The following is a 274,528-nucleotide window of genomic DNA, read 5'->3' on the forward strand; positions in this document are numbered from 1 at the left end:
AGAAGCTTCGTCACAAGGCCTCCTTTCATCCTCCTGCAGGCTGCAGCTCTCATTACAAGTTGCTGTGATTAATCCCCTAGCTCTGAAGTTGGCCACATATACAGAGATGAATTCTGTTGCTGATTGCTTGCAGAGCTGAGCTGATGTTGAGGCCTAATTCTAATTAGCAAGTTAAGTTTGAAGAATTTCTGCTATTGTTTCCTCCAACTTCCTTGGAATAATAATAGCAGCAAGAGAAGACGAATAAGCTCTTTTAGCTCCTTGTTTACGCGGCTTTTTGGTCAAATTAATGTTTCCTTGACCATTTGAAAAGTTGACTTCACTTGGCCATATTTTTCTACACTTCAAATTCGTGGTCGTGACTCGTGGGTGGCAATTGGTGCATATTCATAGTCAACCATTCTTAGATTAGGGTGAGCTCCACTCCGCGCAATTTATTTATTTATTTTTGCAAAAGCGAAAGCTTTGTGCTAATTTTTAAGAGATTCACACCACTCTCCAGCAAAAATTTACCAACTTCACCTGGGCTGATCCAAAGAAAACGGAGTGAGCTCTGCTCGTGTGAAAATTCATGGTTCGGCCTTTTTGCTTCTTTTGGTTGAAAAAACATAAAAAGGCAGGGCTGGGAGTTAATTGTTGATTTGTGAGTCATGTCGGTGTGTGCATTGCATTGCATTGCATGGACTATACATATAAGAGTTTTTCTATTTAACCTCACACACCCACCACACCCATCAGAAAAAGAAAAATAAAGAATTCATCAACTTCACACCCCACCAGTGGCGGATCTAGGATTTGATAGTTGACTTGGCGAAACTTACTTAATAATGCATCTTTATACATAAATAAAAGCTTAACAAAAATAAAAACAAAAACTACAAGTAAATGCAATGCAATACAAAATAACACTATTTAAATATAAAATTTTACCCTACGTGAAGCTTAGAAGTCTTAAATGTTTCAATTATCGCTGCATTATTGTTATTATTAGTAAATTCTCTTTCATATATATTAAGTACATATGTACTTGTTTTTTTTTCTGAAAAATCTCGACAGGACGGCCACCTAGCCGAAAAAGGGCTAGATCCACCCCTGCACCCCACACTCCACACCCAAATGTTTGTCATCTGAATCTACATTAGGCTTCTTAATATAATGCCCAAAGTAACTCTAGCTCTCCTAGTTATATTTTCCCCAGCTCCATCAGACCTCACACCCTACACCATTAATGAATAAAAAACTCATCAACCATATATCCTTCATATCACAAGCAAACGTCAAATAGACTCTGTTCTGTTGTATGATTGCTCTACTAAGCTATATACTCCATTGATTAATATAATTGCTCTACTGAGCTATTTACTCCATTGATTATTCACTCAAATCCAATCAAAACAGATTGTGTTGTGTTTCTCTTTCAGATTGAGTTGCCCTGGTCCTTCAGCACAAGTTTCAGGAAGCTAAATCCAGTTGCTTATGTCTTCGTATTTTTTTATTCTTTTTCTTCTTTTGGTCTCTGAACTGATCATATTCAAAAAGCCCGAAGGGCAAGGAAGATAATTCTTGGAGGAGTCCCAAACCAAGAAATAATCTCACATTACATATCTCAATTGACGACCCACAAACCACGGTTTGGTTTAGGGTTTGTGAAGAGTAAATGAGAGTGTAATAGGTTTCTTGGATTGAAAGAGGAGTAATCTGACAATAGGGTGTAGAGGAGTTTGTGGTTTTCTAAAACTTAATATGAAGAGTTGTGGGGTGTGTGTATAGATATATTAGGGTTAAGTATTAAGTTGGATGACATTTTTTGTCTTTTTACACAATAATAAAGTTTAAGAGCTTATTGATTTAAGTATTAGAGTGAACAAAGAAAAGTTATATATAGAAAAACTCTATATATAATATGATGCATGCACATTGCAGCCTTAAGTTTTTTGAAGGGTTTTTTGTTTTGAGTAAATTCTTTGTTGTAGTTTTTAGTCCCAACGCGTCTGTCAAAGTCAACTTGTCAAATGATACTTCCAGCTTATGAAGAATGCAATACTTCATGGCGCTGACTGAGGAGGCTCCAACCAAGTATTCTTCGTTGCTTTGCACCGACGTTAATTTCTCTCTTTTTTTTTTCTTTCTTTCTTTAATGTGTTTGACGGGAGCATTTTAGCCATCTTTTATTTTTGTTTGACGGGAGCATTTTTGCTCACCACCCTTAATCGATGGTGCACATTACCATCAGCTGAATTTTTTTGAAAATGAAAGGTGGGTGTACTAAGCAAAATGAACACAAAAAGGAAAAAAATAAAATAAAACGACTCTCTCTCTGTTTTTGTTTTCGGGTTTTAGTACAAGGGTTTTATAGCCTTTGAGGCCATAGAAGCTAACTCACAAGGGGAAATATAAGGGCATACAACAATGCTGGCACTTGTATCTCAAGTGACTTATTTTACCATATTTTGTAGAATTATGAGGACACAACGCAATCAATCAAGAAGCAGGAACTAGGCGCCTGTCGCAAATGGTGCAGTAAAACTTCCTCTTCGATTTGTGGGAAATGGAAATGAAACAAAAGAGCAAGTGAGCATCAAAGTCCCATGCCAAAACTGGCCCTCCACAGTAAGGGCATGCTGCTGCTGCCCCTTTCTTCCCTACCACCTTTTCTCGCAGATCAAACACTGATAAAACACTCATTTCTCTCTCTCTCTCTCTCTCTCTATCTCTCTCTTCCCTCTCTTTTACCAATTTGAATTTTCAAAGTATTTAGTTGAACAAGTCTCTGCTTCCCTCTTAATGCTTTGGCGTGCATTCAAATATGATGCGCGAGCAAGCTCCCTATTTATAGCAGCAAACGAATTACAATCTTGAATTGTATGGAAATTGTATGGAAAGAAAACTTCTTTCCTGGAAACTACTAATCCCCTTCTCCGTTTTGAGTTGGTTTGCGTTTGCTTGCTGGATATGGAGACAGCCGTCAAGTATATTGTTTGTTTTCAGTGTACTTTTTCCAAGGAAAGAAGGAAGCAAGTGGCGTGTTTGTCGCGTTTTATCTTTTCAGAAGTCAAACAATGACGAAAAAATTGACTAAAAGCTTTCTCATGGGCTTCACGCGTTATCTACAAACACCCACCCAAAAAAAAAAAAAAACTCAAAAAACTCTTTTTGTTTTTGTTTTTAAATATAGACGATATTGGGGAGGGCTATATTTAATAATTTTTAGTATATTATGTAAATTTATTAGCTAATTTAATTAAACTACTATTTATATCCTATTTAAAATACATTTTAGAAGAGAAAAATATTTTGTGATAGAATTTTTGACATCCATGTGTCGGCACTTGATTAGCCTATAGATTTATGATTAGATTGATTAGAGGAAAGTAGTTGATCTAATATCCATTCTTTTTATCCCGTATTCCTAAGTAAACATAGAAATTGGAGATTGATTAAGACTAGCTAGCAGATGCAGATCGCAAAGGGTATTATTAACAAAATTAGAATCATATGACTTGCCTTATAAGTAAAATAGAAATTGGAGATTTGATTAAAGACTAAGTAGCTAGCAGATGCAGACACCAAAGGGTATTATTAATAAAATTAGAACCATGTGACTTGCCTTAACATCTAAGTAAACTGCATCATCAGCCATTTCCAAGTTTAGGACTACAAAATATGCAGTAGCTTCCTCGAGTGGTTAGACCAACCTCAGCTATCATGATACATCTGAAACGAAGAATTCTTCTCGGTTACAAGAATCTCTTTTGTAACAATTGCACTGAAACAATCAGGAGATTCCTTAGAATAACACAAGGTTTTTTCGGATGAGACACGGTTTCACAAAAGCTACATATATAAGCAGCTCTGTCCACAAAAGCATCTATATATATAGCTATGTTAATTGCCAAGGGACGTGAGCATAGCTTTGCCTCTCCATCCCTGTTCTTCGCTTTCAAAACCAAAACTTCAAAAGCTGTTCATATTTAAAACTTTTCTGTCAATTGCAAAAATGGGGGCTTCCTTTTTGTTATTAAATTTTCTTTTCCTTTTCTTCTGTCAACTTCTAACTTTTTTATTTCCTCTGTGGAGATGTATTGAGACTTGAGAAGCAAGATCTCACAAGGGGTGGGTTTGAAACATCAGTTTTTGTTTTGACGGGTGGCATTTGATTAAAATTTTATACATCAGTTTTGTATTGAAGTTGACTGAATGAGGACAACATGAATACACAATCAGCACAAAACCAGTCTGAGCAGAACCAGCTAAACAGGCATTGCTAGAGCCGACCAAATTTGAACACACCAAAGGCTTGTTGGGCGCTCTTAGGGTTCGTTTGGCACGGCGGACTGTCATGGATTGGACTAAATCCTAGGATTGTCTTGGATTGGTTCAGATTGGGCCTAAGCTGAATTAAGTATTGACCTACGTTTGGTGCTGCGTCGGACTAAAAAGCTAGATTGTAAAAATAATGAAGACCTATGTTTGGTGCTGTGTCGAACTAAAAAATCATTCTTATAATATTTAAATTTAATTGGGGTTTTTGAACTAAAAGATAAATAAATGCTACAAAGAAACCCAATTCAAAGATTTATAACAATATCTGGCCCAAAAAAGAAGATTTAAAACAATAATAAAAAGAAAACAAATAAAATTCCAGGTTTTTTAAAAAATGAAGAATAAAATTATGATATTTGTTTTTTGGCTTCTCAAGATTAATCTTAGTTGGTCAAAACATTGTTAAAGGAGCTCTATATAATTCTAGGTTTTTCAGGGACCAAGTAAAACATTAATTATATATATGATATGTATAATTTTGTATATTTGACTTTTGACTTCAAACTGAAAAATTTAATTTGACAAGGTAAAAATTGCTTGCGATAAAGAAAGCATCACATCATGAATTATGAAACTTGTTTCAATATAAAAAAAATATCAAACATTTGTAAATTACTATAGTTTGATTTTCCAAATGCAATATCAAAATAATTATTGTAATATTTTAAGGATTTTTATCTAAAATAAACAAATGCTACAAAACAAACCCATTCAAAGATCTAAAACAATAATTAAAAGAAAACAAATAAATTTCTGATATTTTTAAAAAAGAGGCGTCAAACTCATGTGTTCTATTTAGTGAGCGTACTAATTAGCGAACCACTTTTCCGGCTCACTGTATTAGACGAGCGAGTGATGCGTTTTTTTTTTCACTATTAAACTATACAGTCTCATTTAAGTTAGTCTTGTCTCTTACCAAACAAGGGTTTCGAGTGCTATTTAACTCAGTCCAATCCAGTGAGGTGTACCAAACATATCCTTAAGGAGCACTAAAAGTTTTAATATTCAGATAAAAATACATAACTTAGCACAATCAACAAATAATGCTCTTAAAGAAAGCTGGTTATCCTTGTTGGGCGGAAGAGAAAAAAGCTGACTATCATGACACTGGAAAAATCTCTTAAACCAAGCATTGACAAATCGCATGCAAGCAAATTTTGACAGATACATTGTTATATATCTGTGGGATCTTTGACTTAACTATTGACAGTTGATATATACGTTTCCATATCCCGCCTAAAGAAGCAAGAAGCCGCTCATGTCATTAATCGAATGATAGCACATGCAGATTTTCTGAAAAGAATGATCAAGCATTACCGCATACATAAAGAAATATGTAAATCATGGGGATAGGTCTATCGGATTGTGTGCCTCGATGTCAACATGCCGTATACCAGGAACAAGCTCTTGGATCTCCTTTTCCAACCTATCAACTTCACTTCCTAAGGCTGTCACTACCTCTTCACCTGCAACAGGAAAGATAAGTCATAATATATTGCAATGCAAGTTCAACTCAATCACCAAAATAATAAAATTTTAAATAAATATAAAAATCATAACACATACCATAATTTGACATGATTTTAAGCAACGTAGTATCATCCTTCTCCTTTGCAGCATCACGAAACTGTAGCAAATCAACATTATTCATATATGACACTTGGCAATCGGCAAGTACACCAAGGAATCACTTACCACAAAGAACTTTTGTAGGTCCAGAAAAAAAAATGACAAAATGAAAAAACAATAGAGATCTATAGAGATAATTAACCTGTTTAGCCCATTCTTCACGCCCAGTCCTGTGGAGATAATTTTGAACTACCACCACTCCATTGAAATCTGTCCCATGCAGAGAGCGAGCATTATATCACATTGATATTCCAATAATGTCAGATGCAAACTAATAGAAAGAACTGACTTCTAAGGAGAAAGACAATAGAGTTTAAATAGTAAACTAAAGTTTTAGTAATAATCAAATTACAAAAGAAAATACTGCTGCAATGTCTGCATGTTAATAGTGGCAATAAGTTGCTAATGATACTGATAATGATTGACTTTTGATTTATGAATATCTGCCAACCTATGAATACTAGAACAGTAGTGAATTGTTAGAACCTATGTTTCCTAACCCAAGAATAATCAAGAAAAGAAAGAATAAGAGATGAAAAGAAAGTCACCTATTTCAGCCTTAAATCGGAAGAACCCAGGACCAATCACCTCGCTTTTGCAATCATATAGAGAATCCACAACCTATAAAAAAATCAGCGATATTTAATAACCTTAAAAACATGAAGGTACATCAATTACCCAAAAAACCATCATTGAACATAATGATACCGGGTCATTTTTCAAGAACTGGAGAACCTTCTCCATATCATGGTCGTCCATTGCCCTACCAATCAAAGCATGCCGATTCCTTTGGATCAGAAAAATAGCCACCTGCATGTTAGATTCAATTCAGTTGTAAAATCATAGTTTTACCAAGTGACGGAGTCACAATCTGTAGTGTATTTGGTTCGTTTATTATTATTATGGGATACCCAGCATTTGGTAATCCACAACTTCAGGATTAGCATTGTATTGCAGATATTCATATCATTTTCCTTAGACAGCAATATGGTATTCTATTCCAGTTCCTGTATAACTTTAGAAGAAGTATTACATACCATTCCAAGTAGGTTGCCAACTACAATTGATCCTATGGGATCGTAAATTGCATTTCCTGTTCTATTCACTGCAACCAATGATGCCGCAGCAATAGCAAGACCAGTTACAGCCGCGCCATCCTGCATATATGAGATCATTTACAAAGGATTATAGCTTGTTATCATACCAGAATAACTTTATTCAATGGCCTACTGAAAAGTAACTTGACAACTACTAACACGTAGAGAATGAACTACACAATACTAAACAAGATGTGTGGCTTCATCTTTTCTCAATTAACTCCAAGTTTAGGCTTCGGTTAGTGAAGGTTTTCAATGAAGTTGCATGTTGGGTTTGGTTGTTTGAGATAGTTTCTTGCTCCAACACCTTAGCATAGAACGCACTAGAAATTTGGATTGGCCACGAACAGATAGGAGGTCCACAAGGTTTAGGTAGATGAGCTCATTTTCAAAGTATAGCAATTAAGCATACTCTAATGTACTCATTGGTACCACTGAAATTATCATTCTTCCCCTTTTTGTCTACTAATCATTTCTTCCTTTCTAACAATTCAATTCTGATCCATTCACCTGCAATCATGTAAACAAACAAGTTCCAACAACCTTAAGGGAATAATGGAACAGCGACTCAATGGATTACCTCCGTCATGACAGCAACAGATGTGGGATCATGGCCACGCCAAATGTAGTCTCTCAATTTCATGCCCTCAGCAGCTGCACCTTTCTTGACAGCTTGTATGGCAACAAGAAGAGAAGCACCTGAGGAATGTATTCAAAGTTTTAACGCAAGAGCATGAGAAAGAAAAAGTAAAAAATAATCCCCCAATCATCCTTAAAAGATAATGCATTGAGTTGTACCTTCAATAATAAATGAGCCACCAATCACAAGAGCTGCATACTGAATATTTGGAGGGGGCTGAGGAAGAGGCAGACAAATTCAATAAAAACCACAACTGAATTTACAAACACAACAGAGAAGAATGAAAAATTAAAAAGAAAAGAGCACACAGAAGTTTGGGTAACAAATTTTCCAAGTAAAAACTCAATTAGTCAATAACCTGTGAAGTCCACAAGTTTTGAAATCCATGAACAATAGTTGCACCAGAACCAAGACAAAAGATACCAACAGCAGATATCAAAGACCAGACAAATCTTTCCTTGGAGTATCCATAACTGCCAGAATCAAAGATATTGCATGATAATTAGAACGAATTCTCTTCATGAACAGAGAATAATATAAATGCAAGTAGTTAGTTTCTAATCACAGCTCTTGATTTCTATGTTATGCACTTTTACCATCGAATTCAACTTGTTTTCTAGAATCATCAAAGTACTTAAACCAATCTAATTAATGGCTAAATTTTATTTTAGATCCTAGATTTCTTCCTTATGAAGCTTTTCTTTAGAAACATCTGGTATCTAAAACTACCAGTTAGAGACAGTTACATAATGTAAAACTTGTCTTGAGAAAAGAAAAAAAGGAAAGAATGAGAGCTAACGAAGGTTTTATCAATGATGCAAAAAGGTGGTCATGATATTGAAAGACTCACGGGTGGAGAGCATCCGGTGCACGCCTTGAGCTACTCAAACCATAAGCAAGAAGTGCCTACAATATCAACATGGATTAGTTCTCTGCATTAAATGTACGATGAATCGAGTTAATCGTAAAATGAGAAACCACAACAACATTGATTTAGAATAGGCATCAGCCAGCATGAACCCAATACCTGATTTGCAAAATCTGCAACTGAATGAACAACTTCAGCAAACATAACATGACTAGCGGTTGATAACCAGACACCAAATTTGAGAGAAAACACAAGGAAGTTGCACCACAATGCAGTTGTGACTGCCCTTTGACTAGTATACAGATTTGGTGCAAAAACAGAGGGGTTTAATGAAATTCCCAGTAATTAAAGAAATTAACAATAAATGTACAACATTGGAAAATTTCAAACATTTTTGTGCTGGGTACCTGTGCTCGTCATTGAATTGAATCTTGACCTGTTTAGCTCTAGTAAAGAAATCTGCAAATCAATGCATACCCAGTTACCCATATACACAAAGCTCTCAGCTAAATTCAGTTACTGACCACTTTCCCAATAAAAATTTACAAATTCTCAAAAAATTCAAAAGGACCTACTGCGATGGAACAAGTGCTGCTGCTGATGTTGATGGTGAACAACACTACCAGAAGAAACCAAGTCGAGCAGAACGAGCCGTTTTGAGCAAGCAGATGACGAAAACAGACCGCGCAGCAGAGTGTGAGCGGAGGAGCTAAACGGAGCGTTCTGGGAGAAGCTGCAGTCGTTATTTTGTGTGAGCTTGGGGTCTGAGTAGTGAAAGAGCAGAAATTGGGATTGGCAGCGCGAATTGAAGCGATGGGTGTGGCGGAGGCGAGAGAGCAGAGTATAAGAGGACGATCTCATCTCATCTCATCACATCAAAACAAAGCAAGTCTTCACCTTTCTCTGCTTCTTCATGCTCTTCTTCTGTGTATATTCATGCATTCTTAGAAAGATGGTGCATTTCGATTGCTTTTGAGCTTTAGAGGTCAAGACTGGTTTAGGGTTTTTCTGGGGCTAAAGAGAAAAGAGTGAATAATCACACACACACACACAGAGATTGAAGAAGGTGAAAGCTACTATGCCCTCTTTCCCTTGTTTTTGCTTGTGAAGGCTAGGCATTAACCCTCACTTCTCTGACTCCCAGAGTCCCAACAAATAAAAACTGTAGAAAATAAAAACTTATTAGAAAATGGTAAAGATATTGGGCCATGAAATGGAAAATTATTGGCTGTCACATCTACACCAATTGTAGCCTAGAAATTGGGCCCCTTAGACATTCTCCAACCCATGAGGGGCTAAACCCAAATTTTCTCACTTCAAAAAGTAATTATTTGGATTTTACCCGGACTCAAATCGTTTTTTCTCCCAACCCTCCGTACTCAAATTTTAAGTCTGCAACTTTATTAAATTGTTTAATAATGGTTTAAGTCTATATTTTTAATTTTTTATAGATAACTTTTCTTCATTCAATCTTTTTAAATAACTTCATAATTAAATTTTTTGAACAATTTGACCTAAAAAAATTAAAATTCCACAAAAATAATTTTGTTCCAAAAGAAAACACACAACATATTATTTTGAGTGAGTATTTGTAGAGTTTGGAGTGAGTTTTGGTGTTGGATCTGATCTAGATTAATTTAAAATATTATTTTGACCGTTGTATCTTTTTTTTTATTATTATATACCTTTAAAATAGCTTAGATTTAATGTAGATCGTTGATTTAAGTTATATGTATATACAAAAAAAAAAGTAGCAGCTTATTCAAATGTTGCCGTTGGATTCCAACGACAACTATACAGGAGAGCGACACGTGGCCTAGTAGAAGAAGACAAAAGCAGCAGCAATTCTGGCGCTAGGGCCCACGTTAGAATATTTTATTATGTGGTTTGTTTCAGATGTAGGTGGGCTCCACAAAAAGTTTTGGGTCCAGGCAATACTTGGACTGGTATTTGGGTCCAAGTTTGAATTTTCCCAACTTTTGGCCTCTTCATTTTCTTGAGTTGGGAGAGGTTTTGGACAATAATTTGGGATATTTTGGGTTTGGCCTCATGGGTTGGAGATGGCTAGAGCATTTCCACTCATGGCCTAAAGGTCATGATAAAAGGCCCTTGGTTTCAAAAAAACTCTCTACCAATGCATTCTAGCCCGAATAGGACGTGGGCTCCACCAAGACTAAGCAGGCCCGAAGGCAAGATCAGCCTGAGCTACTGACTAAGGGCGTTGATGTTAGCGAATAATTTTTTTTTTATTTTAAAAAGAAAAAAATTCTTAAAAATTATGAATTTTTTTATTATATATATTCCTAGCAATTTTTTATTTATTAATCTCATACATATTTTAAAAAATTAATACCATGTGAATAGTAATTGCCATTGGGTTGCCATGGCAATGGGTGGAAAAGCACCAAAAAAAATAAAATTGCTATGGCTGATACGATTCATGTGAACAATAACTGCCCTTACTTGCCCTTGCCATTTGCTATGACAAATGGGTGAAAGTGCCCTTATTATTGTAGGTTGTAAAGTCCACTACTAGATATTGCAGCACTTATGCTCAATGTTTTTGCTATAAACCCTACAAAAGGTGTTTCTCAGTAAATATCCTAGAAATGTTTTTTTTAAACACATACCCCTTCAAATGATATTTTGAAAAAAATTGTGGGCTAGGTGCTTATCATTAGAATTACAACATCTTCGCCTTTCACTACAAGAAAAACGTTTATTAGTGGCCAGCAAATTGGTCACAAAAAGTATCGATTTTGGTAATTGAATACAACTAGTGTCCAAATATTGGTGGTCACTAGAAGCTCGTCACAAATTCTATTTAGTGACCAACTACAAGTATTGGTCACTATAACCCAAAGAATTAGTGATTTCCTCTGTTTGATCGCTAACGAAAAGCTATTAGTGTCTGCAACTTTGATCACTAAAGGGCTTACAATTTGGTCACTAAAACACGTATTTCGGTCACTAAAAGTGGGTCACGTGACTAAATTACTAACCTACTTAGTTGGTCACTAATGTATTTGAAAAATTCGTAACTAATTGGTTTATTTTACTTGTTCTTTGTTGTGTAACAATATATGAAATAACATCTCATTCTTTTTCATACATAGTGCTGTGGAAACAATTTTGATAATAAAAAAATAGTATAAAATAATTCATTGCATTCAAAAAATATCAACATTCTTCCACCAAATTCACAAGCTATCCAAGTTTGAACAAATTCAAATCCAAGTCTAGACATACATCTCTCTCAAAAACAAACCTAGATGACTCTACAACCCAACCTAGATATGTCAATTGATCCAAAAACATAAAAATATGATTCACCACAGTTGACTGACTGCAAGCTTCTGCTCTTCTGGTGGAACCTTCAACAGCAAGCATATTATTCATCTGGTTGCAACTTCAACTCTTTTACCAACTGTTTACCAAACTATGTGATCCATCTGACCTGCACCACCAAGTCATGAATTAAAAAATGAAAATAAATGGCAGCAAAAATGTAAAGCAACTTACAATGAGAAATTGCGGTGCAATTGTTCATAAGATTTCCGTTGTTTCTCATATGAAAAAACATTTTCATAACTGAGCTCTCTTTTAGCATTAAGGAATTTGGCATTTTCATGCTCCATTTCGCAAAGTGACTAAAAGTATCACGAAAATGCATTAATTACAATCAAAACCAGTATTCCACTATTGAAATAAAGAAACAGATATCATTAGCAAGAAAATAAATTAGAAGCTCTGTCCAACATAGATAAAGCATACGTATAAGGTGCAAAATCAACATCTAACCCTCTAGACCCAGAAAGAAAGATAGAAAAGTAAAACTACCTTAAGCTAGGCCACATAACTCTTACAGGATGCTCGGATTGAAGTAGTTCTGCTGCACCACCATAATATGTTTGAAATCATAGGTTGTTCTTGCACAGATGTTATGCAAACTATGATATACTCAAGAAAAAGATATATCAAGTACTAGAGATATATGGAATGTGGTCTAAATTTGATATTGGAATCTACTTGTAAGTTGTAACTCTCTTTTGTGTAGTTCATACCGAGTGTAGGAATTTATTATTATCTTGTCAACTTTAAGATTCCTTATGGAAACTGGTGAGTGAAAAGATGTGCAGTGTTAAAGCACCACTCTAGATTGTTGCAGTTTTTTTTGGGTTGGGTTTATTAACAAATGTGTCTGGGGGTCATCAATTCAGATTGCTACATTTTGTCTAGTTATCGTACTCAAATATATTCTGGGTTCACTTTCTTGGGCAGGTTTTCCATTTCCTTTATACTTGTGCCATTATGGTAGATATAAGCTCCTTCACTATTGATGAGTTTGCCCAAGCATTTCAGGACAAGGTTATATCTTATCTTTGATCCAACATCGGATTTATTGTGTCTTCTACTTGCTCAACATCTTTGTTTCATAAAATGCCTTTTAGGATTCCTTGTTACTTGGAAAAATTCATGTGGCCCTTCTGAAGCTTCTTCTATCTAATGTTGAAGCCGAGCTTGGCTGTGGATCTATATACCTCATTTGAGCAAATCATGCAATTTTCTTGCATTTATTCACTCGGTGAGTTATGAACAAACAACATGTAATTGTGCAGATCACATACATTTACAGTTCATTTAACTTATGATAATGTTGTGTAGTCATATTGACCATTTCATTTGGGTACATATATGTCAGAGCTGTTTTCTAAAGGCTCATATGTTTGGAACTTTGTTGGTACCAAAAAGAGAACGCAATCTATAAGACTGTTGACATTTTTCTTTACAGGGAAGTTAAATACCGCTGAAAGTAGCAATATGATATCAAAAAAATTTAAAGAATATAGGAAAGAGGATATCAGCTAATAATCAAAAGTTTGGTGTCCATTCCAGAATGTCTGATAGATACGCTTAGGCGACAAGAAATTATCTGAAAAAAATCATAATCAGACTATTAGTAGTCCATCCATATGCACTTTTTGTGGTATAGTTGATAAGAGATACAGTATTTTGTTTTTCTTTACAACAATGTACATTTGACAACATTTTATTCCTGCTTTAAAAAACTAGAACAAGCAAGCATACATGAACAAAATCTGAATCCTCCATTGACTGAGACAGTAAAGAGGCTGCCATATTCTTCACAAGAGAATACAGGATAAACGTGAGGATATTTCTCTGGAGCAGGCTTCAGTGATATGAAACTCTTGTATCTATTAAACGTCCAACTTTCCTTCATGCTGTACATCTGACGACTCGATAGCCATATATGGCAACTAAATAGAAAACTTGAAGCATAGCTTCATACAAAGTACCGCGGTTTCAAAGCCTGCAACAGTTCCACTGATCTGGCAGTACAGTGGACATATATTTGCTCCTCAATCTGTCAAAAAAACGTGGGATTGAATTTGGCTAATCTACCGAAAAAAGGCGGTGCTATTGCTTTGGAGCATGCTTCCCTGAAGTAAAAGAAGCTTTTAAGATGGCGAAAATTTGAAAAGCTATGAAAACAATTAAGAAGTCACTCAATTGTCAAGCACCAATCCGCATTATATTCAATCATTACCTCTGACACTAATTTCCAGCCTTTTCTGAGAATGGGCTCTTTCCAAGTATGGAGCAATTAAGGCATCCAATCTCACCAACCAGAGTGCAACTGCAGATGTTGTTTGGGGCATACATGCAAAGGAAGGTCCTAATTCTCCCCTCCGTTTGTATTAAAAAAAAAAAAGAAGAAACAACTTGCCAGAAAATGACTTGCTCACAAACCAGTCATGCAATGAGTAAATTAATGTCTAAATCAGTCAGCCATGATAATTCCCTGATATCTTCCTCTTTCTCGGGCCCCACATAAAGAAACACAAGTAATAATTTTTCATAGAAACAGTCCAGTACGATTGTCTATTTCTCTGCAGTTCTTCAGGACAACAAAATTTTGGGTTTTCCAAGTCTCAAGTCATAGGTGTGTAGCTTACTTTTTGGTTTAAGATCAGCTTATTTGATTACCATGTGAGCTTGAATGCACATATTTTTAGTGGATCAACATGCTTTTTTTTTCCTATAAAAAGAAAAAGAAAAACATGCTTTCTTTCTGATGGTTTTGATTAAAAGCTTTTGAAGCAGTTCTTGGTTGTTTTAGTGCTAATTATGAAGTAAGTTTTTTGGATAGCAAAACACATAATTCAGTAGTTGGTGAATATTTGACAAACACAAATTGTTCGGGATTATAGAGGCCCCATAACTTTTCCCTTTATTTCCTTCTGAAATGTCCCTTATAAAATTGCAATGGATGTTCATCCAGTTCTGTAGATTCTAAGTAAAATATATAGCCCTTTCCTTGTAGTTTCCGATGTTTATGTCATATCATCTAGGATGGATTGTTCGAAACTCGAAAGCTATGATTGATCAATGTGTATGTTCCCAGGATAAATGGCCTCCGAACCTGTCAATGTGAATGAGTTCCGAGAATTGGCTAGGCAAGTTCTTCCAAAAATGTACTATGATTTCTATACTGGGGGAGCTGAGGACCAGCACACGCTAAAGCAGAATGTTGATGCATTTCGCAGAATCATGTAATGTTTAAACCTGCTGACGAATACCGTCAAATACAATATATTTGCTTGAGTGATTCCTATGTATTTCTTTCAGGTTGCGGCCTAGAGTTCTTGTAGATGTTAGCAGAACAGATATGTCAACTACTGTATTGGGTTACAAAATCTCAGCACCTATAATGATTGCTCCTACAGCTAGGCATCAGTTAGCCCACCCCGAAGGTCTAAATCGTATTTGAAGAGTACTCAGTTGAGATTTTCTTTCAGACACTGCTAGTTTTAACCTGCTCTTTATATTTACCACAGGAGAGGTCGCCACTGCTAGAGCAGCAGCAGCATGCAACACCATAATGGTATAATTGTAACATGTATTGAGCTAATACATGTGTAGTTAGGTTTTTGAATTGTTGTATTTTTCATTGTAGGTTTTATATCCCACATGTCTACGTGCACTGTGGAGGACGTTGCTTCCAGCTGCAATGCTGTTCGGTTCTTTCCATTATATGTACTTATTCTCTCTTGAACTCATTTTAATTTCACTACACAAGTTTTTCTTTACAGGAATATTCTTCTTGTTTACAGTTTTTTCAGTTTCTATCCTGCCTACTGGGGCTCAAGCTATCAAATGGTACCTTTCCTGAACAGGTTTACAAGAGACGAGATATATCAGCTCAGGTAGTTCAGAGAGCTGAAAAAAATGGATACAAGGCTATTGTCTTAACTGTTGATGCTCCCAGACTTGGTCGAAGAGAGGCAGACATAAAGAATAGGTTCATGTCATCTCATTTTGCTTGTGTTCTGTTTCTCCATGCCATGGAATTTATTGGTTTTGAAGTGTGATATAACTTGCTTTATGCCATGAAAGAAACTTTTATGTGTAACATCATATCAAATGTTGTTTTGTTAACACTCTCATGTGGTGGATTGGACTATATCTTATGCATCTCATTGGAAACATGACTGTGACAACTTCTGCAGAATGGTTACACCTCAGTTGAAGAACTTTGAAGGCATTTTATCAATTGACGTAAACTCTGTGAGTGTAATTGTTTAGTTATGAATAGGTATTATGTATTATTTTCTCGTAATATCGTGTTCTATTTGTACTTTAAAATGTTTAACTTGTTAAGCCTAGAAAGTGAGATGCTGCGCGTCACTGCCCCTAAGTAAATTAATCAGGTTATTTAGGTTTTCCATAATCCATTCTACTTATTATTCACCCGCTATTAGTGGAAATATGACACTTGTTTCCAAATTATGCACAATCCCATTACAGATTCTTCAGAACGTGGTCGAGACGTGTATTGTTTATTTACTAATTTTTCTTTTCCCTATTTGATAACTTTTTAACAAACTAATCCAAAGAGTAAATCTTGTGCATTGTGATTATTCACAACATGAACGTCTGTGTGCTGATTGAAATAAGTTTTGCTTGTCAGTTGTATGATCCAAGTGAAAGTACATGTTTATCTATATGACACATACTCTGCAGGATGAAGGATCGATAGTGGAAGCTTTTGTCAAAGAGACGTTTGATGTTTCTCTGTGCTGGGAGGTATGAATCAGTTGAGTCTTCTCATTACACAGTCATATGATTCGATGTTCTATGCTACAGATCTTTTTACTCTAAGGCTAATTTTTTTTTTGGTTCTGTTTTTGGGATTACACTATGAAGATGCATGATTTATATAGATTTTACTCAGTTGTAAGTTTGTAACTTTCTGCAGAGATTGAGGCTATAAGACATCCATTAAAGTGCCTAAGTTTTATACTCATTTCTGTGCCTGTGTGCTACGTACCTGGTTTCTTTTCTTCTTAAATCATTAGTTATTGCATCGCATATGCAGGACATAGAGCGGTTGAAATCTATTACAAAGTTGCCAATTCTGATCAAGGGAGTACTCACTCATGAAGTTGGTAAGATGAACTGATCAAGGCTCCAAATAATCGTATCTTTATCTTTACGTCTTGTAAGTATTAACTCATAAAGGGAAAGATCAATTTGCGTAAAAAGGAAAAAGGTCTCGTAAATGTTAACTTCTCCCGGTATTCAAGGCATGATGATCAGTCAAAATAATCGACTCGGTGAAATACATTGGATTGACACTTGAAATCAAATTTGGCATTAGCCCTTCTGAATAGGTGTTCTTCTTTCTACCATTTCAGCAAGAAAGGCTGTGGAAGTAGGTGTTGCTGGGATTGTTGTCTCCAACCAAGGAGGCCGCCAACTAGATTATACTCCTACCACCATTTCTGTCCTGGAAGAGGTAGAACTCTATTTCTAATTCATAGTTTTCTGGTGTAACCTGTAAGCACAAACATGGCATAACTTACGCATGGCTAAGCTTGTATAAAACCTGTTAATTATCGTTAATATATTCGGAATAAGGTACTGCATACCTTGCGGAAGATTCCAAGTGAAAAACCGCTTGCAATTACTAGCCCACTGTGATGCTTCCACGTCACGAACACGCCAACAAGATTCTACACGTTCTTCGTCTCCAAGGTCGTTGGATTGGCTATGAAAGTTACTCCATTGATTCCACGTACCCAAGACCAAGGCTCTTGGTGAATTGCCTAAAGGAGAGTGTTTAGGGAGATATGAGGTTTCTCTCTTTGTGGGTGTAAAACTTACTACAACTCTTTGATATGCACTCACACTTCTTGATCACACACACCAACTTAGAGAGTATGCACTAATGCTTCTCATCCCCTCTTCACTTGCACACACTCCATCTATTTATAGGAGTTGTTTTAGCTCATCTCAAGAGAGCATAAAACATGCACTAGTGCTTAGTTTGGTAGTGCACTAAAACAAGGATTAGTGCCTTAAAACAAGGATTAGTGTAGTGCCATAAAACAAGGCTAAGTGCCTTAATTTGTGTAGTGCCATAAAACAAGGATTAGTGCATAATCATTGTTTTATTACATCTCCCACTCACCCACGTAGGGTGTGATGACCTTGTTTTATTACAAAACCGAAATAGGATCTCAAGAAAAAAGGAGTCTTTAAAAGAAACTCTCCCATTGGAAAAGTTGTAAGAATGTTCAATCATATATATCTATAATGTTCTCAGGTAGTTGATGCTGTTGGAGGAAAAGTTCCTGTTCTGCTTGATGGAGGAGTAAGGCGAGGAACAGATGTGTTCAAGGCATTAGCCTTGGGTGCACAAGCTATCCTTGTAAGATATCTATATCTATACAAGCTGCCCTTCTGATATGAACCCTTAAACTGCTTGCATTGTTTTGGATTTGGGGTTCTTAGATCTAGGTCCAAAACGATTAGCTATCATTGGGTCTAGTCCTCGTGTTTTTGGTTTTAGATGTAGGTTCTTTGACATTTATTACTTTTTTGTTGTGTCGATTTTACCCTTTAAGGTAAATAAGGAAAACACATTGAAAATCTAAATTTAATGCATTATTTTCTTGAAATTGAATTCCAAATTTTGAATTTTGAATTTTTTTTCCTTGATAATATTCCTAATATATAGATAAAATACAATTTAATCAATAAAAAGTAAAGACTCACATATTATACCAATCGATCAGACAAACACCCACATTAAATTATGTACCTGACATACAGGTAAATAATGTTAATACATACAGGTACATATGTACCTACCTTACAGGTAAGTGTTTTTTTCTTGAGTTTTCTTAACCAGTTTTTTCTGGAGGTTCATATTTATATACATACGTACATGTCTTCCATGTAATAGTATTTTTTTTTTCAAAGAAATTTTGTATGGATTTTTATCTCAGTTGAGTTTAAAGATCCATACCAAGATATTATATGAGTTCAATTAGCTGGGCTAGATGGTATAATTACCTAGACTAGAGGTAATTTATGGATTTAATTACCTGGACCATAGGTAATTTATGAGTTTAATTACCTCCATACTGCATACGAGGTGTATGCATAGGTACCTTACCTATTGTTAAGGTATGAAGTTTTTATGAACTTTTATTACAAATTTTGATGTCGGTATACCTTGGGAAAATTTTAGAATTCAATAAATAGATTTGCAATTAAATTCAAATCAAATATGATAATTAATATTCTACAAATCAATAACTTACCAGTTTTAGGAATTCATAATTTACCTTATTTATGTTTTAGGTGCATAACTGGAATAAAAAATAAAAAATAAAAAAAAGTAAATATCAATAAATTGAAATAGGCATGTAATCTTATGTGGCGCAAAAGTCAAAGGACTTGGATCAACAACAATTTTTGCGTGGATTGAACCCAAAATATCTCCTCATAATTGGACTTATGCCAAATTTTCTATTTGGATTTTCTTATTGAAATACAGGCTAATGTTGCTACAGGTTGGAAGGCCTGTAATCTATGGCCTTGCAGCAAATGGAGAACACGGCGTGAGACGGGTTATCGAAATGCTGAAAGATGAGTTTGAGCTCACTATGGCCCTCTGTGGCTGCCCTGGTGTTATGGATATTACCAGGAGCCATGTGAGAACAGAATGTGATAAACTCCACTCCATGCTTTAATTTGTTTTAGAAGCATCAAAATGAAATTATGCAGAGATATGGATGAAATGAGAACGAGGCCATCAATTATTTGGGAAACTGCTTCAATTAGCAGCTATTGGAATTCAACTTGTTTTTTCTTCTCTCTCATATTGTAATTCAACTTCATTAAACGACAGGTTAAATTTATATTTACTATGGAAGTGATAGCATAACATGTGTTTACGTGTCACCGGAGAGAACCATCTTTCGGGAGCCAATTTCCTATGCAAGGTGCATAGCTTTGATCAGCCTTTCACACCGATACATTCAAGGTGCTAGGCGGGAGGACACCTAGCTGCGATTTCATCCTAATTGTAAGGAGTAGCCGCCAGGGAGTTGGGCGCCGCCTAGGCCGCCTAGCGCCCGCCTAGGCTGGTCTGGGCTGGCGTTTTGCCGTTGAGGCGTCGACGCTTAAGGTGGCACTGAGGCACTGCATGAAGAAAGACCGAGAGAAAGAGATGAAGTCGAAACAGCGAGAGGAAGGAGTGTAGGCCGCCTAGCTCCCGCCTAGGCCGCCTGGGCTGGTCTGGGCTGGCGTTTTGCCGTTCAGGCGTCGACGCTTAAGGTGGCACTGAGGCACTGCATGAAGAAAGACCGAGAGAAAGAGATGAAGTCGAAACAGCGAGAGGAAGGAGTGTAGGCCGCCTAGCTCCCGCCTAGGCCGCCTAGCGCCCGCCTAGGCCGCCTGGGCTGGTCTGGGCTGGCGTTTTTCCGATTTTTTTCCAACACTGTTTAAAACTCCCACAAACTATTTCAGCTGTTCTCAAATGATCCATAACTCTAATTAACAAGCACATAATGACATATATATGCATAGTTCGAGTATGAAATTACCAAAATGGAATCGATGTCATCCTCAGGTGAGAGCTTCTGGTCTCTCTGCGAGCTCTCTTTTCCTCAAGCTTTCGCTGCTTTCTCATTGCGTTTTCCTGGCTTCTTCGTCTTCTTCCCCGTGTCTGGAAACACAGCCCAAGAGGCTCAGACTCGACGCGAGGAAGAAGAGAGACACTTATCTGGACAACGCTAGTATTACGATTTTAAAAATAGTATAGCCGCACGGCTATACTATTTGTGACGCGTGGCAAAATGTGCGCTAGCGCCGGGTGCCATTTTTTTAATATATAAATAGTATGGCCGCTCGGCTATACTCGGTTGTTGTTCTTAATTAGAGAGAGCATAGCCGCTCGGTTTTTGTTTTTAATAAAAACAGTATAGACACGCAGCTATACTACGATTTTTTATTATTGCTTCGAAGTAATAATGCTTCTCTTGTTCATCTTCCCAAACAGATTCAATGCCTCATCAAGATTCCCAACTCTCAAATACCCCTTAATCATCCGTTCCACAAAACAACATCCCTTTCCAACATTTCATCAAACAATGTACATGTACTATTCAGAAACCCACATGCAGGGTACATACCAATCAATGAATTTTGAACGAAAACATCATGTCGAGCCCATACTTAACGACTTGTTCACGGAAACTCCGGCATGTGCCACCATCAACCCTACTCGTGCATTATTTTACAAGGAACGGAAAAGTGAGACAATTAGGGGAAATGCCATCGCAGAGCATTTGCTTATACAGCAACAACTACCCAAACAAAGAAAGAGTTTCATCCACAGCACTGATTTTTGTACACGCATATGCTCTGATCATCACGTTATTGACGTAGGTTTTCTTTAAAGTCAGGAAAAAAAATTAAAAGAACTTGGCAGGCGCCTAGCGCCTAGGCTAGTTTAGGGTCCTTTTTTTTTCCTTACCGTTATTTTGTCTTTTGCTGAAGCAGATGCTCTATAAAGATACTTACCGTTAATTGAAGAGTGATTTTTAACTTACATTTAAGCTCCAACAAAAAATAAATAAATAAATAAACTTACATTTAACCGTGTATGCAGCTTTTTATAATATAGGTAGTGACATGCCTTTTATAAGCCAATTAATTATCACATTTAATCCTTAATGTGTAAGGCAAAAAATAAACACTAGAAAGATAACTTATGTCTCTAACAAAGGGACATGTACTATTTTTCACTTCTCATTGATTTTTAAATTGATTTTTAACTAGTAAAATAGGTTCCAACAAAAAAAAAAAGTAAAATACGTGGCCCAAAAAAAGTCACTATACACACAACATATATACTCTCGAAGCCTTCTTCTGGGTTTCGGTAGCAATTCTCAGTGCCTTGAGCAACAAACTTTGTATATATGCCTCAGTCTTTGTGGCCATTTTAACCTTTAAAATTATTAGTTGAAGAGGAAGGAAGAAACTAAGAGGGATGATGCCGAGGAGGAAATAAATATGGAGAGGAAGAAATATCTTTATCTTGCACTGAATAATTATCACCTTGAATAATCTCAAATGAGTTCTCTTCATTGCTAGTTTTTACAACTTGTTTTGAGAGGTTTGTATATTTCGTTTTAAAGTTTAATAAATATATAAAATGTGTGTAACATTTGAGACTTTTTTGCTCATCTCTTAAATAAATTATTATTTCATATTTTTATGAAAAAATTGAATGGAAGTACTCAATAACTAAGCATCTTTATCAAATGATTTGGCAGGTTGAAAATCAAGAACCCACTTTGGAATTCTGGAAGAGATCGCTAAACCCTTTAACATGGACAGAAATACTGCGTCAAGTACTGGTCGCCGCTGGTTTTGGTTCAAAGCAAGGTGCAATGCGAAGGGATGCCCTTAGCAAGGTCTTCTAATTTAACTCCCATAGTTGCAATTGATTTTTCTAAGCTCCATTTCCTCTCTAGTAAATATATTTAATTTTCAACACATATGTGTATTCTGCAAGTTAAGTGCTATAGATGCCCAATAATATGTGTTCATCACCCAAAACCTTGAGCAAATGCGGAGTGTGATGGTTTCTGGGCCCTTTTAATTTTTTAATTTTTTAATTCTTATATGAAATTTAACAAAGGTTAACATGTGTCACCTTTTAAGGGTGGTGGTGAGGAGAAATTATAGAATGGTACGGTATCACCACGTCAGCCAGTGATACTTCCACTCAAATATTGACATGTGTATTTTTTTTAAAGAAAATTTAAATGTTTTTCCAGCTAGACATTAGGTCTCAATTTTACCCTTCATAATAAAAATAAAAGATTTTAAAAAGATTGTGCCACAGCCACCTCTATCCAGTTCACAGTCTCCCTCCGTGCTACCCTCCCACCTCTATCCGCTTCGCAGTCCCACTCCTCCACCTCTTCCTCTCAAAACCTCCATATCCAAGTGCTCTTTATCCAATTTTGAGAAGATCCGAGAAACACATATCCAGAAAGATCTGTATAGAAAACTTAACTAAGAAGCCCTAAGAAATTTTTGATATGCAGAGATAAGGTTGGGCCCCATGGAATGTGATGATAAAAGCAAACTATTAAATAAATTGATTCAGAGAGAGAGAGAGAGAGGGAGAGAAACTTAGATGAAGGAAGAGATGGGAGGGGGCGGCAGAAAAGGGTAGACTTACTGCAAACCTTGGCGGCAGTCGTCGTCTTCTCTTTTTTCTCTTCTTAAAATTTTGTTCTAAAGGGTAAAATTGAGACCCAATGTCCATCTGAAAAAACATTTATATTTTATATTTTAAAAAAATACATGGCAATATTTGAGTGGAAGTATTACTAGCGGATGTGGTGATACCGTATTATTCTATAATTTCTCGGTGGTGAGCATACATAAAAAAAATTTAAAAATGATCCCAGTATATAAAGAGTATAGCCAAGCGGCTATATTATTTTAAACAAATGAAAAATAAGTATAGCCCGATGGCTATACTATTTATATAAAAAATTAATAAGTGCGGCGCGTGTAAAAATAGTATAGCCGCTCGGCTATACTGCTTAATTTTTTTTTTTAAATCATAGTATAGACGAATAGCGCGGCTATACTATTTATTAAAAAAAAGGGACCCTCCTATTTGAATTAGTTTATACTGTATAGATACTAATTTAGTAGTTTCAATATATCCAAAGCATATGTTTAAAAGAGAGAAATTTCATAGTAAATCAATTTGAGAGTTCAAATTTTTTTTTTTTTGGAATGTTTGCCTTTGATCTACCTCGTTCTCTCGAGTGCTACTAAATTTTGTAACTGCACACATTATTGGTTATAGTGAATTGCATGCTGAGTTGGAGTGTTCTTGGTAATTGCTTCACATTTCAAACAACACTTTACATGATGAAGAATATTACTACTATACCCGTAAATCTTTGTTTGAAATTGTTGTTCTGTTTGGCAAAGAGTTTGCAAAATCACCATCTTGCATTTTTGTTACAACAAGTAAGAAATAATCTTAATATTTTGAATGAAATTTGTTATTTATTTATTTCTTGGCAGGCAACGTGTTTCAGGGGGAAACATTCTTGCCGCAATGTAACATACTGCCACTTTGTACGTGAGTATTGTGGTATTGAGGTGGATGTTGATAAGTTAGAGAATGGCTCTACTGGCACTAGTCCGGTTAAGGATTGAAGAAGGTGATGATAATGAATGTGTGTATAATGGTATGCTAAGTTAATACTAGTTTCAGTTTTTTTCTTCATGATCTCAACGGCCCATATTTTTTTCTTTTCTTTTCAGATTAATTTTTTCAAGGCAATCTCAATTTCCTTCTTCTTTTTTTCATTAATGACAACAAAAGAAAAGGCATGGCAGCCCGTTGATTGGAGGGTTAACTCATCTGGTTAGTACTTTTTGGGCTTGTTTTGTGCTTTTCTTTTGACTTTCCATGTTGGATGATATCTGGCTTTCTCATATAGGGTTCAATCAGGATTTCGTTAATATGCAGACACTGAAAGAAGGAATTGCTTTTGGACCTTTTTGTTGTAATCTTTTTCCACACATTTGAGTAAACTGATTCATATCTTAAGAATCTTGTATACAATTTTCTACCTACCATGATTGCTAATATTGTGAAGGCATGCCGATGCTTGACAGGTTTTCATGGCCTTAGAATTTCATCAAAACATTATCCATATCAACACTGTGCTACATAGAGTTGGTACAGGGGATACATATAGGTGGTGCAGGCTAGATGCTATGGGAGCAAATATTTTCGACTCCAATCACAGCACGCCATGTGGAAAAGAAGATTATCCCTTAAATTAATTAATTAAACTAATTTATTTGGTTAATTAATTAATAGGGATAATATCTTAATTATAAGATATTATCTTTATTTAATAAGATAATATTATTAATTGGATATTATACTAATAAGGGGATAATATCTTAATTATAGGGTATTATCTTATAATTAATGAGATAATATCATTAATTCAGATATTATCATAATAAAAGGATGTAATCAAGTCCGACTCAATCTCTACGAAACCCTAGCCCCAAGGCTCCTATAAATAGATGACTTCATTCATCATTCAAGCTACATCTAAACCTACTCCTAATACCTGATAAAAATACCCGAAGCTCTCTCCCTCTCCACTCTCCATTCTCCATATTTTCTCCACACGGCTCCGACCACCACACACGGCTCCGGCCGCCCAGTTGACACCATACATACAACTCCGTACCCTTTGCTTAGCTATTGTTTTCCTACAAACACTCTAACTAACTTAGGCATCGGAGGGCCTTTGGCCAACACCCCCCGGGTGTGGTCTATTTACTCCAGTCTTTTTTATAGGAATCGAGGAAGAGAGAGAAGGAAGATCGAAGGTTGAAGGATCTAGAAGCGAATATTCTCCTGCGAGATTATTTGCACAAACATTTGGTGCTTTCATTGAGAGCACGAATTATACTCAACGTGTGCTCAAGGAATCCGTTCCTCCTATTTTCCAATCTACCGAAGCCTTCCAAACAACCATACTTGGAAGCAAGCGCACAAGGAGCAAGACCGCCGCGATGGCTCAATCCGTGATGGCCCAAAACTACTCCTCCCATGATCCCATGATCGACATGGTGGCACCACCACCTCTCGCCACCATGAACCCTCAGCAAACCCTTGCTGCCGCACCACAGCAGCCACCCCGTGTGACTGGAACGACCGTGCCACCTACTGGACTCGTAGCTGGGACCACCGCATCAGCCTCTGCCGTTGTCGTACCATCTCAAGGACCCGTGGCCGGATCTAGCCACCTTCATAGCGTCGCCGCTGAACATGGTGGAACCTCCCATCATGGTGGGTTCACTACCACCGCCGACTTTGGCCCAATCTTGGGGCACTTCAGTCATTCCCTCCATTGCCTCCGCGCTCGACGTACGCTCCTGCTCACACCTCTAATGAAACCCTAGCCCGTGTACAATTGGGCTCTACACACTTCTCTCCTCCCGATCCACAAAGTCAAGTAGACCTTAATCTGAGAGTTGACCAGCTGACTCAGAGAATGGACGACCAAAACAATTTGATGAGGCAACTCCTCAACCAAATAAACTTGGCTCAAAACCTTGGCCTTGGACAACAGGACGAAGAGAGAAGGCTGGATGAACGCGTCGATATGCAGTTCGATGGGTACCAGGCAGGACAAGCAAGAGTAAGCAGACAAGGAGAGGGACAGCAACGTGATCAGCTTGCCGACATATCACAAGCATTTGCAAGCCACACTCAGAGCAGACGAAGTCTCTCATCCAGATTGAGTTCAAGGACCAATGTTCATGAAAGACTAGGCCCCCAGGGAGGTCAACCTTTCAAGCATGCTTGCCCATCCTTTTTTCCATCCACCTTATACATTCATACACAACACGACGACGTCATATTTGAGCATAAAAGTAGTTTTCACTTTGGTTTTGTTTTTTTAATCTTGGATTGAATTTCTCATTTAAAAGAATCCCTAAAATTTGAACGGACAAACTTGGCACCAAATACAGAGAACAAAGTGAAGGAGGAGAAGATTCAAAGTAAGCAAACAAAATTGGGCACATCTATATATCATGGGAAACCCTAAAAAATTGTAAAGCCACTTTGTTTATATTAGCAACTTTAATAATCTTCATATGAGAGTTTCTTCTCCTTGCACTGATAATACTCTTCGAGAGAGAATAAAAGCCAAGTAGATTATTGCATAGAAAAAACCAAGCACCTATCCTTGCACTTAATCTTTAAAATATTTTAAAAATACACTGTTACTTAAAATTAAATTGAAGTATGTAGAAGAATAAAATCCCAGCACCCACCCATCTACTATCAAATTGAAGTATGTACACGTTCCCGTTCAGGTTCCGAGAGCAAGTAAACTCATAATTTTGTTTTGTTTATTATGCTTATCTGTGCATGCATTGTAATTTCTCCAATCTAATATTTTATAGCACTAGCAATTAGGCAAGGATTATTCTTCCTTTTTATTAGCTGCTCAACTATACTATTTTAAAAAAGAAATTAGAAAATAACCGAGCATAGCCTTTCTTTTAAAAAAAATTGGCAAAAAACCCAACATAGCTATTTCTTAAAAAAAAAAATCCGAGGATATACTTATTTTCGAAAGAAGGGTAATAGCTATTTCTTAAAATAAAAAATAATTTTAAAAAAAGGAGTATAGCCGAGTGGCTATACTATTTCTTTTAAAAAATTTAAAACATCCGTGTATAGCCGCACGGCTATACTATTTCTTTTTAAAAAATTGGAAAAATCCGAGTGTATTCTTTTTAAAAAATTGGAAATAACCCAGTATAGCCGCGCGGCTATACTATTTATTTAAAAAAAAATTGGAGAGAATCCAGAATAGACGTGTGGCGGGGAGATACCTTTCCTGGCGAATTCCTCCTTCGACGTCATAAATATTGATAATCTCATCCGTGAAAATGTCGTTTTTTTTACTAGCGATATTTTGGGCAATATATATGTTTATATTTAAATAAATAAATAAATAAATATATAATTATAATATTTATATTTAATCCTAAGTTAATCTCCCTCTCCTAATTCTTCCTAATTTTCTCTGGATTTTCATATTGATATGATTTTGAATAGTTGAGTTGAACTTTATAGTTAATTTGAATGTGTTGAATGATAATTTAATATGAAACTTAATGTTAAAATGTATGATAAATATTTTTTATGAAAAAAAAATCAGGGATTCGAGGCGGGTTGAGGGATAGTCTCCCGACGAGGACGGGGACAGGGATTCCCCGAAACCTATTAAACGGGGATTGGTTCAGGGATGAGGGTGGGGACGGGGATGGTATTGTCATATCCGGCCCCTACCCGACCCGTTGCCATCCCTAAATATCCCATCTATTTATGGTCAATTTTTTGGGGAAATTTCGCTATCGATATTTTCAGTCAATTAGCCACATCAATTGGTTTATATATCGCAATATTATCGAATTTTTTCGAAAAACTCTTTCTTATTATTATTATTTTTTGTCTGAACCGTGAGGTGGTCCTGAATGGACCCTAACTATGGGTGGCACCTTTAAGCCTTAACCACAACCCAGACTAATCAACTCTTTTTTTTTTTTTTTTTTTTTTTTTGGTGAGAACTACAAACTTATTTTATTTTTGCTCACAACAAAATTGTCTTTTTTCTTTTGCAGACAACAAAATACTTTTCTTAGTCTTCAGTCTTTCTCTTCCACAATCTCTCTCTCTCTCTCTCTCTCTCTCCTCTCTCCTCTCTCTCTCTCTCTCCATATTAAACTTCCACGGATCGACAAAGTTCAAAAGTCATCACAAACCCTCTCCTTCCTCTCTCCACCGTTTCGTCCTGGGTACCGAAACGCGCACCTCATTCAACGGGAGATCACATCCAAAAAGGAAAAACCATCAAACCCCATTACCCGTCTATCATTGCAGCTCGAAACGTTTCTAATTACACACCGTTTTCATTTCCAGCGCTTCGATTCTGCAAAACAATTTGAATGCCGTTTCTTTATTTTCAGATCGAGGAAAGACGTTTCGTTGTGTTTTCCATGTTGTGGCTTTGAATCGTAGGGTTAGTGTTTGTGTGATATGATGGCTAGGACCAGATCATCGTCCAGCAGATTGAGGTACTGTAACCCATCGTATTACTTGAAGAGACCGAAACGCTTGGCTTTGCTTTTCATAGCCTTTGTTTGCGTCACTCTGGTTGTTTGGGACCGTCAAACTCTCCTCAGAGAGCACGAGGTTGGTCTCACTCTCAATCTTTTACTTTTTGTGATTTTGATTTGATAGTTGTATGGTCTGTTTGATTACTCAGAAATCCTGGGAAAATGAGGTTGAAAATTTGAACTGTATACTAGCATCTTTTACCTTGGATGAAAAAAAAATGGTTGATCTCATTGTAGGGGAGTTTGAAGTGTACTAAGTTCTCTCACAAGATATATTTATATGTTTGGTACCTTCGATGTGCGTTTCTTTTAATAGGATTTAAAATTTCAGAGCAAGTGTTTGAGTGGGGATGTAGCAAATGATAGGCTGATTGTTACAATTATGAGAGGAGGAGCACTAAGTTTTGTCTAATGGAAACCATCACAAATGTTATGGATGGCGGAAGCGTTTTAGATTTGAATTATAATCCTGGGCTATTGTGAATTGGAAAAATGGTGAATAAAATTCTCATGGGATGCCATTTAGGAGTAACTAGATTCCCCAGAAGAGATCCTGGTTATCTGTAGTCATCCATCTTTTATTTGACTGTTTTTATCGAACCTTTTGCATTGAAAAGTGAAATCTATTGCATATCTGAGGTGTAAGAGTTGCACCTTTTTTTTATTTCTTATAATTTCATGCATCTAATGATCTTGTTTATGACTTGCAGGAAGAAGTTTCTAAGTTAAATGAACAATTGCACCATTTGAAAAGTTTGGTAAGCATTTAAATACTTATGCCTTGGTTCATCTTTAAGCTTGAGCTACTTCTTGTCTGTGGTCTTTAGTTGCCATCATTTTCATCCTTTTACTTGGGATGGGGTAGTGCCATTGCAGGCATAATTTAACACTTAATAGTTTTTATGCCAGTTCCCACCACCCGACTGTGTAAAGCCACTATAAACATGTTTTCAAATAAAACATTTATAATTTATTAAAGAGCTTTAAGGTCCCCTTAATGAGCTGCAAATATTCCTTGAACTTGAACAGATTATGTTGTATGTAACCTGATTTGATTAGATATTTATGCCTTGAGATGAACATATATATTTTGGAATGCCCTGCAGCATTCTTTTAGTCTATTTTTTAAGAGGTAGATATGTGTCAAGTGTCAACTAATGGTATACTGTACACACAGGTGGAAGACTCGGAAAATGTGCAAGAGGTTGTTCCAGATGACCCGATTGACATTCAAAGACGAGAAAAAGTGAAAGAAGCTATGATTCATGCATGGAGTTCATATGAGAAGTATGCATGGGGCCAAGATGAACTTCAGGTATAATGGACCTTTCAAGATTATCATTATCTATTTCATTTTTAGAAGTTGTATCTCAAAGCATGTACACTGCATTATGGCCTTTTTTTACCCACGTATTCCTTTTGTGCTGTTTGCTGAAATGAGTCCTACAAGGTTTTATTTTCCTTCTGGTGTATCTTAAGTTTTGTTTTTTGGTCAAGCTGGTGTATCTTAAGTTGATCATTGGTAGTTTGCCGAAGTTTTGACTTTGGCAAGGTTTTCAAGCTTTGGTCTAACTTTCAGCCAGTATGTAACTAATTAGAAAAGTTATTACATATTGGGTTTCTGAAATTAGACTGTAATAAGCAAAATTATTAAGTGGATGGCACTGTACATACTCCCTTTAATACTTAAGTTATGGTCTTTTTAAGCAAAAAATATTTGTCTGTACTGATCTATTTATTATCATCTCTTTAAGGAGATTGTGCTAGGATCCTTTTGTATTGGGTCCTATATATTGTATGGTATTCTAACGTTATGTAAGCTCTTAAGCAGCAGTAAAATTTTAGTATTACTCGCCACTTCCAAATTTTTAGACTCATTTGGTGCTGTGAAGAATTATTTGGCCTTAGAAAATCTTTGGCCAAAGGTTGGAGAGTAGTGGCAAAGAACATAAAGTGCAAGAGTCCAGGAGGACGCAGGGATGGATTTTTGTTGGAACGATGTTGAAGTCCACATGTTAGGTTCAATGGACTTTATCGATTGATCTTAATGGTGGAGACTCATTGATCAATATTCTGTTGGGCATAGGAGAGCTGGAGCTCTTATGATGTGTTGTGGTGGATAAATGATGCACTAGTGGAGAATTAGTCAGAGAAATCAACAGTAAAATTTAAATATTTCCTACACATTAAAAAGCAGATGATATGTATACAGACTTTGTATCTGCCTGATTAATCTCAGCATGCGTCTTACATATTGTTCAACAAAATAAATGTAGGTGCTAATGTAACTAATCTGATACGCTACATTCCTTTTCCTGTGCTTGCTAAACAATCTAAGGAGCATTAAAGTTGCCTGGGTGCATGACAGTTCTATTTGTAATGACCACAAACTTAATATCTTTGCCAAGTTTTTTTTTTTTTTTTACTTTCCATATGTTATTGATGATGTTGTTCTGTTTAGTACAAATTTCTAACATAAATTTTTTTTTTCCATGTACCAGCCACAATCAAAGAATGGTGTTAATAGCTTTGGTGGTCTTGGAGCAACACTAGTAGACTCTCTTGATACGTTGTATATAATGGGTCTTCATGAGGAGTTCCAGAAAGCTAGAGAGTGAGTTGAAGTTTCTATTTTTTATTTTCTTTGGTAGCATATTCTGTGGATAGGTATTTGAACCCTTATCGCATTACTCTCTGTCTTTAACCACCAAAGGCTCTAAACGCTTTTTTAATTTTTACTAGAATTTTTCTTGGAAGTTTTCTTTTATTCCTAGTTTGTAATATAAGCTATTCTCCTCGTCTTTTCGTATGGATCACATTTTCTTTGTGGGTTAAACTCACGCGCTTACCTAAAAGCAAGGAAATAAGAGAAAAGAAGTCATGCTACTAATTATACATGGTTATAGTGTGTCCAGTGCCCTCAGTTAATTATGTCAAAGTCCAAACTATTTGGGGATTGATACCTGGGCTATATTGTGTCATTGCTCCTATGTCGGGCCATATTTCTGTTAACTATCAAGTCCTATGTATATATCTATGAATGCTGTTTCAGCTTCTTGTCCTTATCTCCGTCAGCTTGAACCAAAATCAATCTTTGCACAGCGCTTTGACAGATTTTCATTGCACTGTGTAAACCATCTTAGATCACCTTTTCTTTTGCGCCTCCAGCATGCCTGGATAACGCCTAAACGGAATTCCACCCTGCATTGAGCGCTCTGATGTGTTTCCTCAGCGCCTCGTGGCGAGGCGCGCTTTTTAAACCATTGATTCTTACTTATCACTTATTCATTTATTTTTCCCATCTATTTTTTTTTTGTTCTTTTTGCTCACAACCTCATTCTACAACTTTACACATTACATCTTTATAATAAATGTTTTATAACTAATATCTTCTGTGGCAGGTGGGTTGCAAACTCTTTGGATTTTAACAAGGATTATGAGGCTAGTGTTTTTGAGACAACCATAAGGTTGCATTATAAGGTTTAATATATGGTTGATTTTAATTATTTTCTCCCTTTTATAACAGGCTGTTTGGGCTTTCACTTTATTTTTCCTGCTTTTTTGGTTTCTAAAAGCAGCTTTTCTGATGTATCATGTTTATCGTTTTTTCTGAAAACCCAGAGTTGTAGGTGGCCTTCTCAGTGCATATGATCTTTCAGAAGATAAAGTTTTCCTTGATAAGGCTATAGATATTGCAGACAGATTGCTGCCTGCATGGGATACACCTAGTGGAATCCCTTACAACATTATCAACTTGGCACATGGAAGACCGCACAATCCTTCTTGGACTGGAGTAAGTAGTGAAGAAAAAATACAATTTTCAGATTGTCTCTTGTTATGATATCACATTACCCTAAGTTGCGTTTATGCTTATTGATATTGTTGCATGTGCAGATCTCTTTTGTAATTGTTCTGAAACATTTTGAACAATTACAAGTAGTGTTTTGGAATTTGATTAATATTTTTTATATTTGAATTCATCATGCTCTTAGGGTCAAAGTATCTTGGCAGATTCCGGCACAGAGCAGGTGGAGTTTATTGCTCTTTCTCAGAGGACAGGAGACCCAAAATATCAGCAGAAGGTACATTTACTACCATGTGTACTAGTGTTTTCTTTACCCTGGTCAAATAGCGCATTTACAGGAACATTTTGTTTGATTTAACTCATGATGTCTGGTATATTATGACTTGTTGCTCATAGTATTTGCGTAAACTGTATTCAGAACATAACTTGTATATCTATCTAGGTTATATAAGAAAGGCATAGATTGGTGACTTTTCATTTTAGTGATGTTAAACTAATTGCTTGAATGTTGATTTCCAGGCTGAGAATGTTGTAGTGCAGCTTAACAAAACTTTCCCTGATGATGGCTTGCTTCCTATTTATATTGACCCTGAAAGAGGAACGTCAGCGTACTCCGTTATAACCTTTGGCGCTATGGGTGACAGGTAAGCATAAAATTTTGATATGAATTATGTAATTCTCTGAGTTTCAGGTTTCATAAGGTATACTGGTGCGATTGGCTTAAAACAATGGTGTAATCAACTTGAAACAATCCATTGCAGCTTCTATGAATATTTACTCAAAGTTTGGATACAGGGGAATAGAACTACAGCTGTAAAGCCTTATAGGTAAGAAGCTTGTCATTTTCTTTAGATGGTTATAGTCACTTTGCCACAACAAAATTCTGGTTGATTTAAAGAGCTATGAGAAGCATGTATGCTTGAAAGACCAAATTTGTCATAGAACTTAACATTAGAAATCATAAAAGGCATCATGTGACTTTTGCTCTGGTACTAGGAAGAACCTGTATTCTTTAAGGCCACAAAATCTTGTAGTTCTTTAAGGTCAAAAAGTCCTGTAGTCCCTTTTTTTTTTTTTTTTTTGTTAACCTTTTCTTTTTCTGAACTCTATTTTGAAGTGGATATGTGGTCATGGTCTTCTTTAAATTTATCTTGATGTCAAAATTCTTTTGTGGAATTTTGGAAGCAGAGATATGTGGGAGAAATCAATGAAAGGTCTGTTGAGCTTGATCCGGAAAACAACACCATCATCTTTTACATATATATGCGAGAAGAATGGGAGAACTCTGACAAATAAGGTAAATTATCGTTTTGCAGCATCATTAATGCTACGTCAATAAATTACCGTGTTTCATTTTGAGTGGCATTTTCCAATGCAGATGGACGAACTAGCGTGCTTTGCTCCAGGAATGCTGGCTTTAGGATCATCTGGTTATGGTCCTGACGACTCTAAGAAATTCTTGTCACTTGCAGAAGAGGTATTACTTTGAGATATAGGGCCTCTTTTGAACCCATATTTCATGTCAGTTGGACAGGCTCTATTAACTGAGATGCTGTGTGTGTGATTTGGCACACAAATTTTCCTATGTATAGGTTTTGTGGAAGCAACTGTAGTTGTCACAATTCTGTTGCATCCAAACCATGCCCACAATTTTGTGATAGAGAGTACCATGTGTATACTAAAAATGTCAGGACATTGTAGAAACTTGTCATTACTTTTCAGCACTAAATCTGATATAGAACAGTAAGAACTGATTTGTGTTAGGGCCTTTTGGTAGTTTATATGATAGATTAGAGCTTGTAAAAGTTATATTTTTAGGTTTAAATGTGACTCAAACGGCTGATATTGCTCAAGTAGAAGTTGGAAGGCAATTAGGTAGTCTTATATAACTGTTTTAGTGTGAATACTGTTGGGCAGAATAACGGTGAAGAATGAGTTTGGGGGTTGAATCTCTGGTGGGTAGTTTGCCTAGCCAAAAAGAGGAAAAATATCAAAAGAAGCTATATTTCATTGGTTCTTTATGTAGAGAGAATTTTCATGAGTTGTGAATATTGTTGGGCCTATTGTGAATCTGTGTTGTTTTCGATATTGTTGGTTGAGAGCATAAATAGACTTCTTGTCTGACTTTTATTGTAATTCAATTTTCTTTTATTTATTATAAGTTCATGTTTCCTGATAGATAAAAGTACAAATAAAGCTCGTAAATTTTTTAATTATAGTCAGCTTCCAAACAGTGTACCGTTTTAGCGTTTGACTGGATACTGTAAACCTATTTTTCAGCTTGCTTGGACATGCTATAATTTCTACCAGTCTACACCAACAAAATTAGCTGGAGAGAACTATTTCTTTCGTGCTGGCGAGGTTAGTTATCCTGATATTTGTTTATTCGATGCCACGTACTTAATATTTTCTCTCATGGTGTCTATGTTTGATATTTCCAGGACTTGAGTGTGGGTACGTCATGGAATATATTGAGACCAGAGACAATTGAATCACTTTTTTACCTCTGGCGTTTGACTGGCAACAAGACATACCAAGAGTGGGGCTGGAATATATTTCAAGCATTTGAAAAGAACTCCCGCATAGAGTCAGGATATGTTGGACTGAAAGATGTATGCACTTCTCAAACTCATAACTACCAGTGTGCCTCCATTCAAGTTTTCTTATGCATTTAATTTGCATGACCTTTTGTTCATGGTTGAATCTCGTGTTGATGATGCTTTTTCTAGAGGTTGGGTGTTAACTGGAAAACATTTTTCTTTTGACCAATAATCTTTTGGGGCTGCAATATGTTATCGTATCCATTATTGCTTTCATCTCATGAATATTTGAACTAATCAAATATACTTGCTCCTTAGTAGACTGAAGCTTCGAGCTGGTGGAATAATTTTTATGTTTTTTTACTGGTAACATATGGTTTCTCATTTATGCGGGCTGTTGGTGGTTATCAGGTTAACACTGGTGACAAAGACAATATGATGCAAAGCTTCTTTCTTGCGGAGACTCTCAAATATCTCTATCTTCTTTTTTCACCCTCCTCAGTCATCTCACTTGATGAATGGGTTTTCAACACGGAAGCTCACCCACTAAGAATTGTGGCAAGGCATAATGAAGCAAATTCTGGAAGAGCAAATGGGGATGATAGACCAAAGATTAGATTGCGTGGCAGGAAGGAGGGCCGATCATGAGATTAATAGGATTTATTTTCTGTTCGTTATTTTGTAATTCTAGGGTCCAAGTAGATGAAGGGCCAAATAGTAAAATACATTAGTCCTTGAAATTTAATGTCAGCTTTTGTATGAGGAAACTATGCGGCTTTACAAATTTCACCTGTTGGTGGAAGTTGTATTCTATGGTGAGACATGCGTGCTCTTCTTTCACAGTGATGGATTTGTAACATAGCACATACAGATTATTTGTCAGTCGTCACCTCTCTCTCATAGGAAAATGAATATTTCCTCTTAGCCATTTGGGAATGGAAGAACCTTTGTAATTTCATGGAGGAATGTTTTGTTTTTTATTTACCCCCCTCTATTTGACATGTCAATGACACTTATGATTTGTAAGCCCAATTGAATAAATGACTTGATGGGCAGAAATTACTTATTGAATATTTCCAGACCATAAGTGCTCTCTCTCTCTCTCTCTCTCTCTCTCTCTCTCTCTCTCTCTCTCTCTCTCACATTGCATGGGTTCTCTTGCTCCTGAAGTTGCAACTTTTTTTATGGGAGATTCACTATTATATTTAATATAGGAGCCCAAATTATAAATAAAAAAACCCTATATGAAATGGATTTTAGAAACACTCCAAAACCCATTTACAACATAATAAAAAGGCTTTTAACTTCTTTTAAATTACAAAATTGCTATTGATTTTTTAAAACATACCCAACTCCAAAATCTCATTAAAAAAATCCAAAATACTCAATAGGGCATTAAAGTAATTTAATAATCAAAATTAAATTCAATAGGGTTAGCTATCATTTTTTGGGTTTTTTTTTTGGTTTGTTTATAGAAATTAAATGGTGTAGGGTTTATTTATAATTTTAGTTCTAAGAATGGGTATATGATTAAATATCTTTTTTTATTTTTATTGAGGGAGTTGTTATTGACAGTTAAATAAAGTCATCTAGTACTCATAATGCAATTTCTCCGTTGTATTTTTGGAGTGCTAAGAACAACCTCCCTTTTTTATAGTTAACAGGTGAATCGTGTGATAGTCATATTGTTCTTAGGATCATATATCCACCAAATGGGTTTTGCTTCCGTTGTTCTGTTGAGATTTTGGTTGAATTTAGTTTTCCACTTCGGTGATGGGTCATAGGAACAAAGTTCGATTGAATACGACTGGACTCCTTCCATGTTCATGAGGGTGTGACATAGGTGAGGTGAAGATAGAACTTGGTTTTAAATCTCCCTACATGCACGGCTCTAGAAGTTGAACCAGCCTTTGTCTACAATCGTAGTGTTATTAAGACGAGTAAGGTATTTGACACATATACTAACACATCATTTCAAGAACATATTTCAGGGAAATTTTCCAATAAATATTTTACGTTAATGATTGGTTACATATTGCTAATCTTGATCGTTGAATGCATATTAAATTTACCAACATATCTAATGAATGCAATCCAACGACTAAGATTATAAATATGTAACCAATCCTTAACGTCCATTTGACACATTAGCTAACACATCATTTGATGAACATATTGGTTATCCAAGGGTCGAAGACATTTTATAGTTTTATTAAGATAGAGTAAGGTATTTGACACATTAGCTAACACATTATTTGGTAAACAAATTTGGTTATCCAAAGTCTTGCATTCGACCTTGCCATATCCAAAATAGGTCAGTTTATTAAATTCTTACGTTAATGAAAAAATCACAAGTCAGTTTTCTATTATTTTTATTTTTTAAAAGAAAAGCCAGTTTTCTAATGCTATATAAACATGTTATACTCGCATTAAAAAAAAAATTTTAACATGTTATTTCTTTAAGAAACCCTAAATCTAATGAATTGAGGACAAATCTTCAATTCTCGAAATTCCTGACAACAGAAGGCCTCCGCAAGATCCCACCGTTGATCATAAAAGTCTCTCACTTCAATCCGACGGCCACATCTTCGTTCTTCATCTCCACCCGAATTTTCAAGTTTCTCGTGTTCTGTTTTTTCTGCTGCACATCGTTTCGAATCACAAACCGGAATCGGAATTAATTATTCCTTTCTCGGATATCGTTATCCCAGTTCTGAATTATCTTGCCCTCGATTGGTAATTCCGATGATGTAAATTTCCAAATTTTTTTTCTCCATTTCGTATTGAAATTTCTGTTTGCTTGCCCAGAAACCTGAGGAAAATTATGGAAATGTTCAATTACTAACTTCAACTAAGCAAATCACTCTCACTTATACATGCAACTCCATTTCGTAGTTTCGTACAATTCTGTCAAGATTTCTTATTATTTTTTCTTAATTTTCCCGCATTTTCTAGGCAATCAAACACAGTAATACTACCATGAGCTAAATACATCATTTGCGTGTATTAGCACAGTTCTCTGCAATTTTTATTATAATTTTGTTTCCTTGCATTTTCCTGGCAACCAAACAGAGCACTGAGCCATTTGATCTTTGAATTGATAGCTTTGGCATTGACATGAAGGTGAAAAGCAGTAAATTTACACAAGTTTGTACAAAAGAGTAGTGAACTTGGAAGAGTGTGATACAAATTGAGGAGTGAGCAATGGATGACATCTGTGGCAGCGATGAACCCATGCATATGAATGATGATCTGCATTTGCAATACATGCAAGAGCATGAGCATCATCACGGGTTGGACCATATAAGCAATGGAAATGGGGTGGCTGATGATCATGATAATGGAAGTGGTGGAGCTGAACTTGTCCAAGCCGATGTCCCGTCTGACCCCATGAATCTTTCTGATACGCATGATGGGATGATGGACCATGGCCCCGAAAATGGAGACCAGCTCACATTGTCGTTTCAGGGTCAGGTTTTCGTGTTCGACTCTGTGTCACCTGAGAAGGTGATTTGATTGATTATCCTGAAGTTTTATGATGCCAGTTGTTATTGTTTTCTCTACATGGTATATTTGATTTATGCTTGTGTGGCTTGTTACTGGAATTAGCTCTATTGGGGTGCTTTATTAACACATTATGCGCTTGTTGCAGTGTTTGTTTAAGCTTTGATTGATAATGGTTATGCTCGAGATGAATTGCTTCAAGTATTTGGTTTATTGTACATTTTATGAATGTCTTTTGATTGTCTAATAGAATTTTCATGAATATGATGTATCACATGACTGGCGAAAATGTTTGATTTTTACAAGAAAACTGATCTGGGAAGCATAGTTTTTCTAGTTACTCAAGTAATATTGAAAATGTATCTGCATACTGAATTTTTGGCATCGAAGAGTTATACAGACCTTAGAGAATTTGGAATGTAAAATAAAGATAATGGTAAGATGGGAGAACTATTCTTAGACTTGACCGCTTACATAGTAAATGGAGTGTTCCTAGAGTTCTAGATAATATTGTGGACCATGTAGATTTGTAATTATAACTGTAAACACAAATGAGTGAAAAAATGGTAAAATGGGAGTCTATTGGCAGACACGGCCATACATAATAAATGGAGTGTTACTAGCGTTCTATATAAAACTGGGGAGCATGTAGATATGTAAACAATAACATTGGATCCTAAACTTAGATTGAGTTATATCTGTACACATTACAGAAAGTAAAAGTGTGTAAGACTGCCATGCTTGTTACTTTCTGGCACATGTTTCAAAAGTTTGCATATGGAAAACTGTAGTCTTTCGAATGTTCTTTTGGTACTTTGAAATCTATAATTTTTTTACTTGTGGCTACTTTGTCTTCTTAGTAGCTTAATAAAGAGAAAGCCTTCTGATTTATTTGAATTACCTTCCTCAGGTTCAAGCTGTGTTGTTACTATTGGGGGGCCGTGAAGTACCTCCAAGCATGCCTGCTGTCCCAGTAACCACGCAGCATAATAATCGGGTATCTGAACTTGGTCTCAAGTGATTTCTTAACAGTTATTTGTATTCTAGTATCTTGCTAACAAAGAATTCAACCAGGGCCTTACTAGTACTCCACAACGGTTGAGTGTCCCTCAAAGACTGGCTTCACTAATTAGATTCCGTGAAAAACGGAAAGAACGAAATTTTGACAAGAAGATTCGTTATACTGTTCGAAAAGAGGTAGCACTTAGGTATGGCATCTGCATTTGTCATAATAACCAATGAATTATGAGGTAAACTAGTTCAATTTTTGCAGGAATACTTGTTCTTTGTTGTATTTTATGACTTCAATCTAAGATTAGTGATGGAAAACCAATAAATGGTTCCAATGATGTGTAGTTTCAAATAGTCAGTAGTTCATGAACCAGTTCTATGGATGCTTGCTAGGGATGTTGCTTATGTAAACTAATTCCATGGGCTGAATGTGACTTCACTTTAGGCAGAATATAGGTAATTAGGTACTTTTCTCACTGCTAGGGATGTTATTAATTGATTTACTTTACGATTCAATGTTCTAAAGTTAATTCAACATTGATACTTCTGTCAATCAGAATCAACTGAGATTTCCACCAACATCAACATTTTCAACCTTGTGTTAGACATGCTTTTTCCCTTCTGCTGTTGCCTTGTTTTCACTTTGAGGGATTTCCTCATTCTAAATAGCTGTCATTAATAAATGAATTATGATGCCTTATTAGCCTATGGCAAATTTGAGTGATGTTCATGATTACTGCTGTAGGATGCAACGAAAGAAAGGTCAATTCACATCTTCTAAACCCAATAATGATGATTCTGCATCAGCTGTCACAAGTTCGGGCTCAAACGAGAGCTGGAGTCAGGATGGTAATGGATCCCAACATCAAGAGGCTGTGTAAGTTAACATGTTTTATTCAAATTTCTTAATGTCTGCAATCTGTGAATTTTACATAAGAAATTAAAATTTTATAACAAATTATTAAGTAGACCTTCATGGATGTAGGAACAATTTGGACAAGGCAGGCTTGGAAGAAAGATATTTATAGATTTTAAGGAAAGCAAAGAAGTCGATCCAGTAGCTCTTATATATTTTTAGAAATGCATATAGCTTTATTAAAACCCTGAACTATGAGAAACCAAAACGAGTATACAGAACTGTCATGTGGTTAGTAAAGTCTGGTGGTTTTTGATGAAGCACCACTATTGAAGACTTTATCACTTGTACTGTTAAATGTAAAGAATATGCAAATTGAATGGAGTCAATGGACTTCATTCAAATTGAATGGGTCATGAAATAGGACAAGACATTAATGTGGAATAACAAGGTAATTCAGCTGTATAGAAGATATTGTAGAGGAACAAACATATTTTTGTAATTAATGCATTTGAAGGTTGTAATTTTATACTAGGTTTAAATTTGGAAAGGATATAGCTGTAAGAAATTGAGCTTGTGGTGACCTGCTGAAGTACACTGCTCTGCTCATGATATGCTATCTTATCTCTGATGGCCAAGGATATTTTGGGTTTTGGGGCAGAAAAGGCTATTACGCTTTGGCAATGTTTAGCTTTGGCTTTGGCTTTGGACAGGTTGCTTTGAAAGAAATGAAAAGAATTTTGATGATAGGGTGTGGAGGAGGTGGATTCTGTTTGGGATAGAATCAGATATCTAGCCTTGATTATCTAAGCCATTAAAGGCTTTTTCCTTTTAACTCAACTTTCGTTTTCTTCTTTCATTAAATGAAATTTTAAGTTTCCCATAAAATATGACATAATCTTTGAGAGTAGAATAATTGTGGTGCGATACTTGTGCAAGTAGGGTTATATTTTCTCGGCTTCTCTTTGTCAAAATTTACACGTGTGAGCAGCTTGAACTGAGACCATAGTTTTATTGCTTTCCATGAGCATATAGTGAAAAGAGCATTTACCCCTACACCCAAGGTCTCAAGTTCGAATCCCTCATCTCCAAAGATAGTTTGATAAAAAGTTTGATAGCAGTAGGATCTTTCTCTTTGAACTCATTTTTGTAATCTTATTATTGCTATGTACTGTGGATTTATTGCCAGCTGTCGACACTGTGGCATCAATGAGAAGTGTACACCAATGATGCGACGTGGACCTGATGGACCAAGAACCCTTTGCAACGCATGTGGACTTATGTGGGCAAACAAGGTAAATACAAGTGGCTTGTTACCTTGTTTCTTCACTATTTATTTCCGGTGGTTTGTATAATGATTGTGCTTGGTACCATTTTGCATATTGTACAGTTCTATCATGGTAAATGGAAGTCTGTCTTAAATACCATTGTGAATATGATTATTAAGATGCAATTGCATTCACCGCATTTGCCGTTTCATTTAGGGTCAATACTCAGTTTTCGTTTGGATTAATCCCTAAGGTGGTCTTACAAGGAAATATCTGTCACGAAAAGAGTGTATTTTCTGTTCAGTAATTTCATTGAAATTTCCACTGCTTTATTTATTTATTTATTTTTTCTTTGCACTCTGTGAACCGTAGGGTAGTCTGAGGGACCTCTCCAAGGCAGTAGCAGCAGCAGCAGCAGCACCCCAAGCAGGACAAAACCCTTCCATTTCCATAAGCAAGAACGAAGATATGAAATCTGATTTATAAAGTATGCTTCGTTCTTAAGAAGATATTGAAGTATAGGATTGTATTCTATTCCACTATTTCTTGATTTCTTTTCCTCTCTTCTACTTTGGCTTGTTTTACAGAACGGAAATTTGGCGGCCGACCAGGTCTTTAGAATTACAGGAAGCGGTAGTGAGTCTTCGTTATAGCCTTTTTGCTCAGGCTAGCCATTGTATGGAGGAGCTTTAGATGATTAGAAGTAATTTTGAAATGCTCCTTTTATCTCTTTTAGATGAGTTGAGTTTGGTCTCACCGCACTGCATAATATGCCAATAGGATTTTCCTGCACTTGAATTAACTAAACATTTCGGCATCGGGTTCCATCTTCTTTCTCCTTGGCATTTTACTTAAAAAAAGTTGTTATGTCTGTAAAACTGAGCTTGAGCTTTCTATCTGACGGTGAAACAGCTGTTGTGAAAGGGTTGTGTTGGGAGGATTTACTTTTACACTTTCTAGCTCCAATCAACAGAATATACACAAAGCCTCGTCTTTTTGGCTCCTCAACTCCAAGAGCAATATTATTCCTCAACTATGAAGCATCGAGGTTTCTCTAAAACTGTTGTGTTTCTGTCGCTAACACTACCTGGCGCCATTTCCACACATAATGATGACATTTTTATCAGAGACAAAAAATCAGTTACATTCGACCTTTGCTTGCCGATGTGGCATGTGCGGGTCCACGTGGCGCTCAGACGTAAGCAAAAACAGTGGACCCCACACATCTCTTTCTCCTCTTTCTTTTCCCCAACTTTCTTATTAAAAAGGGAATATCCAACCTCCAGATTCTAAAATTAAACCTTTCTCCCTCACTATCACTCACTCACTCACTCACTCACTACAACTCACTGCTTTCTGTATGATTTTTGCCTTCCCTTCTTAGACGTCGCTCCGCCACATCAACAGAAACCCAATTTCATTTCCCCAACCTTAAATTCCAGAGCAAGCACTCCTCCCTACCCCAAGTTTCAGCGCAAATGACCACCACCACCACCACCCTCACCAAACCCAAGATGTTCCATCGAAACCAAAACCCACCACCAAACCCCACCCGGCTCCCACCAAAGCAGCTTGTTCGGATCATTCTCGCAGACGCCGACGCCACCGACTCCTCCAGCGACGAAGACAGCGTCGTACCCGGTGTCAAACGGCATGTCAGAAAGATCAGCCGTGAGCTCTCCTCATCTTCGAATTGTTCCTGTCATTCTAAGCTGTCCAAGCGAGGCAACCCGCCTGAACCCGACCCGACCCGCCGGGAAAAGTTCATAGGCGTCCGGAAGCGGCCTTGGGGCCGATATGCCGCAGAGATTCGGGACCCGACTCAGAGAAAACGGGTCTGGTTGGGAACCTACGACACTGCCGAGGAAGCTGCCGCTGTCTACGACAGAGCAGCGCTGAAGCTGAGGGGTCCTCACGCCGTCACTAACTTTACCATCCCCGTTATAGCGGTGGAGACGGTTGCTGATGAGGTGGCCCCCGCTGCGGGTTTGAGCCATGTGAATGAGGTTGGGGTAGAGGGAGGAGCTGCTGGTTGTGTTTCGCTTTGAATTTAAATTTGTGTATCTTCAGTCCTAGGAAATAAAAACAAAAAAAGCTCTTTTGTTCTTTTAACTTGAATGTTAGGCCTTAATTAGTTTTTTTATTATTATTATTATTTTGTGTCACATGTAAAAAAAAGGTTCAAACATACCATGCCATGTCAACAAACTTAACAATTTTTTTGACAGAGAGATGATGGAAATGGAAATGTATGGAGTAATCCATGTCAACAAACTTAACGAATTTATAACAAATTTTTTGACAGAGAGATGATGGAAATGGAAATGTATGGAGTAATCCGTGTGTCATGTCATGTCAACAAACTTAACGAATTTAACGAATTTAAAGGGACGATGGAGATGGAAATTTAGGAAGTGAGACACCAAGATGAAAATTTTAAGAGCTAAATAAGAAAAAATAAAAATAATTTTCCAGATATAAAGCAAAATCCAAATCATAAATTGGATGGCAAAACAATAATTAAGCTTTAAGATTGTGCCAAAAACTATGTATACAAAATGGGTTTAGAAATGCGCGGGGGCACTGTTTGACTCAACAGAAACCAAGAATGATGGAAAATTGAACTAAATTAAGTATTGGAATTTGGATTTACAATGGAATTGCATGTAGAATTTACGCTTTGATGTGATGAATTCATTTACACTCTCTAGAGGGACAAAATTCATATCCACACACTCCCATTCTTCATTCAAATGGGTGCCACTAGAACAGATTTAACAGATTGTCAAAGTTGTGTCTGCCCACAAAGGATGAAAGCTTGAATGAGGCTCTGTGCAGTACGCATTTTATCCGGGGTTCCGGACACTACAACTTGGGTTTCCAAAGATCCAGACTTTGAATCATGAACAACCAAATTTGCGCCTGAGATCTGCGGATGAAATATCCATGAAAAAAGATCCCCAACAACACATTGCCAATTTTGAATGCAATACCATTGAACTAATAACAGGACAGATAAACCCACCTGCCGGATCTGATTCAGATTACTGTTGTTCTCTCCATAAACGTGACAAATCAATGTCTGAGGAATCATGATCTCAACGGTTGTGCTGCTTAAGTAAGGCGGTTGACTTCCGCTGCTCAAATAAAATTTGCAGAAAAAGGTTAGAATGGCAGCAACAGCATTGAAGTTGTTTGCATGGATTAAAAATTAGGGAACTGTTATTGACAATCCAAAATACTCATCCTGCACTTGTCTAAGTGCATTTTCTCTTATGTTTATACAATGCACGGTTAAAGGATGAGTTTTTTTGGAGTGTAAATAACAACTCCCTAAAATTATAGAGAGAAACAAGGATATATTCAAGTTCACTAAATACTTTACTCAGATTATGTGCCCATTCAGGTTTATCCAAACAGTATTACTTATCACAATCATGTTTGAATTTAGCAAATTACCACAACCATAATAGGTGAATTCACGAGATAAATAACATGGCCAGAAGTGTCAACATGTGGTGCTACTTTAATAAGTAACAAAAAATTTACCTCTATCTAATCATAAATACTTGGGAGTTCAATAGCATATAACAAATGTCCTTTCCAGAGGCTATGAAATATTACCTTCGTAGAGACCCATTTCTTGTAGCCATGCCCAAACCAACATCAGCAGTTCCCCTAGGAGTCCCACAGCTTACTCCCTAGAAGCATCCAACAGACCGGAAAAAGAGGTTTAACATAAATATTAGAAATTGACGGTGATAGGTTATTCTCCCCATGATAGATCAAAATATAAAAGTCTAAGGTTTTTTAAAAGTATAAGGCACCAACCTGGGGAGTCCATGCTCTTGGAGAAGGACTCTCATATGTTGGACCATGTCCTGGTCGCTCATTGCCAAAAGAATAGGGAACTCGGTCCATGTGAGATGGGCCATTGTGATCCATACTATGTGAAAATGAAGGCTGATGATCGGGAGGTTGGGATGGAAAAGCAGAATGATCAATTCCATGATGGAATCTACCAGGTGAAGGATAGGGACCGGGGGAGGCTGGGTTATGCCTTGGTCTAAAGGAGGGTGGAGGCATCTCGGGAAATGGAGACATGTAGGGCGGGCCACTGAAATTAGCATAAGGTGGTTTCATTGGGAATATGCTCTCCCGAATCCTACTTGTTATATGAAAGAGCGCATCCTGTACAGACTGCAAGCTACCAATAACCTGCCATAAAGCACCAAGTGAATATCCTGATACTGTATTTAGCAAGAGTAGGGTACTCAAGTCCAGAAAAAGAACCCGTGGACCAACAGAAAAATAGAGAGAAGAATGATATTTATATATTTTAGATCAAACAAATAACTGTGTTACTAGTTATATTTAGGAACCAAAAACATGCATCCAATCCCATAAATCAACCCAATGTCCATGTAAGGCTAACAGCAACTTTCTTTATCCAGTAAGGCCACATCATACTTAATTAGATAATTGAAGATTAAGCAACATGACATACAGCAGGCATGTGCAGTATTATAATATCACCTGTACAACTTCGTCATTGTGGTAGCCACCCTTCTGTACTTGTTCCTTTGGAAAAATCCGTATACTAGCACCAGTAGCTCTTCTCATTTCAGTAATAATGAAACCTCCTTTACCCAATAAACAACCTATATGCTGTGGATGTACAAGAAGCCTAGCCACTACTGCAGCTCCAGGTTCAAATCCAATCTCCGCAATTCGATGATGTACACGAATAACGGCTTCCTGTGCTGGGGAATATTTTTGCTCTGGATTCTGCAATGAACTTCCGACATCAAGCTTGAACATCCTTTTGTTTTGTTTTGTTTTGTTTTATTTTAACTTTATAGCGTGAGTAACCAAACATGTATAAAGACTAATATAAAGAAAATTAATGTTTCCAGTAAGTACTAATAAAATGTAAAGGCACACACAGTTGAGCTCTAGTACCTCTTGTGCAGATATGATAACAACCCGCTCATCTGAATCAGGTGCACAATCAGCTATCTTGATTGATGCACCAGTTTCACTTTGCAAAATCCGGATAATGGAGCCACCCTTCCCTATCAGACTACCAACCTTATCAACTTGGCATAACAACTTGAATACCACCTCTTCTTCCATAAGCATCCTGTGACCGCTTCCAACATTTTCAGGCCCAGGAGTAGAAGAGTAATTCCTCGAGTGATAATCTGCAGCATTAAAGCCAGACACAAAACCCCGATGAGGAATAGGGTCAACTTGTGCAGGCATACCAGTTCCATGAATCAATCCCCCTGAAATTTTGGTAGCACCAGAGTTAGCTGCATCTACCTTAGGGTTATCCTGAAGACACCCTGAAACAGACAGTAGTGCTTTCTTCACAGCTTGAAAGTCTCCCGTTATCTGCATATCAAACCCACACAAATATAGCCCTAAGAAATACATTAGCACAACAAAAACAAAACATGTTATTTGCATCCCATGGTAGGTGCAGCATGCTTTCCCTTTTTGTGTTAGCAAGCATCGTCCTGTTTTTGTCTTTATTTACCCTTTTTATCTACTGTTGAATCTTTTTCTCTTGGGTCCCTACCATCTTTCACTTGAACAAAACAGAAAAAGAGAAGGTAATTGAAATTCATGTCTGCCTAGTTTTACCAAAAAAATCATCATGTGGTCTTCTTCATTTGCCTGTGTGCAAATGTTTTAGCAAGCAGTGAAGTGCACTCACTGACATTTATGAAACATATACTTAGCAAGAGAAAGAAAATCAATCAATCAATCAAATTTTACAAACTTAGCATATAAATAATGAAATACAGAACTCACTGCACTTGCTTGTTGCACAAAGCAATTCAGGAAACAACATGTCACACCAACACAAAATATGCGTGGTCACTTGGTTTAGGTAACCCACAAATATCTAGCACTTTATTTTGTTGAGAAAAATTCAGTGGGACTATCATGGCACGTCATTATGCTAATTATTGAAAGAAAGTCATTTCTTCTTATAAGATCATAAACTAATAAGATTTGATATTTTGTTCCTAAGTTATGCATTCTTTTCAGTTTTAACACACGACGTTGTTTGAGTGGTTTGTCATACCACATTAGCACTACATAAGTTTTTCCAGTGTTAATGCAGTTCCTCATAACTGTTATACCATTTAAGAAATCACAAAAAATTATCATTTACATCATTCAATAGAATCGTAGTAAAAGCAACAAATAAATAACCATAAACATCTCGACAATTGGACATTGATCAACAAAACAAAGCAGTCAGAACATACAAAAAAGGGAACAAGCTTACATAAACAGTAGAACAATTACAAAGTATCCACATTTTACAATTTCAATGCAAGCCAACAAGAAATAAAAAGAAAAAATAATTCATTACCTGGATCAACTCATCTCCAGGAGATGCACATGGCGGAATCTGGTCTCTGGGCAAAACCCTAACGTGAGCCCCACTCTCATGCCTAATCTTCTCCACAATCTTGCCCCCTCTCCCAAGCACACACCCAACTTGACTAGTCGCCGCCAACAGCCTACAACACACCAAACCTCCGCCATTATTGCCCTTCTCTGCTTCACCGGCCTCGTCCACCACAGCTCTCTTGAAAACCCTAACCAGTGCCTGCTGGGCGGGGGACCCTTCAGGCTTGTCTAGGGTTTGGGTTGTGTTATTAGGGGATTGGGCATTTGGGTCGGCGAAGATGAAGACGACGCACTCGTCGCTGCCATGGGTCGGGTGTTCGATGCGGACCTTGGCGCCGGGGGTGGGGCCCAGTTTGGGGATGAGGGCGGTGGTTTTGGAGGATGGCAGGAGCAGGCGGAAGAGGGCGCCTTCCATCGATTATCGAAGCTACTGTCTCTATTCTCTAGTGAGCACAGAGTGGGATGGATACAAGTGTCTCTTTCTAAAAAGAAATGGGGTGTTCCGAGTAAATCTTTGGGTTTGGATAGAATCATCCCAGAAGCAAATATCATATGTGGGCTTGGTTCTTCAAACCCAATCTCTCTCTTTTGGACCAAAACAAAATTTCTTTCTAAGTCCACCAATTCCCCAAATGTCATCTCAGTTTCTTGATATTGAGATAGGTTATGAGTTTGTTTCTTTTTGTGATATTTGTGCGTTTACAACCAATTTCGATGGCTTAGATATCATAATAAATTTTGAAAAGCAGATCGAAGATGAAATTCTTTTCAAAAAACATTTGGGTGAAAGGGAAAAATAGGGCTACTAGAAAATGTCAAATTCAAAGCAAGAAATACACACGTTTGGTACGGTCTAATACCTTATTTGAAAGTAGCACGTTTTATATTTAGATATTGTCAATCTAGCTAAATTATTGGTTGCAACACATGAAAACGTTACTTAATATGTTGGGGACAATTTATATGCATAACCATGACATTGTCACGAAGAGTTATTAATTCATGTATTGTAATATGAATGGAGGACAAGTTTATACTTTAGATGATAGTATTAATAAATAAAACACGTGCTATAATATTTGCAAATTATAACACATGTGTTGGTATTAGGATCACACCCAAACTCTCTCGTGTGTTAAATGTATGGAGAAACTTGCATCATGTGCATGTGAGAAAAGAGAATAGAGATGTCTGTATTTGGCATGGGCGATCAAATGGAGCAGTGTCATCATGGTGATGTTTCAACTCCTAGACCTTAAACCCAACCACATGGTCATGTTGTCTCAAGACATCGCGATTGTATTACTTTGCATTCCTATATTGCACATTGTTCACGTGCAAAAATAAAAAATAAAAAATAGCTATTAGGGTTCTAATTGTGGTTGTTAAGCAACTTCTTCCACATCCCAAAGCCTAACACAATTGAAATAGCCATCTCTTGAATGAAGGGAAACTTGAGGGGATAAAATTTAAGAAGACTAAGCTTTTTTCTCTTTAATTAGGCTTTATTTTGGTCACAACATGTGGGTATAGCTCTTTTGCAAGAGAATTGTGCATGTGTCTTAATTTCATGGTTGATGTTGGGGCTAGGTTGTTATGAGGGAATCATGGTATATTCGATGGACTTCTGTTAGATTTGCATTTGAGAGATAGTGATAGGCGGATAAGTTTTGAATTAATCATATTACAGTGGTGGATAATAAGTATGATTTCTCTTGTTATATTTATCGACGAAGAATGTTAATGATAATCGTCTGTCAGTTGTTGATACATACATTGTAAGACCCACTTTAATAAACAACTCACAACAACTCATATGCACACGAACATCTACTCTAAGCACATCTCAATTCCCAATATATATGACATGACATTCAAGTCACGCGTTTTGAGTAATTTCTTTTTTAAGAAACAGACACCCAATTTAATTCAGAATTCACCAACAAATATACATCTTGTGGCTCTCGTTGCTCCATTCTCTTCAACCAACACACAACCATTCTTGACCTAGTATTAGATTTCACAAACAAGAATGATTCTTTTCTCTCAAAGAAAGCTTTCCCGCATTGCTTTTTGCACCATTTGATTTTGTGCACACAAAGACTTGAATGATTTATGGCCCGAATTCAAAAGAAGAAAGAAAGCTCCAATTCAGGGACAATGTGCCTGGCCCACCCATAAGTAAATCATTCTAATCACGCCAAAGTTGTGCTCAACCACCGCTTCTACTGCGTGGTTTTGTATCAACCGCCAGCTATAACTCACACGCGTCACTCATCCGCTGGGCCGCTGCCTCATTCAAATTATTATTATTATTTTTGTTTTTTTACTGAAAATTTTCATGTGGTGGATCTATTGTGGTTGATTCATTTGTGTGGCTGAAATTACAATGGTAAAGTAACTGTCCGCTCAGATTTTGCCACGTTGTCAGTTACCGTATGGTGGGGTTGAGGAGCTTTCTTTACGCAACGAAGGCCATGAAGCCGCTCTTAATACGTCTTCATCACTCTATTTTTTTTTTTTATCTTTTCCAATTTTATTATCTTTTTTTATTTATTTTGTAATAATTCTTTTAATAAATTTATGCGTCCTTTGTACCTAGAAAATTAATCTCGATCAAATCATGCTATAATGGGAATACAAGACAAATTATAGCTCCTCGACAAATAAAAAGAGACAAAATATAGTGCATGATATTCAACTATATCTCTAAATATGTCGTTGTGGTTTGATTTGATGTTTGTAACTCCACCGGCATTGAGTATTTACATTTTTATTCAAGGCGAAACTTTGAATATTTTAACTCTTTCAGTCCAAAAAGTCAAGATTTACTTACTCAAAGTCAAAGATGCTTAAAAATAACAAATCCATCGTATAAGTAAATTGGGGAAAAAGAAACCATCAAATATATATGTTTTAATGTGGTAGACAAGGCACAATATATTTTATTTTTAAAGTAGAAGACTTCAATTAGTAATTTTAACATTTTTAAACCATGTAAAATTTTAAATATTTCTGAATAATAAAATAAAGTTCTACTTTAAAATTGGGAACAACGCAGAAGAAGCCGAGGGGTATATTTGGAAACTCAAGAACTTCCAAAATTTTGCAAGGGGTTTTGGAGGTTGGGATTTGAATGATGGTGACGTAGTCAAGTAGTGCCACGTGGTTCGACCAAAAAAAAAGAAAGTAGTGCCAGGTGTTGATTCTCTGAAATGCCGCCCCAACTTCTGGTAGAGAATTTGGTAGCAACCAGATATTTTCCAGACGAACCTCACATTTATTATTTAATATTACTCGTCCAAGTACCCTTCTTCAATAAATAAAAAATTCTTCAACACTATTTTCATTTTTTGCCCATTTTGTTCATCATTTTACTGGATTCACCCTAAAACATCAAATAATTGCCACAACATTTTTTTTTTATTTAAAAAGGAGAATTATTTGGAGAACTACAAAGTCATAGTTATGATATACATAAATATTATTATTGAAATTATACCTTCAATGGTACAATTAGTCGTCCCCATTTTCATGATTGTATCTATTGAAAAAATGAATACAAGTGATCATTTTAAATCCACAATTAAAATTTGAAGTTAGGCTTAAGGCTTGTAGTTATATATAAAGAGCATTTACCTACATACTAAGTTATAGTTTAAAAATTCTCTTTTATCATACTCTTGACCTTCTCTCTGGAAATGACCGTGAAAGTGCCACAAAAAAATTTCATTCATCCAAAATATGGATGCGTTGTTAATTTCTCACAATTGATGTATCGTGTACAATGACATTCTCCAAATTAGTGCCTCATTTGAATCCATTAATTTTCTTATCTATATCCTTAAATTTAAAAAAGGTAACAGAACATAGAGGGGAGGGAAAAAGCAAAAACTTTCAAGTCGCATGAATAATTTGTGGTGATTGCATGTATCAATAATTTACTTTGTAAGAGACTTGTAGTTCAAGTGGTTTAGAGCATTTATCATTGTACTCGAAATGCAGGGTTCAATTTTCCTCTCCCCCAATATCGGTTGAATTAAAATAAAATAAAATAAAATAAAAAATTTACATTGAAAGCTTTCCTAATCACTAAAAAATGAAAAATAAATTTGAAGTTAGTTGAGATGTAAGATAAAAAGAAAAGAAAAGGCTAGTTGGGACTTAGATGCAATAACCAAAAGTAGGAGAAGTGAAGGTTGCCAAAAAACCAAAAAGTAGGGTGAGTTTATGAGTAGTTTCGAGGGGAACGAGGTTTATGTGGACAGAGACTGAGAGAGTCCAAGGCAAAGCCAAATACAGACACATGAACACACACCCTTATTTTTCTTCTTCTCTCCTCTCTCTCTCTCTCTCTCATTTGTTTTGTTCTCCTCCATAATTTTATTTCTTTTTATTTTTATTTTTATTATAAATTCAAACAGCCCTCCACAGCCTCCTCCACTCAAACACACACAAAAACACAAGGCTCCTTCTCCTCCTCATTATCAACCATAAAAAAAAAAAAAAAACTCAAACTCTCTCTACCTCTCTCTACCTCTCTGTCACTACCCACACCATTTCATTCCCCACCGTCTTTCTCTCCATTTAATCCCCCCACACCCTCAAATCACCTCACCACCTTTCAAACCCACAACCCAAATCCTCCAGCTCTCTAGCCTTCTCCACCATGAAAGCCAGGGTTTGCGAGCTCTGCGACCAAGAAGCTTCGCTCTACTGCCCCTCCGATTCCGCCTTCCTCTGCTCCCGCTGCGACGCTAAGGTCCACTCGGCCAACTTCCTCGTCGCTCGCCACATCCGCCAATCTATCTGCTACAATTGTAAAGGTCTTGCCGGAAGTCGGAATCTACAGTCACTCTGCTCGTCATGCTCGCCGGATAATTTTTCTGGTCATGGCAACGGCGACGGGGACACCCAGTCCTCATCCTCGGCCTGTTCCGCCTGCGTCTCCAGCACTGATTCCTTTGGCGGAACTGCGGCGACGAAGGCTGGGTTCGATAACCGGAAATCTGAGAGCTCCGTAACTCAGGTTTCCGGCAAGTTGTCGAATATTCCGGCGAGATTCTCCGGCGCAAAGAGGAAGTACGTACAGAGGGCGCGAGCGCGAACTTCGACGAGCGTGGATGCAAAAGCGAAGGGTAGTTTCGTAAATTGGTGCAGTAAGCTGGGGCTGAATGGTAATTATTCCGCGGCGTTGGTGTCGACGGCGTCGAATGCGTTGGGATTTTGCTTGGGGCGGTTGGCGGGCGTGCCCCTGAGAGTGTGCCTGGCGGCGTCGTTTTGGTTCGGATTGAGATTCTGTGGGGACAGGTCAGTTTACACGCGTCAGAATCTGAGACGGATTGAGGAGTTGTCGGGAGTGCCGGCTAAGCTGATCCTGGCCGTTGAAGCGAAGCTCGGGCGGGAGCTGAGAATTAGGCGCGCACGGCGTGATGATCTAGAGGAGGGGTGGGCCGAGTGTTGAGGGTCAGTGTGCAATGAATCTCGCACGTGCGCGTGCAATGTAGGAGTGTGAACTGAAGTGATTTTAGTGATTAATTAGTCAACAACAGAAGATTAGGGTTCAACTGAGAGAAAAAAAACTTAATTTAACTTTGTAAGTTTTCGGTTTTTAGTTTTTGTTTTCGGGTATTATTTTTTTAATTTTTATTTCGCAAAGTTATGGTCCATGGATGGTTCTTTTTCTGGTTGTTGTTTAGGATCATTGAAAGAGTACAAAACTAGAAATTATTGAAAATGGATCAATCTTGGCCACATTTTCATGATTTCTGGTTCTTAAGGTGTTTAGACCAGTATTAGGTCTTGACCATTTCATGGTTACTAATGCTCTAAAATATTGTGTGGGCATAAATTCTCATGACAGATCATTTTACTTTACATTCCTGACCAGAGTTTGACTCTCATATTCTCATTTAATTTGACTAAAAAATTAAAATTCTAAATTGATCTTCCCTACTGCCGGAATAAAGCGTTATATTAGACTTCACATTCACGACAAGAGTTTAACTCTCATATGCATCTTTTGAATACGAAAAGAAAAATAAACGTGGTTAATCGTCTATCATGTTATTCTCAACATTTCTTGGTATAAAAGAAATAGATTCCTCATTCTTCTTATCATATGTGGTATACGATATTAAGATGTGTTACCACAGAATAAGATGGGTGTGTGTGTGTTGAGTGCAATTTGGTTGACATTTCTGAAAATACCTCTTGAAAGTTATCATTCATCGGGTTATCTTGCTCAACTAAACAAGCAAACTTTCAAATCATGTCTAGAAAAAAAATCTTTTCTAGACAGTGTGGTAGTGGTAGTAAATTTGCCAGGTCTCATCATATAAAGCAACCAAAAGACAGCAGCGGATACTAAAAGGGCAAGTTGGGATGACATAATGGAATTAATAAAAGAGGTTGATACTTTGAGTACAAAGAAAGGTCATAATAAGTAAGGCAGATATTTTTTTAAAATTATAAATGTGAGGACTGAAATGTGATTCTGATTGAGGCATTTCAGACAAAAAAGGTTTGGTGGTGGAAAATTAAGAACAATAATAAGTTCTGGTTGTGGCTGCAGTTTGAAAGTTGTTGCAAAGAATCCAATGAACAGATAGAGTAGTGGGAAATTTGTTGCATCATCTAAACCAACATTAGTCACTCATTTTCTTAATAAGTGGTAAGGAAATAGAGACCAACTTGTGTACGATCTCTCTAATAGAGGTGGGATCCATTATATTGGTGGGCTCCATTTTATTAGAGAGATGATACACGAGTTGATTTCCAAAGATGGTCTCCCTACCATGACCCAAGTGATAATGATTTAAGCTTTTATGTTTCAATCTTTGTTCTTCTAACCCCTCATCTATAATTATCTGTCCAAACTAATTGCTTATGTGTAAAGATGTTGATCCTGAATCACATCTTTGGTTGGTTGGTTGGTTAGTTGGTTGGATATTAATTTACTTCTACATCCAAGACCAATGAAATTTGCAGGTTTTCTTTTTTCTTTGGCCAGTTGATAAAGAGAAGAAATATATGACCACATGTTGGGAATCCAAAAAGCTAAGCAACCTTTGGAGACATCAGAAGAATGTGTAAGTATCACTTCTATAAGACCTTCACTTAATACTTATACAAATACCCACATCCCAAGAAATTAGATGAAGATTTTGGTTGAAATGCATGGGAAGAAAATTTGTCTAAATCCATTATAGTATTATTGACATTTAAAAAAAAAAAAACACTTAACAGATGTGTACTATTTGGGTTTTGCCCTTTTGTAAGTGCTATTAGGAATCAGATTCACAATATTAATGTCCATGTTTTAATTAGAGGGGTATTTGGATTTTACTAAAATGGCCTCTCAGGCTTGGCAGTTTGAGGTCTTTGAGGTGTGTGACTAAAATCCCAAACTGTCAACAAGAATGTGAAACTCAGGCTCACAATAGATTACTTTTTCAGTTTTTCTCACTTATAAGATTTTGAATAATGAAAGATGATCATCAGCTTGCAACATTGACAGCTCTTTCAAATTCAGGCTCAAAGGCAATTAAAAATGTGGTGAAAACCCAGTACCAGAATATATCTCTCATCAAATGCATTCAAAAACAGTGCAGATCTAATCTTCCTATTTTACTAACCATACAATGCTTTGTTCAATCAAGATGGGGCAAGCAGAAAGCCAAGCATTCTTGTCAAATGTGGTTGGAAGTGTTATTTTGGAAAGAGAAAAAATAAAATTTAAAAGATTTCATCACCATTTGGTATCTAGAAAAGTTACTAATGTATGTATCAGCGTTCTTGGCAGTGACTGGTTGTAAATCTCCCTTCTACAGCAAGCTTAGGCAATAGTTCTCTAAGACTAATGCCACGAGGACCCGGCTTGACACTGTTAATGTTGTCCCAAGCTGGACACAACTCCTCCTGAGCTGTTGAATTCTCTAGGCTCTTACTTCTTCCTAGGTCAGGGCACCATTCTCCGGGAACCAACCCTTTGGAACTTCGGTTTAAAACATTCTCATCGATCTTGTTTAGTATCGGATCATCTGCTTGAAATGGTCTTGCAAAAGCTGCTCCACTTGCTAGCATTTGATCGTAGTGTGACATGCTTAGGACTTGAGATTCCCCGAGCGCATTCGAGTCCCATACAATGTACCTCAGATCATTGTTCACTACAGAGTTTTGGAACCCAGTGGAGCTGCAGATGATTGTGTGGAAGTAAGACTCAAGAGGGTAAGGCACATTGCTGATGTACATCAGTAACTTTCTAGGAAAGTTGTCCCATCCTTTGACACAATACTCCATGAAATCTCTGGTTAAAATCATCCAAGGTGAACCTATATGACAAGATTATAATAAAACTGAGAATTTTGCCAACTTACAGAAATCATAATCTTGTAACTTGTTGAATGCACATTTAGTGGCATTCTGTAAGAGCAACTGACCTCCAAATATTTTGAAAGCATCTGGCATGGATCTGTTCTCTACAGCATACATAAGTGGAGTGCTCTCCTGAAGATATAAACTAGGATCTACAACGATTCGATCCATATTTTTCTGCCTGCACCCAATCAACTTCCATTTAGAAAATTCAGGACAAGGCAAATTTTGACTTAAAACTTATGGCCTAAATGCAATTCAAGAGGCATATATGCAGGCTAGTTGGGTTGATCATTTATGTGCCTAAAACCTGCCTCATCAGTTAATAATTCTCATATGTGAAAGTTCATGACCAGGAGAATTTAAGTTCAGTCCTATAACTTTGCCTGCATCCATGTCACATTGTAATAAAAGAAAAAAGGAAAAATTCTGTGAAAAAATTCTGTAAGAGAAACAAAGTATTGGGAACATCAAAAGGCTATTGCTTACTCTTTCCAGCCAGTCTTGTTTGTAAAATGTATAAAATTGGTATTCCTTGGCAATAAAGTGAAAGCATGGAGCAGATCTGAACAAAAAAATTTAAATATATTCCTAGTCAGCACAAGCAAAGTCATAAAAGTTCCTAAGTATACATAATTCTATAAAATTTTGTAATTGGAAGTAGTTTAAGGTAATGAAATCCAATAATTTTTAGCATTAAGTGACAGTGACAATAATTTTTAGTTCCCAAACAATTTCAAGGACAATTATTTTGATTTGATATCACTTACCGTCCTGAGGGATGAGTGGATAGTCAGAAGCACTTAAAGTGATGAACCAGTCCCAATCTGCACTGAGCTTTAGAAGCAATGCTGCAGCATGAAGTGTGGCAGCAAGAGCAGAAGACCCCATCTGGTTGAGGGCATAACTTTTTCCAACAACATTAACATTTCCAAAGGCCTGAAACACCTTCTCAGATTGAACATAGAGAGCTAGCTGTCCTCTATCATAATCTGAAGAACCAGCATCAAGTTGCAGCAGATACTGGTTTCTTGGATGATATATTGCCTTCAACAGCCTCAATATTTTCTCACTTTCTCCATTAGTACCACATATCCAATAAGCAAACACAGGGGGGTAGCCACTCCCTTTTAATGGGGTTATTGAAAGGTGGTACTTGCTGCCCTCCATAGAAAACACTTTTTGAGATGATCTTGATAAAGCTCCCAACAACACTAAACAAGCTGCAAATGCTAGAAGCCATAGACTACAACCCGAGAACCATCCAAAAGTGTTTGATACTCTCATTGGGGAAAGCTTAATGTCAATTAGCTTGAAATGTTTCTGATAAATAAACTGTCAGCCACCAATGCCAAGCATTAAAATCATTCAAATCCAAGAAACCAAACTTTTCCTAACCAGTATGAGATGCGTTTGTGTAAATGAAGCTAACCACAGTTGCAGCATTACAATACCCTTGAAAGGAGAAAAAATGCATCCATGAACTTGAAACAAAACCTTACATTTGGTAAGGAGTTCATGTGAATAAGGTAAAGCATCTGTGTTGGGCCAACAAAAAAAAAGAAAAAAAAAAGAAAAGGGCATCTGTGAAACCAAGGTGAGGTTGGGAGCTTGGTATTGAAGAAAACAAGGAGGAGAAATTTGTCAAAGTTAGAATACGTTCAACACAAGGAACCGGGTTGTCCATGATGGCAGGCCTTTTGAAAAGGACTTGGAGAAAAAAAAAGAGAGAGAGAGTTGAGAGGTGGCTGTTTTATGCTGGTTAAGATGTTAGTTTAATTATAGAGGTGGGGTTGCAAGGTCGGTTGAAAGCTGTGAAACGCAAGTTTTTTCTTCTTTTTTATTTTATTCTTTTTTGTATGTGACGGTGAGAGGAAGATGTAATTTTCTAACCCATGCAGCAGGTTTATGCAAGTTAATATTTAATTCTTTGGCACTTGGCACCTTGGAAAGTTTAGAAAAAACCAAATCAGTATATTCTTTCTGTGGGGGTTTTCTAGTTCCATTGATATGTTGGGGTTTTCCTTCTCCCAAAAAATTGAATAAAAAGTATATTTTTGACCAATTTGTAGTTATGTTAGGAAATAAAATATAAGAAATTTGTGAAGCTGGGTTACCACAGTAGTTGTGGCCCTCCCTTTTCCCTGCCTGCTTGGCACCGAGGATCGAAAACCTAGGATTTCTTTCCTCCTAATGTAACCGGAAAAAAAAAAAAAAAAAAAAAAAAGAAATTTGAAAATTTTCATACCACAGAGAACGGGTTTGGGCCAATTGGGCCAGTGAATGGATCCAAGAACTGCAGTAAAGTGTCCATGGTTTAAGTTTGGATCCAAATCCTAGCCCACTTATATGGTTGTGATGGTGCTTCGTCGTGGGCGGGTCAAACTGCATCCGACCCGTTTGCAGCTTCTCCGAACAAGCAGCAAATGCTTAGTGAAAAGATTGCCAGGAGGATATTCATTTTTAGATCCTAAGCTCACATGGAACAACCAACAACAGCCTATCATTATCACGTAAGCTTCGAGACCACTTTCAACTTCACACTAAACTCATTAGGACGACTTAAACAATCACGAGTTTGAACTCAAGTTCAATTCATTATGCTTTTCGATCGTTCGAAAAAGAGACGATGGACGAGAAAACATCTTGACATTCGAATATAAGATAGAAAAGTACCGGAATGTTACATTTCAGATTCAAGTATTTAAAAAATAACCACAACAGACCAACATGCACTTCCACAACTCATATATAATATATATATATATATATATATATATAGAAATTCTCTTATGCGGACATCCGGACGTTATTATCGTGCGGACGTAGTGTATTTTGTACTACCCCTCTCTGTTTTCCTGCCTGTTTACAATATGATCCGCACGATAATAACGTGCGGACATCCGGATAAGAGAATAACTGTATATATATATATATATATATACATGAACAAATAGAGAAATAACAGATACAAAACAAATTCATAGTCATATGTTATTGCTATTGAATGTTTACTCATGATGGAGCTTCATCTGCTTGCCCACTTTGAGCATTTCTCACCAGGTGGAGCTTCATTTTCGCCTCCACAGATCATTATCACTGATCTGTTATCCATTTTAACACCTTGCCCCGTTGGAGCAGAGTAAACACTGTAATTGGTTAAAGAAAAGAAAATGTGGAAGGGAGTCATTTTTTAGACCGTGGACTGAAATTGAAACAAATAATCAAATTTTTGTGAACTATCTCTTTCTTACAGCTAACTTTCTATTCAAATTTATTTAAGTTTAAAAGAAAATTCAGCCTTTTAATAACATCTCTCACCCATGTTTAGAACGATGTATTGCTTCTCCCTCTTTGGTTATTTCCAAGAACTTGGAGTGAATGTATAGATAAGAAATTCTGAGTGCAATTTGACATATTGTTGTAACAAATTGCTTTCTTTATTCTACATTTGTAAATAAAAACACTTTCTTTCCTCTGCTTACTTACAAGCCAAATGAATGTAGTTTTACCTCATGAAGCATGTTTATTACTCATTGAATTTATTGATGAAATTGCAGTGTACTCCTGTGTAATTTGATGAGGAAAAAAGCCTAAGGGTTTTTCCCAAAAGAGAAGGTTCTGATGTCATTTTGTCGAGAAATAGGCGCTCAGATGACTCTTCTTTTTCTCCGTTTGATAGTTTCCATTCTGAATCAGGTACAATTCCACTGATTCTTTATTTCAATCAAGCTGTTGAAGGTGTAAATTCATGTGCAGCTTTAATGTCTGAAATAGGCGCTCAGAGACTATTGCTAATGAAATAGCTCTCTTCCGAGAATTGTCAGAACTAAACTGGTTGGCTGGTTACATTTCATGTGCAGCTTTAATGTCTGAAGTTCCCATTTTGTTATTATTTCTTATCTCTATACGTAAAACAATTTTATTTTGCAGTAAAATTGGAAAGCTTACACACTAGCAAGATTATTAACAGCGCATGATGTTATATTGTCTCCACGTACAAGCAAAATGTCCCATTTTGAAGAAGTTCTTGAACTCTATACTGACTTTATAAAGTTCTTGAGCACAGCTTAGTTTTGCTGCAGAAGGTAATTATCACTTCTCCTCATGTAGTAAGTCATGGTCCATTCTTATTTGTTCATAATGCTGCTACGTGTGCATCTGGATTTATATTCACATTCTGTAACTGTGTCAGTGGCTGAAGGTCCTGAACTATTTGTTGGATTACACTGACTCATAATTTGTAATTAAATAATCTATAATTTCTGCAAAGGAAAAGTGTATATATATGTTATGTGTTTATATGTATGTAGTTTATATGGTGATGCTGCATGCGTCTGGATTCCCATCATTGCTGGCTTACATGTTGCAGGTAACTTCCAATAGGGAGTCTCTGTTAAACCACTGCTTTAGCTATAAAAACTTGGCTTCTTCAAGCAGCTTATACTTGAGCCTTTGGACAGGATTGGAGGCCATGCAGCTTCTGTCTTGCTTAAATCTGAGTAACAACGAGCTCGGTAGTTTAACTTCTCTGGGGCCGTTGAGACTGTTGAAGTCACTAGAAGTGTTGGATATCTCATACAATAAGATTGGCTCACACACTACTGACACGACAAGGTATTTCTGTTTCTTCTGTTGGTTTACATTAATAAATGTTTTCTTCATACCGTCAAGGTACGTATTTCAGCCAACAAAAGGTATGAGATAGATTTTGAACTCACCAAAACTCTGTGTAAGTAAGAGGGGCTCTATTAAGTTGCTCCTCCAAATTCATTTGAGACCCATGCAAGCAAGAGCTGAAAGTAACACCTGCAAACAGTCCTAGTAGGGCATAGAGACAAATATGCTTGTTCATTTTGTTTGATTTTGACACCATTGACGCCATTCTCTCTCTCTCTCTCTCTCTCTCTCTCTCTCTCAACTGAAATGCAATGAGAAGTGCCTGCTTTTCAATGAGCTCAGAGGCACTCCTTTACTAGAAGATACTTGAAGCTCTGGCTTCCAACGGACTTCTTTTTTATTTATTAAAGATTAGAAGCTTCATTGGTCAAAGCCACTTGGTCCATCCTTGATTAGGGATTGCAAATTATGTACATATATAAATATCTAATATAAATATTCCCTAACTACTTGCTATTAAAATAAATCAATTAACAATGCTAAATAGCCTTGCACATCAATATTAAGCGGTAATTTAAAGAAAATTAATAATAAGCAAATTGTTCTTGAGGAGCACGGTGTCGACCCCATAATTTAATACTAGCCTCTTTGCACGCACTTCCGTGCTTGTGAGAGGCTTTTTTTTTAAAAGTTTAAATTTATTTTAGAATTAAAAAAGATAATGGGTAGTTGTGTTCCATAAAAATAGGATTCATTATCTGATTTTTCTTGTAATTTTAATTTTTTTAAATATGAAAAAGTGTGAATTTACCATATTATCCTCATTTAATTAATAATTTCAATTCTTAATGTTTGCATTAACCAAGGGCATTTTCTGGTATTTTGAATGTTTCACCATTCTCTGCCTTTTGCTTTATATATACTAGCCTCTCTACATGCGCTTCCGCGCTTGCAAGAGGCTTTTTAAAAGAAAAAATTAAATTTATTTTAGAATTAAAACAAATAATGGGTAGTTGTGTTCTATAAAAAGAGGATTCATTATCTGATTTTTCTTTTAATTTTAAAATTTTTTAATATGAAAAAGTGTAAATTTACCATATTATCCTCACTTAATTAATAATTTCAATTCTTAATGTTTGCATTAACCAAGGGCATTTTTTGGTATTTTGAATGTTTCACCATTCTCTGGCTTTTGTTTTATATATATAGATATACTAGCCTCTCTGCATGCGCTTCCGCGCTTGCAAGAGGCTTTTTAAAAGAAAAAATTAAATTTATTTTAGAATTAAAACAGATAATGGGTAGTTGTGTTCCATAAAAAGAGGATCCATTATCTGATTTTTCTTTTAATTTTAAATTTTTTTAATATGAAAAAGTGTAAATTTACCATATTATCCTCATTTAATTAATAATTTCAATTCTTAATGTTTGCATTAACCAATGGCATTTTTTGGTATTTTGAATGTTTCACCATTCTCTGCCTTTTGCTTTATATATATAGATAAAACAAGGTCTTGGAGAGGATGGATGACAAGGTCAATTCCCACATTTTTGTAATCTTTGCGACTCAAAGTAGGAGGCCTCAACCCATATTTCCTTTGTTGGGCCTACGATTAGGTCGGGCCTTTACATTTGTTTCTAATTTATTTAATAATTTTAATCTATTTAAAAACAAAATAAATTCTAGTTCATGACATTCCCTAATGAAGTGGAAGATAATTTGTCATCTGTTAAGTGTTTTCTGTTTTAGATTTATTAACAGAAATGAAAAAGTATATTGAAAAAATGGGAAAATGGGTGAAGGGGTGAGGATGTGGAGAGTATTGTCCAACTTTGAATTGTTAAAGGACCTAGTATGAGATTATATGGAGTTGAGCTACTTTTCCTATTTGTAATTAATTTTGGGATGGAATCTCAACTTTCCTCATAGTATTCACTTGTTGGACCCAAGAACCACATGTACTCCCATGTCTTAAGCTTGAAAGTTATTCACACGTGTGGGGGCATGTTGACAATATGGGCTCAACTTCCTTCGGAGGGTAACTACCCAAATTTAGAATGTGGGTTTCGTTTAATGTTTTTATTTGTTTAATACTAAGTTTCATACCCTTTTACCCTCATAATATTAAATAGTGGTGCCAAGGTTTGGAAGGTAGGTACCAAGGGGGTTCAAACCTAGACTATTGGTCTACAAGCCAATGCAATTTTCCACTGGGACCTTTTAAAATTTTAATCAATCAAATTTATTTTTTAGGTTTTTCAATGTTTCACCATTTGAGGTATATCTTGTGCGCTTGTTGTTGCTGGTGAACTCCTCTATATTTGGATTAACCTCTTGTGGTTACCGCGCTTCCATATTTGTATTAACCTTATATAATTATTTGTATTTATATTGGTCCTTGTGATTGACGACCTTTCGGCCTAAATTATGAATTCAAAATTATCAAAGAAATCACTTTACACTTTTGGCCAGTACAAAGAGACTACTTAGAAACAAATACTAAATAGTTCAAGGGAAAAAGGCATTATTAGACCAAATAGCATTAATGTGATTTTGACCCCAAAATGGTATAATCATCTCATCTCCACCACCAACCCCCACCCCCATATGCTGATCTTGTGGGTTCTTCATGCCCATGAACCATGGATGCCTATGCATCGTCTCTATATTGTTAGTTTCGAAAGCCTACCTCTCTATTCAATGATCTGTTGTTGCAGGCACTAGCAATCCTGTTGATTCTACTTGGACTTGTTTGTTCTCCTCCTCCTCATTCAGAATCTTAATTTTGATGCGAATGTCCTTCAAGCTTTGGTCAATCAGCCAACCCAGATCATTCAAAGAAACCATGTTCAAACTGTGGAGGGACTTACCAGTCAACCTCTAGAATAGCACCCTTGTCATCTCCTTCTTCCTATTCTCCTTCCTTTGTTTCTTTGGTTGTTCATTGGCTTTCTCAATCCTCTGCCTTAGAAAACTTTCTTGGTTCACCATCTTTTTGCTTTGTTCCATCTCCGGCATGGTCTTAAATTTTTTAAGAATGCGTTGCACTTGGAGAGAGGATGGCCAAATCTCATGTTGAGTATCATATAGGCTCTAAATTATGGCACATGCTGGAACATCACATATGTTGTTGAGTTCACTCACTTTCTTCATCAGATCCTACTTCATTTTCTTGAATGTTGTTTCTCTAGTCGAGTAATTACTGATGTAGGTTAGTTTCACCTTCTTTCCAGACATGGCTCTTAGAGAAAACGTAATGAAAAATGCAAACTAGTAAGAAGATGATGCATTTGCGAGTTTTCTTAAGTGGAGAGTCTATGCTTTATATAGGGTAGCAATAGGGCAACCTAATGAATTCGTAGAGATTACGTTTTGAATGAGAATTAAATGCGGGGATATGTTTTTCTTTTTTCTTTTTTCTTTTTTAATACAAACGGATATTACGGGAAGGGGGAATGAACATTCCACTCCAAATCGGGGAGATTTGGTATTTTATCATAATGGGAATGGGGAAAAAAGCTAAACGGGAATGGGGATGAGAATGGCATACACACCTCTGATTCGACCCATTACATACCTTTTCTAAAGACAAATGAACTTATAAATGTACAGATGCATCTGCTATTGAATTGATTAATTTTGGGCATGTTTGGATAAGGGATGATTTGGGGTGTGGATTTGGAATTCAGTCCCTAAATCAAAATTCAATTGTTTGGGTCTGCATATTGGTTTTGGATTTGGGCCAAATCTGTGTTGTTTTATTTCATTGCATCATCTTCTTTTAATCCCAACAATATGTTAGATAAGGGTAAAGCAGCAAAGGACCCATTCATGTTGTGGTTTGGAGTATTTATTCCCTTAGCCAAGGTTCTAGGTTCAAGTCCTAGCATCCGTGTAGTGTGTGTGAGTTTAGTATACTATCACCCCTCTCATACCTGTGTCGACGAAATTTCGTCGGGAGAGGTCATTTAAAAAATATATATAAACTTAGGATGTTTAGGTTAATTAATTTTTTTAAATTTTATTGTTAGTAATTAAATAATATATTTGCCTCATTTAATTAGTTAAATTAGTAATTATATTTTAATTATTATTTATTTAGTGAATAAGTAATAATTTTTTTAATTAACTTCATGAATTATATTACTTAATAAATAATAATTCATTTTTTCCTTTAATATTCACCAAGTAAAACATGACTACTAATCCAAGTGATTAAAAAAGAGAGATACATATTAAAGGGTATAGCCGCCCGGCTGGACTTTTAAAATATTCTATTTTCGGAGTATAGCCGCGCGGCTATACTTTGAAGATATTCTATTTATAGGGTATAGCCGCGCGGCTACACTCTTTAAATATATATATATATATATATACACCAACAATAAAAATATAAATATGGATTTCTCTGTATGCTTAGCTTTTAAGGTGCCCTTTTTTAACACCCCACATCAAAAATCCACTCCTATAAAGGTCTTTATAAACAATGCACTATGATAGTTCGGTAAGTGTGGTTAACATTGGAGAGTTGGGCTAATGTAGAACAAATATATTTCCACAATGCGCCAACAATAAAAATATGGATTTTTCTGTAGGCTTATCCTTTCAGGTGCCCTTTGTGAAAATTTCACATCGATAATCCGCACTCTTATAAAGGTGTTTATAAACAAAGCACTATGATGCTTTGGTAAGTGTGGTTAACATTGGAGAGTTGGGCTGATGGGCTGATAGGGTTGGCTTTGGATTTGGCTTCGATTGATAATAATTATATTAATCAAGACTTGAGCCTTGGGCCTTGGGCCTTGGGGCTCTTGGGCTTTGGAGAAATTTAATTAAGACACTCAAACGAAAATAAGTAATTTATTTTTTCATTTAACTTACAAGATTTCCAACGTACATAAATAAGACGTATTTTTTACTTTGCATTTTGGAGAAGAAGCACATTCAAGTTCGCCACGTTCGCCACAGATCAATGATTAAATCCTAGGAGATAGACGTCCATTGAACTTCAAGCACCGAGAAGGGGCAAACTGCAAGTACTAAATCAAGGAGATTTAGGTCCAGTTTGGGATTGCTGTCACTTTAAAAAAAAGTTGCTTATGCTGTGCTTTGAAAATAATTAGCTGTAAAGTAAAGTAGCTCCATGTTTGGTAAACAATATTTTTAAAGTGCTGTTAGTATAAAAAGCAGTGTCAAAACCATTTGATAAATTTTAATATAAAATTGTTGTAACTGTAAATAATGACTAAAATAGACATGATGTTGAAGTGTTATGTACTAATCATGTGGTGGTAGTGGTGGTGATGGAGTGGAGGTGGTGGTGGTGATGAAGGTGGAGTTAATTATTAGGTGATTTACTTCCTTGTTTCATATAGTTGACACATCCTTGTATCTCCTAATTAATTATTGTATCTATTTTCTTGTAAAGCACCCTTATAAACTCCTATATATCTCTTTATGGAGAAGAATACAATTAACATAAATTATTCAAACCCTATTCATATTTTAGCACAGTTCTCTCCAGGTTGAGCTTCCTTCTTGCCTTTACAGACCATTATCACTGATCTATTATCCATTTTAACCCTTCGCTTCTACAAACATAAAATGAAAATAGTTATCCAAATGCTTCTACAAACAAAAATGAAAATAATTATCCTTTGAATATATAATTAAAAAGAACCAAGCAATTTATAGGGGTATATATCTATATACAAGAAGTACTTACAATGGGTTGAACAACCTCATATGAATGCTGAGTTTTTTGACTTGCATCTGCAAGTAGTAATGGGAACAAAATTACTAGACAAAGGAAGTAATTGTGAGTTATTTTTTGCCCTTTGTTCTCTAATTCTTGCTTAAATAAGAATGACAATTAGAGGGTATATTATATATATAAGTACAAATTATACTTTTATATATATATTTTTAGTACAAGCGATTGGAGAAGGACGGGGTTTGCACAAATACGCATTGGATGCATGAGGTTTCAAACCTCTGCCCACATAAATAGAAGTGAAAGAGCTCAACCAACTAAACTATACCCAACTTTGACCATCAAATGGTTACCAACACAAAAACTAGAATACCACACACAACAAAGCTGAAAAGATAAAACTCCTTTAAAAGTCTAAATTATGCCAAGTGTGCATGCATTAATACTTGAGAGAATAATAGCAACAGGATATGGAAGAAAAAAAAAAGTTAAATATACCATAATTTAATTAAAATACTTAGAGTCTAAACCCTAAACCCTCTTTTGTAACAACAAAGAAAAAAAAATAAAACTCTTATCCAACTTCAGGGTTGTTTATTAATGGTGTGTTAATTGGATTGACTTTAGTTTTTAGTGCGCTCCTAAGTGGTCCTCGGTACAAGCCCCCATGGTTCCCTTGTGTGTAAGTTTCTTCTAACTTGGACAACCGAAAAAAAAAAACTTTGTTCTAAAAAATTATAACACAACTCCAATACCAACTCAAATAAATTGGTGCAATACAAACCTAATTAATTGGGTGTTTGATAGAATCACTCAAAATAACAAAGTGAGGATAAAAAACCTTTCTCAAGTGTAATTAATTGGTGCATTACAACTCCAATACAAGTTACAACTCTTAGGACCAGTTTGGCATTGCTGTGCTGTGAAAATAATCACTGTTAGATTTGCTGTGAAAGAAATCAGCTGTGAGGAAAATCAGTTTGGCGTTTGGTAAACTTTTTGTTAAAAGTATTGTTGGCATTGATTTCTTCATAATCAGAAAATGAATGTGTCATAATCATTAAACCCAGCGCCTCTTCAAAACTGATTCATGCATAATCAGAAAATGAAAGCACCTCATTAGCTGCTTTCCCTTATAGCTTTCTCTCACATCAATTTTTAACAATAAGTGATTTTCTCACAGTTTACCAAACGGACTGGACTTTCCAAATTTTTTAAAAAATCACTTATCATCCCAAATAAGCAATGCCAAACGGCCACTTAATCTCTTTATCATAAAATTGAATTACTATTTTTTATTTCTAGATAATTATAAAATTATTCATGGTTGAGCTTTATTTGTTATTAGGTCTAGTTTTAGGATCCAAATTATCACCTTGGGTTGGCGCTGCCCAAACTTACCTGAATTGCATGCCACTACCAAAAACGCACAAAATTACAGCTTTTGGGGGCAGACAACGTAAGAGAACCTAAACAATCGCCATCTCTAAACCCAAAATCACGCACTCAGTTTTGCCTCTGTAGACTGCAGTACACCCAGCCAAACGCTAAATTCACTCTCTTTCTCTTTACTTTGAGTCTTCCATGGAAGCCCTTGCCAGCTCTGCGTTCGTCCCGGAGACGCACCCAGTTCTTCATAACCCCACTTCAGTCAGAACACCAAATAAGCGAAGTGGATTTCTCAAAATCAGTCAAAGTTCTCATTTTGTTGGGCTGCGGGTTCAAGCTCTCTCAGGGGAGGCTTCTGGGTCCGGTGACAGTGAAAAGGTCAGGCCCTCGAATAATGGGTTTGGTTTAGTTTCTGAAGAGATTCTCTCTTTGTCTCAGGTATGTGTTTCTCAACTGTCTACATATGCTTGTTTGTATAATTATCTACAATTGTGTGTGCGTTTTTTTTTTATAGTTTTAATAAATCCTGTTTGGTTGCTATGCAGTTGTGGAAACTGAAAATGGGTGGAAATTGAATGTTAGTTGTTGATGTTCGTTTAGTTTTTTATGTGTAAAACTTTTAAACATTTGTGATCAAAGGAAAAGTAAGACATTTGTGATCAAAGGAAAAGTGAGGAATTTGACATGTATTGGAACCGTTTTATTGGTTTTGCTGAAAAATCAGCAATCTTTATGAAGAAAGAAACCTGTCAAGTATACTTCAATTTTGAGATAAATCCTTGATATTCCGAGAATTAGATCCAGCAATTTATATCAGCAAGGAGGTGTAACTGGAAAGAAAAAAACATCAGCAAGGACTAGTTAAAGTGCTGCAAGTGCAACAATATCCGAACACTCTCAGGTTCCTCCCAACCATAGGTGATACCGCAGATTGGCCCAAAACAGAAAGACAACCTAGTGGAGTGATAACTTTGACAAAGTGCATTTAGCCAATTCACAATCCATGATTGAGACTGAGAATTCAACTTAAAACCTTCAATTGCATTCCTCCAAAACCTACTATCAAAACTACATTCAGAAAGTAGGTGAGCTCGGAGACCATAGAACATTGCCTCGCCAGCCCTAACTTGCCATCCTTTGTCTTGTAGTTAAATGATTTTTAACATCTAACTAAGCTTCAAACGATGCTTGTAAATAGAATCTTGATCAGAAGGTAGTCTTTAGCAGGTCTATTATTTATTGCTTTGGTGTGGTATTATAAACATATGTAAATTTTAAGAATGGAGAATTAGGTCACTCCAAATTCGTTTTGCAGTATTAATGTGTCTTCTGTCTTATGTTTGTTTGCACTCATTTTTCTAATTGCATCTGATCATATTCTGTCTTCTGTTTACTTGTTGTTAAGGGTAATTTAAATCAGTCTGATAGTAGTGAGAAGAATGTGAGTGAGGCAGTAAATTTAGACATGTCTCTTTCACCCCTGCCTGCAAATGGAGCAGCAGGGGGAACAAGAGCTGGGCTCTTTAGAACTCCAATTTCTGGCGGGGTGCAGAGTGCAACTTCAGCTCATGGGTTACCTCGACCCGCCTTAGCTGTACGCAATCTTATGGAGCAGGTAAAGACCTTTTGTCTTCTTTTTCTTTTTGGATTTTGAAAGATACAATAATTTCTGTTCACCTGGACAGGATTTATTATAGCTAGTAGCTTATTTATTTTTAAGCTGCTAAATATATTTTGCTTCCTAATTCAAGGCTAGATTTGCTCATTTGTGCACCGTAATGTCGCGCATGCACCATCGACGAGAAGGATATCCATTTGGTTCTCTGGTTGATTTTGCACCTGATTCTACCGGGCGTAAGTTGTTGAATATGTTCATTTAAGTAAACAATTTAGAGTTCTTCCTCAATAGAAAAAAAAATCTGCGTGTAAAGTAAAAATTTATGTGGTCAATCAGACAGAACTATAGATCACTCCTTTTACTATGTTATTTTTCTTTATATAACTTGAACAATAAAATGTATGCTATGAAATTCAACACGCTGTATAATAGTCTGTTTTGTCTTTGTTTATGTTGGTTGACAGTTTGAATCATAGTCCGTTGTATTTGACCATTTTTTCTTTTGGTCTGTATTTTGGACCTCTGTCTGATCATTCTACTATTCACTGATGGCATGCAGATCCTATATTTTCGTTTTCACCATTGGCCATCCACACACGGAATCTGTTAGCTGATCCAAGATGCACACTTGTTGTGCAGGTTAGTGATTTGATAATTTCTCTCTGTCAATTTACCTATTTGTTCTCCGTTTGGATTTTGTTAAGCTTTAGCTTTTGTAGATTCCTGGATGGAGCGGCTTGTCGAATGCAAGGGTAACCATTTTTGGTGATGTCTACCCACTTCCAGAGCATCAACAGGTGATTTCTAACTCATGCCTTGCCGAGGACATATTGGGGTTACCTAGCCAGAAGTTTTTGTTTTTCCTTTAGCCATAATGGTGATGTGGAACATGAAGCTTTCCCCTATAGCTCATTTTGTTCCTGTATGGGTTCTCATTTATGTTGAAATTTTAAGATATGGATCTTGTTTCATAATTTTATTTTCTCATTTAAGAAAATATGAAATGATTGATTTTGAAGATAATAGTTAAAAAGTAGGTATTTGTTTCTTCAAGCTCATATTTAGGGTCAATTCGTGTTTCATTGGGTTAATTGTATGGTTGGATGGCAGGCGACCATATGAATCTGGTCAGGAATAGCTTGAGTTTTTAAGAATAGTATTTAACTTGCAGCTGTTGCTACTGCATGTTTAGCTTAAATACGTGTATGGTAGACAATAGAGAAGGGTTTTTCTAGCAGTAGATTTATTGTATTTGGCTGTGTTTGTAGGAATGGGCTCATAAACAATACATAGCAAAACATCAACAGGGGCCTTCTCAACAATGGGGAAACTTCTACTACTTCAGGATGCAGAACATAAGGTTGGATGTTAGTTTTGCCTTGAGTAATTTGTGCAGTTTGTGCTTATTTTATGATTAGAAAAGCTCTCTTGTGTTTCAGGTTCTGTTCTTTGCATTGCGTCTGTAATTGCATTTTGACTGTTAGGCTCTTATGAACTATTAAGTTGAATTTTACATTTACATTGTACATTTAATATTCTTTAACTTGCAAAAACCGATTTTGGGATTGTGAACCTTTTATGGACTTCTGAAAATGTAATCCTTTTGTCAAGGGCCTCTTTAAAGCTTTAGTCCATTTTCAACAGGGGCTAGGTCATCTTTCTTATTAGGTGGTTAAGGTGTTGACTATGAACCACTAGGTAGATTCCATGTTTCTGCGTATTGCCTTTCTCTATTGATTGTTCTTACAAAATGGAACTTTTTGGGCAGAATATTGAAAAGTTAATTTATTCGTAAAGATGAATTAGGTGATGCATTGTGAAAAATACTAGCGAACTATATTCGGGTTAAAGTAATATCGATATAGTGGAGTCACAGCCTTGCTATGGGGAAAAGTGTATGTAAAAGTATTCCGGCTTGTATTTCTGGGCACAAATTTCTGATGTTGCCACATGGCCAGTGCAGTCTCTGCATTTTTTCATAAAATTTAAAACTGTTGTTTATTCAATGTCTTTATTCCATGCTGGAACTTATATTGTTTATTTCTTGCTACCAGTGACATATATTTCATTGGTGGATTTGGCACTGTTGCTTGGGTTGACGTCAAAGAATATGAGGCCGTTCAGCCTGATAAGATTGCAGTTGATGGAGGGGAGCAGAACCTGAAGGTGGGTGCTCTGATTATTATTATTATTGTTATTATTATTATTATATTATCATTATTATTTCGAAATATCCTATTGAAAAAATCAGTTTGAAATGGAAGACCAAGAGGGGAACTAATTTGCAGGTAAGGCTGTAAGGGACATTTCTTTAGTGCTTTGTATATGCCCTTGATAGATCTTGGTCAACTCATAGCATGCTGGTCTCGTCCATTAATCTTTATGCCATCTTGTAGTATTTATCTGTTTGTATGGGTCTCTTGTTTTCCGCTTGTAGATTTTGCAAATTTGCATCTCACTTTTAATATGCACAGTTTGGGGCTTTGGTGGACTTAACCATTTTTAACTCTCTATACATTTAGGAACTTAATGCAATCTTTTCGAAGCCCCTGAAAGAGCTTTTGTCTGCTGAATCTGAGGTCGATGATGCTGCTCTCATATCCATAGACAGCAAAGGAACTGATGTTCGGGTCCGTCAGGGTGCACAGGTAAGTTTTTTAAAGTGACAACCTTCTGAATTTCTTATGTTATCTTGTTTCTTATACTCCTTTCTCATGATTGTAAAAAACTGTCTTTTGGTTATTGCAGTTCAACATACAGAGGATATCATTTGACGAAGGCCATTCTGTCGAGACGTTAGAGGAAGCCAAGGCTGCTCTTAGGAAACTTATAAACAAAGGCCGAGTATTTAAGTTATAAAAGTAAAAGACAGGCATTGCCTTATAATGCATTTGCCTTTCTGCCTTATGAGAGAGAATGAGAATGGATAAGCGTGGATGGTTGGTGACTGTAAAACAAGTCGCAGTCCTTTCAAATTTCAAATTGAGAACGATGACCACATCCGTTTTGTCAACTTACATATAATGCTGTTAACCTATAGGAACTGTAATAATAGCACCATTATATGAAGAAAATGAGAGAACATTATCATGTTGGTAAATTTTGTTTCGTATGAGCTAAAATGGGTTTTTTTTTTACAATGCATTATTTATTCTCACTCTGGGAGTTACTGAGAGGTAAAAAAAAAAAAGCATCTGAGTTTCTAATTGTCTTTTTGATATAAATACAAAACATCCTTTGGACTCACAAGGGAGGGAAGACATTAGACTTTTCTGGTCTCATCTTGTTAATGTTGTGGATATGTCTTGAAGACCTGTATTATGGATAGTGTGCCGTGGATTTACCAAAATTTTGGAGCTTTTCATCTGTCTATTCAATCCCTTGAGGATGACAAATTTTCCATCCAAGGGTCAAAACTATGCCACCTATTAGATCAGTGGATTGGATTAGTCCACTTCATCATGTTACATCCTTAACGATGACTATACCTTCTTACGTGGCAGTGGCACCAAAATTCCATGACCTTGCGGCTTGTGCCTGGCAGCAGCTTCATGCTTAGTCAAATTTCTAGAAGGTAGCCTCGGGCCTTTATTATCCTATTCTTTCTTAAATGCAAAGCCCCACATGAAATTACTAACTGGGGAATTTTCCATGTTGGGTAGCTCTCCATAGTAAGTTCACCTACTTTCAATGGTCCGTACGAGGTTTGAGTAATAAGAGCATCATAATAATGCTCTCTAATTTTTTTTGTTAAATTTTAGTTGAAAACATATCAACGTTATTTTAGGAGTTCTTTATAAAATTTAAACTCCAATCATGCTCTCTAATTTAGAGAATCATAAATGCTATAACTCTTTTAATTGGTCTATCTCTATTAAAAAATAGTTAGCATTAATTAAAGGTTTGAAATATTCATTAAATAAAGCAACATTAATTATAGGGAGCCACTAGGAGTCCTTTCTCTTTCCTCACATTTAGAAGCTCCTAGAAGTCTCCTTATTTTAGGAGGTGGATAGAGAGCATGATTGGTGTTATATTTTTCCAATTCCTCCCTAAAATTTGTCTAATGAGATGGTTTAGGAAACCCATTGTGAATGCTCTAAAGCACCTTGATTTCTCTACCAGAAGAATAAAGCATCCCTTGTTATCTACATGCACGAAGCATTTACCAATTACAATTATAAAAGGAAATATGGAGGACCTATTTGAGCTTCATGGGAGAAATATGTAGTGATGCTTCATATATTTAGACATGCCAAAGCATGACACGATAAATATTACTAGATGAAAAACTAGTTTATCACTCATAGATAAATCACCATATCATGCGTGACATACGTCATGTTTATGGTGTGCTATGCTCATTTTAAATTTGATGCTGCACCGCTGTTGTGTGCACCCTAGACCCGACCAGTTTTTTCTTGGTGCTGCCATTTGTGAGCTTTCCCTTTGGTTCACCGTCCGTACAGAGAAACGAGAGAGAGTGTGGACTGTGGAGAGAAGAAGGAAGAAAGAGACTTGGATTGAGATATGTTTGTCTTATAAGTCATAACTTTAGTTTTTGGTTAAATTTAAAGTTTACTCACAGGAACAACCGTAGAAAATGAACCAAGTTGTTGGAGTGAAAAGCTAATAATTTCATAAACAAGACAAAAAACAACAGGTACTACAGTCCACCATTTTCTTTCCAAAATGAAAATTTACCATCTTCTTCTAAATCAACAATGAAAAGAAAGAAAAGGAAAAAAGAAACAGAAACTCATTTACCTTTCCTTTGCCATGAACAATCTGAACAAATCAAACCAACCCAGTTTTGGAGCTCTCTACCCTCTGCCCAATAATACCTCACTTACCCAAGAATCACAGCCATAAATCCCCAACAACCTACTACAAGAAGACAAACATAGCTTTTTCAATGGCAGAAACCAGTACTAGCAGTAGCAACAGTTTCAATAACACCAATGGGGGCTCACCACTTTCCAACATAGCCCAAGACCACCTCGTTACAATCTTGTTGCTTCTTCCTGTAGATTCAATTCTTTGCTTTGCCATGGCCTGCAAGAAGTTTAGAGCTTTGACAGCCTCTGACACTCTGTGGGAGTCCATATGCAGAAGGGACTGGGGTCCCAAATCAGTTGAGGCCCTCAAGGCTTCAAATTTTCATCATCAGCTGCCTTGGATGAGGCTCTACAAGCAAGTCTCTCGCTTGGACTCTGTTTATTGCCATAAATTGCCTAACCCAGAAGGGGAATTGGTGTTTCCAAGTCCCAGGGCCTCTCATTCTCTCAATTTCGTGTCTGATTGCTTGGTTTTGTTTGGTGGTGGCAGTGAGGGAGGTCAGTCAGTTAATCTTGTTGAAAATTATCCCAGCTCTACTTTTCTTTTGTTCGTGCTTCTGGTTTATTTGTTTATGTTTCATGATGAAAAATCTCATGTTCTGTGTTTTGATGATTGGTTGTTCATTTTATTTATTTAATGGTGCTTCTGAGATGTCTTCCTGGTGTTTTGGTTTAAAAAATTATACTGCTTGAGATTTCACCATCACAACTTTATATTTTATTGAACTTTATAATCCATTGGCTAGATGAAAGTCATTCCACATGCATTTTTATAAACAATATAGAACCTCTCATAAAATATATGTTCATAAGTAGTTTATGTATCTGAATAGGGCATGGAGTCTTCTAGTTTTTCATGCCCCCTCCTACTTGTTCCACATCATTTCTACTGGGTCTCTTTGGTTTTGGAGGCTTACTGAACTTTGTAAATTCAGTAGAGATGTTGTGAGCATTGACAAAATGTCTAATTGTTTTTATAACAAAATTATAGGGAAACTCTATGATGAGAAAAGGACCACCATGACAATAATGCTTCATATCTTGCCTTGCATGTAGGAATAAGCTTTTTAGAAGTCTGACCAACCTGAACCTGACCAGATAATGAAGGTCTCTCTCTCTCTGCATTAAAGACAAAATGGTCTAACGAATAGTTGGCAACCTGCTCAACTTCTAAACCCCATCCCTCTGCTCCTCCTCCTGAATTCTAATCTTGAAAGATCAAATTTTTTGATTTTGTTGTTGTTGTCAGTTCTTGGTTTGATCGAGTAAATGATGGAACTTGGAAGAACATTTTTTCCATTGATCAGAGAGGTTAGGTAGTACTAGAGTTGATGCCCAGCTTCTCAAGATTCAGACTTATGCTTACAACTCTAGTGTTCCTCTTAATCTGCAGAACTGCAGAATATTAGAAGAACGTGCTGAGAATAAATGACTTGCGGTTTCAGTTCTGATATTCAGAAAGTTTAATCTATGCAGGCTATAAAACCCCATTCAAGTGTCTTTTTTTTTCCTGTAGATAACCTCTTTCAAACTTGTAAGCAGGCAATGAAATTGTTTTAGAAACGATTTAAACTACAACTCAAGATACTTGAGGCCACCTTTCTATAACTGAACACCAGCTCCAAATTGTATTTAGTTCCAATTTTATCATGGTTACTAAGAAAGAGAGTCAGCCATACCCTCCCCTGGAATCAGGTCGCACGTAGATAGTTGGATGTGTACCGGTTGGTCCAGTCTTGCCAGTGGTAAATTCATATTTCCATTTCGAATTACTACAGAAATTTAGAAATTATGGAAATTGTATACTATTTACCACAATATTGCACAAACGGTCCCTTAATTGCCAATTCTCATGCCAAATAGAAGTGCCTTCTTTCATATTCAGTAATTACTTGTCACATTTAAACAGCAGAAGTTGATATAAGACCTGTAGGATCACTAGGTTTGAGGCTTTTCTTTCCTATTTCTCTTCATATCATTAGTTAACATTAGTCTTATAGTTTGAAACTAGGCCCCTCTATCTCAGTCGAGAAGGGCATGGTCAAATAGCTATACATAAGGATAGTCTCCATTTACACCAGTTGCTTTGTTACTTAGCATGCCTAGACTTGTTTTGAACTCTGTTTCCTTCTAAATTTAGCCTTTAAACCTTTGCTCGCAGGTGTTGGCTGACTGAGTAGATGTTTGAAGTTATATTTACATAATTTGTAAAACATTTGCCGTTCTATAATCTGCACCATGCCACTGTTTAATCTAATTCATGAATGAATGAATGTGTGTTCACAAAAGGCAGAACTCTAAGACGTGCTGTATCCATTTAGGAGTGTAGTAATCCTATGAACTCTGAGAATCTACTTGTACTCGTAACCACCCAAAAAAGAAGACTAAAAAACATAGTTCTTCAGCTGCACAACAAGGTGCTGTCTTCTTTTTAGTCAGTTAATAACTAAGTTTTTCTATTCTTTTCTCAAAGGCTCTTGCAAACTTCAGCAGGTATAATCTATCCCTTTTGTCGAACTTTGCCTATGGTTTTTTTCATCAAACTGTGAGAAAACAATAATAATCTGGACACCATTGAGTCTGAATAAAGTAGATTAATTTGGTTTCATTTATCAGAAGTTGAAGTTATATCAGTACAAGCTAGTCACTCCTATAAAAATTTATTGAGCCGTGCAAGATTACTGTATGAGTATGATAGAATTATACAACAACTAACCATCTTAAAATTGTCTTCTCAATTGTCCTTGGAGCATGCTTGTGTTTCTTGTCTGGTACTTTTATTTTAATAACCAACCATTCTGTTTCTGTTGTTTATTATTTTTTAGGACGCCATCTAGATGACACATGGGTGGCATGCATTGGTAACGATTTTCGGAGAATGTTGAAGTGGCAGAAGATCAATTCAGGCATTCCAAGTGGCAGATTTGGGCATTCATGTGTTGTTATTGATGATTTTCTTGTTCTATTTGGAGGAATAAATGACAATGGAATCCGTCACAACGATACATGGGTGGGGAAAGTAGCATGCCATGAGACCCTTGGTATCACACTGTCATGGAGGCTGCTTGTCGTGGGGCCCGATGCACCTTCGCAGCGCGGGGCTCATGCTGCATGCTGCATTGATGGCAGAAAGATGGTTATCCATGGAGGAATTGGGCTGCATGGTGTCAGGTTGGGTGATACATGGGTGTTGGAACTCTCTGAAAACTTTCGATTTGGAACTTGGTATGAAATTGTGGCTCATCCATGTCCGCCAGCTCGCTCAGGACACACATTGACTTGCATTCGGGGAACCCGAACAGTTTTATTTGGAGGGAGAGGATTGGGCTATGATGTGCTTCATGATGTCTGGTTCTTGGATATTCATGAAGGCCAGCCTAAATGGGTACAAATACTCTATGAATTACAAAATGTTCCTGGAGGAGTTTCCCTCCCGAGAGTTGGTCACTCAGCTACCCTCATCTTAGGAGGCCATTTGCTGATTGGTGGGGGAGAGGACTCGTACAGACACCGGAAGAATGACTTCTGGGTTTTAGACATAAGTGCAGTTCCATCCATTACAATGCAGCCAACTACACTCAACTCTGTGCAGTTATTGGCAAAAATGTGGAAAAGGTTGAAGGCAAACGGTTACAAACCCAAATGCCGGTCATTCCATCGTGCCTGCACAGATAACTCCGGGCGTTACTTGTTTGTGTTTGGTGGAATGGTGGATGGCGTACTTCAGCCTGCTGACCCTGCTGGGCTGAGGTTTGATGGAGAGCTCGTCCTTGTGGAGCTTGTGCTCCAGCTGTAAGGAGGAATGAATATATCATTGGTACAAAAGATGAAGATGCTTTAATTATAGAAAGGAAAGGAGACTTTTTTCGACTGGTGAGTTGGTCACTAACGCGTTCACATAGCCAGCCTTTGTTGCTGCTGAAGCTGATGGCTACTTTAGGAAGCCCCCAACAATCGAAAACTTGCAATCATATTTGATCACGTTCTCCAATCTATGTAAACAGTTGAGGTACGTGCATACGTACAAACAAAGCCTCCTTTCCAAAAGCATCGTCATCATTTGGTTAGTTACTTGCCATTCCAGTACACCATGTCTTGTACATAGTAGCTCATAACTTGCTCTGTACGTCTCTTTTGAATTGAGATTATCTCTTCTACGAGAAAAGACAAAAAAGAAAAAAAAAAAATTAGAATTGAGATTCTCTGACTAAATGGATTTTCATGCGTTGTTATTATCCATGGGGTTTGGAGAGCTTATTTCTAACTACATTTGCATTTCGAGTCGATTCTGCATCGTTCTAGTCAATGAGGAATCTGCATCATATATGTTAATGAGAAAAATGGCAATGCCCCAATCCATGCAATAGTTCTTTTATTATTATTATTTTTTATACAAGCGATATTATGGGAGGGTGAATTAAACGTAGGACCTCGGGTGTAGGGGTAAATACTCTAAATCGATGGAGTAGTTTTAAGTGCCTTTCTTTTTAAGGGTGTGTCATATTCAGTGGCAACCTAGCCAACATCATTTTGTCGTTTGTTCTGTATTTTTTCTTGGAAAGCAAACCAACAACTTGAAGGTATGTATATGACCAAAAAAAAAAACAGAGGTATTTATATCTTAGGACCAATAATGTCACTAGAATAAGTTGATTGTGGGATTGAATTTAATTTTTACGTGGGACCATAAAAGATCACAATAAGCTTTATAAGAGAAGCATGAGAGGCCTAGAGGTAAATGAGTATTTACCTTGCAGGTATAGTTTTGGGTAATATTTCTCACACTTTGTTAGGTTTTTCTAAAAGAGAAACACCATATTATTAGTTACTTTTAACAGATTAAACGCATAAAAATTCGATTAAAGAAAGAATAATGTCAACTATAAAACTCATCTAAATACTTTTTCATTTGCTTACAATTGGGTGAGAGTTTAAAATCTTCAATCTCGACCTCAACCCTTTTGCAAGCAATAATAGCCTGCAAAGCCAAAGTCCATAAGAATACGTAAGACACCCCATTTACAATTCCTTGTGAAAACCAATACAAGATTCAAACAGCTGTTGCTGCAAAGAAAGACAACATGACCAGGCTGCTTCCTGTTTACGCTCATTAACAACAACGTCTTGATTTGCATCTTAAAAGAAGAAGAAATAAATGAATTGATTTGAACTTATCATCAACATGTTGTACATTGATAATTCAGATGAATGAAATTTTTTGATAAACTCGAGTTGATATACAATACAAGGTTACATAACCAGGCTATATATGTCCACAACAATGAGAATTACAGCAATAGAATCTGTCCACAAGATTTTCTCTAAGTAGGTGATTTTTCCATTTCATTCCCACTGCAGTAGGGAAGAAGTATTTCTAATCCAGAAAATAAATAATTAAATTTTCTAAAAAACACAATTAGATTTGAATTTGCGTTTGTTACCAGATGACGAATGGTTGTACTGGCAGAAAACAATCCTACAAAAGAACCAGCATGAACCAATCACGAGCTCAATTTTAACTTCGTTCTCCGCAACTCTCCGATGACCTTCTTTGGTGCTGGATTCTCTGGTCCTTTGTCTCGCTGCCCTGATGTAAAATACAACCACCCATTCCAGAAGCCAACTAGGGTGGTTTTAACTCGAAATGGCAGTTTCCCAAGAACTGACCAGTTCTGTAACAAAAATCAGAAATTAAGAGTAGAAACCAACATTGTAGCACATAGGCACCACTAGGGTAAAGAGGGCAGGGGTAATAAGAAACATTATGAATTAGACAAAATTGAAGAGATTTCGATAACAGCAAACAAACTTATGACCCATTATCTGGGCTATAGCTTGTTTGTAGCAACTGATGTAAATGCAGGAGTTAGATTTCTTTAAATTCACACATTCCATGGATAGTTTCGGAGTGCTGCTGTAAGTCCACAACAACAAGCCTAGTCATCAAAAAGATGGTCTCTCTTGTCACCACAAGAAAGACAAGATGGTAACTGCATATGAGAATAATTGTGAACCCACTGCAGTGAACTCTATCCACAATCTAATCAATGGAGATAAATAAAATAACACTCAAGATCAAGGGCAATCTTGACTCCAGCTTAAGGCATTGTGATACCTTAACCTACATAACAACAATGATTGCCTCACTGTTTGTGTGGTTTTTTGTTCATTTGTTTGTGTGTAAACAAAACAATTAAGGCACATGTACTTTATCTTTAAAAGCATATAGAGGTGAGCGTCAATACCAGTGTATTCAAGTTAAACTGGAATATTTCTCCAACCAAAGTCATCTTCTTAGTTACAGGGTGCTTCTCTGTTGTGCCTCCAACAATAACAACAGAATTGTTAACAACAACCCAAGCAAATTCGATATGGGAATCTGGTTTAGGCATGGGAGGTAACACTTTCCACTTCATTTCGTCATCTAGCATGTAAACATCACCATATACAACCTGAAACAATCATAAAATACAAAATGAAATTTATTCTAGAGGACAAGTCCAGATTTGAACTTTGGTTTCTTGGATTTGTTTGCTAAATTCATTCTATGTTTGTGTAGGGCTCTGAAGCTTCCAGTAAGTAATTGACTGGTTCCTTTAGAAACAGTGCATGTTTCTAACTGAGTGAGTAAAATAGGTGTAACTGTGTGTGTATTAAAAGCCTAAAAAAGATCCATCATTGATTCTTTTTCATATGTACAACTGAGGATGATGTAATACATCAAGAAGAATCTATGATAGCCTAGAACCAAAAGAAACTGACATAACCATCTGGTTATTATTAACAAAACTCAGACATAACTGATCCAACAAAAGAATAATAAATATATGAAATTCTTACCTCATTCCTGCGAGAGCACTTGAAAATAGGTGATCCAGGTTTGGCCATGAAATCACCCTCTTGACCACCAATAAGATAAAGACGATCATCAACAACTATACAAGCCCTACAAAAAGATACCAATTACAGTAGAACATTGTTAAGATTTAGTTGATGGGATTACCATAGACAAATCTAGCTTGCAATTGGCAAATAAAAGGTCACATTATAGCTCATAGGGCCATGCCCCTTAAAAATGATCAGTGGGAGGGTTCAGGAAAGAGGTCTTAAAACCAATAATTATTTTCTCAGGAAGGACCACCCAAGGCAGTACAAATAATAAAGTAATTATTCCACTAGTTGTCATGTTTCACTTGTATTTACCGCTCCAGGGGGAGTTGGGAGCCAATTTACATCCCTTGGGAATATCAAATAACAAGAAGCCCTTTCTCTTCTCCCTCTATCAACTAACTCTAGATTCTCTGAGCAGAATTTTGTAACTCAGAGTGAAAATGCTACGAGGAGACCAAAGACCTTTTGATAACAAAATTCTAGAGAAGTTACTCTGTTTATTCTCTTCAGGTCTGATGGAGATCAAGTAATTCCATCATCAAAATTTGAACATCAATAAGCTTACACCAGAACCCCAAGTTCTGAAGCTAGCTCTATAAACATTCTAAGCAGGGAGTGTATACCATTGTCCTTATGTTATTGCCCTAGACACCAAAGAGGATTATTCTCATTGCTACATATAAGAAAGAATCTGGAATTGATAGATCACAAAAAGAAATATGGACCTAGAAAATAATCAAGAAGAGAGAATTAGAACTTTCAACAATGGTTATTGGTAAAAAGAACTTCAAAATTTATGATTTAATTTTATGTGATCACTTTCAAGGCCAATGAATGCAAAATTGTACTCAATTTCATATGCGGGAATTCCACCAAGATCTCCCATGATGAAATGCTTAGTTACATAAACGCAGCAAGAATAAGACAGTGGACATACCTATGAGGTCCACCCCTGGGAATAGGCATTTCAGTCCTCCATTCCTTTTCTAATGCTTTTCCATCTTTAACAGCAAGACTCCAATGATCTACTCCAGGTGTATATCGATTCTCCTTGCTACCACCCATTACATGAAGTCTACCTCTCCAAAGTTGAGTTGCTGGTGCATACCTGAAAATTACTGAGTTAAAACCATTCAATCTACGTGTGAACTACAGAAGAAAAATTATATGATTTGTTTTGGACTACAAATACTTACTAATGAAATCTTACACTAACAAATTGATTTTCCAGTTCACACCATCAGTACAAAAAGTTCCCATGAGCTAAGTAGAAACCAGCAAACAAAGGCTACAACTCAACAAAGCCTTAATCCCGGCATCTGGGCTCAGCTACACTACCCCTATATACACATGCGCACATACAAATACATACATACATCTATAATATATATACATATATACATATATAAACAGATATCCTACAATGAAATCAGGTGGTATTAAATAAGAGCAAAATCACATAAAGCCATGGTATAAATGACACTCATTCACAAACATGTGTATGCACGCAGCACAATTCAGGAATACACAGTGCTCGATTTCAGTATCACACAGCATTTAACAGAATCGTACACTTCATTCTATTCAATCTTATTAAGGAAGAAACAAACCTAGGAACTGGTAAAGGAGGCATGTCCCGCCACTGCTTTGTCTCAGTATCAAGCACGAATGTGTGGGCAGTGGGCCCTCTGCACTGTGGCCCATACTGTCCTGTGACAATGTATATGTACCTTCCATCAGTTACCATTCCCAGATGTGAATGTGCCATTTCTTTTGGCATATCAAATCTTCCTCCCCATGTATTATCACTGAAATTGTAGATATCAACATGTGAATGTACCTAAAGTAAACAATAAACAGAAAGGAAAGCCCATTAACATAAGAAGGGAGGGTGAATCTTTTCAGTTTTGGTGAACGAGTGAATATAATAAAACATGTTTATCACAGTTCCACATAAGCAGTAGGATCTGATCTATCCCCAGTAGTTGAGTTGAGGCCCAATTCATTGATGTCACCAGTCATGAAGCAGTTCGTGATTTCCCCCTTTTTTTTGGTAGTAAACATTAAAATCTAGTTCAAAAAAATATGTGATAAAGTGTCTCTCTATAAGTTGTTTATTTTAAAATTTAAAAAAAAAAAACAAAAGACAATGCAGATAATTACGGACAACTATTTCATAACACCCACAAAATCAAGATAAATTAAACTAAAGGCAATATCCTAAAACTCTTTGACATAGATTCCCATAAAGACACCACAGTTCTACTCGATACAATTAAGTCAAAGTAAGAACCCATAAAAACACACCCTTTTCAACCCATCTAATCTCACTTTTTAACTACCGGATTCCAAAAATTTAAAGAACAAGAACTACCCTGAGCAGTTTGTGCTACAATCTTCAATTTTCCTTCATAGCTGCTCCTAGCAATTCCTAATCCACTTGCAACACGAACATCTTCTACTAAATCTTGATATCCTTTTCCAATTCTCTGCATGGTCTATAGAATAGAAACCCTTCTCTCTCATGAAGCAGTTTGTACTTTAACAAATTCTTCCCCCAACCCCTAGTGCTAAAAAAATATAGAACCATTTCTAGTTTCTACGTGATTTCATTGTTTGTCTTTATTTTATAATTTCTTCAGCAAATGTAACTAATAACATAATACAGTGCGAATATTCATATCGAGTACATGTGCGTCATACTAGTCAATCTTCACTTTCAAAAGTTCCATAACCCACAAAATAGTGCCCATGGCTCGCTGTTTATCTTAAAAGTTATTTGCACAGGAGCATCAACAATTTATTTTGTTAAGGGACTACATTAAATCAGTTCATTTCCCCGAAAAAAAAATTAAAGATAGAATTCCCATAGCATCAACTAAAACAAGATCTCAAGAAAATGTAAGACCACTCTATACAGTGGTCATTTCAACGGGGTTAAGTTAAAGTAATGTGCTAAATCATGAAAATTTGGATGTTAAAAAATAAGCAACAGACCATTTTAATAAATAAAAAAGGACATAGCCTGAAAAATTCAGTAGAGATAGCTAGCATAACAATATAAAAAGAATAATTTAGTGAAGGAGCAATACAAGGTTCTCACATAATCAATGGTACCGTATCCAGCAAACACGAATAGAAGATTCTTTATCTGTATAGCCGCCCCATCCAAGCGAGCTACAGGTGCGGCAGCCATATTTTCCCATTTTAATTCTGGTCCAGGCAAATCAGCAAAAGTTGCTGATAAAACTCTCCCATGAGCAGTATCATTTTTATGATTTCCCTAAAGGTAACAGAATAGTGGTCAATATTCAGAGCTGAAACAAGGATCAGTTAGAATTTTATTTGCCAATAATTTAACATAACAGGAAAAAGTTCTAGAAGATAAGTAAAAGGACAACACATTGGTTTCATAAAAGTGGAAATTCCTTCTACTTAACCCATTGATGGATGGAATTAAGCTCCAATAACAGGACCATTGTTTTTCTAATAGGTACAGAATTTACTCATATGCCCAATAACAGAAACCCAAATTCATAAAAATCTTCACTTTGCTTTTCTTTTCCCCGCATTTTCAAGTGGAACTGGAAAAGCATCCTAAAAGCTCAAAATAAAGAATAGCAGTTCATGCAATTTCATAATTTTCAATATGCCGAATATACTAATATCCCAAATCTGATATCCATTTTCTTCTACGGCATCTTCTCAGCACCCACAACAAAATCAAATTTGAAATCTGCAAAAACTAATCAAATAAGCAACGATGAATTTCAACAAAGCAACCTAGCAAACCTTTTTTTTTTCTTTCATTTTCCACCATGTTTCACAAACAGAACAATGCCGGTAAGAATTCACATCAAAAGACAAACCCTGCAACAATGGGGGTGTTGAAATCCACAGAAACACTAATCACAACGTACAACTACCAACAATAAGCTTTAATGATCAACCAACTCTCACATCCAGAAATGAAAGCACCAATTCCTTTGCGGAGCACTTAATAACACACTAAAAAAGACCGCAACGAAAATATTCATACAAACTCAGCGGCAAAGATGAGCTTCAATATAGCAACCAAACAAACTAAAAATGCACACTTACTCACAAATCAGACAATACTGAGATCAAATTCACATGAAAAATCATAAATCAGCACGAATGAGCTTCAACAAAACAATCAAACAATAAAAAGTTATCATTTTCCCGCGTTTTGACACAAGCCAACGAATACCCAGATGAGAATTCACATAAAAACGCAAGATTTCGACAAGATGATAACAAAGAGCCAGGCAAACCTTTTCGGGTACCTCATCGTCAGTCTTCTTGGGTGTGAGGATCAGACTGGGTTTTGAAATATCAAGGGGAGGAGCCCAATTGGAGGCAATGGAGATATAGGAATTAGCAAAACGAGGCGAGGAAGCCCAGAGGAACTCAGCAATCAGAGCAAGCCCCAGTAGGCCAACGCATATCAACACCAAGCGAGCCGATGTGTGCTTCGCAGAGGGCCTAACCATCTCATATATGAATGAATGAACGAAAGAATCGTAGTTGTAAAGTCAGAGAGAGAGGTGAATGTTGCAGAGCTCAGCTGGGTTACGCATTTATCTTCTCTCCCAATTGGAAGATGAGAGTGACGGTGACACAGAGAGAGAAACACCGACACTGATTATTGTAGTGACTCAGGTTTTCTGCAATTACCAATTTTCCCGGGGTCGGAGCAAATTTGTCCCTTCCTCTAGTTTCGTAGTGAAGCAACTTAATAGAAAATCATTATATAAAAATCACCTTTTTTTTAAGGGTAAAGATTTCCCTACTACAATTTTATCCACTTACACTCCTTTTTTAGTTATAAAATGGAGTGTAAGTGAATAAAATTGGAGTGGGGAAATCACCACTCTTTTTTAATAGCGAAATTAGAAAATTAATAATTTTTAAATGGAGAATATCAATTGAATTTCTTATGAAAATTTTAAAGTTTTATAATAAAAGCATTTTTGTTAGAAAAAGTACTTCGTAGAGAAGCAGGCCCAAACGAGCCCTTTTTTCTCTCCTTTGTATATGTTCAAATTTGATGATCGGTTTTTATTAGGAATGGGAATGATTCAATCCGTTTAACGCACAAAAAATGGTTATATAAACTAAACCAACCTAAACCAATTCAAGAACAGTTCAGTTTGGTTTTTATTAGGAATGGGAATGATTCAATCCGTTTAACGCACAAAAAATGGTTATATAAACTAAACCAACCTAAACCAATTCAAGAACAGTTCAGTTTGGTCAGTTCGATTCAGTTTGGGCTCACGCCGTTTTATTTATTTTCTTGCAGTTTGGTAGGTGATGACGTCAAGAACCGTGAACTAAACCGGATCTAATCAGTACGGTTATGTTTCGAGAGATTTCGACTTTTTTTGGTTCAAGAACTGAACCAAATCGAATGATTCTGATTATGAGCTTTCAAGTGTAAGTGTGCAACCAAAATATAAACAATGAATCTCATGTACGCGGAGATGGGCAAACCAATGGAAGCATTGGAAAAGATCATATACAAATAACTCAATTATTTTTTCTTTCTATTTCACATTAACTCAATCTGATTAAACATGTAAATCCCTTGATTCATCAAGCCACCCCATTACAAAAACTTTCAAACCCTAAAAGAAAAATAGAAAGGGAAAGGAAACCCAGGAAAACTATACACCATGTTAAAAGGAATAAACACCACCACCCCTATCTTAATCTGTTACAAACACAACTTCTTCACTCCTACCGCCATCACCAACATCATCAATAATAATAATAGAGGGAAAGAATATACTCTCAAAAGAGCAATACCTAAAATAAGTCTGCAATTCAATTTACTGCTAAACTGGTATGACATCATTCTTTGATGCTTCATCACATCTCAAAACAATACCCTCAAGGCTAGCTGGAAAGATACATTTGGCCCACTGGCATCCCGTCGTGATCGGCTCAGGGGGAGGAACGATCATCAGCACATTGTCATTTCTCTGGACAACTCCCATTACACTAACTGTGCTTCCTTCTTTAATATACCTGCAAATATGGCATGGCAGTTTAGATCTACAACCACATCACTTTACATCTATCACATTCAAACAGCTTGTATGGAAAATTTCACAAATCTAATTGAATTTATACATACCATCATATAGACAGGGACAAGAACCGTCGTCATTTAATCACATACTGTCAAATTCCCATTTTCTTGTGTTTAAAAATCTAATTTTGTATTTCTTTACTTAAGTTTAGTACTGGATTCATTGGATGACTCAACTATCTTAAGGGTAAAATTTTAGGTTGCATGGGAAAGAGTGGCTAGAGAGCTGGAGCACTTTTCAACCCAACAAACCACCCAAATCCGCATATTGGCCACCCAATTTCGTGCTAATGCCTCAACTGAGAAAAAGCTAAAATCAGTAGAAAGTACAAACTGCTACTGCCAGGTATACACTTCCTAAGAACAGGAAGACTAGATATTTGAGAGCACACTATAGACTCCTTATAAGGGGCATTTATGTTTAACAACTATAAAAACGATAGATTATGAGGGAAAAACTCATAGAAGCATTTTTCATTTATAATTATAAGAGAAAAGGCATCAACATAAATTAATTGTAAGAAAGAGCTATTACCCTTCTTTCAAACGCATCATGCGATCATCACTTGAAAGGTTCCTCTCTCCCAACCACCTAATAAACTCTGGAGACAACTCTTCATTTTCAGGGTTCACATCAATGACAATCGAATCATCAACATAAGGAGTCACCCTCGCTCCAGAGCCAGTCTTAACCAATGCTCTTAACCCAGATTGGAAATCAGAGATGTAGAAATCTACAACACGCCCCTGTCAAACGACATAATTAGAAATTCTGGTCAAAAGTGTGAAATCTAAAGTCCAATAATTTTCAAGCCTGGTAGCCATAAAAGTCATCCCTTGGCATCACCATGCAATAGCTCCTTCCAGCAACAGAACATTCAAGGCAGGAAGGCAAATAAACCAGAAACAAATATATTAACAAAATTCAAATAGCAACTGGTGGATTGGCAATGGCACTGTCCAGGCACTAGAATTAAAATTAGCCAACGGCAAAATCTTAAATATTTTGAAAGTAATGAGAAATAAAATTAAGTTCGTTAATTCTGAAAACCCCAACCCCAGCCCTAATAAAAAGAAGGAAAGAAAAGCAGAAAGAGAAATACTATATGTTATCCATGAAACATTAAGCTGACTTTCAGTTACTCACTTCTATGGACCTGAGCCCCCAAGTAAAGCGACGATGTGTAGGGTTGGCAGCTTTTGAATCCCATCCTCGATACTCGTACAAACTTGTAGATGTATACACACATCTAGGAACCTTTTGAAAGGACGACTCAAGGGGCAGATTGCCACAAGTGACCACCTTCAAAAACAGAACCAGATATAACTTGTGAAAACTATTGATTAACATTTACATAAGAATAGCTAAGCTCAACAAAAAGGAAAAACACTCAAGTCCTTAACCCGTTTAGAAGATAAATGTTATAGAGATATAGTATTTCCAGCATTTAAATTCCTCGTGTATCTTCATCCCACCCTCCTTCATAGATCTCAATAACAATTATAAGCCATATGTTCGAATCCATCAACGGATTAACTTACCCCTGAGACCTTCACAAATTGCCCATTCTTCGCAGTCCTCAGCTCAGAATCTGAATAGCTAGCAATATAACCTATAATAGCTCGTCTTCCCCAATAAGTATTCCATGTGAATAGTGTAGCAACTGCACCAAAAAGGATCACAACCACAATGAGGAGATATGCATTGTGGACTGCACCTAGAATAAAACCACCAGCTATGAACCCCATCACGAAAAGTAGAATCAAAGACCATAAAATTAGCTTTGGGAAGCTCTTCCTAAATGAAAACTCGTCATCTTGACTAAGAGTAGTAATGGCCTGATTGTGAACAATGGAGGAACCTTGTACTTTCATTGATCCCATTGACTCCAAAGGACCGGATACCTTACGAGGGGCCCCAGAAGCATTTAGTGGGCCAGAAGAAATGGGTCCAGATGTAATGAGACCTGTTGTAGGGAGAACAGGAGGAAGAGGTCCAGAGTTTTGGCGGCCAGTTGGTGTTACCCCACCAGATTGAGGACCAGACGACTTCTTAAGAGGTTCCCCATGCTTATTTAGCGGTCCAGAATTTGACTTCTTTAAGGAAGCTGGACCAGGCATGCCTCCAGATGATACGGGACCTGATGTAGTATAGCCAGCACGAACTGCAGCATTAGGGATTGGTCCTGAATGTGAGGCAGCACCTCCAAAAGACCCAGTCCTTGAAGGAGGACCAGTTATAGGTCCAGATTTTCTAGACTTAGAGCCATCCATAGGGATATCAAACATCTTTCCTAGTTCTCCCGACTTCTTGATATCTCCACCAGTATAGGGCATGGCAACTGAGCTCATAGTTGGAGTCCTTTCCTTTGGTTGCTCTGGCCGGCCTGATACGTAAAGGCCATTGCTGAGCTGATGAGATGGGAATCTGGAACCCATCTTGCTCCTTTGAAAGATCCCACAAGATATTAAGCAATAAACTCAACTAGCGGATAGAATTCACTGATGTGATCCTCCTAGTAAAAAACAAAGGCACTGCAACAGTTAGAATATAACCCATTGCTTATCTAAAAACCAAAACAGTAACCCACAGCTACAGCCGCTCACACTATAGTAACACATAAATGAATTAGAGATTGCTCGGGAACTAGTAGTAAGTTGGAGAAAAATAAAGTTTTTCACAGACCAATAAAGAAAGGTCACAAAGGAACTAAAACGCAGTGCCATCTTAGATTTCCAGTAAAGCTAAAACATTTCTAAAGATTATATACTTTATTTGTATGTCCTGGCAAATTTATCACAATGCACACCTAATTTATACACCACTGAAATAGTCAACACCCATGACATCTTCTGGACAATCTATATTTACTTGTACAATCTTCACAACCATTGTCATCTATTAAAAACACTAGAGATAATAGAAAAGTGGGGTTTCGGAGAATGTACAAGAAATATCTTGTTTAGAAGATATGGATATGATTTCTGCCACTTATAAAACACCAACCACTCAAGGAACCAAACAGTGTTATTATAGAAGTCAAGGAAACAAAACCAATCTCTGTCTGTATGAATGTGAATGTGCTGCGCATGCACAACATCTTGTTATGAAGATTAAGCAAATGAAGTCAAACAACAAGCAAAAGCTGTTTCAGTGTATCTTAGTTGAGTTTGAGCGGAGACTATTTTATATGTCGATTCATATAAGAATCTACAGTTCAAAAATCATATGCACATTTACATTTATAAAATGAAAGCAGTATTATCATTTTGAAACGTCATCCACACTCAAAAGAACAATATCATGGATCGAATGAATTAATTACAGGATCTGTTCAAAACAATTTCAAACAAAATAATCATGAAATAGGTCAGAAACAATAATTACAAAATTAGGAAAAAGGAAGTATCAGAATCTTCTATTTTTAGAAAGGTTTGAAAACTAAATTTATACCTCAGGGTCAAAACAGAGTAACAAAGCATGCCCACATTAACATTTTGAACATAAATCAAAGACATGAAAAAGATCTAGAATACAAGAAAAGATTTCAAGTGAGAGTTCAGTGGGGGGTTTTTAGCTATATCAAGTCCCAATGCAACAAAAAGAAAATTCAAACTTGTCGTTTTGATTTCTCTACCTCCACTTTCTCAAAAACCAGACAAACTCAAAGAAACATGAGCAACCCAGATTTGAAGGAACTTAGGAGCCAGTATAACCTTCCGTATACGGAAAATTTCATCAAAATGACACCATCTTGAAGGACCAACCATCCAAATGGCCACTCTTACAGCCCAAATCAAGAAAACAAAGCATACCCAAATCACCAATTGGCGCAAACAGTAAGAAAATCGAAAAGATCTAGGAAAACAAGCAGATATTGACAATAAAACTATCACAGTCAAAGAGTAGCTGACTGAGAGAGAAAAGCAGGGGGAGGAACCAAATGGCAATTAGGAAATTGTTCACATACCTGAAGGAGAAGCAGTAGGAGCTGAAATCTGGAGATTTGGAGACATCATGGCTTGACTGATAAAGACAAATAGAACCGAAAAGAAAAATCTGACTCTCTCTAAAATCTTCTTTTGTTTGTGTTTGTTTTTCTCTCTCTCTGTCTCTCTCTCACTTGAGACTTGAGAGAGGCGCAAGCAACAACTGGTGGGTGTTGTTGTCTCGTCCGGCCAAAACCTCCGAACTCGAAGAAAAATGTGATTACTTTTAGTACCAAGGTACACAAATTTTATATAGGAATTATTATATAGCTCAGTCTTACAGTCTACACTCCACTGTACATCTCAATATATATCCTCAAAAATAAAATAAAATAAAACTGTACATTTCCTATTAAAATGACATATTTCTCCTCTATAGCTTTCATTTTGTTTTTTTTTTCTTTTCTTCTTTTTATCATATTTATATTTTGGTCTGTTTTGGACCCTTTTGGTCATTTATATGTACAGTACTAGTGAGTGGTCACAGGATCATCAAAAAAAATTTACCTCACGGATATGTTGGGTCTCACACTCATGTCCCTTCTCTCAACATGCTAAGTTAGGTTGGACGAGAACAATTCAATTGTATGCAATCTCTATATAACAAATTAATATTGTCAATTTTTCAGAGATTAGAGTTGATAAGTAAGAATGAATCATTAATGAGTACATGTCAACTTAGTTAAGATATGTTCATAGGGAAATGTCAATATGAAATGTTATGTTGCTTAACTATCAATATGTACAGCGTATTTTGATAAGATATCAATTTTCCATGTAACGTAATATTCCAAATAAACTCCAAGAGAAATATATAGAAAACCAAGCGGATGCATAATTGAAGGAAAACTCGTTTTTTTTCCTTCTTCTACACGTTAATTGATCGGTAATGTGTATATCTGTCAAATTGGCAGTTTGGTAACGTAATATGTCTAATAAATTTCAAAAGAAACATCCAAAAAGGATCAAGTTGGCACCATATATGAACTCGTATTCTTTGCATTGCTCGTCGATTAAGTGTATTTGTACCTTACGACCAGCAATGCAAAAAAACACGAGTCTGCATAAAGTTCGCTCCTAAACCAGCTACATTGTTGATACTAGTAGTCTCTTATTTGGTAACACTTTCATTTCTATGTGCCTTTTCATTTTTAGTTAAAACTCTAATGGCGACCTTAAATGAAAACTATTTAGAATTGCTTTTAGTTTTTGGTTTTTTTTTTTTTTTTTCCATACACATTTTATCCCTCATTCATTCCTCCCCTTCCTTCTACCTTTTTTTCTCCCTATTTTCTCCCATGCATTTTCTCTATCTTTTACTAAAAATTCGACCCCAAAAAAAAATCTTTTACTAAAAATAAATACTGAAAACCAAATTGAGAGTATTACCAAGGACTCTTAAATGCGTGGAAAGAAAGTTGAACATTTTCTTGCTTCTATATATTGGGAAGAATTCTCAAACTCTCTAAGTAATCCTTGGATTTATATAAGGGTGAGTTGGCATCCGCGAAAATAGGGAAAAAGAGTATCATGAACTGGCCAGTTGCCCCCATGCAGTTCAAGAGAGATTGCACATGTTCCTTCATTTTTTTTAGGCCAGAAACTACACAAAATTTAATTTTTCTGGTGAGAGATTGCATTAGAACAAGACCTTTTCCCTTCTCCAGGCTGGAAACTTCTTAATTAAAGCTTTTTGTTTAGGTTGCAAATGGCTCTGAGAGAGAGAGAGGGAGAGAGAGAGAGAGAGAGAGAGAGAGAGAGAGAGGCAAGGGAACTTCAACAGAAAAAAACCTGATGAATATATAACACTTTCCTTTATAACATAGTCTTCTCAAACTGGTAAAATTCCCACTACATGAAGCCACACCATTACAGAAACTTTCAAACCCTAAGAAAAACAATGGATAAGAAATTTCTAAAATCTATACACAAGGAGAGAAAAAAAAATCACGTCATCTTAAACCATCAAGCTCATCACTGTTTATCACTACAACACCATCACTGCCATCCACCATCAATTTTGACATTGGGAACAAAATATTTTTCAAAAGAGCAATATACCCGAAAACGTTTTCTGGAGCGCAAACAACTAAACGGGTATGACATCATTTTTTGATGAGTCTTCACATCTCAAAACAACCCCCTCAAGGCTAGCCGGAAAAATACAATTGCTCCATTGGCATCCAGTTGTCAAAGGCTCAGGTGGAGGGACAATCATAAGCACATTGTCATTTCTCTGGACAACTCCCATCACACTAACTGTGCTACCTTCCTTGATGTACCTACACAAGGGCATCACTTGCAGTTATGTAAGATGCACTTGGATTAAACCAGTAATACAACTGATTCATGCATTTTCCAAAACCCCCTCAAAAGAAGGGGAAACAGTTTTCATTAAGAATATTTATAAGAACCTAACAATTAAATAAGCAACAGGTTTCTACCCTTCTTTCAATCGCATCGTACGGTCATCACTTGAAAGATTCCTCTCTCCCAACCACCTGACAAAATCTGGAGACATGTCTTTGTTTTCTGGGTTAACATCAATAATGACGGACTCATCAACATAAGGAGTAACTCTTGCGCCATAGCCAGTCTTAACTAATGCTCTCAACCCAGACTGGAAATCAGAGATGTAGAAGTCCACTATGTGCCTCTGTCAAGCAACATAGACAAATTAGTACAGTTCAACATTAAAAATCTTACACCTCAAAAGTTACAGCATGGCATGATACTGCCACATTGGCCCTCCAATTGTTAACTAAGACATTTTATGTGAGAAGGAAATCTTTTTCTTTTTTTAAAGAAAAAGGATTTTAAGAAGAGGCTTCGAAGTCAGGAAATGTAACTAAAGGTCCAGTATCTACATTGCAAAGGCAACCATCCAGTTCACCTACATGCATATCCTTTAAATTTGGTTCTTTTTTTCTCTTTATTTTTGGAAAGAAAAGGTCCCTAACTGTGAGGATAAAATGACTAAAACATATCACAATCCTAATAAAATTACAAGGCCATTAAGCATGAAAAAGAAGTTATGAACACACATTTTAAGCAATAAGTATGAATCTATCATTTTGAAGAGAATGAAGTACAATATGGACCTTCCATCTACACATTGGTCATTGGGCAAGGTGTACATCTATCTTTTTTATTTTATAAAAAGAGTGCAAACCCTTCCTATATTAATACATACCATTATAATAATAACTCAAATTCTTTATTTAAACTATCAAAAACTGCCTAATTATGACTTTAAAAAATGTGAATAACTACAATGTGTTTAGGGGTATCAAGTACTGTATACATCTCAAAAGTTTAAAAAGTTTAGTGTTAACAAAATTATTTTCAAAATCAAAATCCATTTATTTATAATCAGATACTTGTTGCAGAGTATTCAAAAGTTATCCATATCCATATTGGGTATGGTTCTCCAATACAATTATCCATGTTACATAATTTCAAAGGAAATTTGTCACTTCTCATTTACTCACCTCTGATGATCTAAGTCCCCACGTAAATCGACGATGTGTAGGGTTTGCTGGTTTTGAATCCCATCCTCGGTACTCATATAAACTTGTAGATGTGTAAACGCATCTAGGAACTCTCCGGAAGGATGACTCAAGGGGCACATTACCACAGGTAACCACCTTCAAGAATTACAAAAGCATAAAACATCCAAACTTCAGCATACTATTTATGCAGAAAAAGGTAAATGACAACAGGTGATGAACCACTGCACAACAAATACCAGCCAGGCAATGTTCAGAGTAACAACAAATCTATAGATTCTATAGCACTGTTTGAGAGCACATATGAGAAGTTCTCTCTTTTCAAGGTATTTTTCATAGAATATTTTCTAATTCACATATGCTTCTATTCTTATAAAGTTCTGATATGCAAGTGCAGATGTAGCAACCACTAATAAAGTTCTGATATGCAAATGCAGATGCAGCAGCCACTACCTTGTAAGAGAATATGCCCAATGCTAAGCATGATACTCATAGAAAAGTTTTTGCACCCTCGAGTACTCCTTGGTAGTTTTAATTACTATGTTTGAAATTTATTTCAACTTAGGGAAATAACTTGGTAGTTTTAATTACTGTGAAGTTTTGGAGTTGAAGTGTCTACTGATTTTCATTTCAACTTAGGGAAACAGCAAGGTTTTAGCTCGGTTGGGTAAATGTTTGCACTTCACAGCTACTAATTAAATGTTTTGATAGGGGGCATGCCACCACTTTATTATAAAGGATATCCTGGGTTTTTGGCTTTGGTTTATTAGAGTTTGAGTAAAAGGTTATGATTAGTTACAATTTGAAAGTTATGGCTTAATACTGTGAAGTTTTGTTACAAATAAGCTCAACCTTCCTTTTTGATGCATGGATTCTGACTGAGATACAACATTATTCTTTATCATCTTCAGACTAGGTACTTCAATAAAAGACTTTCCATTTGACACCAACTCTGAACCCTAAATATTCCACTTTAGGGATAGAAACTGAATGTTTTATTTCTTGGCTGTCCTGCATGACATATGCATAAACATACATATAAACATGTAAAAAGTACAAAGATGTTTTATTTTTATTTATAAAAAAAACTCTCAATTTACATGATATCTTCAGATTAACGTGCAGAAATATATTTTAAATAGAAGCATCCAAATGTCAAAGTAGAAAGACTTTTCAAAATGTCAAGGTTTCTTTGCACAGTTTTCACTATGCCACTTTAAAATTTTAAATAAAGTCCAACCTGTTCGTGCACTTTGTCATTTCACACTTTTATGCATACATATTAACTCCTCTCATCTATTCTTCCTTTGCTCACACCATTTCAGTTCTCAGTAAAAGATTTCATGTTTTTGTTCAAAGTAGTGGGGAAACACAGATAGGCAACTACTGTGACGTGAAACTTACCAACATGAATTAAAGGTAAACAGAAGTAAATCTTCTAAACGAAGTTTTAAGTAAGGTGGAACGGACACAAGCACAAAGTGAAAAACAACTACTTGGTGATGTTATTTGAGATCCAAGGCGGGGAAGAAACGCGCAAACTAAAAGTAGAATTTCTATAGTCATAAATATCAATAGGCAGATAAACCAACAAGAGGATGTATAACTATAAGATATTATATCAGCATTGGCTATGTTACATACCCCAGAGACTTTCACATATTGCCCATTTTTAGCAGTTCTGAGCTCAGCATCAGGATAACGAGAAATGAAATTTACGATAGCATTTCTTCCCCAACAAGTATTCCATGTGAACAAAGCAGCAACTGCAGCAAAAAGAATTCCCACAACAGCAAGGAGTATGGCATTGTGGACCGCTCCAAGAATAAAACCACCAGCTATGAACCCCATCACAAATATCAGTATCACAGACCACAATATTGTCTTTGGGAAGTTCTTTCTGAAAGAATAATCATCTTGGCCAAGAGTGGTCACTGCTGGATTGTGAGCAACAGAGGAACTTTGTAATTTCATTGATCCCATAGACTCTAAAGGTCCAGAGACCTTTCTAGGGGCCCCAGAGGAATTTAGTGGACCTGAAGATATGGGTCCAGATGTGATAAGACCTGTTGTGGGAAGAACTGGTGGAATATGGCCAGAGTTTTGACGTGTCACTCCACCAGATTGAGGACCAGAAGACTTCTTCAATGGTTCCCCATGCTTATTGAGTGGCCCAGAATTAGTCTTCTTTACTGAAGCAGAACCAGTCATGCCTCCAGAAGATACAGGACCTGATGTCGTATAGTTAGCTCGAGCTGCAGCAGTAGGCATAATGGGACCTGAATGAGAAGCAGCACCTCCAAATGATCCAGTCCTTGAAGGAGCACTGGTCAGTTGTCCGGACTTCCTAGACTTGGACCCATCCATAGGGATATCAAACATTTTCCCCAGCTCTCCCGACTTCTTGATATCACCACCAGTATAGGGCATGGCCGTTGAGCCCATCGTAGGTGCTCTTTCTTTTGGCTGCTCAGGCCTGCCTGATACGTAGAGACCATTGCTGAGCTGATGAGATGGGAATCTGGAACCCATCAAGCTTCTTTGAGGGGCACAGGACAAAGCACAAGATGGTTACCTAACGGACGCTCAAAGTCCTACTGAGAGAGAGAAAGAGAGACAATCAGGTATAAAAAATGATATAACCAATCAACCACACCAGAATACAGCAAAGGAACAGTAAGCACGTGATATTATCTCAACTTTCAAACTGAAGTACAACAATTGGAAATTTCGAAGATACAATAGTGATTTAGATTGGACATGTTCTCAGAGATCAAGTCTTGAGAGCAAGCTTTTGTTTTGTGGTGGTGGCACAAGCATCTCTAATACTCGGAGGTTAATTTATGATGCTAAGTCCTGATCTTCAATTTTTGGCAACCTAAGAAACTAGGCAAAAATACTTAAACTACAACAGAATTGCAAGTAAAACAAATCATCTCCTGATTACTAACGTTACAGTCTGAAATCTATCATTCATAGAACAAATTTTCATTGATGAAAGATCTGAAGCAAGAAGAAGGGATTGTAGGACTTCTGGCTACTTCTGGATCTCAGAAAAATTGATAGGCAGGAGAACAAAGCTCTCAAGAATATCTTAAATGGCTCTGTCCCTTGAGCTTCTCTTTTTTATCATATAAGAACTGACAAAACCCAACATTCAAAAGTTGCTTCTTTCCACATTTTCTCATCAACCAACCAGAGTACAAAAAGGAAGTAAATTGATGATCGATATTCAACAAAACAAGAAAGACAGCACAATCCTCCACATTTAGCAAAGTACAAACAAAACCATGTCATTCTCAAATTAAAAATGAAATAAAATAAAATAAAAGACGCAGCTTCACAAGCCAAATCAGAGAAACAAAGCATACCCAGATCACCATTTTGAACTATAACCATGGAAATGTGGAAGATCTACACAAATGAAGAAAAGTTTCATCTGGGTTCAGAGCAGATTGGTGGCAATGCGGGAAGGGGCATAATGGGAATAAAAATGCGGTAAGAGTAAGAGTAATACCTGAGGAGGAAGAAGAAGAAAAAGATTTAGTTGCTGAAATGGATCAAACACAGTGGTTGAAGTGGTAATAATAGCAGTAATGATTCTGCTGGTGAGAGTGAGATCCCATCTCTATAGCAGTCACAATCTCTCTCTCTCTCTGAAATGCTTTGTTTCTTTCTCTCTCTAAAAAAAGTCTCTCTCTTTCTCACTCTTCAAAGAGCCGCAACAACTGGTAGGTTGTCTCATCCGGCAAAAACCACCAAACTCAGTAAATGACTTTGGATAAACAAAATATTATTTCAATATTACCTGAAAAGTCACCTTCCACCTTCCACCCCCTCTCTCCTCTCTTGTATTTCTCTATGTTTTTTCCATTTTGTTTGGGGTTATTTTTTATTTTTTATTTTTTATAGATTTTTATTTCCCTAATTTATATTCAAGCTTTTCTATGTAAGAGCCAGGAGTCAATTAATTAATATCTTGAGGCCTCTAATATCCCTAATATCATGATCTCTAAGAATTCCTTTTTGAGATAAGAACCTACCATCCTTCAGAAATACAGTTGTCTTTATTTATTAAACTTTATAATCATTATAGAGAAATAGCGTAAGCTCAAATCCTACGACTCATCAGAAATTAAAAATCAATGCTCATTGTTTTTTTTTTAAAAGCTAGTATTGAGAATTTCTCAAGTCTATTACAATATAGTGAATATATATACTGAGGGATTCTAAACACGTTGGAAGCACTTTGTGATCAGGGGCAAGCCGAATCCCGATCGGGGATTAATCCCACCATTTGAGTATGGAGACACCTCGTGGTATTTACAAAAGAATATATATATATACCAAAATACTAAACACCCCCAAATTTTCTTTTCCAACTAATACAGAACTTGATATGCGGCTTGCATTATATTGCATTGAAAAATAACCATGTTGTAGAACCCGTCATGACGGTGCGATATTCACTGAAAAAATAAGGTTGGGATAAAAAAATTGAGAAGTGTAGCATTTTTCATTAGCTTAGCTGTATAACATTCCACAGTTTGAGTGATTTCCTTGACTAATACACCTTACAAGAGATGGAATTTACTAATTAGTTAGAAGTTCCATGAAGTGTCTTTCTTTTCTTCTTTATTATTATTTTTAAAACTTTTTTCAGCTCCCATGGAGGTGGAGCTGAAAATTGAAACTTACCTGATACCATGTATGCAGTTGGTCCGTGATTGGTAAATACTGTAAAATGGCATGCATCATCAAAAAAATAGCCACACACAAAACAAAAAAAAAAAACACGAGTTGGGTTAGGCAGTGTGTGTGGGGTATGAGATTGTAGAAGGTGAGAACTAAAAGAGTTGGTTTACAAGTCAATTTTTTTGTTTTAGAAAAATTATGAACTCTAGATCATCATCATCATTATTAGAATGACAGTTTCACTTCACCATAATAAAATTAAAACCCTTCATTCTCAATTTTCTTTATTTTTGACAAAAAAAAAAAGTTTCTTGTTCAACTTCACACGTCTCCAAAAATATTCAACATTGTAATTTTCAAATTAATGGCCTCTTGACCATTTTTAGGCCAATGGTGTTATAACACCACCAAATGTCATTTGACTGATCCCATTTTTTTAATCATTTTTTTTATGTGGTACTAAGAAATTTTTTATGGTTTATTTTTATTTTTTTGGAGAATGGTCTCTTGACTTAATGAAATGGGTAAATGTTAAAAATATCTTACTTGAAAGAGATTTAATTGTTTTAAATTCAATAAAATTTTAATTACACTGGTGTAATTGATTCTCATCCACTGTGCATGGGGTGCAATATCTCCATCAGTTTGCAAATAAATTATAACATTCTCATTCAACTTTCAAAAAGTTGATCCACCATGCATAATAAAAATACTTATTCAAAGTATTATAATGTGCTCTACCCTCCTCTCTCTCTCTATAGCATGATGCATCTGGCAAACAATGAGATCACTAGATATTTTGAAGAGGGTGATGGCTAATCTATATGGACTCTTTATGCTAAATTGTTTCAAAAGTATTAAAAAATGAGAAAAGGAAAACTCAAATCCCACCACAATAAGTAAATTATTCAGATTCGTCCAAAAGGGTTGATAACCAACTGTTGGAAGATCATATTCTTCTTCTTTTTTAGAGATAAAGGTAGATTCAACTACGTATTGTTGCTTATGCATCCCAAAGTGATTGGTGACCATGGTGTCATTATATTTCCTTGTTTTTGTTTTCAATAATTTCCAGAGATAATTATCTAGGTTTTGATGTTTTCTTTCCTTCACATTCACGACAAGGGTTCGATTTCACGGACGCTTACACAAACGTCTAAGCGGGAAAATGAGAGAAGAATCAAGAACACCGGTAATTACAGTTTAACCAACAAGTTATTTCAACATCTCAGATGCTACTTGATTGGTCCACCGCATAATTAATCCTAGACCCGCATATCTGAATCTGTTAATACTGGGATACCACTTTGCAGTGACAGCCTAACAGCTAAAATTGAAACAATCCACCTCCTTTACAAAATTTGGCACACAATATTCCATTTACCAATAAATTGTATTTGAGAGGCGGCCCTTCTCCAATCATGTCATATCAACAAGTTTGATGCGTGAAAGCTAAGGGATCAGACCAATCCAGACAGATTAAGAAGTGTTCAATTTGTATGCAGCAATTGGAGTTCAGCTGCAAAGTAAACGTCAATGCTTGAAAATGGGATAACAGAATATTATAAACACATTATTTTATTTCTAATTGCATAAAATTAGTCCTCCGCAGAGCTGGATTACATGATGGAACAAGAATTTCTGGAGAGAGAGAGAGAGAGAGAGACATCCAACCAACACAAACATATAACCACAGACAGATTTAGAGCTTTATATTTTCATAAATATTATTGCACAAACCGGTGTTTCAGTCACTCCAATATACTTAAAGGGGCCTTCGTTCCAGATGGCTTCCAAAAGGTAAAAAGTAAAAAACTGCTGAGAATCATTTTGGGGTATTTGCTAGTAAAAGAAAAGAAGAATGAGATTGACAAGGTAAATATTTCCACATAATCACCACAAACTAGGTTAGCCTTCCTATCACTCAGTAATGTAATATTGCTGCTGATGGCTGAGGCTGTTGTCTTCTGGGGTGATTGCCTTGTCTATCGGTCTAAATTTGCTCTTCTTAACCCTTTTGGTTGGTCTGCAGTGATGCCTGGTCATTTTATAGTGAGGGCCTTAACGCCCTTAAATGAGGGCCTATCTCTTAATTATTGGATCAAACTAACTAATTTGATCCAACGGCTAAGAGATAGGGCCTCATCTAAGGCCCTCACTATATAGAATTCTATCAGTGATGCCTCCCTGGTTCTAGGGTGGCCTAGTGATTTTGGTTTCGTTTTGTTACTGTGATTGTTTGTCTACATTTACCCTGCTTCAGCTGTTCATTGCCAATCATCGGGCTTGGTTTTTATTAAGCCTGCTTTTGTTTGTTGGGGTTCTGCATTTTTATTCCGGTTTGGCCTTGCCTTTTTGCAGCTGTTTTTCAAGTGTTCAACTGGGTCCCAATTTGATTAATTTCATTATTTTCCTATTAAAGTTGTTTCTTAATCATTAGGCTTACAACAGAGGTTGCCTTCTCAAAGAAGTAATATATAGGGCAATACACTCACCTAAAGACCTAAAAATGAGGTCATTTGAACAATTGTTTAATAAAAGTCCTTGAATTAATCTAAGGGTGCATGTTGTTAGTACTTTAAATTCTCACGCATACTCCTTGTTTTACTCAAACAACTCTTTAACAATTCTAACCTAAGGAATAATAATAATAAGGCTTATTATCACAAAAGGTCCCTAAGGTTTACGAAACTATCAGATTTCATCCTTAATGTTTTTTTGTGTCATTAGTGGTCCTCAAGGTTAGTATGTATGATCACAAATGGTCCCTGCCGTTAGATTCCGTCAAAAACTCCGTTAGTTTGCTGATGTGGCATATATATATATCACAAAACATCCCTGAGATTTACACACCTATCACAAATGGTCCCTGCAAATTTTTTAAATTTTTTAAATTTAAAATTCATAAAATTTTGGTTTTATTTTTTAAATTTTATGAATTTTAAATTATTTTAAAATATATATTGTATTTTAAATACACATGACACTATATTATTTTAGATGTGGGCTCCACATAGATGCCACATCAACAAACTAATGGAGTTTTTAAAAAATAATTTAAAATTCATAAAATTTAAAAATGAAAAAAACCAAGGGTTTAGGGATTATAAATGGTCCTTAAGGTTAAAATCCTTATATAAATGATTTTTTCATTTTTAAATTTTATAAATTTTAAATTATTTTAAAAAAACTTCATTAGTTTGTTGGTGTGGCATATATGTGGAGCCCACATCTTCAAAAATATAGTGTCATATGTGTTTAAAATACAATATATATTTTTAAATAATATAAAAAAGAAAACCAAAATTCATAAAATTTTAAATTAAAAAATTAAAAAATTTCGCAAGGACCATTTGTGATAGATGTGTAAACCTTAGGGATGTTTTGTGATATGTATATATGCCACGTCAGCAAACTAACAGAGTTTTTGACAAAACCTAACGGCAAGGACCATTTGTGATTATACATACTAACCTTGAGGACCACGAGTGACACAAAAAAACATTAAGGATGCAATCTGATAGTTTCGTAAACCTTAGGGACCTTTTGTGATAATAAGCCTAATAATAATAAATAAAAAATTAGGGATACACGTTCATCCCTGTCTTCCTCCTCTCCATCCATCTTTCTCCCCCTCCTTCCCTTTCGCCATCGCTCTTTCCCAGTCTCCATGAACAAAGATAGAAAAATAAAGCATATTATTCTTGTTGGACCAAGGCTTATCATTGTGACCTTGATAGAGTCATAAGAAACCTCTCGACCAAAAAATCCATTCGACCAAGGCGTATCAAGACAACATCCATTCAACTCCAAGGCCTCGTTTGGTTCATGAAAAGGAAACTTGGGATGGGAAATCAATTGCTTTCCCATTTTTGGTAAGTCATACATGGGAAATCGTTGCCTTGGACATGGGAAAGTAGGGGGGGGAAGTGAAGCCATCCTCCCTCCTTAGGTTTTACTTTCCCTTCTCATGGGAAAGTAAGGCTAGCATTAAATACACATTTTTTTGACTAATTTGTCCTTACTAATAATTTATAATTATAGTTTTATCCAACAACTATTGGTATTCCTTTTTTATTTTTTAATTCATAACATATTTTTAATAGGGGTAAAATTGGGAAACTAAACAAAATTAGTTTTTCATTCCTACTCAAACCAAACATGGGAAATGAAATAAAGTAATATTTACGGGTTACTTTCCCATCAAATCCATTCTGTGAACCAAACGGGGCCTTAAAGAAAAAAAGAAACCTCTCGACTCCATGTGACTTTGTGTAGGGAATTCACAATTTAAATTTCCACCATGTATTTGCATAGGAAAACCCCATAAATAAAAATAACTAAGAATCAAGATATGCTTATGTAATTTTTTTAAAAAACAGATAAGCTTATTCTCTTCACCCTAATAAAAACAATTCTTCTGATATTTATTTCTTGTGTGTGTTTTTCAGTTGGCAATGGGAATTGAATATCCTCTGTTCATGGATGAAAGAGCGATGATGAAAGAGGGGAGGGGGAGGAGTCACCACTTTGGCCAACACTTTACCCCTTACGGGCCGACCCGGTGTGAATGGGGATCAGTCTGGGTTGTGGTTAAGGCTTAAAGGTGCCACCCATAGTTGGGGCCCATCTAGGATCACCTCATGGTTCATACCAAAAAAAAAAAAAAAGGGGAGGGGGAAAAAGACGGCTAGGGAGGAAGAGGAGGGATGAAAGTGCATCTCTAATTTTTTTTAATTTTTTTTTTGTGGGTTAGAACGGTTAAAAAATAGTTGTTTGGGTAAAACAAGGGGATATGATGACGGTTTAAATTACTAACAACATGTGCCATTAGATTAATCCAAGGGCTTTTATTAAGTAAATGCTCACATGACCTCATTTTTAGGTCCTTCGGTGAGCAGGACAGATATACAGGGTACCCTAATATATATTTGAGAAACAATAGAGGGCAAATGACTCGGAATGAATTAGAAAGAAGATTTTCTTATATATATATTTTTTTGGTATGCCAAATTAAATGAGTTGTTTCCAATATAATAAATTTTTTTAGTACTCCTTCAATGCTTTCTTACATCCAAAAATGAAGCTAGTCACAGTCAAAAGGGTAGATGTTGTTCGTTCATTCACTCAAAAACTGCAGGGTAGATAGAATTCCCCACAAAAAGCAAATAGCATCAGCAATCAAGTAACTCAACCTGACCAAAGATTCAAACTTTGGGCCACATTCTCAGTTAGAACTTAGAAGGTTGTGGTACAATTCATATCATGCTTCTGCACTCAAACATGAACTTATCTATCTGATTATTGATGCAGAAAACCCAACGAACAAACATGGTATTAAGTACAAAACGGATAGCTTTCACGAATTTTAATGAGACTATCTACGAAAACGGAGGTGGTGAAGAAAAGAAGGTTTATGCAATGGAATATAATATATCTCACCCAAAGCAAATCTTCTGCATGAATATAGATAGATGATAACTTGAACACACAAACTATCATAGAGGAACCCTTCAAACATACATTTGACACAACACAGAGAAATGTAATCAACTCTTTGAAAGAAATCTCCATTTCTGGAAAAGAATAATCAAAATAGATGTCCCACATACACCATTTTCTTCATCAACATGTGCATCTGCATAACTGGTATAAGAAGATGCATATCCGCATTGTTCAGAAGCACGTAATACCAAGTAAAACAGCAAACTAAAATATCAAATTTCTTAGTCATCTAATGGCTCCTTCAGAAACCTGTGCTTTGTCAATGGAAATTTGAATCTCTATAGGGTCGTCTGAAGATAACATAGATTCCCTAACAAAGGCTTCTTGATGTCAGTACCTAAAGCTATAACACATCAATTCTTTCCATTTAAAATTGTCCAAAATCAATGTGAAATAACACGAACACAAGTAGCATGGAAATGATATCTCTTCTGCAAAACACTGTAAAGCCACGAGCATATTCTGGTGGAAGCTGGTTATTCACCACTTCCAATTAGAAAACGTCCTGCCAGCAGTAGGTTCCACGTTGGACTTAATCACAGATTAATAACAAGATGTGACCTAATAAACCAACTGGGCCGCTCAAATCTATCTGTGACTAAAGTATGGTTTCACCCTTCTTCATTTTCTTTTTTCAACCATGGAAAAAATGATAAATTGTTGTCACAGATTTTATTGCTTTATCAAAATTTATCACCATTCTAGAATGTAAACAACAAAGTGCTAAGCTTTGTAATTTCTTTCCTATCCCAAGTTTCGTAATCACGTATCCAGAGTTTCCCAACAACTTTGCATATCACTAACAAGATTACATGCAAAATTCTGACAAATCAACAATGCTTAGCACCACAATACTGCAACAACAGATATGAAACGAAAATTGAAAATCTCATCCATAAAATATGTCAAAATTTATATATTCATACTGAATTTAAACTTATCACAGTGTTATAACCGAAACGCATTATGAATAATCCACAAAAAATATGAACTTAAGCTAAACAACCGAAAACTTCACTTACCCAATTGCTTCCCAACCCAAACCCGCCAATTTTTCTTGCTCAATCAATACATTCCTCTACTGTTGTTGAGAATCGACCCCAGCGTGCCCAAAACTGCGAAAGCCAAGAGCGGACTAACATCCAAGGTATCGAAAATCGGCGGGATTATGTTGCGAAAGAGATTCAAATAGGGATCACAGAGGTCCCGAATCGCCGAAAGGGGTTGGCGGTCCCAAGGAATATTGGGGAACCAACTGAGCAAAACCCTAACCATCAAAACCCCACTGTAGATATCGAGCCATTTGGAGAGTCCGGCGGCGACCACCGTCAACGGCGTGTTCAAGTAGCCGCTCGGGCGGTCTCCGAGCGCCGCGAAGAAGAGGGTTCCGGTGGCGGAACCGATGGAGGGTCCGAATTGGGATCCGAATTTCAATAGTGATATTGAGAGGTTGCGGACGACGGCTAGGGTTAGGGCGAAGAGGGTGGTGAGTGTCCGAGTAGGGAGATGGGCTAGGAGTGGTGGGTACTGAGATGGGATTTGGGTATTTAGGGTTTTGGGGTTTGTGGTGAGAGAGGTGCAGAGGGGTCTGAGGGAGAATTTGGGAATTTTGTTGGGGTTAAGGTTAGGGTTGGGGCTGAATTTGAGAGTGGGGGTGCAGAAAGGTTTGAGCTTGGGTTTGGGTCTGATTGGGTTTGAGGTTTGGAAGAGGATAGCATGAGAAGCCATGACTGAAGCCATGGTTGCTTTGGAGCTTTCTGTTCTGATGAAGGCAGCGAAGTGCCCAATTATACTACCGACTTGTCTTGCGTACAATGCCCTGTTCTGTTTTAGACTGTAGAGATAAGTGAAAACTAACGGCATATAAAATAGGGACCCTATAAAATAATAATAACAATTATTTTTTGTCTTCGGTATTTTATTTTTTATTTTTTGAAATACAGATATATGTCTTGTTTAGCTAAATTCTATACATACGACTATATTATTTAAGAAAAATGCTAGCGTATGTCGCATTCAAATAAATAAGAGCTTTTTCAGAGTTATTCCAGCAAGTTATATGTATCTCATATTATTGTAATGCAAAAACTAATGTTAATCGTGCATGAATCGATGCTTAACAACGAAAACAATATCATTTGTGTAAAAATGTAAAAAGTACGTAAACTTCAATACGATTAACGCTAGCACTTTTCTTATCGTAAAAAATTGAAACTGTTTGGCCATTGTAACAAATTGAAAATGAATTGGTTAATCATTTACTTCTTTATTAAAAAATTTAATTATTTTCCGAATCCGAACAAAACACCTTTGATCTCGATCTTTTGTGAACATCCTAATTGCTTTTATTTTTGTTGTCTTGCCCTTAATTTAAATAGAGTTAAAAGGATTTCCTTTTTCTTTTGAGCTAAACTCCAGAAATTAAAAGAGCAAAAACGAGGCATATATAATAAGACAAAGAATTTTCGCAAAGGCTGACCGACTCTTTTGAGTCTGACGTATGGGCCGACGAGGCAAACAAGCCACCTGCCAGCGCCACGTCTTGAGGCTTCACTGCTTTAGCAATCAGCATCTAGACACGTGTCAACAAACTGTGACACAATCATGAAAGCTCACACCATCATATATAGAGAGATTTTTATATGATCCCAGTGCATCACTTAATCTCATCATCCATTGCAGCTTTCAGCAATGGAGTTGAAACTCAGAAGAAAAAACAATTGCTCATCTGCAGTTTTGCTGATTCTCTGCACTATATTGTTATTGGTCACTACTAGCTTTGGTTCTGCAGATGAAGGAGAGCAGCAGTATAAGGTGGAGGAAAGCAGAAACGATGATGCACCAGAAAAACCATCTTTGTGGAAGATGACCAGAAATGCTTTTCCTCCGTACAAATCTTACCTGGAGAAGGCCAAAGCGCTTTTGAACCAAGGGCAAGCCTACATCTTCCCTCCCAGTTTAGAGTATGTTTTTTTATATAAATATTTTCTTTAGTAATTATTTTGTTTTTGAGGAAGTTAATTAACTATGTGATTATTATTGATTTGGTGTTAGTTTTAAGGGGAGTGGTAATAATATTTATGATGGAGAGGAGGCTGGGAGCAGAGGAGGAGGAGGAGCTGGAGAGAAGGTGAGAGAGGTTGTGGGGAATAGTTTCGGGAAGAGCAAAGAGACGGTTGATTCCTCGGCTAAATCAGCAGCCAAATTAGTTGGGGAAACAGTGCAGAAGACGAAGGAGAAAGTGAAGAGGAGCTTTTCTGACAGAGAAAGTAGAGAACCTCAATATGAGCTCTAGGCTCCTCTGTTTGAGTAACAGAGCATATATTAAGTTTTTGGGTTTTCTTGTAGCATGGATATGCTGGTAATTAAGTTCAAATTTTTGTAGTGAGTGCAGAGCTTGATATAAATACAAAAAATAAAATAAAAGAAAAAAGGATTGGATCAATATGAATTTCGTTTGTTCTCTTTTCATATGGGTTTTACTCCTCTATTTGTATAATAGTGATCCATTGATAAGTAAGAGCATTTCCACCATGGCTGAAAATACCTCTACACCAATGAATTCTAGCCAGCCCATCAAGATTGGGAGCCCGAAGGCACGTTAATGAAGAATTTTTTTATAAAAAAATCGAAAACATTTCTAAAGAAATTTTTTTATGCATACATAGTAATTTTTTATTTATTAATCTCATACATATGAGGTCACGGCAATGGGTGGAAAAGCATAAAAAAGTAGTTAGGGAAAATACTATTTATATGAACAGTAATTATTCTTATTTGCCTTTGGACATCTATTTTAGTAATCGTTCTTATTTGTCTTTGTCATAAACAGTAATCATTCTTATTTGCCTTTGGACATCTATTTTAGTAATCGTTCTTATTTGTCTTTGGACATGACAAATAGATGGAAGTACTAAGTGATATACATTATTATTTTTGTTTCTGTATTTATTATTTTTATTAATACTCAATTCTTACTAAAAGAATTTATAGAGATGGAGAAAACAAAGTGATGTGATGTTAAAAAAAAACAATGCGGAAATGAAAATCATGATAGAGGCTAAAAATGATTGAAACTCTATTTTTGTTTAATACATCATGATGGAGGCTAAAAATGATTGAAACTCTAAACATCACCACTTCAGCAATGTAAGTCCTTGTCATCTTCCATTTCAGCGTATCTGGTTCATCACATCTGCTCCGTGAGTGCCATTTGGATGACTAGGATTGTGACACGTCATAATTCATTAAAAAATTTATTCTCCCCTCAACTTCTAAAATTCTCCAAAAATACCTCCCAGTATCAAAAAAATTACTACGATTTACTACAAACCCAATTCCCACCTCTACTATTTTCTGTAAACTCCATTTCTACAAATGACTTCAAAATACTTTGCAACATGTTTTCTTACACTTCCAACAATAAATCCAAATAAGTTTAAAAAATTCAACTTAATTTTTAAAAATAACCAAAACTCTAATTTTCACCACTTTGAGCCCCCAAAAGAATTTATTTCACACAAATAATTCCAACTAAAAATAAAAAAAAATCTCCAAGGACTCGCAATGTCACAAATTACCCCGAAAATTGTATTTAGATCCAGCTTAATCTTAGCTTGTTTTCTTTCCCTTCGCTATCACCCAGAAGGACAACTAATTTACAATATTTTAACTAATCTTTAGTTTCCCCCAATATTTCAACTTAAAATTTGAAAAGAAACTCGTTAATTTTTGTGGGGATCATGCATCAAATTATGTGTATATACAGACATAACTATTATCTCTGACTATCTTATATACACAAACGAAATGAAAATGACAAAGCTGTTAACAATGGAAGTTGTGTGAGTCTCTAACTTGTACTAACAACATTGTAATGAAAGTTGTGTGACTGACTCCATGTAAAAAGGTGAATGCACATATATGAACAGAAACGGCCTTATATATTCAACAATATGAAAATCGATGTCTTCATGGTTGTTATACTTATACTCTTTTTCAAATAAAATTCTATTTTTTATTGCAAATACGATAAAAATAAGCAAGAAATTGCAAACGATACTACTAAATCTTTAAATTCAAAATTAGAACAGAAAATACAAGCTCATTGTCCAACTAATTGGGAAGGCTATGCGGAAAACTGGTCCAGTTTAAGAGTCGGCAATTGTAACCTCCACTTCCACACCAGGTTCAATTGTAATGGATGTAATTTGCTTGACCACATCAGAAGAGCTAAAGAGGTCAATAACCCTCTTGTGGACACGCAACTCAAATCTGTCCCATGTGTTGGTACCTGTAAATCACAAACAAACCCTTTAAAATGCAAATGCAGACAATGTATTTCCGTAACTGGTCAGGTATGAACAGGCCACAGTAAGTCAAGGGTAACCCGAAACCAACTCTAAGAATGACCACAAAAGCCATAACCCTTGTCCATAAACTAGCCCATGAGGCATTCATATATACACTAAAACAACGATAGAAATATAACAATATCATTTGAGCAAGCACATTTCACACAGAAATGTACCTTCACCACAAGGAGCCTTCCTGGTGGTAATGTGCAGAACCTTGGTTGGCATTCTCACGGGTCCCTTAACCCTGAGCCTCTTGTCCTTTGCACCACGAACAAGATCAGTGCACACTATCAATAAAATACATGTCAATCCAACAGGCTAAACAAATATGCAAACAAGAAAACGTGATTCTTATAATCTGAACAATGGTGGATAAACCGATTTTATTTAGACCACGTCACAAAGCCATTAAAGAAAAACAAAATTGAATAACAGTTAGACAATCAAACTCATAAAAACCAGCAAAATCTAAGAGATTAAGAAGATAATTCAGGTATGACAAACCAATCTGATTGAAAAGGCATTGCACTGGTTTCACGTGATATGTACACAATATTATACTGCAACCACAAAGTTTTCTACAAAGTTCAATTCGCACTAACAAATATGCAGCTACTGAACGGGTGTTACGAAAATAGAAAATGGGAACAAACGCGACCCTAAGAGATACTAATTACTAATACAATAGTCCATTTCAAATGAAAAACAAAGAATAAGGACCTATTGCAAGTAATACGAATCAGGCAAAACTAAAATAAATATAATAAGCAAAAGCAGATACCTTTCTCGAGGTTCTTCACGTTCTTGGAAGAGAGAGTGATCCTGATCTTGTGGATCTGCTCCTGAGGCTCCTCCAGCCCTGGCTTGTTTGGTTTCATCGCTGCGTAAGCCATTGTGTTCAAGCTACTTGTTCGCTTTCCTACATATCGAGATAAAACACAACGGTTAATCACATACATCATATTCAATCTATAAGAAATCAGAAACGAAATGAACTTGGTTTCAGTCTGGGAAAATCACAGACCTGGGTGCGGGTGCGGGTGTGGAGGGGAGGAAGGAGGTCTGGAGCTGCGGCTTCTTCAATAACTCTTTCTCAAAGCGATGGAAGGAGCAGCCAAGTCTAGTGAGTTTATATATCATGGGTTATCAGGGTTTTGAGCGCGAAAGTTAAGGGCGGGTCGGGTTGACGATTTTTGAACGTGGGTGACTCTGTGTTTCTGTGACTCTGTGACTCTGTGACTCTGGGCTTCATCAGACAAATTATATTTTTTACTTTCTGTGTTTCCCTACTATTTGTTATTTATCATGATAATAGGGTTCATTTGTTACCAAATTTGGTTTTGGAAAATCTTCTTGGAAATTTTTGGTGACCATATTTTTGGTTCCCATTTTGTTCTATGGTACCTCTTCCTAAAACAAAATTATAGTCATATAATTATTTATTTTGTGTATGCCAGTGCCGCCCTCAAATTAACAGGAGAAGTTGTACTTATTTACAAAACATCTAATGACCTTAATTTACAATATTTTAACTAATCTTTAGTTTCCCCCAATATTTCAACTTAAAATTTGAAAAGAAACTCGTTAACTTTTGTGGGTATCATGCATCAAATTATGTGTATATACAGACATAACTATTATCTCTGACTATCTTATATACACAAACGAAATGAAAATGACAAGCTGTTAACAATGGAAGTTGTGTGAGTCTCTAACTTATACTAACAGCATTGTAATGAAAGTTGTGTGACTGACTCCATATAAAAAGGTGAATGCACATATATGAACAGAAACGGCCACATTAAAATAAACAAAACAACATGCTACAACTACCAAAAGGAAAATCGGATATCCTATGTTGATGCCATGTCTATTTTCAAATTAATTTGTTCATACAATGTTTATTTTCAAAATTGCAAGTATAAATGCCTCACAATACGATACAAACTAGTACTCCAGGGGGGGAAAAAGAAAACCCTAAGAGCATGTTTGTTTATTATGAATGGAGGAAATTATGAATTGGGAATTTAGTAATAGAGAAATTAATGAATTGGAAGAATCCCATTCATAATTTTGAGACCACTAAATTGCTGATTTTAACGTGAAACCCTTGTTGCGAATATCGCATTTGTGTTGGATCTTGTGAGACACGTACGGGGTGTTAAAATTCTGTTGAATTTTGGTCGGTTTCTAGTGAGTTAGGTGTAAGTTTTGTGTATGCTGTTTGCTTATTATCGCTTTCAATTTTGCGATGTAAAAACAATCCTCTGTTTAGGTTGTGCTTTTTAGTTTTTGTGCCAGCTCTTCGTGATAGAATGAAATTTGATAATTTTATCAAGAAACCGAAGGTTCAATTAATAAGTTGACAAATATATCGTATTATTAGTAAAGACATAAAAACTATAAAACAAACTTTTTTACAATAATGGTATTTTAAATTACTGTAATACTCTTAGGATATAATGTACACCACATTGGCATATGCCACTACAAACAGTCCAGTAACCTTGGTACCTTTTAAGACGTTGATTCGCACTCTTCCTCGTACAATATCCTTTTTGCTTTACATGAAAGGTTGATCATATTGATTGAAGTTGAGAAGATGATCATATCCGATATCATTTGACCACTTAATTAAATTATTGAAATCGTGTTCATTGATTTTGTAGGACACAATTAGATGTCTAAATGGTTTCTGATTTGTCTAATTTTTTGCAAGGATAATCTATGAATGAAGACCTAAAAAAAAGATTGTTTGGATCGTTGAAAAAAAAATCGTAAGGTACCCTAAACGGTGTCCTTCAAGTCCGTACATACCTTATATGTTTAATTTTTAATTTTTACCTTTTCTGTGGGTGAGGTTTTTTCGCACTAGTTGGCTAGGTTGATTTCATATTGCCTATTTACCACATATAAAAGTTATTTCTTGATGAATTTTTACCTTTTGTTAGGTAGATTATGTGTATCTTAATTACATGTGTCGAGTTTTTTGATTTTGTGAATGTAAATTATGAATTTTTTGAGACATAAATGTTCAAAATTCAAATTCAAAATCAGAGAGTAACAAATGCATCAAATAAATCACTTTAAATTAGTTTCCATTATTTACATTCAAGGGCAAAATAGTCATAAAAAGTAAGTAATAAATGAAATTTGGGTTTTTATTTAATAACTGTAATACAAGGGTTTTTTCAACATTTTAGTCTTTGACTGGGTCTACATCGAAATACTTGAAGTAAGAATAACATTTTTGGTAGACTAATTCTCTTATTGATATCACAACTACATCTTCTCATGTTTAATAAAATTCTTAAACTTACATGTGCGGTAATTGATAATGTCGGTGTTGGCTTAATTATTACTTTTCTGTTGGTTGATCCTGTCTTGATTGCTGAAACTTTCAAGTTTTCAGGTAGTTGATCATGCATTCCATGAATTTGCAAAAGAAACATGTTGGAAGCAACAATTGAAGCCCCTTAGCCTCTTCAACCACAACTTCTACCCCTCGAACCCCATAATAAGCATATCCAACTTCACCAATTCCACAGGCAAACAATGTCAATTTGGACAAAACAAACATAGCACTATTTAGCTTAATCTTGCTCAGTCTCTTTTCCCTCCCTTATCATCCACAAGTACAATTATTTTGACTATTTATAATAGTATTTCTATACTAATATTTAGTTTCCACCAACATTTCAACTTATAATTTGAAAAGAAACTCGTTTTCAACATCAAATTAAGTGTTATAATACAATTATGCATGTTTGGCTATCTTATATATACACAAACGAAAAGAAAATGACAAGCTGTTAATAATGGAAGTTGTGTGAGTGTGTGATTAATACTAACAACATTGTAATGAAAATCGTGTGACTCTATATAAATTTGGTTAGTCTTATTTGGGTGGTTGGTTGAAAGTTTATACTTTAAATTTTAGAGATGTGAGGCGAAATTTATTATTTATCATAATTTGATGAACTGAATGACGATATTCTAAAATATAGGAAGGAGTTCGAACTCGGATATAAAGGATGAACACATAGCCTTAACTAACTAGCCTAATTTAGATACACATCTCAAAGTCATTGCTTACCAAACAATGGATTGGAATCTTACTTAAGTATCTCGTAGTACCAAAAACAAAAACAAAAGAAAAAATTAAAGTATATCGGCTGTTCTAACTTGACCAACTCATCCCCAGTTGCCCCTAAATTGAATCCACTATTCTTCAAACCTCCATTAACCAAAAATTAAATCATTAAAAATTCACTAATAAAAAAAGCTTTTGACGGTACGGTCGGTAGTACCGTATTTAAAGTCTCATTCCTCCTCCACTCTCTCACATCTTTCTACCACTCTCTTTCTATCAAACACCTAAATTTTCTCTCATATTTTCCTCTTATCCAAACAACCCTTCAGAATCTACCCTTTCTCTCTTCCCAATTTCCTTTCCCAATGGCAAGGTCCATCTCTCAAACCCTTACCCTAACCCGCCACCTCTCATCCAAATCATCGCCGTCTTCCTCCTCTCGCCTCATAACCCTCCGGGCCCAATCCAACCTTCCTTTTCACCATGAACCAACAACAGACTCATCCACCGACCCTCCTTCTGATCCCCTTTTGCGAAAGCTCGAGGACGCCATCCACCGGATCATGGTCCGCCGATCCGCACCCGATTGGCTCCCGTTTCTTCCCGGTACCTCCTACTGGGTCCCTCCGCCCCGGTCGAGATCCACCGGTCTGGCTCAGCTGGTCGATAAGCTGGCCAACCCTTTGACTGAGGAGGAGACCATGTCTATGACCACCATTAGAGGCTGGCCTTCTTCTGCTTACTTCATAGAAGGTTTGATTGAGTTTTTTGATCCTGTTCATTGGGTTTTGTTCAAAACTAGGTTTCTGAATTGTGGGTTCTCCTGGATTGTTAGTTGGAGTATCTGATTCTTTTGTGCAATTTGATCATCTGGGATTGGTTCTGAATTGTGTAATTTTCTGTATTTAGGTGAGAAATTGGTGCTAATGCTTTATCTTCCTTTCTATTTGTAGGTGCATCTCCACAACCGATGGAGGCGGTGGATCAAAGTTCTAATAACGTGTCCTCCAAGTCTGAAGATGAGGAAGGATGAACAATGTATTTCTCAAAACCGGCATCTGAGGTGAGCTTAATGTCAGATCAATTGCCTGATTTTATAATTGTTGGAAGAAATGTTTTTGCTCAATTAGTAAAATCAATGCCATTCATTTTGGATTCTATCTGGTGGAATTTAATGTTTTGGGCAGCAAATAATCAAACTAATTTGGGGGTAAACTGGATTAACTGAGGCTATTTAGTGGAGGTTTATAATTACAGATGTTAAGCTGCTGCATATGCGATGACCGAAGAGAAATTCTTTTTCTTCCCTAAAGTAGCAAACATATTTTATGAATACAATATAGGTTGACCAATGCCTCAATATGGAACGTAATGAATTACAGTCTCTGTTGGGAACATCTGTTTTGAGCTTGTTCACTCTGCTTCAGATCAGGTGTTTAAGGCCATGGTTAATTCACAGCCCTTTATTAAATTATCATGAGAGGTGTGTGCAAGCTCTGAATTTGGATGCTAATAAATCATCAATTGTTGAATTCATATATTTATGTGAGAAAATGGATTTGGAGTGAATGTCAAATATGATCTTTTAGTATACCGGTGATTTTTACTTGAAAAGAGTTGATGCTGTGTTGTGGGGGCTAATCTCCCTGGTTCAAATGACGGGGCTGCTTATCTTAGAATATTTGTTTTGCATTCCTGACAAGCAGTTGATAACTAGGCAGAAATAAATCTGTCCTGTTCTAGATGGACTTGTTCCTTCAATTTTAATATTGGTTAAGCAAAGCTATTGCTTGAAAGCTAATTATGCCTTGGTTGCTGGGATACGCAGGCTCATCTGGTCTTGTAAATTGTATGTTGGAGGACAAAAGGTGCATTGATGAAAGGCATTTCGTCAAGGTGAAGAGCTGTACAGATGCAACCTGGTTAGCCAGGTAGAATGACTTCTATCCAAGAGTTCAAGTTCACAACCCAAAAGGAGTTTACTGTAATTATTTTTCATGTATGTACAGTTGATTATCGTAGTTTAATTTCAGTTGAATTGTATGTTATTTGTACCCTACCTTGCATGTTTAATTTGCTCTATTTGGGTTTACCATCTACATTTCAGTTTTTATCTGAATGTCCATGTAAATATAGTGAAAATTACATCAATCCTTTTTGTTTCATTGATATAATAATACCTCGGCTCGTTTTCGGAATTAACTATTATGTTTTGGCTTGATGCATTGATTAATTTCTTTTGTGCGACCGGCCATCATCTGTGTGTTGTTAATAGTTCAAAAGTAGTTAGAGGAGGAAAAGGGTTTTAAAATAAAACTAGGCATGTGTTTTGAACAGATTTTTATTTCAATTGTTTAATGTGGGTTGTTTCTCATTCAAGAAGGGAGGGCTAGTTTATGTTTGTGATGACTTAGATTGATTGGTAGTAGTTGGTAGGCTCTTTCCAAGTTATATTTTAATTGAATGGCCTTGCTAAGAATTAGGTGGCGCTTTTGGTGGTCTAATATATGTATTTTGAGGCAGGCCGATGCAACACGTGTGTACGATGTACAATTTATTCTGAACTATTAAACTAATTTTGCGGCATCTCAACCTATTACCCTCCGTGGAATTTATTAAATGGCACACGGAAAAAATCGTAGAAATTGGAGCATCAAATTCCCGAGTTTAATTTCCATCAAAATATGCATTATTTCACAATTGTCAGTGTTTACGAAATTCGATATACATATCCAAATATCGAAATCTTCAATTGCCAGAAATTGAAATGATGGAAATTGAAATTTTGTCATTTTAGAATTCTATGTAGTTTTCACTTTCTTCATCTTGGATGGTTAAGGTCTATTATAACAACTGCAATAAGTCAACTTTCATGTTTGAAAACCTCTAATATTTGTCCCCATATCTTTGGAGGAAAAATTTACGTCGACCTGAGTGATGGGACATCTATTCCTACACATTTGTAACATCATGTCACATGAGTGTTGTAGGAACAGTTGTCCAATCTCTCGCCGGGGTATGTAAATTTTTCTTCATGTAAGACATCATCGTCTCATAAGAAACCCAGAGGTTTCCATTGTTCTCAACCAGTATGAAACCATATGTCTACACCTTTCGACAAAAAACAAAACTGACAATTTGACAAGAATCATAAAGGTTTGTGAGATGCAGAAGTCATATATGAATGAAAGCAAGGAAAATTAAGCCATTTTTGGTGACTAAACCTATCCATGGATGAATAAGATTTAGGCTACTATTTATACTGGTGATTTTCTAAAGGATTGGAGACAATAAATGGAGGGTTTAATGAAATAAACTGATGCAGAAACTAAAGAAAATTCTTTTGGTCAGAAACTGATGTGTATTCTTTATCTAACCTGATATGTTGTGAGGAGGATAAGTATATGGAATAAGAACTGCACAGAAACTAAAACAAAATTTAATTCCATTTGTAACCCACCCATCTCAGCATTAAAATCTTCATGGTTTCCAATCTCATTGCTCTTCTATAAATCCTCTTACCCTCTCTCCAGCAATCCACAGAGCCAATCTAGCTTCCCTTTCTCTGACCTAGTATAAAACTGGGAGTTCCAACTTTGACAAAACCATGTCTAGAGAAGCTCGAGCAATATTTTCACTACTGCTAATGGCAGCATGTGCTGCAACCGTGCTGGCGGATGTGCCACCCTCGCCCTCTCCGACGATCCAAGGCCTATTGCCACCCGGGGCCCCAAGCTTTTTGCCACCAGGGGCTCCAAACTTTTTGCCACTGGGTGCTCCAATGATCCCAGGCCTATTGCCATCAGGGGTCCCAAGCCTTTTGCCACCAGGGACTCCAGGCTTCTTGCCACCAGGGATACCAGGCTTCTTGCCACCAGGGATCCCAGGCCTATTGCCACCAGGGAAACAGGGAGACATAGAAGCAGAGTGTTGGTCTTCACTTCAGGGCATTCCGGGGTGTGTATGGGAAATTTATGGCTCAATCTTTACTGGGAAACTCTCACTAGGCCCTGCTTGTTGCAAGGCTTTCCAATCAATTGATGCGAATTGCTTGGCTAAATTGCTCCCTCCTTTCTTCCCTCCATTGCCCCAGGGAGACTGTGCTCCAGGGATTGTTGCTGCTTCTAAAGCAGTTGGGTCAAAGCAGTAGTGGGCAACTGAGAGGATAGTTCTTGCAGGCAAAAAATTATATTTTTGTTCTCGATTAGTCATTGTCATGCAAGTTTTACGTATAACTTGAGTTTTGCTTAGGTTGTGAATTGTGATGAACATTTTAAAGAGTATAACATCTGATGAATCTTATTGCACTAAGTCTCTCTCTCTCTCTCTCTCTCTAAAATTCCCGGGGTAGGGTGATTGTATACGCTTCCCCTTTCATATTTACCGATTATGTGTTGTTCACATGATGAGATGATTGTGGAGAGTGTTAGTCATAAAACAGTGTCAAGATAGGGTCAGCATGTTGCCGGTCCAATATACTTCCAATTAAATATTTTCTTCCTTCCTGGCCATAAGAACAACTGTGTGCTGCCATGAGAGGGAAAATTTTGCATATTTCCTAGTTTCTCTTCCAAGAGAAACTCAAGATTTTTTGTGGCTTTCTATTACCAAAATACTTAAGTTTCTAATTTGCCCATAAATTTTAGCTCAAGTGATATGGGATGAGATGAGATCTTTTTTTAGAGTTCAGATCAAGTGGCATTGGCTTGTAACTCTGCAATAACATTTTATTGGGATTCTGGGTACATTTACATGAGAAAATAAATTCCACTAACTCAGAGGTACTTTTTTTTTTTCTTCTTCTAAATTTGCAACAAAATCCTAAATTCAGATAAATGGTTATTAAATTGAGGAAATCGAAAACAATGATGCTTGAACTTGGAAATCATGCAAATCAGACATTAAGTCACCAATGAGGTCCATTATAGCAACTGCAACAACAATACGGATTCCTATATACCATATACTGGGATTAGAAACTCCTGTATGGTATCCATAGATGGGTTTTTAACCTGCAACATTTTTGTTCATACACAGAAAATGTTATGACTTCAACAGTAGCTAAAGTAGATTTGCATTGCCTTACTTTCGCTACTCAGTAAAGAACGAAAATTTTTGGGGACTAGGGTAAACAAAGTTGGCTTATATTTTGGTCGATCCACAAAGATATCCTCCTCAAGTGAAAGTTTTGCGTATAACGGGTGTATAGTACATTTGAGATGTTGAATGTGAGAGTGACGGTGTATACATAAGCTGATTGTATGCAAGAATTTTCCCAACATCTCTTAACATTCTAGAAGTATGAAACCATATGTGTACACCAATGACGGAAAAAAATGAAGCCTGTTCTTTTCCCAACTAGGCTTCTTCCTAAGAAACTATTGCACCAAAGCCATGCATGACAAGTATCACTGTCCCACTGAAGGGTTTTAGTCCATTTTGGTGAGAGCAATAACGCTTGTGATGTGGCCAAAAGTAAAGCAAGAGCTTGTAGTGTTGGAATCAAACTAAATAGAGAATTAATTGAAATAAATTCTGGCAGGGTCGTTATAACTTTTGAAGCTCATATGGTCTTAGATCAGAAACACTATGGCAAACAGTTATAATGTTACTTAATAATGCTCATTAAAATAAAATAAAAACTGCACTATAACTAAATTCAATTTAATTCCATTTGTAACCCAGTTACCAGAGCATCAGAGTCTTCAACTTAGCTCAGGCTCATTGCTCTTATATAAATCCTTACCCTCTTCTCTCCAACCATCAACAAAGCCAATCTAGCTAACCCTTTTCTGATATAGTGCAAAAGTAAGAGTTCCAGGTTTGCCAATAACCATGTCTAGAAAAGTTGAAGCAATATTTTCACTACTGCTAATGGCAGCATGTGCTGCAACCGGCCTGGCGCATGTGCCCCCCCCACCAGCATTGCCTCTCTTTCCACCGATCCCAGGCCTATTGCCACCAGGGATCCCAGGGTTGCCGCTGCCAGGGAACCAGGATGACATAGCAAAGTGTTGGTCTTCACTTCAGAACGTTCCAGGGTGTGCATGGGAAATTTATACCTCAATCTCTACTGGTAAATTTGTAGTAGGCCCTGCTTGTTGCAAGGCCTTCCACGCAATTGACCAGAATTGCTTGCTGAAAATGTTCCCGTTCTTTCCTTCATTTCCTCCATTGATCAAGAGAAACTGTGCAAATGCTGCTGCTCCTAAAGCAGGTGGGTCAAAGCAGTAATATGCAGTTGAGAGGATAGTTCTCAGAGGAAATAAGTTGACTTCGTTTTCAATTAGTCACATAGTCATGCAGAGTTTTTACCTTCTGGTGCCATTTAAGTTGCTTTGGTTTTGGAGAATTCAGGATTGTGATATGTATTTGAAGGAGAATAACAGCTAATTAATCTCATTAAAATAACTCTCTCTCTCTCTCTCTCTCTCTCTCTCTCTCTCTCTCTCTCTCTCTCTCTCATACATCATTAAAATCCTTTCTTTCTTCCTTTGCCCAAAAACAACTGTGTAACCATCAATGGGAAAAAAAAGATTAGCAATATTTCCTAGTTCCTCTTCAAAGGGAAATGCAAGACACCATCTTCTAATAAAAAAAGTAAATTAGCAAACCAAATGATGATGCAGCTCAAGTAGTATTAGATGAGGTCATTTTTGTAGACTTTAGATTCAATTCCTTTTGCAAGGAAAAAGAAAACTGGAATGTGGTGGACAGATCATCTGTATTTTGACACTTCGTAATAACATTTGATTGGGAACATACACAGGCGAAATAAACTCCACTAAAATGGAGGCAGGTTTTCTAAATTTGCAACAAAATAAAATCCCAAGTGCTTATGTAAAACAATGATGCTTGAACTTGATAAGCATGCATATCAGGTGCTTATGTAAGTCACCATTGAGGTATATTATAGCAAATGCAATAACTATACATATTCTTCTGCCAAATAACAGGATTAAAACTTCCTGTATGTTATGCATACATAGGTTTCTAGCCAAGCCAACTTAAAAGATATGCCTAAAGAGAAATCCATATTTTTATTGTTGGTGTAATGTGGAAATATATTTAAAGCGTATAGCCGCGCGGCTATACTTTATAAATAGAATATTTTAAGCGTATTGCCGCACGTCTATACTTATACTCCAAAAATAGAATATTTTAAACGTATAGCTGGGCGGCTATACTCCAAAATATAATATCATACCTGTATAGCCGGTCGGCTATTCGGCTATACTCGATAAATATAGTAACTTAAAGGTTTAGCCTCTCGTCTATACTCCGAAAATAGAATATTTTAAAAGTATAGCCGGCGGCTATACTCCAAAAAATATAATATCGTACAACTATAGCCGATCGGCGATACTCCAAAATATAATATCGTACAAGTATAGCCGTGCAGCGATACTCGATAAATATAATAGCGTAAGCGTACACCCGTACGGCTATACTGCAAAATATAATATTTTAAATTATAGCCGTGCGGCTATACCCCCAAAATATAACAACGTACAAGTACAGCCGCACGGTTATACTCCAAAAATAGAATATCTTAAAAGGATCGCCGCACGGCTATACCCCTTAAGTAACATAGCATGGATTTCGCTTTTTTAATTACTTTAATTAGTAGTTATGTTTTAGTTATTATTTACTTAGTGAATTATTAGTGTTTAAATATTTTATTAAAGAAAAAAATAGAACATTTTAATTACTATGTATTAAGTAATATAATTCATGAAGTTAATTAAAATATTTAATACTAATTATTCACTAAAGAAATAATAATTAAAATATAATTACTAATTTAACTAATTAAATAAGACGAAGATATTATTTAATTACTAAAAATAAAATTAAAAAAAATTAATTAACCTAAACATACTAAGTTTATATTTATTTTAAAAAATCTCTCCCGACGAAACATCGTCGGCATATGTCTATCCCGTTGAAATTTGCCGTATTAGACCTCTCCCGACAAAATTTCATCAGTAGAGGTAATGTTCGTCAAGAGTGGTCTAATCTGACAAATCGGCATAGACAAGTGACGACGAACGTTCGTCGGTAGAGGTTTTTTGTTTTTTTTTTTGTTTTAATTTTAAAAATATAAAATAAATTTTTTTTCTTTAACTTTGTATTTTCAGACAACTTCTTTAATTTAATATATGTAATTAAGTAATATTTTAGCCTTTTTGAATTACTTTAATTAGTAATTATATTTTAATTATTATTTCTTTAGTGAATATTTAAATAATACTGATTTCATAAATGACTTACTAAATAGTAATGAATTATTTTGTGTAATTTTTTATATATTAAATAATAATTAAAACATTATATATTTAAAGAGTATATAATCACTGTATTAATACAATAAGCAATGTGTTTATACAAGAACAGATTATACAATCAGTTGTTTGATTGAAACATTGGACAATATTCTAATAATGGGCAAGCTAGGTTTGCTGTATTCATTTGTTTTAATCTGCATTTTTTTCTTTTGGTATTTGTTTGGTTGCAGACTTATTCTGAATCACGCGGTCACAATTTTACGCTCAATGCAACATTTGATGACGTTGAGTTCGACAAATATCAACAAGGAGGACGGGCTCCTGAATATCTTGCTATGGATGTATCGGTTGTAGGATTGGTGAGAAAATTTTCCGATTCTAGAAAGCCAATTGCTGCTATTTGCCATGGGCAGTAGGCAGCTGCTGGAGCTGTTAAAGGTCGAAAGTGTACTCGCTGCCGCAGGCGCTTACTGGGTAGAACCTAAGACCATGTCGGGTTGTTAATGGGGCTACATTTGGGATAACATATTCATATGCCCATTACTTGTGCTTTATATTGAAATTTGATTTATCACTCACCGAAGTGTCCTTTTCGTTTGTTGCTGCATCTAGAGTGTATTTTAATCGGATAATAATTCAGTTCCATTTAAAATAACATAAATTAATTTAGAGTAAATTGCCGTACACGACCCCAAACTAGGATCTCAATCGAACTTAATCTCCTAAACTTAAAAAGTAAGCAAATTTAACAAACAAATTATTTAAATGGCAAATTTAGCATTTGCCGTTAATTTGTGTGAATTTCATCCAATTTTCCATTAAGTATAAGGATAAACTCGTACTTTCGAGTATAATAAATAATAAATAAATCAAAGAAATAAATAAAAAATAAATAAGAAAACTATAATAACATTTAAATATAAAAAAAGAAGAAAAAACAGCCCCATCCAGCAAGAAGCCGGAACAATCAGCGTCAATGGAGGTGTGTCTCTGAGATGGAGCTAGATTGAAGCTTTGTCTGTAACATATACCCTGGCTGCCTCCCCACACCCTCCAAATGAAAATTAAAATGAACCAAAATATTCCACCCCCGTTGTATTTTTTGCAGACCAGGTTTTTTCAATGAAATTTCGAAAGGTTACGAACAAAATGTTAGTTGGGAGTGAATTTTATTATATTACGTTCTGCGTGTGTTTAGAAATTGAGAGAGAGAGAGAGAGAGAGAGAGAGATGGAAAGAAAAGAAAAGGGTGTGGTAAGTGAAAGAAAAAAGCAAGAAGGATCATCAATGGTGAGAAAGTTGAAACGCGGTGTATTGGTAGGGAAAATAGGAGGGCTTTGTAGCACGCCATCGCCAATTTGGAGACTTGACGAGTTTTACTATCAGCAAAACAACAACAAACCCAGCTCTGAATTTCTCCCACAACTCTTCGGAATTTCATCCAGTTTTGGGATCAGACGATAATTCTTCGGAATTTTACGACGATGAAGACAATGACGAAGAAGATGGTGAAGGCGTGGTACAGTTTTAAAATATTCTATTTAAATAGTATAGCCGAATGGCTATACTTTTAACATATTCTATTTATAGAATATAGCCGGTCGGCTATACGTTTAGAATATTCTATTTATATAGTATAGCCGCACAGCTATACTGTTTAACACATTCTAGTTATAGAGTCCAGCCGCTCGGCTATACTGTTAGATATTCTATTTATAGAGTATCGCCGCTCGGCTATACTGTTAACATATTTTATCTACAGTGTATAGCCGATCGGCTATACTGTTTAACACACTCTATTTAGATAGTTTAGCCGAACGGCTATACTTTTTAACACAGTCTATTTATGGAGTATCGCCGCGCGGCTCGACTATTAGATATTCTATTTATAAAGTATCGCCGCTCGGCTATACCGTTTAAGCAATTCTATTTATATAGTATAGCCGCGCGGCTATACCGTTTAAGCAATTCTATTTATGGAGTATAGCCGAAAGCAATGAGATCCTATTTCTTTATCCATCTGAGAGTTTAGTCCACCCAAGTTCTCTCTCACCCCCTCCTCTCTCTCTCTCTCTCTCTCTCTCTCTCTCTCAAATTCCAAGAAATTAAACACAAGAAAATGGCGAAAGGTGAACGCAGGGTGTTGTTGGTATTGGGGGACTACGTGGAAGACTACGAGGCGATGGTTCCATTTCAAGCACTGCAGGCATATGGAGTGTCCGTTGATGCCGTCTGTCCTGGCAAGAAAGCTGGTGATATCTGCCGCACAGCCATTCATCAACTTTCTCCTGCTCACCAGGTCACCCACCTCTGCTTCTTTTGCCTTTTCCTTTGTTTATTTTTAATGAAAAACGTTTTCTTTAGCCTCATTACATCACTTGAGCACTGTCAGTTGGTCTTTTCCATGCTCTGTAATCAAGCACACTCAATTAGATTGAAGATTGAATGCTTACTTCACTTGAATTTGTAAACCCAAAAAAAGAAATTTGTCTCAAAGATTGAAGTGCTTACAATTCTCACATATGGGATTATGTTGCCTCCTCTAAAATTTGGAATATGTTGGGACTGGAAATTAGTTTGTCAAGTTTACGAACGAACATCATGCTTTCAAGTTTAGTTTTTTGCATCAGCCAATCGTTGGTAGCCTTAATTATAGACAAAATGAACAAGTTTTATTGTTGATTAGAGCCACTCTATTAGATTGACAAATAGCAATCCGTAGGTTATAGTTCTAGGTTGTGTGGACAGCGAGACTAAAGTAAGCTCAAACAAGAACACATGTTAGGAGTTTTGTTAGAGTGCTTGCTCATTCATTATGAGCTAGAGAACCAACCTGTATTGAGCTTGAGTTCTGGGAACAAGACAGCGTGAACAAATTCTTGGCTCCAACGTCACTGCATACACCATATTCAATAAACAAAATTGGATTAGTGCCCTCGTCTCTAAGTGAAAATAATCTGATAATGGGCTACCTAGGTTTGCTGAATCGTGATCTGTGTTTAATTTACAAATCTTCAAATGCTATATGTCTTTCTGGTCCCCCTTTGTTTTAATATGTTTTTTGGTTTTCTGTATTTTTTTCTCCGGTTGCAGACTTATTCTGAATCACGTGGTCACAATTTCGCACTCAATGCAACATTTGATGACATTGAATTTAATAAATATGATGGATTAATAATACCAGGAGGACGGGCACCTGAATATCTTGCTTTGGATGCGTCGGTTTTAGAATTGGTGAGAAAGTTTTCTGACTCAGGAAAGCCAATTGCTTCGATTTGCCATGGGCAACTTGTCCTAGCAGCTGCAGGCTCGGTTAAAGGTAGGAAGTGTACAGCCTTCCCAGCTGTCAGACCTGTACTTGTTGCTGCAGGTGCTTATTGGGTGGAACCCGAGACCATGTTGGAGTGTGTTGTTGATGGTAATATAATTACTGGGGCTACATATGAAGGCCATCCTGAGTTCATTAGGCTTTTTGTGAAGGCACTAGGAGGTAACATAACTGGTTCAGAGAGGAGGATCCTGTTTCTCTGTGGGGTAAGTTTTATTTTCCTTCGTAGTGCAATGAGAAATATGAAATTGTGATGCCGATCAATATTGAGTATATATAGTATCGAGTTTTGCCCTTTTACAGATACTTCTGAAAGATAGTGAAATAAACCTGAATAGGCTTTACCAGATTTGCCACAATTCTGGTGTGATAGGGTTCCATCATTCATTCCTATGTGTTTTTTCAATGTTTTGGTGGTATGCTTCATTCGTCTGCCTACCTGGGTCCGTTGCCCATTGGAATATTTGTTTGTCAGGTCATTTGTGTGAGTTGTGAACTTGTGAAAGTAAATCCAAACATGCATACTGGGCATTTTTCAAGTTGTTTGAATTATGGATTCTAAACATGATACATAGACAACTACATCCTTTATGAATTTTAAAAGACTCCTTTACTTTAATTTCCAGAAAGTTGACTACTGAAGAATTTCAATTCCCCCCTTCCCCCCAAACTGAATACCTCCAATACCCAAGCCAATTAGGTCTCCAAATTCGAAATGCTACTACTGCCCTAGGCCCATAAATTAGTTGCTGTCAGATTTCATAAGAACCTATTTTCTTGAAACCAGTTGTTTGTTTTCCCTTTAAAACCAAGTCCTTTGAAGCATACCTAAACTTCTCTACCTACAATGCCAAAAGTTATACAACTTGACAAACCTTAAAGCCCATCACGTTTTGTAGGCTGGTTATTTAACAGTGATAAGATGGTCCATAAATCAAGATTGGCTACTTGACAAACCTTAAAGCCCACCATATTCAAAATATTATTTTACTTGTCAATATCAATAGTGATAAGATGGTCCATAAATCAAGTTTGGCTACGTGTTTTAATTCACTGTAAATCTAGTAAACCCCTTGACAATGATCAAAATTTTATATTTCTCACAGTTACTAAGCATCATTCACTTTCTCTCCCTCAACACTTGTAGGACTTCATGGAAGATTATGAGGTAATTGTGCCTTTTCAGTCTCTTCAAGCTCTAGGATGCCATGTTGATGCAGTTTGCCCCAAGAAGAAAGCTGGTGAAATCTGTGCAACTGCTGTCCATGATTTTGAAGGTGACCAAACATACAGTGAGAAGCCGGGCCATAATTTCACTTTAACAGCTGACTTTGAAGCTCTAGATGTCTCAAGTTATGATGCTCTTGTAATCCCTGGAGGTCGAGCCCCAGAATATTTGGCATTGGATGAGAAAGTTATTGCATTAGTGAAGCAAATTGTGGAAGCCAGGAAACCAATTGCATCCATCTGCCACGGGCAGCAGATTTTAGCTGCTGCTGGTGTTCTACAGGTAAGATTACTCCCTTTAAGCCAGGCTACGCCGTTGTTTCCAGAAATTTGATCCGAATTTCAATTTGGTCTATATTCTTTAAGTTTCTCAATCAAATCCGACTATTTCCATATTGTTTCAATTTGGTGCGTCGTCAAACATAGTATTGATATTGTTAAAAATATTACTGAATTTCTATAATTCCATGTGATGCCATCAAAGGAATTGCTCCAATAATTGGGTTCAACTGAAACAAAGTGAAGCTGTAATCCCTGTTTACGTGACAGTGTAGTTTTATTGTATCTACAGCTCATCTTTTAATAGGGATGGGTCCCATGTTGTTGGGATCAGTCCCGTGCTGTCGAGAAGTTCAATCTAAAGTCCAAGTTGATTTCTGAAACTAAATGAGTTGAAAGTGTACAAAATGCAGAAACAATAATATGAAGTTAATTTGTTAGGCACACAAACAAGGAATCAAAATCCTCATTAACAATCCAAAATCATATAACAAAATCGAGATTATAAATTTTGAAATTTTAAAGTCCAAGCATGATATGGTAGATATGGGAGATGCTACAATGAGGGGGATCTGAGTGGGGGGTTTGAGTGAGGGGTTCAATCCAACCATCCAACCATCCAATCATTAAAAAAGTTTTAAGTTCAAAATTTCCTTTATATTATTGGATAGTGGTATTGAACCCCTCACCCACAACCCCGCATTATAGCATTTCCGTGGTAGATATACATTTATAATGTAGATTACATAACTTCTTACGCTTTTTAACATCAACTAAAATGCTAGAGTAAAATTAATTTTTTGTGTGGGAAGTTAAACATGTTTAACCAAAAAGACAATATACAGATAATCTGTGGATTTATTTGTTCTTTTACTCACTATCAATGTAGTTGATCGTAAATTTAAATGTTTGTTCTATTGTGGGTGTTGATGAGCAAGCTTGCCAGTTGGTGCATGAACATTTGTGCTGTAATATAAAAGTCAGAAGGTGTGTACTGTAATGCAGAATTCTCTGAAGGAATATATGAAGCAGTAAAAATCTATGCTAGATGGAATGGTTTAAGAATGGGGTAAAACAGGAAATTACCTAGTAAGGAAAACCAAAAGGCTTCGCTGAGCTAGGCAGTTTCAGTTTTTCAGAAGGTGTTAGGAAGAGTTGGGAGTATCATCAATTTTGTAAGAGGGTTGATTTACTGAGTGATTATTTTATGACAAGGTAAAAAAGAAACCACCTTGAAGTTGTAATCTGTTTGCCTTTTGCTGATTCTTCTGATTGAGGGTTGATTTACTTATTTTCACATTATGAACTTTTTTTAATCATGTCCTAATTGTTGTTAACTGGCTAAATTTTAGGGAAAGAAATGTACTGCGTATCCAGCGGTGAAGCTTAATGTGGTTTTGTCAGGAGCAACATGGCTGGAACCAGATCCAATAGATCGTTGCTTCACGGATGGAAATTTGGTTACTGGAGCAGCGTGGCCGGGCCACCCAGAGTTCATTTCTCAGTTGATGACATTGCTTGATATTCGAGTATCATTCTAGTTGCTGTTTACCGGGTCAGCTGCGTGCACGTACTATATGTAATTCATGAAAGAATAAGGCATGTATGTTGTGTTATGTTAAGGTGACGTTTGTATATATGAGGGAACAAGTGACACTCTGGTTTTGATATGTATATGCCATGTTCCATGCAAGTTTGGTTGTGGATGAAGCTTGTATTATACTACTTATGTTTAGAAGGACACTATGATTTATTAGTCGTCGGTCCCCTTGGTCTCTATCTCTCTCACCATACACCTCGAAGGTTTACCTGAATAAATATCATGTTGTCCAGAAATTAGTTGGGAGTGGATTACGGTCTGCGTGTGTTTAGAAATTTAGAGAGAGAGAGAGAGAGAGAGAGATATATATATATATATATATATATATATATATATATATATATATATATATATATGGAGAGAAGAGAGAAGAAAAGGGTGTGGTAAGTGAAAGAAAAAAGCAAGAAGGATCATCAATGGTGAAAAAGTTGAAACGCGGTGTATTAGTAGGGAAAATAGGAGGGGCTTTGTAGCACGCCACCGGCGACTTGGAGACTTCGATAATTCTTCAGAATTTTACGACGATGGTTACAATGACGAAGAAGATGGTGATGGCGATGATGGATCTGGGTAGGGGGTGTTGGCCGGGAGCGTGGTACAGTTTAAAATATTATATTCATCGAGTAGCCGCGCGGCTATACTTTTATAATATTCTATTTATATAGTATAGCCGGGCAACTATAGTTTTCACATATTTTATTTATAGCGTAGCCGCAGGGCTATACTTTTATAATATTCTATTTATATAGTACCGCCGCACGGCTATACCTTTAACATATTCTATTTATACAGTATAGCCGTGCGGCTATACTTCGAGTTCCTTCCTTTTCAAATGATACGCTTGGGCGAACCTACCAAAAAATGCCCTGCTAGGTGATCAAAATCGCTCCCCTTGAGATTCCGAAGGGAGAGAATGAGCCACGGATGTGGTGCACGAACGCTCCCTCGATCGATCCAGTTACTCGCGATAGAGGTTATATCAGTTATGTTTTTTCTCCATGGGTGCCATATGGAATAAAGGAAGGCATCCTTCCATTCGGGGGGTGGGCAACTTCAGCCGGTGCTAGCGCCTCAAGGAGATCCATTCTAACTCGTAGTCAATACACTCTAATTATATCGTATTGCCGCACGGCTATACTTTCAGATATTCTATTCGTATGGTATAGCCGGACGGCCATACGTTTAACATATTCTATTTACACAGTATAGCCGGTCGGCTATACTGTTAGAATATTCTATTTATAGCGTATAGCCGCACGGCTATACGTATAGAATATTATATTTATATTTGACGGCCGTACGGCTATACGTTTAACATATTCTATTTATATAGTATAGCCGCTCGGCTATACGCCAAAAATTATAATATCGTAGATGTATAGCCGCACGGCGATACCCCAAAAATAGAATATCTTAAACGTTTAGCCGTTCGGCTATACGACAAAAATATAATATCGTAAAAGGATAGCCGCATGGCTATACGCCAAAAATAGAATATATTAAACGTATAGCCTCTCGGCTATATCCCTTAAGTAGCATAATATGGATTTCTCTTTTTTAATTACTTAAATTAGTAGTTATGTTTTAGTTATTATTTACGTAGGGAATTATTAGTGTTTAAATATTAGTGAAAATTTTAATCACTATTTATTAAGTAATATCATTCATGAAGTTATTTAAATATTTAATACTAATTATTCACTAAAGAAATAAAAATAAAAATATAATTACTAATTTAATTAATTAAATCAGGCAAAGATATTATTTAATTACTAAAAAATAAAATTGAAAAAAATTAATTAACCTAAACATACTAAGTTTATATTTATTTTAAAAATTAAAAAAACCTCTCCCGACGAAATTACATCGGCACATGTCTATCCCATTGAAATTTGCCGTATTAGACCTCTCCCGACGAAGTTGCGCTTGCAGAGGTAATGTGGATAGATCATCTGTATTTTGACACTTTGTAATAACATTTGATTGGGAACATACACAGGCGAAATAAATTCCACTAAAATGGAGGCAGTTTTCCTAAATTTGCAACAAAAATAAAATCCCAAGTTCACATGTGTAGTCATCAATGAGGTATATTAGGTGCTTATGTAAAACCATGATGCTTGAACTTGAAAATCATGCATATCAGGTGCTTATGTAAGTCACCAATGAGGTATAATATAGCAAATGCAATAACTATACATATTCTTCTGCCAAATAACGGGATTAAAATTTCCTGTATGGTATGCATACATGGGTTTCTAACCTGCAACATTTTTATCCGAACACAGAATATATTATGAGTTCATCCGAGTATCTTACGTTTTTACTTCCCCTTTCTCTAGCCACAGTATCTTCCTCAGCAAAGAACGGAAAATCTCGGAGACTACTGGGATAACACAGAGTTGGCTTATGTTTTGGTTAACCACAAAGAAATCCTCCTCAAGTGAAAGTTTTGCGTATAACAGGCGTATAGCATACAACGTCCTCAGAATAATTGGTCACGTGATTAGTACATTTGAGATGTTGAATGTGAGAGTGACCTCATGGTACGCAAGAATTTTTCCCTCCTCCCATAACATAAGTTTTCCCTTTATCCAACACGATACGGTATCAATCCAGGTTCTTTAAGTTCACAGACTTCTTCATAAGCAACTGTTGCACCAAAGCCATTCATTTCATTTCTGTGCAGAGTAGAGATCGGTGTTTGCTAATCATCATGGACAACTTACATTATTGGTGTTAGGCAATTTTGACAAGAACAACGGGCTTGTGGTGAAGCCAAAAGTAAAAGGTAAAACAAAGGCCTTGTGGTGTTGAAGGTCATAAAGAATTGAAACAAACTGATGCAGAGTCGTTATAAGTTTAGAAGGACGTGATTTCAGAGTCGCCTCTCTGTCTCAGATCAGTATAGCAAAATTTAACATGTCATAAATCTCATAATCTAACAGTTATAACTGTTACTTAAGCTCAGCTCATCAAAATAAAAAACAGAACTATAACTGAATTAAATTTTAATTCCATTTGTAACCTACTCGCCTGAGCATTAAACTCTTCAACTTGGCTCAGACTCATTGCACTTATATAAACCATTTACCCTCTTCTCTCCAACCATCAATAAAGCCAATCTAGCTAACCCTTTTCTGATATACAGCACAGAAGTGAGAGTTCCAAGTTTGCCAATAACCATGTCTAGAAAAGCTCAAGCAATATTTTCACTACTGCTAATGGCAGCACGTGCTGTAACCGTGCTGGCAGATGTGCCACCATCACCACCACCCCTGACCTTGCTGACGATCCCAAGCCTATCGCCACCTGGGATCCCAAGCCTATTGCCTCCAGGGTTCCCAGGCTTATTACCTCCAGGGATCCCAGGGCTACTGCCGCCAGGGAACCCGGGTGACATAGCAAAGTGTTGGTCATCACTTCAGAACGTTCCGGGGTGTGCATGGGAAATTTATACCTCAATCTCTACTGGTAAATTTGTACTAGGCCCTGCTTGTTGCAAGGCCTTCCAAGCAATTGACCAGAATTGCTTGCTGAAAATGTTCCCATTATTTCCTTCATTTCCTCCATTGATCAAGAGCAACTGTGCTAAGTAAATGCTGCTGCTCCTAAAGCAGGTAGGTCAAAGCAGTAGTAGGCAGTTGTGAGGACAATTCTTGCAGGGAATAAGTTGCTTTAGTGATAGCCATGCATAGTTTTACCTTCGGTGCCACTTTGTAGGCTTCAAAAGTTTGATATGTATTTGAAAGAGAACAGCTGCTGATGGACCTTTTAAAATAAGAGAATAACAGCTTATGGCCTCATTAAATAACTCTCTCTCTCTCTCTCTCTCTCTCTCTCTCTCTCTCTCTCTCTCGGATGCTTCAAAATTTTGATTTGTATTTGAAAGAGAATAACTGCTGATGGATCTTTTAAAATAAGAGAATAACAGCTTATGGTCTCATTGAAATAAGTCTAGTTCGGCCAACTTTGTGTCTTTCTTCCCGTGGCCAGAAGAAAATGGAAAGGGGCAACACTAACCTCTTTCCCCAAGTAAAAGTTACAAAGTGCAAAGAGAAAAGAATTTTATATAACACTGGGAATTGAATTACAACATTGTCCAAACAGGAAGAAAAAGATCTTGATACAAGTAATACCGTATTCTTGAAATCTCTCTACCCCCTCCCAAAAACAAAAAACAAAGAATGAGAAAGAGATGCACACTTGATGCAGAAAACATATAAACAGTGGTTTTCTGCTCTGTAGAAATTGTAAGTATTTTATTTGTACTTATAAATGAACAAACAGGTATACTACTTTGTGAAGACAAACCAATCTTGTTATTGCTGTTCAGTTTGACAGCACAGACAATGCTCGGTTCCATATACCTGGTGAGGAGAAACAACTGTTTTTCAAGTTCATTGCTGAGTTAAAACTCCAGATGCCGCATATAAATGACACAGCCATAGGAAAGCAGGACCCGGAAGAAAATATATGGGAAACAGTAGTGCCTGGCTTAAGGATGCGTAAAGAAGTGCCGCCACAAGATGCAGGAGTGCATAAGGTGGTGTTTGGCTAATATAAGAATCTGACAGGAAAATGTAGCTTTCCACTCTCACTGGGAAATATTACAAAGCATAGGAAAACCTGAAGAGAATACAAGTGAAAATTGAGAGACTATAAAGACACGAATTGTCAAGAATATATTCGGAAAATGCATCCATCAAATACTTGAAGTCCCAGATTCTCTGTTACAAGAGCATGCAAAGGAACAAACATACTACTGTGAGTTACAAAGGCCGAAGCAAGAAGTAAATTAGTGCATAGATAATGAAACCTGGAGATTTTAGTTTTTCTTCATAAAGCGCCATTTTTACACTGGTACAAACAAATAGGCACATGCACTTAAGTGCAGAAGATAAACCCAGACAAAAAGATAAAAACCCAAAAACAATTAGAATATAGAGAGAGAGAGGAATATATCCCTGATCTAAGTGGCAGGTTACACGGAGAGAAAGAAAGTGGGAGAAAGCAAAGCTTTAAAAAGGAAAAAAGATAATATGAAAGGTAGTAACAGAATGTAAAAATTGCTTACGGGACAAGACAATCTGCAGAACGAATACTTCCAACTAATAAAGGCCCAACATTCTTAGCTCTGTCACATGGCTGGGGTCTAACTCGGGGGCATTCTTATTATTTTCTCGGTCTTCTACAACATATTCCTGGCATCATAAAATTTCTTGATCCATCAGTTGAAAATATATGATAAGAGTTAAATGCTTCAAAAGAACTATTAGACTTAGTTTACAAATCATGCAATCTAGAAAGGCCACAGAAAAGATGATAATACAGCATCCTACATGAAATACACTAGTAATACAAATTTCTTTTGGTAGTCTTGGTAAAACTTGTTCAGAAGTGCCAATAGAAAGATCAATATAGAGCAAGGATTTCCAACAAATGATCAAGGAAACTTGAGTCCAAAATACACAAAGGTACCAGTTAATTTTCAGTTGGAATAATTTAAATACAGCTCTGTTCCACACATTATGTCTATGAAGAATCATATTACATGTAGAGCATACTGAACGATATGTTGCTATTTCTTTTTAACAAAAAAACTTAATTAAAACAACCTGAAAAAAAGAAGTTCACAACTTAGAATATAACTGTTAGTCCGGAATGCCAGTAAGTTTCATTAGGAATAGTTTAAAGTTCAAAAGTAAGCTCAAAGTCGCAGTTAACAAACCTTTGTTAATTCTTGTTTGGCAAGAACATGGTAATGCCGTTCATTGATTCTCTGTCCACATATTATGGCTATGAAGAAGCCGTAAAGCAACCCCACCAAAACAATAGCTAAAACTGCAACAAAATAATAGATACTATTAGATTGCAATTAGTGTAATCATATCAAGGTAGGTAAAAACTCTCTTTTTCTTTCTTTCTTTTGGGGTGGGGAGTGGGGGAAGAAGGCATTGCCATTAATAGAAGGGTTGGATTAACCACACAGCTAAAGGGTTTTATGAGAGACGACCCCTTCGCAAGAAATGGAATCATTTTCAGTGCTTCAACTTAAGTGCACAGCTCAATCAGAAACTCTGCAAATGATGATCGTCAGGGTTTATGTGTGTGGGGGGGGGTGTCTTACACAAAGAAATAACATATATTATAGGGAGTTCAAAGGGCAGCCAGGAGTCACATACCAGCCATAGTGTAAAACCCATATGGGTGCTCCTCGTAACCAAACATCTCCCTTAGTTCATCTCCATAAAATTTGTATACCATCACTCCCAAGAATGCCACAATCTGATCAAAGCAAATATTCTTAAAAGTTTATGACTGTCAGAACTAAGGAAATCTTATATCTTCTTCTATAGAAGTTTGTTACTTGATAGAACTTGATAAAATAGAACTAACTGGAAACCTAACAGTAATGTTTAGAGTCACCAAAAATAGGAAAATTTAAATACAATTAGAATCAATTCTAACAGTACCCTTCTGTAACCCCAGTTTAAAATATAACAGCACCACACAAATGTCTACTGTTACTAACTAGTTCTTCTGTAGGCCATGCAAAGTTAAATGAAACTTAGGGAAAAGTACCCTTTTTTTTTGTTGGGAAAACTACCTGTTGATAAAATGATATGAACAATATTAAATTGTTTGTAAACATACCAGCTGCACGATAATGAAAATAAATGCATGGTCTCTAGCAACAAGGAACTGGAATTTCAATCTCAACCACCAGCGGTCGGGAGGGACATTTGCTCGTAATATGAACACTGCCCTGCATTCTGTACAATGAGCAAAAGCAAAGCCCTCCTGAAGAAATAAAGGATATGTATAATTAATACCAAGCCTCCACAACAGAAAAATAATATTTAGAGAATAGATACAATTGCATTTATTTGACTGCTTTAAGTGCCTACATGATTATCTACAATTCCATTATTCTAAAAGAAAAATTCTGAAGAAAAAAAATTCATCTGCAGGTCACGAGGAAGGGTCAGTGATGAAGAAAGAAATCTTCACCTTTGTTGACCTCCAATTATCAAGACATGATCTATGGACATACTTCTGAGTACCTCTGCAATGGCATGGAGCAATTAAGTCTTCCCCTGAAAAATAAATAAGCACATACCCTAACATATTTGAATTGCTGGACACCTATATAAAGATAGATCGAAAAGGTACTGAACTACAGTTAACTGTTACATGTGTATCCACATCATCTAAACCTCTCTCTAAAAACTAATGGTGACAGTGAAACCAAAGATACACAAAGAGATGCCAGGAAATATAAGAAGAACCTTCTTCAGTATCAAGGCAAATACGGCATTGTGGGTGCTCGGGATTCACCAACTTCGAATTTTCATCGACGTCTAGATTTTGTGACTCTTCATCATTAGCAGCAAAATCACCTTGCACAGCTGTAATTTCACATGAGGATGAAGATTCTGTGGGTCTCTGTGAAATATCCGACTGACATAAGATGGGCTCACATTCTGTAATATCTTCCTTGCGACTATCATTTGATACTAATTGCATTGCGAAGAATGTTGAGTCAGGAATACAAAGAAAACGTCATTTCCAGTGCTATAGCTCCTACAGACCATTTCAATCGGAACATGGAAACCTATAAAATAGATGAAAAGTACACCAGTTAGGAACCAAAACCTGCATTACATGTCAAGGTGTTGTTACTTGTTAGATATGGAAATTAAAATCACATTCCAGTACTAAAAATAATAATCTAACATTCTAAATTGCTTTAAGAACTTTCCATAAAACATCCATATGGACAAGTATAAACTATATGGTCTTTCAAGTTCAACACCCAACCTTTACTCTAATCAAGATTCATGTATCAAAACATCTGCAGAAATTTTGATGATTCGAAAGAAGAAGGCTATGGATGAAGATACCAAGTATCAATCAAGAACAAACAGAAGTTCTTAGCAAAAAATGAATTTCTCTAAGCAGAAGCATAGCAAACAATTGATATTGATTACGTTCATAGGTAGGATACAAACTCTTGCAACCAGCCTAACGTGTAACATGAGTCTAATTACCAGCTTATGATAAAAATATGTTCTTTGCTTTGAATTTCTTAAAGAGATAATCCCTTTCTCAGTTTGGCCATGACAATTATGTAAAATTAGCAAAAATTTCCAACTTTACTAATCTGTAGAGAGCATCAACTTCAACTCCAGCTTTCAAGTTCCCTAATTATACACTGTCCATACAAAGAAGCTTCATTTCTTCCCAAAATAGAAAAAAAAAACCAGCGAATGCAATAAATATATTTTATGCATAATCAAAATCCAAAAATGTGATGAACAAAGTACCAAAATCACATCGAACGCTACGGAATTTGATCAACAAACTAGTAAATTTCGAGCAAATATTGAATCTTTTTTAGATCAATTAAGGGGCTGACCTGCAATTTAGCAATACAGGAAGATCGGCATGGCACTGAAACAATGCAGGCATCAATTGGATGAACAATTTGAGAATCGAATTCTAGGGTTCTTATGAATTGAAGTGATACGGTGGACTTTGAAGGGACCGAGGGTGATTGACAAAAGTTGGGATTTTTTTGTATTTGGATTTTTTATTATAAATTAATTTTAAATGCACGCCTTGAAAACAGAGAGATGGTATCAGTGCAGGCAAAAGAAATGAGTAATCATGCAAACATCAAAAGATAAATAGATTTTGAATACTAAAGAAATACAAAATCATAACAAACAAAACATATGGATAAAATCCGTACCAAAACAAAATATGTATAAAATACCTGAGTGTATAATTTGAAGATTTTATTCTATATTCAGCCAAAAAGTCAGCCAAAAGTATAGACAATATAAATGACAAGTTTATAAATTGGATACGTAAAAAATATGTCCAAAAATACAACAATATATTGCTTATGATATGAGCTGATCATTTTTATATTGAAATCACATTATTTAGTAGAAAAAAATAAAAAATAAAATGTTGTTTGGGATAAAGAACTTGGTGCCACTGATTCAAGGCAAAGTCTTGGTTAAAAAGGTTTTGTTTTTGTTTTGCAAGATCTTAAAAAGCACAATTTTAAGATCCACTTGAAACTGAAATCAATGTCAGCGGGGTCTAGTCCAGTGGAAAATGACCTTGATTTGCATGTTCGAACTTCCATGGCACCATGGTAGCGTGTGAGAAACACCCATTTCCTTATAATATAGACTATCACTTGTACTAAAAAACCAAAAACCAAAAAGAATTGAAATCAATAAAAAAGGCCAACAAAAAATATCATTGTTTTTAAAATAACGTGTGCCCATGTTCTTTGTTGTATATTGTATATGCCTATATCATATTATATTCTCTCTCTTTTTTTAATCTTCTTTTTGTGTGTTCCTCTGTATATGGGCCGGCTTTTTTTGTATATTTCATGTATTTTTTGGTTCTTCAGGCACTGGTTATGTATATGTAATGTATTGTAAGCTGTCTAAGCTGTTCATGATCTGTCTGAGATGACTTTGCAGAAACAATATAGCAAGTGCCTGAATTAATTCATATTTTTGCTGCATATATAAGTAAATAATAGCAAACCAAGTGACCAAGAATCTCTCTGAATTTTTTTTTAATGAGACAATGTGAATGTGCAAAGAATGTTAATTGTCACGAATATCACTCATTCACTTTTGGTGCAGGCCTTCTCTTCAACTAGTTGAGGGTGAAAAAAAAACGCATCTGATGATTGATGGCTAGTTACATGAGTTAGAACGCATGTTAGAACTTAGAAGGGATCAACTTGCAGCTTTAAATCTCTGGAAAATCAATTGGAGGCAAAACCAGAGCAAGCAATTTCACACTTTGACTGCTCCTGCTTTCTTTTTCTTTTTTCATATCTGTTCTGTATTTGTAAGAAGAAGGCTAGGAAGACTTAGAACCACAGTTGCAGCATCTATCTATAAACCACTTTAACCTGTTTGCAGAGAGATAGAATTAGTCAAACTATAGAGCAGAGAGAGAGAGAGAGAGAGAGAGAGAGAGAGAGAGAGAGAGTTTGGAAGAAAAACTTAAATTATATGATTAATTTTGTTGAACAGTTGAAGGGGGTTGACTTTTATAACATTTGGACAGCAAAGCAAATACAAGTTGACATAGCATTGCGTGCCTAACTACCAGTCAATTCATGGGTAGGTTTTCTTCTGTGGGTTTTAGGACTCATTTAACTGTGAGCATTGTACACTTTAGAGTGTCTGTTTTGGTTGGTTTTGAAGGATTCTTGTTTGTGTTCTGGGTTTCCTCAACTTTGACTGGTTGGTATAGGTCTAGGTCTAGGCTTTGGATCAAAGAAAAGAATCAATGTGGTAACCATGAATCGATTCTCAAATTAAAAGGGGGGAAAAAGTAAAAAACCTACCAGTCAAAAGCCCCTATCAAGCTCCTCTGCATAGAGTTGACAGAATTTGACAATTGCTCATGAAAATATAAATCATGCCCAGAATGTGAAAAATCAATGACTTAAAGAGCACAATTTGAATACAGATATCTGCCCACTGAAAGTCCATCATCAACATAAATTGTAATGCAAAGCTAGATGTTGTGATTAGTTAATACAATTGTTTCATCCAATATGAATATGGTAAGCAAAATTTGTTGATGATTTTTCATCAAAATCCTGGTCATTTTGACTAAGAACTAGTTTCCCCTATTGCTATCTACATTGGCAAAGAGATATAGAAGGGACTTACAAGTCTGCAAGGCATGAGCTCCTGGAATCCAAATCCTCCGGGGGCCGCCGATAATCCAAGGAGAATGCTGAAGATGGCACTGGAGGGCTAGAGAGCCTCTGATCATGATGCAGAAGAGGGAGGTTCTCAGCTGACGTGTGACTTGACGGAGGCAGAGAGAAAGGTGGCGAGGGGGACGGAGACGGCGAAAATATGTACTTTTGGTTGCCAGGTCCTACACTGATGGGGAGGGGTGAGGGAGGTGTTGGAGGAGATGATGTTGGAGAAGCATAAACCTTTTTCTCATCATCCTCCTCCATTGAAATATTTTTTCTTTTCACAAAATACAAAATAATGTTCTCTCTTTGTTGGCCCTGGAGGTATGTAATTAGTGTTGCATTAGGACATGCCGTCTGAGGCAATCTCACTTTCCCGGGAGTTTTTCTGTTTGAATCTTAGGTATAAACCTAACGGTCATAGGCATGCTCTCCAGCTGCTCTTTCCCTGTTGGCGTACATTTTTACATGCCAATTTGGTAAGCTGCTTTCATTTTCTTACATGGTTTTGGTTTTGTACTTTGGGCTTCGGTCAATATTTTTTAATAATAATTTTTATTGTTATTGCTGTAATTGGCTCGCTCAATGTTCGATTCTGAAGTCTCTACATTTACAAATTGTCTAACGATTTAAAACATGACACGTTAATTAGCATAAAATTGCTTTTAGTAATGTCTAACAAAAAAATAGTCACAAAAGTGCTTTATAGAGAAGCACGTATTAGGTTTTTTTCAAGAATAATCCAGAAAACACTTGAGTTTTCAATAAATTTTTTAAAATGCTTCTCTATTAGAAGAACGTTATGCTAAGCTCGTCAGAACATCTTTTGTGGTCACTTTTTATTGCAAAATATTTTTGATTAATTGGTCGCAAATAAAATCTAAGTTATCAATGTTTTCCATACCTTTCATTTTGTTGGGTCTTATAGGGCCGTTTCTGTGACGATAGAGCCCATATGCTAAAGCTTACAAACAGGCCCAAGGGGTACTAGACAAACAGATGCCTGTTTTGTTATTTTCTTTTTATTTTCTTTTTATAATTAGTTATTTATATGCACACATTCATCATTTTTATAGTCACAAAATTTTCACTATAGCGTTTCTAAATGATTCTAATGTTCATTTCATTCGTGTGTGTATATATATATATATATATATATATATATGGGCACGCACAATTGTATTGTTATTATGTTCGTTATTTATAAAATTTTATGGTACTAAAAATAGAGTTTTTATGCAAAGTGCAAATTTTTTTCATTCTATTTTAGATGTCTAACTAAAATGTTGGAGGAAACCAAATGTTAGTATATATATTTTAAATTAGTTGTTGTATTATATAATTTAATATTGATTAATAGTATTATAAAAAACAACATGACAGTCTAAATATATAATAAAATCTAGTTTTCTCAATGAGGTCAGGATTGGGTTACACATGTACAATTCTCAAACATCTAAAAGTGTTGTAAAAATGCTCCAAATTGAAATTGAAATAGGCAAGATTCAAGTCCGAATAGTTGGTCATGAGGAAATAGTTTTTTGTTTTTTATTTTTATTCAGATGAGGAAATAGTTACCACCACCAAATTAATACCATTTATCTATTTTAGTTGTCACCACAAAATCAATATCATTTGTAAGAGAAGGGATTCAGTTTGCGTGGGAAGGATGTGGCTCCGCTTTGGCTGGGGACGACATTGACAACAGATTGTGAAAACACCTAGTCTTTTTGTATTGTCTTTATGGGAGTAATCGTGGTACTCTTTTTCCTTATCAGATTTTCCTCCCTTGGGGTTTTTAAAGGTAAGGTTTTAATGAGGCCACAATATGACTCCTCTGCCGATTAGAAGTCGATGTACTATTTCATTGTTTGTTTGAATGAAATTCCACCATTTAATCAAAAAGTATAAAAGTATGCCACATCAGTACATGACATTTACAGCCACAATAATCGAAGATACCTACACTACAACTTTGAAGTATCCTCCCGTGCCATCAAAACATTCTTTATCAAGTGCCTAACTTAAACAAAGTGTTGGGATGCGTAGTAGAAATGAAAATTGCTCGAGGATTAGGAGACCCTCAAATCCAAATATCTAATAGTGAGTTTAGGTACTTGAGATTGATGTAACCTCGATCTAACAATTTGATCAACTTAACCCCGAGATTTTTATGTTGCTTTTACCTGATGTGCATTGCCTGCATTTCCCGCACTCTCGACAATCCTGAAAAATAGCTATTGGGAACTTATATCACCTGAAGAAGTATAGCAAATTAGCAATAATAATATAATGTCACAGCAGTGCGGAGTAGTTGATCATCCTCATCCTACAAACCATTAAAACCTTATTGATATTTTCTCTACGCCTTTTTGTATTTCTTATATAAGTGAAACTGTCCTTTACTTCAAACCTAAGGAAATAAGTTTTGGTGCTGTAGTGTATCACAAGAGCAACAGTTCAGTATAGCATGGTTATCTTCAACACACTGATTGTATCACTCCTAGAACAATGCTTGGCTCTTCACCAGTGTGGATGAAGGTAATCACCGATTTAAAAGCATGAATTGTTGAAAATGGTGGGGAGTACCATATTAAATTGTTGTTAACTATAATCATTTAATGTTGCAAAGATAATAGGAGAAAATGGTGAGTGTGACATCTCAGTAGGAAGGAAAAAGTTCTTCCTCACCAGTGAGGAGCCAAGCATTGTCCTCACTTCTATACCTCAAGGATCACCTCTAACCCAAACCTGAGCATCCAATGGAAGGGCCAATTTAGCTCAACACATGTTACAAGCAAGGCACATACATCTAGAATATAAAAAATTAACTAAGAAATCGACTAAACAATTTTATGGCCTGATAATTGGAAACCACTTGTGCATTATGCTATAGTTTCTCAATCTTACATAAGATAGCTAGTACTATAATATAAATATAAGTAGATGAAAAAAAATAGGGAAATAACTTACCCTGTTGCTTCATGGCCAAATATTCGAGGAAAAATAGCCTGCAAAATAACAGGGGGGAAATGGAGTAGGATGAAATACCAGTATTCTCATGAATAAATTCAGCACCCTTTTTCCTAAGTTCTTATCAGGGAAGTATAACTGCATTGAAAGAACGGCGGTGTGGATGAAATACGAGTATTCTCCTGCTTCATGTGATGATGTGAGGGAGAAGGTAGAAGATGCTCTTTAAGGAGAATCCATGTTCAGTAGTAACCATCAAGGGGTATCCATAAATAATCATATTTTTGGTATCAACATACATAAATTACTTTTTTCAGTAAGATGAATACTCAGTTGATACTTAGCTCCTGATAGGTCTGAATTTCGAAAAATTTAAACAGGATATTAATTCATGGATAAGTTCATTACTTTAAACCAAGGTTTACTTCTTCTCAGTTACTTTAATGACTAATCTTGAACAATTGTTTTACAAGAAAATTAATCCATCCAGAAAGAAGAAAGCATATCTGGCAGTGGCACAAACAAAGTTTTAATTTTTCTTGGTCAGACAGAAACCATAAGTAATAGTTAAACGAATTTTCCTAGCCAGATAATGATTATTTTCCTAGATGTTCAAGAAGTAGGAAACAAGAAAAAAAGAATTGAAGGAAAAGTAATATTGTTTTATCTCTATTTGTGTTGAACAGAAGAAGAAAAGAAAGGGGGGAAAAGAGGAGGACAAAATAAGAAGAGGAGAGTACCTGAGACTCCCAGGCAGTGATGTCACTGCGACAGAGAGAGGTGCAGACGACTTTGATCCTTATCTCCATTGCCTGAGGTGGATTCACATTCACTTCCTCTATCACCAAAGGCTTTCCAGCTCCCCATGCCACCGCAGCTTTTACAATTTTTTTAAAAAAAACAAAATAATACATGATTAATAACTATAATTAGAAGCAAATTCCATATTCATACTGTGAATGTGAAGATTGCAGCAAGCATGCATTGTAGAAATTGTTGTGAATTAGAACTAACTCACTCCCCTTTAGACCTTGTTGTTGATGGACTTTGGACAAGACTCAATGATGGATGAATCTTACACACACACACAGAAAATAATCAAGCACTAAAGACACAAGTGTTTATAGAGGTTCAGCAATTTGCCTACATCCTCTTTGGTGATCCCCTTGAGAAATTTCACTAGTGAAGATAGGTTACAACTTTGGTTTACAAATGGAAACCCCCTTAGAACACTACCCACACAATCTGTTTCTCTCTCACCCTTGCTCAACACCTTGATACACTTGAGAATTCTCTCCTCTTCTTGACTCACTAGTTCCCAGCTACTTTTCTTCCAACTCTCTCTTACTCTCTTACAATTTCAGACTTGCTCTCTCTTTCCTTTAATACATAAGCCTCTAGACTTGAGAGAAGACCCTTGCTTTGTCTCCTACGTTCTGCCCTTGAATACCTGACATAGACCACAGGTTAGGCCAGCCACAAGCTATGTATTGATGGTTACTTGTGTAGCCACCCTATATAGAACCATAGGGTGGTTACACCTTGAAAACAAGTCTTCCAATGTCCTTCAATGCTACCTCCAACCTCCCAACTGATTGCCAACATTCTTCTGACTTAGAAGTGACCCCTAGAGTCCTTGCAAGTAGGTAGGAGGCGATAGCCCTTGAAAATGGAGTCCAAAACTCGAGGAATCAGAAACAGCACGTGCTGGGCGACCGGTCGCAAATAGCCAGCGACCGGTCGCTAGTCGACTTCGCTCCAGACTTCGACTCTGCCTGAAAACGACCGGTCGCAAATAGCCAGCGACCGGTCGCTAGTCGACTTCGCTCCAGACTTCGACTCTGCCTGAAAACGACCGGTCGCAAATGTCGTGCGACCGGTCGCTAGTCCAAGAATTAGTATCCTTTATGCGAGCCAATTTTCCAACAGAAATAACATACATACCTTTGCAGGTGATGACATCGGGTTGTTTTACGCAAGGCAATGACATTTGCATTTGTTGTGCAAAGCTTGTCTTTCCTGAATTAATATTTCGAAGACAAGACAGATAGACAGACAGACAGCGAACAATGAACAAAGAAGAACCAGATGAGGGAGATGACGAGGTTGGCTGGAGTGAGCAAGCAATTGTCTTTAGACAACGAGGTTGGGAAATAGTACATGTTGCTGCTCTATAGGAGAGAACCAACATATTACCAACATCAGGTGGAGGTTCTGTCAGTTCCAGGTCAGGATCATCTCCCCATATGAATCAGAACCACCCCGGCACCCAGACCCTAAACCCTAAAGAACCTGACCCACCTTGGCACACAGACCCGCCTAGCGCCGCCTAGACCCGCCTAGACCCGCCTAGAGCAGCCTAGCGCCGCCCAGACCCGCCTAGCGCAGCCCAGACCCTCCCATCGCCGCCTAGACCAGCCCTACAATGCATAAGTTTGAAAAATCGCTAGGCAGTAGGCTTAAAGAACAAAAGAAAAGAACCAGACCCACCCTGGCACCCACACCCGCCTAGCTCCGCCTAGACCCGCCTAGCGCCGCCCAGACCCGCCTAGCGCCGTGCAGACCCGCCCAGGCCGCCTAGGCTGATTTTTCTTAATGCAGAGTATGGATTGGAAGGAATGGTTTCAACAAGAGGGGATATTTGCTTCCAAGGTTGGTAAAGTATGTAGGTTCTGTTGCCCTCAGTGTAGGACATTAAGCATATCTATAGGTTTTTTTTTTTAAATTCTTCTATATATGTAGGAAAAGAAAAAAATTGTAGAAATAGGGAAACAAGCACGGTAGACATTTGTGAGAACCAACCAACCCTAGTCTGCAATCTGCATTAAGTGAAAACAGGGTTAAGCCTGTCCGAAAAAATTCGAGTACAGCAGTCAGATCAGAGTTACCGCACTCGAGGCGACTGTTGGTAGGTTTGATTCCCATCCAGCCTGGGGTGAAGCGGCGAGAAATGATGCAGCGGCTTCTGGCCTTGTCGATGAGCCATAGGATGAGTTGAACGGGGCCTAGGCTCCCTTGAATTTTCATTGGCAGATTCAATCCGTTCCAATGTCTCCACAACATCCTTCATTGATGGCCGGTTTTTCGGATCAGTTTCAATGCACTTTAGAGCAAGCTGAGAAATTCGGAATGCAGCTTTGACAGGATATTTTCCCTCCAACCGGGGGTCCATAATTCCTTTCAATTTTCTTTTATCTGATAGGAATGGCTTTATCCAGTCCACTAAATTATGTTTCCCACTCGGACGATTTGTATCAAGTGCACGCAAGCCTGTCAATATCTCGACCAGAACAACACCAAAACCATACACATCGCTCTTCACAGACAAATGCCCTGTTCAATCAAACATGATATGAAGAATGTTATGGAATTAACTTGAATTTGGCCAAACCAAGGAGACCACAAATTCAATAGGTTACATAGAATTACCTGTGGCAATATACTCAGGAGCAGCATAACCATATGTACCCATAACTCGTGTTGTCACGTGCGATTGACTAGCTGAAGGACCCATTTTTGCCAAGCCAAAGTCGGATATCTTGGCGGTATATGACTGCAATACAACAAAAAGTTTAAAAAAAGCAAAAACAAGTTTAATTTGTCAGTCGATAAGCAACTTCTGAGTTTCTTTTTTTTATATAATTTAGTCAGTATTTTCTAACCAAGCTTCAAACTTAAAAGCTACCGTGAAACCGAACCTCATGATTTATCAATTGAGCTAAAGCCTAAGAGTATCATTACTAATTTTTTCCTTTTTTGATTTTGTAAGAGTATAATTATTTGAATTACACATTGTTTGTACCATATCTGACCCTCCACTCATACAACGACACGTGGATCAGAGAAGCTCACCCAAGTACCCAAGGCCTCGAACAATCGGCATCGGCTACCGATGACATTGCCTCAAAGCTGCAAACAACCGATACAGGCCCAGCTCGTCTACAATCGGCACCCCATACCGATTGTACATAATCAGCCTTGAAGCACCCGCCCGAAATATCTAAGGACTCGTGTCAACCTCACAGGGCCCTCCCACGAGTCCCACATCGGAAATGAACACCACAAGCATCCCAAATGCCCTCTATAAATACACCCTTTCACCATCAACAAAGGGGTAAGACTTTTCAGCTTGACTTTTATACTACTATATAGTCAACAGCAAGAGCTCTTAAAAACAATCTTACTCGAGCATCGGAGGGTCTTAGGCTGGTTCCACACCGGTTCCATAGACTTTACGAGCTTCGCTTATCTTCTATTCAGGATCAGCATCCAAGGACAGGAAGAATCGGCATCCAACACCCAATCGATCTCTTGATCGTCCATCCCACTTGTAAGTTGCACTCATCTCCATCTGTTCAGTTTTTAGTGCCAACACACATGATTTTATTCATAATAATGATTTGATGTTTCTTTCACCAGCATGATATGGTGGACAAGAATGAGATAGGTTGCACAGGAAGTGGTTGAAAACATGCCAAGGAAATGAGTACTATAAGATATCCGCCGTCATTAGTTTAGTACTCAATAACTGTTCATAATCAAATAGAAGTTTACCCCATCAAGTAGTATGTTTGAAGCTTTGAAATCTCTATAGATTACTTGCTTCTCTGATGTATGCAAAAAAGCCAAGCCTCGAGCTGCTCCTATTGCAATTTTAAGCTGTATATCCCACAGAAGTGGCTGAACAGCTGAGCCCCCTGCAGAAGTAAAAAGACCATGAAGTGTAAGGCAAAGGCAAAAAACGAACTTGATGTGTTTCAAAAACATATGAAGAACTTGCTGATTTGAAAAATGTATGACAAACTTGCATCACTTGTAAACACCCATATGCCTGCACACAGGGAAATGCTTGCATGTATACCCAGTTATGTCAAAACTTATTTATGCTTCTTTTCTTACTTCCAAATAGATGGTTTTCCAAGCTACCCTTTTGCATGAACTCATACACGAGCAGCAGCTCCGTGTCCTCCAAACAGTATCCCAATAGCTTTATAAGATTAGGATGAGATAGTCGCCCTAAGAAATTCACCTCTGACTGCACCAAAAAATAACAATCAGATAAGCACACAATGTGTAAACTAAATTGACTTGATACACTGTTTACAAACTTTATACTTTTAGAAAACTGGTCAAATACACGAGAAATCCTCCAAATGTACAATTTATGTATGTGTGCAATGGATGAGAGAGAGAGAGAGAGAGAGAGAGAGAGAGAGAGAGAGAGAGAGAGAGAGATCAGGGCTTGAGTTGAGGGGTTTGGAATAAAAGAACTCTAGCGACTTGGCCCTTTTTTATTCAACTAGAATCCACAATATCATCAAATTGTTTTATCACTTTGAACTCTATATCTCCCTTAAGTTGTTGTGGACTCAGGGCACCGGCTGGATAAACCAATCGGCACTCCACCCTCCTAAATAAGCAGTGGATACCACAGCAATCGAAGTTTCAAAGATAGTTAACTAATTCACAGTTTAACTTTCGTCTACAAGATTCTAACATCTCAAAACAATATTTTCCAATTTGGATTAACCTATCTAAAGGGTCATTTAAAATTATAGAAAAGTTGATATAGATCCAATTTCTCATCTAGAAGTTGGGTTTAATCCTCGAATTTGGTGACTTTGATACAAGTCCTTTGACTTTTGTGCCACATAGGATTACATTCCTTTTTAAATATTGTTTGATGTAATCTTTTTATTTTATATATTTAAAATAATTTTTTGTTCCAATATTGCCCATTATCTTAGATTACTTACCTTAATGAGATAAAACGTAAAACCTAAGGAATAATGAAGTTATTAATTGCAAGCAAATTTTATGGTGGTTTTATAATAAATTATTAAATTTATGGTAAGTAAAGCACCTAATTAGGAAGACCTTTTTTTTTCTTTTTTAAATGTTGGACATTGACATATATATAGGTTTTCTACGTTTTTAACACTCCATTATCTCTTTCTTTTCTAGCCAACCGAGTTCCTCCCCTATCCGCACACCACACTGCCTTCTTCAATCCTTTCCAACAACTGTCTTGTATCATACAGAATAAACTACAGCCACCGCGGAGAAAACCAGCCGTCTTCTCGAGTCCGCCACTCCCTGGTGTTTTTAACTCTCCTAAAGAAACCTAGAAACCCTATATATATGTTTTCTCGAGTCCGCCACTCCATTATCTTAGATTACTTACCTTATGGTGGTTTTTTATGTACCGGAGATATAGGTAGCATATATTGTCCGACTTATGTTTTTATGCACCTAAGTTATAGGTAATTTAATATTCTCCTTGTTTATTTTTCCACCTTACATTTAGGTAAGATGTTTTGTGGTTTGTTCAGCCTATGATGTAGATATATTATCCTATGGTATAGATATATTGTCCTATTGTCCATTGCATAGGTATAATATGTCATATTATCTATTGCCTATTGCATAGGTATATATATGTTTTTTCCTATTTTCGACAATGTGTAATAGTATTTTATCTACCTCTTTTTTAGGTAACATACAATTTTATTTTGTCTATTTTTTTATCTGACTTATAGGTAGTCTTCTAATTTATGTTCCTAACTTATAGGTAACATGATTTATCACTAAGTATTTTTCGTTACTAATAATAACACTATTTACCTGTATGTCAAGTATATAATCTAATGTGGGTGCTTGTCTGATCGATTGGTATAATTTGTGGGTCTTTACTTTGTATTGATTAAATTGTATTTTATCCATATATTAGGAATATTATCAAGGAAAGAATTCAAAATTTAAATTATGGAATTCAATTACAAGGAAATAATGTATTAAATTTAGATTTTCAATGTGTTTTCCTTATTTACCTCAAAGGGTAAAATTGACACAACAAAAAAAGTAATAAATGTCAAAGGACCTACATCTAAAACTAAAACCGCGAGGACTAAACCCAATTATAGCTAATCGTTTTGGACCTAGATCTAAGAAGCCCTTAAAATTAAGCTTGAAGGTAACAAGCTAAACTGCTAAGACAAAAACAATTGAACGTCACCAATTATATTAATTATTTCCCAAGTCGAGTTAAATTACCTGCCATTCCTCAAACCCTTGCAAGCTCTCAGAACTCAATTTTTTCACAGCAATCACTGTGGTTTTTCCAGACTTGGTTGGTGCCTTTTCATCAAGCCAACCTTCGAAGACCATCCCAAAGCCTCCCTCCCCAAGAACTGTATCTGATCTGAAGTTTCTGGTTGCAGCCTTCAATTCTAAATAACTGAATATCCTCAAGTTTGGGGTGGGTAAGATCTGCCCATGTGGACTGGCCTCATCGCCACTTGCTGCTGAGAACTGGCTATTCCGAGATAAAGTACTCCCCCCTGAAGATGTGGTGTTACTGGTTGTCTGAGATATGTTAATGACCCCTGAATTAGAAACAGTATAAAGTTAGAAATGACACTCACATGAAAAAGAATGGAACTTTTTTTTCTTTTCGTCATGCAGCAAGTCACAAGAATATCAACTTTCACTTGACATCCAAGAAATTCCAAGAGAAACAAAATCTAGTAACTTGAATAATGAACTAGATCAGAATATTCATTATTCAATTACTGGTCAAAACATAGTTCAGAAACATAATTTTGCATTTGAAAAGAAGGAACTTTGGCATGAAGTTTGGATTTCAATTGATCATAGGCATTGCTCAAAATCTAGTAAGAGAAAAATCAAATGCAACAAAACTCAAATGAAAATTTGAAGAGTTAATGGAATCTGGTGAACGACAAGAACAAATCATCAAAATTTACTTGTGGGCTACCTGTAGTGAGATCACCAGTAGTTACTGGCGTTGGGTTCCCAGCTGGAGAACCCCAGCAAATCCCCATCTTTGTCTCTTTCTCTTTTCTCTTCTTGTTGGATGCTATGTGGACAAACAGATGAAGATGAAGAATTTGATGTGCCTAAACTGGTCCTTTTCTCCTTGTCTGGTCTTATCAACTATTCTATCTCCTTCAAGCTTGAACCACTAAATGGGTATTTCTCTTTCTCTCTCTTCCCTCTCTCCCTCCACTATCCAAAGAAAGAAAAGAAAACGGACAAACGAATAAATAAAAAACCTCCGACTTCGTTATGTCTGTGTTTTGTGTACCACCCAATTTAGCATCCAAAGGAAGGACAAAATCAGAGCTTTCAGTCTTAAAGACCGATTCAATAAATAAATAAAAACACGGTTAAGAGGCCCTGGGTAATGCTGAAAGCAGACTAAAATGGTGTTGTTTTTCTAAGTCAACTGCCGTGGCCTTGTGAATCAGTCAGTCAAGGAAACAATTTCCATTCAAAGAAAGCAACCAGAGAGAGAGTTGAAATTAATAAATTAATAAATATCCCAAGAGACATCTGACTGAAAAAAATAACTTAATTGTCGGTCACGCTGTTATTATTAGTTAGTACGATTGTCCTAAACAAAGAGGTCTTTCTGTTCTGCCCATTGACATTTTGTTTGATCTGTTTGATGATTTTTGTTCCCTTATATATCTATGGTTAATCGTGGTTTAAAAAATATATATTTTAAAAAAACTTTGTATTAACCTGCACTAATAACCTTTAGGACTGGTATAGGGTTGTTCCTGATAGTCCTTCTGATCGCATGATGAACCTTCCAACCACTAGAAAACTGGAGAGCTTCAAGTCATTTTTCACCTTTCATTTCATCCTAAACCATCTGCAATTTTCCCCTTATTGAACAGATGGAGAGGTGGAGAGCTTCAAGTTGATCCCTGTGACGCATGTTGCAAACATCATACGAAGGACACAATTTTTCAAGCCAAATTGCTCTCTTGTCATCATTGATTTCCTGAAACTACATTCTTCTGCCAATTTATAGGAAGGAATCTTGAGCATATTAACGAATCTTGTCATTTTTCCCTTTCCAAGACCTTGAAGAGCTTCATTTGCCCACTCCGCCACTGCAACACAACAATGAATCACCAACAACAACTAAACAAAAAGGCAGACCACAATAATTAACAGTAGTCTCCCTATAAATTGTGGCTTTAGCTTCCACTTCCACCACCAACAAACTTCGAGAATCAAACAGAGTTGAATTATAAAAAAAAACAAAGAAAAGTGAGGAGCAATGGATGCTAGTGTGTTCAGGGCTGTGGTTTTGATGAGCATGCTTATGCTTGCAATAGCTCGAGCTGATATTAGTCCCTCTTGTACCAATGCGGTTCCAAATGGCAACACTCTTGGTCAAGTTGAAGATGTCTCTGATCCTTCCAATACAAATCATGTGGTTCCAAATGGTCATCTTATTCCTTTGTGGTTTACGATGTGCGAGGAAATGCATGTTGAGCCCAATATGCCTTTGCATATGCATGATTAATTGCAAGTTAACTCTTTCGGATGTTGTGTATAATTATACACAAAATTGTGCCAACTCCATTGCCATCACAGGATTATTGAGGTAATGTTAAGATATAACGAACACTTACAAAAATTTCACTCCCCTTGGCAGTTTAGAAGATAATGATGATATTCGTCCTACATCATAATTTAGGACTTTCCGTTGTTTGAAAAAGATATCCGTTTCTCTGATGATCACTTTACAAATTTTTTAATACTAGTACCTAACTTAATCCAGTTATGTCTATAAATATTGCATAAAATGGTTCTTCTGCTTGAGCTTTTACAAAAATATTATGCAAATAGAAAGTACTTCTTAACTTTAGCAACAATCCATTTTGAATCATCTTAATAGATTAAATACTGCCAAGAACCTGCAAATGACAACGGAGACTCGTTTAAAATTGTATCAACAACTAGAAGCAATAAAACCATGTACTACCAAATCTCTTCATCACTTTCACAAAAGAGTAAGATTTCAAACCACTTAAGCATGTAACCAGATTCCAACTCACCCCGCAGATCAAAAACTAAGACTGACTTTCAGAGAACCAACACAGAACAGAACCTAGTAAACTATTGCATACTCTGACATGACATCAGCCAAAATAAAATCAATGGAGGAACATAAATTCAAGCCTTAAGTCAGGAGTAAAAGTAAAATTCACCGACACCGCATTAAAAGCGAGAAATTATTGCAAAATAACAAGGGATGAATCTCAATTGCTCCTGTTTGGTTCATTTTCAGTGAGAACAAGCAATCATGGAAAATAGGGATCAGGGTGCAGCTCAAAACCATGCTTGTGCTTCCTGCAAGCAGCAGAGGAGAAAATGTGATGAGACCTGTGAAATGGCCCCATACTTTCCAGCCAGTAGGTACAGTGAGTTCCAAAATGCTCATAAGATCTTTGGTGTGAGCAACATCCAAAAGATCATGGCCATGGCTGCACCTGATCAAAGACAGGCAGCTGCTGAAAGCTTTCTCACGGAAGGGAACACAAGGAAAAATGATCCTGTGCGTGCTGTCTTGGCATTATCAGAAGTCTCAATGCCCAAATTCGGGGACTTGAAAGAGAACTCTATATTATGAAACAGCACCTAGAACTTTCCAAGGAGAAGGAAGAACTTGTTGGGAAAAAAAACCAATCAAAAGAAGAAGACTTGCAGCATGACCAATCTGATGGTCTCAATTTCCCATCACCAATCCTCCCTGATCTCGTATGACTATGATCTTAATTTTTCTCCGCCTGCTTTTTTTTTTTGTTTAAAAATAGTATAGCCGCGCGGCTCTACGCCGCTCTTTTATTTTATTTTTTTAAAGAAATAGTATAGCCGCCCGGCTATACTCGGATTTGCCCCTTTTTAAAAAGAAACTAATTTTTTTAAAAATAGTATAGCCGATCGGCTTCACTTGGCTATATTTTTTTTAAAGAAATAGTATCGCCGCCCGGCTATACTCGATTTTTAAAAAATTTTTAAAAAAGGCAATGGTATAGCCGTGCGGCTATACTTGGCAGAATACAAAAAGAAGATCGAATTCAGAAATGAAAGCTACCATGACAAACCCACGATTACAGTTTTCAATTGGACACTTAAAGAGTTTCCCTTGGTGCTGAAGAAGATGACGATTTAAGTCGTCCTTTCTTCTGAAGCTGGAAAGACAATCATCCACTGAAAAAACATATGGCCGCTGTAAAGAATCAGCTAAATGAACAAGCATTTAATTCTAACTGAATAGTTCGTGATTGAGGCTTGCTTGATGGAGCTTCCCAAGAGGTCTCCCACCTAGTACTGGTCCATTCAAGTCAAACCCTCGCGCATTTTGGAGTTCTTTGTGTGGGATCCAATGCTCCACATTGTCCAGCATATACTTCTTTAAAATGTCGATTCCTGCAAAAACTATCACTTCAATTGATGCAAATACTACAGAAATCTCATCCAAAAACTGAAAAATAAGCTAAAAGGAATTCACGAAGGAATAACCATATAATTTCAAAGTGCACAGGTCAAGCATTCAAACCTCAAACCGAGCAGTACGTGATTGAGGTTCACTTGATGGAGCTTCACAGGTGGGAGATAAAGAATAATTGACTGACCACTTTATCTACTTTATCTAATATTCCATAGTGATGGTGTCGGCTAGTTGTAGTGTTATCATAGTTGTAGTATTATTATAGTGTAGTGTTATTATAGTGTCGGCTTTACAACTCAAAGGCTCTCTCGATACAGGTGTTAATATTCTCATCATCCCATATAAAAACCATCTCCTTGTAATCGTGTAAGATATTGATTTGATAAGAGAAAACATTTTATTGAGTACTGTCTTTCATGGTATCAAGAGCCTAAGACTTACTGTCTCCTTTTCCTTTCATAATTTTTTTTTCTTCTGACTTCATATCATGGCCTCTTCGACTTCATCTCTGTCTGATTCCTATTTCTCGAGCATTTCCAACTTCATCTCTGTCAAGCTTGACCGCAAGAACTATTCTTGTTGGCTTGCTCAAATTGTTCCTGTACTGCGTAGCCGTAAACTCATGTCCTATGTTGACGGCTCCAGCTCCTGCCCACCACCCACTATTTCTACATCTTCCTCCAAAGAAGGTGACGCTCCATCTTCACCTATTCCTAATCCTGCATATGATGAATGGATTCAAAAAGATCAGCTTGTGTTGTCCTGGATAAATGGCTCTCTCCACTCTTCTGTTCTCTCCACTGTTTCTCGTCTCTCTACTGCTCGTGACACATGGTTGTCCCTTTAGAAGCGTTTTGCCTCCACTAATCCTCATCGTCTGTTATTCTTGCAGAGTGAACTTCATAACACTCTTCGTGGTGATTCTTCTGTCCAAGAGTTCTTGGATCGTATCAAGTCTATTGCCGATGATCTAGGCCAGGCAGGTGAATCGGTTTCTGAGTCTCTTCTTGTCTCTCTTATTTTAAAGAATGTTGGTCTGATGTATGAAACTGTGGTTTCTGCTGTCCTTTCCCTAGGGACACCGATTACATATGATAAACTTGAGGTTCTACTTCTCTCTGCTGAAAAGCGCCTCCAGTCCGCTTCTGTTCCAGCGGCTATTTTCTGGCGTCTTTGCTTTAGTGGCTTCCAGAGGTCGTGGTGGTGGCCACCGTGGTGATTCTTCTTCTAACAGTCGCGGGTCTTTCTCTACCTCTCGAGGTGGTGGCCGTCGTGGTGGCTACACTCCTGGCAGTCGTGGATCATTCCAGTTTGGTAATGGTCGTGGTGGTTCTTCTCTCAGTGGTCATGGTGGATTTTTTCAGCCACGATATGGTGCTTCAGGGATTCTTGGTCAAGTCCCTTCTCAGGGTGTTCGTGATTCTTCTTCTTCCTATGGTGGGTCTACTTCTGAGGTTCGCCAGTGTTACTCATGTCAAGGCTTTGGCCACATCGCCAAAAATTGCCCATCTCGTTTTCCTCTACCTTATAACAACAGGGCCCCACCCCAACGACTTCAGGGCATGGCTGCATATCATTCTCCTCCTCATGGTGTTCAGAATTGGGTTACAGATACCGGTGCAAATGCACATGTCACCAATGATTTGAGTCATCTTTCACATACTAGGGAATATCGTGGTTCCGACACCGTCGCGGGTGTACTTGGTGGACAAGGTTTAAAAATTAATACCGTTGGCGATACTTCTTTTTCCCATAACAAGTTTTGTTTTGCACTTAAAGATATTCTTCATTGCCCTAATGCTTCTTTGCCATTGCTGTCAGTTCACAAATTTGCAAAAGATAATAATTGTTTCTTTACCTTTTATCCCGACAATTTTTGTGTGCAGGATTTGGCGACGGGGAGGACTCTTTTCTGGGGCAAGAGTGAAAATGGTCTCTATCCGTTTAAATTCTCACCAAACTCGTCTTTTCAAATCTTTCCAAATCGTGTTGCTTTGTTAGGTGTCCGCGTTGATAGTTTCATGTGGCATTCTCGTCTTGGTCATCCAGCTTCTCCCACTTTGCAATTTTTAATTTCCCACAATAAGTTGCCATTGTTTGGCACGAAAGTCCTCTCTAATTCTGTTTGTCATTCGTGTCCGCTTGGTAAAAGTGTTAAATTACCTTTTAGTTCTTCAATGTCTGTTTCTACTTCACCGTTAGAACTTATCCATTCCGATGTGTGGAGTTCTTCTAATAAATCTATTTCTGGTTTTAATTATTATGTTTTATTTGTCGATGATTTTTCTAGATATTCTTGGATTTTTCCCATGAAATTAAAATCTGAAGTTTTCTCTCATTTTGTCACATTTAAAACTCTTGTTGAAAATATGTTCTCCACTAAAATTAAAACCTTTCAATCTGATGGTGGTGGGGAATATACTAGTTATCAATTTAAACAGTTCTTAGATAATCATGGCATTTTTCATCGTAAAATCTTGTCCTCACACTCCTGAACAGAATGGTCTAGCAGAACGCAAACATAGGCACATAGTGGATACAGGTCTTACCCTTTTGGCTCATGCGTCAATGCCTCCATCCTACTGGGTTGAGGCCATGCATACTGCAGTTTATTTAATTAATCGTCTTCCAACTAAAGTCCTAGGTTTTCAATCCTCTTATCAGAAGTTATTTAATAAGGAACCTAATTATGTATTTTTAAAAACCTTTGGTTGTGCTTGTTTTCCATATTTACGTCCTTATAATCATAATAAACTTCAATTGCGGTCTACCAAATGTGTATTTCTTGGTTATTCTTTGAATTATCAAGGATATAGGTGTCTTGATCTTAAAACTAATAGAGTTTTTTTATCCCGTCATGTTGTGTTTGATGAGAACTCTTTCCCATTTTCTGAGGCTAATATTGCTCGTGTCAAGGATGTGTCCTCTTCTTCGTCAAATTTTGTGCAACCCCTTCACATCGTCGGGCATCTTCCTCTGCATACATCTTCTGTGACTGCTGCTAGCTCTTCCCAAGGTACTATTTCTCAAGTGGGCTCCCCTACATTATCACCAAGTTTTTTATCACAAACCAATCTCCAACAAAATTCTTTAGCCGACCCTTCTCCTCATGTGGGTCCTCCACTTGTCCCTCCACCATCTTTTTTTTTTTGGTAAAGAAATGGTGGCAAAGTGTGCAACAATTCCGAGCCGGGGAGGGGTTAAGGTTAAAGCTATCCCCATGAGGTTCTTTACACATGCGGAGCATCGAACGCAGGACCTCACTGAGGAGCCTGCTAACATTCCCACTCTGTCTCCTCCAACCCAATCCGAAATGCCCAGCCCAACCACTCCAAAGAGTACTCTCCGCACCTATTTTCGAAATCCACATCGTCAAATTGCTTTTTCTCCCCCAATAACCTCTTCTGTCACCAACCCTGTTTCTGAACCACATTTACCAAGTACATCCTCTTCGTCTTTGCCCTTAGTGAGTGATTCTACAACTCATTCCATGGTGACTCGTTCTAAGACTGGTATTTCTAAACCTAATCCTAAATATGCTAATCATGCCTTCCTCGATTCTCTTACTAATGAATCTGTTGAGCCAACATCTTTTTCACAGGCTCATAAGCTTCCTAAGTGGCGTTTGGCAATGTCTGATGAGTTTAATGCACTTCTTCGTGCTGGAACTTGGGATTTGGTCTCATATCAACCTCACATGAATGTTCTACCAAGTAAATGGGTTTTTCGTATAAAAAGGAATTCAGATGGCTCCATTCAGCGGTATAAAGCACGTTTAGTGGCTAATGGGTTTCATCAACAAGCGGGCCTAGATTATGGGGAGACTTTTAGCCCCGTTGTGAATCATTCAACTATCCGACTTGTGTTGGCTCTTTCCGTTCAGTTTCATTGGCCCATTCGTCAACTGGATGTGCAAAATGCATTTCTTCATGGATATCTTACTGAAGAGGTTTATATGCGCCAACCAGTTGGTTTTGTCGATCCCACGCATCCGCATCATGTGTGCAAGCTTCGTCGTTCTTTGTATGGTTTAAAACAGGCTCCACGAGCTTGGTTTCATTGTTTCTCTACTCATCTTATTCAATTGGGCTTCCAGGCTTCGCTTGCTGACTCATCTCTTTTTGTCTACATTCATGGCTCCGTTCGCATTTATCTTTTAATTTATGTTGATGATATTTTGGTTACTGGTAATGATACTGCTAGTATCTCCTCTTTGATTTTGGATTTGGGTCGTTTATTCTCTATGAAAGATCTTGGGCCAGCTCACTATTTTCTGGGTATGGAATTAACTCGAAATTCTCACGGTTTATCACTTACTCAATCCAAGTATATTGTTGATATTCTTAAGCGTACAAAGATGCATGAAGCCAAACCGGTGTCAACGCCAGCTATTTCAGGTAAACGTTTCAGCATTACGGATGGTGATCCTCTTCCTGATGCTACTGAATATCGGAGTGTTGTTGGTGCCCTTCAGTACTTGACTCTCACTCGTCCCGATATTGCGTTTGCGGTCAACCAAGTTTGTCAGTTTATGCATCGTCCTACTACTATTCATTGGATTGCCGTCAAACGCATTCTTCGGTACCTCAATGGCACAATTACTCATGGTTTGCTCTATCGCCCTAGTCCACTTCATCTAATTGCTTACTCTGATGCGGATTATGCGGGTGATCCGGATGATCGACGGTCCACTGGTGGGTATTGTATTTTTCTTGGTAACAACTTGATTTCCTGGAGTTCGAAAAAGCAGCGTGGTGTCTCTCGTTCTAGTACGGAAGCCGAATACCGTCAATTAGCATATACTGCTGCGACCATCTCCTGGCTACGTTCTCTGTTCCAAGACTTACAGCTTCCTCTCTCCGTTCCTCGCATATGGTGTGATAATATTAGTGCCATTTCTTTGGCTGCCAATCCCGTGTTTCATGCTCGCACGCGCCATGTCTCGGTTGATTACCATTTCGTCCGTGAGAAAGTAGTTCAGAATGAGCTTGATGTTCGTTACTTGTCCACAGTGGATCAGGTGGCTGATATTTTCACCAAGGGACTGTCTGCTGCCCGATTTACTCTTCTTCGTTCCAAGCTGACCGTCCATGAGCGGCCTGTCAACTTGCGGGGTGTAAAGAATAATTGACTGACCACTTTATCTACTTTATCTAATATTCCATAGTGATGGTGTCGGCTAGTTGTAGTGTTATCATAGTTGTAGTATTATTATAGTGTAGTGTTATTATAGTGTCGGCTTTACAACTCGAAGGCTCTCTCGATACAGGTGTTAATATTCTCATCATCCCATATAAAAACCATCTCCTTGTAATCGTGTAAGATATTGATTTGATAAGAGAAAACATTTTATTGAGTACTGTCTTTCAGGAGACTAGTCCATTGAAGTTAAAAATGTTGAATCCTGCAAAAATATATATATATATATATATATATATCTTCAATTGATGCGGAAATTACAGGACCTTCACACCCGAAAAGTAAGGAAAGTTATAGACACAATCAGCTGTAATGAAGCTATCAAACTAATAGGTACGTAGCACATCAAGCTATACAAGCAATACCTCAAGGGAACAATAGCAAACAATAACTAAAGGAAATGGCTTTGCATGTGTCGCTTGAAAGTAGCACAACCTTCTAGCTTTTCTGCATGTTACACATCAAGCAATTTAAGTAAGAATCTACTTTGAACACAAGTAGGAAAAAAATAATATATATTCATGTTTGCACATCAGCGTTAATTTTTTCAACAGGACTAATAACAACATAATCTCCACCCAAAAATAAAAAAGATGGACATGGAAATTCATGTCCCATTTGTGATTCTGGATATTGAGGTGCTCATATTTGATATGCATGAAACGTACCAGGGCTGAGGTTGGTGCAGATGGAAGTTGTGCAACCAAGATTGCAGTAGTAGAGAGGGTCTGGGAGCGTCTTCTTAAAAGCTTTCAAACACAAGCCAGTACAAATTGTGCTGGCTTTAACACAATGACAGAAGAGCATGCATTTGAGCAGGCACGTTATCGACTGAGCCTGCATTTGACTCACCAAAAACACGATCATCGTCATGAGTCATGATGATGAGTACTGCTTGCACAAGTCTCCTGGAACCCTTTCCTTCCATATTGCTCTTTATATCCCATATTTCCTTCTTGAAATTTTGAGGTGCATGTAGAAGGTAAAACAATCCTTGAATTTATAGGCCTCAGTCTTAGCCATGAAAAGAAAAAAGGTGAAATTAAATTTTGTAGATCCTTGAGTAATAAGCTAGACCATGAATCCAATTCATGCATAGATTCAGATTGACATTTAATATACCAGGGTCTGCTTTCATTAATGGCATTTTCTGGTTCTCTTTAGCATACGCTAAGTGTCCTCTCTTGACATATGTTGTGGACAAGAGAGAGCTTTCTTGTATGTTCTTCATGCAGATCTTGCTTTTAATACATTTGAGAGTTCTAATCCTAGTCTTTAAAACTTCTGGTTGAGACCCTTTGGATTTGAGGTTGGAATTTCCTACAGTCCTGTCTAGTCCATCTTTTCCTTGTATGGCAAGATTTATATTATTTTCACCAAATTTATTCAGCACCAGTAAACAGCAGTCACCAACTACTTTATGGGAAGAACATAAAGTGTTTTATTACTGGTAATTTGCAGTTTATATATGTATTTTACTGAATCCACTATATGCACCAGTGTAATTTGTTAAAGCACATATAACATTCCATTTCGATTGATCCTTACAACATGTTCCCTCCTGGGATATACTACAAAACACAGATATAAGTTTTATTTGCAAATACAACAGTAAAAGCAGGAGCAGCAAGTTTTAAGTGAAATTAATTATTCCTTTAGTCTAATTACTTCGGAGAACACAGTACAAATCGTGCAGCATTCAATGTCTTTATTCCTTCAACCTTTCCTTCTAATAAGCTTGGAGGTCAACAGAATCCCAAGAATGAGAGCCATTCATTTTAACCACAATGGTTCCTTTGTCAAAACCAAATGCAACCCTGTAGGAAGCAAGGAAAGTATATATTGATAAATATGCTGGTAAAACAATGCAATAAAACAAATGCTAACAAGCTAAGGGCAACAAATTGAGAGGCATTTGCCACATTTACATGCTTGTATATCAAACGGTTACTCGCAGAATCATCCTTTCAGATACACATCTAACCCACAAGAAAGAACAAAAAAGAAACTTACTTGTCTGATCCTTTCAAGTGTCCAATGGCCCATACTCTTTCAAGAGCATAGTTCAATTTGCTCTCTAGCCTGTGATACAACAAGAATTGTTTACAACATGAGTGTCGATCAAAGCGATGCAATAGCAAGAATTAAACAGAAAACTGTGTCAATTTAATTTGTAATGTAAGTAGTTTGGATCCGAAGTTACCTAAAAGTGGTTGCATTCCATATGTGAACGTTCCCATCCTCAGAAACTGTAATTATTATGGGAAGCTCAGCATGAACACATACAGCTGTTACATTGTGCTCATGACCTTCTAGAGTTTGCACACAACTTTTGGTTTCAATGTCCCATACCTGTTGCCAAAAAAAATTACAAATAAAATTCAAATTAGTATGACACACATACGCATCATAATCGTATGTTACAATAGAGCTAAACAGAAAGCTGATAACCAGCATTTGGTCCCAAACCTTAGCAGTAAAGTCATCTGAGCCACTCAATAGATATGGTTTATCCCTGCAACTGAAGTAATCGATGCAATTAACTCCTTTTGAGTGGCCATCTAAGGTAAACTCTGCGGTAGGAGAACCAATGTTCCATATCTACAATGAAACAGGACATTGTAAAAATTTAAGTGCCACAAAGGTCATGACACCAGAAATATTGCAGTTAAGTAATTTCCAACAAATTAACAGTGCCTTCAATACCTTAATGGTGCCATCTAGCGATGCACTAGCAAAAGTACTGGTGTCTTTCGGATTAAATGCCACTTGCATCACATAGTGCGAATGCCCCTCGAAGATCTGAGTACATGACCAATCCTTCTCCCAATCCCAAAGCTTTATAACCTTGTCATCAGAACATGACAACAGATATGGTAAAGTGGGATGGACAGCAACACTCCTGATGAAGTCTGTGTGTGCTTCATATTCTTTGATCTTTTCCATCGTATCATAGTTGTATACACGAATGTATTTGTCATCAGACGCGGTGACAATCCAGTTTTCACGTGCTATGAACTTGGCTGACCTCACTGCAAGCGCAAAAACAGATGTTAAATACAAAGTCATGACCAGTTGGCAACATCAAGAACAAATGAAAGAAAATCATGTACCTGGTGACTCAGTGACCTTGAAGGACTTCTCCAAGGTCTGGACCAGTAAAATTAAGTTAGCCCCATCGGGAAGATTTATTGAAAGGCATGAAAATCCCGAATCGGGTAATTAGGAGTTTGATATTAATGGTGAAAGTAACAATGGCTCACCTGTGACTGGTAGTTCCAGATACAAACAGTTCCTGAATACAAACTTACTAGAATCCTGCATGGAAATCATTACATGATAAGAATATGAAAATCAAAGTTAGGAGATGCAGAAGGCATTACAAAATTGTCAAGGAGGTAGAATATTACCATGGCTCAGTTGGATGTTGATCCACAGATTTAAACCTTTTTGAGTTTTGAGCAAATTCTTTCTGGTCCGGAAATTAATACAACAGCTTAGAATCAAAATTGAAACACGTCTTATTTCCATAAAATTAAAATTTAAAAAAAAAAGATATGGGAATAGCCATACCTCAATAGTTAGTGAAAGAGGCTGCTTCCCATCAAATTTGTCAGTTGCAAAATTGAAACAAAAATGTGTTAGTCCAATAATTTCAAGTATAATAGGCATGCATAGTCCAATAATTCAAATGACTTTTGTCTTTTTGACCGAGTCAGACTGAAATAAGCCTGAACCCCATTTCCTTCTGGTCTTCTTGTATATTAGACTAATAAATAGTTTCTACCAACATATATAGCTATAAGTCTGGCAATGGTGAAGCGAACCCCATTTTGCCATATTTTATAATGTCGTAATACTAGGAAAATCATACTTAAATAAGTTACAAGGTGGTACATAAATGTGGTTTCCCTAATATTTTTTTCATGACAGGAACATATGAGCTCAAGTATTCCCTCCCCGTCAAAAAGAAAAAAAAATACTTAATAAGAAGATTCATAACATGATGGAACACAACATTAAGGGAAACAATGTGAGCTAAAAACAAGTAATAAACTCACCATTTTTTGTGAATAGCAGGAAGGATGTATAATGATTGATATGCAAAATTGGTTGTGATGACTTGAGAGATATTGAAGATGAGATAGACGAACTCTTTTTATAGCATGGAAAATTCTGTTCATATGTCAATACTAAAAGTCAAAGACCTTTTTTGTTAATTTAATATATTGTTTCTCCCAAAGAGTTTCGATTTCTTGTTTTAGATTCTTCAATAAATAATAGTTGGAGAAATTGGAGAAAAAATACCCCAAATTGCAGAAAAGTTTTTGTACCATTTGTCAATTAGAACTCCTACGATGACCCATTAGTAACTCATGTTGGGTTGAGTTGGGTTGGGTTGGATTCAGATTGAACTGTCCAAGTTTTGCAAACTCAGATCGCATGTTGGCCCACCACTAGGGGCATAATTGGAAATTAAATAAAACACCATAGACTTCTGACGCTACGATACGAGGTCTTCTCTTCACTGAGTCTGTCAACGATTAGATTAAAAAAACCTTTCCCAAAAGAAAAAAAACCAGAGTTCTTCAGAGGCAGAGAGAAAATCAGTTACACTCTCAGACTCATAGAGAGATCTGAGAGAATGGGGGAGACGAATACCGTACATTCACCATTGGTGACATATGCTTCCATGTTATCACTGCTTTGTCTTTGCCCTCCATTTGTAATTCTACTGTAAGTTCTATGTCAATCTGTTTTGTTTCATTTTTTGTTTCTTTCTCTAAGAAATGAATTTTATGTTTGCTTATGTGAAAATGCGTTTTCTTGAGGAATAATGATTATAGGAAATAATGGGTTATCGTTATTTCTTTGGTTTGGTGGAGACGTAGGGTCATTGAATCCAAATCTCATCTTGTTTTTAGTTTTCTTGTTTGTTTCTATAGAAAATTTTAATTTTCTGGGAAAATTGTTTCTAAAGAATGCAAAGCAAGATGAATTAGAGCTCGAACTGGTGCAGGGACATGTTCAGGTTTTTTCATCTTTTTTCCAAGCTTTGAATACTTGCAGATTTTAAATCATATAAGATTTTTACATTTTATATTATACAAGGCCCTGAGATTATGTTTGAAGTTTATATCTCAAATAGATCCATTTGTAATTTAATATCTTTTTGTTCCTTCGTTTTTATATTGCTCTGTTTCGTTGATGAAAAGAGGCAGGCAGAGAATCCCAAATGAAAGTTTTAAGTATTTGATTTTGATTAGTTGGGACGCAGTATATAACTCAACATTAGTACAGCTAACCCGAGTTTAAGAAAATCCAAATCAGATTTTATGGATGTTAAAAAGCTTGAGTCGTTAGCGTGTTTTTTGTGGCTTTTGAAGGGATGATTTGGTAGGATTAGAAGTAACAAGTAATCATAAAGAGAATCAAAGTAGCCAAGGCATATTTTGGAGTTATAACAAACTGCATTTGTTAAATTGAAATTCTGAAAATTCCTTTGTCTTTTGTTTAATAGAGAAAAGGGATACTCTATTGATAAAACCAAATTGATAGTGATTGCTATAATCACACAGATAGACCATAGCTGAAATCAGCCACGGAAAGCTTAAAATGTCTTAATCTGAGTTAAGAGAAGTGGTGCTTAGCTGAATATTGTCAAAAGTGAGCTGATTCCAACTGCTAAATGCTACATTCACCTGTATGGTGCCCTGGAACACCTTATCAATTAATCACTGTATACAACAATTACTGCTACATGTTATAGATATAATTTATGATAATTATGAGTGGTTGAGATCAGAATCTGATACTTAATGCAGATGGTATACGATGGTACATGCTGATGGCTCTATTTCCCAAACTTGGGATTACTTAAAGCAGCATGGTCTGCAGGGTTTCATTGAAATATGGCCAAGACCTACTGCCACTGCCTGGAAAATTATTGCCTGTTATGGTGCTTTTGAAGCTGCACTCCAGCTGCTTTTACCTGGAAAAAGGGTTGAGGGCCCAATTTCTCCAACAGGGAATCGACCTGTCTACAAGGTGCTGGATACTCGTTTTCTTTATGTGAAAACTCTGTTGCCAAAGTGATCATGTAAACACGGGGTTCCAAATCTTTATCTGATGCAAACTCAAGTTATATGTCTTGAATGTTTTACAACCTGCCTTCTCCAAGTCAGTAGATTTTCAAAACTGTATAAATTTTTTTTCTGCATCTGGACTTGCATGGGGTCATGTTTTTGCCATTTTTCCTGCTATTTGTTCAATATGGTTATATATGTATTAATATAGCATGTGCATTGTGCAGGCAAATGGTATGGCAGCATATTTTGTAACATTGGCTACCTACCTCGGCCTTTGGTGGTACACACTTTTTCCATCAATTCATAGTGTTTCCTTTTATATAATGCTGTGCATCATTGAATTCGTATCCCTAGAAAGGCTGTGATAGTTTTTTTTTAGTTTCTTGGTGGGAATTACTGAGTTATTGACGCAGTGGCCGCTATTGTTGTCTATGTATTATTAAGCCCCCTTCCCCCCTAAAAGTTTGTTATTTGTTGTCCTATCTGCCATGCACCAAACTGTTTTCTAGTGCATTTGATGCCTTTGTTTAATGTTAAATTTCAGGTTTGGGATATTCAACCCTACAATTGTTTATGATCATTTGGGAGAAATTTTTTCAGCACTTATTTTCGGAAGCTTCATTTTCTGTATTCTCCTGTACATAAAAGTGAGGGTTTTGTAATTACACCGAAATATAAGTTCATCTGAATTTTAGTTATTTCTCTTGACACAAATTCTTTGTGTGTTCAGGGTCACTTGGCACCATCATCCACCGATTCTGGGTCTTCTGGGAATGCAATAATTGATTTCTACTGGGTAAGTGTCATTTTTTCTGTTTCATCAATTCAGTTCCCTGCCAGTGGTAAACAGTAGCAACTCAAATTTTAAGGATGGACAGACTGAATTTATACCCCTAAAACGTACAGATTCAGTATGTGCATTTCTCTATTATTTATTAATGATGCTAAGTTGCACATTTGTGACTCTGCCTTTTGATTTAGTTTTTCAAAATATGTGTTATATCTTTTAACTCATACTATATAAACCATGTAAAAAAATGTTTCTCGACAAGCCAACAGCATCAATAACTGTGTTATCTTTAATCTATCTGAGCAATGGACCCCTGCTTTTCTTTGGTTACAAGCAGTTGGAAATGCACCAAAGAATTTATAAACTTGGTTTTCAATCAGGTTCTTAATGGACTGTATCCGAAGAATAACTTTGTCACAAGAGAATTTATGCAAATGTCACGGTCATGCTCTAATATTTGATATCTGATGCAATACTATTTAAATTAGACTCAGTCAAGGTGAAAAGTACGTTTTGGCATACTGAATTACTGGAGCACCCTGGTATCCGTTTTGATATAATTCATCCTGATTAGACAGGGATTATTGTGTTGTATGCTATTTTTTGTTACTCTTTCGTAGTCGACTAGTTCGATGGACTTCTTGTCTGTATTTCCTTGCACCTTTTCTTTCATTTTATAAAATTCAAGTTTCCTGCAAGAAATTTTTTTTTGGTCAAAGCGAAAAGAAAATTAATAGACTACGTCAATACATTATACTTCATAGCCGCCTATAAATAGAATTATTATTGTGTGAGATTTTAAATATATTTTTTGTAATGAAAGTAATCTTTTTATTTTTGGATATGGCCTCATGTAAGAAATTAGTGTTCCCTTTTCATTTTTTTAGGGAATGGAGCTGTATCCTCGAATTGGTAAAAACTTTGATATCAAAGTTTTCACGAACTGCAGATTTGGGATGATGTCTTGGGCAGTTCTTGCTGTGACCTATTGCATAAAGCAGGTAAATGAATCTTCTCTGATATTTCTTTTTGTCCTTGTCGTTGAGGTCCAATATTTCACTTTAGTTGCTATAGGTCGAATTTCAATAAACTTACTAGTTACCATTATGGTTAGTTAACATTTTCAAAGCCATCCACATTTACATTTCCATCACATAGATTGATGGAACGTGAATTTTTGCCCTAATTTCACCAAGGAAGAAAAACCTACGGGATGGAAGGATTATGATGAAGATAAAAAATGTTCACCTTTTTAACATTTTTTTCGAACCATAGTTTTTCTAACATTTGACTTTTTTTTTCTTTTACCAGTATGAAGTTAATGGGACAGTAGCTGATTCAATGCTTGTAAATACTATATTGATGCTGGTTTATGTGACGAAGTTCTTTTGGTGGGAGGCTGGATACTGGAATACAATGGATATTGCGCATGATCGAGGTTCACATATGCTCTACCTTTTACTTTTTCTCCATTGTTTGCTGTTGGCATGTCCAAGAGTAACCATCAGATGTGTTTGCCTTAATATTTGAAGGTTTATTTTTTTAACAAAATGAATTTGGCAGTCTTTTGGGGGCTGGTTGCATTGATATTCTATTATGATGGGCTTTGTATTTACCAAGTTTGTTATGGTACTCTGTGAGCAAATTTTATACTGCATCCTTAACAACTCTGAGAATTTCATGTTGACCATCTTCATATTCATTCTTACCCCTGTAGATTGACCCACAATAATGTTTAATATTGAATCAATTTTTTATCATCCTTAACTTGGTTCAGTTCGTGCTTCATCTGACTATGGTTCATTGTACTTTTGTCTCTGGCAGCGGGCTTTTATATTTGCTGGGGTTGCTTGGTCTGGGTTCCATCTATTTATACTTCTCCTGGCATGTACCTGGTCAACCATCCTGTAAATCTTGGAACTCAGGTATAATCGCATCCACATATGTAGTTTGCCCAATTTATTAAAAGTTATCAATCATATGAAGGTGTGTTCTAAGTTTTTCAACTTGTGATTTCCCTATTTTAAAGGCTTATGTCTTGGTCATGCACATTTTCTCTATACGTGGGGTTCATTATGCATGATTGATGGTTATTATCTAAGCTTCTGCTACTAAAAGTTGGCATGTCTCAATGAGCATGGGGAAAAACAGAATTAAGTTAACCTTTAGTCTTTGGCTACTGGTTAGGTTGTTTGAATGAATACTATGAGATATTCTTGAGGTACGACTTCAAAGAATTGAAAATCTTTTACATTTGGTCTCATTGCAGCATGCACGAAAATTGGGATAAGATCTTGTCTTTATATGGGACAGGGTATTTTTCAGGTCGGAGAAGACTATCTTCTTATTGGAAAATAAGATTCAGTGCCAAAAAGGAAAAAAAATGCTCTGGAAAAATAAAAAGAAAGGAAAGAAAATAATTAAAACTTTAGCGAGTGAAAGTCAGGCTGTAGTTTTGGCAATTTGAAAGAATTGGATTTTAGCCATAAACTACAGGAATTTTATGTAGGTATTACAAATTTAAATCCTTGTAAAGGCTGGTTTTTCTGCAATGAATGACATTTCTTAGCTGATTCATTTATTCTTTTCTTCCTTATCTGTTTCTGTGATCATTGGTCTCATAACTGACTCATGTTCCAGCTAGCACTTTTTATTTTGGTGGCCGGGATTCTTTGCATATACATCAACTATGATTGCGACAGGCAAAGGCAAGAATTTCGCAGAACAAATGGCAAATGCTTGGTTTGGGGGAAAGCTCCATCAAAGGTATTTAGTCTTGTAAAAATTATCATGCGATTATCATTATATGTACAGTTTGAGATATATTGACTGACAAAAAATATATGATTTGTACATATCAGATTGTCGCTTCATACACTACCACATCTGGGGAAACAAAGACAAGCCTTCTTTTAACCTCAGGATGGTGAGTACTTTAGTTCTCTCTGGTAAATATGAAATTGTGCATACACGTATAACTGAGTTTTTGTGTCAGTTCTTTTTGTCGCACATGAAGAGTTAGTTGAGTGATGCTTTTGTTGGTCCACTTCTCTTCTCTGCACATAGCGTAGTCTAATTCATGCATATGTTATAATTTAAAAGATAAGCTGGCACTTTGAGCTAAAGTCATTGCTGAGGTTATTTGCTCTTCCTGCAGGTGGGGTTTATCTCGTCATTTCCATTATGTGCCAGAAATATCAGCTGCCTTTTTCTGGACTGTTCCAGCTCTTTTCAATCATGTAACCATTTATGTTTAGTGTTCTGTTGTTTTCTTTGTGTTTGTTGGGACGGGGTACTTGATACTTGGATGTTGTGGAGAACATCTTGCTGAATTTATTATTATCTTTTTCTCCTGCAGTTTCTACCTTACTTCTACGTGGTGTTTCTTACCATCCTTCTACTTGACCGAGCCAAAAGGGATGACGATCGATGTCGGTCCAAGTAAGCAGATACAGATTCCTGTTACATACAAATTTAGCTGACAATTCGACGAAGACATATCATTCGAAGAATATTTTTTTGAAAAAGCCATCAAATTATGAAATGGTTTTGAGCATTTTATATAATGTTGAATGAGATTTTGACGCGTTCTTCTTGCAGGTACGGTAAATATTGGAAACTATATTGTCAGAAGGTGTCCTACAGGGTCATTCCTGGAATCTATTGAAGAGTCCCAGTCCTTTATGCATCAAGCAACGCCTCTCGTTGAACTTAGTCTTTCTACTCGCAGTCCATCTGGTGAATTGGCAATGCTATTTATATCATTTCCCTTCAACTTACTTTCTCTTGATTTCGGATGTAAGTTTGGATGAGTTGTGGTATTAGCCAAGGAAACGTTAGTTGTTTATGATATAGCATATCAGGCTTATTTAATGGCTCTCCAACTTGGATCTTCCAGAGGATTTTTGGTTTTATTTTTCCCCATGAATTACCATTACGTCTATTTTCTTTTATTGGTTATGTTGGAGCGCATCAAACACTTGACCTAATCCATGCCATAACTCATTTTCTCACATTCCCTAGCCACTTGAGCTAACCGCATTGGCATAGGAGGTAAAGAACTCAAAGAAATTCAACATAGTCCAATTGAAACGGTATACAAGGCGTGCTAACTGAAAACCTAGGACTAAGATAACACAATGTAGAGTAGTATGAAATCTTCGGTGTGATTGTCACATTGCCAACTTTAGTCTAAGCTGCCTTCTTTCTCATGAACAGCCTCTCGAAGCTAACACTTCCCAAGAACATTAATAATGTACATATAACTCTTAGATCAAATTTGCAACCATAAAATAAACATTCAAAAAGGAATATAATTGGTCTTGGTTGGTTCGGTTTTGGACTCAACTCAAACACCGAACCGTAGGCCTCGATTTGGCTATTTTGGAAATCAAAACCAAATCATAATTGATGAAAACTGACCACTTCGATTAACTAGACTTGGTAGGTTGGTTTGATTCGGTTTGGGTTTTTTGGCTTTCTGAGAGAGAGAGAGAGAGAGAGAGAGAGAGAGAGAGAGAGAGAGAGAGAGAGAGAGAGGAAGAAGAAGAAGAAATAAAGCGATGGAGAGAGGGAGAGATGGAGAGGAGAAGAATAAATAAAAAAAAAGAGGGAGAGATGGAGAAGAAGAATAAGAAGAGGAGAAAAAAAAAGAGAGAGAAGAAGAACGAAAAAAAAAGAGGGAGACGGGGAGAGGGATTGAAGACAGACATAAGAAGAACGAGAAAAAAAAAATAGAGAGAGAGGGACTGATGGAGACAAGACAAACGGAGAGATGGAGAGAGAAGAAAAAGAAAAGATTGAAACTATGTATATAATATATTTCTTATAATAATATTATATATAATATTTTTTTAATACTATCAGTTTTGTTTGATTAAACCGTGGTTTTGAATATTACAAACCATACACCAAACCATATATTTTGGTTTGATTTGAGTTCAAACCAATAATAAATAATAAAAAAATTAAAAACCAAATCAACCCAAACTATCAGTTTGGTTTGGACGGTTTGACCGGGTTACTGGCTTAAATGCCCAGCCCTAATAACATCTAACAAACAGAAATTACGAGTCCATTGTCCACTTATATTGAAACACATGTGCACCTATATTAGTATCATCCTCATCGTCCCTATATCACTTACAAACGTTTTATTTTCTTAAAATTAGAAGACGAAAAAAAAATACTGCTAAGAGCCATTGAAGCTAGCCAGAAACCCTAGGGGCTAGCCTTGGAGCTGCCATATACCTCATCTACCAGCCCGACCATAGTCTTGCTGAGCCCAAAACTTTTTTGTAGCTATATCTTTTAGCCAACAAGCAAGTAGCCCAGCCCGACGAAACGCCTAGGCGTCCAATCCAAATCCCATATTTTGCCCAGCCGTCTTCAACTCCATTTCTCTAACGTCGCTTCTCTTCCTCCTCCTCATTGTTTCACTTCAAACCCACCGCAACACCCCACCTCACCTCCATTTTTGTTCTTCAATCGGCTCCTCTCCTCCTCAGGTATTTCAAGCTCTTTCTCTTCATGCTTTGCTTGCTTTACTTTCAACGTCACCATAGTAAGGGCTTGGAGTTTTCATCTTCACCATGTTTTTTGTAGTTTGAAGCAATATCTGGATATCTTAGCTGAAATATCAAGTCTTTAATTATATGGTGCATGTGATTAGTTTAGCCACTATTGATTGTAGCAGGTGGTGTGTTGGCAGATGTATTTGGAACCTCACTCACCTCACAGTCCCAGTTCAGCAGTTCACAGCCAATCTTGGAGGCTTGTTTTGCTTATTTGCTCCCAACCAAAACCTATTGATTTTTCAGCTAAAGCTTCATTTCATACAAGCTGCAGTAACCCAGATTTTCACGGGCTCTCAGTGGTGGGCAGATGAAAGTAAGTGCATTTATTTATTTAGTTTTTTCCTATTGAATATTGATCGCTCAAAAGGAAAAGAATTGTGGGGAAAATAGGGCAATTTTAATATCAGGGGAGATTGAGTTACAGAAAGTATGCTGGGTGGAACAACAAACGATTGCAAAATGAACTGGAAGCATTCAAATTTTATTAGATGTAACATTTGTTGAAACTACCCTACCTTTCTTTTCCTTATCATCGGAGATATAGTTGCCTACCAAAGCTTTCCATCTCCTACTCCTATCCTTATTAACAAGGCCGTTTCTATTCGTAGGGACATTCAAAATTTTATATAGTCACTCAGTTTTGATTACAATGCTATATATACCTTCTCATTTTCATTCAATTTGTGTATATATGGGACCAAAAAGTAATTTCACCCCCTCTTGTAAATTTCTTAAGTAGTGCTTGGTTTGCAGGAAAAATCAGACTTTGATGGAAAAAGTATGGAGATTTAGGTTGTGTTTTCTACACAAAGGGCCAAACCAAATCATCAGAGCACTGCGCATGTTGCCAATCTGCCACTTTTCATCTCCAAAGGTATGCCCAACTAACAAAACCAAGAAAATTTTCCTGGAAAATTTTGACCCAGAAAGAAGTAAATTCACTCTCACTCATCAGAATGTGCATTCCACTTTATTGAACTGTCCTTCGGATTTGATTGCACTGAGATTCTTCTTGTGGTGTGCTCAACAACCTAATTTTTTTCACAATAGGATTGTGTTTGACCACATGGTTGGTGTGATCAAGCGCGTGATGGAACGGTACAAAACAGTTAAATCGGTTGTTAGGGAATTAGCAAGTGTAGGGTGTGTTATAAAATCTCAGACATTTTTGCTCTTGCTGAGGATTTATTGGCGTGGCAGAATGTATGAGATGGTCTTTGAGGCAATTGAGCAAATGGGTGCTTATGGTTTTACTCCGAACACGTTTGTGCGTAATGTAATCATTGATGTATCGTTCAAAATTGGGCGTGGTGATTTAGCTATTAAGTCTCTGGAAGAGACACCAGTGCCAAATTTTTTGACTTTTAATATTATGCTGTGTAATTTATGTAAGTTCAATGATTTGTTCCATATTGGAGATGTGTTGAGAATGATGTTGCGGTGGGGGTATCACCCAAAAGTTGAGACATTTGAGATGCTTTTGAACTGTTTTTGCAAAATGGGTAATATAGTGGAGGCACATCAAGTTTTGGGTCTAATGATTACTTTGGGCATCTCTATGTCTGTAAATGTTTGGAGTATGTTAATTCATGGGTTTTGTCGATTGCAGAGACTTGATGTTGCTGGTAAATTATTGGAAAAGATGGTTGAGACTGGTTCTTCTCCTACTATTGTAACGTACACAACTTTAATCAGAGGATTTTTAAAGTCTCACATGGTTGGCGATGCATTCAACGTTTTAAGTATTATGGAATCTAAAGGAGATGCCCCTGATCTGGTTCTTTGTAATGTGTTAATAGACTCCCTCACTAAGGTTGGGAGGTACGATGATGCTATTGATGTTTTTGTTGACATGCGATCACGAAAATTGTCTCCCGATTCATATACTTTCTGTTCATTGTTATCCGCCATATGTTCTTCTAGGAGGTTTTCTCTGTTCCCCAAGTTGGTTTGCGGACTTGACATAGAAGCTGACTTATTAGTATGTAACTCACTTCTCAGTTATTTCTGTAAGTCGGGGTTTCCAGCTCTGGCTGTGAAGTTTTATAAGGTTATGCTCGATAGAGGTTTTACAGCAGATAAGTATACTTTTGTTGGATTATTAAGTGGACTATGTAAAGCTAGAAGAGTTGACCAAGCAGTTGATGTGTACCATGGGATTGTCATGAATTACCCTGGTCAGGATGCTCATATTCATACTGTTCTTATAGATGGGCTTATAAAGGTTCGTAAATTTGATAGAGCCATTAGCATATTTAAGAAAGTAGTTGCAGAGAGATATGCACTTGATGTTGTAGCTTATGCAGTTACCATTCGTGGACTTTTTATGGGTGGTAGAACTGAAGAGGCTTGTTCACTTTATCGCCAAATGAAGGAGGTTGGTTTGACTCCTAATGAATATACTTACAATGTAATGGTCTCTGGCTTTGTTAAAGAAAGAGATCTTAATATGGTTAATTTAATTCTACAAGAGATGATTGAAGCGAAAGTACGACTGAGCTACAATACGGTCTTGAGATTATCAAAATTCCTCTGTAGACCATATCATTTGAATTCAGTTATTGAACTATGGATTGAGATGAGAAATTTGGGTTTGATATCTGCTGAGGTAATGCATGAATTACTTCCCGATGAAGTTGTTGAAGGTGTGAAAGGAGATGATGGTCACATTACATTTTCGGATGCTTATTCAGAAACTGATCTACATGTGGAGACATCTGGCTCTGAAGACTTCTGTGATGTGGTTGCTTCGATAGGTTGAGACTTATATGCCTCTTGAATGTCTTTTCTTGGAAATTCACAATTTTGAATGCTATTTCGTCTAGCATTCTAAAGGTAATTTTTGTAACTTCAATTTTGTTTCCTGTCCAATTGGTTATGTTTAAATTTCTTTTGGCCTTCATGGTTTATTTTAAATTTAATCATTCAATTTGAATTCGTGAATTTCTTTTGGATTTCCTGTTCGTAGGTAGTATCATAAATTCAACTCAATTACATCAACCTAACTATCACCTTAACTATGCTAGTTGTGGTTACTTCAACCAAGAGCTTGTTTCTCATTCCTAAACTCTTGTGGCTTTCACTTGTTTCTTACAAATGTTACTACATAAAATTTCATTAATGGACATTCTAATTCACACACAAAAGTTTGTGTATCATTAAGTAGTCAATTATTACTTATTAGGTGCACAAATTAGAATTGAACAAACATATTAATCTAACAAAATAAAAGGGGAACTTGTTTTATTAGTAATTAGGGGAAAAGGTACCATACCTTTTACTTTTAAGTGTTTATAACTTGTACAGATGGTACAACTCAATGCTAGTTGCCAATTATTGGAGTAAATAAAAAGGGGGTTATTCAAGATGCAGATTATATACTTCTTTCATCTGGATCCTTATGGTTTCTTCATTTTAATGGATCTCATCTAATCATGGCTTTTTCATGCTTCACTTGTTTCAGTTCATGCTTCAGCTCACTATGATTCATTATACTTACTCTGTTAGCTGGCTTTTATATTTGTTGGGGATGCTTGGTCTGGGTGCCATCCATTTATACTTCTCCCGACATATTCCTGGTCAACCGTCTTATTAATCTCAAAACTAGTTTGCCTAAATAAAATTGTGAATTTAGTCATCAGACTTCTGCAAAGTTTCTGAAGGTGTGTTCTAAGTTTGTTAACTAGTGATTTCCCTATTTTGAGGGATGCTTTTTCCTTGGTGAATATTAATATATGTTGGTCATGTTCCTGGTAGTTATTATGGACAGTGGATGCTCAATGAGCATGGGGAAAAAAGGGCTAACTTACTGTTTAGGTTCTTTGGATAAATATTATGAAATGTTCATGAGACATGTCTTGAACAAAAATAATAATACTAATAATAACTTTGCGAAGTCAAAGTCCTGGATTTTAGCCAAAATTTGCAAGAGTGCTAGAACTTCAAAGTAAAATCCATGGATAGGCTGGATGCTTTCCGCAGTGGCTGAAATTTCTCAATTGATTTATCTGTTCTTTTCTTCTCATTTATACCATTGTCATTTGTCGCATTTTTCAGCTAGCACTTTATAGTTTGGTGGTGGAGCATCTACATCAAGTATATATGATATGGCAGGCAAAGGCAAGAATTTTTTCAAAGCAAATGTTGAATGCTTGATTTGGAGAAAAGTTCCACATGAGGTGTTTGTTTCCTGAAACTTATAATGTGATTCTCCTTAATTATATGTATTGTATAGTTTGATAAATATACGTTGGCTGACAAAAAGAGATCTCATCTGTCCATATCTTTACAGATAGTCCCTACACTACCACCACATATATGGGAAAACAACAAAGACAAGCCTTTGTAAACACCACAGAATGGTGAGTGTTTTAATTTTATCTTGTCAATACTTAGATTGTGCATATGCATATGTACCTGAGTAATTGTCTCACTGCTTTTTGTTAAACATGGGGAGTGAGAGTTGAGCTGTGCTTTGTCCTCTTTGTTGATTTTGTGCAATGAGGCCATGGTAATTGGCATCTCTAGTGGAGTGTAAATCAAGTCTATATAATTTAGCAGGCTAATAAAATCATGGGAAGGCTAATAAGTTGTTTCACCGAAAAAAATAAAAAGAGATAAGTCGTTGCTGACCATGCAGATGCAGATGAGGTTTATGTCAAACAAGTTCCATTCCAAGGGGAAGTAGAAGTGAATCTAGAGTTGAGCATAGAAGGGAAAGTAATCCAAGTGCCACGTTCCAATTAATCTCGATCAGATGATATTGAGAGCAAGTCTTGGAATCTCTGATGCTGTTCTGGGTGCATGGTGCTGGTATATATCCTTGTCTCTTGCCCCTACCAAGCAAGCCTCTTGGACACGATTTTTTCGGATTGAAAAATCCTCCTTTTATTTTGAAAATGGAACTCGGAGGCACTTGCTAGAGAGTTGTTCAAACATTCAGACACATATATACAACAACTCAATGTACACAACCTTATGTAACCTGATGACATGTTTACTTATTTGGAAAGGGGAGGGGGGAGATGATGGGTATTAGAAGTAGTAGTTGATTCAATTTTAATTCCTTCTCCCAATTATTGATGTATCTAACGAACGACTTCCTCATTTCAAATAAGTAATACCAAGAACATGTAAAAGAGGAAAAAAGGAAAATTATATAAAAGACTTACCGAGTCAATGACTAATGATGATTACTTTTACTGTTATACGAAATTTGGCACTACAACTAATTCGACTATAAAAAAAGAGGAAATAAAAAATTCTTAGAATTAGGAGATAAACTATACTAAATTGGAGGTTCGTACCGAAAATCACAGGATTAGATCTAGTCTACCTAAAAAAGAAAGAAAGTCTAACAAGTGTTACATGATAGCGCAGCCATTAGCATTTTCTTCACTAAAGTAAGTATAAGGATCCATTGCTTGCTCTTGCTGTGATGGCATTGGCATGTTGTTATTCATATCATTATCATTCCAGTTTGCTCTCCCTTCATCCATCCTCATAGCCGGCATCATGTTCATGTATTGCCCTTGATTTTGGTTATAATAATTGCCATACCCATACCCATACCCATACCCCATCATCCCTTGTGCTGCTGGACCCACTGGATAGCTGCCCATGGGCCCCATATAATAACCACCCATTTGCCCCATCTGGCCCATAAGACCCACCCGGCCCATATGGCCCATCTGATCCATCTGAACCACATGGCTCATCTGGCCCATCTGACTCATCTTGGCCGTCTGACCCATATGGCCCATATTGGCCGTTTGATGCATATCTCCAACATTGCCTCTACCTTGTGTCCATCCAATTTTATCTTTACCTTTTTTATCAATCTCTCCCATGCTAACCTTGGGCATCTCATCAGCATGCAAATGAAGATCATCAACCTCATCATCATCATCATGCAAGCCAAGATCATCATCATCATCATCATCATCAGCATCAGATTCCTCCTCCTCCTCCTCCTCCTCAGGCAATATGAACGTGACAGCTTTTTTGGGTTTACCACCACCAGCTTCCATGTTCTTGTTGAGTTGTTGTTGTTGGGGTTGGCTTTTTTCTGAAGCCCTTTCATCTTTCATGAGGTCTACGCTATGCGCTTTCTTAATCTTTTGAAGCGCCTTAATGAGTAGGTTTGAATCACTAGTATTGTCTGCCACTTCCACCACCAACTTTCCTTGGCCGAAATCAAACTCTCTCAGATGCACGCCATCAAATTTCTTCAACACGCCCATTATTTCCTTCTCAAACGCGTCCACTTTTTTCTTATCCTTCTTGCATCCTTTGCATGCACAAGTTAGTACTCCGAAAGTAAGCTGCCTGCCCATTAATTCTTGTTCGTTGTGTATGAGAGAGAGAGAGAGAGAGAGAGAGAGAGAGAGAGAGATTGGTTGAGTTTGAGTGAATAATGTGGTGAATTGTAGACAGTTTAACAAATCACACCTCAAACACCTCTTTATATAGTAAACATAACTAATAAACCCCATTTCAAAACGGAAAACATATCCTTCCTTTTCTTCCTTTGGAGAAAAAATAATGCTAGTTGAACAAGGAAAAACAACACCCTCAGAAGGAAACATCAAGGCCTCCTAATTGATCAGGGAAGAAACAACTTAAATAGGAAACATCAAGTCCTAATTGATATCAGGAGAAGAAACAACTGACAAATATGGTAATATCTTACGAACAAATATATATATTCATAAAATCTTAAGAACAACTTAAATTACAATAAGGAAAAAAAAAACAGAAACTAAAAATTACATAATTGTGAAGAAAAAAAAATTAATAATCTCCACAACGGTCAGGAAAAAGAGAGATTAAACCTATAAACTTGCAACATATATTAGCACACCCGACAAAATTCAACTTTTTACTGTCTGGAAATTTTACCATCTGCCAGCATGGCTTTTTGTTACTCATTTTACTTTTCGTATAATTTTTAATTTTTGCTATTTTTCTCATCCTTTTTTTATTTTCATTTATTTTTTTATAAAGTTCAGTAAACTTAGAAAAATAAAAATTACCGATGGGGTGTTAGAATGGCCCAGGCCTTTGGTGTGCTTCCAAGGGGTCCTAGGTTCAAGTCCTCGTGGTATTGTGTGTGTGAATTTTCCCCTTCCCCCTTCCTCACTTGGGCAAAAAAAAAAATTAAAAATTAAAAATAAAGGTTAGTAAACCAGGGCAAAATTATAAATTGGGTCCTGGTCATTATTATTTAAAGTGGTTATGCCATTTGAAGAGAAATTCTCAATGTTTTTTTTAAGTACAAGCGAAGCGATTGGGGAGGTTGTTTACACAAATATTCATTGAACGGGGGTCTCAAACCTCTGCCCAAAGGGGGAGTCAGCATGGAGCCAGTGTGGTCCCAAGCCTCCACTCCATTTTTACCTCTTCTATTTGAATATTATATATGATATATTATTATAATATATTATATTAGTTTTAGGATATTTATCCGAAAATAAAATAATATATTAGGTTCTTTTTGTCTACAAATTAACCATAAAATTTCTTGATCTCTCTTCTACTCATCTCCCTTAAATCTTCTAGGTTGGTAATGATTTTTGCACTAAAAACTACTCTTCCTCTTTTGTTTTAAAGCTCGGTGAAATTTACAATTTCCTCATTTTTTTTTTCATGTATGAGTTGGGTTCCTTAATATTACGCTTTATGAACTCTATTTTTCTTTTCTTTGTTGGAATATAAATTATTAATTTTTAAGTCTTTAATAGTGTAGATGATGAAATTAGTATTTAACCAATTTAAAATATAAAATTCATGATAATTATGAAGAGAAGACAAGTTTTATGATGGGTCACATCTAATGTGAAATACTGGCTCCACCATAATAAGGGTGGAGGTGGAAGAGCTCAACCAACTAAGTTATACCCTACAGACAACCCTGAGTTTCAAATACAAGCAAAAACTCATAAATTAATCAAAGTCTTCCGGGTCGAATCAAATCATAATGAAATTGGGATCTCATTATGGACTAACAAATTGGTTTATTTGTTTATTTTATTCGTCTCTAGTTCGTCGGTTCTCAGATAATTAAGGGTAAAATTTATTATTTCTACCACCCCAATGACCTGAAACTGAAAGTAGGGTTTTTTGAGTTCAATTGAGCTTTATTCTATATAGCATGACTTGGTTAATGAGGGTTCAGCAGCAAATTGTTATTACTTTTTGCTTCACCAATTTACCCTCTGTTATTACTTTTTTCTTCATCAATCGGATGATATTGAGCCAAGTCTTTGAATCTCCCTGATGCTGTTCTGGGTGCATGGTGCTGGTATAAGTCCTTGTCTCTTGCATGGCCCTACTATTACTAAGCAAGCCTCTTGGACACCTTTTATTTTGAAAACGAGTAATCGGAGGCACTTGCTAGAGAGTTGTTCAAACATTCAAATACATATATACAACAACTCAATGTATACAACCTTATCTAACCTTATGACATGTTTACTCATTCGGAAGGAGAGTATGGAGAAAATGGGTATTAAAATTATTTTGATAATAATTAAGAAAATTGTTTTATTTAAAATATCAGGAAGGAGTAGTCGATTCAATTTCAATTTTTTTCTCTAAATTATTGATGTATATGAAAAACATGTAAAAGAGGAACAAAGGTAAATTATATAAAAGACTTAACCAAGTCAGTAAACTAATAATGATTACTTTTTACTATTATACGAAATTTGCCACTATAATTGAAGTCAACAGTAGATCGACTATAAAAAAAGACAAAAAAGTCTTAGAACCATAAGATAAGCTATATCAAATTGGGGTTCGAACCAAACATCATTAATATGCAAGTCAATGTCTTTTTTCATTAGGCTAGATCCGTTGGCGTAAACTATAGCAATTCTTGTTTCCTAAAAGAGAAAGACAGCGTGAAGATCCATTTCGTGCTCTTGCTGTGATGGTTGCTCACCGCCACCATTGCCTCTTTTGGCCCTCTTTCTCTTTGTTGCCCTCTTTGGCTTCGTTTCCATCACCACCACCACCAGTCACAATATTATCACCCTCTCTTTTACTTCTGCTTCTTCTGCCAAGCCTTCCTACACATCCCCACCATTGCCTCTTTACCTTTTTGGCCCTCTTTCCCTTTGTTGCTTTCTTTGGCTTCGTTTCCATCACCACCACCACCACCAATCACAATATTACCACCCTCTCTTTTACTTCTGCTTCTTCTGCCAAGCCTTCCTACCATCCTAGCTATTTTTTTCTATCCAAATTTTTCTTTACCTTTTTTATCAATCTCTCCCATGCTAACCTCGGGCATCTCATCATCATGCAAATGAAGATCATTAACCTCATCATCATCATCATCATCATGATGCAAGTCAAGATCATCATCATCTGCACAACGGTCTGGAAAAAGAGAGATTAAACTCAATGGCGGAGCCATGAATTTAAGTAAGAGGGGCACCCTTAAAAATTCAAACACTTTCTTTTATGACAAATCAACCTAGTTTTTAAGAAATCCGTAATTTTATCACTTTTCTCTATTTCTTTTCTTTATTTTTTGTATGAATAACCTATAACTCTTTTATGATAACAAAATACATGCAATTCAAAAGAAATTTAGACATGAAAGAGAAGCAAAGAAAATAGTGGACATTTAAGAATTTGTGAGGAATTTTATAATATTTTTACAATATCACTAACATATAATTGTCTATACAATATTTAAGAGGGGCCAGTGCCCATGCATTGGCTCCACCAGTGATTAAACCTATAAACTTGCAACATATATTAGCATACCCGACAAAATTCAACTTTTTACCGTCAAGAATTTTACCATCTGCCAGCATGGCTTTTTGTTACTCAATTTACTTTTCATTTAATTTTTAATCTTTGGTATTTTTCTCATCCTTTTTTATTTTATTTTATTTTATTTTTTTCGAATTTGTATTTTCATTTATTTTTGCCGTGATTGATAAGGGTCGGTAAACTTAGAAAAATATATAAATAAAGGTCAGTGAAAAGGGTAGCAAACGTAAACTAAGAATTTTCGCATAAAAAAATAATAGTAATAATAAACTAAGAATTTTTTAAAAAGTTCAAAAGGATTATTTAGGATCAGTTAACTAAAGGCAAAATTCCTGCCCAATAAAAAGGACAAAATTAAAGGTTGGGCCCCGGGTCTCTCTTTTTTTTTTGAAACACAAGGAAGAACTCAAAAAATCAGTGTCTTCCGAGTCTAAACGAATCCAAATCATTCCGTTCGCGGCTTGATTATTGAATCAGAAAACTGGAAAGAAGTAATCTTTGGTTAAATTTCTAAGCGACTGAGCACCAGTTTTCCTTTGTTTTGAGGCACAATCCTAGGGTTCGCTGCTTTTTTGCTTTCTCTATATTCATCTGAGAATTTGTGCTCATTTTTCTTAATCTACTATGTTTTCTCTGTTTTTTTTCCAGTTGAGGAGATCACGATTTTCTTTTGGGTTATGTTATGTATTTCTTGAATTTGAAGGATTTAATTATTAAGTTGTCAGTTGCCAAGGAAGATAAAGGTTCATGAATCAATTGATTTCTGTTGTCTTGTTAGATTAGGAGCCATTTGGCTGAAATTGGGATCTCATTATGGAATAACAAATTGGTTTATTTGTTTATTTATTCTTCTGGTTTCATGGGTTCTCAGATAAGGGTAAAATTGATTCTTTCTGCCACCCCAATTACCTGAAAGTAGGGTTTTTTGAGTTCAATTGAGCTTTATTGTGTAGCATGAGTTGGGTTAATGTGGGTTCAACAACAAATTATTATTACTTGTTGCTTCACCAATTTACCCTCTTTGATTATTGGGGCGGTGCATAGTTGTCCTGTGATTACCTCTGTTTTGAAAGCTCATTCTTTCCACTTATGAATGCTCTCTGCCATGTGCATATACTCTTTTTGTGCATTGTTTTCAATTTTGTGATCTAGAGCATAAGTTTTTGCTTTCTTATCTTATAGACAAGGAAAATGTCATCATATGAGAATGTTGTTGGTGGGAAGCTGAAGCTTAAGGGAAAGGCTCTAGATGTGAAGGCTCCTGGAATGAAGAAGAAAAAGAAACATAAGAAACATCAAGATCAAACATCTCTCCTCACAGAACATGAGCTCTCAGCTGGTAAGTCATCCTTTTGATATCAAGTTGAAGTCTTCTTTCTTTTTTTTCTTTTCAAGTTTTAATAAGCTGCCTTTTTACCTCTTTTTATTGTCATGCAAATTGAGAAACGTTTGGTCAGATACGTGTGTGTAAAAACACAAGCAGAAATGAAGAGAACTGTTCTCTAACTTCAGATTAATTTTTAGTTTACTATATATTTTATCAATTCTGTGTGTGATCAATGGTTCTGGGATCACCAGTACCCTCCAGTACTACTGTAATACTTAATGCCGTTACTACTGAAATACTTAATGAACAGTCAATGATGCTAATTTCTTTGATTTGGTCATAGTATCATTATATGCAATGCAGTTTTTCTTACTAAGAGCAAGCCAACCTAGTAACAAAATTTGATACTGTTTTTGAATTGAAATATTATGATGATGTTTATCTGGGTTCCTTTTCATCATCCCATTTAGTTTCCAAAATTATTCCTTTTGTTTGAATTTAATCATTCAATGCGTGTAGGTGGAAGTACAGAACTATCAACGAACCCTGATGATGAAGAAATAAATGATGCCAACAAATCAGGTGAGGAGGGGAAGGCTCCTCATTATGATGATCATCTCACACCTGCAGAGAGGCGATATATAGAGCAGAGAGAGAGAATTGATACACATAGGATGGCCAAGACAGCAAATAAATCCCACCGTGACAGAATTCAAGACTTCAACCAGTATCTGGCAAACATGAGTGAGCACTATGACATTCCTAAAGTTGGCCCTGGCTAAATCTGGGAAGTCGTTGAATATGAAAGCCAAAGGATCAACCGTCTCGTTTGTCGTTTTGAAGCCAGTGCTATATGTATGGTCTAGTTCATGTGGACATCGAATTTACAATTTGTATTCTATATGGCGGTTTCTGTTCAGATCTGTGTAGATTGCTAATGACATTTTATTTGCACCTTGCTTTTGTGGTACCAATAACGTGTTTAGTCCTTATGAAATTTGCATGTTCTTCAAAGCCTTCATATTCTACGGCCATCTCAATTTCATTGCTTGGCTGAAAAGCAGTAACTTGCTTCCTAGCAGTTCTTCGTGTCTGGAGGATGATTACACGGCCTTAATCTCTCTTTTGGTTTTGCCGGGTGAATGCGTTTTAATCTTTCTAGCCTGCTCGAGATCTAGCAGGTAGCATGGATATTTCTTGTCTGGTTTAGGTGTACAAATTAAGTGGAATTGATCACTATAAAAGTCGAACGTATAGCTCATGGCCCTTCAAAAAGGTCATGGGTTGGGGCTTTGTAAGGCAAGCATGCTAGGGGTAAACATCGGGAATGTGCTGACTAATAAAGGTAGCTTACCAATTTACCGAGCTTTAGGTTTGGAGCTAGAACTACTAATCACTTCTTCCACAGCCCAGCTATACAATGATTCAAACCAAACTATACACGTGACTCAAATTATTTTCTGAATGTTGCTACTCGGAAAAAGAGATGGGAAACATAAGCAAGTTTTTGGTGAGACCTATAACACCGGTACGTGGCTTTTCATTCCTCATGATTTAACATGCGTATGTTGATTATACCATTTGACCGTATTTCAGTATTGCATTAATGTATCAGAAAACGGAAGGGGATTTTTGGGTCGTCTTAATAAGGGCATGTTTGTTATTCCTTTTACTTTTACTCTCTGTGTGCCTTCATTTCCAGACTAAAATAGACATGCAGAAGAGAGAAATGGCCGAAAGAACCAATAAATGACAAATGGAAATCATACATACCTTATTTCTTAAATACATTAATAAGGAATGGATCTAGTCTCTTATTGTGGGAACAAAAACCCCAAGGGAATGACAGGAATACAATAATTAAAACTATAACTACACATTCCAACTAGAACAACTGCCACACGATCAAAGCAAAAGTGGTGGCACCACAAAACCTAAAACTGTCGTTCTTCATGCACAACAAAAAGAATCCACAGTAACTCAAACTGCATCACCACGCAATTTGTAACAGCCACTCGAATAATCTAAAACTCATAGTTTTGAGATGTTCAATCATCGGGTTTCATCCTCAAGAGCACGGAAACCACTTGTCAGGTCCTCATGTAGCTTCTTAAATTTTCCCACAAGTACTTCTTCCCCTTCTGCCGGATCCTCAAATTTTTGCGACCTGCACGCCACCATAAAGGGGTTAAAGACTTGTTTCCTATAAATTATTAAAATGTTCCCCCCTGTTTAGCATTATAATGTTACTTACACTAGGCGGTAAAAGAGATCTCCCAAACGGTGCTTGATTAGGGTGTAACTTATCTTTTGACCATCCATACCAGCTGCTTTCTCTACTGCCTGCATATTGAGAACCGCATCATATCAATAAAGGACCCACAACCACTGCTCATTCAATTTGCTGTTTTAAGTCGAACTCAGAAGTTCTCTATGTATGATAAATAAACTGCTTAATTCTTATCCATTGCACCCTTCTAGGAGTTGGTTCCGGGTAAAAAAATATTTATAGCAATGATATATATTAATATCCATCATTACCCTTATTATATGAACAGGAAAGAAAAACCTCAATCTACCTAGACACGATTCTTCAGACATACCGAAGATAAGCTAATGCAGAAATAGTAGGTCATAAAAAGAACGGAAAGAAAAGGATAAACAGTTCACCTGATTGGCCAGATTAAAGTAATGAATGATATTCCGCATCATCCAAACAGACTTGTAGAATGGGCAGAATTTGTCATATCTGTCCAGCCATGCAAACGATGTAAAAGATCAACAAGCTTACCAGGCCCAACCAAAAATAACAAAGAAAAGAAGATATGGATAATTAGAACATGTATTGTTCAACAGGACTACAGAGCTGGAACTCACGGAGTAAATGCATTCTGTGCGAGATAATCCTCCCTCAAGAGCTTTGCAGTTTCTAAGGTGATCTTATCTCCTTCAGCCAAAGCATCCTTTCCTACAAGCTGCAGTAACCAAGATATCAATTTAGGGCAGCCTAAAACATCACCCCACTCTTTAATGTTTACAGTAATTTGTAGTTGAGTGTTGGAGAAGTAACATGCAAATATATAAGATGGTTTGTGTCATTAGGATTGAAGAACCCCCTAATTCATAGTACAAGCAAAAAAGGCTTACTTGGACAATTTCATTCAGATCATCTTCTCGTTGCAAAACCTCACGTGCCTTTGTCCTGATGTTGATAAAATCAGGATCAAATTGATCATAGAAAGACTCCAATGCCTACAAACAACACACAGAGAAACAAATCAAACAAGCAACAAAAAGGAATGAACGATCAAATATGGTTTCAATCAGTGACACCAAAAAAGGGGCCGCCTTTCATAAATGATAAGGGATAACAGTTAATGAACATACTGTTGAGTACTTAGAGTAGGAAATAAGCCAGTTCACAGAGGGGAAATGCTTCCTCTGGGCAAGTTTTTTGTCCAGACCCCAGAAAACCTGCAAAAAGGGCAAAAAATCTTTAATGAGAGTAAAAGATTAAGGTAAGATACTCAAGGTCGTCTTTTCCCAGGAGGAATAGACCCCTACTGGTGGAACGAATCTCAAGCTCATAAATCTGGTGCATTCATGACTTAACAAGGCAGCCACTTGCAAGGCATCAACAAGAAGCCTCCTATTAGCTATAATTTCATGCATAAAAATGGCATTGCAAATTATACCTGTACAATGCTAAGGGTTGCAGATGTCACTGGATCTGAGAAATCTCCTCCTGGGGGAGAAACAGCACCGACAATAGTCACACTACCAGTACGCTCCGGTCCACCAAGACATTTCACTTTACCCGCACGTTCATAAAATGATGCTAAACGTGCTGCCAAATAAGCAGGATATCCACTATCTGCTGGCATTTCTGCCTGTAAAAGCAAGACAAATGCCATTAAAGGATGAAAATAATATTTCATTTATAGAATGAAAATAATATTTCATTTATTGAAGGAAAATATGAAAGCTTCCTAAGGGGTTTGTGAACAAAAATAAGCCATATGACATAATTTTTGTGTCTGCTTGTGGGTGGGTGGGTGTGTTTTTGTGTGTGTGTGTGTGTGTGTGTGTGTGTGTGTGAGAGAGAGAGAGAGAGTATAAATCAATTAAATAGCACCTTTCTGAATAAACAAAAAAAAAAAGGATGAGAATTACCAGCCGCCCAGAAATCTCACGCAATGCTTCAGCCCATCGAGAAGTTGAATCTGCCATCATGCTGACATTGTAACCCATATCTCTGAAGTATTCAGCAATAGTGATTCCTGAAAATTTCAAGGACACAAGTTGAAGAATATGAAACCAATTCCTAAGATAATAATTAGACTCAAACTCACCAGAAGACCAGTAACTTCAGCAAACCTAAGTAATTTTTCACAGAAAAAATCTATAGAAAAGTTCAATTCCTATCTGAGCCAGTGTCAATCTCTATGCTTTTTGCTGGCCTATGTAATGGACCATTGAAGGTGATGAAGTCGAATGAAATCAAGCACTTTTATAAGAATAAAATATCATCCTCTCACACTCTAAAGTTCTTTACTAGATTAGTGAAAGCTTAGTGAGACAGCAATTAAGGTTTACCAGTATAGATTGAAGCTTCACGAGCAGCCACAGGCATGTTAGAAGTGTTGGCCACAAGTGTTGTGCGCTTCATCACAGATTCTTCACGGCCATCAGGCAAAGTCATGGTCAATTGAGGAAAATCCATAAGCACCTGCAACATTGATTACTTCAACTTGATCAAATCCAAGACAGTTGAAATAGGTAAATAATTATCTGATTATAGAATAACATACCTCAGCCATTTCATTTCCACGTTCTCCACAACCAACATAAACTACAGTGTCTGAGTTAGAGTACTGCACACAAGCAAAACATCTACCGTGAAGTCCAGTGTATAAATAACAATAGGAAATCTCTCATAATTAATCAATATGTGTACCTTTGAAAGAGCTTGACTAATAACCGTTTTTCCACAACCAAAAGCCCCAGGAATGGCACATGTCCCACCAAGAACAGAGGGGAAAAGGGCATCAAGAACACGCTGATATAAAACAAAGTTGTCAGGAACCACTAATCCCAAAAGATAAAAAGAGTCGATAGAAGAAACATTTAATGTACCTGTCCAGTGAGTAGAGGGGTATCAGCCGCAAGCTTTGATGCAACAGGCCTTGGTGTACGTACAGGCCAAGTCTGCAAATATGCATGCCAAATAAAATATAGTTTACAATGATGAACCATAGTGTATGAACAATCTGAAAGCATAACCCACAGAGCAAACTATACAAACCTGAAGCATAGTAAATTTCTTTTTGACACCTTGAAACTCAAGCTCTAACACAGTATCCTGCAAATGCATATAGGAAGAGTCAATGCATTGGTGACAAAGCTGCCGAACGCGTATCTCATGAGTTTAAAAAGGATACATTATGTCCAAGAGGAGTATGCATCATGGACAAATTTCAAATTATAATTCTCCTTGTACACTATTTCATGGAAATATGAGTTCCAATGTCTTCTAGCTGTCAGACCATGATTTCAAAAATCCACCAGGTACATATATAAAGTTATATACTTTCTCTCTAATCTAGTCAAGGACATGCTTTATACAGAACCCTGTATCATTTGTATACATGCAAATGTATAAACATACTCCAAACATACTACAATGTCAGTTGACAATGATGGTCATAGGATGGGATACCAAAATAGTAATTCAAAAGTCAGTCAAACCTTCAATGAATATTGACCAGGTGGTGCGACGTAAGTAATTTTGCCCATAGCATCGGGAGGAAGTGCAACACGGTGCTCCATCAGACTATTTTCAAAGACAGTCTGCAATGCCAAAAATGCCATCCTAGATTTAGATTCAACTCGAAAGAAAATGATCATACTCAAGTAGTACAATATCCTTCATAAAGTCCTTCACAAATCCAATAGTTCAATGCTACAAAACTTACAGCATACAAGTCTCCACCAGTGAGAGTATCACCTTCACCTGCCATCAGTGGTGGAAATGAATTTCAAAATCAAACTCACCATATTAACAATGAATTTAATAATCGCCGCTAAACAGCTACACAAATTTGAATTAGGTTACCTATTTTTTTGGGCTGAAACTCCCAAAGTATATCTTTGTCAAGAGCTGGGACAGATACACCACGTGGGATATAGACATCACCAGATATCCTTGCAATAGTTTTCAAAGGCCTCTGCCATGATAAAAAAAAGATAATAAAATCAGAAGCAGGTAAGCATAAAAAATTGCACCAATTAATAAAGTTTTCTCAAAATTCTCAAGGCTCACTATTTGGCTAAAGAGAATGCAAAGTAACAAATAGAACAAATTAGTCTGCAAAACCAAATTTTAAAAAAAAAAATAGCTTCAAAGTAATGTTCAAACATACCTGGATTCCGTCAAAAATATTTCCCAATATTCCCGGTCCCAACTCCACTGATAAAGGCTGAAACATCAAAATAACAATTATTAGCTGACTCAGCTAAAGCAACATAAAACAAAGAGGGTCAAATAAGATGACAGACTCACCTTCCGAGTACGTAGAACAGGATCGTTCACCATCAACCCAGCTGTTTCCTCATAAACTGAAATGGTCATGGAAAATAACTTATGGTTATACCAAGCAAATAAATATTAGCAAATGATTTCTTTTACTGAAATGCGGGAAGCCAAACACGAACAGATATGAATGCATACAAGAAAGCATGAACATGAAGAAACAAGTAACCTTGGATTGTGGCAGAATCTCCTTCTAACCGAATAATTTCACCAATCAAATTATCATGTCCAACACGAACCAGCTCGTACATAGCAGCTCCAGCCATGCCATCTGCGACGACGACTGGTCCTGAGACCTGTCAATTATATTTTCTAAATCCAATTAGCCAGAAGCAATTCACGCAAAAACAAACTTCTCAACCCTCAGCTACAACAATAATAATAAAAACAATAATTATGGCAGTGAACAAATAAAACATAACAAAGATACATAATTAACCAGGTCATAGACACATGATAACATTATAACTCATGATCAACAAACCCAAAAAGGAGAAGATCGATATGACTCGTGATTAAAGCAGCAGAAAAGTACTCAACTTTTGCTGCTCCAACACACAAATAGTAGTAAATGAATCAGGTGAAGTCTTTTCATACCATTTCATATTAGACTTCAGTATCTTTCTACTCTAATTAATCAATCACCCAATTTTTTGATAACTGCAAATCCTATCTGCTAAACTCATCAAGCAATCAAACATACTGATCACAACGAACATACAAATGCCACCACTTGGATCAATTAAACACAACTAAGCCATTTCATTCAACCATAAAATCGAAAAAATTACAAAATCCACAGCAACAGAGCACTGATCCAACCACTTAAAAATTCAATTAGAACACAAACAAAACAGATCGAATTGAATATCGAATTCAAGGAAACTGAAGAAGATGAATCGGATCCGTTCGAATCGAGTAGGGAAGTGGAACGAACCTTGCGGACGTAGCCATACTCGCTCTCCTTCTCGGAGTCCTCAAATGTGGTCAATCGGGAACCGTACACCGCCGGCATTTTGGGCACGGATCGGACCGAAAGTTCGAGATCTGAGGAACAAAGCTCAACCAAAACCCTATAGAGTTCCAATCCAATTACGGAGAAGATTGATAGGGAAAGAGAGAGAGAGAAATTTACAGACCGAAGAACAGAGAGAAGCTGTTTTAGAGGACCCCGGACTGTAGTTATGGGATGGTATAATTGGTATCAGGGAGAGAATAGAGGGCCTGATCTGCTGCGGCCGACTATATTATCTATAACTACATGCGGTCCGGTTGCGACCTGCCACGTAACGAGGGTCCCACAGTTTGTGGATTTAACTGCTAACGTGGTGAGATATAGTTGGTGATACGTATTAAAATGTGAGGAACCAAAAGCCAACGGAGTTTTGCCACGTGCCTGATGTAGGATGTTTCCTGGAAAGTGGTTTTTTTCTTTTATTTTTTGTTTTTGGATCCGTTCTGTCACTGGACTCTCCATATATTTCCCCGACCAGTCATCAACTTCCAAGTCACAAGTGTGTTCAACAATCTCTCTCCTCTACCCTTTTCAACATATAGCTGTGTCACAAGGGTTCTTTTGTAATCTACATATTTAAATATCTGGATATTTTAAATGTGAATAAAAACAAATAAGGCTGTCTGGTTGTGGCACATGCTAGGTGTGTTGTCTTGTTTGTCCTCATCATCTTTATTGTCATTTATTTTTCTATTACATATATAGAGCTAAAAAGTCAATAAAATAAAGCCTTTTTTCAGAGTGAGAGAGGATAATATATTAATATTGTTACTTGGTCCATTGGTTGGAAAAATTACACATATGGGTGACTATCATATTTAATATATTTCCAATGTATTCTTTTTTTTTTTTTTATAACATGTAATTAAATTCTAGCCTCTTGGCACATGTCACACATATGGGTGACCATCATATTTTAGGTATTTCCAATGTATTCTGTTTTTTATAACATGTAATTGAATTCTAGCCTCTTGGCGCATGATCATGCGTGTGCCTTAGCCTTTTCTTCTTCTTTTTTGGTATCTTTTAATTAGTTAATTATAGGAGTATATAAAAAAGATAAAATAAATTATTAATTATAAATAAACAAAAAAGAGAGGAACATGGGTGTAGTGGAGTGAAAGAAATATGAGTGGACTCAGTAGTCACTATTTTTTCTTAATTACTTAGGTTAATTTGTTTTTTGTTTTTGTAATTTAGCAATTAGTTTTTTTTTTACTAATTGTATTATATTGTATTGTTCTAATTTTTTTTTAAGCATGCCCATTTTCAGATATATATCTTATCCATGACAATAGAGTTTTATATTTTTTTCATCTTGGAAAAAAAAGATAAAATTGGATTACTAAGGCCCAAACCTGGACATATGCCAATGATATGTTGCACCTCCGAAAGTTCAGACAGGCTTCAAGCAACAATTGTGCATGTTGGAGCTCAACTATGTAAACATTAGAGGCCCAGTAATTGTAAAGCATTAGAAGATCGGAATATTGGTCAAGAATTCTATGAGATACTCGAAATTAGTTGCGTAAATGTTGATAGTCAAGTCATGCTAGTGGATTTGAAGAATACCGTCTATTATGTTTAGGAACCATTTATTCTTCACTATGATATGGTTAGGAGGAAATATTTGGAGTGGGAAATTTGAATATGTTCATCATAAAAAATCAGTTTTTTCAAATATTATGTTCCTGTAAGTGGATTGAATACCATATCTCTAAATTATTTCATCTTAAATAAGTGACCAACCTTTGTGCTTACTAAGCAAAGAAGTTACTTGTGAGCTTAAAGAAGAAGACAAAATATGGAAATATTGTGTGGATACAACACTTTGCACTCTGGCACTTTGGTTTTAAGTTAGTTGGGTATCCTGGAGGATAGGTTTTCATGTAGCGGAACACGAGATTTTTGTTCAAGAAATTACGAACGTTTATCAAATGGTTTATTTATCTTTATTAATATCTTCTCTATTCAAATTTCATATTAGATTCATCTTAATCATTGATCGCATTGAGTTTTACATTAAATCTAAGTACGTATCTAGGTTAAGTTATTATGAGGGTTAACCTATTTATGGAGGGGTGTTTCATGACCACACTATATAAATCCCTTATCCATTATGGAGTGGAACATCCATATTTGAGTGAATTTCATAGCTTTTGGCTTTTGGGAAGAATGATTTCTTCTTGTTTTCTAATTCTTATCTCTTTGGTGGATTCCTTAGAGTGACGAATTATCTATCCTTGAATGTTCTCAATTAATCTCTATTTGGATTCCTTATAGTGACAAGTCACCTTAATCATTTATCGTCTCAGATTTTACATTAAATTTAAGTATGTATCTAGAAAAGCAATTATTCATGCAATAATGGAAGTTGGACGTCAAGTGGGTTATTTATTTAAATCACTACAAAAGCAACCATGAAAATCTAAGGAACCAATTGAAGAACGTAGAAGCCGCAAAAGACAGTATGAAGCGTATTGTTTATGAACTTGAAAGAAAAGGTAAAAGAGTCCATGCTTATGTCTAGAACTGACACACCGAAGCAAATGAGTTCACTCAATAGGCACAAACAAGTTTGGAAGATCAATGCATTGAAAAAACAAAGTGTTTCTATGGAGTATGCCTTAATATGGTTTCCTATCATCAACGTCGTAGGAAATCAGTAAAGTTGGAGAAAAAGATCTAACTCCATGAACAAATAGAGTTTCCCAGTGTTTCTAACAATCAATTAGATGGGGAGGAGCTTAAGCTATTATTCTTGTAGTGTGGAATTATTGCAAGAGGAGCTGTACAATTTATCTCGAGGACTTGTTGTAATATGTATGCCATGGTTTTGGGTTTGTTCAAAAATGGTTAACAGCATCCTAATTCAAAGTTCATACTAGGTCCATCTTAATCAATGATTGCATCGACTTTTAAATTAAATCAAAGTATGTATCTAGGTTAAGTTATAATGAGGGTTAACCTATTCATGTAGGGTTGTTTCATGACCACACTACATAAATCCATCATCCCTTATGGAATGGAACATCCATATTTGAGAGAATTTGATTGTTTTTGGCTTTTGAGAAGAATGATTTCTTCATGTTTTCTGACTCTTCTCTCTGGTGGAATCCTTAGAGTGACAAGTTATCTATCATTGAGTGTTCCCTTATGTTTTCTCTCTTAATCTACATTTGGATTCCTTAGAGTGATGCGTCATCTTAATCATTCATCGCATCAAGTTTTACATTAACTTTGACTACGTATCTAGAAAGCAATTATTCATGCAATAATGGAAGTTCAATGTCAATTGGGTTATTTATCTAATTCACTACAAAAACAATCTTGAAAATCTAAGAAGCCAATTGAAGAATGTAGAAGCTGCAAAAGACACTATTAAGCGTATTGTTGATGAAGTTGAAAGAAAAGGTAAAAAAGTCCATGCTGATGTCCAGAACTGGCACACCGAAGTGAATGAGTTCACTCGAGAGGCACAAACAAGTTTGGAAGATCAATGCCATGAAAAGACAAAGTGTTTCTATGTATTATGCCCTAATATGGTTTCCTATCATCAGCGTCGTAGGAAATCAGCAAAGTTGGTAAAAAGATCCAATTGCATGAACAAGTAGAGTTTCCCACTGTTTCTAACAATTGAATGGATGGGGAGGAGCTTAAGCCATTGTTCTTGCTGTGTGGAATTATTGTAAGGGGAGCTGTACAATTTATCTCGGGGAATTGTTGTAATATGTATGCTATGGTTTTGGGTTTGTTCAAAAAGTGTTAATAGCATCCTTATTCAAAGTTCATACTAGATTCATCTTAATCATTGATCGCATCAACTTTTACAATAAATCTAAGTATGTATCTAGGTTAAGTTATAATGAGGATTAACCTATTCATGGAGCATTGTTTCATGACCACACTACATAAATCCATAATCCCTTATGGAATGGAACATCCATATTTGAGAGAATTTGATAGTTTTTGAATTTTGAGAAGAATGATTTCTTCATGTTTTCTAACTCTTTTCTCTTTGGTGGAATGCTTAGAGTGACAAGTTATCTATCATTGAGTGTTCCCTTGTGTTTTCTCTCTTAATCTACATTTAGATTCCTTAGAGTGATGCGTCATATTAATCATTCATCGCGTCTATTTTTACATTAACTTCAACTACGTATCTAGAAAGCAATTATTCATGCAATAATGGAAGTTGGACGTCAAGTGGGTTATTTATCTAATTCATTACAAAAGCAACCTTGAAAATGAAAGGAGCCAATGCAATAATGGAAGAATCTACAAAAAAAACACTATTATGCGTATTATTGATGAAGTTGAAAGAAAAAGTAAAATAGTCCATGCTGATGTCGAGAACTGGCACACCAAAGCGGATGAGTTCACTTGAGAGGCAGAAACAAGTTTGAAAGATTAATGCCATGAAAAGACAATCTAAGGATTATGCCCTAACATGGTTTCCTATGATCAGTGTCGTAGAAAATCAGCAAAGTTGGCGCAAAAGATTCAACTCCATGAACATGTAGAGTTTCCCATTGTTTCTAACAATCAATTTGATTGGGAGAAGCTTAAGTCATTGTTCTTGCTGTATGGAATTATTGCATAGGGAGTTGTACAGTTTATCTCGGGGACTTGTTGTAATATGTATGCTATGGTTTTGGGTTTGTTAAAAAAAGGTTAATAGCATCCTTATTCAAAGTTCATACTAGATTCATCTTAATCATTGATCACATCGACTTTTACAATAAATCTAAGTATGTATCTAGGTTAAGTTATAATGAGGGTTAACCTATTCATGGAGGGTTGTTTCATGACCACACTACATAAATCCATCATCCCTTATGGAATGGAACATCCATATTTGAGAGAATTTGATAGTTTTTGGCTTTTAAGAAGAACGATTTCTTCATGTTTTCTAACTCTTTTTTCGTTGGTGGATTCCTTAGAATGACAAGTTATCTATCATTGAGTGTAACCTTGTGTTTTCTCTCTTAATCTACATTTGGATTCCTTAGAGTGATGTGTCATCTTAATCATTCATTGCATCGAGTTTTACATTAACTTTAACTACGTATCTAGAAAAGCAATTATTCATGCAATAATGGAAGTTGGAAGTCAAGTGGGTTATTTATCTAATTCACTACAAAAGCAACCTTGAAAATCTAAGGAGCCAATTGAAGAATATAGAAGCTGCAAAAGACATGATGAAGCATATTGTTGATGAAGTTGAAAGAAAAGGTAAAAGATTCATGTTGATGTCAAGAATTGGCATTTGATCAAAGATCAGAATTATTCAGGTCTTCTTTGGCCACTCCTTTTATGGGTATAGGAAGCCTCCCCTTAGAGCAAGTTTTCACATGTCGTTCATGATGGATATATTTTATATTATATATTTAACCCCATTCTTAGTATATTTTGGTTAATATTTTGAAAAAATTTTGATACTTTGAATTATATTTCCAATATAGGACTTTTGACTTCCTCTGGAGCAAAACATAATCAAATGGACGAATTTTGGAGTAATTCCAGTTGGAGGACGTTCGTGAGTCACTTAGCTTGATTGTATCGAAATTTCATATTTTTCTACCAAGTGGTTATTTTCTGGCAATAAAATAATAGATATTTATAAAAATACCCAATTCTAGACATGTATTTATAAAAATACCCAAGCACTATTTAAACATAGAAACATACCCAAAATGGGTTTTGGGTATGTGTGTAATGATGTGTTTTGGGTATGTTTATAAATGGGTTTTGAGTGTGTATAATGATGAGTTTTGGGTATGTTTATAAAGTGTTTTGGGTGTTGGGTATTTTTATAATTTCAGCCCCCATTTTGGGTATTTAAGAAGCAGTGCATGGTGTTGGAATAGTGACGTTTTGGGCTTTTATTGCGTTTTTGGAGCCCAAGATGACCTCAGATGGGTTCGTGGCCTTCTGGAGATGTGTTCATAATGTTTTTATCTTTAAAAAAAAAGCTATCTTGGGCCGGATTTAGAGGAGATTTGAGGCCAAAACGTGGTTGGGCAGATTGTGGGCAGATTCTCCTAATCCAATTTGGACTTTATATCCTAGTATTATCTTATTTTAACCTAATTTCTTTGTGGGGATTGGGCAGCTGGGTTTTAGGAGGTATTTAAGTTCTTTTTCACAACAATTTTGGGACTTCTTTTTTGGCTTTTGAACGTGACATTGTGGAGAGACGGGCTAGGGTTTTTGAAGAACTTCTACTTCAAGGTGTTTTTATTCCTATTCATTCGAATGATATTTTCTTTGATTTTAATTATGAGTATGCGTAACTAATTCAAATTGCTAGAGTGAGGCCGTAAGCCTTAGCATGAATATGTAATTTTATTAATTTGCTTATGAATGGATGCATGTTGCTTTGAATTATTAATCACTGCGATTAAAACTATCTATCTATTTTAATGACTAATCACCATTAGGATATTTAGACAAGTAATTTGATGCAATTTCTGTTGGAAATATCACCCTGAAATTGAGGATGGCTTCTTGTGGTTAGTAGTTGTAAGTTCACTTAAGGCAAACATCACGCTCTTAAGGGTTGCATGGTTTTTCAAAGGGTTTTCACAAAGCTTAATGAGTCTTGCATGTTTATATTTGATCTGAACATCACAGACGGATTGCATGTTAGATATATGTTTTCGCTTGAACATCACAAGGAAAATATGCATTAGGAAAACCTAACCTTCAAAGCATATATGTGGAAGTTCATAAGTAACTGATATTGTGACGGTGATGACTAAACCCTAGTTTTCTCTAAATTGTTAAGTTTAAAAGGAAAACATTTTTCTTATTTGCTGTTATTATTTCCCAATTTTCCGATTTCTTTTATTGTTAATTTAATCTTTTCAAATTCATAAATTTCAGATCTTTGATAAAATCTATTTTAATTATTAATTAAGAGTTAGTTTAATTACAAATTAGTCAAACAATCTTTGGGGACAACGACCTTGCATGAGCATTTATATTACAATTACCTTGTATTCTTGCAAGTATTTTCAGTGATTTTAACCTTATTTGCGCAAGTTCTTAAAATCCTATCAGTTCCCCTTTCCACAGTCCTTTCTTTCCGTTCGATCCTTTCATTTAAACCTTTGTTTGGTATACGACCAACCTATGGTGAGGGACTGGGTTCACCAATAATGTATGTGCCTGCCAGACTCGTCATATTATGATAGAGATTCTTGATCGATTTATTTGGCTTTAAGTGACAAGGCCCCTTTTCTCCAAAAAAACAAGAAGCAACCTCTTAGGCAATCCCCTCCTAATATGGTTTCCTTTCATCAACATCGCATGAAATCTACAAAGTTGGGGAAAAAGATCCAACTCCATGAACAAATAGAATTTCCCAGTGTTTCTTACAATCGATAGGATAGGGAGGAGCTTAAGTCATTGTTATTGCTCTATGCAATTATTACATAGGGAGCTATATAATTTATCTCGGTGACTTGTTGAAATCTATATGTTATGGGTTTGAGTATGTTCCAAATGTTGATACAATGGAAGAGGCACGAGACAAATTGTTTTCACTGTCTATAAAGCTTAAAGATTCTTGTATGCCGCTAGACAAGGATGATAATAAAAAAGTTAGAATTAATGCCTCAGTTTGTACGAGATGTTGCTATTGGGATTTCATCTAAACATAAACACTCACGCCTTTTCAATCTCTGGAGATGAGTTGAAAAGATGTCCAGATAAGGATGTGTTAAGAAAATGCACTTGGATGTCTTTAAACTATTACAGTATTCCAAGGCTTTATTTTTCGTGGCTCGATTTCTTGCACCTTGATTAGTCTATCTCAATGGGATACGTAAAAAGCGGTTAGATTCTGAAAGGATATTAAGGATGAACATAGAATATTATTCATTAATCTATCACAAGAGTACACATATAGAATTTCCAAGTTTGGAAAAACTGGGCGAAGCACAAATTCGGAGTTTTCATTCCCTAGAAGCCTCGAGTCCTCCATTGACTTAATTGTCGCTTTTCTTGTCAAGCTTTTTTTACTTAATTGCTACAATGCTCCAAACCTTACTACCTTTTTGTCCACTTAAAGCATCTCCAACAGCATCTTCAACAGCTTTGGAATGCTAAAATAGGTGATCCACATCATCAAAACCCTCTCCAACAACCTTGTCAAACTTAGTCATCAAAGGTGCAACCTCTTTCTCTTGCTTCAGGACTAGTAAGTTGACATTGGCTCTTCAAAACCTTTAATTTTACTTTGGAAAAATAAAACCTACTTTGAAAATGTTAAAAACATGCATTTTTTTTTCTTTTCAAACAATAAATATATAAACATTTTTCACATGTTTTCATTCTTTGACATAACATTGCATTAATTGAATTGAAAAGACTATTGGGGCACAAAATATTAAAGTAGCAAACAAAGTTTTTCACATTGCCACTTAGGTCAACAAACTTCAATTTGAAGAGTTTGGTTTACTACTTCTATTGGAGATACTCTTATACTCCCTTGTATTTTTTTAATAATTTTTACTATAACATAGAATTTTCAACAAGTGTAAATGAACAAAAGAGGACAAAGGGAGTGTTAATGGACGTAAGAGGAGTGGGAAAATCAACTCCCTAAAATAAGTTTTTTTTTCTTCATGATGTAGTATAGAGTGAGAGAGGATAATTTTGTTAATTGCCGCAGACAAAAAAATAATATTGTTTTTTGAGAGAAAAAAAAAATTGTTAATTGGTCCATTGGTTGAAAAAATTACACATATGGGTGACTATCACAATTAATGTAGTATTCTTTCCTCTCTTTTTTTTGGCTAACATGTAACTGAATTCAACAATTTTGTTTTACAGTAAAAGATATAAAAATCTTACCAATAACATGAGAAATTTTATATTTTGTTTAGCAAGGCCCAAAACGTTAATATGTCTCCAGCCCCAAAAGCCAAGAAAGGTTCCAAGCAATAATTGCAGAGAGATTGTAATGAAGGGTTTATAGTGAGGGATTATGATAATGAGAAAGTCTTTAATATTGAACCGGAGGAGGATTGTACTCCTAACACACCTCCTCAACGTAAAGTAAACCCTTGTTCTACGAGCTCAACTATGCAATATCATAGGCCCAGTACCGTTAAAAGTGGAGCCCAACTTCCCAATTACCAGGAGCAGTAGAAAGTTTTACTGCTCCTCAAAAAGATGAAGTGGAAAGAGGGGGGATAGAATAGATGGGCAGTTTGGTAGTTGGGTACCTCATAACAAGTTGCATTGGCAGAGAAGAGAGCCTGAGACAGACACAGAGTCCACTGACAAAGAACTCTTACCAGGTATTCTTTTGTTTATGATATAACTTCTTTATTTTTCTCTCAAATCCTTTTTTTTCTTTTGGCAGTTACCCTTTTGCATATTCACCTTAGAGCTATTGTATTTCCTTTGCTCTTTTCTGTTTATGATTATTTGTTCAATCAATTTTGAATTGAACTGCCACCTCTCATATGGATAAGAGTTCTTGAACTTCTGCAGCTAAGCTAACAGATTAACTCTTGTATTTGGCTATTGAAACTTTTTTCTTCCTTTCTTCTGTTCTTCATGCTTATCTATCTTGTATCCCCTTAATCCCTTAATTTGTTTACATAATTTCAGAAACTCTCAGTTGAATTTTAAGTGGATTTGCAATGATAATATCTATCTTATTTTGGCTTCACTAGCATATAGGCTGCTGATTGATTGAACTATAATGTATAGAACTGGACCAGCAATACTGCAGATTTTCTTTTGAAGATAACAGTTCTAGCTTTCATAAGCATCACCCCTTAATTGCAAAGAAAATGCCATTAAAGTATACAAGACTGGTTAACTGAATTGCTTTCGATTTTATGTCTAGGTCATAAACCAAATTTGCATCAATCTCTTATGGACCTGGCTCTTTCTTCTCCATTGTTCCCTTCAAGTGCAACAAGAGGTGTAAATAAGATTAAGCCTTACAGCTCAATGCTTATTGCCACCCAAAAGGTGTCCACTCAGAGATTCTTTCCATGTTTGGCAGCTGTTGCTACCCAGACAGCCCAGGTTCTTATTCTTCGTTGTCTTCTTACTTGTGGTTATGTTTTCTTTTAATTCATTTCTACATTAAAATAAATTTAAAAAGGTGACATTTTTGGGTTCCAGACAGTGAAGGTTGAGGTAGAGAGCAAAAAACATGAGCTGTTGAGAGCTATCCAAGACACCCAAAGGGGCCTTGTTACGACTGACGATCAACGCTCTTCTATAGAGGAGGCTCTGGTGTGACGCTGTCTCTTTCTGTTGAATAATCTTTTGCACAGTGCATGAAATTCATGTTAGTTTTATGCAAAAAGAAGGTGCAAAATCATAGAATTGAGATTGTTTTATAATAACTTGTGTAAAAGACTGGTAGGTGAGTGTGGAGGGTTATAACAAGGGTGCACCGTTAGACTTGGTGAAATTGGATGGGACATGGCGTTTGCAATATACTTCTGCTTCTGATGTTCTCATTCTTCTGGAAGCTGCTGCAAGGGTACCCTTTTTTCAGGTATAAACAATGAACTACATTTCAAAATCTTATCATCTTCGAAATAAATTAATAAGCTTCTTTACCTAAAGAAAAGGAGGCAAATTTTTTCTGCTTAAACCATTGAGCCTTTGGTCCTCTTCTTATTGTTTTCTCTGCTTGAATATCTTTAGGCTTCAATTAACTTCCTCTCCCCTGCTTTCTTTTGTTCATATAAATAGTAACTGCTGAAAGCCTTTGCTTCTTGAAGAATCTGGTTGATTGAATTAACCTCTCTGCCTTGCAGATTCTTTGTTAACTGTGAAATATAGGCTAAAAGCCTCTCTTTATACGAAAGCTTTCTTTCGGAAGAACTTTGCAAGTCACACTTTATATCCACAAACTTAATATCTCTTATTTTATATCATTCATTTCATTTGTGCTTGTAAAATGCCAACTCATAGATGACTTAAGTTTTTCTTTTCTCTTTATAGTTATTGATTTATTTTGTCGTCTTTATGTTTTGCTTATTTCTGCATGAATGTGGGGATAGGTTGGGCAGATTTTTCAGAAATTTGAATGCAAAGACCAGTCCAGTGGGGGAGTAATCCGTAATGTTGTCAGATGGAGTGTTCCACCATTGTTAGAGGTAAACTTTTGATCTGCTTCTCCTAGAAGGTTATTGTCCTCCAGGGAATGCAGGCATCAAAATTATATGCCCCTTTGCAGGAACAAGAAGGTGCCACTCTGCTAGTTTCTGCAAAATTTTCTGTCGTTTCTGTGCGTAACATCTACCTTCAGTTTGAAGAGGTCAGTTTACAGTTTTCTTCTCTTTTATCAAGTATAACTTCCATAAAAGTTAAGGCATGTGAGCTGTGACCTTTCCTGCTACTGATTTGATTGTCTCATGAACTGATCATATTGCTTACATGAAATAATACATCTCCATTTTCAATTGCTACACGGTATCTTCTCGATGTATTCTTCTTGAAATTTATCTGAACCCTGCAAGTTGTATTTGCCAGATTAATGTTCAAAATATCAAAATTAGTGAAGAGCTGCAGGCTCTAATAGCTCCAGCAATATTGCCACGATCATTTTTAAGTTTACAGGTAACACACCTTGTCACTGAGTTTCTTACTCTGACATCACATGAAAGCAACTATAAATTTTTCTTTTTACATCTAAATTTGTGTGTACAGATCTTGCAGTACCTCCGTAATTTCAAAGCTCAAATTCCGGTTAGAGACCCGGGACGGTACATCATTCTTAATCATATTTTGATAAATACAAGTAGCAAGTTTCCTGGATATACATTTGTCATTTGTGTGATAACACTTGCTTAAAACTGTAGGCAATCAGTAGGAGGACTATATTACCTTTCTTACTTGGATGCTAATATGCTTTTGGGGCGTGCTGTTGGTGGTGGAGGAGTTTTTGTTTTCACCAAAGCTCAAGCTCTGAACTAATTGGAAGCTGTTAGCCATCTTATGGTGCCTGATACTTTCATGTGGGAACAAAATTAGGAAGGGCAAGGGACTGATGAGGTGATAACATTTTAGGCAATGTACATGTAGAGGGCAACAACAAGTATGACATATTGTCCATTTTCCCTAGGAGCAGGGGTGTTTACTAGCTACAGTTTTAATATTGCTGCCTCTCTCTTGTGGAAAACTGATGAATGCAGAGGCCTCTTGTCGTCTCGTTCTTCAGTTTTACTTTTCTCACCATGATTGATTAGTAAGTTTGGGTTCCTTGGAACAATTAGTTCATAGATGTATTGATAGCACAGCTTGATCCTTTTGTTGGAACCAATGCCCAGAAAATATTGGAAACATTCCATTTCCTTTTTACTTTTTGACAAAACAGAATATGTACCATCGATACAAGGATAAGTTCAAGGTATTTGTATCAACCATAAAGTATGGGCTCATTTACACTTATGTCTCTCTAATCTTTATCAATTAACCAATGTACAAAATTCAAGCTTCTTGTCTAAGCATTGCCATGGACCGTACTGTTGTATATATTCTGGTTACGCAGGACTTTGGCATTGCACGATGAATTTCTGTCCTCTTGAATGGATTTGCTTCTGTTCTCTTAGGTTGATGTACTGGCTGTGACTGAGGGGGGAGGGGAGGTGTTCTTCGAGGAAAAAGAAATTTTACACCTTTTGATATAATATAACCTATACAATTACATGACCTATTTTCTAATTATTTTTTTCCATGAGATTGGTTTGTAGTAGAGACGTTTGTATGGCGATGGGGCCTGGAAATGAGCAAAAAAAATCTTAACCAAGCAAACTATTCCAGCGTTCTTTAAGCGACTCGTATGCCTCAGAACAGGAAATAGCCTGCAAACTAATCCTTCCATCAATAGGAGTTTCTGTAGCTAGGCCCAGCCTTAATAATGTAGTAACTGCCTTGTCAACCGGCATTTCAACCTGCATGAGCGTAAACCAACAATCACTGAAAGCACATAGCCAAGGGCAGCCTTCCCTCCACCCCTGCATATAGCCAAATTGGCATTTAATGGACTTTTCTCACCTTTACTTTAAACACATTATACATAAATCTTTCGCAGTCATCTCCAACACTCTGGCGACATGTTAGCTGCAGTAAGAAAATCTTGGTGATTCATGCAGCTGGAAAAATTCCCAAAGAAAAAAAACAGACCTAACTTCTCATCGACTTGAAGAAAATTTATGTTTAAAAACCAGATACCAGAGATCTTAGAGATTTATCTGGCCTCCTAAACCCTCACAACTAAGACAAGAACTTTGCCCCATGCATCTTTAGCAGGTCAGCGAGTCGGTGGTTTTTTTAATGAGAAGTGGAATAACTAGCTTCAATGTAGACAGGACAGCACTTTTTTAAAGACCTTATCCGAACATAAAAGCTTCTTGGACTCTCTTTTCTTGTAATTTATCATAATTTTGGATTTCTTATCAGGCTCAGCTGAGTGATGCAATTAAAACCATCAAAGGATCAAATAAACTTAACAATTGCCCTACGTGCCTCCCAGGCAGACATTCTATAACAGCAGCACTATCAGAAATCTTTTTCAATTAGGATCATATTATTCTACTATGAATATGATAGCAGGAAATATTTTTTTTTCTTTTTTTTGTACACGCTCATCATTCTTAACCTTCTTTTGGTTTCAACGTCCTTATCACTGCTGCTGTTCTTTGTTGCCTATGTGTTTTACATTCACCAACTAGAACATAATGTCGGTTTAGTTTCATTCTACATGAGTACAAAATAATCAAAGTAGTAGAAACAAAAGGATATAAAAGGTAATAAGCAGCAAGCATCGTACTCAATATAATCAATAAACATCATAGTAAAGAGCTAGATTTACTTCAAACATGCATAGATAGCAGCTTTATAACTTCCTATCACCGCATACTAAAAGGTTCAAATTAGGCACTAAGATCAAACCTTCCCCTTCTTCGTTTTGAGGAGGATTGCATAGGCCAAAATGGCTTCCTTGTACTGCAAACAGTATTGTAAAGAAAAAAGGAAAATAGTTTAATTTGGGGACAATTTATAAGTAAACTGCAAGGAAGAAAGTGAAAACATCATATCTTCTTTAAAAGGTTTATTTGCACAAGTCTTATTATGCAAAGAATTTTGCTCAAAACAAGACAACTTTTAGAAGGAATAGAAAACACTGAGCTTTGTAGATCGCATAACGCATTCCAAAATTTATATTTTTCTCCTTAGATGTCAGACTAAATATGTACTACAATCAAGATCTATATTCAGAAGAACATAAATATGATTTTCCCAACCAGAGGACTCATTTATAATTTACGAATTTGACCTTTATCTTAAGATCTTCGCTAAAATCAAGAGATGTCATGTAGGGGAAATATGCATGACCAATCTAATAGCAGTACCTAACCTAACATGTGACTAAAGCATTTACTAGAGCATATGACTGAATGAGGCAACTAATTAAAACTATTTCTTCTGGTCTAATTACAGAATGCAACTTATTGTTTTTTTAACATTATTATTTCTTTTGCTTTGAAATTTAGGAAGTTACTTGTGATTTGTGTAAAAACCAATTGAATTCCCAGCAAATGAAACTCTAAGCTGCTACATTTTCCCCCCTTAATGTACCCTTCTCCCTACATGTCTAGTGAACCCAAGTCATTGAAGCATATCCTTACTTGCTGCTGTTCAGAAGCATCGAGAAGAAAATGAACTGAGCCAAATCCACTTGCCAAGGTTTTCTCATAAAGCGTCCTGTTGACCAAAAGCTGTAATGCAAGGCTCCTTTAGGAAATCACTTAAGTACTTTAAACTGAATATCACATTCAGAAATATATAATGGTAAACTCGGAATAGAAAGATGAAGTTGACTTACTTGATACCTATCCCACGTCTGTTTGTATCCCAAAACCACACGGGACACATAAATTATGAGAGCGCTGATTGCAACCACATCAAGAAATATTGCTGACCTGTCATTATATTAAAATAAGATAAATTAATGGCCAATTTCCAAGGAAATTAAACTGCCTTTGAGAGACAATCTCAATAGAAAAATTAGTCAAACGAAGGTGAAAAAGGAATCGCTGAGCACTAGAATTAAGGGTCATCTTGCTATTAGAAAACAAAGAGAAAGCATACGGGGAATATAAGACATTCTCAAATTTGTAGTTTATGAAGTATGCTGAAAGCCCTAATATTGAGGCGATGTCCAAGCGTACCTGCAAATTAACAGAATACAGCCATGAGGCTCAAAATATGAAAGGACTTTATTCAATAATCAGCATTATCCTACTCTTTTTTCTCCTAAGTTATCAAATCAAAATATAAATAACCACAGTAACTAGAACTCACTGCCAGTCAACAAGAATGAAGCTGGGATTGGTTCCAAAGGGGGAGATAACCATAAACAACCAAATTAATAGTTTTAGTATCATTCATATGCTAGGATGCATAGATAGTTCATAGCAATGAAAAAAAAGCCTCTAAATAAATACATTCATTAATTTTTCAATAATGTTTATTTGTAGAGGACTAGCGAATAGTAATTTAAGAAGTCAAAATTTTACTAAAAAGATGGTAGCCAGGTGAGGAGAGGAGAGACTGCTTCTGGAAATTATCCATCCACTAAGCTACATAATTGTTAGCATGTAACAATGATCTACATACCGTGTCTATGATACGGAAAGATAGCTTTTTGTGGGGAAAGATAACCTACAAATAAAATAAAAAACAATAAGAAAATCAATAGGCAGGAACTAGAAAAAATACTGAGTAACTTTGAAAATCAATTGCTAGAAGCAATAACAATTACATTGGATGAGCTTTAAATTTGAGACAGAAGTATTTACTGGTAGATCCGGAATAGGAATTCTCTCGTAAATCTTTAACTGCAATGATGGAATGTCAGCATTATCGTCAGTATTGCTGTCATCTACTTCTTTGGTATAAAGCAGAATCAATTCTTGAAATGCTGCCTCCTAATTTGCAAAGACACCAAATATTATTACCATCAGCATGTAACTATATCTACAACAGAAGAGAAATACTAATCATCCTAGAAGGTTTGCTTATACAAAAGAGGTAACTAAGGAAGTAGAATCAAACTATATATGAGCAGTACCTGGAGGATTGACTGTGAGAAAAGAATAGAAACGGAAGTTTTTAGCATTTTCCAAATGTCATTTCCACAGTATTTCCTTGTAGCAGGTCTCCATATGTCACTAAGTGATATCCTTGATAAGAAAATGGGCCTGTGCAAACAATATTACTATTATTTGACCATTATAAGGTTCCAACTAGAAAATCCATGACTATAAGAGCAGGCCAAACTTTTGAAATATGAAATCGCTTGTTAACATGGCATTAGAATAAATGGTCCTTCATGCAACCAGTCAGTTTTTTTGTTTCAATCAATTAACGTTTGAACTTCAATGTGAATACTCCAAGTCTAATATTTACAATACAATCAATTCTATATAATCATCGAAATAAATAAGAGATTAAAATAAAATAAAAAACAGAATTTGAAACACTTTTAAGAGAAGGAAACCAATACACCAAAAACAATTTTAAAAAAATTAAGGGACCATCACCGTTATATTGAGCTCGAATTCATTTTGGTCAAGAAGATTGACATTTGGTACTGCTTTCAGTTGGTTAAGTTAATAGCTTCTCTTCAAGTTAGAGGAAAAGCAGCAAACAACTGGATATAGAAAAACAGGGATAAATTGTGATGGAGTGTGAACAAAAAAAAAATTATTGGGAAAACCTTGCATAAGGGTCAGAAGCATTAGTATCACCATCCAGCTCAAATGGTGTTTCTGGTGTAGGGGAAATAAGTCCAATCCATGAAAGCAACTTCTTTAAGAGCCTTCCACGGGGTCCAACTGTAGATAAACGCCCTTCATAACGAGATACTGCTCTCTGTGCTGCCAACCATATTGGGAGGTCCCTATCTGATGGTTGCTCTACTCCCAGAAGATCATCAGAAGTTTGTTCATTATAACGAAATGCTTGCTGAAAAACAGACAGCTCCTTAAGCCAAAGTTGCATTCTTTTAGTCAAATCTTGTACTTCTGGAGTTTGACAAGCAACTTTGAATTCCTGTCATAAAGCAAGAGAGAAAAAGTATGTCAAACTAAATATAGAAGAAAAGGGAAAAGAAACAAAAACCTCTAGGTTGCTGCCCAAGATGAAGAGGCAGCCATTGTTCTGAAAAAGACAATGACCTCAGTTATCCAGCTCCCAAATCTCCCCAATGGTTTTGATACGATGAAGAAGGCTCCTCGTAGAAGTTTGGACTGTATGTAATCCAGTTTTTCCACAAGTAGTAGGCCCTTCTGCCTCTCTGTTGCATATCCTCGCCTGGCAGATGGAATTGACATGTGGAGTCAATATTTAGATAGTTTACTATCTTGAAAGTGGTCAGCTCAACACACAATGGTCACATAAATCCTGTTCAGGGATCTTGACTCTTAACCAGAAACATAAAATCTACGGTTTTTAGGAATGAAATTAGTCATAATGCAACACGGCTTCATGATTCAGCTTGAATTAGTGTGAAGGTTTAATATAAAAAACTAGAATCACCTGAATATTATTGCATTGGACTCAGATGCCCTCTTCCAGTCAACATATACGGGCAAAGTAAGGAGATAATCAGTGTTCAATGCAGATGTCAGCATTAAATCCCTTTCTGATAGTTCTTCAAACTGAGCATCATAAAGAAGTTGCATGAAAGAATGCTGGAAACGAGCGGAAACAGCAACTCTACATCAAAAGAAAATATTGCATAGGATTGATGTCAAAGGTTTCCATACCATGAGTCTGAAGACGAATTGAGAATAAATATAGAACATACATTGTGCAAGCCTCCAAAAAATTAAAAACGAGATCATTCAAACTTTAACCTCAAATTGGCACTGTAAAGAAAATAATAATAACCAACACAGTACCATATTTGTCCTATTTCTGTAATAAGAGTTAATTTTATAACATGAAATTAGAGAAAGATGTCTTCTGATACAATTCAAATCAAATATACTCTGTAACAATTACAAGCATACATTTTTACTTCTTAAATCCAATGTTAGAGTGAGTATAACAAATCCTAGACCTGAAGCACTAAGCATAATTCCTACCATTGAAGCCTTTCAAAGCCTCCAGCTTGTGCTTGATGAGTTTCCCAGTAGTTTACAAATTGGGTAGTAAAAATGAAGAAAAATATTAACTTCAAGAAAAATTTGTGATACCTCTTGACGTTCTTAGCCGAAGAACCCAAGAGTTTTTTCAACCCCAGAACATAATCGAATGGCATTTGCTTGTCAGCTTCAACCTTTTCATCCCCATTTGCCTCCATACTCTCAACTCGATTAATGCCACTCCTAGCAGAATCTGAGCCCTGCCCATTATTCACAACTTGTTCATCAACCTCATTAACTGTTTGCTTGTGTTCCATGGAGTTGGAATCAACATAATCAGCTCGCATTGCTTCCAATATGCTTTTGTGTTCAGCATGAAGAATAGAGTCCAAGCACCTGCAAATTAAACAGCTTTTGGTTATTAAATATGTCTTTGTTTCTTCCAGCCATTGAAATGGGTTCAATGGGATTACGAAGAGAGAAGAAGAAAGTATTGCTGAGCATCATCTTCATCGCCATTTCTGTCTTGGAACACAGTCGAAACGATGCCGTCTAGCAGCTCAGCCTTGGAAACAGGGATGTACTTCTGCCTGGTCACTGGGATTTTAGAAATTCCATGCTCTTCTTCTTCTTCTTCTTCTTGGTTCTCTGGGACGACGTCGTTCTGCTTCTGATTCTTGCGGGCATCTTTCAAGTTTATAGCTTCGATTTGCGTAGGCTCCGTGGACAGTACTTGGAATCCGGTGAGCGAGGAGTGGGCGACTGTGAGCGACTGAGATACTGCGGCTGAGGCTGGTGATGATGATGATAATGATGATGGTATTAGACGGCGGCGTTTTGAGGTTAACGAATGAGCAGTGAGGCTGCTGAGAGTGTGCCAAGAAGCTGACATGTCAGGATTGAAAATCAGAGAGCAGCAGAGTGCCAACCTCTTTTGTTGGATAAGGGAAAATGCTTTCTTCGGTCGAAAGGGAAAAATGGTTTCTTTCTTTCTCCTACTTGCTTTGTTATATTTTACGCATCTTTTTTATCCCTAATTTTTCTGTTAAACCAATGTAATTCTCATGTCCCACATCAATGACATCAATTCTAATTTAGTCTAATGACAAATATTTTAAGAATAAACTCATCTTAACACTTTTGTTAGTCACGGACAAATAACGTGAACAATTTTGACGGAAAATTAAATATAAGTGACATGATGTTGAGGTTGATGTGTAAAATAAGAAGACCTAAATAACATTGATCTCGTTGAAATAATAGGAGCGAAAATAGCATGTTTGAAATGTAGATGAAAATTAATCTTCAACTTAATCACCAATAAAAGTTAACTTAAATGGGCTGATTTTGTTTTTAATAAATACCACGAGGTGTCCCCACACCCGAATGGTGGAATTAATCCCCGCTTGGGGTTCGGCTTGCCCCTGACCACAAAGTATTTCCAACAGATTTCGAACCTTTGTTATTCAGTCACTAAGTAGCTCTTCAATTGAATGTGACAATTTGCCAAACACACATAGATGGAAAGAAATAAAATTACCAATAAAAGCTAACTTAAATGGGCTGATTTTCAATATGAAGTTATCATTTTTCCCTTAAAATAGTGGGAAAAACAAGAGATGGATAGAAATAAAATTACCATACATGCCTCAAATATGAAGCCTCTTTTTCTTCTTAATTAATGAATTAGATTATTTCAAAAAAAAAATCATAATGAACTATTACATTTGTAAATTGCCTTTATATCCTTTCAGTGTTCCAAATCACATGTAAATGTAACCTACTCTGTTTTTTCTCTGCCTCAACATTATCTACTCCATCCACCATGACCACCCTGAGCACTCTCTTCCATCTCCACACTTCACCTTCTAACCCTACCCTCTCTCACACCTCTCCACACCTCCACCTCTCTTGCTCTTTCAAACCCAAAACCCCCAAACCACCATCTCTCTTCTCTTCAACAACACCACCACCTGCAAGAGACAGAGTCATAGACTTTGGAAAACACAAGGGCAAGATGCTAGGAACTCTCCCTTCAAGCTACCTCAGATGGGTCTCCAAGAACCTCCGAGCCCGTGACTTTGAGGACTGGGCAAAGCTCGCAGACCAAGTGCTCGACGACGCCGTTTACAAGGACCGGATCGAGTGGGAGTTGGCTGAGAACGTTTTGAATGGTAACAGGAGCAGTGCTCTTGGCGCAGGAGGAGTTTCTGAGTTGCTGGAAATGAGTGAGAGGTTTGGTTGGGATAATAATGACAAGATTGGTTGGAGCAAAGTGAATTTTGAGCTTCTGGGTACTTCTAGAGGTGGAAGAATTCCAAGACTGAGTGAAAATGGAGGAGGAGAGAGAGAGGTGGAGAGGATGAGAGAGAGGGATAAGAAGAAGAAGGTTGAGGTTTTGGGGGAAGGTGGAGAGAGGAGGAGAGAGAGGAGGGGGAGGTTGAGAATGAAGAGGGAAGAAGGTGGGGTGAGGGAGGAGAGGGAGGAGAAGTTGGGGATTTTGGAAAAGGGTGGGGGTGATTTTGGAAATGGGGTTGGATTAGGGAGGAACAAAGAGAATGGTGAAGATTGGATGGTTGAGAATTCAAACAGATTTCCTGGACGTGAAGCTCTGTTGAAGAAGGCATACAGCAGAAGAATGAGAAGATTTTCGTAATTCTTTTGGGTTTTCTTCTTCTTCTTTTCATTTGAACTGTTTTCTGGTGAGTTTAGAGAGAAGGTGGATTTATGAGTGTGTGTGTGTATTAGCATACATTCAAATGGTCATTACTGAACGTGAAATGTGACTGGATTTTAAGATTGAACAATCTTTTAATAATTTTAGTTTAGCTTTGGCTTTCAGATTAAACTAGAATTTGTAATTTTGGTCGTATAATGTCAACATAGTATGTATATATATGTATAATATTTTAAGCGTACGGCCGCGCGGCTATACTCTACAAATAGAATATTTTAAAGGTATAGCCGCGCGGCTATACCCTTTGAATAACATAACCTGAATTTCTCTTTTTTAATTACTTTAATTAATAGTTATGTTTTAATAATTATTTACTGAATGAAAATATTTAATAATCATTATTCACTAAGTAAATAATAATAATGAAAGTAATTTAATAAGGCTAAGATATTATTTAATTACTAAAAAGAAAATAAATACAAAAATTTATTTACCTAAAAATATTAAGTTTATATTTATTTATTTTTAAACCTCTCCTGACGAAATTTCGTTGGCATATGTCTATCATAGCGAAATTTTGAATATTAGACCTATACCAATGAGATTGCACCGGCATAGATAAATTTCGTCGGGATAAGTCTAAACCGGCAAATATTTGCCAACATACACATGTGCCAACGAAATGTCGTCGGGAGAGGTATTTTAAAAATATATAAAAAAATTATATATATATATATAATATGAAATTAGTTTATTTACTTTTGTTTTTTTGGCCAACTTCTTTAATTTAATATCTATATATATAAAGTAAAAGGCAGAGAATGGTGAAATATTCAAAATACCAAAAAATGCCATTGGTTAATACAAACATTAAGAATTGAAACTATTAATTAAATGAGGATAATATGGTAAATTCACACTTTTTCTTATTTAAAAAAATTAAAATTAAAAGAAAAATCGGATAATGGATCCTATTTTTATGGAAAACAACTACCCATTATCTTTTTTAATTCTAAAATAAAATTTAAATTTAAAAATAAAATAAAAACCTCTCGCAGGCGCGAAAACGCGTGAAGAGAGGTTAGTATGTAATTAAGTAATATCTTAGTTTTTTTAATTATTATTCTTTTAGTTAATATTTAAATATTTTATTGATTTCAACCTCTATATATCTTTTTGTTTCACCATGTAACCGGAAATATACTTTTTCTGTGTGCGTCTCTCTTCTCTCGTAACCGGTTTTTCTTTTTTTCTTTTTTTTTTCTTTTTTTTTTCTTTTTTTTTTTTGGTAAAGAGGAGGGCAAGGCCCAACAAAACACTAAGGAACAATAAGTCTGGGTAAGCACACCCTACACATATCCTTGAAAATTAACTGATTGACAGCAACAGGAGCAATAACCCAAGTATGGAGACCCAAAGGCTTGGTGACCCCAATAGAAGCAAGCATATCAGCAACAGAATTGCTTTCTCTGAAGACATGATAAATACGACAAACACCACTAGTCATGCTAGCTTTACAACTAGAGATAAGAGTGAACAAAGGGTGAAGAGGGTCACAACTAGGCCCATTCACAAGGTCCACCGCCAAACAGGAATCAGACTCCACAATAAGGGGAAAATAATTCGATTGGTTAGCAAGCCGCAATCCATAGAGGATGGCCCATAACCGGTTTTTCTTTACATCACTGAAAAAGGAAGATAAACATAAAGAAATACATGCTCCGTTGCAAGTAAGTTATTTTCCACAACAATAGTAACATGTCGTATACCTTATTCTATGTCGGACTCCCTTTTCATCTATAAAAGTTATTTTCCACGACAATTACCATTTGGACCCTTCATTATTCTTATATGGGTCTTATATAGTCACATCATATTTCACATGGAAAATGCTAGGGAGACCAACTTGGGATACCAACTTGTGTACCAACTCTCTAATAGAGTATGAGACCCATTGTATTGGTGGGCTCCACCTTTATTAGAGAGTTGGTATCCCAAGTTAATCTCCCTAGCATGACCCATTTCACATCCGCTCGGAGCATCCAACATATGGTTGGTAGTAAAAGCCAACCACGAACATACGTGTATCCTACAAGGCATATAATATGCCAATTCATCCAAAGCATTGCAAACCACAAAAAAGAGTTTTCTTCATAATTTTATTCTTTCTGTAATTAACAAGCTTACGAACAGCAGCAACTCTGCAGGGCCAAAAAAATACCAGAAAGATAATTAAAAAAGAGTCAATTTTTAGGAAGCTAAACAAAAGATCTCACGTCACTCACCTGAAATAGCCACCTAGCGGAGCAAAGCCGGACTCTTTTCTTCTATTGCAACATTCAGCTGAAAATTCGGCCAACAAAGGCAAAGCTTTGAGCTGAAAAACTCACTCTTCCTCTCAGGTTAATTTTCATTATCATTCTCTCTCTCTCTCTCTCTCTCTCTCTCTCTCTCTCTCTCTCTGAAATTTTATTTGTGTAAACTTTGTTTGCCCAGTGATGTTATTGAATTGTTGTTTATCTCTTTCAGTTCATATTTGCACCATGAAATCTCCGCTGAGCTTTTACTCTGTTTTTGTGGCTGTGGCCAAGTTCCTTCCATGCGCTTAATAGAATTTTGAACTTTTCTACTCTGTATATTTATTTTTAGCAGATTAAGTAGCTATCTATCCTGATTTTTCACAAAGCGTTCATCTTTCCTTTACCCTTTTTCATTTTTTATGGGAATGTATTTTGGGTTTGAACTTTGAACTGAAAACTTAATAGAATTATGTTAATTCAACAAGGCTTTTGTGGGATGACAAGTTTATGTGCCTTACGGAATTCTGAATTGTTTCAGCTTTGCATTTTATGTAATTGCAAGAGTAACATGTGTTTGGTAATTGGTGGGTTAATTAAGTGATATTCCATCCATTTCTTTCCTTTTCATCTCTTCTATTTTGTATATTATTTGGTCTTTGAGTAAATTTATCAGAACTGGATTGATTTTGATGAAACAAGTATGGTTTACTTTGTCTTTTGGTGTTAATTTCTGGAGGAGTTGTTGGTCAACGGCTTTTTGTCTCTAGAGCAAGAATGAAGGATTTCCTTTTATTTCTATCATCTCCTTGGATTGTCTTGTTTCTCTAAGCTAGAATAACTTAATCTTGTTATTTTTTGAAATTTCTTGGATTCTCTGATGACCACTTCAGAAATTATCTGACTATGATTTATTGATTGGTTAGAGTTATTCTACAAATGGCTAAGTTTTTATTTTCAACTATCCCCTTTTGGATGATGGATTGGTTCTTGTAATTGCTATGGAATATTCAATGAAGGCATTGAACTTCCAAAAAATAATAATACGTGCACCCTATAGATGGAGTGTGTTGGCTAATATAATTTTTGGAGCTTGATTGGGTTTGTTTTAGAATGATTGGTAGTTTGCTTTAATAGCACTTGGTTAAGAATTTATTCTTCTGTTTGGAAATTTCAGTGCTTTGGAAAATTTTGTATTTGTTCAGAACCATAAACTATGACCTTGTTTTAAACGAAGATTTGTTGATTTTATTGTTGATTTTCTTGTTGAAGTAACTTTTCATGTTTTTGGTTCTCACATTGCAGAACTCTAATGTCAGTTGATAGTTCATTTGGAAAGCTTCCTGATCATCTCCTAATAGAAATTTTCATTCGAGTTCCTGTCTCAGAGTGGGCACAAATATCCTGTGTCAAAAAACAGTGGGCCAATCTGTTTCGTGGAGAATTCTTGTGGCAAGCTGCTCTTGCTACGACATTTCCTTTGGCTAACCAAGCTAAAAGGTGGCCTGGACCTATCCCTCGAGGATTGAGCAAGAGGTAGCATAACATTTCTCCTTGCAATGGTCATTTCTTTTTTCTTGCTTTCTATCCATTTCTAACTTTCCAATTTCTCTTATCTCTTTTAATAATTACTTCCTTCTGAGTTTTTATGTTCTGTTGTTCTGGATTTCTAGTTAAGAATCTCCTTTCCCATCCTAAGTAGATAGCTGTGACTCTCCCCTAAGATCCACGTTATAATCTTGTTTCCAAATCAATGCAGAAAAAACAACTTAGACTTACAAGTGCAAGGATATCTTTTACAGTAGCTGCTAGTCTGATGCATGTGCTTCACTTCAAAATCCATACATTATATTTTGCTAAGCTATTGACAATTTTCTCAGGAGATTTGCAGCTTTATATGTCAGTAAACATATCTTTTCTCTGGATGGTGAGATTGATGAGATTGTGGGCCATACATATTTATTTCTAAAAGAGCAGCTTGAGCTTTCAACTATGCCACCCTCTTCTAGTATACTGCATGGAACCATAATAGGTCTGTTTCAATTTTTGCTTGCATTTTTCTTGCTCTCTACCTTCATATGTTTAGATTTGAAAATTTGATATGTGCAATGACTATACTTTAGTTAAATACTGATCCCCAATCTTGCATTTGCTTCTGGCTTATGGACATGTTCAATTTTTTTATCTTTAAATAACATGTATGGGTATACATCCCCATGTCTGTACCTCACAAATTGTGATCCATGATGCCATTTGATGTTCTAGAATTCCAATCTCAGTGTCCTGATAATTAGAATATGGTATTGGAATGTACATGTTATCTTGAACCTGTTATTGTCCACTGTCATGTGGCAAGGATTATTGGATATCAAATCTGGTAGTGAAATTTTGGTGCTCACACTTTAGTTTATTTAATACCAGGCTGTAAATTCTTTTCACATCATGACCTGGCATTACTGCATGTTTTAGCAGATCAGTTTATTGCTTGCGGTAAATCGAGAGACATGGCTCATGATCTTGCTTCCCAGATTTGGCTGGCTGTTCTTGACAATTTAGAGGAAAATGAGCACACTTTTCAAATACTTAAACGTCTCGCACAAGAGGGGGATGTAAGCTATCTTTTCTGCTAATTAATATACTCACTATAACTACTGTGGAGATACCGAGCATACGTTAGTTCAGTCTTTTCTCTCTGACATTTACTATCTGAATTGATATATGAAATTACTTAAAGAGGATGTGTAGGCTGATAGTATTTTGTTTTAGTGGTGGAGAATATGGATGATACTGTAGAAATTACCTGTATTTTTGTGACAAAGCACCATACAAACACGACCAAGTTTATCCTGTTCTTGCAAAATGTTTATTTTCTTTGATGTGGTATAGGTCAGCTGCTGCTAATTCATTCATATTCAGCAGGTTTTTCTTCCATACCCCTACTCAAGATCATTCAAAGTCCAATGGAGGGTGTTTGAAAAGCTCTTCACAGATTTTCGCGACTGCTTTGATCATGTAGATTACTATGATGTGTTGGCTTGCGCAAAGACCAAATTTCAGCCAATACCATCCACTTGGTTAGGTTACTGATCCACCTCAAATGCCTATTTATTCAGGATTCATGAGTATTTGTATACATATAGGGGTCACTCTTTGCTTCTGCCTTCCGTCTCATCTTGAAGAGAATGGCCGTCTGAAAAATTGAAAGTCTTGTGTAACATGCTTGATAGGAGCATAAAGAAACTGTTTATTTTTGTACTGTTAATAGTTGCATGATTCGAATATGTACCCAAATAGAGGAGAAGAGTCGCTTGAAATTTTTTGTTGTATAACTACAAGAACCACGAGAATGTAGTGCAACTTGAAATTATATTTTAGCACAAAAGCAGTGAACAGGATTCTTTTTGGGTCAAACCCCCTTTTTTTCTTTTTTTGTGGTCAATAACCCCCTTATTTTTTGTTAGACTAATTTATAAATGCCATTAGAAGTAGGGGTGGGCATCTAAAACCGAAATACTGAAACCGTACCCTAACCGAACCGTACCATACCGATTTCATACCGTTTCATTTAGGATGTGGAGATATTCGGTACCGTACCGTACCGTACCAATAGAGTATGGTATGGTAGCGGTATCAAGTATTTGGTACCGGTCAATACCGAACCGTACCGAATAGTACTGAAATATAATTTATTTATTTTCATTCTCTTGCTGTCTCTCACTTGCCTCTCAAACGCCAAAGCCAAACCCTCACTCTCCTCCATAATTTGAACTATTTTGGTTTGTAAGCCATAAGGCATGAGTTTTAACCATTTGGATTTGATGAATCTGTTGATGGATAAATATTGATTTGGTTGATTTGGATATTGATTGAATATGTTGATGGATATTGAATATGTTGATTAGGATTTGGATATTGAATATGTTGAATATTTGAATTTTTAACTTAGGCATCACTTATTTTGGTGAATGAATATGTTGAATATTGAATTGGTTCATTTTTTAGTTGTGTCATTTTGGTACCGAAATGATACCGATACCGATACCGATTTGGCACGGTACGGTACGGTACCAATTTTGACAAATGATAATCCCATACTGTACCATACCGATTTAAATTTCCGGTATCGGTAGCGGTACGGGCTCAATACCGTACCATACCGTACCGTTCCCACCCCTAATTAGAAGTTACAACTTTTGTGGACTCCAATGTGAAAATGCAACCCAGGTTGGGGAAGAAAGTTGGTAGAAATTAGAATTGTCTAAAAGAAATCAATGAGAGATAAAACACTAATTTTATTTTGGACGAAATTGAATTAATAAATAAGGCTATGGTCATTGTACAATGGTATATATAGAATATTTGTTGATTATAATTATTAAATCCGTTGTAGTCTAGTTGGTCAGGATACTCGGCTCTCACCCGAGAGACCCGGGTTCAAGTCCCGGCAACGGAATTTTTTTGTAATTTTAAAATTTTCACGATATTAAGCGTTTTGGTTGAAGGCCTCTCGTATGATTGTGGCAGTAGACTGTCGAAACAGACTTGTCTTCTGTGGGCCCAAGTATTTTGAAGCCCACAAGAGTTTTTATTTTACTTTTATTTTTATATTGAAATATAACGTTATTTTATTTTAATTTATTTTAATGTTAATTAGGGATACGACCCCTTTTTTTTTTTTTCTTTTTTTTTTTTTTTTTCGTTAAGAGTTTTATAACAGAAAATTGTTATTAGCACTCTAGAATAAGTCCTCCATTAATGAAGGAGTATATGATAACCATTTGGATTGTCAAATGACAACTTCTATAATCAAAACTTTATTATTTGTCTGTCTTTATTTACTTTGTGATTGACTTGTTTTCTTTGTTTGTCAACAACAATAAACTAATACATCATAACACACTATATGCACTCATTATCATCACAACATAACATCAAACCAAAATCAAAATTTATGACACTTTTTATTCAATTGTTTTTCAATATTGGCTACTTTTCTTAGATTTGAACTTGAGATTACAACGCCATATACAATAGCACCAATGAGAATGTTACCTCATCATATATGATCGACTGGATGAGAATGTTGAGGCAACGAATGTTTTCATTTAATTCCTCCAATATCTTAACTATAGATACATATACACAATATATAATATGATGTGTTTTCATTTCTTTGTTGATCTATTTTCGATGGATTGCCAATTTAATATATTTCTACACCAAATAAGCACATATTTCATGAGGTTAGTCAATCACATGAATAACTCACCATGCTCTTAGTGTGAAATTTGACTTGATGGCAATTTTCCACCGACAACAAATTGCAAAATACTTTCATATCATATTTATTCAATTGAAAAGAAAAGGATGAAGATTTACATGATGGCCATTTTAGAAGTTTAAGGAGGGCAAGAATGTAATTTGGATCACCATGCACAAATCAAACGCACTTTTGCGCGGCTTTTTTATATTTCTAATTTGTGTTTATGACAATATTCTCTGTACGAGGACTGACACAACTGTCTCTCTCTACTCACTACTAATGCTATTGTCCACTGTTCTGTGTTCCTCTTGAGTTTCGAGCTCTTCCCATTTCCGAGAAAAATCCAAAACCCAACACATTGTTACACTCAGAAACACCCATTAATTTATAGCGAATTAATCTGAATCCCGACTCATTTATTAAACTAAATCAAAGAAGAGAAAAAGAAAAGATCTTTCATTTATAGGAAACTTTAATTAAATTAAATTGAAAATAATTTGAAAAGGAAAAAGAAGCTGATTTTATTGGGAAATTAGTATAACACAACAATTTATCGCTCACATGCAAAGCATTTACATTGTTCCCAAACAGTGTTCACCCTTCTCTCTCTGCATATTTTGCTCATCTGGGTTGCTGGGTTTCTGGCTGGGACCGTTACTTTTTCTTCATAATTGAAAGTTTTGTGTTTTTGGGGCTTCAGTAGCTAATAAATGCACTTGGATTTTCTGGAATTTCATGAATTTTTGGGTGATTTAGCTTTTGGGTCTTAAAGGGTTCACATTTTTCAGTGTTGGACTTTCTAGGAGTTGGAAGATTGACTTTACTTTGTGGTACTTTTCATGACGGTGTTTTAGCTGTTCATGCACTTTTTGATCTTTTGGGACTTACTTTTCAGTGTAGGGTAGCTTAAAGGCGTGGTTTTGAGCAGTGGAATGGTGAAGAAATGAGCAATTTTTTTATATATGTTTTTTTGGGGTTTTGATCACTGTGTATGCTTCCACCGACCGAGCTCCTAGGAGGTAGTGGTTTTTGTATGATTTGGGGGTTTTTAGGTGGCTACTAGTGTAATGTACTTCCTGGCACTGGAAATGTTGGAGAAATCTGCTGCTGATCTTTGAGCAATTTTGTGGGTTCTGATCTCACTGGCGTTTTGGTGAGCCTACCAAAGGTGATTCCTTGATCTGTACTTTGAGTTCTCTGAAGCCTTGTAGCTTGAGTACCTTGACGGAAATGTACTTTGATGAGCTCTATGATGTTTTTGTTTAAGGTTGTCGACTAAAAGTTTGTACTTTTATTGTTCTGAACTCACTAGAGTTTCTGGGTTGTCACCAGTTCAGTGTTTAGATCACTCATTTTCTTATTAGGAGTTTTGGATTGTTAGATCTTCTTCTTAGATCTAGGGTTTCTTACTTATCAGATTCTGGCTCAGAATGGATTTGAGAAATGCAAGTTTACCAATTTTTCTGTTATAACTTCATGGTTTTATTGTTCAAAAGTCACAACATATCTACTGGTAGATCTCACTGCCTATAGTCTTTAGAAACCTTGGAACAAAGTGGAGTTATTATTGCTGGAGTAAGCATTGAGAAAAGCCTATCTGTTGTTGATTGGATTATGGATTTCTTCAAAGTTAAAAAGTTTAGAAAAGCCCACAAACCAGACCCAGAAAATGTTTCAGAGGACAATCCTGTGCCACAGCCGGAGGAACCTAGGAAGGAGAGTGGTGATGATTTTGGTAAGTCAGCTAATGCTGATTCTATAGCTGAGGCTGAGGATGATGATGATGATTTCATAACAGAGGAGGTCAAGCGGAGGTTAAAAGAATTGAGAAGGAATAGTTTTATGGTGTTGATTCCTGAAGAAGAGTCATTCTCGGAAGAGGATGAAGAAGAAGAGCATGGTGAGACAAGCTCTAACGAGTGGAGGGATGTAGAAGCAGAAGGCCGGCAATGGTGGTGTGGCTTTGGTGCTGTATATGACAAGTACTGCGAGAGAATGTTGTTCTTTGAACGGATGAGTGCGCAGCATCTTAATGAAACTGGTAAACATAATGATTTGTTCTAATTTATATTTTTTCAAATTACAGCATACTTTTAAGACTTCACTTCTTTTTGACTGGTTGTTTGGGCTTGAAATAACATCTTTATACAAATCTACCCACATAAAATACGTATGAAGTTTTCCCCTTCATAGCTAAACTAGAAAAACAAGGAAAGATTATCTGTGCCCAACAACCTATATGGGATGTTAGAATAAGTATATATATAAATAGAAGTGCATCTGTTTTGAGCTTTTAGTTATCTTTGAAATAATTGGCAGAGAGTTGAATTTTCAGACAAATGTAGATAGCTCAATAATGCTAGTAATTTGATTGAGTTGTGTGTAGACGCACGAGGTCAGGTGAGCATCATTAATTTTTCAGTTTCTTATTTTGCCAACATTAGTTTCTCCTCTGAATCTAATATATCAGTTTTGCTGTTTAAATAAGACATCATTTCTCAGCAAAATGTGAACTAAATTACATCTATTTCAGTTTGTAAAAGTAAGCTCATGTTTCTGAAGCTATCTGTTTATATCCTCAGTTACATCTACTTAATATGCAAACTAAATAATACTCTCCATATTGGAGATTAGGACTGTTAATAACCATATAAACTCTAACAACCTTACATTAGTTTATTTGCTGTTTCTTGATTTGCATGATTACTGCATACCTATAGATTCTTCAAATCTTCATCACAAATAAAGGTTCTGCAGGTATCCAAACCCCTACAACTCCATCACCAAGATCTGCATCTAAGAAGCTTACCTCCCCTTTTCGCTGTCTTTCTTTGAAGAAGATTGAAGAACCTGATGATGAGACTGAGCATCTTCAGCAGCCAGAGAATGATCCTTATCAGGATATTGAGACATCATATGTAGCTCAAATTTGCTTGTCTTGGGAGGCACTGCACTGTCAGTACACTCAACTGAACCAGCTAATCACGTGCCAACCTGACAATCCCAACTGTTATAACCATAGTGCTCAACAGTTTCAACAATTCCAGGTTTTATTACAAAGGTTTATTGAAAATGAACCTTTTGAGGAGGGCCACAGGGCTGAAATTTATGCCCGCACGCAGAGACATCTGCCTAAATTACTCCGGGTCCCTGATATACAAAGTAAGGTTCTTGTGACAAATCCAAAAGATTTTAGATAAAAAAATTTATGTCTACTATGGTTGTAAATTCACTTGAGAGTAGAAGCCGAGTTTTATGTACTATAAAATGCGTATATATTTGTTATCAGCTTACTAGAATTAATACCTGCTGTTAATTTCGTTGTCTCTGTGCTTGTGATTTTAACAACTTGGCTTCATGAATCTATTCAGGTCCAGTTAAAAAAGGAACAGAGGAAGAAGAATCAGATTATATGGTTCATGCACCTGATCTCATCAAGATTATTGAAACCTCAATCCTCACTTTTCAGCTTTTCGTGAAGATGGATAAGAAAAAAACAAGCTCCGTTCTTAACTTGTTTGGGAATCAAAACCAGGCTGCCACCCCACTTCAGCAGATTCAGTCTTCTCTTGAGAAGGTGAAGTTTGCTGGTGTATTTTTCCACCTTGACATCTTTATACAAGTTATAACAAAGTCTTGTAAGAAAAGTGGGCTTAGGAAATTCATAGCCTGCTGATTAGGGATTCCCAATTATGAAACAGTCTGTTCTGGTTTATTACACACAACACTTGTATTGTGTACTTGTTGAAGGTTTACGCCTTATCCTTATTTGTGTGAGTTTCTTCACAAACCTCTTGTAGGTGTACACACAACACAATACACACCATCTAGATTTTGTAAGCATAAGTGATCATTAAATCGTTAGTCAAAGAGTTTGCTCTAAACTCCGTGTGTGCATATATGGTTGTGCATGAAAATAAACATATAGAAGAGCACTAAATTACCCTCAAGTAATAGAAGGCTTTCTCCTGTTTGCTGTATCTCATGACCATTGTGGTTTGGTTACTAACTGATTCTTGTAATCACCACATTGTTCTGTGTGGTTTCATGTCATGGAATGGAATGACGTATAAGATAATGATAGAGTATATGGCGGTGGTAATCCTTTTATTAATATTATGTTCAATTCTTTCTCATTCAAATGATTATATAATGTCTTAAAACTTGTGTAATTGTGCTGCAGAAATGGATGAAACTAAAGGAACTGCGCAACAAGAGGAAAGGCTGGAAGAAGAAATCCTGGCCACAATCACAAGAAGATGTTCAGCTTTTGTTTAGCCTCATCGATGCCAAAGTTATGTCGAGGGTTCTTCGGATGGTGAGAATAAGCAAAGAGCAGCTGTTTTGGTGTGAGGAAAAGATGAAAAAACTAGATTTAGTAGACGGCAAGTTGCGGAGGGACCCCTCTCCCACCCTTTTCCCTTGTTAATAGCTCTAGGAATGAACTACGAAGCTAAGCATATGTTCCTTTGATGTTTAGCAGCAGCAGACTGATCCCTTTCTCTAGTCTCCCATTTTCTCTAGGAATGAGGAACTTCCCTTTCGCCATTAAGACTAGGAGAGTCATTGATTAGTTTCCTATATGAACATAAAACAAAAAGTTGCTCAGACAAAATTTTCTGCAATTGTAGTATGCTATTATTTTGTCATTAAACTAGAGTTGCTGATAGTAAAATTTGCTCTAACAAGAACGTTGACTGCATAGTGATTGAATTAACATTCCTCAAATATGATGAGTTTCTTGAGAAGTTTATAAATCTCTTTAGGACTTTTTGCAAGATGTAAAAGTTCAAGCTTGAGGGTTTGTTTTATAGCAACACATAGACTAGGGCTGGCAATTGGTTGTGTGGGTTGACCTGTAATTTTAATCGTGTGGGTGGAACTTGCTAATTTTCCGTATGACTCCAGAAATTGCCACCAAATAGTGCAAAGGGCTAATCTTTAGGACAATAAAGCCAAGACATCTCAAATTAGAAAATCTAGAATGTTGTGGCATTGGGGGACACGCTTCCCTAAAAGATGACATACTTAACTCCACAGTGCTTTTAACAGAAGCCACCACCACAGATAGCATGGCCCTAGATATGGGCTTTTGCTTTAGTTGATATGCTCTATGGCTATGTTCTATGCTTTATGCTTTTGTTTTGTTTTACAATTAGGTTTTTTTCTTCGTCGTGTTATATTTTTGTCCTTCAATCAATTAATCCAACACTCTTTTCTCACTCAAACTCACCAAATAAAGCAAAAAATAAAAAACAAAACAAACACTCAAACTCTCACCAAATAAATTGGACGCATATCATGTGTTCTTAGGGGGTAGGGATGTAATTTCGTATAATATAGGCAAGTTGACTAAAATCTATGAATGATACTATATCAGGTCCCCCATTTTGTGACGTCAGCAGTTTTATTAATGAGTTAAAACCCAAGACTACCCCGCGCGAATGGTTGGCCGAGCGAGTAAATTCCAATGTCTTAAGGGGGTAATATCGTCACCAAGTTATAACATTTCAATAGCAAGTGTATTACTAACCAAAAGAAAAACAATAAATAGTCGGGATGTTTTGGACGGTGACGTTTTGGCTCCACAAGTAACCAAGTGGATTGTCCTCTAAACGGCCAAGTAGGCCTTCAAACGACAACCACTCCATGACAAACTTCATGGGAGGAGTGTTTGGAGTTTGCCAATACAAAAATACTCATGAATTTTGTGATTGTAAGTTCGTGACAATTAAGTCACCTATTGCCTCCCTTTGACAAGTGAATTTTCTATGAATTTCATATAAACTCTCCTTGAACCAACTCTATATTCTTTCTTATTCAAAAAAGACAAAGTCGGGAGTAGAACTCATCGTGTGTGTGAATATGAAATTCGTGAGATTTGTATTCAAAGAAAGAAAAGGTTGAGAGTTTTGAACTCTTGTCGTGTTTGTGAATTTGAAATTCTTTATTACTTGAGGCAGAACTACTTGCTCCGAATTTACAAGATTATTTACATAATAAAATTCTAGTAGTGTTTCAAAATAGAACTTGAGTTTTGTACTACCGTTAACTTTATTTATTAGCCACACCCACATAGGCATGGAAAACCAATACAATTGTTGCTTCAATTCGTATAGGTAGTCAAGCTTGAAGAAACTGCAAAGAAATGGTGATGAACTTTCCAAGAGGCTTGACCCAAATTCAAGTAAATACCACTCCGTGACATATACAAATACATCCAAACACTGCCTCGCGTTTCGGAAGACCTAACTAATGTCAACAATAGCAAGGAAGCCACGTGTTTGAAGCCTTTATTTCGGGCAAACCTTGAAGTCCCACGTGTCCCCATCTATGGACATAATTACCCATACACACAGCATCCAAAATACCAGATTAAGGCCAAGCATCGATGGCATTTATGTCATTTACTGTACATATATTTCCAGAATAAAACTCTACTTATTTAAACTGTCAAAAGCATTTTAATATTAAAAGCTTCAAACCCTGAGAAATGAGAATGTTATGCAAGCAACATTCTTGTATTTCTCAAACAAAGCAGCTCTCTGTTTCTCAAGTCTCAAGCACTTTCTTTGTAAGACTTTCTCTCTCTCTTAAGCTCCCCTTCTTAGTAATTCCACATATCTTTCAGACCTTAAAAAAGGCTTGAGCTTTGTGTTCTGTTCATCCAAAATTTCAGACTTTGAAGAATTGCTGCCATTACCTGGTGAGACTTTCAATCCTTTTCTGCTCAAATTCTTAGCATTAGTTCTCAAAATTCTCATGCTCTGCTTGTTTCTGATGGTTCTAATACTCTTCTTGTTGTTCAAACATGTGCAAGTTTATGCTTTCTTTTTTGCTTATATTTTTGTGAACTTATTTCTGCTATTTATTATCATTTGTTTTTGGGATTGTTTGTACTGGGAATATTCTTCAAATTCTATTTATAGAGGGGGTAAATGAGTATACGCTTAGTGGGTTTTGTTTAGTTTTTTGAATTTTGCTTTCGAAATGACTGTTACAAGTTTTGTTTAAGTGGTCGTGATCGTAAGGTTACTTTATTGTAATTGTGGCATATGAATTGATTTTAGAAAGAAATGCGTTTAAGGGTAGTTTCATTTCATGAATTGAGCATCCTTTAAGGTTGGGAAGCTAAAACACTAGTGGTGTACTGTATTAGAGTGTAAAGCAAATGCATGGGAGACAGTATAAGCTATATGAACAGCTACAGCAGTTATACGTAATCAAATGTAATTTGGTAGTAACTATGGTTCACATAAGGCAATAGGTCAATTCAAACACAACATAAGAACTATACGAAGTGGAGAGCATTTAAGTGAGAGGCAGTTTAATGTATCCGAATCAGAACTATATTTTCCATACAAGTAATAGGTATCAGAATCAGAAATGGTTCTGCTGATAACATTATTCTTACATGAATAATTTTCGTATTTATCGTTATTCCCACAAGATTGTATGAGTAGAACATCAATGCTAATTGAGATACTAAGTAAATTTTCCAGTACATGTATACTTTGGTACAGTGACTCATTACTAGGACCTACGTTATGATGAGAAAAAGTTTGTAGCGTAATGTATGGCCCAAAACAAAATTAAATAAGTGTAAAATGGCTAATTTTTAAGGAAACCATAAATAACCAAGTTTCTCATGTAGTTTTATACACCTAAACTGATATTCTGGTCAACATGTAGGCAATTAAGTGTTGTAGTGGGTGGAACTTCATTTATCGGCTGCAATGGGATTCTTACAATTTGTAAAGGAGAATGTGAAAGGATTTACCAATGTTTCAATACTCTTAGCTCTCGTTTTCTATTTGATAGATTGGTTACTGTCTGCGTACTAGATATGTGATAGTTTTTTCATGAGAGACTTGGACAGTTATTTCTGCATTTGTTGTGGGAATGTCAATGTGGTCTGTGCTGAAGTTAACAATGTGGAACTATTTATTCCTTTCGGATCAGATTTCTCAACATATTTTCATTTTCAATCTCTCTATATGAACATGAATACATAAGGGACATGATGTGGTTAATTTGTATGAATTATGTTCTATATGCAGGCCCTTCTTGTTACGGGTACATTATTCAGGTTCTGTAAGTGTGCTACCTGCTTGGATCAAATTATTACTTGCAACTGTGTACTGTTGAAAGGAGCATAACATGGCTTGGATATGCTGCCAAATAATTTGTGAAGGTAATTGTTGATAAATAAAAATCATCATTGTTTGGTTAGGATGGCCACTGAGGGCCTCACGAGAATGGTGGAAAGCAGCAGAGGCAAAAAGTGGCCTTCATCTAAGGATGCTGCAACATTTGGATCTCCATTGATAAGTATGGCAGCAGAGGATTCGTGCTGCATTTCGAAGGGGCGTAGTTTTCGGAGAGATAGAGCTGAAGTTATACCTAATCGAAGTGGTAGTGCTCCACCAAGTATGGAAGGTTCCTTTTCCTCTATTGAAAACCTGTTAAGTGAACATAACTCCAGTATGGGAACAAGCTCGAGTAATTTAAGCAGCATAGTTAATAATGTTGAGTTTGAGGAACAACTGCGTTCAGACCCAGCTTATTTGGCATATTATTTATCGAATATGAACTTGAATGCAAGTCTTCCTCCACCACTTATCTTACGGGAGAATCATCACATGGTTCATCAAATTGGGGGCTTAGGCACCAATCAGAGATTGCCTTCTTTAGATGACAGCAGCAACGGATCCTTGCATCTTTCTCAAGGTTCTCTTTCCACTCATAAGGAGGACCCTACTGATGCTAGGTCAGCCACAATATCTAAAGATAACCTGGCAGAAAATAGTGGTGCAGTAATGCCTGTCAAGAACACGGCTTCTTTGGCAAGTTATAATAAGAGTTTAGTGGATCTCATACAGGTATAGGAATTAAAGTTAGTGGTTTAGCATCTATAATTTTAATCAACAATAATTTGGCTTAGCTTGCTTAACAATGTTTAACTCTCTTGTTTTTAGTTTTTGCTTCATGCATTTAGCTATAACGTATGAAGTATTACCATATTTCCCTTCTAACACACCCTCCCTTTTTTGTTGTTGAAGATAAGTTATGCATCAAATCATTTTTCAGTTTATACTTTGTAGTGTGTACTAGATTTGGAATCATGAGTAATCATATAGTTCAGAATTGTTATGTGGTAGTTGTTTATTATTAGCTCCTTTGGCCAATAAGTGGTTTACAAGATTTTTTCTTAATGTAGTAGCTATAGTTTTCCAGTATGTGTTGCCATGGCTCACGTTTTTCATTTTCTTGGTGGTTTTTTAGCAAGACTTCCCCCGAACTCCATCTCCTGTATATAATCAATCTCTCCCATCCAGTCTTGGAACAACAGATGAACAAACTGATACTGATGTACATTCAATTTCACCAAATGCTTCTTCTCTCAACAAGTCAAAATTACCAGAACCAAATTCAGGCTCTACAAATGATTGTTCAGATACAAGTTCCCTGGATGCGCATGCTGTAGGGTACATACCAAATGATGTTCCTTTGGCTACCACCTCCTCAAATATACAACATCGTGATGCTACAGGGAACCTACAGAAAGATGAATCTAATATTGAGCATGATGATGGGTTGGGGAATAATGCATCAATTAGCGGTGACCTTGGGTTGGATCTTTCCAGGGTGAGAGCATCTAATGTTGATATCAACAATAACAAGCAAAATGAGAAACAATCTTATGGGAGGTATGTGCCACAAGACCAGTTTTCTACACAACAAAGTGTTCCATATCAACTTCAGGGGGTTCAGACTCAATTAGTTTCACAAGGAATGAATCATTTGCAAAGTGGAACGGAAAATCTTCCCCATGGCTATTCAAAGTTCTCTTCTATTGATATACAACCCTCATTGCACTCACCTGGATTCACACCTCCCTTGTACGCTACAACAGCAGCATATATGACTTCAGGGAATCCATTCTACCCGAATTATCAGCCATCTGGTATATTTCCTGCACAGTATGGCGCCGGTGGATATGCTTTAGGTTCTACATTTCTTCCTTCATATATGCCTGGGTATGCTTCCCATGGTTCCTTTCCTATGCCTTTTGATGCTACTTCGGGGCCAAGCTTTAATGGTCGAACTGCTGATGTTTCAAGAGGGGAGAGAATTCCCCATGGAGGTAATATGCAACACCCAAGTAGATTTTATGGGCAACATGGGCCAATGCTCCAGCCACCTTTTTTGGATCCCCTAAATATGCAATACTATCCACGCCCTTTGGAGGATGCATATGGTGCCTCAAGTCAATATGGTCACTTGGCATCAAGGGTTATTGGAGGCCAACTTTCACAGCAAGAACTATATAGTACTGCTTATACGGGTGACCAAAATTTTCAGTCTTCAAGTATTGGTAATCTGGGCATTCCAAGTCCAAGAAAAGTGGGAATCAATGGTAGTGGTTATTATGGAAATAATTCTACCATGCCTATAATGACACAGTTTCCAGCCTCACCTCTTGGTAGTCCAATATTGCCATCATCTCCAGTGGGTAGAACAAATCATCTTGGTCGGAAAAATGAAATCAGGTTTACTCAAGGTTCGATTAGTGGAGTATATTCTGGATGGCAAGGGCCGAGAAGCTTCAGCTCAGATGACCCTAAAAGACATTCTTTTCTCGAAGAACTGAAAACTAGTAATCCCCATAAGTTTGAACTTTCTGATATAGCAGGGCGCATTGTTGAGTTCAGGTATTGCTTGCTCCATACTAAGTTTGTTGTTCCTTTATTCTGGTTGTACTATTAGTTATAATTTTTTTATGTTTGTATACAACTTCAGTGTTGATCAACATGGAAGTAGATTTATTCAGCAAAAGCTAGAACACTGCACTGTTGAAGACAAGGCATCAGTTTTCAAAGAAATTCTTCCACGTGCTTCAAAACTAATGACGGATGTATTTGGGAATTATGTTATTCAGAAGGTATGAATTCATAATTTGTGTCTGCTTGATTGCTTGTTTGTTGGATCACTTATCAACTTTATGGACTTGTGAACTCTGCGATTGGCCTATTAACATTGTACAGTTATTTTTTCTGTTACAGTTTTTTGAATATGGGAGTGCCAAGCAGAAAAAGGAGCTTGCAGATCAACTTGCTGGACAAATGTTGCCTTTAAGTTTGCAGATGTATGGTTGTCGTGTAATCCAAAAGGTATGCTGAAACTTGATTTTCATAATAAATATGTAATCTTAATTCCAGCAATCGTTCTATCTTCTGCTTATGTATATTTTATGAGTTCATTTTATCTCAGAGAGAAGAATGGAACTTATTGAGACTTTCATAGTTGTTACATTACATGTCAATAGGACAAATATTTTTTATTTTTTATTTTTGCCCAGGGATGCAATATTCATAGAAAGTTTTACACTGCAAGGGGGTTGGAGAGCTGTTCCAAAATAGGTTTTTAGAAGTAACTTTCAGACTCTATAAAAATCCTCTCTTAAAAATGACACATTGATCAGCTGATGAAGAGAATATGGAGAGATTATCTTTTATCCTTTCCGATGAATTTAATTTACATATATGCCCTTGAGGTGATGCAAATTTAAACAATGGTTCTGTTCCACTCAAACACCTTTAACTACAGGAACCATTGTTGGAATTAATTAATTTAAGCTTTGTCTCATTTTTGAAGTATCTTTGACTTAATCTCTCACTTTTGAGTTTCATCTTGATTAGATATAAACTACATTATAGTACACCCAACTCGAGCATCATAAAGTCGTGTATGCTAGTGGTTGGATCAAGTTCATGTGAACTTTGAAAATATTTAATGGTTATTCATGTAGTCTGATTATTGATTATTAGGCAATTACACCTACTAAAGGATCAAAGTCATCATTATTGTCAATGATATACTTTTTTGGGGCTTGCAAATTGGCTTTGTCAACATTTTTCTTAAGTATATACTGAGGATGTAAATCTGGAAGCCTTGTTACACATGTTTCTTCCCTCTAACTTCTTTAGAATTTATGAATCTTAAAAACTTGCCCTTATGTTTTACATATCTGGATTCTGTGTTGGATGCTTTATTTTAGGCCCTTGAAGTTATTGAGCTTGACCAGAAAACACAACTTGTGCATGAGCTTGATGGACATGTTCTGAAATGTGTACGTGATCAAAATGGAAATCATGTAATACAGAAGTGTATAGAATGCATTCCCACAGAGAAAATTGGATTTATCATTTCTGCTTTTCGTGGCCAAGTTTCCACACTTTCTACTCATCCCTATGGTTGTCGCGTCATACAGGTAATGCACACAGTTTTCCATTGTGAAGTCTCCAATTAGATCATGTGTATCACATTTTGAAACAATACACTTTTACTTGATAGAGAGTTTTGGAGCATTGTTCAGATGACATTCAAAGTCAATCTTTAGTTGATGAAATCTTGGAATCTACTTCTGCTCTTGCCCAAGACCAGTATGGGAATTATGTTACCCAGGTTGGTATCTTTACTTTGTGCTCTCTGTTGTTTTTATCTAGCCTCACTTAACTATTTCACTCCTCAATTCTTTTGTTTGCTAACGGAGGGGTGCTCGAAGGGATTGTTTCTTTGTCCGCTAATACCGTAACCCTAATTTGATTGTGTTTCTAGTTCAGTGTTATTCTTAATTTTCTTTATGTTCTCTTAGCACTTGGAAAATGACCACAGTGGTCTAGAGTTTTGGAAATGTTGCTCAATGGTAAAATTCTTGATACAATCAAAGTGGTTCTTTTAATCTGAACTAACTTGTGAGCTGCTACATAAATATGACTTTCTTTCAGATACCTGAAATGGTTTAATGGTAGTGTCAAGCTTTTAAAGAAATCATCTGGCCTGTTATCATTAGCATTATGACTGAGGGTTTAGGCAGGTCAATATATATATATATATATATATATATATATATATAAATTGCTTCTTCATGTGTGATTTCATTGCCCAAGTCTCTGTTATTTCTAATTGAATGAAATATAATTATGGATCATACTGCTTGCAGCATGTTTTGGAAAGGGGAAAGCCCTATGAAAGAAGCCAAATTATCAGCAAGTTGATTGGGAAAATTGTACAATTGAGTCAGCATAAATATGCATCAAATGTTGTTGAAAAGTGTCTGGAACATGGTGATGTTGCTGAGCGGGAGCTCTTGATTGAGGAAATCATTGGGCAAATGGAGGAAAATGATAGTCTGTTGGTAAGTCAAGCCAAAGCGCATAAGATATGTTATCCCATGTATTCAGATCTTTTATTCTTTACCTACGAAAATAAAGTTGGTAGGTATTGACCAGCATTTGGCTCCAAGGCAGCATAATATATAGTGTTTGAAATATGAGCCAATTAGGAAACATCCAGTTATGCAATTTGATATTACAAGTTGAACTGAAGACTTCATTTCCACATGGGTGGATTTCCTTTGGTTCCAAACAATTTTCAAAAACTTTCCTATTTAAATAACATGAGGAGCGTTGTAAAGTCCATAAAATTTCTTTTGGAACCATGCAGATTTTGGAAGTGTTGATATTGAATGCTGGTTAAAGGTTGTTTTCTGCTTACTGAGTTATGTTATTTGATTTTATATTCCAGCCAATGATGAAGGACCAATTTGCCAATTATGTGGTTCAGAAGGTTCTTGAAACAAGCAATGATAGACAGCGGGAAACACTGCTCAATCTTATAAGAGTTCATATAGATGCTCTGAAAAAATATACATATGGGAAACACATAGTTGTTCGGTTTGAACAGCTATCTGGTGAAGGTGTGTCTTTTCCATTTTCAATTTGTGCATGTAGTGATGAGTACTTTCCACTTTATCTGCATCTAATAGAAGGCTGGTTGTCTTTTATGTGGCTTCTTAATCTATCATTATCTAACCTGAACGTGCTCTTGGGCTGTGCAACTGTTATACAGGCTTAAAGAATTGCTTTGTTTCTTTGTTTTAATTATTTTATTTGGATACTGATTTTTAACCCTTTAACATGCAGATGGCCAAACCTCAGAAGCTGAGGGGGCATAGGGTTTAATCCATTTGGCCCCAGGGGTTGTTCTTGACAGTTGCAGAAGGCAGAAGCATTACATTAGAAACTGGTGTTTTTAACAAACCAGCAAAAGATAATACATATTCTTTTCAGGAATATCACCTTCTATAGAAAATTAAAGAGTAGGAAACATCGGGGCTACGCACCAGACTGAAGGTCTTACGTCTTCTATTCTTTTTCCATCGTTAAAACTTTCTATAAAGAGTGCTATTCTTGAGAGAGGGTTAGATTTCTGCTGATTTATTAAAACTCTAGAAACTATATGTAAGTAAGAGAACTCAAGATCAGCTACCATGTCCTCTTTGCAAGAAGAAGAGCCAAAAGACAGACGCTAGAAGCTTGTTTGATATTTCCAAGTATGTAAATGTATTGTGTATTTTCAAATTGTACATGTACAGTCAGATATAAAACATCCATGTAAAGCAATGTAAGAAGTAAGAATTCATGTCTGGCTGATGGCCGGCCTAGGTGTACTATGTAGGGCCTATTTCGTAGTGTGTGTGAATTTGGAACGACAGAAAAATTGCATTGATATGTAATATGATGTAAAAAGTTATGTATGGTATGTTTCATTTTGAAATTTCTCAAGTGTTGTAGAAGAAAGACCTTGTCAATGGCCAAAAGAAAAGCTTCTACATTTGACAACAAAGAAAAGAAAAAAAACCTTACAAATTGTGGCTTTCTTTTTGGGGGTACAAATAAAGGCCCAAATCAAACAAAGAGCCCTCCAAAATGCAAATCATGTTTTCAGTGATGAGGTTTTTAATTGAAAACTACCATAAATTACATCAAAGATCATAAACATGTAAATAAGGGTTGTAAAAAAAAAAAATGTGAATCAATTTAAGGGGTCCTTTTTCATTAATTTCTGGATAAACTTAGGGTGGTGATTTTCTCACTCCTTTTGTCCATTTACACTCTTTTTTGTTTTTTAATAGTTTTTACTATGATTAAAAAAAAAAGTAGTGTAAGCGAACAAAAGAGAAGTGGAAACATACAATTTCTAATAAATGTAGTGTAAATGGACAAAAAATAAGTGAGAAAATCAGCTCCCTGAACTTAAACTTAAATAATAAGCAGTGAAAAATGTTAATTGGTAAAAAGAAAGTCATAATTTGGTCCCAACTCCAAAATTAAAAGAACAATTAATGTGGTAGAGTCAAAATTTTGACCACAGAGAATTTTAAAAAAAGGAAAAAAAAAATTAAGAGGAGAGTCAAAAATAAGAGGACAATGGAAACCTCAATGAGCATGAAGAAATCAAAGAAATGGATTATCGATCAGAAGTAGGGAAGCCGGTGATAGTGTTGATTTGCGGTAGCTTAGTCTATTACCACTGTGCGCATCGCAACTCCAGCCTCGTCTCTCTTGTCTCCGATGTCCTCATCGTCCTCCTCTGCTCGCTCGCCATTCTTGGCCTTCTCTTTCGCCAGATGAACATCTCGTAAGTCCAAATTCCCCATTTTCCTTTGCGCCCTTGTTTTGTCTGCCCAGAAAATGCGGGAAAGCGACTGCGTTTCTTTCTGTTTTTGGTTTATTTTTCTGGGTTTTGAGGAATTTGGGCTTCTAAAGTCTTGTTATTGGGTTATTGGGTCAATTTGGAGTTTGGTTTTATCTGATAAAGGTTGAAAATTGAATGCAAATTTGTTGTGCTTTAATTGAGTTTGATTAAGAATGATTTTGAGAATTGGGTTTTGTTTAGATTTTGATAGGCTCTTTAATTCTGTAGGGTTGTCTTGAATGGATGCATTGGAATTGAAATAGGTTATGGGGGATTGAAGAAAAATTGGAGTTGTTACCAAGATAGATGAACTGAGAATTTGTGGTTCTTTGTTTCAAATTATAATTGTGTGAATGGTATTATTTGATAAGCGGTTTCTGTGTCATATTATGAATTTATAGATTTGATAGGATTGTAGTGGTGAATGGTGATCTTTTTGTTGAAGTATCTAGTTTTATTGTTGACTAGGGTACCCGTCGATCCACTCGAGTGGCAGATTTCGCAGGACACTGCTAATAGCATTGTTGCATGGTTAGCCAATACCATAGGAGCAGCTGAGTCTGTGTTGAGGGTTGCAGCCACAGGGCACGACAAGAGGTTGTTTTTCAAGGTAATAATGCTTGATGACTGCAATGGATTTTTGTTTTGGTATCAAGCTTTTGCACAGTCTCTATTACTTGGTGGCTATGGATGAAATTTCAACGGCTAACATGTTGACATAAGCTGCTGCGAGCTTTAAGTATCAAGGAAAGGTGCTAATACATGTCTTAAGAATTATAAAGTGGCCCAAGTCAGGACATATTTTGAACTTTGATATTGTAGAAATTTGGATTTCTTTTGGTATTGAGCTTCATATGCATGTTGTTATGTGTGCACATGTGTTTTCATGCTTGCATTTGTCTTTTTCACTGGGAAGACTTGGATGCCACTTCGAGGTTACTCCAAAATGCACCTTCTTTTCTACTGCATAGTATTTAAGAAGAATAGAATGGAAGCTTAAATGTACTTGTGATAACAGTCCACAAGATAATAAAAAATATCTTTGTAGCTGATTTGTAGCTTTGCTATAGTAGAAAATTAACTTTTTGCACTGAGTACAGACAGCCCTCACCATATTTTTCTGCTTATCAATTCTAACTTCTAATCATGAAACTTTTGACCTGAGTAAAGGCATCTTGCGGTCCCATGGCAGGTCCTTTGGCTGACAGGCCATCATGTGTTATTAAAGCAGTCTGCTTCTGTGCTAGTCTATCAAATTGATTTTTATTTTCCTATCGGTTGCGATGGTTGCAGATGTAGCTTATCAGTATCGTGATAACATGTTATCACATAGAATAAAGTTATGCAAATTTGTTAATCATAAGTAGTTCTTGCAGACAGCTATCCCGATAACTTCTCATTTAAATCTTTCTCCAGGTGGTGTTTTGTCTTTACATGCTTTCAGCTTTGGGACGGTTGGTGTCAGGTCTTACAGTTGCCTATGCTGGTACGTTGTTTGCTTAAATCTGTTACCTCTTCGTAGCTGAGATTGTTTTCGTAGTTTGGTCTTTTAAGATAAAAAGCAGGTTGGCAACTTATGTGTTGTTTTGTCAGATTCAGTAGCCACCGTCTGATTTGCCACTTGCTTTTGTTTTGTTTTGTTTTTTGTTTTTTGATTGATACAAAGTCTCACTATTTAAATACATTCATGTAAATTTTCCTTTTTGGCCTGACTTGTATCTTTGTTTTAAACATCACATATATATAACTTTCCTAGAATCTGTCTTCTCCTGAAACAGGATTATGCTTGTTTTGCCTTTATATGCTAGCTGAGAACAGTCAGTCAATCAGTGCATGTTTGTCTCGATTTCTGAGGAGAACGAATGATCTAGCGGAGGAAGATGCTGCAGAGCAAGATACTATGTAGCTTATGTTTTCTGTAACCTCCATGTACAATGAATCTTTGTATTTTTGTGTGTGGGTGTATTTCGAGCTACTCATAGTATCTGTGTACATATGACTTTGTGCATGACCCCGATTGGGGTGGTACAATATTGTTAACCAAGAGATACAATTTTATGATACAAACTGTTGAATAATTGACACCATTGCTGAATAAATGCCCGTCATTAGTGTTTGCTACAACCTTTGAGTTGACATTGTTGATTAGAATTTTTACTGACTGGAAATGAAAAATCGGAAAAATGAAAGTCCAAAGAAAAACTATGTTTAACAGTGCTCTGCTTTACCATGAACAAGTTATATTTTAGAAAATTTTGGAAACAAAAAAGGTAATTTGGGAACTATGGAGAAAAGATGTCCATCTTGTTGTCCCTATGCTGATTAAGGAAAAAGATATACATCCAATATTGCCGTCAACAGGCCCTTAACTGTTGAATGAGCTTGGTAAGTTAGATTCACCTGTATTTTGAGGCAAGCATGCACATTTTACTTTTTACTGATTTAATTCCAACTTGTAAACTATTGATCTTATATAAATCTAATGGGTCAAATGCAATGATTAGTGAGATAATCTACATCAGTACAACAGTAACACCAACACACATTAGGAAAAGAGATCAAAGTGGAACTATTAGCTCTCTATATTAACATAAAACCTATACAGTCGCCAAGAAAAGAATATACATAATCAAGCCTTACATCAATTCATGGAAGGCTTTCAAAACAATATAAACTAAGCTGCACCCATTATAGGAAAAGCTGATGGCTTTTGGCACCCAGTGGTTGGGATCACAGGGGTTGAATCTCTAGGGGACATGAGGGCCAAAGGAAGAATCTGTTGCTCCATCTCCTCTGCCTCTTCAGAGCTCCAACTTCCAAGTGGTATGAAACTACCATAATCAAGAACACAGTGCTCAGAAGATAACACTGAAGAAACTTTCTTTATTGGTTCAACTTTAACCTGTCCAATCTCATCAAGTTTCGTCACAAAGGGGTGGTGCAATAGCTTAGCTGCTGTGAGTCTCTCTGAAGGGTTCCTCATAAAGCAATTCTTCAAGAAATCTTTCGCCTCTTCTGATGACCCACCAGGAATGTTAGGAACTCCAGAAGCAATCTGAGGCTTTAGGTCATGAAGTTTCACACCGGCTTTTGCATCCCATGGATGCCTCCCAGTGAGCATCTTCAGGACAACACAGCCCAATGCCCAAATATCAGAAGGCTTCTCCTGAATTCTGTCGAGCACAGTTTCAGGAGATAAGTACATTGGAGTGCCTCTACAAGAACGCTTGCTCACAGCCCTCTTTGCCAGTCCCAAGTCCCCAATCTTGGGCACAAAACCAGAACCAGAGGTCACAAGTAAGATGTTTTCAGGCTTCAAATCACAGTGCACAAAACCCATTTCATGAATGTACTGAACCCCTTTCAAAATCGACTCTGTATATTTCCTCACTTGTAATTCACAGAGCCCAGAGCCCCCAGATTGCTTTATCAAATCCCCCACTGTTCCTCCATCAGCGTACTCCAAGAAGACGTTGTATACCAAATTATGACCAAACCCAGCCGTCACATCTTCTCCATAACAGTCGATAACAAAAGGGCTGCTACGAAGCGTTCGAAGAAGTGACTTTTCCATCATCAGCTCAAGCGATTCAACCATCAATGCCGATTTCACCGCCATGATCGCTGGAAAACCCTCGCTACCCAATTTGGGTTTTTTCACAGAGGCCAAATAAACCGACCCAAATCCGCCTTGGCCGAGCTTCCGCCCTCGAACCCACGAGTCACACCCAGTAAGTAAAAAACTCTTCTCTAAAAGCCCTGGTTCGTCTTCCTTCTGGGTTTCTCTTTTCCTCTTCAATGAACCCATTGTTTTTTGTACTTTGTAGAAACAAAAATTGAAGCTTTTGATTTTGGGTCTGACAGAAACAAATTAACGGAGAAAACGATCAAATGGGTAAGAGAAAAAGATACGAAGCAGAGAAGTGGGTGATCAACGAAGCAGACGATATCATTGAAACAGAGAAGAGTGATCGAAGCGAACGTTTTAGGGTTTTCTATCTGCCTAACTTTGACGCGGTGATTGAAGCTCGTAATTTTGGAGAAAACGATCAAATTGAAATGGGTAAGAGAAAAAGAGACGAAACAGAGAAAGTGGGTGATCAACGAAGACGACGATATCGTTGATACGGAGAAGAGAGATCGAAACGAACGTAAAATTTTAGGGTTTTCTCTCTGCTCAATTTTGAAGCGGTGAAAGTTTTTGTAAGGGCTCTTGAAATCTGAGTTTGCTTTTTCCTGGTGTTGTTGGGTTTCCTCTTTCTATTATATAGAGAGAGAGCGTAGGAGGAGGTAAGCGTTCTAACGGTCATATTTTCTTTCGCGGCCTTTCCTTGCGCTCTAATTAACAAAAAAATTCTAATTAAAAAGATTCTCTCAACAACAAAAATCAAATAAAAAGATTTTATTTTGTGAAATGTAATAAATGACTGACTGCTACCAATTTGAAATATATGCGCGGAAATCTTAGGTCACTCTTAGCTGGAAACATCACGGCCGTTGGTTTAATATTATCTAACCCGCTGAAAGCATATCTCGTTTTTTATATTAATTTTTTTGTCTCTTCTATTAAATGACTGAGCTTAGTTTACACCCACATTTTAAACACAAAAAATGATTTTCCCTTTTATATCTAATTTTTAACTTTTGGAAAGAGGAAAGTCCTCCTTCCTCCTTCCTCCTTCCTTCTCCCTTTCTCGCTTCTTCTTAACCTTTCTCCATTTTCGCTCCTTATTAACCTCTCTTTCATTTTTTATGTGTGACGGTAACACCACGTGCCATGTTGACATGAATTGTGTTCTCATCTTAACTTCTTAATTTATTGTATTGAGAATGACAACATGATAGGATAAAGTTGAATTTGTTATTTCCATCCCTATCTCATTTTCTTTCCTAAACGAACTCATCAAGGTAAATAGTTCTAGTAAATTTTAAGGAATAATTTCCATTTTGGAAGAAAAAAATTTAATAAAAAAAAATACCCAAAGAGTTCTGATTTGACCCAAAAATTAGTAATTGTCATACTTACACACGACCTTTTAACCATGGTGTCAACCAACATGATTATGTTGTTCACTTTATGTTCAGTTTAAAAGAAATCAAACAATTAACAACCAATGAGGATAGAATATAGAAATTTTTTGTGAGGATATATGGGTGTGGTGAGAAACAGAACTGGGTGCAATAGAAGTATCCGTAAAGAAATCTCCAGCCAACAAGTTCTTTAGAAGAAGAAAAGGTGCAAGCTATAAACAATAATCTTATCAAGCCTATTGCAGAATCTGTCTGCATTAGCCACTGTCTGATTTGCCACTTGCCTTTGTTTTTCATTGATACAAAGTCTTTCACTATTTGAATACATTCATGGAAATTTTCCTTTTTGGCCTGACTTGTATCTTTGTTTTAAACATCACACATATGACATATATAACTTTCCTAGAATCTGTCTGCTCCTGAAACAGGATTATCTTGTTTTGCCTTTACATGTTAGCTGAGAACAGTCAGTCAATCAGTTCATGTTTGTCTCGATTTCGGAGGAGAACGAATGATCTAGCTGAGGAAGATGCTGCAGAGCAGGATACCATGTAGCTTATGTTTTCTGTAACCTCCGTGTACAATGAATCTCTGTGTATTTTCGTGTGGTTGTATTTCAGGCTGGCTACTCATACTTTCTGTGTACATACAACTTTGTGCCTGACCCCTCTTGGGGTGGTACAATTTTGTTAACCAAGAGATACAATTTTTGTGGTACAAATGGTTGAATAATTGAAACCATTCCTGAATAAATGCTGGTATTTAGTTTTTACTACAACCTTGTGGGTTTACTGCACACAAAATTGATCAAGAAAATTATGGTAAAAAGCCATAGCTAGGAATCTGTTACAAATTTCCTTTGAGCTGACATTGTTGATTAGAATTATTACTGCCTGGAAATGACAAAGGCAAAGATGGGAAAATGGAAGTCCAAGGAAAAACCACGTTTGTTCAGCAGTGCTCTAATTTAGCATGAACAACGGGAACTTTCGAAAACAAAATTGTACTTTGGGAACAATAAAGAAGAGATGTCCATCTTGTTGTCCCTATGTTTATTAAGTGAAAAGATATGAATTCAATATTGCTGCCTATAAGCTAGAATCACCTGTATTTTGGGGCAAGCATGAACATTTTTACTTGATTTAATCCCAACTTGGAAACTACTAATCGTATATAAACCTAGTGGATCAAATGCAAAGTACAAACAAGAGTGAAACAAGAAGAAACTTGAAAAAGGAACCAAGAGAAAGAAATCAAAGTGGAACTAGCTCTCTATTAATAATGAAATCAGTACAGCCACCAAGAAAAGAATATACAGAATGATGAGGTATCATACTAATCCATGAAAAAGTTTTAAGCTACACCAGTTACAGCAAAATTTGATGGCTTTGCGCACACAGTGGTTGGAAGAATCACAGGTTTTGAGTCCCCAGGGTACAGGACTGCCAAGGGAAGAATCTCCTCTGCATCCCCAGGTTTTGAACCTCCTGCCTTTTCACAATTCTCAGAGGATGGCACTGCAGAGACTTGCTTCTTTAATGGCTCAACTTTGACCTCTCCAAGCCCATCAAGTCTGGTTACAAAAGGGTGGTTCAATAGCTTTTCAGCTTCCAACCTCTCAGAAGGGTTCCTCACAAAGCACTTTCGCAAGAAATCTTTAGCATCTGCTGATAGCCAGCCAGGAAGAGTGGGAACTTTTGAAGCAATCAGAAGCTGTAGGTCTTGAAGTGTCGCACCGGCTTCCAAATCCCATGGCCACCTCCCTGTTAACATCTCGAGCACAACACAACCCAAGGCCCAAATATCAGAAGGCTTCTCCTGATTTCCATAAAGCACGGCTTCTGGTGACAAATATATTGCAGTGCCTTGACAAGCAGGTTCCTTGCTACTCTTCTTTTTATAAACAGCAAACTTTGCCAGTCCAAAGTCCCCAATTTTGGGCACAAAATCACCATCACTGTTACTCACAAGCAATATATTTTCAGGCTTCAGATCACAGTGGACACAGCCCCTTACATGAATGTACTGAAGCCCTTTCAGAAGACACCCTGTATACTTTCTTACTTGGGGCTCAAGCAACCCGCAACCCCCGGATTTCTTTATCAAATCCCTCATTGTTCCTCCATCAGCGTACTCCATGAACACATTGTATGTACATTTATTTTCAGCATCAGCGGTCATATCTGATCCATAACAGTCGATAACAAAAGGGCAGTCGCCAAAAATTTTAAGAAGTGTCCTTTCCATGAGCAGCTCAGGCGATTTAGAGACCCGTCCTGATTTCACCGCCATAATCCCCGGCAAACACTCGCTACCCAACTTGGGTTTTTTCGCAGTGGCCAAATAAACAGACCCGAATCCTCCTTTTCCGAGCATCCGCCCTCGAACCCACTCACACTCAGGAATTGACAAACTCCTCTCTTTCTGTACAAGCCCTGGTTCGTCTTCCTTTTGGGTTTCTCTTTTCCTCTTCAATGAACCCATTGTTCTTTTAGTTTGTGAAAACAAAATTAAAGCTTTTGGCTTCTGGGTTTTGACAAAAACAAGGGGACAGACAGAAAAAATGATCAACTGGGTAAAGAGCAAAAGAGATGAACTGGTTGATGTTGAAGAAACAGAGAAGTGGCTGATCCACGAAGAAGACGATATTAGAGAAATTGAAGCAAGCAAAGAGTTTAGGGTTTTATATTGCTTAAATTTGACGCGTTGATTGAAAGCTCGTGACTTTGTGTGGGGGTTTATGAAATCTGATTTTCCTTTTTCCTGGTGGAGTTGGGTTTCCTTTTTCCATTAGATAGAGATTAGGGTTGAAGGCGGTGAGCCCTCTAACGGTCATATTTTCCTTTCGCGGCCTTTCCTTCCGCCCTAATTAACAATCTTATAAAAGATTTTTTTATTGTTGTTATTATTTTATTTTGTGAAATCTTGGCGTAAATCTTATGCCACTGTTAGCTGGAAACATAATGGCCGTTGGTTTAGTATCATCTAGACCGCTGAAGGCATAAACCGTTTTTCTTTTTGTTTATAAGAACTTGCTTTTTTAACTTGCTCTTTTATTAAATAGTTTAGTGTCACATTTTATTACAACACCACGTGACATGTTAACATGAATTATGTTCTCATCTTGACTTCTTAATTTATTGTATTGAGAATGACAACGTGATAGGATAAAGTTGAATTTGTTATTTCCATCCTTATCTGATTTTATTTCCTAAACGAGACCTCGAGGTAAATAGTCCTAGGAAATTAATAATTTCCATCTTAGAAGAAAAAATATTTTAAAAAATACACAAAGAGTTCTGATTTGACAAAAAATAGTAATTGTCATACTTACACACGACCTTCTAACCATGGTGTGGACCACCATGATTATGTTCACTTTATTTTAGCTAAAAAGAATTCAAACAATTAACAGTCAATGAGGATAGAATGGGCAGGTTAGGAAATTTTTGTGAGGATATATGGGTGTCGTGAGAAAAAGAAACTGGGTGCAATTCGAAGTATCCGTACAGAAACATGCAGCCGACAAGTTCTTTAGAAGAAGAAAAAGTGCAAGCTATGAACTCTAATCTTATCAAGCCTATTGCAGATTGGCAAAATTTCCATCAACTCTTCACCTCACAAGAAATCAGTACTCATAAAAATTAAAAAAGAACCTGAAATTTGAATTTTCCTTTTTCACTTTTGATCGGTATGAATTTGAAGATATAAAGGGAAAAAGAATCTTAAGGGCACAAATATATCATTTATCAGTACATGTTCTTTGTCTGGCACAGAATTGAAGCTCAACTGCCAGTTGGTGCGCAAAGGCTTTGGAGGAAAAAAAAAAAGAGAACATGGGGAAACCAATCCCAAACGAAAAGAATCGAAAAATCAAAATAAACACTTATACTAAAGGGAGGCAAGATCCAAGTTCCAACCAAACTAGGCCTGTGTAAAATAACCTAGACGACACTTCAACGAATTAGTCGACACCTCCCACCTGGTAATTTCGACCAGTAGAGATCTCCATGTAAGTTTTAACTATGATCCTATGTGAAATCTTGCTTGAGTTTGTTATAACTTATAAGGAATTCCTCTGAACAAGCAATATGTCCTTCCAAGCTTCATAAAACATCCAGGTGATGCCAGAGGATGGCATGACCTTTAAACAGCTTGCCCCCCACCCTCTGTAGAGTCCCAGCAAACCTTCTTCTCGAATGACTTCTGAGAGTGCCGCTGCCATGTGAGGTGGGCACTTACCTTGCAAAGCTCCAACCATCAGCCGTTTCCTGGCCACCTCCAACGGAAAGCTGATTGTGCTAGCTGTAAAACCTAGAGAATCCACATGAACAAGTGATCAGGTTATGATCCTATAATCAGTCAATAATATGTCCATCCAATTATTCTGATGCCAAAGACCAACGAGAGAATAAAAATATTGGACAATAAAGCCAGGTTTCAAAGTTCCCCATAACAGTTACAGAATTGACAGGTAATATTGTTCTCTCTCGTGCTTCCCTAAGTTTTGCAGTTATTTTCTTCCTTTCACATTTTTTAACGTCTAAGAGGTGGAAGACCTGACTGTCATCAGAGAATTTATTCAGTGAAATACAACTTCATTGTCGAATAGTGGACAGATAGCCCGACAACAAAACAAAAGAACTTCTTCTATACTTCTAATTAGTAATTACATACAATTAAACAGATGGTTGTATCAGACCTTCATTTAAACAACCTTTCTAAGAAGATGCATGTCATTGTTTTGTAAATCTGATAAATAAAAAGTCATGATGTTGCTAGATAAAAATTAAAAAAACAAAAAACAAATAGGAAAGTGATTCAGTAACCTGCACAAATTCAAACATATTTAGATTCTTTTAGCAAATCGGTCCGAAACAGGAGTTACCATCCATAATGTCCAAAAACTAATCAATCTTCAAACAAGATTTTAAAGGTTTTTTTTAATTAAAAAAAAAAATAGAGACAGACAATGGGTTCAAATTATCTTTTCAATTTAATTTACGCAACAGAGGCCAAATTTTCACCTGCAAGAGCTCCAACCAGTAGCATCTCTGGACGGTTAAGTAACTCTTTATTCTTTGCTTGGCAGTAGGATTTCTTCATTTTTTCATACATGAAATAGTAACAAGTACTGTACGGAAGCATCCCAATTAGTGTAGGTGAAAGACCAGAATAGCATGCACCAATCCCACCCTCCTTATAAATTTTGCTGATTGCAATGCTTAAACTAGGATACGCCTCAGGAGACACAGTCAACCGATCCTGTTGAAAGAAATTAGAAGAAAGAAACAATAACTACCCAAGCAAAAGTGACATACCATGAATGAATCATCAGTTCGTCACTGAAATCTTATATGTAGAAATAAAATCCAAAAATATATAAAAAGTTAAAACCACAATATGTATTTCCATGAGAACAAACGAAAAGCACATATATAAATGAAACAGGGAAGATAAGACGGGTCACATAGCCATCAGACATGATGAAGCAGAGCAGCAGAAAAGCAGAAAGCGACTTTATATATGACTGAGAGGAAAATGAACTTCTTAGTATCCACAAAAAAAACAAAAGAAGTTTCTGACTGGACTAAATTTCTATCCTCATAAAGTTTACCCATGATATAAATACCTTCAGAACTTCAAGGGGATGACACACAAGTGTGCTAACAACTCCGGCAGCAGCACCAGCCACAGCAACAGGAGAAATCCAGGAGATGGAGAGGTTCAAGCTTACAGGGCCAATTTGCACCTTATGGGATTCATCCTGCTTCCATTTCTCTTGTGTTGATGTCATTGCTCGCTTAACACACTCAAATGTTGCAAACTCAATTGCTTGGGTGGGGATTATGCGAATCATATTGACTGCATTTCCAGCCCACAGTCCTTGCCAACCCTGCTTCTCAATGACCTCTAAGAAACTGCCAGAAATGTGTCTAGATCCGACACCAACTACCATTCTAGTCCTGCACATATCACATCCAACAGATTACGAATCATGTATCAACACTTAAAGAATAGTCGTCAAGAGTTACATAGTACTTAATTACCTTTTCTACTTAATTCTGCAAAATTTTATATGATTGCTAAAAGATGTTTGATTAAAGTCGAAAAATCTAACAAATAAATGAAAGAAAACAACCAAATGTGGAGGATTATCCACTGTGCAAAAGAATTTGTTCACATTTAATACAAGGTGCCTCAGAGATCCTCATATAAACTTAGTTTAAGCACTACAATATGAAATTAGCATAACTGCATACAAAATCTCTTCCATTATTAGACATACAGACTTAAAACAAGTCCATCTCCATCACAATCTCAAGACCTTGTGGCTTTACTGAAGATAAGGTTAAAACATGGGGAACTATTTGTGTATCCAGCACAACTAAGCTAGGCTGATCAACAAAATGATGGTGCAAAGCCATCTCTGGGAATCAATTACCAATATCCTTTGGGCTGAGATTGTTGATTACAATTAATGTTGACTCGAAATGAAAAAGGCTAGGATGTGAACATATAAATAGTGCTTTATTAACAAGGAAAGCTATATAAAGACAATATTGTTGTCTTCAGGTCTTTAATTGTTGAATGAACATAAGAAGTTGCATTGACCATTAATTTTGGGTAATTATGCACTTCTTCACTTACAGATTTACTCCAGCATGTAAACTAATATGCTTATATAAACATAATGTATCAAATGCAATTACTAGTGAGATAATTTTAAAGAGTTGGTAAAACAGCAAAACTGACCTGATGGTCTCAAGAGGAGCAAGAACAGCTTTGGTCATTGCCCCTGCTAAAGCTCCACTAAGGAACTCTCTAACTTCTCTTGTCCTTGAGAATTCCTGAAGCACATCAAAGCACACTTTTTGTGATACCAATGAAAAAATAGATGTTACTTTTCTTTTGGCCTCTAAAAATACGCCCAAACTACCCAGAGATAACAATGTCCAAATTTAATGTGAGTAACTGATCCCAAAACTTCCATCTTTTTAGTATTTGAACTTTTCAAAAAAGGGGTTTTTCATTTTCAGTAAAGCTCTCCTTTGTATTTCGTTTTTGCTTATCCAAATCCCAGAAACAAAGCAGAGACATAACAATAAAACATTAAAAAAAACCTCACTTTTATTGCATGTCCCATTCAGGCATCCAGAGAGAGAGAGATTGAGAGCTTGAAAGGAAATGGGATAATTTTCCTTAATGGGTTTTTGTTTTTCGTTTTTCCTCCTCCATTTTCATTACTTTTATGCCACTTTATCAGTAACCAAACAGACCAATAATGAAAAAAAACAAAACAAAACCTTTCCCTTCAAAATGATAATAAAAGAAACAAAAAATTGGGGGACTTACTCTGAAGGGTTGGGTGAGGTCAGGGAGTTGAAACCGGAGATCGAATTTTGGGTGTGATTCCTTCTCAAGCTCAAGCTCTTTGGGAAGAATGGCCATACTGTACACATCCCCAAATACCCCACTGTACTTCTTCTCCTTCTTCAGAGACTGTGATTCAAATGCCATGCTTTTCCTTATCAGCATCATAAAAAAATAAACCCCCCCAAAGATAAAAATATTCAATCAAATGCAGTTATTGACATGAAAAAAATAAAAAAAACACTCCCAGAAAATATGCAAGACTTTTCTTGGTAGATTCTTATAACATAAAGCTTGCCATCTTTGATAATGTATAAAATACAGAGAGAGATAGAGAGAGCAAGAGAGAGAGGGAGGGAGGGGTTTGGAATTGACATGCCTGAGAGAGGGAGAGGGAGTGGGGTTTTGGGGACATTGATTTTGAGAGAGATTTTTCTGGGGTTTTTGGTTTTTTGCTGCCTTTTGAGACTGAGTCTTGGCTCTTGATGTTTATGTGAAACGTTTTTGTTGTGTGTAGGGTTGGGTTGGGTTGAGTTGGGTTGGGTTTTCTCTTGTGCTTTGCTTTCCCATTTGCATTGCAATGTTTTGACTTTGAGACCCGCCACAAAAATGGAGAGAAAAATATACACGAAGAATAATGGTTTGGGTAATTGAATCCAAAAAAACCATGCTAAAATCACTGCATTTGGTGCACAATATCGAATTGAATTGAATTGTTATTTAAGGAGATTTATTCAATATCAAATTCCATAGAATTTTGTAGAATGTTATCTGTAATATGATATTACCAAATTGGATTGTTTAAATAATGTTATATTTTGTTTTGGTATCCCATATTATAATTGAATTAGACTGAACTTGGATGTTAGAATCTCGGATAACACCAAACACCAAATTTATACTTGGGACTAAAACTCCGATCCGAATCTAAACCTCAAAACCTAGTACTTTGAATATAGGGTTTATGTCTACAATAGAATTCAAGTGAGGTCAAGAGTTTGGTTTCAAGTCTCGAATTTAGGATTTATTCTGACTCAATCCAAATTCAACTAAACTACAATACATGTATTATGTAAATCAAGGACTAGAACGAACAAATAACACATGTTCACTTTCTTGTTATAGCTACTATATATATATATGCATAAGAAAAGATTTAAAATAAGATTGTTATTAATAACAACAATTGCTTAATATGTAAAAGAATCTATATAAAAGGAAAAATCTCCAAAACTTGTTGAATAATGTGACGTACCAAATCAGAACAAAAAAATCTAGACTTTTGGGTCACATTCAGATGTCCAAGACCCATGTTCTATCCGCACTTTTTATCTTTGTGAGATGAGGATACTTCAATAGATGACTTTGGGACCATCCAAGCATAGATAGAGAAGAAAGTATCAACTCTCATTGCTATTATCCAGAAAGTTTCAATTCCCACTTGTTTCCTGACTCTATCTCTTTTGATCATTTATATTCATTTTGTTTGTTTATGTAAAATTTTACGTGACAGTATTTAGTGACATTGAAATCCAACTAAAAAATGACATGTCTTTAAAAAATAAAGCTGACAAACAAATTCAAATTGTCAAAGCCTTGTTTTATACATAAAAAAGAAGAAGATATTTTGGCTTCTTACATGTAATGAGCATTTCCTCATTCATTATAAGCCAATCACAATTTGACATGCATATATAATTTTTTAAAAATACTTTTAGTAATTCATTTTAATATATGTCAGTTTGTGATTTGCAAGAACAAGGAGTCTTAAAAAAAACATTCTAATCTAGCACAGTAGCACACTTCTTTAGTGAGGGTCTTATCTAAGACGAGGTCCTATTTCTTTACCGTTGGATCAAACTAATCAATTTAATCAAACGGCAAACTAATTTGATTCAACAATTAAGAGATAGGGTCTCATCTAAGGGCCTTTACTATAGACTTCTTTCACTTCTCTAAGAAGAGAAGGGTGTTTGACCAAAAAAAAAGAAAAAAGAAGAGAAGGGTGTGGTTCAGGTCCAGTAGTTGATCAGGCCGACAAGATAATTCCAAAACTTGCACTTTGGGCCATATGGGATTTGACCCGTTTTAGATAATCTGAATGGAAACCCGGCCCAATTTTCCGATAAGATGGCGGTAAAATAAGTCCGAACCCCGAACGTAGTGATACAAGCCTTTCCGTTTCTTTGACCGAATGATGAAATGACCCGTAAGCCCCTCCAACATCCAAATTCCAATGCCTATATATTTTCTCCTTGTTATGTCTCCCACTTTCCCTCTCTTATTACTCTCAGAGTCTCTCTCTCCTTCCATGATCTTTCTCTGTGCGGAAAACCCTAGAAAATTGTCATTAAATTGAAAAAAAAAATAGAAACACTGTAATTAGGATAGATGGCGAATAAACTGGCCACGAGAAGAGAGCTATTGGACCGTTGGAGAGGCATTGAGGAAGAAGCAGACGAAGACGACGATCGCATTGACGCCTCTAAACGTCATCGTCTCCACCAGAACAAAGAACAATGGTCTTCTCTCTCACTTCTTTGTTTTAATTTGGTTTTGCAGCCAGTTCGCTTAATCCTTGCTCTCAGGAAGCATACTTTTCCGAAAAATGCTAAACACAGTTATCTAAAGTGAACTTTGTTTATTCATTATTGCTATTAATTTTGCTTGGTTTAGATAAGATAAGTAAATAGAAGAACTAAATTTAATGACAGCAATGTCGAATTTGATTGGCGGCTTAGTAAGTGGATTTATGTGCAAGATGGAAAATGAGATTTTTATTAAGTGGAGAAAAGAAAGTTTAAGGAAATGGAGAGTTTTTGTTTATTATGTTACACTAGGCCTGCATGCATTGGCATTGTTGTTCTAGGTATGTTATTTATGTTAAGATTCTTATTTACTTATGCAGAATTGCTATTCGGATAACTAAATGCGATCCTTAATGTAGTGCCAGAAGTGAACTACATTAGCTTGTTTGTTTCTGCTGATGATCCACATCAATTTCTTCGCGTATGTGGTTTATTTATTATCGTTTCCTGTGTGGGCTTCTTCATGGATATGTCTGACCTAGGAAGTCTTAGGCACAAAGCCTTTTTTGCAGTTCAAATTTCAGTTTTAATTGTTAACTCTATTAAAATTACTGTAAAGAATTCTAAACCTGGATTTATTATGTGAGACGTAAGCAATTGAATTCATCTAAAGTTAGACCTTTTGTTTCTCTTTGTTGTGTAAGATTGAATCCAAGAACTACCTTAACCTGAGAATGCACTCATGCATCCTTCTTGATATATTTGTTTTCTCTTCTGTCTTTTATTTTTATTTTGTTGGGGTGATTATCTTCAAGATTTGATGGTTTACTATTCTTAATCAGCTGACTAGACTTTCTATGTGTTTGTTTAGTTTTAACGTTTACTATTCCATTTTGGCATTGTGTCAGGTTTGCAGATGCATTTAAATTCTTGATCTCTTTGCCAAAAGAAAATCATATTTGGTGTGGGTCCTGGGATATAATGGGGCCTCTTCTGGAGACTTTTTACAACTACTTCAAAGATGAGCATTCTGATTCTCCTCTTAGACAACTATGGAGGAGAATCTCTGAGGAAATGCGGCAGTGCATCCAATGCATTTCCCAGCACTATCAAGCCGATGAGATGTATAGCACGGAGTACGAATCGAGTTCTATTGGTCCCCTTCTGGATGTTTTGCGAAGTCTTGATGAGGAAAGAGTGACACAGCACTTGATAGAGATAAATACTAAATTAGCCCGGAAAGAATATGATGCTGCCCGTGATAATGCAGAAGTCATTAGTGTCATGTATGAGGTATGCCGATATTCTCTTTCAATTTTATTTTTATTGACTTATTCTTTATGATACAACAAGAATTGTACTTATAGTTAACTTTTATTCATACATGTTGAATGTATAGCATATCGGTATCAAAAGGTGTTAATGAAATAATTGGAAAATTCATTCCAACAATGTAATTGTATGTCAAGGTGCATGCCTGGAAGGAATAATTGACATCCATGTCTGGTTCAGTGGAAAAAATAAGGTATTAAAATTCTATGTTATCATCAAAAGGCAGTCTAAATAGGCTCTCCATGTTTATCAGTATATCTAAGTTGGATGGTCAAAGAAATGATTGATAATTTATCATGTAATATTTGGCCCTGGTCTTTTTCTTAACAACTATGTTTACAAGACATATACCCTATGAGAGAAGTTGAAATGTTTTCCTGGTTTCTGCAAAAAAGTTTGTTGAAACTGTAATGATTTGGTTTTTGTGGCCTAGTATGGCATTTGGTTGATCATTTGAGCTTATGTAAATATCAGGCTTACAGTTGATTCTCATATGATCATATCTTATATTTAAACTTGTTATGGAAGTTCACTTGGTGTTGTTATGTATGGTGATGCCATATCTTACCCCAGGATACGTTGTCCTTCTAGAGTAGAGTGCCAGTGCCAATATGGAAAATTGGGTGGGTGTGGACCAGTTATATATTACAGAGTTTTCAGGAAATATTGGCGATTGTATGTGGAAATTTTGATTTTGGTGGAAATGGTTAGAAAAAACTGGATATTTAGGAAAAATTCCCGAAGTTTCAGTGATATGGTGGTAAGTATCTACCAAAATTTTGGCATGGTTTTTGGAAAATTCTTTTTTATGTAGCTCCTTTTTGACGTACTGTGGTAAATTCAAAACTAAGGGACACTTTAGTATGAGTCTTAAACCTAGATGATCAATGGATTATCTGAGGGTGTTTGGCTGTTGGGTACTCTCTCTCTCTCTCTCTCTCTCCCCCTTCTTTGAGTTACACACAGATGGTATGCTGGTGTCTGTGAAAACTGAATAAATGAAGGAAAAGGGGCTGCTGCCGTGTGAGGAAAAAGGCATATGAATGTGTAAAGGGCTGGTTCTCTGTCCCCAACTCCTTCAGATGGAGGTTCAGCTTCGCTCAGTTGTTTTTCTTAGTGGAGTGGATCTTGTTTTCAGGTTGGGCTGAATATAGTGTTTGCTTTTTGTGATTTTACCCCGCGACTTTGCTGGGTTTGAATTTAATTTGGGCTTTAACTGGTCCTGCTATCTAAATTATTAAGCCCATCTCTTTGTATAATTTTGGAATGGACCATTAGTATTTACTTGGTTTGAAGGATGTTACAGATTGGGCTCAGCTTAATGCTACGACTATTTTAGTTTTTTGTCTTCCCTGTTTGTGCATTTGTCTATTTATTTGTTTTTTATTTGCCTTGTGGAAAACCAATCTAATTAATAGCCAAGCAAGGGGGTCAATCGGTAGGAGAAATGGAAGTTCGAGCTCTAGAGGTATTTGGACAAGCCTTACTTATGTTGAAAAACACAATGAAAGCCTGTTTTTGTTAGGAAATGAAAAAGGACAGGAGGACTTGATCATTCATTTTGAAGTTTACATGTCTAGGGTTTATCATTTTTTTTGGTTTTCTACCAATATTATTCTCATAGATATCACTATTTCCGTCAATATTTCCGTGAATTGGGAGTATCAGTATTTGTACTGACATTGACATTTTCATCCTTATAAGTGATATGTATGCATTTATCTATGCATTAGATTTCCTTGTATGTTGTCAGATTAGAATTGACTTTGATTTGATACATTTGTTGTCTACTGCTTGACAGGTCCTAATGTTCCCTGTACTATTGGATGATGAGTCCTTATTCACTGAATTTGAAAAATTTATTGAAGCAGTTGATAATATGCATGAACTGGCTCTGGCTGGACAGCAACAGTTTCCGGTATGTTTTTGGTAGATTTGTTTCTATGTGTTCTCAGTTGGCTTTTGTCTTTCTTAAATAAGTGTATAATTTTTTCCTTATAGATTGAAGCTGTTTTCTGTTAGGGTGTTTATGCATTATTTTTCTTCAAAAGAAGAGTGCGCTCTGTTGGTCATCGTTTAGCTGGTTCTATGGGAAAACTGAGGTACTCTGATATTATGCCGGTTTCTGCTTTAATGGTTTGATCTTGAGTTTCAAAATTTGTCATCTGATGATTATGCTAACAACCTGGTCTTGTTTTTGGGCTCTTTGGCCTGTGGTGGAAGAGGGTAAGGGGGGTGGGTGAGGTGCAGGTGTTTTAACATTTTACATTGTAATGTTTGAATGCGTCACCAAATCACACTTTTTGGGTTGATACTGTTGTTATGCACTACTGATATCACTATTCACATTCAAAACTGCCTTCATCTATGAAATGTTGCTTTTTTGTTTAGTTAGCATGTGCCTTTATGCAAATGCTTTATATTTATCTCTAATTGTAATTCAGTCTGTGCATTTTGGTTTCATTTTTTGTTATCTTTGTGCATAGGAGAGCAACAGACTTGGAACCCTTGCAGCCTTTGCTTAAGAAATTCATCGGCTTCTTGGAGACTGAAGTGTTACCATCAACTTTGAAAACTTTAAGGCCAAGAGTGCAGCTGGAACGCATGTCCATATGGCTTGGAATAAAATCACTGTAGGAACTTCTGGCTACAAATAATTTGTTATCAAAAGTATTTTTCCTTTTCCAGTTTTATTGGTAATGATCCTTTTGTGTGTTTTATGAAGGCTTGGGTTTTTGGAACCTCCAGCTTTTGAAGAAGGGATATTAGAGCGCTATCCCATTTTTCTTGATATTGTACTCAATCATATTAGTGGTGACTCATTAGAATTCTCTCATGCAGTTGCTTGCTTGAGAATACTCTTTGAAATGCTTGGTACACATCTTCTTTTAATTTTCAATTATGTGTTGATTTTCTGTTCAATACTGCTCAGTCATTTTTCCTTGCAATTGTGGCTTGACTTAGGTTGTAAACTTTGGCTGAGATCTACATTGTCTCCAAGTGTGATGCGCAATACTCTACTGGGCCAGTGTTTTCATACTCGAAACGAGAAGAGTCATAAGGACATTTTCGATCTTTTTCAGCCTTTTCTGCAGGCATGTCTGTGATATATTCTGCAACTTTCATTTATAGCCTGTTCCTGTACGTTATTTTTTCACTTGCTAGCAGTTGTTACTAATCTGATATGTCCAAGTCCAATTTATGCAGTCTCTTGAAGCTTTGCAAGATGGGGAACATGAAAAGCAACGTAGGCATTTTCTTTATTTTCTCCTCATTCAGGTTCCTGTGAGCAGTAACTTCAGTGGCTTAACGAGACAAAAGGCTTGTCAGGTTCTTATTTCTTCCTTTAGATTGTTAATACGTGCAGTATCTTGTGTTTAGTTAGATTATGCATCTTCTCATTATTATTGTAAGACAGTTTTGTTTTCTGCATTATCTTGGCTTTATTTATTGCAAGTTTTCATTTTCAGATAGCCCTTCTAATTGTGCATCGAGGTTACACAATGAACCCACCTTGTCCTCCATCTGAATGTGCACATATGTGGTATGTAATTTATCTATCATTGATTTGATATATCTGTGGAGGCTGTTCCTGGGGAGAAAACAAATGACATGAAGTTGATTATACTATTACTTTTCAGTTTGGAATATGTATTTTCTGTCATTTGTTTTTGCCAGATATTTTTGCAAACTGTAGGAGGGAATAGGGGAGACTTCAATCTGAAAATAATTTTCTCCTGGGGTTTAGTGTTGCAGAGAAATTAGTTTCTATCTTCATATTAATAGTAAATATCTGGTATAAAAGATTGATGAAGGTCCTGTACTATTGCTCTCGTTTTCCTTGCCAAAAACAAAAGAAGGGAATTCAAATTTCCTTCCCGATGCTCTTTCTCACTTGATTTTATGTGTTTTAGAGCAATTATGCATATGGGTTATCTCAATCACATATTTATTTGTGTTTTGTTGTTGTTTATTTAATTGGTCAGGGGTTTTGCACAACATTACTGTTGCCTGATTAATCTGTTTGTATTTGACAGGGGCCCTTCTCTTGTGTCATCTCTGAAGGATTCTTCGCTTCACAGTTCTCTAAGACAACCTGCCTTTGATCTTATACAAACTATCATGGTGTCTGATGCTGCTGTGTTAATAAGCTCAGTGTTGAATACCCACCCAACCGTGGTTTCTGAAAGGAGCATGTCTTATGAGTTGAATGATGAAGATGATGAGGGGCTTCCATTTTCTGTGGATGCTGAAGAGAAGGATAATAGTTCATGGAGTGAATTTAGCATTCAAAGTAAAATTACATCTCGGGAATTTGGAGAGTGGATGTGCATTCCAATGTTATGGATTGATGTCCTTGTTGACATCAATCCATCAACTCTTCCTATATCGTTTTCCAAGGCTGTTTTCTGGGCGCGATCTCGTTTTCCTATGGTAGAACCTGAGACTGGTGCAGAAAGTGCTCTTCCAGTCAGAACCTGGCTTTCATCCTTAGCTACAGAAATATCTTCAACCTTTGGGTGGAAGGTCCCCACTGGTTCTGATGATGGTGGAGATGGGAAGGAGTCAAAAAACTCAATTAAAGTCTCAACAATGTCTCTTCCTTTAATACGAACATTCAACAGGTTATTTTTGTTCCATTCATTCTTCTTACCTTTGTTACTTATGTTATAGAAATGCTGCTATATTTTTCAGTTTATGTGCTACAGCTTCCATTTTGTGCATACTTTGTTCCTGGTGGACTTTGTGAGTCTTTTAGTACTAACTTGATGGTGTGTTACAGGTTAACATCACATTTTCTGGTTCATGTGGGGCAGGGGGAACTTCGTAAACAGTGGACATGGGAGCCAAGGATGGGTGAAAGCTTGTTCCTTTCACTTATAGATCCCAATGATGTAATTATTGGATTCCAACAGTTATTTATACTATTTATACTTTTAGCCCAGAAAACTTATATTTATAGCTTAGATGCCACTTAATTGGACCTCATAATGTTATCTTTCAATTTTACTTATTGTTTGCATCTTTTATTGTGTCTGTTTTAATTTTTTTGTATTGCATAAATCTCTATGTGATGCAGAATGTGAGGAAATTTGGCAAGTGCATCGTGGAACAGGTTTCCAATACACAGGGTCTTGCTAGTAGTTTGAAGTTCCTATGTTCTTATGGATCTTCATTGTCCGCTGTCCTTTTGGGCTTGAGACATGCTGTGAAACTGGTAATACTTTTGCTTCATCAAATTTCTTGAAAATTGAAACTACTGATATGTAGCAGCAGCATTTAGTTCACGCATCTGTCCCGTTAGTCTAGTATATAACTAAGTGCATCTGTACATGTCAATTTTAAATCAACTAATTAGCTTGATTTGTACTTTCGATAAACTTATCTGTTGATGGTGAATTTATAATTACAATAAACTTATATGTTGATGGACACTCAAGTTATTCGACCTCTAAAAAGAGGTCCAAGTTTCGTACTATCTCTCTCTGATCCGTATTTTATTTGATTGTCAGTTTCTTGATTAGTTAAAAAAGGCTATAAGTGCCCTGACCTTCTATGCTTGGATAAACAGGCATGCTTATTTTAATTAGAATGTGAAGTCACATGGGTCCCTTTTCCTCTTGTCAGGAAACTGGTCACAGATAGAGAAAGAACGTATAGGTTTATGTTTAATGGGTAGAACATAAGTTCTGAAATGCTGGTAGTGTGTATTACCAGTGTTTCAGTCATTAAGTTTTACAGAATAGTTATCCTTATTGTGATATCCTTTGCTTCTGTTCTTTTTCTACTACAGTTCATTTCAATTTTTCAGGTCCAACTGGATACTGTTATATTAAAGTTTCAGACCCTACATCATTTTTTCTTTGTTCTTCGGAGAATACTTATTGATGGGGATTCACGTGCTGCGGACTTTCCAGAACCTGACCACTTAAATACAACAAAGTTTTCTTCCCAAGGTGGATTTCTTAGGCAGCCAGTCTTTGATTCCTCGCCTGTCAATGTCAATGGCCATCCTTCAAATGTCGACTCAAATTTACTGGAAAGATTTTATTACTTGCTATCAGAAACTGCATGGCCTTCCATCTGCAGGTGCTTATTAGAAGGAAAAGCATTTATTGATTACAGTGTTTGTCAGGTAGTGTTTCTAATTGTGAATGACAAGTCTATTTTGGTTATTCGCATAGTTAAGACAACTTCTTGGTGTTGTACTTATGGGTACTGGTAGCATTTTTTTTTCCTTGGGGTGGGCTGTGTGGTAACTTATCAGATGAAGTAAAATACTTGTCCTCTCTCTCTCTCTCTCTCTCTCTCTCTCTCTGTGCATGTGTTGTGTGCACCTGAGTATTGTTTCTATGTGCAGTTTTAGTTTTTAGTATTTTTGGAACTATACGAGTTCAACAATTCCTACAAAAAGGAAGGAAAAGTGGATCTCAGCTTCTTTGATGTGTTATATCTGGGTTCTATTAAGCTGGAATTCTTATTATTTTTACTTACATTTTGTTTCAGATGACTTGTGTCCGAATACTTGAGATCCTCCCTTGTGTGTTTGAAAATATATACTGTTTATGTCATAAACAGTCTGGATTTTCTGGAACAAAGGAAAATACATATGACTTCTCATGGCTTCATGATTTTATGGATTGGGGAAAGTCATCACTTAAAACTGTGGTTGTATACTGGCAACGAACAATCACCTCCTTGCTGAAATTGCTAAAAGGGTTTTGCAACAGTTCTATCACATCAACAATCGGCACCATTGAAAATCTAATTTCATCCGGTGAGCTTTCCATATTGATATACATTGATGCAAAAAAAAATTACTATCTTGCAATGAGCACCTCACCCCCTTCTCTTCTGTTGAAGCAGTGACCATTTTTCACTATTGAAACTAACAGTTTTTTATGTGTTGTGCCTTCTAAATCTAGATTGCGTTTCGATGGATCAATTGATGGAACAAGTGGCACTCCTTTCAGTTTCTTTATCCAAGGAAGCCTCTTCTAGTGTGGGAAAGACTGACCTCTGTTCAAATGCTTTGTTTCCTGAAGGGTTATCTTTTGAGAAGAAGTATTCAGCTCCAGTTATGCAGCCCTTGCCAATCAAGGAACCAGATGTTCAAATCCTGCACTCACCATTGGTCGATAACAGAAAGCGTAGGGATGATATGATTGTCCTTTCTGATGATGAAACTGAAGCAGTTTCACCCAGTGAAGTAATTTTGTCTGATACTAAGATGAGTCCGTGCATGGAGGGTGACAAGACAATTGCTTGTAGTGCTGATAAAAGCGCTTCATATACTGAACCTGCGAAGAAGATTTCTGGTGCAGACACTTACAAGGATTCTTTCAAGGCCTTCCAGAAAATTGATGCTACAGAGGGTTCTGGCCTTGCTTATCAGAAACAGGATTTTGATAGATCAAGAGGAAAAATGCCACATGTTTCTTCGCTCAAATCAAAAGATGTAGATAATAGCAGGAAAGAAATAATCCCTGAATGCAGTATAATTGATTCTGAAAAATCTCAGGATAAAATTAATTTGAATAACTCATCTGTCGGTGCTGTCAGTTCCAAAAAGTTGAATCAAGTCTCCAACAATGTGGTCTTGAAAGAAGACACCGCTGTGTTGAAACAGATAGTATGTGATGCCAAAGACAATTCATTAGAGTCTGCTCTCAATTCGGTCAGACCTCAGCAGTCACTTCTGACCAAAACAAGCATTCCTGGTCCTAAGCGACAACTTATTCAGCTTAGATCACCTTTTCAGAACAGACCTGGTCATTTACAGAGGATGGAAGCTCGAAAAAGGTTCAAGCCACCAAGGCTTGATGAATGGTATAGACCTATCTTAGAGTTAGATTACTTTGCTCTAGTGGGGGTTGCATCTGGAAGTGCAAATGATAACCATAAAGTTGCGAAATTAAAGGAGGTTCCTGTGCAGTTCCATTCACCTGAACAGTATGTTGAAATCTTTTGTCCATTGGTTTTGGAGGAGTTTAAAGCACAGTTACATAGTTCATTTCTAGAAATGTCTTCATGGGAAGAGATGTACTTTGGCAGTTTATCAGTGCTTTCAGTTGAAAGAATTGATGATTTTCATCTTGTTCGCTTTTCTCATGATGTCAATGATGCTACAGCATCAAGCAACTTCTCAGAAAATGATCTTGTATTGCTAACAAAAGAGCCCCCACAAAAATGTTCGCATGATGTTCATGTGCTTGGGAAGGTATTCCTTCATATTTAGTCATGCAACTAGTAATTTAGTTATTTATTTGTTGTGATATTCCTACATGAAAAGTGATTTGTAAGTTTTAATGATGATCAGGATGTTGCTTAGTCTGCTGATAAAGATTAAAATCTTCTTTGAAAATAGTAAGAATGAAAAAGAATAGCGAAACATTCTAAAGTTTAATCACTTATGAGTGCCATAAGTGTTATCAGGTTTAGAAGAGCTAGATTCACGTCTATACGATATAATTTTCTGCTACATTTTCATTGTAGAAGATAAACTCTGTGAGCAACTTTGGTATGCACGCATCTATGCACATCTATATCTTTATATCATGCTAGAAAACAAATTTCTTTTATATTTTTTTTTATGCTAAAATAATCTTTGTGTTTCTCAGGTGGAGAGGCGTGAGAGAGACAATAAGCGAAGGTTAAGTTTACTACTCATCAGGTTTTATCTTCTGAATGGTACTTCACGTTTACATCAAGCCAGAAGGAACCTCCTTGAACGTAGTAAATGGCATGCAAGTCGTATTATGAACATTACACCTCAACTTCGTGAATTTCAGGCATTATCATCAATAAAGGATATCCCCTTACTTCCAACTATTTTGAAGCCAGTCAATGATTCTTATGATTCTAGTGAAAGCAAGGAAGTAGATCTGAGTAAACTGTCCCGACCATTGCAGCAAGTACTGAAGTCATCCTTTAATGAGAGTCAGCTTCAGGCTATTAGTATTGCCACTGGAACATCTAGGCGGACGAAAGATTTTGACTTATCTCTTATCCAGGGTCCTCCAGGTTCGTGGTTTACCTCGCCTAACTTTCAGAGATCTAAAATAATTGATTTATCATTTGTTAATTGGATTTAATTGCATATATCATATATGTAGGTACTGGTAAGACAAGAACTATTGTGGCCATTGTCAGTGCTTTGCTTGCTTCCCCTTCACAGAAGACAGGTCCTGAAAGAAATACTCTGGCTGGGAGTTCGAAACAAATTTCAGGTCCCAAGATTAACCAGGCTGCTGCCATTGCAAGGGCGTGGCAGGATGCAGCCTTGGCTAGACAACTGAATGATGATGTACAAAGGAATACCAAAGCTGTAGAAAGTTACTTGAGAGGAAGGGTGCTCATCTGTGCTCAATCTAATGCTGCTGTTGATGAGTTAGTGTCAAGGATTTCTAGCCAAGGGCTGTATGGCAGTGATGGAAAGATGTATAAGCCATATCTTGTGAGGGTTGGAAATGCGAAAACAGTTCATCCAAATTCGCTGCCATTCTTTATTGATACACTTGTCGATCAACGGTTGGCAGATGAGAGGATGAAATTGATTGATGCAAAAAATGATTTGAGTGTGGATTCTTCAATTGCACTGCGCTCTAATCTAGAAAAGTTAGTCGATCGTATTAGATTCTTTGAAGCCAAGCGTGCTAACTTAAATGATCAAAATCCTGACCTTAAAAAGTCTTCTGAAGATGATAATTATAAGGGGGATGATGGGAAGGAAATGTCTGATGCAGAGATAGCTTTCAAGTTAAGAAAACTTTATGAGCAAAAGAAGCAAATTTATAAGGATCTTAGTACTGTTCAGCAGCAGGAGAAGAAAACTAACGAAGAAATCAGAGGACTTAAATTTAAACTGCGGAAGTCTATACTGAGAGAAGCTGAAATTGTGGTAACTACATTAAGTGGCTGTGGGGGAGACCTTTACGGAGTGTGTTCTGAATCTATGTCAAGTCATAAGTTTGGCAGTCCATCTGAACATACTCTTTTTGATGCTGTTGTTATTGATGAAGCTGCCCAAGTAAAGTCTGTCAACTTTTTAATATTAATAACAATAGTTGTGGATTCTTTCTTTCTTACCTTTTGAGCGTTGCTTGTTGTTACAACAGGCTCTGGAACCTGCTACTCTTATTCCTCTTCAGCTTTTAAAGTCAAATGGAACCAAATGTATCATGGTAAGGAGTGTTTAAGTTGATTACATAATAATTTTCTATTGTTAGGTAGTGCTGAAATTTGAAATTAATGTTAAAGGTTGGCGATCCAAAGCAACTTCCTGCAACAGTTCTCTCGAATGTTGCCAGTAAATTTCTATATGAGTGCAGCATGTTCGAACGTTTACAAAGAGCTGGGCACCCAGTTATTATGCTGACCAAACAGGTAGAGTAAAATTACAAGAATTCGCCACCCCTTTCCCATTCTAATGTTATATACATATTGTGTTGGTAAAGATAGCGTTCCCTTTCTGAAGAAGGAGTGCATGCTATAATATAATGATGTGTTCTGGCCATATTTAGGAGTGTTTTGTTATTGGAACTTGGCTATAAATTGTACAATTTCTGCTGTATATTTTTTATTTTTTTATGTTGGTGCAATGGAAGTGTACAAAAAGATTATTCGGTTGGATTCCAGAAAGCAACTGGGGTCCCATATTAAAGTGGCATTTGCTTTGCCCTTATTGGCTGTAACTTGAGTGTTGTAGGCTTATAAGAATGCTTCATGTCTTTTGACGGTCAAAATTTTCCATTTCAAAGGGAGGAAGGTAGTAGTTTAATGTTGCATAATTCGCGAGTTATAAATGTATTTAAATTTTTTTTTGTAACCTTTTGCTTTTTACAAGATCCTTCATCATTGTTTGCAAACTTCTTGTATGCTTTCTTCTACTACTACTGCTGCTGCTACTAATACTTCTAAGGTTACTTCTATGTTATTGTACTATTACTAAATTGTCCGCTACTACTGCTGTTACTGCCACTGTTACTGTTTCTGAGTGAGGTGCGGTATGACTGTGCTCTTGTTTAGAACCTGAAAAATTTTCTTGCTCATTATTATTGGCAGTATAGGATGCACCCAGAAATATGTCTGTTTCCTTCTTTGCATTTTTATGAGAAGAAGTTGCTGAATGGCGATCACATGTCTAGCAAATCAGCACCATTTCACGAGACTGAAGGTCTTGGACCTTATCTCTTTTATGATGTTATTGATGGCCGGGAGCTTCGGGGTAAGAATGCTAGTGCCTTGTCCCTGTATAATGAGCATGAAGCTGATGCTGCAGTTGAATTACTTAGGTTTTTCAAAAAGAGGTACTGAGTCTCCTTTTTCTTAAAATTAAGTTATTGATTGCTTCAAATATTGTATACTGGATACGTTGCCTAGGTAGCCAGACTCCTTCAAGATTAGTTATTGATTTTTGGGTGATTGCTTATATAGTGGATATGTTGCTTAGGTACCCTTCTGAATTTCTTGGTGGAAGAATTGGCATCATAACTCCATATAAGTGTCAGCTCTCGCTGTTGCGCTCTCGTTTTTCTAGTGCATTTGGATCTTCTACCTTAGATGAAATGGAACTTAATACTATTGATGGCTTCCAAGGTCGGGAGGTTGATATATTGATACTTTCCACTGTTAGAGCAGCAGAGGCACCTGGAAGGAACTCCAGCAGTATTGGGTTTGTTGCTGATGTGAGACGGATGAATGTTGCTTTGACAAGAGCCAAATTCTCACTTTGGATTTTGGGTAATGCGAGGACTTTGCAGACAAACGAAAACTGGACTGCTCTTGTAAAAGATGCTCAAAAGAGAAATTTGGTTATAACAGCTGAAAAGCCGTACAAGGACATGTTCAAAACAGCTTCCGAGAAAAAATTTGGTACTGATTCATTAGAGTCACAACGTGTTCAAAAGATTAAAGATACAAGTCATCAGCATGCAAGAAAAAGTGAACGCAGTGCAAAGGAAACACTTGAAAGAAAAACAAAACACATTGATCATGTTGCGCAGAGTAAAAGAAGGCCTAATGGAGGTGAAACAGATTTTTCAGCAACTAAAGAAGAAACTAGAATAAAAAAAGTAAGTGCTAGAGACGAACCTGATTTACCATTGAAGGACGGCCTTTCTACTGATGCCATTCCAGATGGCCACAATAAAATTTCCAAGGAGTTGAAGTCAGCAATGTCAAGGGATCATGCCACAGATGGTGAAAGTAAAGATAAAGAAAGCAGAAAAAAGAGAAAAGTTAAATTTGAAACTTCGAAAAGGGATGCAGATAACTCTGAACAAAGAACAGATGATGGTAGATCTATGAAATCACAAGAATCAAAAAGGGCTAAGAGAGCTTCTGAGGGTGACAGAAGCCAGACAATTCAAGTTTCAGCTCCCGCAAATCAAACTAAGGATGCAAGTGACGGAGTTAGAGCTTCAAATCAAGCTGGAACTTCTCAAGATTTAATTGCAAAAAGGAAAAAACAGCGCGAAGCTGTTGATGCTATTCTTTACTCAGCTCTTATTCCTTCAAAGAAGTCGGAAACATCAATGAAACCCGTGCCTTCTAAAAGACCTCTATCCTCTTCCTCTACTGCAAGTGGTGGTATAAGACCACCCAAGACAAGGAAAGATTAGCTTGTCTGTTGTTGTCTAGGTATGATACGTTCTTCTAGCATGGCACCTATATTTTACTGCAAGTTACATAATAAATTTGATAATTGTTGTTAACGTATGTTATTTGAAACTGCATTCTTGGTTGTCAATGTTTTGTACAGGTTTGCGGTGTTTGTTTGCCTAGCATCCTCAACCAGTGAACTTCCTCGCACAGCACCAACACTACCTGCTCGTCGTGGATTGAAGCCTAAGTTTTCCATTAATCTTTTTGAGAATGAGATGGAGAACCTGTAAGTTGTTGCAGACTGCAAATGGAGAACCAAGAGCAGGAGACGGGTTTCCGATGTGAACAAGCTTCACCTGAAATTTTCTGGTAGGGGGTTTGTATGCCATGTGTAAAAGTTTTTTGATTGGTGTACCACAATAGATTAGTTGGCATCCTTTCTACGGTTTTCCTTAGATCATGTGTGTATAATGTCAGTTGATGTAAATACTAGTCATTTTGCTTTTCTTAGTTCAAAATTTTCATATGCTTAAAGAAACATCAATTCTAAAATCTTCCTCCTCTCAATCTTCAAACTCATTTTCACTTAGTATATGTACTATACATGCATCTCTACCAGAAGATTCAGTGTTCATCCTCTTATATCCATCCACCAGGCATGTGACGTGGCATCATCCCTTAACCCTGTATTATTTTCCAATGATCAATTGTTCCAACCAATTCCTTGTAGCCCTAGTTTTTGTTAGCAATATTGGCTTCTTGTGTGATTGTCCTTTGTGGAACACAAAGACATGAAACACAAGACACCCCTTGTCTCATGGCACTTGTCTCATTCCTTGTTTTAGGGAATACTTTTCTTGAGCAATGTAATCCTTGTTTTAGGGAATGTTTCATGGAATGTCTTAGGGAATGTTTCATGGAATATTTTAGGGTTATTACATGTATATATGTTTTGATGTGTAATAGAATGAACATATGTTGAAATCAGAAAATATGCATAGCTCCCAAAATTCTCTACACTCTCCATTATCTCTACTCAACCTTCAATATTTCTCCTTAATTTGACATGGTATCAGAGCAGCGATCTTGCTGACTCTAGTCTCGAATCGTTGCTGCAATCATGGGAGAAAACGATTTCTTTCCCACTGAAAGTAGCACCACCGACCCGGCTACTCCTTATCAACCTACCTTCACAGAATTTGCTACTCAAATGGCTGAGTTGATGAAGACACAAGCATCAACATCGACTACGACTCCGACTCCGACAATTACCTACGAAACCTCCTCTGTACAAATTGGCATTAAATTGGATGGCTCCAACTATGCCTTATGGTCTCAAGTTATTGAGATGTATGTTGCTGGCAAAGACAAGCTGGGATATCTCACGGGTGAGCTCCCAGCACCTCCTCAGACAGACTCTACATTCAACCGATGGCGGACAGAAAATGCAATTGTGAAAGGGTGGCTAATCAACTCCATGGAGCCAAGGTTGATTGGCAACTTCATTAGATTCCCGACGGCCAAAGGAGTATGGGATGCAATTGCCACAACTTACTTTGATGGCACTGACACCTCCCAGGTGTATGATCTTAAAAGGCGAATCTCCCGTATGCGACAAGGGGGAGGTTCGATTGAAACTTACTACAATGATCTCCAAGGCTTATGGAGAGAAGTCGATTTTCGTCGTCCAAATGAAATGAAGTGTGAGCTGGATATCAAGAAATACTATGATATCATCCAAGAAGATCGAGTTTATATTTTCTTGGATGGTTTGGATGACCGACTTGACAAAGCCCGAAGTGATGTGCTCCACATGAGTCCATTCCCTACAGTAGAGCAAGCCTATGCTCATGTTCGACGAGAAGATATTCGACAAGCTATGATGTTAGGAGCTCCAACACCAACCGGAGTAGGATTGGCAACAAAAGGAACATACCGACCCTCTCGCCCAACTACAACCCCAGTTGCTGCTTCTCTCCAACTACAGACCACTACCAACAAGTCGATTACTCCACCATCCTCTCGACCCAAGGCTCCCACAAATGGGAATGGTTGCACTCACTGCGGGAATCCAAAACACACTCGAGAAACCTGTTTTAAACTACATGGCTATCCAGAATGGTGGGAGGGTCTCAAGGCTCGTAAACTTGCTACTGGAGGAACGGGTCGTGCTGCCCTTGTCACCATGGACTCTCCGGTAACATTAATTCCTCATGAAGAATCTACCTCAGCACCAGAAAAGAACTCTCCATCTTTTAGTGACTCAGGTAACTGTGGATATGTATTTCATACATCATATACAAGTGACTCCACATGTTGGATTATTGATTCAGGAGCCACAGATCATATGACGTTCGATCCAACTGATTTTCTAAGTACAACTACACCACAACGAACAAGTATTGCCAACGCAAATGGTGTTACCTCTCCCGTGGTCGGTGCTGGAACCATTGGCCTCTCTCCATCCCTTACTCTTCAAAATACTTTGCTTGTCCCATCGTTGTCTAATAAATTGATGTCTGTTGGCCAAGCTACTGAGCAACTAAATTGTTGTGTACTCATGTATCCCGATTTCTGTCTATTTCAGGATATTCTCACGAATGAGATCATTGGTCGTGGTACTAAGAGAGGGGGGTTGTACTATGTGGATGATTTCAGTATGGGAAAGGCACATAGTGTGAAGCACTCATCGACTTGGAAGGATCGACAACTTTGGCTATGGCACCGACGTTTGGGGCATCCGTCTTTTGGCTATATGAGACATCTATTTCCTGATTTGTTTTCAAATTCCTGTACCACTGATTTCCAATGTGATACTTGTATCTTGGCCAAGAGCCACAGAGCCTCTTATCCATTAAGTACAAATAAAAGTGGTGCTCCATTTGCTTTGATACATTCTGATGTTTGGGGTCCTTCACCTATCTCCACAACTTCTGGCTTCCGATGGTTTATTACCTTTGTGGATGATTGTACTCGCATGACTTGGCTCTTCATGATGAAAAATAAAACTGATGTGTTCCCTATATTTCAGTCATTTCATAAGCAAATTGACACTCAATTCTCTACCAAGATTCAAGTCCTCCGTTCTGACAATGGAGGTGAATATATCAACCATGTTTTTCAGACCTACTTCCAAATGCATGGCATCATTCATGAGACCACTTGTCCTCAAACTCCTCAACAGAATGGTGTTGCGGAAAGAAAAAATCGACACCTCCTTGAAACAGCACGAGCTCTTTTGATTGGAGCTCATGTTCCTCGCCATCATTGGGATGATGCTATAGTCACTGCAGTCTACCTCATCAACCGAATGCCTTCCAAAGTTTTAGACTTCCGGACTCCATTACAAGCACTTGCCCAACATGGGCCCTTGCCCTCTGTTCAGATGCTTCCGCCCCGAGTCTTTGGTTGTGTGGCATTCGTACACCTCCATAAGAATCAACGTGGCAAGCTTGATCCATGTGCTATCAGATGTGTCTTTGTAGGCTATGCTGCCCATCAGAAGGGATATCGATGTTATCACCCCTCTAGTCGTCGTACATATGTCACTTTGGATGTCACTTTTATGGAATCGGAAATGTTTTTTCATGATCCGATGTCCAACTCTCCGCCTCACAGAGACATACAAAGAGAACCACTAGGCAAGGAGGCCCTGGAAATTCAAGAACTTGAAGATTGGAGCAAAACGGATCCCAAAAGTCCAGAAGAAAATGTAACCTGCCCAAAAGCGACCGGTCGCCAGGAGCCTAGCGACCGGTCGCTCAGAAGTTCTGAAGGAGAAAATCGAATCTGTACAAAAACGACCGGTCGCCAGGAGCCCAGCGACCGGTTGCCTCCAAGCGCTGAAGCTGAAATACGAACCTGTACAAAAACGACCGGTCGCCAGGAGCCCAGCGACCGGTCGCTTCCAAGAGCTGAAGATGAGTTTCGAATCTGTACAGAAACGACCGGTCGCCAGGAGCCCAGCGACCGGTCGCTTCCAAGCGCTGAAGCTGAGTTTCGAATCTGTCCAGAAACGACCGGTCGCCAGGAGCCCAGCGACCGGTCGCTTCCAAGCGCTGAAGATGAGTTTCGAATCTGTACAAAAGCGACCGGTCGCCAGGAGCCTAGCGACCGGTCGCTCCACAGCAGAGAGCACAATATTTTTTCCTACTTCGCCGACGATAATGATGAAGACCCCCCTCACATCTCAGTACCAGCTGATCAATCTCCTGAGAATACTCCTGAGGTACGTGATTCTACTACATCTAATGTTTTAGTTGATAACACTGTTAGCTATCAATTACCCAATAGACAGAACCGTGGAAAACCACCAATTCGGTATTCACCGGATAATGGCAAAGCATCGAAGTATCCAATTGCAAACTATGTTTCTGCTGAAAAATTATCTGCACCTCTCCAAGGCTTTGTGCACCAATTATCTGCAATTTATATTCCAACCAAAGTGAGTGAGGCATTGAAGGATCCAAAATGGGTTCACGCAATGAAGGAAGAGATGCATGCTCTGGAGAAAAATCACACATGGACACTGGAGAGTTTACCTCGGGAAAAAAGGACTGTCGGATGCAGATGGGTTTACACCTTGAAATACAATGCTGATGGGTCAATTGAACGCTACAAAGCACGACTTGTGGCAAAGGGTTACACGCAAACATATGGTATTGACTATGAAGAAACCTTTGCCCCGGTTGCAAAACTTAACACTGTTCGAGTGCTATTGTCCCTTGCAACAAATCTTGATTGGCCTCTCCACCAATTTGATGTGAAGAATGCCTTTCTCCATGGAGAACTCACAGAAGAAGTCTACATGGATATCCCACCAGGATATGTTACATCTACTCATGCTAATGTGGTGTGCAGATTACGGAAGGCATTATATGGATTGAAACAGTCTCCCCGGGCATGGTTTGGGCGTTTTACCTTGGCAATGAAGAATTATGGTTTTAAGCAGAGTAATTCTGACCATACTCTGTTCTTAAAACACAAGGGAGGAAAGGTAACAGCTCTTATCATTTATGTTGATGATATGATTATTACTGGGAATGATAAGCAGGAAATTTCTCAACTCCAACAACGTTTAGCAAAGGAGTTTGAAATGAAAAATCTTGGTGGACTCAAGTACTTCTTGGGCATTGAAGTTGCTCGATCAAAGCAAGGCATTTTTCTCTCCCAAAGGAAGTATGTTCTAGATTTATTGGCAGAAACGGGAATGTTGGATTGCAAACCTGTGGACACTCCAATCGTTCAGAATCACCGCCTTGGGGAATATCCCAATCAAGTACCCACTAACAAAGAAAGATATCAGAGATTGGTGGGACGACTGATCTACCTATCCCATACCCGACCCGACATTGCGTATGCTGTAAGTGTTGCTAGTCAGTTTATGCATTGTCCGAGTGAAGATCATATGGATGCGGTTCTTAGAATTCTTAAATATTTGAAGTCCGCACCGGGTAAAGGACTTATGTTCTCTAAAAATGGTCATCTAAATATCAGTGGCTATACAGATGCAGATTGGGCAGGGAATGTCACTGATAGACGATCAACTTCAGGGTACTTCACATTTGTTGGTGGTAACTTGGTTACTTGGAGAAGCAAGAAACAGAATGTTGTTGCTTTGTCTAGTGCAGAAGCCGAATTCAGAGGCATGACCAAAGGAATTTGCGAACTCCTTTGGTTAAAGAAATTGCTTACAGAGATTGGATATGCACCTACATTAGGAATGCTACAGTGTGATAACAAGGCTTCAATATCCATTGCACACAATCCAGTCCAACATGATCGTACTAAACATGTTGAAGTGGATTGGCACTTCATTAAAGAAAAACTTGACAATAAAGAAATTCAGCTTCCGTTTGTCAGGTCCGAAGACCAGCTGGCCGATATTTTGACAAAAGCAGTTTCTAGCAGGGTATTCCACAACTCACTGGTCAAGTTGGGCATTGGTGATATCTATGCACCAACTTGAGGGGGAGTGTTAGCAATATTGGCTTCTTGTGTGATTGTCCTTTGTGGAACACAAAGACATGAAACACAAGACACCCCTTGTCTCATGGCACTTGTCTCATTCCTTGTTTTAGGGAATACTTTTCTTGAGCAATGTAATCCTTGTTTTAGGGAATGTTTCATGGAATGTCTTAGGGAATGTTTCATGGAATGTTTTAGGGTTATTACATGTATATATGTTTTGATGTGTAATAGAATGAACATATGTTGAAATCAGAAAATATGCATAGCTCCCAAAATTCTCTACACTCTCCATTATCTCTACTCAACCTTCAATATTTCTCCTTAATTTGACAGTTTTTGCCAACCCCACAAGTTCCATATTAAAATATCATTTACCAACCTCATCATCTCATCAACCAACCAGCTTTTCGATGACAATTAGTCTATGTTGCATAAGATAGCTCATCATTTGGATCATAATGGCTGTTACTTGTAAGCGCCTCCATCATCACATTCTGGAATTGACCTTAAATCTCACCGCCATTATCGACTGTATTTCCATGCTTGTTTGTCACTTAAGAGAGTCATGTTACATGCCAAAAAAAATGTCGAACAATAATTTTTGCCAACCCGCACATGACACTCCCAGTAAGTGTTAGAACCCACAACCTCACACCCTCTGTCTCAGACTTATTGGGGAGAGGGGGTCGATATTAAATTTGGTCCAAAACCAAATGTAGGTCTAATTGTAATATTAGAGAAATGAATCAGATCCTACAATCATTGCCTTGGCATATGCCATATCCTCTCATCTCATGCAACAACCATGCAATGATATATCCACATGCAACTAAGATAATGAGAGTTGTTGGGTTTGATATTTACGAAAAACCAATTTTTTGGGTGAGTCATCTCGCAAAAGCGTGGCGATTTCTAGTTGTTGATGCATGTGGGATTCATATTATATAAATGATCGAGAGTTATTCTACATGCATCAACTGTTGAAAATCACATATATCCGTAGCAAAATTCATTTGCCAAAAGAAGCATCAGAGTTTTGTAAACCTCAAGCTATTCAAGAAACTGAAATGTTACTGAACCCTAAGACCAAATATAGAAGCAACTTTTGAAAGGGACTAGGAAAATGGAGGTACGACAAGATGCATGCATCTATATATGGAAATGTACAAGTATACATATAGTCAACCAAACTGATCTAATTGTGTATTCTTATACAATAATGATTAGTCTAAAAACAGTATTCTTATACAATGATGAATGAAAATGGTGGTCACAGATTCAGGCCAGAACAATTGTAGATTGTTCAAAAAGTTGTATAGTTGATTCATATATATAATTCTAGAGGTCACCATTATTGTCAAGTGTCAACCTTTTCGGGTGTGCGATGAAGGGTTTCACAAACCGATGCATTTGCTACAAATTTTCTTTGTTTAAATCTTATTGCTGAAGCAATCTTTACCCACCACAGGAAATCATGTGGAGATCCACATGCCTTGATGCAATTGGGTAATAAATCAGAGAGGGAAATTCATCACATCACATGTCAAAAAGAATACTTTTTGAGAAGCCTAACGTTCAGATGTAGAAATCTTATATTCTTTTTCCTCTGTGGGGCGGTGTTCCTCTCTCTCTCAAGTCTCAACCCAAAACTATTTGTCCATCAAGAGATGGTTTCCACATGGTGATATGTTATAACACTCTCCTTAGTTAGAACACCTTATTTTTTCTTTTGGAATTCACAATGCTTTGGCATCTATTTTGTGCAATGATTTTTGCAACTTAACGGTCAATTAAATAATACTTACGTTGAGCCCATACTCGAAACAAATGACTTATAACTCAAGTAGGAAAGAAAAATCATACTTTCACTCGTAGTTATCTCCTTTGTGTAAAGTTTTAAAAAAAAAAGAGAAGGAAAGTTCACATAAATAATGTTCTTGGGAAGAATGTAATATTACAAGCATTATGCATAACAAATTTTTCTTTTCTAATATTTTTGTCAGAGGCCATACCAATTGTAGTGGGAACTTCATCATGAAAAAAAAGGCATGATTGGAAAGGGCCCATAAAGATATGCTAAATTAATAATGGTTTTGAAAACATATATATATATATATTAGTGGTACAACAATATATATGATTGGAGGGCCCCATTGGGATCTGGTAGCTTTATTTCTGAAGAATCACACATTAATGGAATTGAGATATGAATTTGAGTGAGTCAGAGACACCAGATTTTGTTATTTAGTTCACAGTTTGTGAGAGAGACCCCGTTCAGCTCACTTGGTTTCTTTATTCCATGCAAGCCTGCATGCACCAGACGATATCTGCTGCCTCAATTTGAAGAAAATTTGAGAAAGACCTGACCCCTCCCCACATGATCTCTTTCATCTCCTTCTGCAGTAATGTTATAGTACTTGGAGGTGCACCTCTTCTGCCCTATATTTTTTCTGCATCAATTATTAATGTTTGCGTTGCATGCATGCATATGCATTCTCGCTTAGAGAAACTAATTATATCGTATTTCCATTTTATGGAGAGCTGATCTCATATATCCACTTCATACGAAACTTTCTATACCCTTCTATACATTTATATGCATTCAGTGACGGAATTAGGGTTTCATGCAAAAGAATGTGTTTCACATTAAAAAAGAAATAGAGAACTTATAATATAGGTGATAAATTCTTCACCCATGGTCCAAATTTACGTATTTATCGAATAGTGTTTCATGTACCCAAATATGCTATTAGTAAGTGGATGCATGTGTAATATGTTTTCACACATGTACAAAGAGATTCTATATTTATTTATTTGATTTAATTTGTTTAAATAACATCCAAAACCAAGGGGAGCTCATCTCATGTGATCATCAAGAAACAAAGAAAAGTTAAAACGAAGATCGATCAAACCTTTCTGAAAAACCATAATTAAAACGCAATTGAAGTACGGACTTTGTGCTCCTTCATCATGTGCTTTGCAATCATCCAGTGATTAAGATAATGAAAGACACCTATCCCAATATCTAGATAATAACCAAAACCAGAACCCAATTAAAGAACCCTCTACATCTAATTGTACGATTCTCCATCTCCTTTGACCTTTGACCAAATAATTAGTGTCCATTATTACTTCCTATTTTAATACATGTTGGTTGCATGACCCAAAGTTTCTTTCCCTATTTGTTAATTGGTACACTTAATGATTTAAATTGGTCCATTCCATATAATAGTTGGGCTTGAGTTCATTTGTCAACACTCAATTTATATATATGTATATTTTCGATAGAAGCGATAGTCTCTAAAATACTTTAAATTAATCTAATTTACGAGGAGATTCGAATTTGGGTACAAGGAGACGGGAGTACACAGACCAACTTGCCTAACCTATACATCTACATTAACACTCATTATATAATACAATGTCTATTGACAAAGACAGAGAGTTCAAAAATTAGTTGGAGTTAGTAAGATAACTCTTAATTTAGTGATATTTCTTTCTTGAATTATAAAAAATGTCTCAAATTCTATTGCTCCTCTCCATTTGATTAAAAAAGAGAGACATTAAAACTGTTGAGATAAATTATTGTTTTAAGTCAATATGTCTTTCTAAGTATGTAATATAATTAAATTAACAATCTAATAACATAATATAAAACGAGAGAGGCATACACTTACTTCGTAACCCACTTTATCACTTCTCTCGTTTAAGAGAGAAGGCAATCTTAGATATTTTTTCCGTTACACGAATTATGTTCAATTGGTGGTTGCAAAAAATTAAATAAAATAAAAACCCTCACATAAAATAATCCTTTTACATGCATATAAACTTGGGAGTTTCACTAAAACACCCAAAATGGGGGTTGAAATTATAAAAAAACCCAACACCCAAAACACTTTATAAACACACCCAAAACCCATCATTACACACACACAAGACCCATTTATAAACACACCCAAAAAATATACAATTGTTGATTTTGGGGTTGCTTTTGGGTGTGTTTCTATGTTTAAATAGTGCGTGGGTTTTTTTATAAATACATGTCTAGGATTGGGTTTATTTATAATAATCTATATAAACTTTTTGTCATGGGGTGCAGGATGCTACAACTTTAAAAAAAAAAAAATAATAAAGTTGATCGAGTAGTAATTATGAGATGCTCTGCAATTGAAGATTTCTCATCTTAAAATATGACATAAAGTTTTCTTGTATCAAAATCAACATACCCCAACTAATCATTTAATTAATGCAGTGTTAGTCAAACGATTAGAAAAGGATGCACAATTAGTGATCATATGGTAGAATGAAAAGGACTTCCATGTTCTCTCTATGTACATGCGTATCGACTTTTGAGCTAATTACTATTTTATTGAATTATTTCTCTCTAATTTTGGATTAAAATAAGTTCTTTTCACATGGAATTCCATAGGGTGCCATCTTCCACGATCTTCTAAGCATCTCAAACCATAATAAACAAAATACCAATTCAATTAAAAAGATTAAATAGACATCAAGTACGGATATCAAGACAGAAAAAGCTTGGAGAGTTAATAATTTTGGCAAATCCCTCTGGATGCCTTGTGGGATTTTGACTGTTAAGGCAGTTGCCTCATAAACCAGTTGCAATTAAAAAAACACTATCTTGCCAAAAAAAATTCTGACATCCAAACATGAGCATAGTCAGAGAGGTAAAAGTAACTAAACCCTAATTCAGAAAAAGCCTCTTAATAATAAATCTTCAGTATATACTGAGGGAGGAGGGAGCTGGATGAGCTTGAACTGTTGGAATATTGGTTTTGAAAATGACAAATTAAATATTATATGTATACATTAATTGCAAAAATGGGATGGATTGGTTAATTAGATCATACTTTTAATTAACTTGCAATTGGA

General features: G+C 36.5%; 39 protein-coding genes, 1 non-coding gene and 1 pseudogene across 84 annotated transcripts; 23 read left to right on the plus strand and 18 right to left on the minus strand.

Annotated features, from left to right (window-relative positions):
- Positions 1–5,407: 5,407 nt before the first annotated feature.
- LOC110752381 (Cation efflux family protein) lies at positions 5,408–9,713 on the minus strand. The gene is made up of 13 exons (XM_021953020.2): positions 9,133–9,713; positions 8,965–9,016; positions 8,717–8,849; positions 8,540–8,595; positions 8,048–8,162; positions 7,848–7,905; positions 7,630–7,748; positions 6,990–7,109; positions 6,661–6,762; positions 6,501–6,573; positions 6,095–6,162; positions 5,890–5,950; positions 5,408–5,789 (listed from the first exon to the last, which is right to left on the minus strand). Exons 1-13 carry the CDS (start codon positions 9,416–9,418, stop codon positions 5,665–5,667), a joined length of 1,368 nt encoding a protein of 455 aa, XP_021808712.2. The 5' UTR covers positions 9,419–9,713; the 3' UTR covers positions 5,408–5,664.
- Positions 9,714–14,989: 5,276 nt separating this feature from the next.
- On the plus strand, positions 14,990–19,623 carry LOC110752385 (peroxisomal (S)-2-hydroxyacid oxidase GLO4-like). Of its 4 annotated transcripts, none has more exons than XM_088250864.1 (11): positions 14,990–15,132; positions 15,209–15,333; positions 15,418–15,468; positions 15,543–15,616; positions 15,757–15,881; positions 16,090–16,153; positions 16,604–16,666; positions 16,959–17,028; positions 17,278–17,378; positions 18,189–18,293; positions 19,444–19,623. In XM_088250864.1, the coding sequence occupies exons 1-11, from the start codon at positions 14,990–14,992 to the stop codon at positions 19,621–19,623; spliced, it is 1,101 nt and encodes a 366-aa protein (XP_088106990.1). The 4 variants fall into 4 exon arrangements, with proteins under 4 accessions (XP_088106990.1, XP_021808715.2, XP_088106989.1 ...); XM_021953023.2 differs by having other exon boundaries at positions 16,090–16,147; XM_088250863.1 differs by having other exon boundaries at positions 15,757–15,877; positions 16,068–16,147.
- Positions 19,624–28,163: 8,540 nt separating this feature from the next.
- Positions 28,164–36,071, plus strand: MNS1 (alpha-mannosidase 1). Of its 2 annotated transcripts, XM_021952994.2 has the most exons (14): positions 28,168–28,715; positions 29,350–29,397; positions 29,817–29,954; positions 31,141–31,253; positions 32,041–32,106; positions 32,261–32,432; positions 32,632–32,721; positions 32,964–33,088; positions 33,206–33,271; positions 33,633–33,741; positions 33,823–33,921; positions 34,725–34,805; positions 34,886–35,056; positions 35,396–36,071. In XM_021952994.2, exons 1-14 carry the CDS (start codon positions 28,560–28,562, stop codon positions 35,630–35,632), a joined length of 1,671 nt encoding a protein of 556 aa, XP_021808686.1. In that variant the 5' UTR covers positions 28,168–28,559; the 3' UTR covers positions 35,633–36,071. The 2 variants fall into 2 exon arrangements, with proteins under 2 accessions (XP_088106861.1, XP_021808686.1); XM_088250735.1 differs by lacking the exons at positions 34,725–34,805; positions 34,886–35,056; positions 35,396–36,071 and having other exon boundaries at positions 28,164–28,715; positions 33,823–33,948.
- Positions 36,072–37,425: 1,354 nt separating this feature from the next.
- On the plus strand, positions 37,426–42,631 carry ZML2 (ZIM-LIKE 2). 7 transcript variants are annotated; one of them, XM_021953031.2, is made up of 8 exons: positions 37,426–37,734; positions 38,057–38,491; positions 39,399–39,485; positions 39,563–39,696; positions 40,245–40,376; positions 41,545–41,650; positions 41,996–42,110; positions 42,211–42,631. In XM_021953031.2, exons 2-7 carry the CDS (start codon positions 38,189–38,191, stop codon positions 42,107–42,109), a joined length of 876 nt encoding a protein of 291 aa, XP_021808723.1. In that variant the 5' UTR covers positions 37,426–37,734; positions 38,057–38,188; the 3' UTR covers position 42,110; positions 42,211–42,631. The 7 variants fall into 7 exon arrangements, with proteins under 7 accessions (XP_021808723.1, XP_088106455.1, XP_021808724.1 ...); XM_088250329.1 differs by having other exon boundaries at positions 38,108–38,491; XM_021953032.2 differs by having other exon boundaries at positions 37,426–37,720.
- Positions 42,632–42,774: 143 nt separating this feature from the next.
- LOC110752390 (pathogenesis-related genes transcriptional activator PTI6-like) lies at positions 42,775–43,741 on the plus strand. The gene has a single exon (XM_021953034.2). It carries the CDS (start codon positions 43,102–43,104, stop codon positions 43,669–43,671), a length of 570 nt encoding a protein of 189 aa, XP_021808726.1. The 5' UTR covers positions 42,775–43,101; the 3' UTR covers positions 43,672–43,741.
- Positions 43,742–44,124: 383 nt separating this feature from the next.
- LOC110752380 (RNA-binding KH domain-containing protein) lies at positions 44,125–48,534 on the minus strand. Its single transcript, XM_021953019.2, has 7 exons — positions 48,015–48,534; positions 46,586–47,020; positions 46,160–46,411; positions 45,455–45,841; positions 45,248–45,324; positions 44,649–44,760; positions 44,125–44,552 (listed from the first exon to the last, which is right to left on the minus strand). Exons 1-7 carry the CDS (start codon positions 48,468–48,470, stop codon positions 44,409–44,411), a joined length of 1,863 nt encoding a protein of 620 aa, XP_021808711.1. The 5' UTR covers positions 48,471–48,534; the 3' UTR covers positions 44,125–44,408.
- Positions 48,535–52,338: 3,804 nt separating this feature from the next.
- On the plus strand, positions 52,339–53,724 carry LOC110752378 (B-box zinc finger protein 32-like). The gene has a single exon (XM_021953016.2). It carries the CDS (start codon positions 52,725–52,727, stop codon positions 53,517–53,519), a length of 795 nt encoding a protein of 264 aa, XP_021808708.1. The 5' UTR covers positions 52,339–52,724; the 3' UTR covers positions 53,520–53,724.
- Positions 53,725–55,624: 1,900 nt separating this feature from the next.
- LOC110752347 (beta-glucuronosyltransferase GlcAT14C-like) lies at positions 55,625–58,084 on the minus strand. Its single transcript, XM_021952978.2, has 4 exons — positions 57,202–58,084; positions 56,921–56,996; positions 56,497–56,612; positions 55,625–56,388 (listed from the first exon to the last, which is right to left on the minus strand). Exons 1-4 carry the CDS (start codon positions 57,716–57,718, stop codon positions 55,844–55,846), a joined length of 1,254 nt encoding a protein of 417 aa, XP_021808670.1. The 5' UTR covers positions 57,719–58,084; the 3' UTR covers positions 55,625–55,843.
- Positions 58,085–63,560: 5,476 nt separating this feature from the next.
- On the minus strand, positions 63,561–64,289 carry LOC110752354 (agamous-like MADS-box protein AGL80 pseudogene; annotated as a pseudogene).
- Positions 64,290–68,130: 3,841 nt separating this feature from the next.
- Positions 68,131–72,872, plus strand: LOC110752395 (Pyridoxamine 5'-phosphate oxidase family protein). Its single transcript, XM_021953040.2, has 9 exons — positions 68,131–68,592; positions 69,560–69,769; positions 69,906–70,008; positions 70,332–70,411; positions 70,492–70,569; positions 71,041–71,132; positions 71,827–71,938; positions 72,295–72,420; positions 72,521–72,872. Exons 1-9 carry the CDS (start codon positions 68,350–68,352, stop codon positions 72,629–72,631), a joined length of 1,155 nt encoding a protein of 384 aa, XP_021808732.1. The 5' UTR covers positions 68,131–68,349; the 3' UTR covers positions 72,632–72,872.
- A 1,557-nt stretch (positions 72,873–74,429) lies between these two features.
- LOC110752393 (Kelch repeat-containing F-box family protein) lies at positions 74,430–78,847 on the plus strand. The gene is made up of 2 exons (XM_021953036.2): positions 74,430–75,108; positions 77,436–78,847. Exons 1-2 carry the CDS (start codon positions 74,688–74,690, stop codon positions 78,404–78,406), a joined length of 1,392 nt encoding a protein of 463 aa, XP_021808728.1. The 5' UTR covers positions 74,430–74,687; the 3' UTR covers positions 78,407–78,847.
- A 962-nt stretch (positions 78,848–79,809) lies between these two features.
- Positions 79,810–86,239, minus strand: LOC110752394 (Galactose oxidase/kelch repeat superfamily protein). Of its 2 annotated transcripts, none has more exons than XM_021953038.2 (7): positions 85,809–86,239; positions 84,605–84,784; positions 83,112–83,341; positions 82,439–82,609; positions 81,451–81,556; positions 80,856–81,062; positions 79,810–80,282 (listed from the first exon to the last, which is right to left on the minus strand). In XM_021953038.2, exons 1-7 carry the CDS (start codon positions 86,013–86,015, stop codon positions 80,112–80,114), a joined length of 1,272 nt encoding a protein of 423 aa, XP_021808730.1. In that variant the 5' UTR covers positions 86,016–86,239; the 3' UTR covers positions 79,810–80,111. The 2 variants fall into 2 exon arrangements, with proteins under 2 accessions (XP_021808730.1, XP_021808729.1); XM_021953037.2 differs by having other exon boundaries at positions 85,797–86,239.
- An 805-nt stretch (positions 86,240–87,044) lies between these two features.
- Positions 87,045–91,857, minus strand: LOC110752372 (protein SHOU4-like). The gene is made up of 5 exons (XM_021953008.2): positions 91,591–91,857; positions 89,162–90,135; positions 88,767–88,922; positions 88,155–88,366; positions 87,045–87,555 (listed from the first exon to the last, which is right to left on the minus strand). The coding sequence occupies exons 2-5, from the start codon at positions 90,056–90,058 to the stop codon at positions 87,363–87,365; spliced, it is 1,458 nt and encodes a 485-aa protein (XP_021808700.1). The 5' UTR covers positions 90,059–90,135; positions 91,591–91,857; the 3' UTR covers positions 87,045–87,362.
- A 1,527-nt stretch (positions 91,858–93,384) lies between these two features.
- On the minus strand, positions 93,385–98,865 carry LOC110752366 (protein SHOU4-like). 2 transcript variants are annotated; one of them, XM_088250756.1, is made up of 6 exons: positions 98,636–98,865; positions 98,490–98,532; positions 96,763–97,715; positions 95,101–95,256; positions 94,054–94,265; positions 93,385–93,891 (listed from the first exon to the last, which is right to left on the minus strand). In XM_088250756.1, exons 3-6 carry the CDS (start codon positions 97,648–97,650, stop codon positions 93,699–93,701), a joined length of 1,449 nt encoding a protein of 482 aa, XP_088106882.1. In that variant the 5' UTR covers positions 97,651–97,715; positions 98,490–98,532; positions 98,636–98,865; the 3' UTR covers positions 93,385–93,698. The 2 variants fall into 2 exon arrangements, with proteins under 2 accessions (XP_088106882.1, XP_021808694.1); XM_021953002.2 differs by lacking the exon at positions 98,490–98,532.
- A 6,494-nt stretch (positions 98,866–105,359) lies between these two features.
- Positions 105,360–107,157, minus strand: LOC110752377 (ylmG homolog protein 1-2, chloroplastic). 4 transcript variants are annotated; one of them, XM_088249812.1, is made up of 2 exons: positions 106,341–107,157; positions 105,360–105,459 (listed from the first exon to the last, which is right to left on the minus strand). In XM_088249812.1, exon 1 carries the CDS (start codon positions 107,056–107,058, stop codon positions 106,384–106,386), a length of 675 nt encoding a protein of 224 aa, XP_088105938.1. In that variant the 5' UTR covers positions 107,059–107,157; the 3' UTR covers positions 105,360–105,459; positions 106,341–106,383. The 4 variants fall into 4 exon arrangements, with proteins under 4 accessions (XP_088105938.1, XP_088105940.1, XP_088105937.1 ...); XM_088249814.1 differs by having other exon boundaries at positions 105,360–105,628; XM_088249811.1 differs by having other exon boundaries at positions 105,360–105,655.
- Positions 107,158–107,972: 815 nt separating this feature from the next.
- Positions 107,973–108,820, plus strand: LOC110752383 (uncharacterized). Its single transcript, XM_021953022.2, has 2 exons — positions 107,973–108,281; positions 108,373–108,820. The coding sequence occupies exons 1-2, from the start codon at positions 108,010–108,012 to the stop codon at positions 108,611–108,613; spliced, it is 513 nt and encodes a 170-aa protein (XP_021808714.1). The 5' UTR covers positions 107,973–108,009; the 3' UTR covers positions 108,614–108,820.
- A 1,530-nt stretch (positions 108,821–110,350) lies between these two features.
- LOC110752371 (small ribosomal subunit protein uS10y-like) lies at positions 110,351–111,800 on the minus strand. The gene is made up of 4 exons (XM_088250954.1): positions 111,700–111,800; positions 111,457–111,594; positions 110,849–110,962; positions 110,351–110,611 (listed from the first exon to the last, which is right to left on the minus strand). The coding sequence occupies exons 2-4, from the start codon at positions 111,566–111,568 to the stop codon at positions 110,469–110,471; spliced, it is 369 nt and encodes a 122-aa protein (XP_088107080.1). The 5' UTR covers positions 111,569–111,594; positions 111,700–111,800; the 3' UTR covers positions 110,351–110,468.
- A 3,201-nt stretch (positions 111,801–115,001) lies between these two features.
- Positions 115,002–116,970, plus strand: LOC110752387 (uncharacterized). The gene is made up of 3 exons (XM_021953025.2): positions 115,002–115,521; positions 115,722–115,831; positions 116,597–116,970. The coding sequence occupies exons 1-2, from the start codon at positions 115,134–115,136 to the stop codon at positions 115,799–115,801; spliced, it is 468 nt and encodes a 155-aa protein (XP_021808717.2). The 5' UTR covers positions 115,002–115,133; the 3' UTR covers positions 115,802–115,831; positions 116,597–116,970.
- Positions 116,971–118,375: 1,405 nt separating this feature from the next.
- LOC148295419 (uncharacterized) lies at positions 118,376–118,918 on the plus strand. The gene has a single exon (XM_088250152.1). It carries the CDS (start codon positions 118,376–118,378, stop codon positions 118,916–118,918), a length of 543 nt encoding a protein of 180 aa, XP_088106278.1.
- A 6,144-nt stretch (positions 118,919–125,062) lies between these two features.
- On the plus strand, positions 125,063–129,646 carry LOC110745932 (protein DJ-1 homolog D-like). 2 transcript variants are annotated; one of them, XM_021946094.2, is made up of 4 exons: positions 125,063–125,355; positions 126,150–126,590; positions 127,532–127,894; positions 129,243–129,646. In XM_021946094.2, the coding sequence occupies exons 1-4, from the start codon at positions 125,176–125,178 to the stop codon at positions 129,429–129,431; spliced, it is 1,173 nt and encodes a 390-aa protein (XP_021801786.2). In that variant the 5' UTR covers positions 125,063–125,175; the 3' UTR covers positions 129,432–129,646. The 2 variants fall into 2 exon arrangements, with proteins under 2 accessions (XP_021801786.2, XP_088106996.1); XM_088250870.1 differs by lacking the exon at positions 129,243–129,646 and adding an exon at positions 128,896–129,094.
- A 2,985-nt stretch (positions 129,647–132,631) lies between these two features.
- LOC148295420 (uncharacterized) lies at positions 132,632–133,089 on the plus strand. Its single transcript, XM_088250871.1, has one exon. It carries the CDS (start codon positions 132,676–132,678, stop codon positions 133,087–133,089), a length of 414 nt encoding a protein of 137 aa, XP_088106997.1. The 5' UTR covers positions 132,632–132,675.
- A 451-nt stretch (positions 133,090–133,540) lies between these two features.
- LOC110752379 (RING/FYVE/PHD zinc finger superfamily protein) lies at positions 133,541–138,248 on the minus strand. Its single transcript, XM_021953018.2, has 8 exons — positions 137,913–138,248; positions 136,783–137,108; positions 136,505–136,590; positions 136,148–136,294; positions 135,676–135,778; positions 135,222–135,334; positions 134,568–134,694; positions 133,541–134,119 (listed from the first exon to the last, which is right to left on the minus strand). The coding sequence occupies exons 2-7, from the start codon at positions 137,018–137,020 to the stop codon at positions 134,602–134,604; spliced, it is 780 nt and encodes a 259-aa protein (XP_021808710.1). The 5' UTR covers positions 137,021–137,108; positions 137,913–138,248; the 3' UTR covers positions 133,541–134,119; positions 134,568–134,601.
- A 747-nt stretch (positions 138,249–138,995) lies between these two features.
- On the minus strand, positions 138,996–140,597 carry LOC110752374 (uncharacterized). The gene is made up of 2 exons (XM_088250995.1): positions 140,218–140,597; positions 138,996–139,445 (listed from the first exon to the last, which is right to left on the minus strand). Exons 1-2 carry the CDS (start codon positions 140,514–140,516, stop codon positions 139,394–139,396), a joined length of 351 nt encoding a protein of 116 aa, XP_088107121.1. The 5' UTR covers positions 140,517–140,597; the 3' UTR covers positions 138,996–139,393.
- A 1,509-nt stretch (positions 140,598–142,106) lies between these two features.
- Positions 142,107–151,583, minus strand: LOC110752373 (putative serine/threonine-protein kinase PIX13). 11 transcript variants are annotated; one of them, XR_015834642.1, is made up of 10 exons: positions 151,003–151,580; positions 150,279–150,610; positions 148,125–148,260; positions 147,780–147,922; positions 146,655–146,778; positions 146,114–146,558; positions 143,966–144,102; positions 143,226–143,263; positions 142,944–143,003; positions 142,109–142,478 (listed from the first exon to the last, which is right to left on the minus strand). XR_015834642.1 is itself a non-coding variant. In XM_088250981.1 (8 exons), exons 1-7 carry the CDS (start codon positions 151,067–151,069, stop codon positions 143,988–143,990), a joined length of 1,362 nt encoding a protein of 453 aa, XP_088107107.1. In that variant the 5' UTR covers positions 151,070–151,580; the 3' UTR covers positions 142,107–143,263; positions 143,966–143,987. The 11 variants fall into 11 exon arrangements, 4 of the variants coding, with proteins under 4 accessions (XP_088107107.1, XP_088107109.1, XP_088107110.1 ...); XR_015834641.1 differs by having other exon boundaries at positions 142,109–142,489; XR_015834636.1 differs by having other exon boundaries at positions 142,108–143,003.
- A 9,652-nt stretch (positions 151,584–161,235) lies between these two features.
- Positions 161,236–163,371, minus strand: LOC110750012 (coatomer subunit beta'-1-like). Its single transcript, XM_088250153.1, has 9 exons — positions 163,273–163,371; positions 163,110–163,171; positions 162,963–163,017; positions 162,813–162,849; positions 162,406–162,731; positions 162,169–162,300; positions 161,903–162,051; positions 161,713–161,781; positions 161,236–161,516 (listed from the first exon to the last, which is right to left on the minus strand). Exons 1-9 carry the CDS (start codon positions 163,369–163,371, stop codon positions 161,429–161,431), a joined length of 1,017 nt encoding a protein of 338 aa, XP_088106279.1. The 3' UTR covers positions 161,236–161,428.
- An 847-nt stretch (positions 163,372–164,218) lies between these two features.
- DWF5 (Ergosterol biosynthesis ERG4/ERG24 family) lies at positions 164,219–170,531 on the plus strand. The gene is made up of 13 exons (XM_021950230.2): positions 164,219–164,436; positions 165,525–165,747; positions 166,013–166,068; positions 166,333–166,435; positions 166,519–166,584; positions 167,466–167,579; positions 167,890–168,016; positions 168,403–168,503; positions 169,219–169,344; positions 169,440–169,504; positions 169,736–169,817; positions 169,937–170,019; positions 170,179–170,531. The coding sequence occupies exons 1-13, from the start codon at positions 164,345–164,347 to the stop codon at positions 170,243–170,245; spliced, it is 1,305 nt and encodes a 434-aa protein (XP_021805922.1). The 5' UTR covers positions 164,219–164,344; the 3' UTR covers positions 170,246–170,531.
- Positions 170,532–171,743: 1,212 nt separating this feature from the next.
- Positions 171,744–177,229, plus strand: LOC110749993 (Pentatricopeptide repeat (PPR) superfamily protein). 5 transcript variants are annotated; one of them, XM_021950228.2, is made up of 6 exons: positions 171,744–172,085; positions 172,271–172,467; positions 172,908–174,989; positions 176,211–176,332; positions 176,446–176,515; positions 176,794–177,229. In XM_021950228.2, the coding sequence occupies exon 3, from the start codon at positions 172,924–172,926 to the stop codon at positions 174,913–174,915; it is 1,992 nt and encodes a 663-aa protein (XP_021805920.1). In that variant the 5' UTR covers positions 171,744–172,085; positions 172,271–172,467; positions 172,908–172,923; the 3' UTR covers positions 174,916–174,989; positions 176,211–176,332; positions 176,446–176,515; positions 176,794–177,229. The 5 variants fall into 5 exon arrangements, with proteins under 5 accessions (XP_021805920.1, XP_021805918.1, XP_088107104.1 ...); XM_021950226.2 differs by having other exon boundaries at positions 172,274–172,467; XM_088250978.1 differs by having other exon boundaries at positions 172,274–172,467; positions 176,800–177,229.
- Positions 177,230–182,289: 5,060 nt separating this feature from the next.
- On the plus strand, positions 182,290–184,281 carry LOC110749996 (7-dehydrocholesterol reductase-like protein). 2 transcript variants are annotated; one of them, XM_021950232.2, is made up of 3 exons: positions 182,290–182,499; positions 183,123–183,279; positions 183,787–184,281. In XM_021950232.2, exons 2-3 carry the CDS (start codon positions 183,132–183,134, stop codon positions 184,047–184,049), a joined length of 411 nt encoding a protein of 136 aa, XP_021805924.1. In that variant the 5' UTR covers positions 182,290–182,499; positions 183,123–183,131; the 3' UTR covers positions 184,050–184,281. The 2 variants fall into 2 exon arrangements, with proteins under 2 accessions (XP_021805924.1, XP_021805923.1); XM_021950231.2 differs by having other exon boundaries at positions 182,291–182,486.
- Positions 184,282–185,017: 736 nt separating this feature from the next.
- On the minus strand, positions 185,018–191,048 carry LOC110750002 (vacuolar ATP synthase catalytic subunit-related / V-ATPase-related / vacuolar proton pump-like protein). Its single transcript, XM_021950239.2, has 20 exons — positions 190,797–191,048; positions 190,029–190,155; positions 189,830–189,885; positions 189,690–189,746; positions 189,383–189,494; positions 189,243–189,280; positions 189,016–189,117; positions 188,573–188,629; positions 188,404–188,475; positions 188,225–188,326; positions 188,079–188,141; positions 187,864–187,996; positions 187,441–187,547; positions 186,963–187,157; positions 186,655–186,741; positions 186,415–186,519; positions 186,145–186,242; positions 185,938–186,016; positions 185,522–185,610; positions 185,018–185,434 (listed from the first exon to the last, which is right to left on the minus strand). The coding sequence occupies exons 1-20, from the start codon at positions 190,872–190,874 to the stop codon at positions 185,320–185,322; spliced, it is 1,872 nt and encodes a 623-aa protein (XP_021805931.1). The 5' UTR covers positions 190,875–191,048; the 3' UTR covers positions 185,018–185,319.
- Positions 191,049–199,907: 8,859 nt separating this feature from the next.
- LOC110750011 (Plastid-lipid associated protein PAP / fibrillin family protein) lies at positions 199,908–203,309 on the plus strand. Its single transcript, XM_021950254.2, has 9 exons — positions 199,908–200,185; positions 200,743–200,927; positions 201,027–201,140; positions 201,274–201,408; positions 201,920–202,015; positions 202,096–202,176; positions 202,392–202,478; positions 202,569–202,624; positions 202,721–203,309. The coding sequence occupies exons 2-9, from the start codon at positions 200,772–200,774 to the stop codon at positions 202,833–202,835; spliced, it is 840 nt and encodes a 279-aa protein (XP_021805946.1). The 5' UTR covers positions 199,908–200,185; positions 200,743–200,771; the 3' UTR covers positions 202,836–203,309.
- On the minus strand, positions 203,259–209,999 carry LOC110750010 (DUF3754 family protein, putative (DUF3754)). Of its 3 annotated transcripts, none has more exons than XM_021950253.2 (14): positions 209,488–209,999; positions 209,126–209,410; positions 208,464–208,643; positions 208,103–208,238; positions 207,643–207,977; positions 206,995–207,124; positions 206,723–206,761; positions 206,541–206,585; positions 206,013–206,092; positions 205,747–205,843; positions 205,550–205,639; positions 204,813–204,866; positions 203,916–203,981; positions 203,259–203,812 (listed from the first exon to the last, which is right to left on the minus strand). In XM_021950253.2, the coding sequence occupies exons 1-14, from the start codon at positions 209,904–209,906 to the stop codon at positions 203,660–203,662; spliced, it is 2,109 nt and encodes a 702-aa protein (XP_021805945.1). In that variant the 5' UTR covers positions 209,907–209,999; the 3' UTR covers positions 203,259–203,659. The 3 variants fall into 3 exon arrangements, with proteins under 3 accessions (XP_021805945.1, XP_021805943.1, XP_021805944.1); XM_021950251.2 differs by having other exon boundaries at positions 206,723–206,851; XM_021950252.2 differs by lacking the exon at positions 203,916–203,981 and having other exon boundaries at positions 203,259–203,875; positions 206,723–206,851.
- Positions 210,000–210,769: 770 nt separating this feature from the next.
- On the plus strand, positions 210,770–211,919 carry LOC110750005 (golgin family A protein). Its single transcript, XM_021950240.2, has one exon. It carries the CDS (start codon positions 210,840–210,842, stop codon positions 211,668–211,670), a length of 831 nt encoding a protein of 276 aa, XP_021805932.1. The 5' UTR covers positions 210,770–210,839; the 3' UTR covers positions 211,671–211,919.
- A 1,894-nt stretch (positions 211,920–213,813) lies between these two features.
- Positions 213,814–217,412, plus strand: LOC110744477 (uncharacterized). 4 transcript variants are annotated; one of them, XM_088250990.1, is made up of 5 exons: positions 213,814–214,093; positions 215,294–215,524; positions 215,869–216,020; positions 216,458–216,597; positions 216,905–217,412. In XM_088250990.1, exons 2-5 carry the CDS (start codon positions 215,301–215,303, stop codon positions 217,073–217,075), a joined length of 687 nt encoding a protein of 228 aa, XP_088107116.1. In that variant the 5' UTR covers positions 213,814–214,093; positions 215,294–215,300; the 3' UTR covers positions 217,076–217,412. The 4 variants fall into 4 exon arrangements, with proteins under 4 accessions (XP_088107116.1, XP_088107118.1, XP_088107117.1 ...); XM_088250992.1 differs by having other exon boundaries at positions 213,816–214,093; positions 216,908–217,412; XM_088250991.1 differs by having other exon boundaries at positions 213,816–214,093; positions 216,461–216,597.
- A 956-nt stretch (positions 217,413–218,368) lies between these two features.
- Positions 218,369–218,441, plus strand: TRNAE-CUC (transfer RNA glutamic acid (anticodon CUC)). The gene has a single exon. It is a non-coding gene; the product is annotated as a tRNA-Glu (tRNA).
- A 1,320-nt stretch (positions 218,442–219,761) lies between these two features.
- On the plus strand, positions 219,762–223,953 carry LOC110750015 (DUF1666 family protein (DUF1666)). Of its 2 annotated transcripts, none has more exons than XM_021950258.2 (4): positions 219,762–221,292; positions 222,000–222,413; positions 222,623–222,828; positions 223,435–223,953. In XM_021950258.2, exons 1-4 carry the CDS (start codon positions 220,866–220,868, stop codon positions 223,678–223,680), a joined length of 1,293 nt encoding a protein of 430 aa, XP_021805950.1. In that variant the 5' UTR covers positions 219,762–220,865; the 3' UTR covers positions 223,681–223,953. The 2 variants fall into 2 exon arrangements, with proteins under 2 accessions (XP_021805950.1, XP_021805951.1); XM_021950259.2 differs by having other exon boundaries at positions 219,772–221,292; positions 222,009–222,413.
- A 1,774-nt stretch (positions 223,954–225,727) lies between these two features.
- On the plus strand, positions 225,728–233,873 carry PUM5 (pumilio 5). The gene is made up of 11 exons (XM_021950250.2): positions 225,728–225,825; positions 225,931–225,957; positions 227,312–228,133; positions 228,537–229,966; positions 230,055–230,196; positions 230,318–230,425; positions 231,313–231,525; positions 231,609–231,719; positions 232,258–232,452; positions 232,842–233,013; positions 233,240–233,873. Exons 3-11 carry the CDS (start codon positions 227,486–227,488, stop codon positions 233,269–233,271), a joined length of 3,051 nt encoding a protein of 1,016 aa, XP_021805942.1. The 5' UTR covers positions 225,728–225,825; positions 225,931–225,957; positions 227,312–227,485; the 3' UTR covers positions 233,272–233,873.
- A 619-nt stretch (positions 233,874–234,492) lies between these two features.
- Positions 234,493–236,918, plus strand: LOC110749998 (reticulon-like protein B22). The gene is made up of 4 exons (XM_021950235.2): positions 234,493–234,737; positions 235,263–235,404; positions 236,211–236,280; positions 236,573–236,918. The coding sequence occupies exons 1-4, from the start codon at positions 234,562–234,564 to the stop codon at positions 236,698–236,700; spliced, it is 516 nt and encodes a 171-aa protein (XP_021805927.1). The 5' UTR covers positions 234,493–234,561; the 3' UTR covers positions 236,701–236,918.
- A 457-nt stretch (positions 236,919–237,375) lies between these two features.
- On the minus strand, positions 237,376–239,085 carry LOC110750013 (mitogen-activated protein kinase kinase kinase 20-like). The gene has a single exon (XM_021950256.2). It carries the CDS (start codon positions 238,600–238,602, stop codon positions 237,469–237,471), a length of 1,134 nt encoding a protein of 377 aa, XP_021805948.2. The 5' UTR covers positions 238,603–239,085; the 3' UTR covers positions 237,376–237,468.
- A 2,004-nt stretch (positions 239,086–241,089) lies between these two features.
- Positions 241,090–242,747, minus strand: LOC110749999 (mitogen-activated protein kinase kinase kinase 20-like). The gene has a single exon (XM_021950236.2). It carries the CDS (start codon positions 242,307–242,309, stop codon positions 241,179–241,181), a length of 1,131 nt encoding a protein of 376 aa, XP_021805928.2. The 5' UTR covers positions 242,310–242,747; the 3' UTR covers positions 241,090–241,178.
- A 718-nt stretch (positions 242,748–243,465) lies between these two features.
- On the minus strand, positions 243,466–247,763 carry LOC110749997 (Mitochondrial substrate carrier family protein). 2 transcript variants are annotated; one of them, XM_021950234.2, is made up of 6 exons: positions 247,579–247,763; positions 247,182–247,328; positions 246,582–246,676; positions 245,458–245,791; positions 244,853–245,090; positions 243,466–244,139 (listed from the first exon to the last, which is right to left on the minus strand). In XM_021950234.2, exons 1-6 carry the CDS (start codon positions 247,612–247,614, stop codon positions 243,889–243,891), a joined length of 1,101 nt encoding a protein of 366 aa, XP_021805926.1. In that variant the 5' UTR covers positions 247,615–247,763; the 3' UTR covers positions 243,466–243,888. The 2 variants fall into 2 exon arrangements, with proteins under 2 accessions (XP_021805926.1, XP_088107113.1); XM_088250987.1 differs by lacking the exon at positions 247,579–247,763 and having other exon boundaries at positions 247,182–247,571.
- A 1,706-nt stretch (positions 247,764–249,469) lies between these two features.
- Positions 249,470–264,173, plus strand: LOC110750006 (P-loop containing nucleoside triphosphate hydrolases superfamily protein). Of its 7 annotated transcripts, none has more exons than XM_021950241.2 (22): positions 249,470–249,721; positions 250,636–251,020; positions 252,861–252,977; positions 253,082–253,161; positions 253,546–253,692; positions 253,785–253,933; positions 254,024–254,154; positions 254,267–254,389; positions 254,530–254,603; positions 255,097–255,684; positions 255,843–255,954; positions 256,140–256,277; positions 256,872–257,195; positions 257,567–257,837; positions 257,986–259,280; positions 259,681–260,083; positions 260,176–261,089; positions 261,178–261,243; positions 261,320–261,445; positions 262,124–262,368; positions 262,512–263,701; positions 263,823–264,173. In XM_021950241.2, the coding sequence occupies exons 1-21, from the start codon at positions 249,591–249,593 to the stop codon at positions 263,680–263,682; spliced, it is 6,990 nt and encodes a 2,329-aa protein (XP_021805933.2). In that variant the 5' UTR covers positions 249,470–249,590; the 3' UTR covers positions 263,683–263,701; positions 263,823–264,173. The 7 variants fall into 7 exon arrangements, with proteins under 7 accessions (XP_021805933.2, XP_088107100.1, XP_021805934.2 ...); XM_088250974.1 differs by having other exon boundaries at positions 253,549–253,692; XM_021950242.2 differs by lacking the exons at positions 249,470–249,721; positions 250,636–251,020 and adding an exon at positions 251,119–252,197.
- Positions 264,174–274,528: the final 10,355 nt, after the last annotated feature.

This window comes from Prunus avium, chromosome 3 (assembly GCF_965620075.1).
Source record: "Prunus avium chromosome 3, drPruAviu1.hap1.1, whole genome shotgun sequence".
NCBI classification, from domain to species: domain Eukaryota; kingdom Viridiplantae; phylum Streptophyta; class Magnoliopsida; order Rosales; family Rosaceae; genus Prunus; species Prunus avium.

Bases quoted from the DNA above. Each gene is read 5' to 3' on its own strand.
- LOC110749997 (XM_088250987.1), bottom strand. From the start codon at position 247,367: ATGATGCTGATAAGGAAAAGCATGGCATTTGAATCACAGTCTCTGAAG. The intron at 245,091-245,457 runs GTATTTATATCA...TTCTTTCAACAG, and splicing joins ATCCCCTTGAAGTTCTGAAG to GATCGGTTGACTGTGTCTCC. The intron at 244,140-244,852 runs GTGAAAATTTGG...TGGATTCTCTAG, and splicing joins ACTGGTTGGAGCTCTTGCAG to GTTTTACAGCTAGCACAATC.
- LOC110752377 (XM_088249812.1), bottom strand. From the start codon at position 107,058: ATGGCTTCAGTCATGGCTTCTCATGCTATCCTCTTCCAAACCTCAAAC.
- LOC110749993 (XM_021950228.2), top strand. From the start codon at position 172,924: ATGGAAAAAGTATGGAGATTTAGGTTGTGTTTTCTACACAAAGGGCCA.
- LOC110750012 (XM_088250153.1), bottom strand. From the start codon at position 163,371: ATGCCTATTATACTTGAAATTATTGGACTAACACATTTTTGTTTCAAT. The intron at 163,018-163,109 runs GTAATATTCTAC...ATTTCCATGCAG, and splicing joins CAACATCCAACTGAGCCATG to GATTCTAGTAAGTTTGTATT. The intron at 161,782-161,902 runs GTAACTTCGGAT...GTTGTATCACAG, and splicing joins TGGAATGCAACCACTTTTAG to GCTAGAGAGCAAATTGAACT.
- LOC110749996 (XM_021950232.2), top strand. From the start codon at position 183,132: ATGTCATCATATGAGAATGTTGTTGGTGGGAAGCTGAAGCTTAAGGGA. The intron at 183,280-183,786 runs GTAAGTCATCCT...CAATGCGTGTAG, and splicing joins AGAACATGAGCTCTCAGCTG to GTGGAAGTACAGAACTATCA.
- LOC110749999 (XM_021950236.2), bottom strand. From the start codon at position 242,309: ATGGGTTCATTGAAGAGGAAAAGAGAAACCCAAAAGGAAGACGAACCA.
- LOC110752379 (XM_021953018.2), bottom strand. From the start codon at position 137,020: ATGCAATTAGTATCAAATGATAGTCGCAAGGAAGATATTACAGAATGT. The intron at 135,335-135,675 runs GTATGTGACTCC...ATTTTGTTGCAG, and splicing joins TGGGTTTTACACTATGGCTG to TTTTAGCTATTGTTTTGGTG. The intron at 134,695-135,221 runs GTTTGTTAACTG...TTATGATGCCAG, and splicing joins CCAAACAAGAATTAACAAAG to GAATATGTTGTAGAAGACCG.
- LOC110750006 (XM_021950241.2), top strand. From the start codon at position 249,591: ATGGCGAATAAACTGGCCACGAGAAGAGAGCTATTGGACCGTTGGAGA. The intron at 251,021-252,860 runs GTATGCCGATAT...ACTGCTTGACAG, and splicing joins TCATTAGTGTCATGTATGAG to GTCCTAATGTTCCCTGTACT. The intron at 253,934-254,023 runs GTACACATCTTC...GGCTTGACTTAG, and splicing joins AATACTCTTTGAAATGCTTG to GTTGTAAACTTTGGCTGAGA.
- LOC110752372 (XM_021953008.2), bottom strand. From the start codon at position 90,058: ATGGGTTCCAGATTCCCATCTCATCAGCTCAGCAATGGCCTTTACGTA. The intron at 88,923-89,161 runs GTAAGTTAATCC...CTGTTTTTGAAG, and splicing joins AATTTGTGAAGGTCTCAGGG to GTGGTCACTTGTGGCAATCT. The intron at 87,556-88,154 runs GTAATAGCTCTT...CCATATTTGCAG, and splicing joins ATGATGCGTTTGAAAGAAGG to GTATATTAAAGAAGGAAGCA.
- LOC110752394 (XM_021953037.2), bottom strand. From the start codon at position 86,015: ATGGTTAGGCCCTCTGCGAAGCACACATCGGCTCGCTTGGTGTTGATA. The intron at 82,610-83,111 runs GTTTGTTTCTTC...AGTAATTTTCAG, and splicing joins CCTCCTTTACCAGTTCCTAG to GTATGCACCAGCAACTCAAC. The intron at 80,283-80,855 runs GTATTGACGCTC...TTTTTGTTACAG, and splicing joins AGTTTAACTTGAATACACTG to AACTGGTCAGTTCTTGGGAA.
- LOC110750013 (XM_021950256.2), bottom strand. From the start codon at position 238,602: ATGGGTTCATTGAAGAGGAAAAGAGAAACCCAGAAGGAAGACGAACCA.
- LOC110750005 (XM_021950240.2), top strand. From the start codon at position 210,840: ATGACCACCCTGAGCACTCTCTTCCATCTCCACACTTCACCTTCTAAC.
- LOC110752393 (XM_021953036.2), top strand. From the start codon at position 74,688: ATGGCAGAAACCAGTACTAGCAGTAGCAACAGTTTCAATAACACCAAT. The intron at 75,109-77,435 runs GTCAGTCAGTTA...ATTATTTTTTAG, and splicing joins TGGTGGTGGCAGTGAGGGAG to GACGCCATCTAGATGACACA.
- LOC148295420 (XM_088250871.1), top strand. From the start codon at position 132,676: ATGTCTAGAAAAGCTCAAGCAATATTTTCACTACTGCTAATGGCAGCA.
- PUM5 (XM_021950250.2), top strand. From the start codon at position 227,486: ATGGCCACTGAGGGCCTCACGAGAATGGTGGAAAGCAGCAGAGGCAAA. The intron at 228,134-228,536 runs GTATAGGAATTA...GTGGTTTTTTAG, and splicing joins GTTTAGTGGATCTCATACAG to CAAGACTTCCCCCGAACTCC. The intron at 233,014-233,239 runs GTGTGTCTTTTC...TTTAACATGCAG, and splicing joins TGAACAGCTATCTGGTGAAG to ATGGCCAAACCTCAGAAGCT.
- LOC110752395 (XM_021953040.2), top strand. From the start codon at position 68,350: ATGGAAGCCCTTGCCAGCTCTGCGTTCGTCCCGGAGACGCACCCAGTT. The intron at 70,570-71,040 runs GTGATTTCTAAC...CTGTGTTTGTAG, and splicing joins CACTTCCAGAGCATCAACAG to GAATGGGCTCATAAACAATA. The intron at 71,939-72,294 runs GTGGGTGCTCTG...CTATACATTTAG, and splicing joins GAGGGGAGCAGAACCTGAAG to GAACTTAATGCAATCTTTTC.
- LOC148295419 (XM_088250152.1), top strand. From the start codon at position 118,376: ATGTCTAGAGAAGCTCGAGCAATATTTTCACTACTGCTAATGGCAGCA.
- LOC110752381 (XM_021953020.2), bottom strand. From the start codon at position 9,418: ATGAGATCGTCCTCTTATACTCTGCTCTCTCGCCTCCGCCACACCCAT. The intron at 7,749-7,847 runs GTACAACTCAAT...TACATTCCTCAG, and splicing joins TGGCTCATTTATTATTGAAG to GTGCTTCTCTTCTTGTTGCC. The intron at 6,163-6,500 runs GTGACTTTCTTT...TGCATGGGACAG, and splicing joins CCGATTTAAGGCTGAAATAG to ATTTCAATGGAGTGGTGGTA.
- LOC110752374 (XM_088250995.1), bottom strand. From the start codon at position 140,516: ATGGAGGAGGATGATGAGAAAAAGGTTTATGCTTCTCCAACATCATCT. The intron at 139,446-140,217 runs GTAAGTCCCTTC...CTCTGCAAACAG, and splicing joins AGCTCATGCCTTGCAGACTT to GTTAAAGTGGTTTATAGATA.
- MNS1 (XM_021952994.2), top strand. From the start codon at position 28,560: ATGATGGCTAGGACCAGATCATCGTCCAGCAGATTGAGGTACTGTAAC. The intron at 32,107-32,260 runs GTTGCATTATAA...CTGAAAACCCAG, and splicing joins GTTTTTGAGACAACCATAAG to AGTTGTAGGTGGCCTTCTCA. The intron at 32,722-32,963 runs GTACATTTACTA...GTTGATTTCCAG, and splicing joins ACCCAAAATATCAGCAGAAG to GCTGAGAATGTTGTAGTGCA.
- LOC110745932 (XM_021946094.2), top strand. From the start codon at position 125,176: ATGGCGAAAGGTGAACGCAGGGTGTTGTTGGTATTGGGGGACTACGTG. The intron at 125,356-126,149 runs GTCACCCACCTC...CTCCGGTTGCAG, and splicing joins AACTTTCTCCTGCTCACCAG to ACTTATTCTGAATCACGTGG. The intron at 127,895-129,242 runs GTAAGATTACTC...GCTAAATTTTAG, and splicing joins CTGCTGCTGGTGTTCTACAG to GGAAAGAAATGTACTGCGTA.
- DWF5 (XM_021950230.2), top strand. From the start codon at position 164,345: ATGGGGGAGACGAATACCGTACATTCACCATTGGTGACATATGCTTCC. The intron at 164,437-165,524 runs GTAAGTTCTATG...TACTTAATGCAG, and splicing joins CCTCCATTTGTAATTCTACT to ATGGTATACGATGGTACATG. The intron at 169,345-169,439 runs GTATTTAGTCTT...TGTACATATCAG, and splicing joins GGGGGAAAGCTCCATCAAAG to ATTGTCGCTTCATACACTAC.
- ZML2 (XM_021953031.2), top strand. From the start codon at position 38,189: ATGGATGACATCTGTGGCAGCGATGAACCCATGCATATGAATGATGAT. The intron at 38,492-39,398 runs GTGATTTGATTG...TACCTTCCTCAG, and splicing joins ACTCTGTGTCACCTGAGAAG to GTTCAAGCTGTGTTGTTACT. The intron at 39,486-39,562 runs GTATCTGAACTT...GAATTCAACCAG, and splicing joins CCACGCAGCATAATAATCGG to GGCCTTACTAGTACTCCACA.
- LOC110752383 (XM_021953022.2), top strand. From the start codon at position 108,010: ATGGAGTTGAAACTCAGAAGAAAAAACAATTGCTCATCTGCAGTTTTG. The intron at 108,282-108,372 runs GTATGTTTTTTT...ATTTGGTGTTAG, and splicing joins ATCTTCCCTCCCAGTTTAGA to TTTTAAGGGGAGTGGTAATA.
- LOC110752366 (XM_021953002.2), bottom strand. From the start codon at position 97,650: ATGGGTTCCAGATTCCCATCTCATCAGCTCAGCAATGGTCTCTACGTA. The intron at 95,257-96,762 runs GTATGTAACATA...TAATTCTTGAAG, and splicing joins AATATGTGAAAGTCTCTGGG to GTGGTTACCTGTGGTAATGT. The intron at 93,892-94,053 runs GTAGAAACCTGT...GCCCTTGTGTAG, and splicing joins ACGATGCGATTGAAAGAAGG to GTACATCAAGGAAGGTAGCA.
- LOC110752347 (XM_021952978.2), bottom strand. From the start codon at position 57,718: ATGAGAGTATCAAACACTTTTGGATGGTTCTCGGGTTGTAGTCTATGG. The intron at 56,997-57,201 runs GTAAGTGATATC...TTTTTTGTTCAG, and splicing joins TCCACTCATCCCTCAGGACG to ATCTGCTCCATGCTTTCACT. The intron at 56,389-56,496 runs GTCAGTTGCTCT...CTTGTCATATAG, and splicing joins TGCTTTCAAAATATTTGGAG to GTTCACCTTGGATGATTTTA.
- LOC110752371 (XM_088250954.1), bottom strand. From the start codon at position 111,568: ATGGCTTACGCAGCGATGAAACCAAACAAGCCAGGGCTGGAGGAGCCT. The intron at 110,963-111,456 runs GTATCTGCTTTT...TTTTATTGATAG, and splicing joins CGTGAAGAACCTCGAGAAAG to TGTGCACTGATCTTGTTCGT. The intron at 110,612-110,848 runs GTACATTTCTGT...TGTGATTTACAG, and splicing joins GAAGGCTCCTTGTGGTGAAG to GTACCAACACATGGGACAGA.
- LOC110752380 (XM_021953019.2), bottom strand. From the start codon at position 48,470: ATGGAAGGCGCCCTCTTCCGCCTGCTCCTGCCATCCTCCAAAACCACC. The intron at 47,021-48,014 runs GTAATGAATTAT...TTTGATATGCAG, and splicing joins CTGGAGATGAGTTGATCCAG to ATAACGGGAGACTTTCAAGC. The intron at 46,412-46,585 runs GTACTAGAGCTC...AGTTCATTGCAG, and splicing joins TTATCATATCTGCACAAGAG to AATCCAGAGCAAAAATATTC.
- LOC110752378 (XM_021953016.2), top strand. From the start codon at position 52,725: ATGAAAGCCAGGGTTTGCGAGCTCTGCGACCAAGAAGCTTCGCTCTAC.
- LOC110752390 (XM_021953034.2), top strand. From the start codon at position 43,102: ATGACCACCACCACCACCACCCTCACCAAACCCAAGATGTTCCATCGA.
- LOC110744477 (XM_088250990.1), top strand. From the start codon at position 215,301: ATGTCAGTTGATAGTTCATTTGGAAAGCTTCCTGATCATCTCCTAATA. The intron at 215,525-215,868 runs GTAGCATAACAT...CAATTTTCTCAG, and splicing joins CCTCGAGGATTGAGCAAGAG to GAGATTTGCAGCTTTATATG. The intron at 216,598-216,904 runs GTAAGCTATCTT...ATTCATATTCAG, and splicing joins GTCTCGCACAAGAGGGGGAT to CAGGTTTTTCTTCCATACCC.
- LOC110750002 (XM_021950239.2), bottom strand. From the start codon at position 190,874: ATGCCGGCGGTGTACGGTTCCCGATTGACCACATTTGAGGACTCCGAG. The intron at 188,476-188,572 runs GTTTGTATAGTT...GCATATTTGCAG, and splicing joins AGAAATTTACTATGCTTCAG to ACTTGGCCTGTACGTACACC. The intron at 188,327-188,403 runs GTACATTAAATG...GTTTTATATCAG, and splicing joins CCCCTCTACTCACTGGACAG to CGTGTTCTTGATGCCCTTTT.
- LOC110750010 (XM_021950251.2), bottom strand. From the start codon at position 209,906: ATGTCAGCTTCTTGGCACACTCTCAGCAGCCTCACTGCTCATTCGTTA. The intron at 208,239-208,463 runs GTGATTCTAGTT...TCCATCTGCCAG, and splicing joins TCCAATGCAATAATATTCAG to GCGAGGATATGCAACAGAGA. The intron at 207,125-207,642 runs GTTTTCCCAATA...TTGTTTGCACAG, and splicing joins GCTTCTGACCCTTATGCAAG to GCCCATTTTCTTATCAAGGA.
- LOC110752387 (XM_021953025.2), top strand. From the start codon at position 115,134: ATGGCAAGGTCCATCTCTCAAACCCTTACCCTAACCCGCCACCTCTCA. The intron at 115,522-115,721 runs GTTTGATTGAGT...TTCTATTTGTAG, and splicing joins TTCTGCTTACTTCATAGAAG to GTGCATCTCCACAACCGATG.
- LOC110752373 (XM_088250981.1), bottom strand. From the start codon at position 151,069: ATGGGGATTTGCTGGGGTTCTCCAGCTGGGAACCCAACGCCAGTAACT. The intron at 150,611-151,002 runs GTAGCCCACAAG...TTTCTAATTCAG, and splicing joins TACTGGTGATCTCACTACAG to GGGTCATTAACATATCTCAG. The intron at 146,779-147,779 runs GTAAACTTCTAT...GTTGTATTGCAG, and splicing joins CAAACATACTACTTGATGGG to TCATATACCGCCAAGATATC.
- LOC110752385 (XM_088250863.1), top strand. From the start codon at position 14,990: ATGGCCTCCGAACCTGTCAATGTGAATGAGTTCCGAGAATTGGCTAGG. The intron at 17,029-17,277 runs GTAAGATGAACT...CTACCATTTCAG, and splicing joins AGTACTCACTCATGAAGTTG to CAAGAAAGGCTGTGGAAGTA. The intron at 17,379-18,188 runs GTAGAACTCTAT...TAATGTTCTCAG, and splicing joins CCATTTCTGTCCTGGAAGAG to GTAGTTGATGCTGTTGGAGG.
- LOC110749998 (XM_021950235.2), top strand. From the start codon at position 234,562: ATGGATTATCGATCAGAAGTAGGGAAGCCGGTGATAGTGTTGATTTGC. The intron at 234,738-235,262 runs GTAAGTCCAAAT...ATTGTTGACTAG, and splicing joins TTTCGCCAGATGAACATCTC to GGTACCCGTCGATCCACTCG. The intron at 235,405-236,210 runs GTAATAATGCTT...ATCTTTCTCCAG, and splicing joins ACAAGAGGTTGTTTTTCAAG to GTGGTGTTTTGTCTTTACAT.
- LOC110750011 (XM_021950254.2), top strand. From the start codon at position 200,772: ATGGACCTGGCTCTTTCTTCTCCATTGTTCCCTTCAAGTGCAACAAGA. The intron at 201,409-201,919 runs GTATAAACAATG...ATGTGGGGATAG, and splicing joins CAAGGGTACCCTTTTTTCAG to GTTGGGCAGATTTTTCAGAA. The intron at 202,479-202,568 runs GTAACACACCTT...TTGTGTGTACAG, and splicing joins GATCATTTTTAAGTTTACAG to ATCTTGCAGTACCTCCGTAA.
- LOC110750015 (XM_021950258.2), top strand. From the start codon at position 220,866: ATGGATTTCTTCAAAGTTAAAAAGTTTAGAAAAGCCCACAAACCAGAC. The intron at 221,293-221,999 runs GTAAACATAATG...TCACAAATAAAG, and splicing joins GCAGCATCTTAATGAAACTG to GTTCTGCAGGTATCCAAACC. The intron at 222,829-223,434 runs GTGAAGTTTGCT...ATTGTGCTGCAG, and splicing joins TTCAGTCTTCTCTTGAGAAG to AAATGGATGAAACTAAAGGA.